Raw genomic sequence first — 288,358 nt, 5'->3', positions numbered from 1 at the left:
AAAACAAACTGTTTAACGATGACATCTGAGATCTAGTTTCCCCCATTTCCCTAGTCTGCAAGAACTCTGTCATACTAAGAAGTTCTAGCCCTGCTTTGATCACTACACTACCAAAGAATCTTATTTTTCTTTACTTGATACCCATCCTCTCCTTATGATGGGCATTCTAGCCTCTTCCTCTATTGATGCCATTTATATTCATTTTAGGCTTTGGTTTGGCAAGCAGGAATGGCCTCCTTTTTATTAACAAATGGATGTCTCAACCAATGCTTACTTTGAAAGGCAGGTGTACTAGGGTGTGTGTGTATGGGTGTGTTGGTGAGAGTAAGAGCTGTGTGGGAGGGTGAGAAGTGTGTGTGAGAAAGAGAGAGAGAAAGGGAGGGAATGGAGGAAGAGAATGAGAATGAGCATGTTGATCAGAAATTACTTGGCTCAGAAAAAGTAATTTACTGATAAATGATTATCCATTTAGAGGTAACCAGTGTCAGCAAAAGCAGCCTTAAATTAATCTGTCTACCAATCCTTTCAGATCTTAGGCAGCATAGTCGAAAGCAAGCCGGCTCAGCCATGTCACAGAGTCTCTCATAAACAGTAATAAATCGCCAGAGATTTCATTTCACATCTCAGCAATTCTAGCCCTAATGTGATGAGCAGAAAAAGGTGGAGGGTTGAGTGCCAACACTGAAGAGGGGAGGAACCGTGAGATAGAAAAGTGCCAGCCCTCACCCTGCAGGGGTGCCTTTCTATCAGAACTCAAAAATTCAGACCACCAAGATCACACAGGCAAGATTCATCAGTGACTGACACAGGAGGCTAGGAATGAAAAGTGATGACCCTGCCAGTTACTGGAGAGATTTGTTGGGCAAGGCACCCAACAAGGTGATAGCCACCTAAAAGTCGGGAGAAAAATGAAATGAGATTATTTGTATGAATGGTATAAATGCAACACACAGCTGAGTATGGTGGTGTCTACCTCTAATCCAAGCAACTCAGGACCCCATTTCAAAAAAAACAAAACAAAACAAAACTGTGGATGTAGCTCAGTGGGTTCAATCCTGAGTATCATAAACAAATAAATAAATGTACTCCACAAAGGGTAAAGAATGTAGCACCATAGAAGTCTACAGGTCAACAATTTGCCTACCTGTGCCAGGCAGTATCAAGGCACAATGGCTCTCCAAGTGCTTATGCTGTAACGGACAAGTGAGAGAACTGTTAACAGAGCTTTAGGAAGCATTTTGGTCACCACTAGAGCAGAAGCAAGCACAAACCACTCTAGAAATATAGAGAATATAGTTTTTGACACAAAGCAATATTATTATTGTGGTTCTCTGGCACATCATTAACATCTCAATTTCCCCTAGGAATTTGTTAAATCCTTTGCACCTCAACACTGAAAAATTTGTTTGCCTCTTGGCTTCCTTATTGAAAATAATGTAGCACCTGCAATTAATAATAAAAATAAACACTCTAGACATTTTAATGTCTGGGGCTATTACATATTTTAACATGTTATTACTCTAATAACTCAGTGTGCACATCTAATTATTATTTGGCACTTACATGGACTCTCCTTTAGGGAACTGCTTTTAAAGTATTGACTAAAATTCAAAAGTACTTGTTCTTTGGTTCAGTGAACAGATGAAGGAAAGATGGAAGGGCATTAACCAACTCAATCACTTGATTTTAAATATGCTATAAATAATCACAATGAATATCACTATTAAAAATATTAGATATAGGATATTTTTATTATCAAGTAATGCTACATATAAGTTGTTTATGTTTGGAAGAGACTTTAATATCAATTTTCATCCTTCTTTTACTTTACAACCTTATTTTTCTGAACAGGCAACAAATATTATTTCCATTTCACAGGTGAGAAGCTGCAGTTGGATGAGGGCACTCCACATGGAAACAGTTCTGATCTCCAAGGCCCAGGAGTTGGCGAACTAATTCATTGCTCTCAATGTCAGAGGGTGATTTTGCCCAAAGTACCATGGTCCTAAGGAAAGGCTAGAAAAGCTCCTGAAACAGGATCTAAAAGCCCTCAGATTCTCAATGGTTACTCTGAGTGACTAAAATTAAGAAACTGATTCTTGCAATAAACTTACTCTACTTATCAAAGGAACTATTGGTTTTTTTAAAAAAAAATCATCATTAGAAAAATATGTAGAAATTATGAACTCTTTTAAAAAATTAAATTTATCTAAACCATGCCAAATTCTTTAGTATGCACATAAATTAAAATGTTAACACAATTATAAGATTATAAAATACCCTTGATTTAAGATATATATTTTTAGATGAGGTTGGTATAAAATGCTGATCTTAATGGTGTGAACTAATTATAGTTCAAACTATAAAGTGAAATATTCAGAACATATTGCTAAAATTTTACTTATGAAATGCCAGGCCATAAAGATATGTGTAACCATTCAGTGGTTTACTATACACCTAAATTTTCATCAAGATATTTTGAATTTTGTGTGTGTGTGTGCATGTGTGTTTGAAATGTCTAGCACATACAGCTTCTACTACCCATATGCTTCATTATTTAACATAATCAGACAAAAGCTGCATTGCTATTGGGGTATAGTGGGCAGAGAAGCCCTGATAAAATGTCAGGAAGGCCCCTAGGAGTATAAAGAGCACATCACACACTGTGCAGTTATAGCCCCTCTCACTTAAATATTCTATATCTTAAGCAGTCTTAAGATTTGCTTATAAATGCCTAATTTTAGTTATTATTTGGCAATTCCATGGATTTTTTTTAGGAAGCTGCAAAAGACCTTTAAAGCATTGATTAAAACTTAAAGTTCTCATAAAGTGTTTATCATCCTAAGAACAAATCTGACTCCACTACATCAAAGCTGACTCTTGGTAGCCTTCATAATATATTTGAATATATGGCATTTAAAACACTGAAGAACGTGTCTCAGCCCTACTCTTAAACCTCAAGTTCTGCCACTCCCCAGTAATTTTAATGGTCCTTTGAGCATCCACTCAAACCTGCACTTGCTAAACCCTCATTGCAGTAGATAAACCTGTATATCTAACAGGAAAAGGTAGGAACAATGACTGAGCATGGCATATATTCAATTTTACCTGTTTACTAAGTTGACAAAATAAAAGTGACCTAAAAGTAACTGGCATTTTTTGTTGTTGTTGTTATCCTAGAGTACATCAAGTTGGGGCTCAAAAAATTGAATTGAAGGTGTTGATTATAATAAATTTGGAGTCGATCTGTTATGAAAACCCCATTCCACCCCCCACCCCCAAAAAAAGAAAGGCTATTTTTGCAAAGTTATATAAACACATCTTTAAGTTAAACTACAAACTATTTTGAAGGAGGTATGAGAAATGCTGAAAGGGGTTGAAAGAAATAGGATCTACTACACTCATTTTTCTAAGATAACCACCACACTTCAGTACTCTACAGTCACTGACAAAGATACACTGACGAAGTTGCTTCTGGAAATATCACCTGGTGGTTAAGGAAAAAGCCAGCACTTCATTGCACTCCATCATCTGGTTTACAGTGTTTGGATTTGTAGCCACAGCTTCATCCTTTGCCAAAGACTCCATACTGCATGCTGTCATTCACACTGCCAGACTGCACGTCGGCCAGGATTTATGGATACCACGCTGCTCCCTCATTGCTAAGAGCAGATGGCTGGGCTGAGGGACAGCAGATTGCCTAAGGGCAGAGACAAGGGTGTGGGGGAAGAGAGGCTGTGGTAGCCACAGACACACTTCATTCTCAGATGAGCCTGGGAATGATCACTTCCAGGAGTGTCTCTCCTTGCCTTAAAGGCTCTCATTAGGCAAACTGAGATTTGTGGTAAGTTTTAGGAAGGTTGGGAAAATCCTCAAATTGAATACAAAATCACTGGGAACATTCAAATATTTTCTCTTTTCTATCTCCTTATATATCTTCATGGATCCTTAACCTTCTTTGCCCTATCTTAAAGTATGGTATCTCTGTCTATATTGCTATCTAATGTGGGATTATATTTTGGAATATTTTGAATTATTTCAATTACTTACACACCTAGAATCACACATTGCTCAAGATAGACCTAAAAAAACAAACAAACAAACAAACAAAACAATAGGTTTGATTCAAGAACAAGTGACAGTAAAATCTGAATCAAAGACATCATAACAAGGAATTCTTAAAACAAGTGTGATATAAATCATAACAAAAAAATTCATGGGTTGTATCCAGACTGGATGTTCCTGGTCATGTTATCTTTTACAAAAGACGGTAATGTACATAGCAGTAGGGGTAAAAAGAAGAAATCTACCAATATCCATTCCCACCACTTTACCACCACTGAGGAAGAAATACATTGGAGCAAGATTGATGAAATAAAAAGGATGTGCTGGGGATGTTTGTGTTCGCCTATAATCCCCAGCAGCTTGGGAGGCTGAGGAGGAGAATCACAAGTTCAAAACCAATCTCAGCAACTTAGTGAGGCCCTAAGCAACATAGGGAGATCCCGCCTCAAAATAAAAGAATAAGTTAAAAAGAACTGGGGATGTAGCTCAGTGGTTAAGTGCCCCTGGGTTCAGTCCCCAAACCCCTCCAAAAAAAAAACAAGGAAGGTGTGAGTCAGGTTTCAAGCAGGGTAGGTAAAGCCCCACCAGGCCGTTATTAACATTGTGCCTCCTTTAAGCAGCTTTCCTTGACTATACCGTTCATAGTTAGAGTGGCACACCTTCCTTTCTGCTGCCCAGATACTCAAATTCCAACTTTAGCACTGTATCTGTCAGTTCCTACTGATCTCTTTATACGTTCATCCCAGTTGTTGGATGGTGAGCTCTCTAAATGTATGGATTTTGCCTTAATTCATTTTAAATCCATGGCATCTAATATACAATGGACTGAAAAATGTGGTTAAACATTTGTGCAAAAAGAATGCTTCTGACAGCTTCACTGAGAGTTGAAGATGAGGAAGGACTCAGTCTACAACTGTGCTTAGTGTGTAATACACAATTGCAATTTTAGTCTCTTCATGTGCATTCACAGTAGTGTTAGCTTTAGAGTCAGGCAATGCAGGCCATCCTACTCACACTGACATTTCAGGGAGGTAAGGAAGGAAGGAAGTTGAAGATTGTCAATTTATGAAGCTACTTGGGACCGATTTTTCTTCCTCTCTCCCTTCCCTCCTTCCATCAGTCATTCCCTCCCTCCCTCTTTCTTTTCTTTCCTCCTTCCTTTTCCTTCTTTCACTTTTCTTCTCCATCAAACTGTGATACATTTTAAAGATTTTATAGGTACTTATATTTCCAAATTTAGCCCCATGATAAAACTTAAGTTTAAAGAAGGGAAGTGACTTGTCCAATGTCACCCAACTAGTTGGTGACAGCACCCAGGAGCATTGACTCTGATCTCCTGAATCTGTCTTTCATGTTATCAAGTTATTTCAGTGCTTTTATTCTACATCCCAACATGCAATAAAATAAACATCAATGGTTACAATAATGCTAATATTGTCAAGCCTTTTGAAACATTCTACACTGTGTCAGTTAATTGTACAAATCTCTCTGGTTCTACATCTTCCCACAGGAGTTTAGAGGTTTTAACACTTCCAAGAATAGAATAAATCCAGGATAATAAAGATGTGGCAGAAAAACAAACACTGTGCTTAGCGGGTTAGGAAACCAGATTGAACACAGTAAAGGGTATGCTGAAGACAATGCTTAATTGGTAAATCAGTATGACAAGGCTGGCGTTCCTCCCCATCTGTGTTTGTTGGCATGGCTCCTCACACCACCTCACTGCATTGTCTGGGAAGGTCTACAGTGTGCTTGCAATGCTCCATTTATCTTTGTACCATCAGATGCAAAGTCACTCTATGGTGCATCCCTGAGGGGGAGTTTCTACCACTGGTATTAGCAACTGGAAAGAAAGTAGATATTGTTCAGTCATTGCAAGCTCAGTCATCCCAATGATTCTGTACCCATGTTTGAAACAAGGGGTGATACCCCTTGCTGGGAGTGTTGGAAATGTGTGGGGCTTTTTGGGTCATCACAGTAAATAACAGCTTCTGCTAGCATTTAAGGACTAGGAAAACCAGCTGCCTTGCAATTCAGAGGGCAACCCAGTGCAACAATGAATTGGCATACCACAATGCCAAAAGCATTCCTTATCTTGAGAATCACTGAGAGGATTCCAAACTTCTATGTCCTCTAGCAACTCAGACAATAAAGGGAAAACTAGAAGCCTGTGTCAAGCTTCAATTACAGGTGAGCTACCAGGGTTTACCTTTATTGGAATGGAGATTAAAGTTATTGGGTTTTACTAAGTGAAAAAAAATAATGTAAGTGCAGAGCTCTTTTTGGTGTGGTTGAGGTTATGTTGATTGGCTGAGTAAAGGTTTAGACAACTTCACTGTTTCACCATCAAAAAATTGTTAAAAGTGTAAAGTTTTCTCATTATTAACATCTTCTATGGAGTCAAAATCCTTAAAGAATGTAGGGAAATCAGGGTGCTGTTTATTAAAAAAACTATCACCAGCACATACCTAGATATATAAACAGGACACTGTTTTATATAGCTACACGGGATTAGCTACACTGGACTAGCCACTTTCACTATAAATGAAGTACTAGGATATCTGAGCAAAGAGGCCATGGCACCACAGAGTCTGGGGATACCTTCCTGAGAGACAAGCTGCCTTCATGATCTCCACAGCTTTGCCAATTAAAACTGCTGCAACTCTCCAACCTCCACAGCCTTGTAGTGGTTCCTCTTGGATTTGTGCATAGCATAATCTCTTCCCAAATATAATCCAATAGACTTACACTTCTACAATTTTCCAAACTCATTGATCAGGTAAGTACATAGGTGATTTTTCTTCAACTTAATTCAGAAAAAATGTATTAGGCAATCATTCTTTCATGGGATATACTTTAATTAGTCTCCTATCAATCAAGTATTTACTAAATACCCACCCCTTGTCTGGTCCTATGCCATAGTCAGTAAGGAATGGAAAAATGAGTAAGGATGGGAGATATCCTATCCCAAAAGATCCATACTCAAATGGAGAAACAATAAGTAAGAGTTTTAAGCAGGGTTCTTCAGCCATGGACTGAGTTTTGAAAAGATACAATGAGCTATATGTTGAAAATTAAATAAGTAGAAAAATACATTTAGGTAGAAGAAACAGTGAGCTAAGGGTGTACCTTTCCTATACCCTCTGGCTCATCCCCTATCTTCTATGGCATCATTTATGGTTCCCCTATTTCCAAAAGCCTTTACGTTTAAAGACCTTAGTCTTCTGAGTACCTAGTTCATTCTAGGCTGTTACAAACTTCAGAACTTAATCATATGTTGTCATGAGCCATTCTATAGCAATATTATGCATCTATATCTTGTCTCCTGAGAAATCTGGTAGTTCCCCTGTATGCAGAAACCACACTATATTTTGGCAGCTCATATAAAAGTGTGCAAAGAACTATTCATGCAGTTGATCAGACACACAGTGCATGATGGCTTGTTGGCTTGAAAAGAAGAAAAATGAGAAATTAGGAATGAAGACAAGGATTGGGGAGTGTCTAACAAAGACCAAGTACAACTGTATATGAGAGCTACTGCAGCCACCATGATGCTTCAGCATCCAGCCTGGCATCGAGTACAAAATAAGCACTACGTAAATAGTTTTTGAGCTTAATTAATATGAGACTTGGTATTTATGTGGTGATTTCCAGGAAGTACATTGCTTAAGGGAAATAAGTCATTTATAGGGGAGAGATCTGTAATTTTCTGCTCAAAATTTGGCTCTCTAATAATGGAGGTCACAGGGCTTCCATTATCTTGCCCTAAACTGACCCCTTTTAATGCCACAACAAAGGATTAACCAAGGTTGTACTTTCCAGAACCACTGTGACTTGAGAGATTGTGTATTGTTGTGTCTTTTTTCTTAAGAATTTTAAAGTTGCTGACATCCTCTACCCTGTCGTCTCCGGTTCCATTTCCAGTTACGGCCGAGATATGCTTCTCTTCATCTCTCACGCACATATTTTTGACTAGAGCTTCCTATGATTGGCCACAGCCTTGTTTATGTCTCTTTAGTCCGAGACCCGTTAAGATTTATTTAAACAAGTTATCATACTTTTTTTTTTTTTTAATTTCCCAATGTAACCACAGTGCCCAGCACAGTAGCAGGCACATAGTAGGCACTCAGTAATTATTTGTCAAATGAATGAATGGCATGCTGTTTTATAACTTATGAAGAAACAACTGCCATTTTAAGATTCTATTTAGTCTTGATTCAGTCTGTGTGCTTTAGTAATGCAGATTCAAATTTTCTCTTAGCTCCAATCTTGGAATAATTGGTCTTGGACCTTATAACATTCTGCATTTCAAATTCTTTTCACTGTCTGCAGGGCCAAACATACACATGCTCCCGTTGATGTATTATCAGTAAAGTGGGAGTTTCAGAATGCATGGAGCTACATGGAGCTTATTCTCTTTTTTTGTTTGAGTTGTCTTTAACCAGAATTTGGAAAAGTAAGAAGACAACCTTATTTAGTTGTTTGTATATCTGTGGAGAGGACACAGAGGATAGCTGAATTAATAAAGATCAAGTCTTGATCCTTGGCTGTCAGTTCCAGCCTGTTTTGTTCAGCGCATTCCGGATGATAGGTAAAGAAACCAACACTCTAGGGTTAGGATCTTTGAAGGCATAAGAGCAAAACTGCTATTCCCAGAGATCAGAGTTCTCACTCTTTCTAACCTCTCCTTTCTCTGACCAAGTTTCTGTTAGCAGCTGGTTCAGGAGGGAGGACCAGAGCTAGATAAAGCAGCAACTGTGTCATCTGCAATCCATCGCAAAGAGCTGCTATGTGAGCACACATACATTTAAATATTTGAAAAGCTTCTTTTAAAATGAGTATCAAAATGACAAATAATCCAAGTCAGAGAAAAATGCCCCAACGTTTCCCTATCTCCCTTTTCTCATTATGGAGATAAATCCCAGATGAATCTCCAGACAGCAGAGGGGGTGGGAAGAATAGTAGCAATTGCAGCCACAATGGCAAGAGAAATGTCTGCAGAAACCTTCCTGCCTGGAAGAGCAGGGGCCCTTGGTCTTACCTGCTGCCTGCTAGTAGAAAAGCAGAACACTGGAGACTTCTTTGGCCATGGGGAGGAGCCCTGGTGCTGAGTCAGGAGCTGGGAGGGATAGGTGGGGGTGGTGAGAGCTTGTTTACTTTGGGTTTTCTCTACTGATAGCTTGAACTTCAAGGGATTTGGAAGTTTGATTCGGATTAGTGTTCCAAAGCAAGGCTGTTTCTCACAACCTTATCCAGCCCACTTATGTATGTAAAACTACATGGGGAATTTCAGGAAAATAAGCTCTCTAGGGAGACTCCCAGCCTCACTGCCAGAAAACAGTGCAGAAGCCAGCCAGCCAGAAGAAATGCCAGCTCTAATGAATCTTTCCCTGCTTATGACCAGAATCTCAAAACAGGGAGAGCTACGAAAAAGAGGAGCAAGGGCAATAGGGCCCTGGGGAGTTTCTGAGGCCAGGCTTGTGAGCAAGAAAGGTGAATGGACTTGAGTTCGCAGATAATTTATGGACCGGATTCTTCTGCAGACCTAGAGAGTACAGGGGTGGCAGACTTGGAGATTCTAGCATCTGACCCAGCTGTATGAGCTGCCAGCATGGCCCTTCTGCTAGGTTTGTCTGGTGGATGGAATTAGGGTAACCTGGCTCTGGGCAGTACCTAGTTGCCCAGCTCAAGTGCTATTTCAAATGCAAGTTTGTGTGTTGCCTCTGAGAAGCGCTGTGAGAAGTACAGATGAAATGAGCGCCATCACTTTGAGAGTAGCATCTGCATAAATCACTGTCCGGTGCATTCATTCCTAGTGACAGATTAATTCCTTTCTCAGGTTTTGCTTAAGAGTGTACTACGGAATACTAATACTGTTTCCGAGAGAGAGAGAGAGAGAGAGAGAGAGAGAGAGAGAGAGAGAGAGAGAGAGAGAAAAGAGAAAGAGACAGAGACTGACTCAGTTCTTCTCAGTACAGTGAAAACTAAGATGACAGGGTGTTAAATGAGAAAGGGTTTCCGACCTGCCCCAGCAGAGGAAGCTTATATAAAGATTATGTTGTAGGATGTAGATTGTGGGGAAAACCATAGCTACTCATGATGTGTCTCCGTACTCTAAAAAGCTATAGGTTGTCGACTGACACTGATGCTATTCTGGGAGTTCTGCCTTAGTCCATTTTCAGCCTCTCTTTTAGGAAGGGTGGGGGCTGTGTTGTCTGTGGAGGGAGAACAGGGCTGATGATTTGATGTCATTCAATTTTAAAGATGTAAAGGAAAATATTTCCCGGAAGTATTCCCTTGAAAACAGCTCTGAGACACATGCCAAGTTCCTAGAAACGTGAGAGAGGAAGGAAGGCAGGAAGGGAGGGGGAGCATGTTACCTCCCAGGACTGGTTCCTCCGTGGGCATGTTTCTGAGCAGGCACCTGAAAAATGACTGTGATGGTATTTGCAGTTTATCAAGTCTTCCGGCAGAGGTGTCAGGCATAGAGAACTCACTTGTCACTCCAACATTGCCTGGCATTTGCTAACCACAACGAGGAATGGAGGGCAAAAGGATTACAGAATTAAGCGGCACTGGTACAGCAGCTGGTGAGGGGCTGAGATTTAGCTGTCACTTTGAAGAAAACTCCATTTCATTTTGTGATTAGGAAGGAGTGAAACTTAAAATAGGTGGGCTGGGCTGGGCAGGCCTTCAGCCAGGTCTGCAGGGGAACAGCAAGGTCCTCTCTGCACAGAGGACTCTCAGCTAACAGTTTGCACCATCCACTTATTTTCCCTCTGGATGCCAAGAGAAACCCATCACAGCCCAATAAAGTCCAATTTCACAGTTATGGAGAAATTGTGAAATAGGGCCATGACTCCATCAGAGAGGTTCTCCAGCACCTCGGACAAGTCCACACCTGTGCCTCAGCCTTTCTTTACCTGTAGGCTCTGCTCCTCGGCTTGTGTGTCCCAAGCACATCTACTGCTCTATTAAGAACCAGCTAAGCATGTTCGCATTACATCTACCTGCCGCCCCCAAGCCATCTCACACTGTACCTAACTCCCCTACTAAGCTTCTCCATAGTATTATAACTTTCTCTTGCAGATGAGAAGAGTTGAATTAGGTATTCCACACACTGTGCTGTCAATGTCCTCTGTGCCCTAGGCTGAGGATGGGAAAAAGGGTGACCAGGGTACCAGACAGGGCCTAACATATAATACATACTTAATACATATTTTAATAAAATAATAATAATAACTTTAATGTTTATTCTCATAACCCAATTGAAATACTCCCATATACACATGGTTGTTGAAATCTATCTGTATATGGGTAGGGCACAGATCTTTTATTCTACATCTGTATATGTACTGATTTGGCTCTTTGATCATTGTGAATTAGGTTACATAAGCCAAAATGAAACACAGTATTAACTGTGAATCTTTCCACTCAACTAAGCTAGTAATGGGTATTCAATTTTTGCCACATACATCAGATAGAGCACTAATCTCCAGGATATATCAAGAACTCAAAAAACTTAACACCAAAAAAAACAACCAGACCACCCAATCAATAAGTGGACTAAGGAACTGGAAAGAAGATATACTTTCATCTACAAATATATGAAAAAATGCTCAACACCTCTAGTAATTAGAAAAATGCAAATAAAAAGTACTCTAAGATTTAATCTCATGATAGTCAGAATGGCAGTTATGAAGAATACAGATAACAATAAACGTTGGTGAGTATTGAGGGAAAAGGCACACTCATACCTTGCTGGTGAGTCTGCAAATTGATGCAACCAATCTGGAAAGCAGTATGGAGATTCCTTAGAAAACTTGGAATGAAACCACCATTTGACCCAGATATCCCACTCCTCTAATAATCCTGATATTAGAAACCTACCCAAAGGACTTAAAATCAGCATACTACAGAAATGTAGTCACATCAATGTTTATAGTGGCTTAATTTACAATAGCTAAACTGTGGACCCAACCTAGATGCCCTTCAATAGATGATTGGATAAAGAAACTGTGATATATATGCACAATGGAATATTACTCAGTATTAAAAGAGAATAAAATTCTGGAATTTTCAGGTAAATGAATGGAGTTGGAGAATATCATGCTAAGTGAAATAAGTCAATCCCAAAAACCAAAGACTGAATGTCCTCTCTGATAAGTGGATACTGAACCATAATGGAGGAGGGGAGGAACATTGATGGAGCAAAGAGGAGGAAGGGAAGGGAGGTTGCATGGGGACAGGAAAGATGGTGGAATGAGACGGACATCATTACCCTAGGTAAATGTATGACATATATGGTGCGATGCTACATCCTGTACAACCAGAGAAATGAAAGGTTGTGCTGCAATTGTATACAATGAATAAAAATGCATTCTATTTTTATATATACCCAATTAAAATAAATTAATTAATAATAAAAAAGAAAGGTCTGAGAGAAAACGTGAGTAAATGTTTAAGAAATACACACAAAGGTGAGTTGGTGATTACAAATGTAGTGGTACCCCCTTAATTTGTTGCATCTGTTAATGATGAGTTCAAGATTAGCCTTTGATTTTATTTCCTTATAGAGTTTCTAGGATGAGAATAATGTAACTTGTTGATAGTGCTGCTTGTACAGAACTGATAATCCTGGTATTAGAAACCTACTGCATGTAATTAATCCATTGTTCTTCTCTGTGTACTTGTTACCATCTTTGTGATAGCAACATTTTGGTTTTAAATTTTTCATGAAACAAAAATTTTTACTATATCCAGCTGGTATCAGGGATTTAGTCTAAAGTTTCAGGTATGGTTTATATTGGGAGAAATTCAACTCAATCCTTTGTCATTTTTTCCATGAAAATATAAGGTGAGAGATTTATTGTTCAACATGAAACTAATCAACACCTTCAAGGTTTAAACAATGAAACATTATATGGTGTGCCATGTAGCTAGGCAGGAAAACTGACAATTTTTTTGAAAATTATTTTATACCAATGGTAAAAAATTTAAAAAATGACTTTATGCTCACTTAATTAGTGAATATAATTCACAAGGCCATTTAATTTCCCATTCGTACATTGATTCACTCACTTAACCAGCATTCCTTGGCATTGTTTGCCAAGAATGGAGAAAACCACCACACAGTTCCTATTTCCAGATCTCTTAAAAATTGCTAAGAAAGCATTACAATAAATAATGCCAAGACATCATCAGAATATAAGACATTTTTGTGAAAAATTCAGTGCTAAGTACCCAATCCACAGGTTGAAGCCTAAATCCCCAAAGTGACATTATTTGGAGGTAGGATCTGTGGGAGATATTTAGGTCATGAGGTTAGCATTTTCATGAATTAGTATCCATAGAAGAGGAGACATGGAAGAGATGATTGTTCTCTGCTCTCTGCTATGTGTGGAGACAAAAGGAAGAAAACCATCTGCAAACCAGGAGGAAGTGGGTCCTCAACATACACTGGAAGGGGCAGTGCCTTGGTCTTTTACTTTGTTGCCTCCAGAACTGTGTGAAATAAATGTTTGTTGCTTAAGCTATCTAGTTTATAGAATTCTGTTACAACAACCTGAACAAAGACATTCAATGATAGCATTAGAGACAGACTATATCTAGGACAAGAGAACTTCAAGAAGTTTACCTAAGTAACAGTACAGTTGAGCTTTAGCATAAGAGAAGGAACTTCTCAATTTAATGAGAGAGAGGAGTTATCCTTTCTAATTAAAGGGTTCAGAATATGCCAAGTATAGAATCATAGGTATGTTGAGGGACTAAATAACATTTTATGAGTATAGAAAGCAATGCAGGTAGAGATGTGAGTGAGGCTATTAGGAGGTAGAAGAACCAGATCATGAGAGACCCCTTAGATTTCATAACTAATTTATAATTGTCACTCTAGGGCTCAGAAATTACATTAATTGAGGTTTAATCATTATGAAAATTATCTTACTTCTACCATCTTTAATCTTTAATCTTTCCTAAATATTTCATTTTCCTTTAATCCTCTTCTACACAAGTTTCCATAGAACATATGTGTGTGTTTGTGTATGTATATATAATAAACACAATTCCCCCTTAATCAAAGCTAGCTTCTATTGAACTTTGAGTCCAGTATTATCTTGTTTCTATGACTGTGGCATGCACAGTCGGGACAAAGGCTAGGACTTAAACTTTCTCTGATTCTTCATAGTACTCTGCATAGAATAACCTCTTTGGAAAATCCTATAGCTAATATTTGACAATGATATTTCTCCTTTACTTTTAATACTCACTAATTGTTGAGATACACATTTTGAGAAAAGCCACTAAAGCACTGCAAGCAGTTTCAAATTCTGAAGTGTATAAACAACTCAAAGCTCAAAAATGTCTATCTGTTTACAAATTCTTCAGTGGTGATAGATAAAACTTCCTCGACCTTCCCAGAATTAATTCCCAAAGTTATCATCTTCAAATTCTCTTTCCCCTTATGATACTTTAGAAGGATGAGCTCTAAGTTGCTTTTGTTAAAAGAGTGATTTTGAAGAGTATATTCGTTAAACAATGTTTCTAACAGAAATATGAAAGTCTATCTTAATTATTACGATTTAAATATTGACCTAACTATTTTATTAGGTATAAAAAGTGTTTCTTTAAAAATATTTATGTGGTTTCCTCCATGCTGAGTTGTGGCACTTTAATAGTACAGTGCAAATGTCACTCCAAGTAGGCCTGGAAGGAGGGGTTAATTACTGGTGCCCTTCTCTAAAGATGACCCCACAGATTGTTGCTTCAGATCAAGTTGCAGTGAATCCATGTTCCCCAAAGCCTATAAACTCCATGATCAAATGAAGAAACAGAGAACATTATATACCTTTCCACCTGATCTAATCGGGCCTAAAAGTGAGTGTTAAGTGTATGTCAGAGATTATGCCTACATGAAACGAAAATATGCAATCTAAGCATGTCATCAATAATGCTGACCTAAATCTTCCATATGCAACCTAAGTGGTAATTCATATTCCCATAAGCATCCCATTTCAGTTAGGGACTATAGGTTTCAAAACAGCATAATACCAACCTTTGTACCCTTCAGAATACAAAGTTACCAAATGGGTGGAAATACAAAAGTCAGGCTTTGTGGCTTCACTTTCCTCCTGAAAATATCTGGTTTCAGTTCAGTAGGCTTTGTACTAATGGGTCATCTTAGCCAAGTCCAAGTTCTGACCTCTGGTTCTTCCCTCTAGTCCTTGTCAAAGCCAAGTCTATGCCCTCTTCATAAAATCCCTTTCACAAATTTTGCCTCAAAAGACACCTCTCCTCTTCTTCAAACACTCTTTGAAGGTTATGTCCCTGTGCAAATGACCAGTCTTACTTCAGCAATTCCACAAACTGTGAGTATGTGATTTTTTTTTTCATGGTGATCATAAGTCTTTATGAAACATTTATTAACATAGAGGAAAGTGAGACACCCTACATCTGATAAAATTCATGGTGTGAAACTGTCTGACTTAGCAACCTTTGCTTGTTCACAATTAAATGCCAAATCTCTGAAGGAAATCTCCTCCTTTAATATCTACATCAAGAAGTAATAAAGGTAGACATATTTTCTGACATCCTCAGGGCTAGCAGGAGATTGACTACAGTTCTGTCACTAATGAAGACCCCGGGAGAGTAACACAAAATAGTATGATAAGTGAAACTTCTGTCATAAAATGACTTGGTCATTTTTTTGAAGTAGATGTATTTTGAAGGTCTCTTTAATGAGTTACTATTCTTGAGTTCTTTCAGATGGTCTAGTTTTCTTGATAAGATGGAGGAAAAAACTGAGTGCAGAGAAACACCAATTTTAGCAAGTGTTACTTATTTATTCACTAGACCCCTCCCACCCACCTAATCCACAGAATTGTCTTTTGTAGGTATGCCCATCTTGCTTCCCATGAAGATGGTATCACACTCTTTTATATTATAAATTGCCAACAATTCCTCTGAAAAATAGCCAGAAGCCCCAAATATTTCTTGTTCTTTTAATATGTAAATATCTATCAAGCATTGTAGGCTAGAGGAAAAAATAAAGAAAGGATGAATGTTTGAGAAGATAGGCATATTTAACCTGATTAAACATTATACAACATTATATACTATACAGGCATCAATACACTAAAATGTATCAAAAATACCACATGGTAACCCCCAAATATGCACAATTTTTATGTTTTTATATACCAGTTAAAATACATTTTTAAGACTATAAAATAAAAAATGTATACCAGATTATAAATTGGTCATTATTTTGATGGCATTTAAAATCTACTTTGATGGGTAAGTTGTCTTACTTTTGACTTAATCCATAAACAAAGTACAAATGTTCATTAACCTAGGAAAAAAATGAAAAGTTGAATGCATATTTCCAAATGCCTGCCTTTAGGAAACCACTATTCTCATGATGGCATTTTCTTAAAATTTCAAAGCATGACTACTATGGTTGGGATCATCAAAGTAAAACAGATAGTCCCAACATTATGATAAGTGGTCCATTAGCTATGCCTTTAGGAAACTGCACCACCATATCAATGCATGTACTATCTTGGGGATAAGGTCGTTCTCTGAAGTTATCAGCACAAAAACTAGTTGTTAAATCAATGGAAACATATTGGCTGATGTAAACTAACCACATACAAGTTGAAGAGCTGAAGAAAATGCCAAAATGAAGGATTGAGGTAAAGGGACTGGAGGAAAGAGGGGGCAGCCATTCATTTCAAGAAGTAAAGGGAGGAACAGTTGATGCCTGGCACATTCGGGCCACTTATTCTCAACACATCCTTGATCTTTCTGCATCCTGATGCAAAATGTGGAGTGCTGTGTGTACCAGCTCTTTATTCATCATACAGATTTAATTTACAGGATGTGAAACCACAATATTAATGTTCAAATTACAGAATTAATATTAAGAGTCTTCCTGCTTCACAAAATGAGTGATAATATAAAGTGGAAGCATTTTAGTGGTTTCTTCAGATCAGCTTTCCTACAGATGCCAGAGCTGGCTGGTTTTTGGTCAGAAATGAGAATGCCAATTCGTATCTATTCAAGGTCAGGTTGTGGCTACACTCAGAGTATTGCTCTGAACTCAAAAGGTCACAATTTCTCCATTAAGATGGTAAAAGGATATTGGGACTATCCATGATATGATGTCTATTTTTTTCTTTCCAACTTGACTGTAAATCACATGAAAAAAGAAAATGTGCATTCTGTTATTTTAACATCTCCTTGGCATCTAGAAAAGAAATGTCTCAACAGCATTTATTCATCCATCTGCTTATTCATGCCAGGCATTTATTGACATCTTTAAAAAATCCATAATGTTTGATAGGTGATGGTGTAAGATTTTAAGGGTTGGGGAAATCTCTTAACTAATTTTATATTCTATGGTAGCATCAAGCTGAGTTTTTCACTTAAAAGACACTCAATAAATACTTCTTTATTTATAATTTCTGTTTACTGACCCACCAAACAAATCCCTAGAGTGGTTGGGGAGCCCAGTTATTAAGCAAAATAGTCAATAACCTAGTGTCAGGCAAAAAAAAAATCAGGAAAAAGGAACATTAACAGTAGATTAAAGGACTTTTGAGAAGGTAGTAGCTGAGATGCATCTTGAGATTCATAAATGCAAAGTTAGGAGAGAGCATTCTCTCAGCCTGTTTGCACCTTTATGTGCCCTGTGCACATAATGGCTCAAAGCTGAAATTAACTAAAGCATGTTGGTACCAGTGTTAAACCAGAATATAAAAGGCTGTGAATAACAATTTTTCTAAACCTTAGTTTTCTTATTTGTAAAGACGGAATAATTGTACCTATAGTGACAGCTGACCAGTATCATTTAAGCAAAGGAAGTAGGTAATCAGATAATGGCACAGGTATATATTTCAGCTCTAGTATTTATGACCACTTTCTAATTATACAACCTTGGAAAATTTTAAAGTCTCAGAACCTTAGGTTCCTCTTTGGTTTTTAAGATTACACCTGGTAATGAATTAAAAGCATTCATCATCAGAAACATTTATATATACACAGAAAACAACATACAGTAACAGACACATTTGGCTATTTCTTCTAGGAAAATTGTAAGTAAAATAAAACACAGGTAGAACTAAAAGATGTAATGGCAGCCTCTGTCCATTTGGCAGCTTCACACACCTGTTTCTAGAAGAGAAAATAAGCACCTTTTGATTGTGTACTTCCTCTCAAGGAATTTGAGAGAGCTGAATGAATTCTTATAACAAGCTGTGCTTGTAAAAATATTCATTCATTCATTCATTCAAATTCTGTTTTCAGATGAGAAAACTGAGGCTTACAAAAATTCAGTAACTTATACACCCACATACTAGGTGCAAGTGTGAAACAAGAGTCAGGGCCAGATATGTTTACCTGTAAAATCTACGTTTTGCTCTAAGCCATTCACAATCTCTGATGTGCTAGATCAATCTCCAGTAGAAGAGGAATATTCATATTTTTCATAGTCATGGGCATTTAGACTGTGAGAGTTTTGGGGCATCATTTGGCCCAGGATTTAATTTTCTCTCTTGTTACTATTACTGTTTTTCTTTTATTATCCTTTCTTTACTTTTTCTCTTATTTTCCTTTTCCATCTATTTTTCCTTCCCTATTATTTCAACAAATAAAAGTGAAAATTTCTATGCAATATGAATTATGAATAAAAATAAGATCCCCTTTTGAAATATTTTTTAAACATCAAAACAAAGTATTAGGGGGCTAGGGTTGTAGCTCAGTGGCAGAGTGCTCGCCTAGTACATGCAAGGCACTGGGTTTAATCCTCAACACCACATAAAAAATAAAAAAAATAAAATAAAGCTACTGTGTTCAACTACAACTAAAAAAAATTTTTAAAAAATGTATTATATAATTTCAATTTAGAATAACTAACCTGATTACAAAACATCACTCCTTTCCACTTGCCTACAAAATTAGACCAGGTCTACATCTGTGGAACAATGAAGGCCCAGATCAGTCTACCAATGAGATTTTTAACATACATGCCAGCAAACAAATGTTGACTATTTTAGAAACAAAATTTCCAGAGCTGTCTTGATACTGAAGCAATTTAGACAGACTCTTTGATTTTCAGAGTTTCTACAGAAATAAGAGAATATAGAATTCAGAATTAAATAACACAAGATTCAAACCCTAGTCCTGTCACTTAGAGGGTTTATGATTTTCAGCAATTTGTAGAATCTAAGCCTTGACATTCTCATTCTCAGCTGCATGATAAGACCCCAAATAACCATTCACTCTTCTATTCAGCAACAATGTGACCAACATGGACTACATTAAAAGGACAGACAAGAGTGCCTGATCTCAGTGAGGGAAGAAGACATTAACACTTGGAAATACACATATAAGTACCTTAAAATAATAAAGGACTAATAACATAGTAGAAATAATTTGGATGAAGGATTCATGGTAGATTCAACACAAAAGGCAAGTAAGAGCAAGGGGAAAGAGGAGAAGAGAATTACATAGAGAGGAATAGCATAGGCAATTGCTGTGAGGGGTGGAAGGCTTTCAGTTTGAGGAGCTTGAAAGAATGCCCAGTGTGCACAGGGATGAGACCTCACAAGAACTTCATAGTCCATGCTGAGAAGTGTGGCTTTTGTTCTAAGTGCATTGGGAAGCCATTGATGTGATCAGACATGTGTTGACAGGAGAAGGGACAGAGTTTTAAAATTAGTGTTTGATCATTATTGGGATTCACATCTCATCTCATCTTTCCCTACACTTTCCTACAACTCCCTCTTGACTTTTCTGTACCTCTCAGGTTTTATATTTAGAAAATTGGATCCCAGAGTGTGCTCTGATGGTAAATACACACACACACACACACACACACACACACACACACACATACACACACATACATACATACACACACACACACACACACACACACACATGAGAATTGAGGTTAAGTGACTGGAGGATCATCAAAGTAAAATGTGTATTTTGTCTGTGAAATTAGCAAAGTGATCTGGACTTCAGTTACTCTTTTGGCATAATTGAAGCACTAATTTCTCTACCAATGAAATTATGAAAATACACATGGATAATCCTTAAGTCTGGTCTAGCATAGTATGCCACTAAACAAATATTAGTTACTATAATTTACGTGTACCAAAATTATTAATGTAATGCTCAAATTCAGAGAGAGGGGTTCCAATAATCTGGTAAGATGCTCAAAAGAAATCCAGTGAGGCATTACTTTCAGGCTAGAGACAAACTGACCATGTTAACCAAGAGCCTCAAATAGATACCTGAAGATAAAATCAAGCTACTCTTACGTGTTTTTGTTTTGCTAGCATCGTGATTCTTAGCTTTATATTCTTCAGTTTGTAGATTTTTAGGCAGAGTTCATAAACTCTAGTTAGACATTATATCCATTAGCCCCCAGAGCCTCACATTCTTGCTGCTTCAAAAATTATTTTCCCTTCATTACCCATGAAAGTTTCACCATTACACATAGAATGGCTGTCAACACAGGAGGCTGGATTACGTCAAGGATCTCAATATGGAGGATTCCTTTCTCCAAACACAACCTTAGAGTTGTATACGACCCATTTTATCATCTCTGGAGAAGACTGCTCCAAACATGATTTGGTGATTCAGATAGGCTTCCAAGACTGTCTGAATTATCAAATTTATGGTCCTGGGCTGGAGTGCAATGAATCAATCTCTTAGCATACCCTTCCAAAGAGGAGGTTTCTGAAACACTATGGGCAGAACATATCTTATTCTTCTACAATAGCACCCCCGCCCCAACCAATATTTCAGGAGGGCCTTGCTCTGGAAAACCAGACTGGTTTATATATACTGGCAATTTTCCTTTCTTCAGTTCACTCTTCAAAAACTAAGTAGCAGGCATATTACCATCCAATTCAATGGCATGCCAATCTTGTCTCATGAAATTTTTCTTGGATCTATTTATATTGCTAATTAAAACAAGCCCAATGAGGATAAGAAATATGTTTTTTTTTTTATAAGTTTGTGGAGAAAACATTGCCTTATGGGATTTTAATGGGAATGCTGGAAATAACTCCAAGTGAAAAAATGTCATATTAGGAATGATGATATGAAGACATTTTACAGTTTCCTCAGATAACACACTAGAGACAGATCTGCATATGGTTTTCCTCTTAAGAGTGCATGGGTGAAAATACCTGTGAAGAGTCACTGGGTGCCCTTTAGTAGGCTATGTTCTCCTTCTGGGCTCTGGTCTCATCTGATAGGAACCCTAAGGGACACCATGCAGCACATGCACTGATATCAGCTTCGAGATTTACTTGCTTCTGGAACATGAGATATATGCGTTGATAAAAACACCAATAGGAAAGGTATTAAACATAAGTAGGTAGATTTGATATTGAATTTCATATCTAAACAATGTGTAAAATGTCAACAGCATCATTTTTGATGTCAGATTTTTTAATGTCACAGACATTAATCTAGGGATAAAATTACTAGACCTAAGGATTATAACTTGGCAATCTGAACAATCTCTAAAACAAAATATCTTAAATATACAACCCATTTGATCAATGGTGAAGAAATGGATTGTTAAGAGAGAAGAAAAAAATGGGTCTTAAAAATCAAAAACTTCAGTGACCACATGTAAACACAATTATAGAGATCCTATAAAGTCAGAAATAAAGAAGATAAAATTTAAGTTTTAAATAAGGCTAGAAATACATTACTATAAAAACAGATCTATGGTTTGAAATAAGATTCCAAATTTTGTTAGCAATAATCTTTTGAATTTTATTGTTTTGGGGAGTACTGGGGACTTAACTCAGGGGCACTTTACCACTGAGCCTCACCCCCAGCTCCTTCTTATGTTTTTGAGACACTAAGTTGCTTAGGGCCTTTTTAAGTTAAAGAAATTGGCTTTGAACCCATAATCCTCTTGCCTCAGCCTCCTGAGTCACTGAGATTACAGGCATATGCCACTGTGCCTCTTTTTGATTTTATTTTTTATTAGTATATCATAATTATACATAATAATAGGAGTCATTATGCAATATTTGTATATGTACATAATTTGCTCAATCTCTTTCCCTAGTACTTACTGTCCCTTTCACTCCCCACCTCCCTACCTGATTCCCTTGTTAGACTATATGGATCTCCCTTCTTTTATTATCATTTTAGTTAGTATATTATCATTATATATATAAAGCATGATTATATATGTATTATACACACACATGTATATACCAGGATTCACTGTAGTGTATTTGTATATGGGCATAGCATAATTTGGTAGATTTCAGTCCCCAGTACTTCTCTATGTCCCCTACTTCATCCCTTCTGTTTGTGAAATCATCTCCCTTTTTTTTTTTTTTTTTTTTTTTGAGAGAGAGAGAGAGAGAGAGAGAGAGAGAGAGAGAGAGAGAGAATTTTAATATTTATTTTTTAGCTTTTGGCGGACACAACATCTTTGTTTATATGTGGTGCTGAGGATCGAACCCAGTATGCGTGCATGCCAGGCAAGCGCGCTACTGCTTGAGCAACATCCCCAGCCCCACCTCCTTTAAAAAAAAAAAAATCCTAGTTTTTTTTCTCTCTCTGGCTTACACATATGAAAAGAAATATTCAACCCTTGACTTTTTGAGTCTGACATATTTCACTTAGAATGATGTTCTCTAGTTCCATCAATTTACCAGCAAATGACAATTTGATTTTTCTTTATAGTTGAGTAGAAATTCATTGTGTATATAAACTACATTTTATTTACCCATTCATCTGTTGATGGGCCCTGAGGTTAGTTCTATAACTTGGCTATGTGACTTGTGTTGCTATAAACATTGTTATGTATCACTATAGTAGGCTAATTTTAGTTTTTTTGAATAAATATCAATGGGGAATATTTTGGTCCGTTGGTGGTTTCATTCCTAGTCATTTGACTTTACAGCTTTGTAAAGTGGTTTTACTAATTTGAAGTCCCATTAATAAAGTATAAGTGAATCTTTTCTCCCACATCCTAACCAGCATTCATTTGTATTTCTGTTTGTGATGATTATCATTCTAAGTGAAGTGATATGAAATGAATGCCGTGTTCATTTGTGGTTCTCTGATTGCAAAAGATATTACATTTTTTTTTGTAATGTAATTGTTGACCAATGTATTTCTTCCTTTGATAAATGTCTACTAGTTCATTTCCTTATTTATTGACAGGGTCATATCATTTTTTTGATGTCAAGTTTTTTGTGTTCTTCATATATTCCAGATATTAACACTCTGTTGAAAAGTAGCTTGTACAGATTTTTTTCCCATGCCATAATCCCTCTCTTTATACTAGCAGAGGTTTTCTTTCTTTCTTTTTTTTTTTTTTTTTTGATTTATGTGGTGCTGAGGATGGAACCCAGTACCACATACAAGGCAAGAACTCTACCCCTGAGCTGCAACACCAGCAGAGTTTTTTAATTTGATGCCTTCCTCCTTAATGATTCTAGATTTTATTTATTAAAATTAAGTGGTCTTATTAAGGAAGTCAGTATCTGCACTGAATGCTGTCCCTGTGTTTTCTTCTAGTAGTTTCACTGTTTCTGGACTAATTCCTAGGTCTTTGAACTACTTTGAGTTGCCTTTTGTACAAGACGAGAGATAAGGATCTAGTTTAATTCTTCTACATATGGATATCCTGTTTCCCCAGCACCACTTCATGAAAAGGCTATCTTTTCTCCAACATGTTTTTGGTACCTTTGTGAAGGATCAGATGACCATTTATCTAGACTTGTCTCTGTGTCTTCTATTCAACTGGTTTTCGTGTTTGTTTCTATACCAACTCCATGCTGCTTTTCTTACTTATGCTCTGTTGCATAATTTGAAATAAGGTATCCTGATGCCTGTAGCCTCATTCTTGTTGCTCAGAATTTCTTTGTCTATTCTGAGTCTTTTATTCCTCCATATGAATTATAGAACCATTTTTTCTAGTACTATAAAGAATGTCATTGGTATTTTGATAGGAATTGTTTTTAATTTTTAAATGCTTTTGCTAATATAGCCATTTGATAATATTAATTGTGCTGATCCATGAACATGGTAGATACTTTAATTTTCTAAGGTCTTGCCAACTTCTTTTTTCAGTGTTTTGTAACTTTCATTGTAGAGGTATTTCACCTCCTTAGATTTATCCCAAAGTATTTTTATTTTAAAGTTTATTGTGAATGGAGTAGTTTTCTTGGTTTCCTTCTCAGCAGATTATTAGAGCATATAAAAACTATAGATTTTTGTATATTAATCTTATATCCTGCTACTTTGTAGAATTTGTTGATCAGATCTATAAGTCTTATGATGGGAGTCTATTTTTTTTTTTTGGCTGGAGCGGGGTTCTTCTACTTGTAGCATCATGTCATTAGTAAACAGAAATAGTTTGACTTCTTTTTTGTACTGTTTGTATCACTTTAATTTCCTTCTCTTGCCTGATTGGTCTCGCTAGGGTTTCAAGAATTATAATGAATATAATTATAATGGACATTGCTTTTTGAGGCAATACATTCAGTCTTTCTCCATTCAGTATGATGCTGGCTTTGGGTTTGTTATATACAACCTTTATGAGGTTGAGGTAAGTTTCTTTTACCCCTAGTTTCTTCAGTATTTTAATATGAGTGGTGCTAAATTTTCTCCCAGAGCTTTTACTGTATATATTGATACAATCATGTAAAATTTGATCCTGATTCTTTTTATGTGATAATTATATTTTTTGATTTGCTTATGTTCAACGAATCGTATATTCTTCAGATGAATCCAACTTGGTCATATTGTACAATCTTCTTAATGTGCTTTTGAATATGGATTACTAGTATTTTATTAAGGATTTTTTATTAATATTTTTCAGGGCTATTGGTCTGTAGTTTTTTTCATTGATATATCTCTATCACCATGGTTTGGGTACCGTGGTGATACTGTCCTCACTGAATAAATGTGGAAGAGTTTCCTCACTTTTATTTCATGGAACAATTTTGGGGATGATAGGCATTTATTCTTCTTTAAAGGCTTGGTAGAACTCAGCTAAAAATCCATCTGGTCCCAGACCTTTATTTGCTGAAAGAATTTTTATCACTGCTTTAATTTTTTAGCTTACTATTGGTTTGTTTACATTTTCTATAATCTCTTGTTTTAATTATGGTTACCCATATGTATCTAAAATTTTGTCAAAATCATCTAGATTTTCCAGTTTATGGGTACATATGTTTTCAAAATAGTCTCTAAAAGTCCTTTGGATCTCAAAACTTTCCATTTGGATATTTCCTTTTTTTAATCTCTAATTTTGTTTATTTTGGTCTTTTTTTTTTCTTTTGATTAGTTTGGCAAAAGGTGTACCAATCTTGTTTATCTTTTGAAAGAACAAGCTTTTGTTAAATGATCCTTAGTAATTTTTTTAAAAAATTTTCATTACACTAATCTTATCTCTGATTCTTATTATTTCCCATCTTTCACTGGTCTCAAATTAGTTTCATCCTGCTTTTCTGGGGCATTGTGATGTAGCATTAGATTGCATATTTGGGATCTCTCTTTAACGTAGGTAATTAATGCCGTCATCTTTCATAGTCATAGTGACTCAGAGATTTTGGTAAAGTGTATCATTATTCTCTATTGATTCTAGGATTTTTTAAAAAAATTTCTTCTCTCATTTCTTCTATAATCTATCCCTCATTTATAGGAATATTTATTTCTGTGTTTATGTGTTTATATATCCCTATAATATTTCTTGCTAATGATTTCTATTTAATTCCACTGTGCTCTAATGAGATTTAAGTGACTAAAATGTTTATTTTCTGTTTGAAAAATCTTGATTTACACCCTATAATATGGTCATTATTAGAGAAGGTTCCATGAGATGTTTAGAAGAAAATAAATTCAGCTATTTATGAAGGGAATATTCTATATATGTGTGTTAGGTTTACTTGATTTATAGTATTATTAAGGTCATAAATGTCTTTATTGATTTCATGTTTGCATGACCTGTCTGTTGGTAAAAAAGAGTGTGTTGAAATAACCAATACCATTATATTGGGGTCTATCTGAGACTTACTGTTAAGAATTGTTTGCTTTAGGTAATTAGGTGCACCAACTTTGAAGCATTAATATTTTCTATTGTTATATCTTCTTTTTAATTTTTTTTCTTTTACCATGATGTAGTGACCTTCCTTGCATCTTCCTATATTTTTGTTTTGTTTTGTTTTGTTTTATTATCAGGAATTGAACTCAGGGACAATCAACCACTGAGCCACATCCCCAACCCCATTTTGTATTTTATTTAGAGACAGAGTTTCACTGAGTTCCTTGATGCTTTGCTATTTCTGAGGCTTGCCTTGAACTCACAATCCGCCTGGCTCAGAGCCTCAGCCTCCCAAACTGCTGAGATTACAGGCGTTTGCATCTTCTGATAAATTTGCTTGAAATCTATTTCATCAGATGAGAATAGCTACACCTATTTGTTTCAGACTCCAATTTGTGGGGAATATCTTTTTTTTCCATCCTTTCAGTTTCAGTCTGTGGATGTCTTTGCCTATGAGATGACTCTCTTGTTTTTTTAATCCACTCTGACAATCTGTCTTCTAATTGAAAAGTTGAGACCATTTACATTCAGGGCTATACAGAAAGTTAGTTATTGTCAGGAGCTGTCCGTGGGTTGCATGTAGGTCACTGCGCATGAAAGCCTCATGGCTAGAGACATCTGTGTCTGGTAATGGCCAGTGGGTATTTCCTGCGGTAAATTGCTCAGGGAAAATCACAATCTCTTTCCTGCTCTTCCCTGGCCCACACAGCACCTGAGATGGGTGTGACCTGTCAAGATGTCAATCAACCTGCTGACTGCAAGACATCAGGAAGCAAGACTCTGCCCTTGAAACCTTATCCCTGCCTTTGATATACCCCCTTAAATAAATCACCGGAGCCATTTTCCCTTTGTCTAGTTCCAGAATCCATGTGGACTAGATCTACCAAGGGCTTCGCATTTCTGAGTATATGTCCTTTGTTACTTGCTAACTATCTGAGATTATAAATTTTAGGGTGGCTTGGATTCCCCTGGGCAGGAAGAATCCCCCGAAGAGACATTGGTCATCATCCCTCTGAAAAGTTATCATTTCCTATAATTTTGATTTGTTTCATATATTTAATTTGATCTTAATTTTCATTTGTTTAACTGATTTTTTAGTATGAAAATCAGGGATTTGTTTTTGAGGTCTGTATAGTTTCTGTAATGATAGCTAATGGTCATAAATTCCTTTCATTTAACCTTATCTTGAAAAGTTTTTGTTATTTCTTTGATTGTGAATGATGAATTTTCCAGATAAATCTTGGTTGGCAATTGTTTTCTTCCAGGGTTTGGTTTATCTCATTCCATACCTTCTTGGCTTTCATCTGCACACCCTTTTCAATCCCAATGACTCTTAACTTTGGTCTCTTAATGATGTCACATATTTCTTGTGTACTCTGATCATGATTTTTATTTTCTTCTTGCCTACTAAATGTTCAAGTTCATATATCCTCTTCTTCAGAATTGAAATTCTATTTTCTACAAAACATATTCTGTTGGTGAATCTTTCAAGTGAATTTATATTTGATTTATTATGTCTTTCATTTCTAGAAGTTTCCTTTTCAGAAACTCTTTCACCTTCAGCATTTGCTCTCCTAATCCATTTCTTAAATCATTCTTTACCCATTAATAATTTTAATTTCAATTTTCTCTAATATTTCTCTGGAATTTCATACTCTTTGATATATGTGTGTTCCTTTAATGGGGGATTATAAATTGTGGGGAACTTCTTTTTTCTCTTGTTTTCAGATATCTGAGACTTGCACATCTGTTGAGATGAATTCCAATTCCTCTTTCATGAGGGACATCCTTTGGGGAATATTTGTCTGTGCCCTACTAGTCTTGTGTTGTCTGTGCATCTTATCATCAACCCATAGTTTCAGTGTAATCCAAGTCTTAAATTGCACCTCCAGTCCCTCTCAGTTCCCCTTTGCAAAGCTGCTGATTTGATTTATTCTTAGAGAGTTGGTACAATGTTAAAGATCCCTGGGAGACTCTGTTTTGCAGACTTTGTTTTTGCCATGGGAATGGATCTCCTCCAACACACAAGTTGTTCATATTTGGGGCCTGATCATTTGGAGGTTTTGTTTCTCCTATATTATGTGTTAAAGTACTGCTGAAGTTTGAGTAGGGTTAGTTTGTGTGTAGAGCAAGGTGTACTATCTCTTATCTAGGTTATGGTTATATCTAAGCAGCAGAGTCTCTTCCCTGTTAATTCATAGTGTCCCAGTAGATTCCCAACACCTCTCAGAATCTTGGTAAAAAACAACAGCAGCAAAATATATATGGCATGAAAATGAATACAAAGTGTCTACTATGACATCCACAACACTAATTACCACACAAAGAAAAATGGTGGAGTCACTAATTAACAACAGCAACAACAAATAGTCAGTAACTGGATCTACCCTTAAAATAAACAACAAGTGTCAACTATGCTACCTGCAGTACTAAGAATCACAGCAATGTTAATGGTAAAGTGTTATAGTTAAACACAGGGTGTCTCCCAAAAGCTCAAATAAGAGACAAGAATGAGAGGCAAAATAATTAGATTTTGAGAAATGAAACCAAATTAATGAATTAATTCACTGATATGGATTGACTATGAGGAAAATGTAGGCAAGTAGATTGTGGTTGGAGAAAATAGGTAACTGGGGATTTGCCTTTGAAGTTTATATTTTGTCGCTAATGAGTGTAGCACTTCTCTGCTTCCTGGCTATTATGTTCTGAGCTGCTTCCTCTGCTGTTTCCTTAAACCATGATGTCACAGAGCTATGCAGTCAGTCAACTATTTAGCCATAAGCAAAAATATTGTTTTTTTTTCTTTTCTTTGTGTTGTTCTTGTAAAGTCTTTTGTTCATGGTGATGAAAAAAAAAACTGAATAAAACATAGAAGTAGGAATTATATAAACTAAATAGTTCTAAAAGATGATAAAATTACAGTTTATTAAGCATAAGAAAGGCAGGGTTGGAAGGCAAAGGAAGTTTGGAATATTCGAACTTTAAACAGAGAGAAAGCAGAAAAGTGGTAGCAAGTTATATCTTCAAACAAAGAGGAGAAAAAATAAATAAAAGAAACAAAACAAAGACAGCCAAAGAAAGAACAAGATCATATGTGTATTACAGGAAAAAGAAAGAGTAATGCAAGAAACAAACACACACACACACACACCAAAAAAAAAAGAAAAAAAATCAAAAGAAAACAAATACACAGAAATCCTTAACTTTCAAATGGCAAAATAAAATTTAAAAATGTATATATGTGTGTGTGTGTGTGTGTGTGTGTGTGTGTGTGTAAAATGAGCCAATCAGCACAGCAAGAACACCAAAAAGAAGAAAAAGAAAAAAGAAAGAAAAATTTAGATAATTAAAAAGGTAATTCCAGAGGCTCAGGAGTGTGAGGCAGGAGGATAGAGAGTTAAAAGCTGACCTCAGAAACTCAATGAGGAACTTAGCAACTCACCTGGACCCTGTTTCTAAATAAAATACAAAATATGGCTGGGGATGTGGCTCAGTGGCTGAGTCCCCTTGAATTCAATCCCCAGCAACTTGCCCTCCACCCCAATAAGGTAAAACTGCTTAATGAGAAATAAAAGGGTTGTCACCTTGAGGTAGTCACAAATGTTGTCAAGGATGAATGAGTGCTGCCTGCCTGTCTCACATTGCCCTTCTTTCTGTTTCTTCTTGGACCATGTGCCTCTTAGAAAAAGGAAGGATTAGGTGCTGTTAGACCCTTCCTATTTTTGCGTTGCTCATAAAGTTGCTGGGATGTTATGGAACTGAAGCAGGTTGAAATCGCTCTCAGGCACCCCTCCTTACCAGTATAAAGTAGGATGGGATGTGAAGTGCTCTTAATTGGAGTTTTTCTGGACAGACTTATCAATGCACTTCAAAAATCTCTCAAATCAATGCAGAGATTTAAATGGAAACTTTGGGTATCTGGGGTATAACTCCTAATCATACTTTTGTGTCTTTGTCAGGTGTTATCTGCTCTAGAGAGATTGGATCAGCACACCCCTAGGGATGGGCAGATGCTAATCTTTGCAGTGCTTCTGGATCTCAGGGGCTTCCCAAGAATGCTACCATTAGGGTGGGGTAACCAACCTTGTGCGGGTCTTGCACACTCTACCACTCATAAATGTGGCCATCCCAGGCTCAAATTTCCAAGTGCAATTTTGCCCATTGGTCCAGTTTCTGGACCCTTTTTATCTGGTTCTAGTAAGCCCACAGACTAAAAGAGAAAGTGAGCCACACACAACTTTATATCACCAATGTGAATCTCCTTGGGCACAATCCTCTCTCTACTCATGTTCATTGTACTCTGCCTGGCACACCCAGGTTACAAAGTAAGTACTTGCTGGGACAGTATGGTATTATTTGCTTTGATCTCCTGGGCTCCTATAGCATCAATCCCAGTGAGATCTCTTCAAGATGGTTCCCTGCCTCAGCTCTCTGCTTGACACTTGAGAACCATGGAGAATTTTCCAAACAACCAGCTATGCAACCTCTATTTCTGTTCTGCAGGTTTTCCCATGCTCAATTTGTCCACTGTGGTTCTCTCTGCTCTTGTTGCATCTTCCCTCTGTAGTGAACTGGTGGTGCTGCTGCCACCAGCTTGGCTCCAATGTATTCCTTCTTGTCCTCTGTTCAAAGCACTCGAATTTCTGGTTCTCTAAGATTCTCTGACTGTCTGATATTGAATTTCAATGAATTCTCTCTGTCTCCCACCTTGCTGAGAAACAGCACTTCTGCTTGAATCCCAAGTCTCCTAACTACTGAAAAGGGTACCCTTCCTCAAATCTGCCATCTTTAACTATAATCTTATTTATTCTGAAGTTATAAATACCTCAGTTTCATCATCTGTGAAATTGGAATAGTGTCACCTTAGGGGAAAATGCTTGAGGATTAGCTACTTAATGTTTACTGCATTGTTTATTATAATAAGTTCTTTAGAGGCTGGGAAAAGTATGTGGTGAATACAGAATGAGGTGAATAAATCAATACAAATAAAACCTTTGCATATATAGTATATGTATGAATAGAAAGTAGATGATATGGAGGAGAGTGATAAAATATTTTGTTAAGTGGAAGAAAGAAACAGTGCCCTGTAAAGTACAAAATGGGTCATTCCTAATGGGTGAAAATATTCCACATAACATACTGCCCCTTGCCAAACATCTGATTTATACCAGCCAGCTACATTTTGAGTATGCCCTTAATGTGTATTTATATTTTTAAACGTCAAGAAGCTTATAGTCTTTAAAAGGAGCATTATAGTTGTTTGAGCTTTAGAATCCTTTTCCAAGGAAGCATCTGGGCTTTCCTACAGTTTGAAAAATATGCTGTCTTCCTTTCAGTGGTTATATTTCTAATATGTCCCATGACCGTGTAATGCTATGTTGCCTGGAGTAGATGTCCCTGGGAGTCCAGAGAGTGAACTGCCTGTCTAATTTCTTCCATGACAATGATCATATATACTCAGGGCTACTATGTGCCAGTAACTGGGAAATTTGACTCTCTCTAGCAGAAAATTCAGAAGATAAGAAAATAGTATCTGCCTTAGAAACCAGAAGGCATGTTCAAGTTTTATTAGTTTCCTGATAATGTACTTAGAGGACTGTTAATTGTTTTGACCATTCTATCTGGTACCTGGTACAATACCCAACAATGTCCTCAGAAGCAAGCAACTTGGCACTCTCAACCACTGAGTCCTCAGTTATCTTAGACACTGCCAAATGACTGAAACGTTTTTATTAAGATTCACCAAAAGAACATGAAAATAATGCATTCCAAACAGCTTCAATCAATATTCTTTCTGAAAGTTTATAGCTATATTCTGAATGTTTTAGGTAGAAATAGAAACTTTGAAAATGGGGTATTTTAACTATTCTTATTGGCATCATGTTCTGAAAATGTTCAGATGCATGCCTAAGAGCAAAAATATAGGCTCCTAGAAGGTTTTAGTGGTCTGGGAGGAATGAACTTCTCTAGTTCCTCTATCTTTGATAACAGATAGCTAGTATTCTGGAATTTTATAACTATGTGAGCCAACATGATTAAGTATCTTGACTTCTTTTTTTCCCCTAAAATCACTGTTCTAGCTTTTGTTTTGTTTTCAAAATCATTTTCAAACTACTAGGTCTTAACACCTCTTGAGTCTTCCATGTCACCTTTCTGGGTTGTTTAATGCATTCTGTTGAGGTATAGAGATAAAATACTCTGTTTCCAGTTCTAGAACCATTGCCAAAATCTTCCCAGGATTTCTACTTGGATGGACTTGGATTATCTTCTCAAAACAATAAACTATCACTGTTAAGTGTTAAATTGTTAACAAAATTAAGATTATAAATTTCAATAGATTCAATCTGGATCACCCAATTAAAGTGCTACACTCACTCACTTTGTTCTAATTCTCCTTCTTAGGGGAAAAGATGGAGAAAGGATGCAGTTCTTCTGTTTATATTGAAGACTGTCTGAAGCTTGGTTACTTTTTATAGTTGTAAAAACCTGTAAAGAAACAGATTATCATCACCTATCAATTGTTAACCTCCACCCAGAGGATATTGTGTTGGCAGTGTGCTTCACTACACTGTTTATTTGACGAGGAGGTTGAGTGCAAGTTTTTCTCAGAAGAAAAGATACCAACTGTGCTCAGAATTAGAGTTTCAAGGGAAAAATGAAAAGTATAATCCTGAAGCTCTTACTTCTCATCCCTCTTCAAATACTTTTAAACAATGAATGCATAAAAACAGCAAGACTGGAAAACACTGTAAAGTTTGTCCAAAGGTAGAACTAAGGCAGACAATGTGCAGGTTAATAAATATGTGCAGAGTAATCACCAACAGGGACCCTATTGTAGAAGTAACCAAAAGTGATAATGCACAGCAATATACTTTATGACATGCACAGTGGTTGTAAGCATCACAGTGAGCATTGTCCCTGGTGCTGAAACAGTGGTGAAGAATAATTAACATTCTCTTCAGCAAATTATTGTGCTCTAAAACAAGACTAGCAGTACCCCAGTGTGAAAATATTGAGAGTTCTCTGAAAGTGTGGGTCATGTTCTACTAATCTTGATATTCCCCACAATACCCAGACAAAATATTTTGAATGGGGAACCAAATCTCCTATACACATATTAATTTGGCAAATAATAAGAGTTAAGAACAGCCATAAAATAAATATTCTACCCCTCTAATTTAAATAAGTATCAAGGTGAGAAAGAGAGGATAAGATGAGATAAGTAAAATGATATCATAGCAAAATCTATTAAGTTTCTGTTAAGGGAAGAGAACAAGGAGTGTAGAGAGTATAATGCCAAAAAAGGACAGAAAAAGAACAGAACAATTTAAATTTGGTCCTTATTGGCTTCTCTATTAAATGGAGTGTTGTTCTTGAGAAAGAAAGAGTAGAATCAACATCACTCAGAGAGAACTACAGCTCAAGATGGGTGGGGAAATTAGGAAAAATGAAATGATGTTGATTCTTCCTACTGGGACAAATTACAACCTTGGGGAGTACTGATAAACTTCACAATTGAAGTAAATTAATTATTGAGAGTGTTTTTAAAGAAATAATGAAGATGTGCAAGAGTGGTAGAGACCAAAGATAAGCAAGTACTTGATTTTCAGAAGAGAATATGTGAATTTTGGGAACTAAAGTATTTTACTGTTGATTGTTAGAATATAATGCAATGCTCATTAAGGTATATCATGGATTCACTAAGCACAGTGCAATCCTGGTTTAGAGCTCCTTTCTCTCAACACCCAATCATTATTATGGGCTGGGGATGTGGCTCGAGCGGTAGTGCGCTCGGCCCGGGTTCGATCCTCAGCACCACATACCAGCAAAGATGTTGTGTCTGCCGATAACTAAAAATAAATAAATAAATAAATATTAAAAAAAAAGATTTAAAATTTTAAATCATACAGGTATAGTTGATCTGGATTTCAGAAGGATACTTCCTACCATCCTCACCACTGATGAATTGTTAAAAATCAAGATACATGGACTGTATTATATTACTAGCTAGATTTATAATGGATCAATTGCAACCACAGTGTGTATTGGATGCCTGGAGGAGCATTAACTAAGAAGAATCTAGTAGCTTTGAACTGGGCTCTGTTCTTGACCTTGACCTATCAAATATTCTTAAAATTAATTAAATGAACATCACATATGTAAATAAAATGAACATGGGGACAGAATAATGAATCCACTGGGTGATAGAATCTGGGTTAAAAAAATAAATTCAATATACCAGAAGACTGAGACAACTCTAAATCAACATAATATATTACAATGTAATATTGGGTCTTGTTTGTAAATGTAAACAAAAGTACCCATGTAGGTACGAGTTGAGGCAGTACAGGTAACATTTTTGCCTATGGAGAAAATGTTCTAAGTTTCTAATTCCATGATGAGAGTTGTCAAAAATCCAGTGCAAACTTAAGCAGCAATAAACATCTAGGAATTATCTAGAAAGTAGAAAAACATTATTCCACTTTACTCTGCATCATTTACATCATTCCTAGAAAATTATACATAGTGCTGAGTGCTGTAGAGATATAAATAAACCTAATTACACTCTGAAGAGAAGAACTCAAAACCATCACATGAGACACAGTAGAAGAACTGAGACCACGTGGCCATGAGAACAGGTTAATATTAGTTTTAATGCCCATTGGGAAGCTGAGTACCTTGAGAAAATAATCATTTGAGTACTAAGAAATTGCTTCTCTTCCTTAAATTTTATCTTATGCTTAAAAATGATTTTATCCTGCTAATACAAGTAACATAAATTCACTGTAAAAAAATCAAGAAAATATAATAACAATATACAAAAGATGACATTGTCATTATTTTTAGTATTTGGTCTATTTCATTGATGTTTTGGGATATATATTTCCAATCATAGCATATCTAACTGTATGTTTTCTCAATTTAGCATTATATAATAAAAGCCTAATTTAAAACTGTTATTTACTGTCTAGCTCAAATCTGACAATTTTCTGAGGATATGAAGAAATAAATGCCTTTGAGTTTTTCAGCTTGCTTTCAAAATTAAGCATCTGCAATGTAGAAGAATCTCAGGGACCATCTCATACATTATGATCTCAGAAGAGAATAAAAGAGAATGTGTCACCTGCTGTAGGACTTACATGCAAGGGTGTATTTGTTGAGAAGAGGCATAGAATAGACATGTAAGCAAGCAAATAAACAAAAAAGTAATTTCTGATAATGTATACTACAATGAAATTTGATTTGACAAATATACCCCTAAGAACATGTGAGGTTCGACGTTTGAACTGAACCTAAATGACAAAAGCAAGCCAGCAATGCAAAAATCTCACACAGTTTTAGGCAGAAGAAAGAGCAAGTCTGAAAGTCTGTCAAGGTGAGAGAATAAACATGACATGCTCATAGAACAGAAAGAAGGGCAGTGAGGCTGGAGTTTAACAATGAGAGAGTGGTATAAGGTGAGGTCACGTGGATACTCAAGGTGAGGTCGTGACAAGGATCTTTAATTTTTATTCTACATGCAAAGGGAATTTGTTGGAAGGCTTTTTGAGCAAGAGGATAACCTTATCTGGTGAACTTTTTAAAAAATATCTTTTTGGTTACTGTACAGATGATAGATTATAGTGGGATCTAACATCATACAGACAAAATACTGAAGTGTCCCAGTGAACAGAAACATCAGACCGAGGTTAGGGTTAGTTTTATCTGGTAAATGTGCAAGAGTGAATTAACCTCTCTGAACATTGCATTCCCATTGTATGAAATGGGAAGTATAATATTACATGTTGTAAAATCTACCCTTACAGATGCTTATTTGCTATCTCAATACATGAATTTAAAATTTCAAATAAGTAAGCATATACTATTTTTTTTGGCATGTAAAATAAGAAACTAAAAGAGAAGATTTAAAGATGCCACTACAAACCTTTTAGGTAATCATGAACTTAATCACATGGTATGTGACTGAATTATTTTGCATTCTATTCTCATCCTTCCAAGATCCTCAGTGAAAATAAATAAAGTAAATCAAGTGTTGGTGATTTTTCAAGACTGATGACTACGTCTAAAGACATAGGAGGAGAGAAAAGGATAGGGGATTAGTCTTCAAGATAATAAAAGAAATATCCCTTAGTAAGCACAAATCACATAAATAAATTATGTAGTTTAAATTCTTCTAAGTGAACTCCAAGGACCTACTTCACCTATTTAATTATCTCTAAATATTGCTCTTTAAAGCCAGCTTCTTGGATAGAGTATAGATATATTTTGTCATATTGTGATTGTTATTTGTTTCTATTGGAATTGTCCTCTAGCCTAAATTCAAATAAAATAATATTGCTTTTTTATTTTATTTTACTTAATTTTATTACATGGGAGATGTCAAGAGAACTATGCCATAGAAAAACCAAAGGTTAAAGAAAGAAACCCTTTTGGTTGCTGTTTCCAGATGGAAACCTGAGCAGCAGGGCTGAGTTGGAGAGAGGGCACCAATTCAGTGAGGACTGAATAACCCTGCCTTTCAATTCAGGTCTTTATTCTCCTGGCATCCCTGGAGGCTACCCCTTGTGCAATAGCAAGCTTAGCTGCTGAGTTAGTGTTGCTTTCTGGTGTCATTTTAGGATGACTATAAGACCTCTTCCCAAACTGCTTCTTTTTATTTGACTGATAATGCCTCCAGAATGACCCATGTCACAGTCTCAGTTCTGAGGCTGTTCTTGAATAAACTTGAAGACAGACACAAATATACACACTGGACCATCAGATAGTAATCCACTACCAAGGTGGCCTTGTTTGTTCTGAGAGGGGGCCTTGTTTTGAAGCCATGCAATGTTGCTTCAACCACATTTTAGTGATTTGTGGTTTGACACATCTTGCCAGGTTAACAATGTGACCTCTTCAAATTCTTTTTTGAGCAGTCAGGGAACAAATAAACAAGCCAACTGATTTTGTCCTCTTGGAAAGGCTATTCCAATGGCAGATTTAACAGGCTCAATGGAAAGCATCTTGTCTGGAAGCTGCAATCTTGGAGGTGATTATTACCAACTTTCTGAGTAGCTTTAGGGGCCATTGAGAGCACTGAGCTAGTAGGACAGAAGCTGTTATATTAGAGCATCCAGGAAAATGGGAGAAAATGTCATGTCCTTTGGTCTTTACTAACATAATGCTGGGAAGTTCCATTCCAACTCGGGGGAGGGGGATGCCACTCTCCACCAAAATGCCTGATTATATTTGCTCCAGGCTTCTCTCAAGTGTATCCCCACATTTATATCTCAGAGCTAAATGTATCAGTGTGCCTGCGTGTGTCTCTGTGAGTGTGCAAGATCACATTTAACTTCTCTTACCTCAACTCAGGGATTTTTAAGTCTATTTTCTGATGCAAGAGATTATAATTACTTAAACATGACAATACCCAGAAATGGTATTATTTTGCTCTTTTGGCCTAATGCAGCTGTGTGTCTGCTAGGTCAATTGGAAGTTTACCTCTTTTAATTGAAGCACACACACTAACTGGAGAGTGTCTGTGTTACATTCTTATCTCCCAAAAATGAAAAAAAAAAAAAAAAAAAAAAAGAAGTGTACTATGAACATCTTTTTAGACATTTGAAAAGACTTGTAACACACACATCTTAAAAGATATATTTTTGGGGGGTTAAAATAGAAAGTAAAATCTGTTCAGTGGAAAACAGATTAAGGGCCATAGAAGGTAAATTATACACCATTAGGAGATTTAAATGGGCATCACATGGAAAGATATTCCAATGTATGAGAGCATTAAGAAAGACCCATACCCCTCTCTATGACACAGAAAGAAGCATTACATGCTGTCTTCTGAATTTTGAAGCCAAAAGTGGCATGACCTTCCCAGGAGCTAGGGTACAACCTTAGAATCTGCCTTGGCTCAAATCCCAGAAACTCGGTTCTCTGGATGCTAAGGGCAACATACAGTACCTGAGAAGCCACAGAAATAACTTCTTTTAGAGGCAGCAAGGCTATACAACCTAAAGGGCTTAGGGTAAGGTTTTGTTGCTCCCAATGAAATTAGTTTCTTCTTTATCACAAAAGGAAACACATTAAGTACACGCTAACAGCAGCTTTCTGATATGCTTGGCAGAGCACAAGATCCAGAGGCAGAAATGTAGGAATAAGTCTCGACTATTCCAAGGGATCCTAGCCAAATCACACATTCTCTTTAGGGCTGCAGTTTCTTTAATCTGTGAAATGGGAATGATAATAGTTAACATATCTCAGGCATGTACTAGTTTCCAGGCACCTGTACGGTAAGGTTTGTTTAGTGCACCTCTTCATGAAGGTCACTCCTTAAGAGTCTGTGCTGCAGGGAGACCAGACTGAGTGGGAGCCCCTAGCTGTCACACTTTGGAATCCAGAGATGCTGATTCTGAGACCCTTCCACCCTCACTACCACCCTGACAATGAATTACACAGTGGGAATTCTAGAACTGAGCTAGTCCTGCCTCATGCAGGACTCCTTTTTGTTTGGACTGAGTCTGAGAATTATAGTCTGAGCGCTTTCAACCCAAACCTCTATCCATTCTTCTATTCACAAGGTCAACTCACATTACAGCTAAGCCCTTCTTCCCCTTCCTTTGTGCCATCCTTTATCTTCCACCTGAGTTTCTCCCAACACATTTCTTGCACATCTCCTTCCATCAAATTGTCTATTCTTTGGATGACTCACATTGACACCCATAGAAAGGGATTGAAATGACCTCATTTCACTCTGATAAAAAGTGCTGAAATTAGTATTACTCTTGTCACTTCACAAATAAGGAAACAGGGGCACAGAGGGACCAAGAAGAAAATAAAATAACAGTCCTTATTTCACAAAGTTGTGAAAATGTAATGAGATACTACAAGTGGAAGGGATTTACAACTGGTATTTTTTTAGGTCAGAGAGGAAAATTCAAACAGAATATCTAAGCATTACCTTCCCCTTCCCCTGGTACTGGAGATTGAACCCAGGGCTTTTCACATATTAGGTGAGCACTAAGCTACATCCCTAGTCTACTTTATTGTGAGACAATGTCTCATTAAAATTGCCCAGGCTGGCCTCAAACTTAGATCTTCTTGCCTCAGTCTTCCCAGTGACTGGAATTACAAGCATGTGCCACCATGCCTGGTGTTTGCTTATTTTGTTTCTGCTAATGTCTTCTTTTCAATCTTTAGTTTTCTACCAGTTTCAGATTCTTATGGAAAGTACTTTACTCCTCATGCACAGGTGTCATGGGAATGTAATACTGTAACTTTAGTCACCTCTGTCCCACAGTTATCCACCTATTTAATTTAGACACAGGGAAGAGTAGCATTTGGACATGTGAGTCAGGGCACTATGACATGCTTAACATGACGTTCTGATCTCTAAAACTAGAGTTCAGTTCTCCTAACCTCCCTAATTGGTTTAATAGTGAGCAATTTACTAGCCCCTGACGGAGGCAAAACTACACAAAATGACAGTCATTTTGCTTGGTTAATACCCTTCCTAAGCATTCAGGCATCTTAACAAAAATCTTGTCATCCAAATATATAATGTGCAGTGTGGATAGTCAAAATATACTTTCTATCAACCCTGATCATTAAGCCTACTTTATAAACCATTGGTGAAAGAGAAGCTCTCATAAAAATTTTACACATACCCAACTGAGTTCACCAGAACATTTCTCATATTATCCATTGATATGCCAATTTGTACCCTATATAGAATGCAGGCTTCCTTGATCTTCATCTGCTTCATGGGTATAATTACAAGCTGCTGAAATGATAATCTTGATCATAAAACTCAGGTTATTTCTAGGGACCAGTCAAACAGTAGGCAGAATGCCAGTGAGGAAGGGAAGTTGTGAGCTATGGATTGTTCTCAAATCCCCAGATGCTCAGCATAATTCACTCCGACAATTTCTAGCACTGCTTTTACTGAGTTATGGGGAAGAAGGGGCAGGAAAAAGCAAGGTGAAAGCAACAGCCAAGGTGGGGCTGAGCCTGAGCCCAGCGTAGCAGAGAGCACAACTGTGTACAACACAGTGCCACTAAACTCCTGGAGGGAATCAACAGCTTTTATGTGTTATCTGCACATTCCCCTTGAAAATGAAAGATGGGAGTAAGCAACAGAGATGGAACTGTTGCATTTGTGGAGTTCCCAATAGTGCTTCTAAAAGAGATGTACTGATTAGACCAATTGATGAGTTTGGAATCCTTTGGGAGTCAGAAAGCCCATGGCTTCAAGCTGACTGAATATGCACTTCTAACAGATTCAGCAATGTCAGAGAATTCCAGGGAGCTTAGCAAAAGATCAGGGAATAGCACATCCTCCCCCTGCTTATTCTGGCAGCTCCTTCCCTGAGTGAGATGCCTTCCTGGGGATGGAAGTGCCAGCTTGCTTCTTCCCCAGGGGCTGTAGGCTGCAGGAAACTGAATCCCTGAGTGGGTGTCACTGGCTTCTTCATTTGTTTTCATTTTGCCACCAGACACTTCTATTTAAACTACTTGGAAAAATATCTCAATAGCATTCCTATGGTCTGCTCCAGGAGAGAGGGGATGGATCTTTCTGCACTCTCCTCTGTATCTGGCCTTCAACCCTGCTTGGTCACCCCAAGGTTACAAAGACCTTCACCAGAGAGCTGTCCTAGGTTCCTAACAGTTTAACCAAGAAGCCAGATAGCTGCCAAGTGTGGTCTGAATGACAATGTCACTATGCATTTAAATGATGAGTTCACATCCATTTATCAAAATGAGGCCTGACAACACACCAAAAATATTATATGCACTTCAAAGCATAAATCACTATCCCATCTCTATTCCAAGTTTAGCCAACCTTCTGAAAAATCCAAATACTGCTGTTTCCTTGTAAAACAGACCTGTTTAATATTTACTGAGATTTTTGTTTAAAAATGAGGCCATGCCATATTTCCTTGGCCTAACTCTTGCAGGTTATTCCATGATTATATGATCAGGTAGGTAAATATATTATTAGAAGTGAATGAGTTTTCCTAGTTCCTTGTTTTCATAAGGGGAGCCCTAAGCAGGCTCTTGGCTTTTCTCTATCGCTTTACTTATTGCCCCTAGGTAGATGGGATAGCATACAAGCTGGTTAAATTTGAAAAGAATAGCACTTAGTTGGCTCAATTTCATTCTTTCTTCTTCTCAGAAGGGACCTCTCCCTTGAAATCACAGCATTCTCTACTTCTCCTTGCTCTCAGTCATGCAAGGATTTGCTTCTGTGTTTCAGGCAGCCCAGGGCCAGTATAGCCATACTCAGGTGGGGCATGTCTTCCAAATCAGGGGCTCAGTATTAGCAAACCCACATGAATAAAACCCCAAACTATAACTGCTAACTTTGTCATCCTCAGTTTTAGGATAATATTCTGGCCTCTATTTCCTCTTCATTTTCTTTGAATCTTGTCCATAACTCAGGCCAAGAAGATCCTATTGGCTAGGAACCACCGGAAGACACAAGAAACTATGATGGAAAACTAGAGTTCAGTTCTCCTAACCTCCCTAATTGGATTAATAGTGAGCAATTTACTCACTATCTGGGGCCAGAGTTGTGGCTCAGTGGCACAGCGATTGCCTAACATGCATGAGGCACTGAGTTTGATCCCTGGCACCACATATAAATAAACAAATAAGTAAAATTATTGGGTCCATCTACAACTAAAAAAATAAATAAATTTAAAAAAATACAATTTGGGCTGGGGATGTGGCTGAAGTGGTAGCGCGCTCGCCTGGCATGCGTGCGGCCCGGGTTCGATTCTCAGCACCACGTACAAACAAAGATGTTGTGTCCGACAAAAACTAAAAAAATTAATATTAAAATTCTCTCTCTCTCTCTCTCTCTCTCTCTCCTCTCTCATTCTCTCTTTAAAAAAAATACAATTATAGAATTAAGCTCACTATTACTGTGAAGAGAACGATAACACAAACATGGGGATAACTGTTTAGGTGAGAGTAAAATAAGAATATTATCCCTGGGTTGATATGACCCCCAAACTGAAAATAAGGTAATACAGACGAGTGCTCTATAAAGATGTAAATAGAATAATGAAATATGCAAACTGCATGACATATTTGCTATTTAGGAACTTTATGTGAACTTGGTGGTAAAGTCAGTGACTAAACTTGCAAATATTGTCACACACACACACACACACACACACACACACTAACCAAGTGTCATCGCTGAAAACAGATATTGTATGTGAAAAAGAAAAAAGCTCTCTGGAAATAATCAACAGATACAGAATACTAATATAGAAGGTCTTATTACTGTTTCTTTTTAAAAATGCTCACCTTCAGGAGGGATGGAGAATTAACTGGAGGAAACTGAAGAGAGAATATAGCAAAGTATGGAATCAAGAGCACAAGATTCTTTTCAATGCCCTAAAATGTTTGTTACTTGGTTAATTTAAAAAATGTACATTTTTTTCTGGTAATAAAGGTATATAATATTATAAATTGATATTTGTAATTATGGGTAATTTGTAGGGTTTTAAACCTTACTGCCATACATATGTTTGTTGCACAATGCATATTTTGTTATGGGGAAACATACTCATTTTTGGCACATTCATCATGGACATGCCTATTAGCAGTATTCCGATCTGTCTGTCTGTTTGTGCCAGGCATATGCAGAGCATGCCAGCGGCCCTCCTACATAGGATACTTCCATGTTTATGACAAATAGACAATATGATCTTGTACCTTAATTCCCTATGAGAAAAGAGCTGAGCACATGACGTCCTATTCCGGAGAAAGAGGCCTGCCCCTACATGTGACAAAGGTAATCCACATAGGCACTCAGATGTTCTGACACTCACAAAAGGATCACTTTTTTTGTCTCACCCAATTATTTCGAATAGAGTGTACACAAATAGCTTGTTGCACAATTCTCCCAACCAAAAAGTGGCATAGCTCGCTTGAGCCTGAATCCTCAGAAGTTAACTACAGAAAGCATCTACTCCCATCAATTCCATTCTTCCCAGACTGGGAATAAGCAGCCCCACACTTGAAGTCTGTATGACACACAAGCCACAGAAGGTAGTTCTGAGGGTTCAGTTCTCCTCATAGAATACTTGCTTCTTAATATGTATATATTTGTTTATAATGTATATTGTTCTCATTTCCAAAAGGATTGGAGAGAAAAATATGTCTATAGAACTGACTGTTATTCATTTCTTAGTTCATTTTAATGCCCATATTATTTTTCTCTTGCTGAAACTTTTCATTAAAATTGATAATATCAATCATATGTTTGGCAGGCATTCCTTTTAATAGTAATACATTAAGAATATGTAATTTCATCACATTTTTAACTATAATTCTGTATTTGTTTATCTGGTTACATTTATTGGTATACGTGAAGGAGAAGGATAATACATTAATCAAATACTATGTACATGTATCTGGTGACCTTGTTTTGGAAAAATAAATATGTATAGTGTGTGTGTGTGTGTGCACGTGTATGTGTAAATATACACAAAAATGATTAATTACCAAAGCCAGTCATATAAATTAAAACACAGAAAAACAGACATATTACTTTCATGACCTATTGTTTCTTACCTATTATGAAACTCTTAAATGTGATAAGAAATCTAGAGTTGTAGAAACAGGGTGACTTGTCTTTCATGTGAACTTAATGGTTAAATTTTTAATTTATTTTACTTTAGATTTATACCCAAATGCTACACTAATGCCTCCCTTGTATTAACACAAAGTAAAATCTGGTTTTAATATAGACATGGTTAAGGCATATGGATGGCAGATATCTAGAGGTAAAAGGAAAACAGACTCTCCTCCAGGAGTCTCTGAAGAGGAAAAGACAATGGAAGAAGAAAGTGTGAGAGGAACAGATGGGCAGGCCGAGTTTTGCTTTCCATGCGACATTCTGCACTTATTATTCGCATGAGGACTAATTTATAAACTCAGATAGTGTTTATAAACTCCACCGTCCTAATGGAAATGAAAGCATTAATACAACCAGAGGATTCTTTACTTTCCAGGTTTTAATTAAAATCATGGGCGTTAAGAAGCAAAAGTGTCTTCGTGGAATACAAGTCTAATGAAGTATTTCCTTGCCTAGCACAGTGCTCTGTGTGCAGTCCCAGTTTCCTGGCACCAGTCATTTGAAAATCTGACCCCCATGTAACTAGAAGAGCTCTCTCTGAAAATTAGAAAGGCAAATTATGCTACATTATTTTTTCCAAGCAAATATGCTTGCCAAGTCATAGCCAGGAAAAATAGCAAATTGTAAGTGAACACACACAAACACACACACATACACACAGCCTTACCACATGATATCTTAATTGTCTACCTGGAGGACTAGAAGTAAATGTATTTGTTTTCTATGTGCTGGGTAGAAGAATTGAAAAAGAAAGGGGAAGGTGTCAAGCCTGGAAAAAATAAATGCGGGGAAAAGAGTAAGGGCAAACTAAGAGAAGTGAGAGAAAGGGAAAAAAGAGAAAGGAACATTGAGAGTACTCTCACTCTAGCACAGAAGAATTTAGCATTAATTTCAATACCAAGTGATGAAGAGAAAGGATGCAGAGTCATAGGGACCTAACTGGACTCAAACCCCGCCCTGTCTCTGTTACTCAGCCCACACAACCATTTTCTTTATACCTCTTCAGGTATTACCTAGTTTGTATATGGCAATACCAGGATGTGATGGAATTAAACTACCTTTCCTGTGAGGCAGCACAAAGAAACAACAGACTTCACGTTCAGTCACAGAGATTTCCAGCTGTTTTGTTCAGTGATGATGTTGGTGATGGTGTCAATGATGGTGATGGTGGTTATGATAATGACATAAATGGCAGTATATGCAAAGTATTAAGTAGCAATGCTGTGTTAGGCAATGTGCTACGTGTTTTACAATGACTGCTTCTCATTCATATAACACCTCTGGGCGGTAGGTGTTGATAACCCTTTAATACTATAGACACACAAATTACTCAAAATTATACAATTATCTAGCAATGAACTGATTGAAAAGATGGCTTTAAAGAATACTTTCAAAAGCAGCCTTTTGTCATCCTGATGTCTAACACCCACATACTCATACATAATACGCATACTGTAGAGTGTGTACCCATACATACCTTCATGTATGTATACATGAAGGAGACGTTGACTTTTGTCCAGGCACCTACTGGATTCATATTTTATACTATCTCAATTCTCACAATGTCTTCTAAGAGATTAACTTAACCATATTTTGCACATGTTGGAAACTGAGGTTCTGGTTGTTAAAAGGTTTTGCCTAAATTCACTTCTAAATGGAAGAAGCCACGTTTGAATTTGAGTTGGTTTGACTAGAATCGCACTGACCAAAAGGAGTTTAACGCCCAGATGTGAACCACATGTATGAGCCACAGATGTAATTCATTGAAACTTTCCAGTGGCTACAATTTTAAAAAGTAAAAAGAGTATACACAGACATGCACATCATGACCTCTGTCAGTTCTCACCTTGTCTTGGTTTTGGGACTGGTCCACATTTAAGAATTTCATTGCCCTATGTCACTTATAATGACATATCTGGAAAGCTCCATAATGCACCTAAGCAAGTAGTCAAAGTGGAAAAGCAGAGTCTAGAGTGAGTTCCCAGTGCTTGTGGATACTATACCGTCTCAGGATGCATACAACCAATCCAACCCTGGCACAGTCTCAGGGAGGGACACCATACCCACAGAGACAGACTTCCTCTTCATTGGCCTCAGTCTATGAAAGACATTTCTCTGCAAGTTTATTCTGAACTCTTCAGTCAGAGAAATAAAATCCCTATAAGACATCGGGTTATGTAGAGTTAAAAAAGTAAATATATATGCACAAATATATTGATTTAAAATCCTGGTGTGGGTGAGCATTAATAGTTAGTGTCACAAAGATCAACAATGATGGTTGTTCTAATGGCTGTTATGATACATGCTTAAATAATGCAAGCTTTTTTCACCTCAACACTGTAACTGTATCCCTAGAAGTATTCATTTTAAATACCATATAGACATCTATTTGAATGCAAATATTAGCCTCCTGATTTATTTGCAAATTTACAGTGTCATACAATGGATTTTCTTAAAGTCCAAGTATCATATGTAGGATTCATCCTCTAAAAAACATGTAGGCAAAAGGTAGATTTATTCCAGTCATTTGACTATACTGTAAGGAAGCAGAGTTCAGAGTGATTAATTATTTTTTCTTTAGTCCAGTATGGCTGTTGAAAGGATTGAGATAGTCAGGATTCAGAAAAAGAGTGACAACAGAAGTTTTACTCAAACATGTCCCCACTGGGTTCCATGTGGAACACCATGTATGGAAAGGGACGGTGCTTGTCTTCAAGAGTATCCATTTGAATATGAATACACTTGATTAGAAATTCATGAAAATGCACAAAACAATAGTAAATAATAATTTTTTCAATTTCATGTTCTTTGCATTTATGTTCTCAAAATTTCCAGTCGATCCTACTGTAAATATATCTACAGACCATAAAATTAGTGAACCACTCTTCTTTATTGCCCACTGAACATATGCTTTATGAGCCTAATTGACTATAAATAATAAAACTGAATTTTAAACCAAGTAGAAATTTCCCTAATCACATAAGACCCCTTTATCATATGCTTGTGCTACATCCTTTAAAAAAATCATTTCAGAGTTTCACACTTTCTCTTGATATTGATTTAAATGAGAGTGCACATTGTTTAGAACTTTTACTGATTTGTTAAAAATATAACATTTTTAAAGTAATGAAAACTGGCATTTGCTTAACCCCTAATATATATGAGATATGATACTAGATACTTAAGAGATAATATGATCATGCATCATTTTAATCCTCACAGTACTTTATAAGATAGATGTCAGGATTCACATTGTACATCTGGGAAACTGGAAACCAGAGGTTTTACCAGCTGATTCAGGACTAGATGACTAGTGAGCAATTTAGCCAGGCTATAAACCCCATTATTCTCTGTCTTTCATACCCAGAACAATCCTTGTTGACTCAAACTTTGAATAAATCATGAGTGACCAAGGTGGATAACACCGTTTGGGTTAAAAATAATGGGTGATTTAAAAATGATCAAAGTGAATTTCCTGTGTGTTTCTTAGTGTAATTCTACTTGCTTCCCCTCCGAAAATGTAGTTCCATAATAAATGAAATAATATGAGTAGATTATAATTAGAATAACAACATGGAAATCTATAAGGATCAGTTCTATGTATGTATTCTAGTTTACTCATTTAAGCCGTATTCTCATTACATTATAGTCCTATCTTCCAACTGCTTGAGATGGGAAGAGGTTGGGAGTTAAATCTGAAGTTTCTTTATGGTGAATACAAAAGACATTGGTTCCTATGTGTCTTCCAAAGGGATGCTTGAGCAATAAGGTAACATATGATACTTGAGGCATCAAAGAGGATGGCTAGTAGTCAGGGCACTATTGCATAACAGAGGATCCACAGGGGAGCCAGGACAGGAGGGAGCCATTTGCCATCTTTTTTGTCCACCTCTAGGATTCAATTTCATACATGTAAGACAGAGCTAATAATGACCAGTTCATATAGATATTGTCAGGATCAAAAGAAAATAAGTGGGGATCCTACTAGGCATTGTTTGATTAATAGCTAGCATATAATATTTGTGCCTCACTTTCCCTCCTCACCAAAGCTTATCCATTCCTTGATCACTAGGAAAAATCCCCAGTGAGTAAAATGAAATGAAAAATATACAAATAGATTATTGACACTGAAGAATCATATATAGCTATGAGGGAATGGAGCATACATGTTGTTTCTCATACACAGTTGAAAAGTTAAACCATATGATTTGGGAGCTACTCACACATATGTGCCAGAATGAATGCCAAACTATGGAGCTCCTTAGACAATGAACAATGTCAATAGAATGCTTTGCTACAAATGTCTTCATAAGGTACAAAGATGATGCTCTCTCCAGATGTTTTTCCCCTGAGAAAGATCAGGCCCAAGCAAAAAGGTGGGAGGAAGGGACTGAGCAGAGGACATATTAAAGCGAGACCAAACACAGATGACAGATATAAATGGCTTTAGGAAAACACTTTCTTCATCTTTCCATTTCACACTTGAATGGCTTCAACATTTTTATGGACCCTCCCAACCCTTTTAAATGTTTGATGTAATGTCGGCCTATCATTGTGCAAGCACGATGAACATGATGGGCATGCTGCCAACACTTGCCCCAAGGAGGGACTGGGAAAGCCACAGACTGAAAGAGTGGATCACAATCATGTAAACACTCACTCCTAAAGGTAAGCTAGAATAGAAACATCGCACAGTAAGACATTGCATTTCAGACATTTTGTGCAGGGGCTGAATCTGCTATTGCTACTGAAAGGACAGGGGAACGCCTGTCACAGTTACAGATTCTCTGGTGGGTGGAATAGAAGTGGGAGTGACAGAGCCACCTATCAGCCACACCGGAGATGATTGATGAGCCAGAAAAACCAGGCAGCGAAGCCCAGCCTCTCCAGAATCCATTTGTTATTTCCGATCTCTCTCTGTCTCTGTCTCTGCCTCTCTCACACTGCAGCTAATCAGTAGTGATAGATGAGGGTAGATATTCACTCTTTTCCTTCAGGCACCCAATTGCATTTTCTCTTGCTTGTCAACAGGTCTATCATCCATTTCTCAATGAGTCCTTTATTCAAATAAAAAAGGAGCCAAAGTTTTTCCTAGAACTGTTAATTCAAAAGACCTTAAGTGTTGAGAAAAAGATTGGAAAGGAAGGAAAGATCAAAGGATTTCATTGCTTTACCAATACAGGGACAAAAAAAAAAAAAAAAAAGGCATTTCCAGGAAGAGTGTGTTGACTAATCAGGACTTAGTGTTTAAAGGAAGTTCAAATAAAAATGCAATGGCATTTGAAAGCCAGAAATAGCATGATTTGGCAAAAATCTAGCCCTCATCTCTGTATCCCCACTTGAATTATATGTAGTTATTCCAATTGGCTCAATAAGGCTGCCCAGTCACCAATGTGGCTGGTGTTTACAGGACCTTGACATTTGCGTGGCTATATTGATGACTCACTCAAATAGAAATGGACAAAATTTGGGTCATATCTCATTTTTATCTATCATCTTCAACAAATATGAGGGAGTGAGCAGAGTTGTAAAATTAAGACTATAGCTGATTCTGTAAATATGGTGGAGCCAGAACATTCAGTGCTTTGTGTTGGCTGAAATTCATCTTTAGAACCAAGCCACATGGTGCATGCTCAAAACATTGCACCAGCATCTGCATGAGGCCAAAAAAGCCTCACAAGAAACAGCCAGACAGAATATTTTGGTCCTAATGGATTTGGCTCTGCACATGGGACAATTTTTGTTTTTAATGAGGAGAGTTAGGATCTGGGGATGTATCCCTAAAAAGGATGATGGTAATGACAACAAAGATTATCATGATAATAAGGACACCCATTGATAAAATACACTTGGTAACTTATACACATAAGTTATTACTAAGAGTCTTCTCTTCCTGAATTAACTTCCCTAACTTAAAGAATTTCATAGAGACCTTTCCTCTAAAGAACTCTATTTTATACCTCAGAGCCTCAGAGAGAAGACAATTTAATTTAAATCTGTGTCTCTTTGCAAAATTACCTTTTCAATAGACACTTTAGGACCATATATTGCTATTTGAAGGAAGTCATCCTCCTTTTAAAAGGAGGTGTTCTTTTGTTTATATACAAGCCAGTTGGTCAGAAATGCACAGGTAAATTAAACATGGAAAAGAAAATTTGACCATCCTATTTGACGGTAACTCATTAAGACATTCTCATAAAAGGAGGAGCCATTCACCGATGATCCTACTACATACACAGGCATCCCTGATGTTATTATCAGATTATCAAGAAGCAATTTTGATAGGTTTTTATAGATGAGAAATATAAATTAAGAAAACCTCTCACATATGTTCTTGCTGTGCATGAAATTAAAATGCACATTTCCATGTCCAGAATTGTCTGCATACAGTATATTTATATAATCAAAACATGTATCTATTAGTATAAATATGAAACGTGAAGGTTAAATAGATAAAGATGCTGGAGATTGACTGGAGGTCTCATATCTACTGCTGTTTTTAAGTTACAGTTGCATTACTATCTATAATGTATACAATAGACTAGTGCCTCTGATGGCTATAATAATTCTGTTTGCTTAGATTATAAATTTGTCAGTATTAAAATATTGCTTTAAAAATAGTATTATTTTTATAATTTTAAAAGAATTTAGTTTTTTAAATTTAATTTTCTTTAATTTTAAAGAATATACTGATCTTATTAGGAAAGTAATACTGGAAAAAATCAATTCAACATGATAAATTAGAAAAATAAATGAAGCCCTTTGGGGATTAAAGTCATCAGTACCTGACTCTCCCTCTCCTAAAGTCAACATCCTCTTCTTTACCCAGTTACAAAATAGGTGCTGCAAATATTACCCTGACAATAGGTATGACTGAGCAGTTGAAATAACTAGATGATGTTCCCTTTGGGTGCAGTTATTTAAATTGCTTCAACAGTCACATTTTCAATTGAAATTATTTCGTAGCAATCAACCTTTATAAAAGAAAAAAAGCCAACTATGGAGTAAACAATTTGATTACCACCTTATACTTTAATCCATGATCATGAGGGACCTGGAACTCCCAGTTGAATTGACTCTCTAGATTAAGAAGCCTATTTGGTATTTTGGTGCTTTTAAAACCATAAACATATAAACAAATAATGTTCAGGCCCCTAATTATCATGATAATATTTTCCGACCCTTAATTCAACAAATTATTATTCAACCCTAATATTTGCTTTAATTATATAAAAGGCATTCTAAGAAATTATTTCTATAAAAGAGGGTTCAGGAACTGCTGCCACAGAGACTTTCTATTCTTGCTCTATCAGAGTGGACCCTTTGCTGAGAAGAGCAGATAACCTAGCCAAACAGTATGAACCTATGAAGGCACCCTCTTTCAGCTATTGTACCCCGGAGGCACAAATGTTTGGATAAGTATTGACATTTCACCCTTCATCAATGCTAAAATTTAGCACTGAGTTCCTACAATAAAGGCTTATGTCTTCAGCCTTTTTCTTATTAATCCTATTACGCTTGTCTTTATGAGCTCTCCTAGTTCCTTTCACTCCCTCCGGGGCTTAGCTGCAAATGAGATTTCACATCTCAGTGTAAAATAACCCGAACATTTTTCTATAAAATTAAATAAAAGTCCTCCATCCTGGCACTACATGCCTAGAATCCAATTTCTGGAACCAATGTCTTTCCCAACGCCTCATTGTCTTCTTGCCATCTCACTTTTCTTAGCACTGAAATGCGTTTTTTTTTTTCTTTTTTTTTTTTGCTTTTGCTTTTGCATTCAAATGATTCATTGGTGTAAGAAAGGAGAGAATGAGATCAGGAAGTGAGAGTGGATAGCAGATCCCAAGACCCCAGACTTCCATGCCCACTTTTTTAAGGGTGTCACCTGACTAGGATGAGAAGTTAGTCTCTTCTGCAGTTCATGCAGTTCATCAATGGTTTCTTCTATATCTTATCATGGTGTGCTCCTCTCTGGCTGTCTATGCCTGTCCTTTCAGGGAAAAGTAGCTATAAGAAAAAAATATATTCAAACTTTCTCCTCGAAAAGAGATTAGAGTTTCTTAAGAAGAAGGCAACTCAGAAAAAATAAGTCCTGGGACCACTCTGAAAGGTTTGGCCCTTTCATGGAGTTTCAAGTATCAGGGGTTTCCAATCTCAGTGGACCTAGATCCAAATACACAAGCCAACTAAGTGCCAGGCATCCCTAGAGCCCCTCAGAGCATTCCATCCAATATATCCAGGAAATTGAATATTTCACTTTATTTTTCTAATTCCTGGTAGTATTAAGCTCTTATAAATAGTAATATTTCACAAAAATAACAAAAGGAAATGATTCATTTAAATATGTTGCATCCCCTTCAGGATCTTGTTTAAATTTAGATCACAGGTGCAATGTTAATAAAATTCAACTTTCTGAAGTTATCCTTATATATAAATTGGCAATGGATGGCAATGAATTATGCACATGGGAAATATCAAATAAATCATGGTGTGGTGAAAAGTATGTTAGATTCTCATCCTAGATATATCCTGAGCCAAGGAGTAACTCCATATTTCTAGATTTCAAAAATTACTTTAGAGAAGTTTTTTTTTAACATACTCCTAGTTCAAAGTTTTAAATTATTTAAATAAAGAAAGTCTACAGAGAGATGCAAACACAATATCTTCTGAAAGTAACATTCAGGTATGACACAGAGGGTCACAGTGGCAATGACTTTCCACAACTGAGGTAAACGAATCAGATGCTTGCACAGTACGAAATAAAATGTATGCCAAACATTTGTGGTTATTGGTCAACTGTTAAGAAACTCTGAGGAAAAACAATGTCTCAGGCTTCTTTTATCACTAGAATTTTATTAAGTGGGACAATTCTTTTGATTAGGTTCAATGAGACAAAATGTTTCAATGGGAGGAAGATAATCCACTAATATTGACCTTCTAGATTGAGTTTCTATTGAGTTTCTAAATTCCTTTACCTTGAGAATTTAATCCAAAATTTTGTAGGTTTTTGGTTGGAGAAAATATAATTCTTACTGAAAGGGTTTCTTCTGTAGAAAATAGAATCTCATTTGGAGAGTTACCACTATTTATTAGAAGGAATATTTCTAGCCATGACAACATCACACAAAGAAGACTGAATGTGTATTTGTGCACAAATTAAAAATAAAGGATTGACTACATTTATCAAAGGCTCAGAAAAAAAAGTGCTTGGAAATGTGAATATGTGTGCTACTGATATTTTCTATAATATCATGACAAGCAAAGTGAAATGCATTGAGAATATATTATGAGGAAGAGAATTTAGTTTCTTTCTAACTGACATAAAATCTACTATCTTAAACAGCAAATCTATATGGATGACATAACTTCCTGAGGGATATTTTACTTTTGCTTATACAAATTCATAAAGAATACATCAGGTCTAAATTTGAGGCAACCCCAGTCAATCGTAATAAGAAGTAATTATTGTTATTAAAATAATTATTTCAAAAATCACATGGCCAAAGTGTTTCTCAGCTTAGTTGGCAGGAAGATATAATTATATTACATATTAGAATTTCAAAGACAAATTTTAAATAACCTCATGTTATAAATATAGTGTTCTCTCTTTTGTATTTTCCCCCCCTAGACTAAACAACGAACTTAAAACTGTGCTTGAATTTGCAAATAATCAGTGATTATTGCTTGAACCAGCCTGTCATGATTCTGTGTTTTTTCTACAGAATACAAGAAGTTTTTAATTATGTAAATATCCTCTGTAGAGAGGTACTTTACAAAGGTCACTTCATCCTCTTCCGCCTGGAAGCCATGGGTCAAGCAGGTATAGACATAAGTTTATAGGTCAAAATTGACTACTTATGCTGCTGTTGTGTGAATCCCTACTTTCAATATGCCAACTCTTTGAAGACAAACAGAAGTTTCAGGAGCACTTAATCAATTTTTATAAGAAATCTACCTTTTTTTGTCCAACCTTTTCTAAAACCTTCTATAGTCCGACCTTAATCTATCTATCTAAAACCATTTCCTTCTAAATAAGTCAGGTTCATAGTCTCATCTTGTGCTATACATACCATATTTATACTTCAAAAGCCTTTCTTCATATTGTTCTTCTTACCTACTAGTTTTTTTCTTGTCTTTTCGTCCATCTAAATCCCAGCCAGCTTCTATCCATGTTCAAATCCCATCTCACTCTTTAAAGGCTTAGCTTATAAGCCCAGCTTTGGTTGATCTCTGAATTTCTGAAGAACACAGAACTTATACATCTAAATTTTGCTATAAATTATGTTCCATCTGAATATGTTCACATTTTCTTCCCACGTATAATGTGATCTCTTTGGAGACTGAGCTGATATTTTTTTAATTCTTCTTAATATCTCACTGTACTAAGCAGGAGTCCAATTGTATAATAAATTTTCAATATGAACAAAAGGAAAATAATGTCAGTGCACTTATACTGATGAGTAGTTTAGTAAAATGATCTTGCCAAACAATTCATTCATTAACAATTAAATAACTTGTTTGTGACCACATATGGTGTTCAATTTTCAGACAATATTGAAAATACAAAACTGATCTGTTTGGAATGTAGCAGGTGTTTTGAATGATGGTTTTCTGAATCACTAGACAGACTGACCATTGGGACCCTTCTTAGCTAGAGATGTGGCCATCTCCTTAGAATGGATTGATCTAGGTAGTTGGAATCAGGATTCACTTGTAAATATGAGGTAGAAACTATTTCTATCAGATAAAGCTTCTTAATGTGGGTGAGTATGTGTAAAAAATAATTTAAAATAAAAGAGAGAGAAAGAGGGAGAAAAATTAGGGGAGAGGCAATTTCATCAAAACAGAGGGAATATCAGTAGAATAGATGAAGGGGATTTAGGAGGAAGAAGGACAGGAAAAAGGAAGAACAGTGAAATGAATCTTACAGAAATTTCTTAAGTAGAGGTTTGCATGTGGCAAGGTAGGTCCCGGCATCCAGTGTGCCTTTATGTATGTGTCCACAGGACACTAATGTAAAAAAAAAAAAAAAAAAAAAGGAGCTGATGGGTATGGTGACACACGCCTGTAATCCCAGCAACTCAGGAGGCTTAGGCAGGAGATCCTAACATCAACACCAGCCTAAGCAAAAGCAAGAGACTAAGCAACTCAGTGAGACTCTGTCTCTAAATAAAAATACAAAATAGGGCTGGGGATGTGGCTCAGAGGTCAAGCACCCCTGAGTTCAATCTCTGGCACCACTCCCCTCCAAAAAAAAAAAAGAAAGAAACTGTAAATAGATTGAAGAGCAATTGGTGGAGTAGAGGAAGGAGAGGGGACAGAGAAGGAGTCAGTTGAATTGAGCATGTTGAGTTCCATGCTTTCATGATTATACCAAGGTATATCTTGGTAATGTATCTTAACTAAAAAGAATTATTAAAAGTAGGTTGCCCAACAGAGAGTGCTTGGAATGCAATCTTTGAATCACCTCTTTAAAAGCCCCCCGTTTGTATAATGGGAGAATCATAGCCTTTGGGACAGCAGTTGCTCTCTTTCTCCTTTGCTGACAAAGCAACAAACTTTCTTTTTTCCTTTTTCTCAAAAAAAAAAAAAAAAAAGCTAGTTGCGTATCAATAAACTTTATAAGCATAAAATGCTTCTCTCTTGTATTTGAATAAATGCCTGAGAAATCAACCAAGTGGGTGTTGATGACAGAAACACAGGACAGATGCCCTCTAATGAGTAAAGTCGAAAAGATCTGATGTCCATACAATCCTCAAAGTAACATGTTGCTTTTGTGTAGAAATTGATTGCTTTAAAAAAAAAATTATATCTACTTGAGAAGCTTTTCATGTTTTACTTGCCAAATTTAACAAAACATAAGTACCAAAATAAACACAGTTTAGAGTTTGCAAATAAAATGCTTTAAAAATAGAAACATTTTTAAACTTTCATTTTGTTTTGAAAAAGGAACACACCTTTCTAGATGTGACTCCCTGGGTCTCCATTTTAATGAAGGCCAAAACCTTCTCTCAATGGGATGACTCTTTGCCCGACTATTGAAAAAACGTTTCCTCAACTTAATTATATGAAGATGCCCTTATACTGAAATGGAAATGAAAAGGTGATATTGGTTAAACCATCCCTGTGAGGATTCATTCAAACTTGCTTTTTGCTAACATACAACTCTTTTGAATAGAAGCCAGGCCCAGTTTAACTAATTTTACATTTAGGTATTAATAATGCATGATAAGCCATGTCTGATGTGACAAATTGCAATAACTATTAAACCATTTGCCCATCCAATATATCTGATTAATCATGACATACCATGTGACAAAGACAAACCTCTCAATTTTTTCAAAGAAAGCTAAGTGAATTGAAAAATAGACTAAACCCAATATTTCTCATTGGTATTAATGAGCCTCATTCTAGCTTCACAGACTGCCTAGCTGGAAGAAATCCTGTTATGTCTTCTTTTCAGATTAACCATGTGCCCAGCTAGTTCCTGAATAAAAGACAATGCTCCTTACAACCAGGGTTGTGTTGTAGGTGATTCTCCTCATGAATGCAAAGAACTGGAAAGTTTGACCCTAATAAAATCCCAAGGAAAATTAAGGGTAGCCTGTTAAGGGTCCTATATTTAATAATATCTCTTATACTAGGTTTTGCTAGCAAGGATCCACAAGAATGAATGGAGATCTTCACAAGCTCAAAAAGAATATCTAAAGTAGTGCCCAACAGCATCAAAAGCAAACTGTCAAAATGTTCACAATGGGGCAGAATCAAATATCCACCAAGAGAAAATATTATGAGCCTTATCTCCTTTCTTTGCATTTTGTTACCTCTGCACTAAAACTTGCTATTGAGTTATCTACAAAGATCAACACTTGAGCACACAAACCTCCCTCCAATATCCACAATGTCCTCATGCCCCTCCAATCTGTACATATAAATACTACTTGAATAAGTTAAAAAGAAAGATACATACTATAGTCTTCTCCCTGAAAGTGTTTAAGAGGCTTCAACAATTTGGAACATGACAATGGTCAAAGTACATGTGACTGCTTAGTGCTGGCTTATTACACAAAAAAGTTAGTAGAATAGTTTCCATGAGGCAAGTTTTAGAAATCCAAACACAGAAAAATGAAAAATTATTCTTATTTTGTGTAATTCTGGGTAAGTTACTGATCCTATTTGAGAATCAGATTTTGCATAGATATAATAAAAGTATTAATAACACTACTTGTATATTTGCCAAGATTAAATAAATAATTATTCACAAAACCTAGAAGATGCTAAAACAGAGAGAAAATTCAGACATATCTATTATTAATATTCTGGTGAAGAAAGACCCAAAGGTGACAGTACTCTGATTTGCTGGTATTTACATCTTTATGCATTCCCTTTCCTTGAATATGGGCAGTACCTGTGACTTGCTTCTGGCCAACAGAATGTGGAAAGTGTGATAGGGTGTCATTCCTGTGATTAGTTTGCATTATGTGGCAAGGTGATGAGAGATATCACTTCCATGATTAAAACTGGTGCTAGAAACTCTCATCTCCTTGATGATGTAAACAATCATGCTGGGAAAGACTCTGTAAGAAGGAAATGCAGTTCTTCTAGAACCTGAGAATGGTGTTCAGCTAATAGAAAATCTGAGACCCTGAATCACATGATACACACACACACACACACACACACACACACATACACACACACATATATACATATATGCATATATATATTCTTCCAAAATGGTGAATAAGCTTGAATGTAGATTCTTTCTATGTTGAGCATCCAGAGCAGAACACAGCCCTTAAGGAACCTCAGCTGCAACCTTGTGAGACCCAAAGAAAGAACCCAGTTCAGCGCTGCCCAAACTTCTCATGCAGGGAAAATGTGAAATGATAACTGTGTTGATTAATTATACAAAAGCAATGAATAAGGTGGGGAACAGTGGGACATGCCTGTAATCCCAGTAGCTTGGGAGGCTGAGGCAGGAAGATCCTAAATTCAAAGCAAGCCTCAGAAACAGTGAAGTGTTAAGCAACTCAGTGAAACCTCGTCTCTAAATGAAATACAAAATTGGGCTGGTGATGTGGTTCAGTGGTTGAGTGCTCCCGAGTTCAATTTCTGGTACCAAAAAAATAAATAAATAAAATAACAAGTAGGGTTATCTGTAGTAAAACAGTAGGCATCATGCACTGTAAGTTTGTTCCATGAAGAAAATATTTTGGGTTTTAGACTTTTAGATTGATAAAAAGCATTGAAAAATCTTGAAGTCTCCTATCTGATGAATCTTCAAGGTAGAAGAGATAGTAATAGTGATCTGGTCTGGTTATAACTTTCCCATCCTTTGTTTTGCAGATTAAACCAACAGGTTCCAAAAAAGGTTAAATAACTGGCTTAATGTCATGTGACCAGCTAGCAATAGAGCTAGATCTTGAACCCAGGTCCTTGATTTCTGACCTAGTGTTTCATACCAATACTCTGACTCCAAAGCATCAATTCCAAATTTTGGTGAGACTTTGTTGATTCTGAGTTAATAGCATTTAAGTCAAACACACAACAAATCTCAGTGATGACTGGATCTTAGATATTAATTGATTGAATACTTATCTAAATCAATCTGAAAGTCACATATTATCATTCTGATATAGTTTGTTTTCAAAGTAACACTGGGTTGATGTAGTATCCCTCAAGTCCTCAAAATATAAGAACACTATGAGAAAATGGTAAATATAGAGCAACCAAGGCTGTGTCTAAGACTAGAAAACCATTTAGATAAAGGGCGAAAGGATCAGTTAATCCATGAAAATGTCACCATCTACTAGGGATCATTGTCTAAAGGTTAAGTGTCACAGACTAAATGACAGATGGTGGCAGTGGCCAGAATGGCTTTATCAACTGGGTATTGAGTGTAGTAACAGATGTTGTAATCATCCTGCCTATGTGCCCAACTCAGATAATCTGACTGTATCAAAAATAAAATGCAATTCCCAACAGATAATTGATCAATCTATCTAATCTCCCCTTAACTCAAAAAATAGCCTATTTTCTTCTAATTTGTATGGTGCTTGATTAACCAGTCTTTTCCTATCACAAATAAAAAGATCTAAAAGATTATGATTTTGGGTTCTATATGCAGTTTTCACATCTATCATATTTTAATAAACACTTGAGTGTATATTCTGACAATGGTCAGCATTTTTATAGTCTAGATTATTCTAGTCCATAGCAGTGTTGTCTTTCCTTCTCTCTGTTCCATACAATATTTGAATCCCAACTCTTATTTACACTCTGGATAATTTTAACTTATTTAATCACCCAACTTTGACGTCATTGACACATATGTTGCTTGCTGGAAGATTTTCTTGAAGTAATAAATGCAATTGTATCTGTGTAAATGTTTAGCACAATATTTATTGCACAAATCATCATATTTTCTTGTTCTTTTCATATTTTCCCATTGGGAACAACTATCTTCCAAAGGTTTTGGGGACCTTCAAATAATGAGAAGAATTATCCATACTTAACAATTTGTCTTTACATTTTTTTTTTTTTAGGTTGCAGGTATGCTGAGAAAAATTTGGAGTTGGCATGAAGCTTTAAGTCCAACCCAGTCATCTCTTAAGGTTTTCATGATGACTATGGAGGTTACTGAGTCAAGTTGGTTTTGTCCAAGCATGGCAAAGAGCAAAAATCCATTCCATGCTTTAAGACAGCAGGCCTTTTAGCAAATGAAGAGGAAAATTGAACTTAAGTCAAAAAAGGAATACAAATCCTCTTGTCCAGTAAATTTCTTTAATCAACAGAGTGGTTTTCCAAAACTCTCATTCAATAACACAAAGCTTGCTAGAATATTTTGCCTAGGTGCGCAAGGTCACAGCAAATTCTTACATCAGAAAAATGCAGAATAGAACCACTTGGGAAGAAAGAAAATTACACTGGTGAAAGGGGCTGCCAATCCAGCATAAAGTGTGTTTAGAAATATTTAATGTACTATCACTTATCTTTGGATAAGGTTCAGAACAGAAACAGAACCAATATAAAAGAAATATTATTAGTAGACCTGTCAAGTATTCGGAACTGCATATGCTATATTTCTCTAACTTTCTCCCACAGTCCAAATGAATGAATGCTTGAAAAGGTAGGGTTAAAACACATGTAATTTACCCAGTGACGTATGACAGCTTGCTTTTCTAGGAAAGGTAAGTCAATGAGCAAATCTGTCAGTAAGCCCAGCATGAAATGAGGGTGGAGCCCGGATCACAAAGTAGATATGTCACATTTCAAATTCTTTAGGAAAAATGCTGCCAATATGCAAATTTAAATCTGAAACATAAAAGGTTTTATTCATATGTATTTTCTTTTTCTATGTTATTTTATCTTTATACTTTCTCAAAATTTCTTTTGTACCCTATAGAATGCCCAGGTATTAAATGATGATTTAAAAAAACTTCAATATATGAATATGTTATCTACTCAACTCTAAGCATGCAGATATTATGAAATACCTTGATATTTAGAAATATCCAAATGTTGTCTGACATTTAGAGCAAATGGTTATAAGTTAAAATAAAATTAATAAAACAAAATTAAATTAAAGCATCAGCATCATAAATGTGAATGGATATTTTATTTATGCTTTGGAGTTTGTCTTTTTTTTTTCCTGGTCAATTTTCTAGTTAGAATGTATAATGATTGCTTTCATTTCTTTTTCTAGATTTAAAACTAAGTTCTCCACCATTGCTTTTCCTTTTGGTTCTGTCTTTTTCTTCCCCTATTTGGTTTTCTATATATAGTCTCTTCCCTAGATCTTGTTTAATAACTTTGTTTACTGACTATATTGTGTAGTCCCTTTCTCTTTGGAAAAATTCCCAGAAATCATTTTTTTTTCTTCCTATAACTGTATTGTGAGATTGGGAAGGACAAAACAGCAGAAAGTCACCACACTCTGCTCTTCACATTGCTGAGACCTATGATTCTTCCTTTTCTTTAGCAGGAAGCAAGGTAGAAGAGGATGTAGCCAGTGGAGGAAACAATTTTGACCATCCACAGAAATCTACACTTGGTGTTTTCTCTTTCAAGTGTGGATGTAATAACCGCCATGAGTGCAAAGGAGCTTACCTACCCTATGTCACAAAAGTAATGGGATTATATAACTTACATGGAATGTTTAATAAACTGGTGTTTTTTATAGACTATATAAACAGACATAAGCCTGTATTTTCTAACCCATTAGGTAATTAAACACAATTCATGAGTGAATGACAATTTTATATGCAGTGTGATTTCTATAAACTTAATTTTTCAGAGTGTATGCCTTTCTCACATTAAACTCTCAAATGGATTTTCATGATCTTCAGACTCTGAGCATAAATCAGAAATCTGTTCTTCTAGCCCAATGCTTCAGGAACACTCTGTGACTGTCAGATTTCTCTGCCAGCAGCTTTAGTTACCATAGCTTCTCAAGCCATTCATTTTTTTTTTCTAGGTCCCCCCACAGAGATATGTACAATAGACCCTCTGTTCTCCTTTCTGCTCCGTCACTGATTTAAGGTGGAGCTACAAAACGTTAAAGGTTTAATTCTGTGTCAGGTGCTCTGTGTACATCAAAGGAGAGGCAGGTTCCTTTGAAACACATGTTGGCTGAGTCTCTTCTACGTAAAATGAAATGGATGAAGAAAACAAGATCTAGACATATTAAGTCAAAAACATATGTCTGAAATATCTTGCAGACTGAGGCCAGGTTTTGAAGTATAACTTTCTGGTAAGACTAAAATGCAACCATACGGATTTTACAGCTCACTTTACATTAGCAGAAGAAACCTATGATAATGATTTGGTGTTTATCTAGTATTTTCTTTATTTGGGAAGTCAAAGGATGTTAACAGGCACTGTTTAATCTTCTGTATTTTTTGTTTGTTTTTACTTTTTACTCTCTCATCTTAGGCAAACTTGTAAAAAAGAACTGTAAAATTTACATTTTTTTGTTAAATTGATTGGGCCATAAAAATTAAAGTCATAGAAATCACAGTAACAAAAAGGTAGAAGTCATTAGTAGAATCCTGTTGTTAAAAACAGAATCAGTGCTAGGACACAACACTGTACTCCTAAAAGTGAAGTGGCCTATGGCTCCATTTTGGCTTTTTAATCTCTGACTTATCTGAATTCATTCACACACACACACACACACACACACACCTCTGAAGCCTCTGATTTAGGATCTATGAACTTCTAAAACTCAATCAAGATAAAGATGACTTTGTCCACACCAGGGTTGAGTGGTTGATAAAGCTTAATTCACTTGCCTAGGGAAGACAGGTGTATCTATATGAGGATTGAAGATGTTAGTTTAGGGTAAGTGACAGGTACAGCATTTTCTCAAGTTATTAAAATAATACCACTTATCTTTTCCATCTTGGGCCCACCATGGTTCCTCAGAGTTTAATTTTTTAAGTAAGGTACAAGTGTTTATTTGGTAACTATATATCCCTCCATGCTCCTGTTCTAAAAAATGAGTGTTTCTTCAGGAAATGTCTCACACTTCCCATACCTTCACCTTTAACCAAAGAATTCTCTTCCCATCTTCTCTCCTGGTTTTCATACTCTCTTATCTCACCCCAGATGTTCTCACCTCAGTTTCTCCACAACTCCCCAGCAATTAAGGAATGTGGAACGCGGAGAAAGAGGGTCACAGAGAAGACTTGGCATCGGATGAAACCAAAACAATTGACAGCTTAGCTATTCTGTTCTTTCTCTGCCCTGTTTTGAATTTAGTACTCTACTTCCAAACACATCTGCCTTTAAAAAAAATAGTATTAAATACAATTAATTTTCATACACACGTATGTATACACATGTGTTTATATTTACTTTTTATGGGTAATACACCTAGGTTTGGTTATTTCTATGTCATTTAAAAATATTCAAAGTACAAGAAAAGCCTTTAAATTTTAGCTCATGGTATTTTTTTAACCATCTTTACTTAATACAGGGGAAGTTAGAAAAAGTAAAGAAATACTTTAAATTTGAGAGCAGGCAAAAAGCACTCTATATCCTTTCTTATAAAAAAATCATAAGTGGGAAGAAACAAAAAAGTAAACCAAAGCATAGTCTTATACCTAATGATTCAAACAAGCTCCTGTGAAACTCTCGTGAAGGTAGTTGAAAGGGGAATTCTACAGAACCATTGGTTTATCCCAAGGACCTATGCATAGTCACACTCCTGACTTATCTTTTATCGCAGTACAGAGGGTCAAGATTTCCCTCCAGGTGTCAGACACCTGCCACTTCTATGAGACTCTACAACTCTATCTAATTCTTGTCCTTTCCCATATCTTCTTGCATTGGGACCTGATTGGCCTCCAAAGGGTCTCCTCCAATTATGGCTTTACTTGTAAACCTTCCATGAGAGTAGGAACCTCTTAATCTTATTTTTCTTAGTGAATGACCTTCTCAATGTTGTGAATCACATGTTAAATTACTAATTGCCAAATAATGAACAAGAGTGACCTTCATTCCCCCACAAAACAAGATAAATACTTTTGGTTTGAGAAAATACAATTGCTGGTATCAGGATAAGAATCAGAAGAAACATTCAAGGGAAAAAGATAAGAAGATTCAGAAATTATCTTTTGAGACATCCAATGGAGATAACTACATAAGTTGGAGAAAAGGTGCAGAGAAACAGCCATTTACTCATTTATCTAACATGCTTAAGGATCTGTTACATGTTCACCATTTTTCTAGGTGACAAGGATTCACTGTTGCATAGGATTCTCTAGGGGTTACTGTCCTGGAACTTGTGTTTCTATAAGAAGAGTTAGACAACAAAATAATTCCAGATGGTAATAAGCTTATATAAAAAAGAAACAAGAATGATAGCATAAAAAGTGCTAGTGCTCTTTAGATTAGCTGGTTAGAAAAGACTTCTTTGGGAAGGTGGTACTTGAGTTGAAATAAAATGAAAAAAAAAAGCATCAGTCATAGGAAGATCCAGGTAGAGATTCAAGGGAGAAAAAAATATTTCAAAAAAGAAAGAGAATGCAAAGAACATGTAAGTCTAAGTACAAGACTCCTTGGTAGAGTTGACCATCCTTGGCATCCAGACAAAACCAGCTAAACCAGGGGTCCTCAGGAAATCCTGTATACAAAAATAGACAAACCCAACCTGCATGAACTATGTATTCCATAACTCTCTGTCTTGTAAATTTTAGAAAAAAATATAAACAAAACATATAAACAATCTAATGGTTTCTTCCTTCCCACCACAAGATGATTCTGATTTCCCTCCAAAAGACTGATTAAATTCAAAGAGATATAGATAAAATAAGGACATGGGGCAGTTTTGAAACTATAGCACTATAGCTAACAAGAACAAATATCAAGTACTTAGGAAACAACAGGAGGAAACCTTTGGCTGCTCTGCAGAGACACAGAGCTCTCCTCTTTGATTGCAGTTAGCTCAGACCCATCCTCTTGGTGACCCCTATGTTTGCCACCTGCATGGTTAGTTTTTCATCTACCACTTTTCTGGCTCTTTAATTCTCTTGCCCTGCTCTCACTTTTTCTTCTCTCCAAGCCTGTTCCTGCACAGCCCAAACTTATTGGTCATAAAGGCTTACTACTTCCATGATGAAGAACTTTTGAATACATTTGTTTTATAGTATTTTTTTTCTTTTTGAAAGATGATTTTATCTATATCAGCAAAATACAATATTTAAGGGCTGTCAGGAGGATTTGGAAACAGTGTTGTTATACAGAACAGATGTTAAAATGACATTTGTGAAAACTGAATTCTACCTGTGTAGAAATTCATTATGCTCTCTCTCTTCATGTAGTATTACCTTATTTTCTCATTTTATATGTGTTTTCATATTGGTTGGATATATTCAAATGCAGCCTTAAGTAGACTACCAAAGGATTGGCTTAGGCCATCTGCTACTTTCAAGTCAGGCTACTCCAGAAGAAGCAATGCATTTCTCATTGTTTGCTGCTGATACATCATTATACACTAGTCAAAGTAGACTTTTAAACCCCATTATTTTTTTTTGGTCTTGACTTATCTGGCTTTTATGTATGAATAACCTTCTTCTCATCTTGTTTGGAGAGCCAGAGATGAATAAATACTGCAGCATTTCATAACTACTCAATATGCATTACCTCCAAATGACTTAAAAATCACTGCTTCCTAGGAAGGACATAGGAAGTAGAGAACTGAGGTGGCCTGACTCATCAACCTTGGGGAAAAACACTCCTAAATATATATTAGAAGTAAAGAGTCATTTGGGCTCTAGACCTACCAAATTCAAAAAGAATCAAGCTTGAACCCAACAGATACTACTGTTGATATCATGTTACAGATTCATATTTGCATAAAAATCATTCTGTGAACCAGCATGAGAACTTAATTTGAAACATTATTCCTCTGGGAAAATATGCTCAAGTTCTAAACTGCCTTCCAAATTAATTTGTACTATGAGCAAGCTTTGCAAATCAGAGGCTTAGGATGACAGGATATATCTTAGGTCTTTGTCCTTCCATTCCAGACGATTGGTTTTCCTGTACTTTGTGAAATAACTATCCCTTGCTAGAGTTAATACACGATTTCTTCTATACACCTTAGGATGAGTGCTTTGGTATAATTTTCTCTTCTATAACTAGTCATAATCATATGGCCCTTGTCGCCTGTGGTTTTGAAAGTCCTTGTGAATGACATACTTAGCACATTCTAAATAATAATGAATCTACATGTTTCTACAACAAAACTTTATTTGGCACTCACTTTCTTGTTTTCATTTCTCTCTTTCATCTGTAGTACCACCCATAAACATGGGAGGAAAAGCCGCTCGTTTTGAGAATGTGCTGATCTGGATGGACTTTGGAAGGCAGTGCTTCTGCTTCTTATGCTGGGACAATAGGGAAGACACTCTAGCATTGCTCCTGCTCTTCTTCCCTTTCTGTTTTCTCTGCCTGCCGCTCTCAATTCCCATGAAGCTTGTTTCCTTGACACAATTATCCTATTTTCCTCGAATCCTAACATGTGAACAATGTGATCCTACTTCCCACACTTTCAAGAATCTTCAATAAACTACCTTTTTTGGTTTATTTATATATTTATTTTAGTTTTGCAGTTTTGGGGATTAAATTCAGGGCCTTTTGCATATTAGGCAAATATTCTACCACTGAGCTGATTCCCCAGCCCAAACTACCCATCTCTTATATATGCAGAAAAATAGACCCAGAGAGCTGTGACCCAGAGAGAATGACACAATTTGCTTCATCAAACATAATAGTAGGTACATAAATACATATTATTAAAACTTTAGTCAAAAATGCATTTCCCTCCCACAATTTAGATATAACTTGGCCTATGCAATCAACTCTGATACTTTTCCTTCTCAGATCATTTTACTAATACCAAATCTTCAATGGTCTAATGTTCTTGCACTATCCTGTTCCCTGGATAACATCCAGAGATGTGGCTGAGCTTTCATTTCTCTTATAAATTCTTATATTTTTTCTTTCTATAATTTTGCTAAATTTTTCTGATTTGAGTACCTTTTTCTCCCTGGAACTGCATCCTTAAAATGTCTTTTTAAGTCTTCCTTCTATCTTTGTATGTCTTATGTTTTATAATTTTTTCTTTTGTTTTATTTTATTTTTTAAGAGAAGAGAGAGAGAGAGAAATTTTTTTTAATATTTATTTTTCAGTTTTCGGTGAACACAACATCTTTATTTTATTTTATGTGGTGCTGAGGATCCAACCCAGAGCCCCGCGCGTGCCAGGTGAGCATGTTACCGCTTGAGCCACATCCCCAACCCTTTTGTTTTAAATATATAAATATAAATATAAATATATATATATATATATATATATATATATATATATTTAGTTGTACACAAACACAATACCTTTACTTTATTTTTATGTGATGCTGAGGACTGAACCCAGTGTCTCCTGCATGCCAGGCAAACAAGCATTCTACCAATGAGCCACAACCCTTATAATTCTCTTTCTATGTTTGAAATCCCTATGCTAAGCATGTTTATAATTTGCTTTTTTTGCATTATTCCACTAATCGTTCTAACAATTTTCTGTTCCTGCCATTCTTTGCTACACACACACACACACACATACACACACATACACACACAGACTCCTCAAAGGTTCAGCATTTACCTACTCTGTGTTCTGGCCTGTGCAAGATATTTTAGGGAGTAAATAACAAAGGTTAAAAAAAATAACACGGGGAAACTAAAATAATTAGGGGATAACAGAATGTTGCACATAATTAAATGCCTACAAAAAATCACTGTCCATTCTTAGCAGAATTACATCACAATGTACCTTTCTCTAACATTAGTAAGTGGTTAAATACTCCAAGTTCAAAATATCATTTACAGTCAACTCATGTCTTTGCAAGCTTGGCTAATGTCTGTTTTTCTGATTCTCCATGGTTGCCCACAGCCTGCTCTACCAAGACTAGAAAATGTCCCAGGTGACTGGATGAATCACTTTCTGCATCCTAGTTGTGGTACCCCTGCATTGCTAGATAAACCGAGCTAAGCTTAAGTGCTGAGGATAGAACATGGTGAGAATCATTTCAGGCAAAGTGGAGGGGTCTTTGACAAAAGAAAACACTTTCCAAAGGCATCTGGAGGGAGGAGAGTGGTTGGCCAGCAGCCCTGTATGCAGAGCAGGGACAGATCTACTATGTCCAATCTGCCCAACCGCCACATCTCCTCTACCCTTCAGGTAGAGAATGAACCCAGTTTTGTACTCTCTTTCTTCTTGCCTTGGAAGGTTTCTGCTAAACAGTTGAGTGGTGCCCTTGCAACTGTGCAATGGCACAGCCCAGCAGGTCCTCTCCACTCAAGAGGGTAGGTCAAGTTCAGTCTATTTTTGAGTTTTGAGGAAAATTTTCCTCTTGGCTCCAAATATGGCCTGTTTCCAATGACAATGTGTTCTATGGATCACTTTATCAACAGTTAATGTGTGAGAGTGAGTCAGTGGCTCCACTCTGGGGACATCATTGCCTTTAGCCTCATTGTCATGCACATTACAAAGCACCTGGTGGGAATTCAGGGTACTGTCTGGGCTCATAGAAAAGAGTCTCTGTTAAGAAGATAACTACTTGTTATTTTCAGGAGAACCTCTGTCTTTTTGGCCAACATTCAAAACAACTGAGAAACTGAAAATAGCACTTCAGGAAAGGAAATCCATAGCACAGACAGAATCAACCTCAGCTGCTATTTTTACTCATAACTTGGTAATTGGGCATCTTTCATATATATATTTAGGGCATGATTTTCTCTATAAGTTCTTCGAGTGCAACACTGAGTCACCGACAAATTCTTTTCAAGTCTTTTCACTCTTATACTCTTCTAAGTTTTAAGAAAGCACAACAGAGGAGTGAGACTTGGAGATGACTCATGTCTGTCTCTGCTCTGGTATCTCAGCATTCTCACATGGCATGTAGGGTTCCTAATCTTCAGAGTGGCTTAATATTCCCTAACTATAGATTCTCTCCTGCTACTCACTCCTGTGAAAATTTTCCCCAAAACTACAAAGGCCATAATTACTAACTATAGGCCTAATGCAGCTCACCAAGAATTCAGATGGACCAGAGTCCATCAAACTAGGCAAGGGGTGACAAATAGGTTGAACTTAGCATGTCCCTAGGTGGTAACTGCTTGAATAGCCAAGCTGAGGAAAATTCAGAGGCTGACTCCAAGGACAGAGAAAATGAGTTTTAGTTCTAATGAAGGACAGAATTTCTCTCAGCTTTTGCTGGGCTTCCACTGGGTCTCCGACACAAGATGACCAGTTTTATATAAATATATAAATCAAGAACATTGATCCAAAAGCTATATGGCATTATCAACATGAAAAGCCATCTTGAGTAGCAATTTTTTTTTTCCACTCAGAAGTATTGGCATTTTAAAGATTTCTTTATAAATGTTTGGATGAGAGTAAATTCTGGTTGGAGAGCAGGCGTTAGAAGCAAGAATGGAACACATTTCTCAGATCATTCTATTCTGTGCATCAACTAAAGAATGTATTTTTATACAATATGGACCCTACATTCAATGCACTAGAAGAGAAATATAAAAATAGAGAAGGCAGATGTAAATATAAAAGAATTTTAGCAAATATCATATGTATTAAGTATGGGTTAATTATTTTTAAACTATGTATTTTCTGTCAACTGAACATTTCTGGAAGCAATGGCATATAGGTAGCAGTGAACACACCTAGCAGCCAGGTCTTAGTTCAAATGCTATACCTCTATCAAAAGAACAGGGATCCAGGCTGGGGGAAGTACCAGGCAAGCTGAGAATCCTGCACTGGAAAGCAAGGGATCGCTCAATGGTGAACAAGGCACATGGAAAAGACAGAAGAGGTTCTTGCTGTCCAAATTTCACATAATTTAGCATCAAAAAGAATAATAACTGTAACTGATTATAGGATAAAGAATAAATAAAAATTATAGGTTCACTTTGATACAGAAGATAGATGAAAAATAAAATACATGCACTTACTGTAATTAAATATGACTTTTATGCCGATTTCATGCTACAAAAATTGATATTTGAATGTAAAGAATCAAGTAGTTACCTTTCTTTTTATGTAAGAATCAGAGTTCTTTGTTACAAGTTGAGGAAAAGAGAATATTACAAAAGAATGCCAGAATATAAACTTTGAAGCGAAGACTGAACTACAAAGTGACCACTCAGCAACAATGAATTAATAATTAATTCAGAAAACCGGATTCATCGATGGGTATTAAAACTACTACATCAAAGTTTGTTGGGAAATGTCCTGTGGAAATGGCAACGCAAGTATCACCAGAGTTTCCTTATTAAATATTAGAAGACAAAGATACCTATATAATAGAAAGAATTAATAGTTACCACATTAATCGAATGAGCATATTCACTACCACTATCAGTAGGTAAACCTGATATTACCTACCTTTCATTGGATGTAAAATGAAGTACGTAGCATTGTATAGAAAGTATTCTTGCCTCAAACAAGGTTAACATGAATTTAACTAAGCTTTGAGAGGAAATATTCAGTTTACAAGAAGTACAGAAGATACATGAAGATAGGCCATCAGAAAAGAGACAAATGATATGGCATGTCCCAAGAAAATTTATCTAGTCTTGTAAAAACAAGGTCAAAAATTTTTTAAAAATTATGGATTTTCCTAGATTAAAAGAAACAATACAATAAAGAGAAGTTGCTTGAGTATTAGTTGAAAAAATGGTTATGAAATATATCAATTGGAAAATTGGGAGACATGATATAAATACACAATACAGATGTTATATCAATTAATATATTATTTATTTTCTTAATTATAATATTAGTAGTAATTATGTTAAAAATATTTACTGAATTTTGGTGATGAGTAAGTACACAGGTGACAATTATGCAATTCTTTGAAGTTTTCTGTATTTTTGAAAAAAGATCTAAAAATGTAAGAAAAGAAAACCCAAAACAAACCATAAGATAATATAAAGTTAGCTTTTTAAATTGCATGAAAAGCATCAAACACAAAGAAAACTGTTCAGGCTTATGGAAGCCCATTATCTCCTCTGCAGAACACATAGTTCCATATATGGCACTAGGCTTCTCCAGCCATTCTTTATTCCTTGATGGCTCTTTCCATCTATATGCCAATGATAAAATATTAAGGGCTTTGATCCCTGCCTCATTAAATAGAGAATATTCTTGCTCCTGTGCTGACCTGTGCTTGGGCCAGTTTAAGGAGCAATCCGTCATAAGATCATTAATACAGCAACTGACTAAGAAGGTGAAGATGTTCATCCAAAATTAATTTCTTGACCTTTTCCATAAGGGCCTAGGAAGGAATATTTTAGTGCTCATAACTGGGGGAGCAGCTCCACTAACACTGTTTCCCAAATGTAGTATTTAGAAACAGAGCCAGGAAGAAGGAACTAGGGGGTGGTAGACATTTCAGGAATCCTCTTACTAAGAGAATTCCTCAGGCTACATTTTAAGGGTTGGTTTGGAGAAAAGCAAGGTTGATTACTCTTTTGTAATAGCTACTGTATGGCTTTAGACAACTCTGAGATTAGAGAGGAGACAGGTAGAATCAAAGTCTGGTAGAAACAGTTTATGGCTGCAAAACATTTCAGAACCACCCTAGGGACCAATGTCAAATGATTCAACCTAATTCAGCACAGCAATTGCTATCTAATAACTGAGACAAAGCCTTACTTTAATAACAGTCAGAGGCAAAGATGAATACAAAGCCAAACACTTAGCAAATGCCAGTAAACTCTGAGTCAGAAAGGCAAATCCTCGGATTCATGAGTAACCTTTACTGGGAACTCAGTGATGCCATTTTGAAGGTGAAATAGATATAATAAGAAATCCTCTGATCCTCAGAAAAACTCATTTAAAAATGAAAACCAATACTTAACTGCTCTCCCTTCTCATCTCTTTGTAATCTCACAGCTATGCAGAGTTCCAGGACTACATTTAGGGTCCAGTGAATATCTACGTTAATTTATTTCTATTTTTTAATTCCTCTCATTGTTTTTAAACATTAACCTTTTCAATGATAGCTAACTTGGAATAAAATTATGATTTCAAATCTTTGCCCCATGGCCTGTGTGGTACATTGTGGAAGGGGATAAGAAGTCAAAAATTAGTGATTTGAATAATTTAAAATGTTTTTAAAGGACACCAGGGCCTTATCACTGCTCTGTAATTTATAAATCAAATTGAGGACATTGATTTGTAGATATTGGTTGCTTATCAGGCATAGTATGACCTCTAACAAGTATACATATGTGAGTATATCCAAACTTACAGTACAGGTTGGGTGTGTGTTAATTTAAACACATTTAAATTAAACTTGAATTGGAGAGGGAGGGGGTCATGAGCTAAGATTGGGTTGTAATGATGCAACCATCTCTCTCACCTTTTCCACAAGACCTATCTCTTCAGTCTATTGTAAGAACAAAAGGTGTTGTTTAGGTGTGTTTAGGTCATATGAAATATCTCTATGAATAGTGCCAACAAACTGATAAATTTAATATTATTTTCTCTCCTGAAATTATAAGAAAATTGACACTCCTAAAAACAAACAAAAAAATGTTAAGCCGCTTGCCCTAGCTTATAAAGATATGGAGTGATAGAAGTAGAATTCAGATCATGGTCCCTATGAATTTAGATATAAGGTTAAATCTTTCATTTACTGAAAAAAATATTGCCCCAAAGTTTCTAATATCTTAAATCCTCAAATCTGATAAATGGACACTATAATACCAATACTGTATTAATATTAATATTAGCTCAACATATTAGCTACAAACACCCTCAAGAGCACCTGTGGGAGCAGATGAACACTGTTCCTGAGCAGAGTTCAGAAGGATCTAGATGCATGGAATGAAGAGATTAGGAAGGCTTTTGTGAAGGAGATTTGGGGGTTTTGGGGTGGATTACTGGGAGTAGGAGGGTAAGGAAAGGAAGGTGATGGTGATGAGAATGACAATTTAGGAATTGATGGGAAGAATGCAATGGATCCTGAACAGAGCTTCAACTGTTGCTTATTTCCATATTTTTTAGGCTAAACTCTAATTAGACTCATGTATCACCAACGAGATCATCCCTACTGTCACTTAATTGTGTCTTTTTATATTAGAAAAGTTGGCCAAACTTATTTAAAAATCTAGAAAATGCAACATTTAGAAAAACATGAAGAAAAAAATATATATTCTCTGCCAAACTATGACAACTGTTAACATTTTGGTCTATTTCCTTCCAGCTTTTCTCCCCCTGTGCTTTTGATTTGGGAATTTTGAGAAACAGTTGAAATGATAAAACTTGAACACATTTGAATCTTGTTTTATGTTACATTACAAGTATTTCCCATGTTATTTCACTATAGACTTTAACAGTATGAAAATCATTGCCAAGTATTTTCTTCCTGATATAAGATGATTTTCACTTTTTTACTCATTTTTCATTGGTTTTGGTTTACTCCCTTTCTCCATTGGAGCAATTGTGATATGTAAATGATTGAAAAAAGAAACATTACATCACATGGACCTGAAAGTTGGCCACAATCTCATAACCCATCACTATTTTTTTTTTTTTTTTGTACAAGAGGTCACAAGGACTGACTATCAAGTTTTGTTTACCTTGTTCTTCTAAAGGATAAAAAGTGAATAGATCAAAAGTAAGAATAACTTAAAATTAAAATACCTCCTATCATACCTCTGGTATATTGCATTTAATTCTCTGTAGGGAAAAGGTCCATTACCCTTTTTATTAAAATTATGTCTGAGCCACAGTACCCAGGATATGAATGGTTGATTGTTGTTATTTTTCTTATGAAATTATTATTTAATATTTGGAACAAGAGATATTAAAATCCATTTTAATAATAGTAGTGTTTCAAACATCACCTCCAGTGATCTACTTACCAACTCAACCATGTTTCTCATCATAGGTGAATACTGATCAAAAAAATAGGTTTAATACCAGAGTAAGTACTGTATTGCCTCTGATGCACTGGAAAATCTGACTTCAATACTGAAAAAGAGGCAAAATTCAGAAGCTAAAATGAAAGTTTCATTTTAAATTTAGCATCTGTCTTACAACAGAAATCAACATTAGCGATATGTTATTGTTTGTTTTTGTTTTACCTTTTGGTGGTGACATATCTTTAGGATATGAGAGAGACACAGCTTCTTAAATTATGAACCAAAAAATAGAATAAAAGTATGAGTTTTCTATGAACTGATATTTTCATCACCTGAAACATGAATATGGAAGAAGAATATGTCACTGTATTCAAATGCATTACATCAACAGGCAGATTTACAAGGTAGATGGTTTAGAATACTAATTCTGTGAAGGTCTATCCTTTTAATAAAGAGACTATTTCTTTATATACACTTAAATTAAAATTTAAATGAGGTATGTTTAATTAAAATGTGGAATACATGAAAATATACAATATGAATTTTAAGAATATGCCAATAGGAAAAAGCAGGATACACATACAAACTACATAATTTGTTACAGCCTGGATAAATTCCGAGAACTTACAACCATATGACCTATGTCTGTACTGAAAACAATCCTTATTTTACATCTGCATTCAAGAATATTTCTACAAATTCCATGTATGATATTAGTGGCCAACACACAGTTCTTATAGCAGCTTTATGCAGGAATGCCTTTCTCTGTCATTAGTGATTTGGTCCGTACTTGAAGAATAGATCGGGATATTCTCTAGAATAGAAGCTGTGCATTCACAACTATTTGCACCATACATGATAATGAATAACCACATAAATTAATATTTTGAGAATAGTAACCACAAACTCTGTGGTTGTCAGCATTCAAAGGTGTGTGAGTAGTGGTGAGATGTTGAAAGAGAGACACATCAGAATCAGCTAAAACATTCAAAAAACTTTTCTGCTTCTGTTTCCTGCTTTGATAAGGCAGGCTAGATTAAAAAAGGGTCAGGAATACACATTATGTCTACATAAATATAAGCTTTATAGAAAATTATAATTACTTTTCTACAATAGTACAGCTTCCTTAACCATCTATTAAAATGTATCTGAGCAAGTCTTGGGTACCTGAGTTTCTAGGTATTATACTTGTATTTCTAATTCTGAATCTTACTACTTGTGAAACATTGGCCATATATTTTAATATCTATATGTCTTGGTTTCTTGTTGTCTTTTCTTTTGGATTATTTCCAGGATTAAATACATGTATATTAAGTACAAACAGAACAATGCCTAGAACAGTTTGTACACCACAAATGTTGTTCTTATTTTTAATCTTACAGAACATTTATTATGTAGTAAGAAAAGAAAAGGGATAAAGTTTCTTTCAAAATCTTCCAACTCTCAAATATAAACCTTTCATTTACCTCCTCCCCCATTTCCACTAGTGAGTTTTTGAGTCCCCAAATCCTGCCAGCCACCTGTCATTCCTGGATGTCTCATGGCACCACAAACTGAACTCAAGCCCTGACTCCCCGTAATCACAAGAGTCATTCTTCCAACTACTTGAAGGACCCCCTCTAAGCTTCTAATTACTCAAGCCAGAATCCTGAAAATCTCCTGGACTATTATTTTTCCCTGTCCAATTAAAATGTTTAGCATAACTAAGTTCTCTTGATTCTAGATCCCAAATACCTCTTGAGTTTGTGCCTATCTACCACAAAGTTAGGCCATCTCTTTTCTTACTTGAATTTCACTCTTGTCCCTTCAACTGATCCCTTCCATAGAAGTAAGGCCACTGTGCATATTTTCAGAGTCCTGGAAGAGGAAGAGAGTTAACCAAACCTGGGTAGCCTGAGGAAGGGCTGGGTGGTATTCGACCTGATTGGTATCATAATTATAGACATAGTTACTGTATCTGTGTGTATTTGTCAAACAGTATACATAAAAGAGTTAATCTCACTATCAACAAAATTTTTAAAGCTATAAGAACAAAACAATAGAATTCCTTTCTCTTACTTCCCAATACTTATAAAATAAAGAACAACATCTGAGGGAGCATAGAGAGCTCTTTGTCATATGGCTTCTGCTGATGTATGCTGGTGCACCCCACCCCATGCCAGTCTCTTCCCAACTCCCTTCTGCCGAGCAGCTCCAAGTGCCTTCATTCTGTACCTCCAAGGCACTGTCCTTATCTTCCAACTTCTGTGACTGCCCATTATGCTCTTCTTTGCTTCCTTCTATCTTTTGGTTAGTTAACCTGACCCATTCATTGGCTTGAGCTCAAACATCACATCTTATTGTCCCACATTTATGTCCTCTCATTTTCAGTCACACAGAGCTTAACCAACCAAATACACTGTGAGTAATGGAGTGGATAAATGGTGAGTGATATTCCAAAAAAACAGTGCAAAACCTGTACTATTCAATGACTTCTCTCAAACTCCTTCAGCTTCTTAATTTGAATCCTATGCTTAGTGACCTAAAACCTCCAAAATCACCTGCCTGTTTTTCTTTCCACATGGCACTTATTATTATAATTGTTAGTGCACATTAATTGTACAAAATAATGGATTTCATTGTGACCATGTCAAATGTGCACGCAATGCACTTCCATCGTTTCCACCCTCCCTGTTTCCTTTTTTCACTCCTGCCCTATCTCCTTCCCCTTCCCCAATGGTCCCCCTTCCACTTTTATGTCATGCTTTTTTTTTTTCTTTCTAGATTCCACATATGATTGAGAACCCAAAATGCTTGTCTGAGTCTCATGAAGATCTTTAGTTTCATCCATTTTTCTGCAAATGTCATGATTGTGTTCTTCTTTATGGCTGAGTAATATTTATGGTATTATTATCATACTTTCTCATTTGCTGAAAGGCATCCAGGTTGAATCCATAATTTGACTATTATGAACAGTGCCACATAAACATGTATATGCAGGTATCTCTACAGTAGATTGACTTTGATTCCTTCAGATATATTCCCAAGAGTGAGATAACTGGAAAGTATGATGAATCTCTTTTCAGTTTTTTTAGGATTCACCCATACTGTTTCCCACGGTGACTGTACCAGTTTACATTCCCACCAACAGTGGATAAGAGTTCTTTTTACTTTATCTCCTCAATAGCATTTGTTATTTTTTATTTTCTTGATAAAGACCATTCTGATTCATTGATAAGATGAAATTTCAATGTAGTTTTTGATTAGCATTTCCTTGATGGCTAAAGATGTTGACCTTTTTTTTTTTTTGGTCATTTGTACTACTTATTTGGAGCAGTATCTGTTCAGCTCCTTTGTCCAATTATTAATTGGATTACTTATATTTTTAATTTTATGAGTTCTTTACATATTCTGGATATTAATTCTCTGTCAGATGAAGAGCTGGCAAAGATTTTCTCCCATCTTATAGGCAATCTTCACTCTCTATATTGTTTCCTTTGCTGTGCAGAAGTATTTTTATTAGATGTAATCCTATTTGTCAGTTCTTGCTAATATTTCCTCGGCTATTAACTTTATCCTTTATTGCAGGCTAAAAAAAAAAAAAAAAATGTCCTGGCAGGAGTCAACCACACCCGAACACTTAGAACCTGTTAATGTCACCTTATGTGACTGAAAGGAAGGAGGAACAGAGATGGGAGTGTTTTTGCAGATGTTAAAGATTTTGAGATGAGGGGCATTCTATTTTATCTAGATGGCCCCTAAATGCATTTTTTGTGTATCCTCATAAGAGGAAGGTAGAGGATAATTTCATACTGACAGAGAGGAGATGCCACTTGAAGAGGAGTTAGAGCTTAAACTGATAAAGCCATAAACCAGTGAACAATAGCAACCATCAGAGACTGGAAGAGGGAAAACACAGATTCTCCTCAGTGGCCCCAGGAGAAATGTGCCCCTGTTAACAGGTTGATTTCAGACTAGTAATGCTGATTTTATATCTCTAGTCTGCAGAACAATGAAAGTAGAAACTTCTGATGTTTTGGAGCACCTGGTGTGTGGTTAGTAGCAAGTATAGTAAACTAATAAAACCCACAATCTAGTACTCCCCAGAGCTTTCTGACTCCTGTTAACTCTTTGAAGACACAGACAATTATCACCTCTGCTGGGAGTACTCTTCCCTCCTCTCCTCTCTTTCACCTTTAAATTGTAATTCCTATCTGTTCTCACAATGCTCCATTTCAACATCTATCATAGACCTTGAAATTGTCCCTTTGTCTGTCTTTCCTCCTTTCTCAGTCTGGGAGTCCCTTGAGTGTAGCAGCTCTGTGTTATCTCTATGTCTCCAGTGTCCAGCAATTCCTAGCACACAGGAGGAAATTCAATAGATGCTGATAGAGCTTCTATAAAGAGACAGTAGGGGCAATTGTCTAGAAAATTTCATTCTACACAAAGCTATTTTTGAGAATAAAAACAGTATTAAAGGATGAATTTATTTGAACCAAGAGACAGCTCAGTAAAACAGGAAAAAAAAAAAACACAGTTTCTAAAATCAGGCAGATCTGAGTTTTAATCTTAACTCAATTAGAAATTGCATAATCTTGGGAAAATTAGTCCATACTTCTGGATATCAAATTCCTCAGCTTTAAAATGAATGTGATAATCTTTGTAGTGCTGTGCAAAGAAAAATATTGCTTGAAATAGCACATAAAGAACAGTTTTGCAAAATGCTTGTGGTCTACTGTTTTTTTTCTTAGTAAACCCTATAACTTATTTTCTCTTATTTTCTATGAGCTGTCAAATTAATTTTGCTCAAAAGTCATCTTTTTTGGAGGGACAGTTCTGACTAAATTCCCTAAATTATTACTCCTCTGACTCTTCCCTACTCTGGTATTCTCTCACTCCTTTTATTTTCTTCTTAGCACCTATATAATCTGAGTTGCTCTCTGTGTATGTATATCTGTGTGTATATGCATATGCATTCATGTCCTATTTGTGTGTATTTATTGTTTGCCTCACCCATCAAATGTAAGTTCCATAAGGAAAAGGACTTTTCTGCCTCTATGCATTTCTGTATCCTTATACACTGAGGGGTACCAAATACTTACATATTGATCAGCACAATGGTTGGTAAATTTTTCTGGTTGTTGTTCCACTTCACATTGCCATGGAGAACAAACATAATAGTTTGAAAATTTCTAACTGAAAGATGCCATTGTGTCATGCAGAAATATAACCAAAAACAATAGAAACACAAAGTTTACTTTAAGAATGTAAAATAAAAGAAAATAAAGGGTATCGTAAAGGTATGGAAAAGTCATGACTATGTTTCCATCACACATAATCTACTTTATGAACCCCCAAAGTAATTAGGCATATATAAGCATAGCTATATAAAAGCCACATTATATTAACCTTTGGTAAATCCCCAGATGTCAGCTGAAATACAACACCATTATTTCAAACCTATGATCATCAGTAGAACAGATACTACTTCATTTTGCCTTTGTAACAAATGGGCTCCATGTTTTCTGAAATCCTCTCATTTTGTCCTCTAGCCAGTCCAAAAAAAAAATTATAAATACATATTATACTGTTGCTACAAACTCAGCTGAAATTTTATTTTATGCCTAAATCATTTCAATCCTTTTGGAACCTCCTAGAGATTTTCTTAACAGCCATTATCCCCATAACTCCTAAATGTGTCACATGAGGCATTTTGCAGGCAGTAGCTAAATCTTTAGGAAGCAGGGTATTTTAAGTTAATGGAGAGGTAATTTTCCTTGGCTAAATTCTAGAAATTTAAGTTATAATGCATTTATTTTTCCAAACAAATGTTGACACCATTTTCCCTTTATTATTGTGATTTGTTCTCAGATGCTTTCTTTCCCTTTGTGCACAGAAAATACCAGCTAAATATCCTGCTGATTCTGGAAAGTAGTTAACCTTGAAGTCCTTTTAGCTTTTTTAAATCTTCCCTCCAAAGTAAGGGGAAAGGGATAAAAGTGACTTGGAATAACTTTTTAAAAAAAAAACTTAAAAAAAAAAAAAACTGTTACCTCTAGTCAGAATTCAACTCTTACCCACTCTCTCAGGAAGAAGGTACCTTAGGATTGCTTACTTCTGAGCTTGAAATAAATATCTGCATTCAGCAAATTCACTTTGCTCTATTACCTACCAATCATTGATCCACGCATAAGAAATGTAGAGATGAACAAAACTGATCAAGATTCTGACCTCAAGAAGCTTTGCTTATGTTTCAGTGGTGAAAGATAAACAATTGTAGATATGTTGCTAAGGTGTCACATAAACAGTTGTCTTGTATATGGAGATAGAAAACGTGGAGGTGATACTGTTTTATACTGGGTTACCTACAAAGTCTCTTTAAGGGGAGACATGAATTAAGGGAGGAAGAGCCATGCATACGTCTGGCAGAAGAACATTCTATAACTAGCAGTGATCACCATCATTATGCATACTCCCATTTTGGAAGCCATCACTTTCTCATTCTCCCACGTGTTCCGTCTCATCAACCTTAGGTAATGCTGTAGTTGCCTCTCTCTACACACAAGATTTTGAACTCTTCTAGAGAAAAATCACAATGCTGAACTGATCAGCTCTACTTCAAATTACTACCAGGGTGTCTGCAAAGTCCAACAAGCCCTGTAAGTATTGGCACTCAACACATTTTTGCTGAATGAGTGAATTTTGTAGAATCCTATGCTTCAACATACTTTCCCCAAAACAACCATTATCCTAAATCTTTTCATAAACTCAAACAAAGAGCAGTCATGGATTTAGATCTCCAAGATTCCCTTTTAACTCTACTATTTTTTTTCTATTATAGAAGTTAAGCAATCTTTATACATGTTAATGAAGAAGAAAAAAAGGAGCTTTGAGAGGTAGTTTTCCAAAACCAGAAAGTATTATTGAAAATTATTCAAGTTAAGTTTTGAATAAAATCCCCTGAGGTTCCTGTAAAATCTCTGCTGAATAAGTTCACAATTCTGAAAGTCCCATTTTTAGTATAATCTTCTCTTGGCTTACTTGGTAATTCAGCACTCTGAAATAGGAGAGTGTGAAGATTAAGTAAAAAAAAAAAAAAAAAAAAAAAAGTCCTACTTGAGCAAAGTCCCTAACTTTGGATTTGGATTTAAAGGAAAAAAAAGTCTCAGAAACTTACTCATTGTTGCAAGTTATTTGAGGGAAAATATTTCTCTGTGTGTCTGGCAATGCGGTCCCAGGCTCCTGGACAGTTCAGGATCATCAACTGCATGACTAATCCAAATTGCCTCTGCACAAAAGCAGCCACTAACACTACCTTCAACAAAGTGTTTTCTAATTGTTTAGAAAACTGACAGAATCAGTATAAACCAATGTGATTCCGGCACACACGAAATCCATGAGAAGTAAGTCTTTTCAGTCTTTCTTACTCATTAAGGTTCTCAGTGCAAAATTGTGATGCTAGGGAAAATAATTTACATACCTTTTTTTTTTTCCCCTTTCTGGTCAGGGTTTCTTTCTTTTTGGGGGGAGGCGGGGATGAGGTGAGGGATGCTACAGTGGAAATATTTACATTCAAAAGACATTACAGGGCAAGACAGACCTTCCATGGGTAGATTGTCATATGCTTGTCGTCACTATCCTGGCACCAAGAAGTGACAACCACAGGCATTCCAGTGTGTGGCACTGTGCCCTTCATTGAGATGGAGATTTTGGTTTTCATGTTTTAGAGTGAAGCTGAGGAGGGTGGAGAAGATGAATAGATCTTTACCCTATACTTATCCCAACCTGTCACAGACATCAAATCAGTCTATCTTTAACCCTGGCTAACTATGACAAAAGCAATATTTTTAGAAGAGATAGTTTTAAGAGGTATATCTTATGAACCTGGGAGAGAGCTTCAGCAGTTCACACATTCACTCATTCACTTAATAACTATTTCTTGTGTACCTGTGCGAGGATTGTCTTAAGCACCAAAGATAAAGACCTGAATGCAAATTTATGCCTCGCCTTAAGAACCCAGGATCTAAGGAGAAGACAAGCTCTTGAAATATGAAAATAATAGGATGTTAGGTTCCTTTTTTTTTTTTGATATTTTAAATGGTGATGAGAAGGCACAGAAGAAAAATGAACTTCCTTGTAAGTCACTTCATATTTTCATGGGGAGACAGTGTTGGAATCAGATCCAGAAACTCTGGCCTATATGCTCAGGAAGTAGTAATCTCATCTAGTGAAAATATTAGAACAACTTTTCCTGTTGGCCTAATCCATATGATTATAGTTCTGCTTTGGCTTTCTAGGAAACTGAACATACAATCTGAGCTCAGATGAATTATATTTCTCCCTCATACATTTCTTGGCCCTGAGTTCTATTTTATTCTTCAGTTCCTGATTTGGTGCTTCCATACAGATAGTGACCTTTTTGAGCTTCTTTAAAAAATACCACATTATCAAGTTGTTGTCAATATGAGTTCAAGTGATATCAGAATGTGTTTAGTGTTGCTCCCAAGGCCTATCAACTAGATTTCTTAGATATATGTATAGTTGCTGACTCAAAGCCAAACACACTGGCTGAAACTTGCATTGAGTTCATTATCTATTTTGTAAATTTTATACTTTGTTTGGTCAAAGAGCTGACTATCCACTCTGACCTTCACACTGGGAAACATCTCCATATTCTATTTAGATCCCTATCTGATTCCATATTCTCTCAGTATCTTCCCTCCTCTGGGCCAGGTGCACCTGTGAGATACTGCCACTCTGAACTAGATTTACACAAGATGCAAAATATACCTAGAATATCTTGAAAACATATCACCATGTAATTTTCAGTAAATGCTGTTTACAAAGGGATCCTATACATAGAACACTGAGGTGAGACACCGGCTTAGAGAACAACACAGGGTCACACAGAAGATGACTTTTCAAAGGTTACACACACACAATAGAAATTAAAACTGACATTCCAACCCTTATTTTCTAACTCTAAATTCTGGTGTCTTTTGCACCACTATAGCTGCCACACAATATTGACCAAGAGAAGTAGGCTGGCTCATCTCTCCTGGACCATGTTATGGAGTTCAATTTGTTTAGTTAATGACCCTATATTAGAAAAAGCAAAAGTTTACCAATGAAAAACAATGTAATAAGCAAAGAGTAAATTGAAAGCAAAGGAAAAGTGCAGAAACATAGATCAGAAGACTACAATACACACTACTGGAACTTAAAACATAGCACCTGAAGAGGAAGACAGGACCAGGGATTAAAGGTTTGTGGCATCCCTGAAAGGCGAGCTAACCATTCTACCTCAGTGTACCAAATTATAAGCCATGTTAGGCCATCCCATTAAAAAGGCAACAGTTCTAAATAGATACAGCTGAAAAATGAGATAGTTTCTACTTACTAGCCATGAATAAAATGATCAAGAAAGGCAAGAAATGTATCTCCTAGAAATTTTAACCAGAACACAGAATCTGTGATTGCTTTGAATTATGATTTCAGTTTGAATACGTGGAAAGCATAAATAGCATTTCATATGTAGGGAACCACATGGACAAAGACTCTGTTTTGGAACAGCTAAGTAATACAGAATATAAATGCACATATTCTGTTCCAGTTTAGGATAATATCCCCTAACTCAGAAATAATTATTAGCACACTTGTCAATTATGCCTCCATTGCCAAGTAAAAAACATCTGTTTATTTAAAAATGACTGGGGTTCTTTTTGTTGTTGTTTATTACACTAATTACTGACTATCAAAAGAGATAGCACACTTGAATATACCCAAGTATGTGTGAATTGCACATATATTACCTAGCAGGGGTTCACCTTCAATCAATATTTTATCAGAATGACATTTCTCAGGAAGGAAGAGGGTCTTAGTTAAGCTATCAAATTATTATCCTTTATAGGGGAACTTCAGACAGGAACTTTTTAATGAATTGGCTAATACTAGTTCTTGGTTTACAAGTCGTAGCACATGCACATCTTTCCACAGTAGGAAGCACATCTTTCCACAGTAGGAAGCACTCCTTCAAGGAGCAGCCTTGGGAAGTGGGAGTCAAAAGAAGAGGCAGCTGTGGAAAAGATTAAACATAACAGGCAAATAGTTATGTCAGAGTTATGTGAGAAAACAATCTAAAAGGCTCTATGTCATACAATAGGACTGCCTACATTGCATAAAAGTGGAGTGATTCAAAGAGAAGAAAACCTTTCTCTTATAATCATGAATGCCATTTATGGCTGTTTTGATTCATTTCATGGTCTTAAGGACAATTATTTGGCTTTCATTACTAAAGGTTTTCTTTAAGACAAAAGACTTAAGAGTAAAGAATTCATTTATTGCCTGGTAGCACTATACATTAATTTGGAGAGTGCTTTGTTCTATTACATGTAATTTCAAATTACTTCCAATTCACAGCCATGCCGTTTTTGCAACTGATAATGTAAGTTTCAATTCATTTTTTGCTACTTTGCCAAATAAATATAGCAAAGTTATTTCTTGGTTATACATTATGATAATGCTATTTGGAAAAAATAATTAAATGATATCATGGCTACTGCTTAATTATACTGGCTTTGCTAGGCTTATTAAGATTAAGTTACTTTTCTTTTTCACAATTCATTTTGTATTTCTGTCATTAATTTCATCAATTCATTTCCTAGATATTTCTCAATGTTTATTCTCCTTTGTTTCTCCATATCCCATTTAAAAAAAAATCAAAATGTGATCACTGCAGATATTCACTTTTCAAAGCTTATAGACTAGCAAAGTAATGAGAACTATGTTCTCTGACTTCAACATCTACATTTAATATCTGGGACTAATATTGATGATGATACATTCTGGAATAATACTAATTATTTGCCAAACTATAAAGGAGTGAAAACAGCCTGTCCAGATGCAGTCACTTGTTCTTTCAGATATAACCTGTCTCTTGCCTTCATTTAAATCATCTTGAAGTAGTCCAAATGAGTTGGATAGGAAGGTCCTCCACAAACCCCACAGAGGCCAGACTACAGAGCCCAGAATTTTTTAAGTGTTAATGTCAAGTTCCACTCTTCACCAGTCTTATTCAGTTATATTTGAATTTTCGAATATCTGAAATTAAGAGAGGTCTATATATTGCCTCAATCTTTGATAAATTATATTATGCAACATAAGGCAATTACACAGGTTCACCATTCATACTTGCAATTCCTTAATTAACAGATCATCCATTTGTATTTTGGAGCAGGTACATTTCAATATTCTTCTTCTGTAACTCACATTAATCAACAAATTGCCCAAGGTTTTTAAGTATGAGTAGAGTTGTCTTTTTCACCAATTCCAGTTTACCTTGAAAAGCTGTAATTGAATACCTCAGGTAGACTTAGGACCAAACACTGTAGAAACTCAGACTACTAAATATAAACATATAATAATATATAATGAAGTCTCTAAACATATATGATTTATCACAAGACTCCACAGATCCAAATTCTTATCTCACTGGTCTTATAAAAAGTATACTTCCAGGATAATTCTACACAAGAAATCTTTATTCTAAAACAAATTCTGAAAAGTAAACCTCTGTGTGTGTATGGGTCTGGGTGTACATGTGGTGGGTGTGTGTGTATATGTGTTGAAGGTCAGGAGGAAGTACCAAGAAAGTAGTTGTCTCACAATACTCATAAAATAGTTTGTGCTCTTTCTGGCACCAATATCATAGGAAAGTCCTAGATTAGAACTATTGGTGATTTGTGATGTTGGGTTTATAGCAAATGTCTAGTTAAAACTGTTACTTTGTGTTTTCTGATATTTCTCTGAGACCAGTCAAAAGAGTATCATGCCCTTAGATACACAGAGAGTTGCTTGAAAATGATCCGTCTTCCTAATTTCTGCTTAAACAAAATTCATTATTAAACTTTTCAAATGATTCTAATGCATGAGTATTAGTTTCAACTAGCCTGCTTCAACTCTATTTCAAGGTTCTATGGACCTAAACTATAAGAGATCAGTTATTAGAGTTCTTTCTAATTCAGATGAGCTCTCTGGCAGGTTATTGCTAAATATTACTCCAGTTCACTGACTGTAGCTCTTCTTTTATCTTCATATAACTTTGAAGTTCCTTTTGGAAATAAAAGTTTATCTTCCCATGAAACTCACAAAGATTTTTATAGATATGAGACAATGAACTTGTGATTTTAGCCATTTACTTTAGAATATTTAAATGTTCTATTCATAAAGCCACCCCTGACTTTTTAAGCAGTATAAGGGTCTGCCTTGAATAGAATAAACAATAAATCATTATTGAGTAAATGAAAAAAGATTGAATGAAAAAATTAAGTGATTTTTAACAAAAATTTGTTAGAAGTTTTTTTCTTTGGTTTGCTAAATTCCTCATCTTAGTAGTCCATTCATATCATTTATTTCAAATGTAAAAATTTGCTGTATGTTACACAGTAGTATTTTCTCAAGTACTATTTTCCAAAAACCATATTCTGCAAGTTGTGAATAGCTTTGTGGGGCAAAAATTTCCTTGTTAAGTAACACTTAGGAATCTGCAGAATGTATTCTTCTACCACTCTTTAACACGAATAGTCATGAGACTCTCTGTTACAAAGAAACCTGTTCAATGTTGTTTAACATATTATTTCTAAAAAAAATATCTTACTACTAAACCACATTAAAACCTCCTAATACATAGTCATTTATAGAATTTAGCAAAGAATTATATAGGGGATTTCCTACAATTTTAAGCACTGAACTTTCCTAAGTAATGTATCAAAGCAAATTATTTTAAGAATGTTTTAACAAAAAAAAAAAAGTAGTTAACATTTCTGACTCTAAGTACCATTTCCTTCTTGTATCTGGGACAATAGTAGGACATGTCAAACGATTTCATTAGAAAAGCAAAAGATGACATATGAAGTAGTAAAATATTAAGTATAAAAGTTGGGAATTGTAATTATACTCATGAGGTTGTATTCATTCCTTGATTTCTTGAATGACTGAATGACTTAACACAGTTATTCAAAATTACCTATGAGGTAGGCATTGTGCTGTGTAATTTCCTATATTTAGTTTATTTATGAGCATTGTCAACATACTAGCCATTGTTTGAGATTATGGGTGGATTAACTATGACCCACAGGGCAAAGATGGCCATCACTTAATTTTGTAAAAAGCTTATTTATGTATTGCTTGTGATTGCGTTTTTTCACTGCTATGGCAGGGTTGAGTATTTGCAACAGCCGATCTGGCCAGTAAAACCAAAAATATTTACTACCTGGCCCTTAATTGAAAAAGTTTCCTGACCTCTGTCCTAGACAATCCGTATGTTAAGTCATAATCCTGTAACAAAATTTTGAACAATATACTGCTCTAATTATTTCATAGATTATGAAGTAAAATTTTAGCCTAGAAGGATAAGTGATTTGCCTTTGTTGCTGAGGCAGTAAATAGTAAATACCTGGTATGCAAATCCACTTGGTCAACAACGAATTTCATGAGCTCTCTTCCCTACTTCAGGCATTATAATGGTACAAAGCACATTAAATCTTTTGAAGAAAGAATTAATACATTTTAAAAATATGTTATCTGTTTGCATAAACAAAGTAAACTCTATTTTATAAATTGGTCCATCTTCTATTTGCATGGCTCTAACTGGCACATTTAAGAACAGCGTGCCTGTGTTCACTCTTGAGCATCTGCCTCTCCATCTAGGCACTGCTCTAGCTGGGTAGACCCTCTGTTTTGCTGGCTGGCTCTCCCTCCCTGGGCTCTTCCTCATGCAGACCACATTTTGAGAAACATTTCTGTTATGAAAAGATAAAAAATAAAACCCTATTTTTGACATATGGTTCAATTTTTCATTCTTGTTAAAGATCTGAAAAACTACTTCTCTTTGATGGCCTTTCATTTAACTTAGCATTTGATTTATTCATTTGATTAAATATCTTGGTCTTTAGAGTATTGTTTCTGTTGATTCATCTAAAAAGGGATATTTCACTATTTCATCTTTATAGATTTGGTTCATCTTCATTTGTTTATTTCTAGTTTTCAATATTGAAGTTTGGAAAAAAAATGTTTTGAAACGGTGGATATATATTTTGGTCTCTGGAGAACATGAAAGATTTAGCCATTTCTGAAATGGAACAAAGATGAGAGTCAATACCAAGAGGTTCAGAGAAACTTTCCCAATTCTAATCAATTCACTTTAACAAAAATCTATTGAACACCTAAGTGCTGTGGAGTTATATATGGAACTCACGACTGTGCCTATTTGAAGGAGGCTATGCTTTCCCACAGGGGAGGCCTGGTATGCCCAGGGGAAGCAAACAGAGATGAGGAGGCGGCTACTGCATAAACGCCATGGGAGAACAGTGGGCAGGCTGCACACCTATTTGTCCTGAAACTCAAAAGATTTCTTAGTATCTTTGATTTAAATGCAAAAAATAGAAACTAAAACAAACATCAGTCACCATGTTGGTGACAAACAAAAATGCCCCTAACTCTGACCTCATTACAATCCAATGGCCTGTCCATTAGAATCAGGAGTCTGTGCTAATTCTTGTTAAGACAATATTTTTTAAATTATTATATTTTATTATGTGCCTGTACTTATTAATAACTAAAAGTCACATTCAGAAGCATTTTTGATGAGTTTAGTAAAAAAAATTTGTAAAAACAGAAGTAATTATGTGGAAGACTCTGTATCAACCACTCATTCAACACATACTTATCCAGTATCTACTATGCATCAAGCAATGTACTTTACCCCACAGAACACGTGGTTATGATTCTATGTCTACCTGCTGAGAAATCTGCTGTCTAGTGGAAAAAGGAGAGTATAAAAAAAAATAATGATGTAAGAAGTCATGTTCTAATAGCTTATATTTAACAGTTCTCTTTGAGAAGAGAAGTTGTTTTGTTTTGTTTTGTTTTTTGGTGGTGGGGTACCAGGTTGAACTCAGGGGTATTCGATCACTGTGCCACATCCCCATCCCTATTTTGTATTTTATTTAGAGATACTGAGTTCCTTAGTACCTTGTTTTTGCTGAGGCTGGCTTTGAATTCTAGATCCTCCTGGCTCAGCCTCCTGAGCTGCTGGGATTACAGGGGTACACCACCAAGCCCAGCAAGAAGAGAAGTATTTTGAAACCAAGCCTTGATAGAGTACTCTGTACAGAGGATGAACCCAAAAGTATAGGTGTTTTAGAAACCTTGGTAACTAAAAAAATTAAACTGTGCCAAAAAGTAATATAATGAGAGAAAGTCATTCACTCAGAAAGCAGTGGAAAGGTGGTTCCTGCATACAGGAGAAATGAGGAACCCCTCCACTGGTGGAACACAGAGAACTATTTAAGCATAGAAATGGCTGATATATGATCTTGAATAATGTCTCTGTGCTGGGGAAACCAGAACTCTGTCTATGACACATCACATCTTCAGCGGGTTTTATTTTTGACTCATTTGTTGTGATTGATTAATGTTTTCTTTTTCTTTCTTTTTTTTTTTTTTTTGGTGAAAAATGAGAAGGAGCCAACTTTCAAATTTGAATTCAATGTCATTGGGGAGGAAGACAGCTTTCAGGACTCCAGAGGAATAGTGAGGAAGACATGTAAGCTCTCTGGAAGTTCACTGTAATCTGTACTTTGGACTATAGGACTATAGGCCACAGAAATTTCACAGCAGGAGGCTTTGTTTTCAAGATAACACAAATACCAACCTCCAACTTAGAAACTTAGAATGTAGTCCCTCTGTGTCATACACACATACATATAAAATTGCTAGCTTACATTCTACATACATTAAGAAAATAATAAACTAATTCCTTCTAAAATAGAATTCTAGAAGGTTTATTAGAAGAGTCCACAGGGATGGAGGCCATTTCAGGGACAAAAAAGAATAACATGAAAAATGGAAATACACATTTAATAGTAATGTAGTGTTTTTGAATCAAGAGATACTTTAACATATATTGGAAAATAAGCCTGGTAAGAAACGGCTACAACTTAATCATGACATGCCTTGGATTCCACACAATGTATTTTGTACTTTATTCTATAGACCATGAGGAAAAAGGGCAGGTTTTTCTAGCAAAAGGTGATAAGATCATCATTGTAAATAAGAGTCCATTTAACAGTAATAGTTCATAAGAGATAGAAGCTGGGGGAGAAAAAAAAAACAGAGAAGATGAGAAAGAATGATCGTTAAAATGATTGTGGTGTATTTGGAATGGAAAACCATAATGGATGCAAGAGATAAAGTGGAGAGAACCATGAATTCAATTTTGTGGGAATCACATATGAATGCCCTTCCATAATCTGGATCATTTCCTATGATGTAAGTCCTGTTGAGAGCAAAGACACTATCTCCCATTATGAAACTTCATTATTTTCTGTCCCTGATCCAAAGTAAAAGCAAGTGATATGAATTGAACTAATGAATTGTTTTCTCTGATGAGTTTGAATCTTGACCCTATTAGGTGTACACAATAATGAGAAGAAATTCAATGGTGAAAATAGCATCTATAGCTACCCATCTAGCAATATTTCCTGAAGGAGTTGAGTATGCTTTGTTTCCACAATATTATCTTTATAATCTCCTCAGTCCCCTTCAGCTGGGGTTCCATAATTATCACTTGACCTAAAGAGCCTTTCCAAAGACAATGTTTCATTTGATAGGTTTGAATCACATTCTTCCTAATGTTCATATTCCCTCTTATAGTGTCTCTTATATCATAGGAGTTTTATTCTCAACATATTTCAATAAGTTAAAAATGTAAATATTAGAGCATCCCAATTTTAACTCCTCAACCCTCAATTTGCATTCACAATTTGGACAATCACAATCTATTATATGGCTGTAAGTACCATATAATACACTTATAAGACTCAAAACTGTATTTTCGGTCCTCATCTTTATTCTGACATTTCTATGTGGTTGCCTAATGGTCATTTGAATTTCAGTATATCCCAAATAGAATTATTAATTCTCACTCTCCTCATCTGGTTCTCCCCAAGTTTAATAAATATACTATCTAATGTCAGCTCTATGAAACCAGGGAACTGATTAGGGCTGCTTGCTGTTGTTACATAATACCCAGAACACTGACTAGCATGAAGAAGGTACAGAGAATATCTAATGATTATATGAATGCTTATATAATGATAACTAGCAAACAGAAACACTTCTGTATTTTATTGATGAAAATACTAAGGATGATTGAAATGGAGAGAATTTTCCAAAATCACATTCTATCAGCAGTAGAGTTGGCTGACCCACTCTTAACTGTTACCAAGCAGTTCCAAGTAACTATCATTTCCACTTGTTTACATTCTTTAAATGTGTCCAAATGTCTTTGAGACTCACTGGGCCTGATAAACAGCTAATCTGTTCCAACACTCACATGGTCCTGGGTTTAGTCAACACACAGCAGAAAACTGCATTTGAGATTTCAGAATAAACAAAAGGCTTCCCCTCTGTAGGAGATGCCTATGAAGTTTTCTCTAACTGCTTAGTATCTATATTCTGGTTCTTCTTCAAGTACATGCCTTGCTGTACTCATTTATTCAAGACAGGACCTTTCCACTTGCTGGAAAAGCCAAAAGGCTTTAGCCATTGCCTCCTGTTTTTTGTTGGAATACAAGTTACTCCATTAGCCAGAGATTACCTTGGAGGAGGTAACTTTGAATCTGAAGACGGGGAAACAATGACACAAGAATTTTAAAACACGAGAATTCATCGTGCTGATGGTGGACCTGATATGGTAAAGGGAGGCAGAGATAGAGAGTGCTCAGGAGTCATGTATCCTTGGTACCATTTGAAGGAGACTTCTTCTAGCAAGACCTTAGCTGGGTTGTCTGCTGCACAACCTCCTTTATTCCTAGCTGGGAATCTGCTGACTCCGCTGAAATTAGCTAGTCTTCTTTCGCTTGCAACTTAATATACTGATTCATCATTTCCCTTTAAACTATTCTTTCCCTAACTCACCAGCACTGGGTTTGTCCACCCCTTATACTTAAGCTCATCTTGTTTATTTCATCTACCCACTGTGATGATTGTCTTCTCCTTCTCTCTCTCTCTTTTTTTTTTTTTTTTGTGTGTGTGTGTGTTGCCAGGGATTGAACCCAGGACCTTGTACATGTATATGAGGCAAGAACTCTACCAACTGAGCTATATCCCCAGCCCAATGATTGTCTTCTTAATCTAATAACCAAGTTCAAATAGAAGGACTAATGACTTAAAAATAAGTCATCTATCAATCTCATATCCTAGGATTAAAACTATATAAGGTACATATGTATGTATGTGTGTGTGTTTATGTATGTTTATGTGTGTGTGTGTGTGTGTGTGTGTATATATAAATTTTAGACACAAATTGAAGAAGAGTCACTTGGTGTCAGAGGAGCTTTTACCACTAGTCTTTTTCCAAAAATATCCTCAGCCTCTGTTTCTCATCAAAACCTACTTATGATTTAAATCTCAGCTTGTTCAAATGTTTCCCAAACACCAGCCCCTGGCCTGTACCCCATCACCAAGAAGTAAAGGGGCAACCGTCTCTCACCATTTCCCATGTAATTTTCTCTCCAAGTGCAAGGGAGGAGGACTGGCTCATTTGATGTAACAGAATTTAAGACACTGTTTAGTCTTCTTTACTCATGGGATATTTGGTGGTAGATTGGGCCTTATGGGGTAACCAGTCCTGGCTTGAACTTGATCCTAAATCAACATTCAGGCAGTTTTAGCAGAAAGCTCTTCCTTTGGGTCCATAGATAATTTTTCCTTCATGTACAAGGCTCTCTTGGAAACTTCATGAAAGCAAAGCAATTGGAACAAGGAAGCATTTATAAGTCTCTGGGTCTCTCCCCTTATGCCTTTTTAACACCACACCTTAATTGCTAATAATGCCTTAAACTAAGAGTACTTAGACTTTCTCTCAAGAAAAAAAAATGTGTATACTTACATACAACATATATGTGCACATACACACATGTTTTTGCATGACATTACAGAGTTCAGGGATTAATCCCTAAGCACATCTATAGTGAGGAGCCATCACTGTACTTATACAATAATTTATTACAATACTTGGAACACTATACTCTTCTTAATTCTTTAAATCATTCCTGCTATTAATCTTTGAGCTCTATGAGGGTAGGGAATCTTATGATCTTACTTATCTTTTATCCACAGCACCTTGAAGACTGTCTGGCATATATTGGACCCTTAATAAATGTAGGTTCAAGGAAAGAATGACTCGATCTTCTAAATGGTTTCACATCCACACGGATGACCCTCACCAGGTGCCTCATTACCCACCTATGCATATTTAATCACCCTGTACTTCAAAGATCTTACCTGTAAAGAGGGTGTACAAACCTCCTCTTGTTTACTAGGAAGTTATAAGCACTGCCTCTAAAAAAACCTACTAAATGGCACTCTGCAAATGTCAAGAGGAACAACTGTGTTGATGAAATAATAACAATTCATATAATTTGGGTAAATACATATTCACTTGTATTCCTGGGAACTTCAAGCAAGGGAAAATTCGTCATGGAAGCTTTCCAGAACAATCCCATTCCTTCAACAAAGCAAGAAGAACACTGTCAGTGAGGACAAGCAGCATATCCAATCTCTTTAAAACAGCATTTCCCTCTACTTGTTCTCCAGATCTTGGGAAATCCACTTAATCCCCTATGTAAAGGCTGAGACAAATGAGGCAGACAAGAGTAATGCTCTCACTTCACTGGGACATGAGAGTAGCTCTGAACAAAGAAAGGATTGCCATCCTCTGACTTCTATACTAAGCTTATGAAGATAATATACTGCATAAAATTGGATGTCATATTTCATATTTGCTGAGAAACTTCCAAACCCAGAGAGTATTTCCTCTGTGCACAAGATGTCAGAGTGGGTCCAGTGCACATAGGTGGTACACCACTCAGAATGAGACTAAGTCTAGCCCTAGGTGCTAGACAATGAATTCCTAGAAAGAATAGCTTGGTGACATATAGGACCTGAGTCTTTTGAGCCAAGGACCACCCAGGCCAAAGTGGATATTCAGCCTTCCCTCTTTCTAGCTGTATGAGATTCTCTGACATTTCTGCAGCATGTACAAGTTGCCAATTTTCTAATCCCAAGAAGATGCATCCAGGAAAAGAAAAGGGCTCAGAATGTACCTGCCCTCTGTACCTACCAAAACACACCTGGGAGCACTAATTTTAGGTCCTCATCAGCTGTGACAGCAAAGCTGTTACATAAGTTAATTCATAATCAGTGAAGGGTAAGTGTGTTTATAGATTGTATGTTAGGAAGTCAAGAAGAATCGTGTATAGCTTTTCACTTAAGTGTCATCATAGGCAGGGGGTTGTTTCCGCACGAGTCTTAGATATTCAATTACTTTAGGAGAAAAAAAAATACTTTAGCAGGTCCTGGTAGAAATATGCAGGCCCTGCTATGTATTTATGGGCTACTATTATAGAACATGTAAAATGTCCATGATATTTCCTTTTATAAATAGTTATATAATCCACATATAGCTAGAGAAATAAGCTTGAAAACATTTCAATTATGGAACACAATAAGGAACAATAGGAAAAACGTACTGAGCTCCTTCTCATCCCTACTTGTGAGAACTCTGGCCAAGTACTTGGCCCTGTGAGCTTTAATTGTCTCATATTCTTAAATGAAGATAGAAAATAATTTCAGGATTATTTTGCTTGGCACATAGTAGTCACACTCACACACACACACACACACACACACACACACACACACACACATCTATGTTCTGTTCTTAACTGACAAGTCAAATAATGTGTTCTTTTAAACTAAGATCCACCTCTTTTAGTTTATAGCCTGTGACTTTCAATAGTAAGTTTGACTTTTACAAATTCCAAACATTTCACATAATTTACATCTCAACGCCCGGATCTGAGGTGAAGTGAATGTATTCAATGCTGAACGCTGCAATCAAGGTAAGGCACCTTACTTCAACTAACAAATGATTACCTTCACTGCAGACCTATAATTCATCAATTTGTTCCTTACAGAATCAGAGAAGGCACAAACTAAAGCAATTAAGGACATAAGGACCCAGAAAACTCTCCTCAGATGCTTCCTCAGCGTCTCTCAGACACATTGCCTGCCTGTCTTTTCCAGCTCCATAATCAGCTACTTCAGGGTCTCCTCATTACCTCATGCCTACCCAGATTTCCCATTACCTGTTTAGGGTATCATAGAAGAGTGTCTTTCCTAACAGTTACAGGGGACACAGCTTCTCTAGTGTTCCTCAATATGTCAGAACTCAGGCTCTAGAGTAAGAGAATGGGAAAGACCACATGTGGAGGCTAACATACTCTTCACCTTCTCAACTGAGAAGAAAGCCCAAAAATGACCTTCAGTGGTAGCAGGAGAAAGGTTAATAAGACAATTAGCCTCATAATAAAGTCATTTTTAGGTAGGTTGTCCAGGGAAATCAGACAAGAGCCAAGATTTCTAGAATAATTTTCTGATAGTTGAGCTCAGAAATCCTGTTGATCAAGCCATAATTAGCTTTTCTCCACCTTTGAGCATTTAATAATAGCCAAATTCAATGATGAATTCAAATTCATACTTTAGAAATGAGAAACAGAAAAAAATTTCCTACAGGTACAATACTGGGCATGAATATTGTACCATTATCATTTCTTCTTTGGGATTGTGACTTGTTTAGCTTTATGGTGCTATTTTCCCTGTTAGTGTATGTGCATGTATGTATTCAAGTTTTGTGTAATTACTTTGCATGAAAGGCAGATAACTGACCCTGTTCACAAGTTGACTTACACATTTTTCCCATGATCATACCCATGTATCTCAATATAGGTATAGGGAAAGCTAAACACTAAACAGTCTTTTTTTTTTTTTTTTTTGGTCACTATGTTACTATGTTAAGTGAGAGGAAGGAATGGCCAGAGATATGGCCACTGTGATGCACCATTTACTGGGGACCTTAGGGAAGGCTTCTAGTTTTCCTCATAAAAGGGATAGATGAGTGCCATAACACATTTCACTTCTTCCTACTCCTTTTTGCCTTTATTGTGAATACCATCCTGGAGCTGAAGCAACCATTATGGGACTAAGAAGCAACAACATTCATTAGCAAAGAGCCAAAAGAATTACAAAAGTAGTTATTGACTTTGGTAGAATTGAGCTGATGACAATGACAAAAGATGTATACATTAATCTCATTATATAAGAAACAAAAGCCTTCAACTTAAGACTTTTAACAGATTTTATGCTAATTGTTGTGACTATATTACTACTCATACACACTGATTTTGATCACTGTGCATACTTCCTTGCTTTCTGGGCATACTCTGATATATTTTTGCTAAGAGAGATAATTTGTATAAAGTGGACTAATATATATATGATTATTTTCTATGTTTCGCTGGGCCTTCTTGTGAAGGCCATAAGAATTATCAATAAGGCAAAATTTCAACAAATCATAGGGAATTACTGAATAGGGGTGAGCTATTTAAATACACATATTAGTGGAGAAAGTAAGGGGAAAAGGAATAAAAACCCAAGATAAAAGAAAATGAGATAAATGGGAGAGAGAAAAGAAAAACACAAAATTAAAACTTAGTTAAAAGGTGAATGGAAAACAAGACAAAAGGCTGAATTCCAACCTGAATGTATTTCCAAACACGCTGGTTAAGGAAAGTGCCATGGATTCCACTTCCATGCTATTCCTGTCTTCTAACTTCTGATTGCTCATGGCTGACTCCTATCTTCTGCCCTCATCCCTCAATTCCTTTTAAGATTCTTCTTTCCGCTGGATTCATTTGCAACCCTGGATTGCTTATATTGCCTTGATGATTCTTCCAGATGTCAAAAGGAATCAGCAAGAATACAGTAAGTATGAGAAGAAAAATGTCAAGGGCACCATTGAAATGATAGCCCTGTTGTCCTTATTGAGAGGGTGAAACAAGAAACATGGGACTGAGCACAGTTCAAACTGTGCTATTGAAGAGTGGAGCTCCTCACATGTCATGAGCTTTGAGGAAACAAGGCCTTAACTACAGATTGCAGGGAGCGGAGATCTACTACATTCCTAGCCTTCCTCAAAAGAAAAGTAGAACAGAGAATCAATTATCCAATAAAATAAACATAAACTCAAATCTGGCCTGTGCATCTTTTAACTAGAATTGCTAAGAGGGATGGCAGAATACTCAAACTCTGTATTGAAATTAATTACAATGATTGTGTTTAAGTACTCATATGAAAGGGTTTGCAGCTTTTCTAATTCACAGACTCTCCTTCATTTGAAATCTAGTGATAAAAATGATAGAGTAAATGATTAAAATATAAAAGCCTTAGATTAATTTTTAATGAAGTTTTATTTTAGAGAAGAATGACATAGAAAAATATGCTATTCTAAGTTTCAGAGTACTACATGCAAACAGGAAAAAAAAGTGTACAGAAACAAGAAAAAAGGCAATGAAGTGTCAAGAGACATATGCATTGGTGTAATATTTTGTTTAAAGAGAGTCATATACTGTCATTCAAGTCTCACCTCTCTCTGTTCTTTTTCCAAAGCTCAATGACAATTGATGGAAAAATAAAATAATCCCCATAAACTATATGGACTCTGCCCTCTCAGTTAACATTGGCATCATGAGAATAATACTTAGAAATTTAATTAGTTTATTGCTTTTTGGTGGCAGAACAGGAAAATAAGGCACAGCTTACCAAGTTCCAGTTCTTTGATGTGTGAAGCACAAGTTGTACAGTCTGAAACCGTAATACCAGCATATGCTGTCTCCACATCCCATAGGGACGAGGAAAGTAAAACGATGAAAAGAAACCTTAGTAGAAATTGTGTAGAAGAGGAAATGAGCAGAATTAATTTACAGGAGTTTTATATAGCTCAGAAGCATATTGTATACGAACAGGAAATGTGAAATGATTTTCCTAAAAAAAAAAGTACTTAGTCTTAACACAACAGTAAGAGAAATAGAATAAGAACATATCTCCATCCCAGTTAATAAATAGGATACAAGGTGAAGAAGGAAAAAACAAAACATTTTAAACCCAGATTTGATATTCCAATGAACTGCACTGTCTCTCTGTGTGAACTGAGACTTATTACCCAGGCAAGAGGTTATCACCTAAAATTAATATGTCAACATGTTTATACATTCTTCTATATACATTTTCTAAGGTAATGTGGTATAGATATTATAAAATTCCTAAAAGATTCTATGATCCAGAAAATATTAAGAATTGTTATTTCATTCAATTCAGCTAGTCCATTGTTTGTCTTGGTTTTCTCTTAAGAATGAGAATAATAAACATTTATCTGCCTTTGTACATTGTGAGGAGTTAAAATGAACACTGAAGGAGCTGGGACTGTGGTTCAGTGGTAGAGTACTTGCCTAGCAGTGTGAGGAGCTGGGTTCAATCCCCAGCAGCACATAAACAAAATAAAGATATTATGTTCATCTACAACTAGTTAAAAAAAAAGCACATTGAAGCAAAAAAAAAAGTCTTTGAAGATTTAAGAAGCTATTTAAATAGTAGTCTTATTTGTTTCTCATAAATTTGCTAGAAAATTACTTTTTAAGTATGGACATAGATTTTTCTATGAATTTGCCAGACACACAGTTCAAAAGTCATTCTCCTTTTTAAGCCTGTATGAGATAAACATGAGATTCTTCAGTGAATGAATCAGTGAGGGAAGAAGTATTTTCTTATGAGACTATCACCTACTACTATAATATATACTATAATTATAATATGCCTAAGGAATCATTGCTACAGTTTAATAATGCCCAGTGGTCATAGAACAATTTAAAGAAATCTTTTATTTGGGATAATACAGATGAGTGCACATTGTTTACACAAAATATGACAAATATGAGCCTCAGAATAACATATTTTCTAGATGCGACTATGCAAAAATGGTACAGTTAATTAGTCTCACCAAATGTTATAGGCAAAGGTGATGCTCAGAGTTCTTCAGGCACCATTGTGCATATTGACGCATTCAAAATCTGCTGAGCAAGACTGTGCTTTTAGTTGCCATGATTTACCAACAATTGATGAGTGAAGTATTAGATAAAACCCCTCATTAATAGATTGTGTTTTCTTTCTGAGACAAACTTCTGGATATCTGCTGTAAACATCTCATTAATAGGGATAGAGCAAGGGAGGATAATTAGTTTGTGTCATCAATCAAGTTTTCAACTTCTATACCCCAGTCAATGTTCTCAACACTCTGTTTTTAAAGTAAAGGAAAGCAAAAGGAACTCAATTTTTGAAATCTCATGAAGTATTTATTGTGAATTAACTTATTTGGTACCATTTAATTCTAAGAACATGCCTTGGGCATCAGTAAACTTTGTGCAAATTCCATGGTAATTGACTGAAGATACCATCTTCAGAATTTCTACTTATGATCCAATGAAAACATTCAAATAAAATAGAAAACAATTTTGGAAGTTTCTATCCAATAGGAAAGTTATACACAGAGTGGCTAGTTCATTGTTTGATAACTATTTTGTTTTGAATTTGATGCTTCCAGGTACTGATTAATTAAAATGAAGTATAAGGGTACACCATAGGTCTCACATAAGTACCATGACTTGGGTATTTCCAAAACATCTGAATTAATGTAAAAAAAATCATATACTATCAGGATATGTTTAACAACATACTATAGACAAATAAGGTTTTCAAGTTAAAGGGTAAGATATGGAAACTCAGCACAAATCACATGAAAGATATTAAGCCTTTCTTACTGGATGAAGAAATGCTAGCTAGTTACCAAATGCATTTTGTAAAATTAACTAGGGATGAAGCGGATACCCTTTTCACCTTGGATCAATATATAATATGCTTGGGAAACTTTCCTGAAAGTCGGAAAATTTGAAAATTATATTACCATTTGAAAATTAGAGGAAATCTTCCCAAACAGCTGTGAAGCCTTCATTTCTCACAATGTGTCTTGCAACATCACTCTTAACAGCTGCCCGAAGGAGATGTGCAATGGCTGGGTGCCTGAGCATTAGTTTTGCACATTGCCTCTGCAAGTATGGGAAACACTGAGCCAGATCTGTCACAGACTGACTCAAAACCCTTCTGTCTAAGGTAAAGCTACACATGAGATTGAAGCAGGTACAGCCTGTTGGAAGAGAAATGCCACATATCATTGGGTGTTCCTCTGGGTCACTGGCTATGTTCAACAACTTTACTGATTTTCTACTTTTTACTTATCATGATCAAACTTAGAGTCTGCTCTAGACTTCAAGATAAAAAATTTATTTCTCCACCGGCAGTGCAAGAAATTATTTAATATATGTTCTATGAAGTTCTGATGTCAATCACTTCCTGGGTCTAAAGATAACATGCATGTAGAAAAGGAAGGAGTTCATAGAAGAAGGATTCCCATTCAGAAAATTGGACAAGTACTTAAATCCATATTTCAAGGATAACATTGGATACTAAAGAAAGATATACCACCATGGAATGCATTATTCTATATAATTAAAATGCACAAAAAAGGAAAGATGTGGAAGAATCCGAAATTCTGAGTTGAATGCACATAATTTCATTCTATTAAAACCCTATGAAGATTTACAGTTGAGAAAACTGAGGCTCAGAAAGGTTAAGACATAATCCTTTTCAATTCCATAGGTCTATAATAGTTTTAGCTGATATTTAGACTCTATGTTCTCAACCATAAATATCCAAGTTGAAAGTCCTTGAGGCAATTGTCATTTTACATCTTGCTAAAGAAAAAACAGAATCTGTTTATAAAAACACAGGAATGCCTATTGTTGAATTGGATATACTCAAACATTAAAATGAACAACTTTTCCCTGATCTAGCTTTTCTGGGAATCACTTCAGTGAATAACTAGCATTTGGTCGGGCTTCCAATGAAAAATATCAGTCCTGTATTCTTAGAGACAACTAAAATTGGAAGAAAATCTTTCTTGCCAGGATCTAAAATGAGATTAAACAAATAGATGAAAGCCTAACCATGTTTTATATTAAACCCATCTTCCTACCTAAAGGAAAAAAGGAAACATAAAAAAGTTCAATTCACTACCCCTTCATGTCCAAGTCTCTGGCTCAGAGATCCACGCTCTTTGGCAAACAGAAAAGTGGCAACGATTTCCCTATGTATGGCACAGCTTCTTTCCATTTTCTTTTTTAAAGCAGCCAGAAAACTGACTGATTAAAATCAAGTTTTTAATTAGGTTTATCATTTTTTTTAATTTCAAAATATAACTTTAGAAAATTTGGGAAGCACAAAAACTAGATAATTTTGATTTGCTCTTTTACTCTTTTTAAATATTTTCTTTCTTAAAAACAAGACAATAGACAAAGGTCATAAAATGAAACTGCAGAAAAAATAAGGACAACTCATAGATATGGGCTTAAAACTTTAAACTTACTATCAAATCAATTAAAAATGATAAGAGTATAAGACTGACAAATGTTAGAAAGAAAATACTCATCTTTAGGATGAATTTAAATAACATTTTAAGTTTCTTGATGTGAACAGAAAGTGAAATTATTTTTCTGGAAATAAAGTCTGTCAAAAATATTTCTATTAAGATTTTTGGGAATATTCTAATTAGAAAACATGCTAAGGCTGGGTGTGGTGGCACATGCCTATAATCCCAGGGGCTCAGTAGGCTGAGGTAAGAGGATTATGAGTTCCAGCCTCAGCAACTTCAAGACACTACACAACTCGGTGAGACACTGTCTCTAAATAAAATACAAAATAAGGATAGGGATGTGGATTGGTGGTTGAGTGCCCCTGAGTTCAATCCCTGATAACCCCCTCCAAAAAAAAAAAAAGAATGAAAACATTCGAATCTTCATATTAGAAGCAATATTTTCACACCTAAAATTCTATCTCAAGAACAGAATCAAAGATACAGGGGCTGAAAGTGTAACACAGTGGTAGAGCACTTGCCTAACAGCCTCAGAATACAAGAAAAAAAAAGGCAAAGATACACAAAAATATTTATCTACATTTAAATATATTTATTATAAGGTTATTAATTACAAGAAAATTAAAGAAATACTCAAATTACAGTATTGCTTTCATAAATTAAATATTATGGAATATTACTGAACCACTCAATTTTTTAAAATTATGATAAGGAAAAATGCCTATTGCATCAATAAAAACTTGGAAAGCTTTTTATACAATATGGCTTACATTTGTAAGACTATATATGCATAACTGAACAAAATATATTAAAATTTTTATTAAAAAAGCTAACAATAGTTTATTTGATTTTGGAGACTAAAGAAGTATTTTTAATAGTGATTTGTAGCTCTCCATTTTCTAAGAATCAAAATATATTTAAATGATTGGATTCACAATTACAGATCAAGGCTGAAAAAAATTCCAGAACAACAGAACATGTAAGCAGAGGTGAACAGGTGGAGGTATGCCTGATGTAAATGCCAAGAGTATATGTGCTGTGGCAGAAGATGGAATTGTGATGAGACAGATAAAACATGAAGGGATTTTCAGAAAGCCTTGAAAATCAGTGTGAACCATTGATATTCTTGAATGGGGTAATTATTTGATGAATGCAAAGTTCTCCTTAGATTAATAAATGGCAGTGCAGCAGATGGACTGGGTGGAGTGAAGGAGTGGAGGTATAGAAAAGAGTTATTAATTCAAATCTACTAAATGCTTCTGGGAATGAAATGATAATCAGAATTATTCTGAGTTCCTTCTCTTGACAAAAGCCATCATCAGAGAATCTGCACCAATTCCCAAAGGAGGACGCTGGAGAGATTTAATCAAAAACCAGTCAAGATGGTACAACCACCTAAAGGTGATGTCTATACAAGATATTTAGGAGGTGTTTCTGTGATTAACTCTCCTTTGGCATAACACCCAGGGAACAGCGTGCTTGCTTCTCCACTCTGTCATTCACTCTGGTTGTCTCTAATCCTATTTGTCCCCTCAAATGACTGATGTGCTTTTCTCTCCCTTAGTTAGACACATTTTCTACCTTTACCTGTCCAGACTTGGAATGTCTACAAGGCATCATCTAAATTCCAGACTGACCCAATCTGAAGAAGATTTCACTCTAGTTAATTATATAATTTTCAGCACATTATTAAGAATGGGGTGTGTGTGTGTGTATGTGTGTGTGTGTGTGTGTGTGTTTGCAATGTTTAGAATCCAACCAAGGACCCCTCTCATGTTACCCAAACACTCTGTAACCAAGTTCATCATCCCCTTAGTCTCAGTATCTTCATCAGTAAAATCAGAATAATTCCTCCAATTTTCACAGGTAACCATGAGGATTAAAGTAAGTCAGATTATGAGGTATGTCAGGCACATAATAGAGGTGTATAATTTAGTACCTTCATCATCATTTTATCTTCTAGCAACAGAAGCATGAGCGTGTGTAGCAAAGGCAAGAGCAAAAGTGGCCAGAGCTAACATAATCAGGGACCCCTGTTATCACTGCTGCTATTCACAAGAGCCTTTTGCTTGCTTTATTTTAATGTCTATTATGCCACATTATAAGCCCAAGGGATATAACTCAAATATTCAGTTGCAAAATGGTTTTATTATTAGAAAACCAATTCTTGTACCTTTGCCCACTGGTTGAAATAAATTTGTTTTTAAAAAATGTTTAAATGTGAATGTGCAAAACATGCATATTATTCTGCCGATTCTCAGAAATAAGGCTTGCGTGACCCATCAAGTTAAGTACTTTCCTTGCTTCCTTTGTTTATTTGCTGTTTGCTTGTTTGTTTTGTTTTCTGTAAGAATGAGTAAACATGAATCCATTCACCTTGCCTGGTCCACTCCCTATTGTGACAACTCACTGCCCCCGTGGCATGTTGGATCAGACCAAAAGGAACAGAATAGAGTGAATCACACGATATGTGAGGAAATAAAATGCACCCTCTTGACCTCAGTGGCACCACATGTTAATTGAGTTCAACTGGCCACCGAGAGACCAAATGAGAGGAAAGAAATGCTCCCCGTGCTTTAGTACCACAGAGTTGAAACTTGATGGAGCTTCTACTAAGACTGCTGCAAGACAGCATAGGGTATTTTATCATATTTATTTTTCATGAGTTTTCCTCTTGCCTGGCTTTGTAAAACATTCATCCCAATAAATGATTTACCATGGCAGGAAAGATGCAGGAAATTGATCTGAGCTCACCTTCGAACATTAAGAGGGCTCTGAAGACAAACCAGGTTCCAGGGAGGACTCAGAGGTGGCAGACATTTATGAACAGGAGTGGGAAAAACACACTAGGAAAACATTTCAGAGACTAAGCTGTCTTTCATTTCATTTAACAATGCCCATTCTGAATGTGCCTTCTTTGAAGGAAGGCCATTCGCTTGAATTTATTTTCAGTTAATGAAGGTAACCTTTTAAACTCCATTAGCAGCTTCTTTCTCAGTCTAAGTGTAGAGATGCCTGTGGGATTTGAGAGACATACAACTTCTCTCTAGGAAGTATGTTTTTAAGAGTGACCCAGTGCTCCGCTTCCACAAAAGTAAGATACAGAATCCTCCAGAAAGCTAACACTCAACTCCCCAAGAACAAGAGTCATCGGTTTACAAAACTGTCTGATCTCCAGAAATTGAAAGTAGACCAGTATCCTGGAGGCTCAGGAAGTCCCACCCCAAAAGGGCACAATGTTTTCATGGAGAAAAAGGAACAGAAACTCAGAGTAGGCAACAAAATACCCTTCAACTAAGGCCTCTGGAGCTCATACATACAGAGGTAAGCTGAGTATTAGGACCTGAGATTGGAAGAGGTACAAACTCCTGAGCAAGACATGTGTCACAGAGTGTGGCACATACAGAGGAAGGAATACGTTTGGAAGTTAAATATAGATTTAAATCACAGCTTTTCTACTTACTAATGATGTTAATATATTATATCCACTTGTCACTTTGGTTTAAATCCTATGCAGAAATTTCTGAGGGTTGGGGAAGAAGGAAGAGCTGGATAATTACACTTTAAAAAGTTACACTTGATATTCTCAGAATTTATTTTTGAGACCTTCTTTAATTCCCAAATTCTTGAATACTATGTTATTTTAATCCTTTCCAACTCCCAGCAAGGGTTTTGGAATTCATGGAAATAAATGAAGAACTGTGAATTCATGCTGAATGGCGGTTGCTGGGTGGTGGACCAGTGACTGACTTCCATATGTCTACATCCTTCCATGTGCTTCAAGTCTCGCATGGAGGCAAAAGCTTAAACTGTCCCTTGAAATGGGCTTTCGAGTTTTTAACAAATCTTTAAAACTTGTAAAGTTAAATTCTAAGTATCTAGTAAAGTTCAGGAGCAATACACAGTGTTAGAGATCATTTTCTCTGTTGTCCTGTTATGAATCTATCCTTGAATTGCATTCTGTTGAGATGTAGGCAACAAAGACTTACTGCCCTTTGGGAAAAATGATTTGGGGAAAAGGGCAAGTGAGTCCTTATGGAAGAGTAAACCACTCACCATTCATTTTGCTGACAGACATTTCAGATTTTCCCTATGTGATTCTGAACAGTTAATTTAGATTTTACCAGCCAATGCAGTAATCCCAATAGTAGATGTGTTATATCTATAAGGGATCCTAATGTCATCATTAACCTATTTCTTCTGTACCCACAATGGGTGTGAAATCATAGTGAAGAAATTATTCTTCATAAAGTCACCTGATTTATTCATTTACTTGAAGACTAAAGTAAGAAAAAAGATTATGCAACTCCCAAGTTACTCATTAACCGCATAACATGATATTTAATCATTTTAATTTTAGGAAATGGTGGGCAAATTTACCTGATAGTTATCTGAAACTAGAGTCCAGTTTCTTACAAGTTCACTATGTGTTTTAATTTTAATGGTAGGAACTTAAATACATGTATTGAACAACATAGGAAATCCATCTTCCTATATATTTGAGTCTCAGCTATACAGTTAGATACATGTGCATTTTCCTTACCTCTCTGAAATACATTCTTTTAAATGTAGTCAGTGAAATAAGTCAATCATTCTTTTCTTTTCTTCATGCCTACATACTGAACAAATAGAATGTTTGTAATGTTTTGCATAGGACAGCTCTTAAGTAACCAAATATTTCCTTGACAAATTATCCAAACGCCATTATCTTATTTCTTTCATCTAGATGCAGTAGCTCAGCTGTTGAGCACAGGACTTTCTTTTTTCCAGAAACATATAAACACATTTTAGAAAAACATGGCAATGGCAAGCACCATCTGCCAGATCCTTTGAAGGTTTATGGTGATAAAACCATTGGCTAAATAAATGCTACCATGAGAGCGTTATAGCCATGAGACCTGAACTCTCCACTGAAGTAACAGTGTTATATTCAATTACCAAGGGATTTTGGAAAAATAAGGGGGTATTCATTCTGCTATGACATCAACATGATCTTTGTGAACCTGCATGAGCAAGGACAGACATTAGTAGTTCTTTGGCACAGAAATAGCTGAAATGTCCGCAGCACAATTGTCCAAATGTATTGGACTTATTCAAAGTAAGCAATCCCTATTGTTTTACATCATGCACTTTGTGTCCTGCCTCTTTATTTCTATTCCCCTACACATAACCCTCTTTCATTTTCCAGTTAATAATTCAGCTTTTTTCTCTAATTCCCCTGCCTCATCCTCCTCCCAAGCCTTCAACTCCAATTGCTAGCTTCTCACTTCTTCCTTTCACTTCTCATTATTTGCCTCATTTTCCTTCTATGTGTATTTTAAAGTAATATTCTGAATTTTTCACTGATTTATAACCTATTCCAAAACTCACATATAATGCTTCATAGATTTCAGAGCACTTTCTCTTACTCTAAAGAATACAACAATACTATGATGCTGGCAACATGAGATGTCTTCTTTTGACAGAAGAGTTTGTAGGTTCAGACAGGCTGATTGTGCCCCAGTTTTCTCAGTGTGCAATACTGTGATCTGGAATTGCAACCATTAATGTTTCTGTGTTGCCAATCCTGTCCACCTCTCCCTATCTCAGACTACTAGGTGCATAGTCTCTTGAAATACAAGAAAATACACACTCTAACAAAAACAGACTGTGTCTTTAAGATAGTTTGCCCTGCTAATGGAAGAGCTGCAGAAAACTATCGACTAATCCTCTGAGCCTTGGAATCCGTGGGCTGTGCTGCAAAATACATCTTAATTAACCACAGAATCAAGAGATCAATGTGAGCCATTACAAGCGCAGCACTGCACCAAGTGTAGCACATGTGGGAAAACAGGTAAATCCACAGAGCTCACCCAAAAATGCAGAGTGTGCACCAACATGCTCATCAAGCTAGGGGCACACATCTGACTAATAGAGCTATTCAATAGCAGAGTGGTCTTGGCACTACGCTTTAAAAAATAATAATAAATAAAAAGACTGTCTATAACACTTCAACATATGCATGTTATTTGACATGAATGTACACAATATGATAATAAAGCTGCACGAAGTCAATGATTGCCTGTTTGCAATCACTGTACCATCCTGGAGTTACTCTGTCATTTTTAAGACTGAACTGATCTTTAATGTGCTCTAGGGTTACAACAGATATACATATAAAATTAACTACTAATCTATTTGTTTCACATATAAAAACTGTTACCACATGTTAGTGATTCTTTTTAATGTCCATGATTTATTTTGTAGAAATAGTTTTAAGTGGTAGGTCTTCAAAATCAGTCCCTGAAGGTTTTACATATAGTTTCTTATTTAACACTTGCTACCATTCTGTAAAGTAGGATCCTACAACCCTATGAGGCAGTTGTTAATGTCTTCATTTTCTATGCTTGAGAAGTTGAGTAGAAAATTCATTATCAGAGCAAAAAATCTAAGGTCAGATAAGACTGAAATAAAGTACAATGCTATTATCTATTGCACAGAGAAGATATGAGCATGTTCTTACAAATAATAGGCTGTTGAATCACCTAGTCTATTCATGATACCTTCCAAGACTATACTTGCCTTTCCAGAATGTTCTAAACTGCATCTGTACCAACTGATGTATTTTATGAAAGTATCTAAAACCATAAAACCTCTCTTTTCCATTAGAATAAATAAATATTAATAAATTCCCTTCTGACCATAACCATGTAGGAAAGCATTGACATAAGGGTCTAAAGCTTGTCTTCGGTTCATATAATTCTTATACTCCACCCAGGTTTTGTTAGAACTTCCTGGTGGATTGAAAGACAATTTCAAGAAGTAATATTCCTGCGGCTAGAGATTTGGCTCAAGCGGTAGCGCGCTCGCCTGGCATGCGTGCGGCCCGGGTTCGATCCTCAGCACCACATACAAACAAAGATGTTGTGTCCACAAGGAACTAAAAAATAAATATTAAAAAATTCTCTCTCTCTCTCTCTCTCTTTAAAAAAAAAGAAGTAATATTCCTGAGCATTAAATTGATATGCATATTTATGCTTAGAGTCATAACACTGAGTCTCCTAGAACTAAAAGAAAAATTTCTATAAAGAAAACTAATTTTAAAAAAGTGACAATTTTCACAGACTTCAGAAAAATGAGGAGGTATATGATAAGAGCCATAATGATTTTGGGTCTGGTATCTAGACAATTCATTACAAGAAGCAGGGGCCAATAGCAGTGTTTGTATATTGGTTATCTATGCTATCTTCTATCATGTGATGGGTTTAGTTGTTGACTTATTGATTTGTCACTGAATTTCCTTTCAGCACTTACATGAAACTTCTTGATCTCTAAAATCAGGTTAGAAATCTTCCAAGAGAATTTATTTATTGGATTTCAAACTTGTTTCTGAAAAAATGCTTGAAGCTAAATTATACAGTTTACAAAAATAACAAATATTTAAAAGTCTATCTCTTTACATAGACAAAAGGCAACCCTCAAAATAATAGCTACCTTTAATTAAATGTGTACCAAATATCATCTGTTTATCTAAAGGTTTAACACTTTAACTTATTTAATCTTTATAACGTCTTCATGAGGTAGGTATTATTATTACCTCAAATTTATAGCTGAGGAAATAGTTATGGGGAGATTAATTTGTATTCATTTGCACAGCTTCAAATGGCAGAACTACATTCAGACTCAAGCAACTCACTTCCAGAGTTTGCTTGAGCCACAAAACAATATGGCCTCTCCCTTACACAGTTTTCTGAACTGCATATTTTTTAAATAAAAAATCTCCCATTGGTGCCATTATACATTTGTGATCATCAGTCTCTGTGGAGTCCCTGGAACACTTACTTGGTCATCATGCTGTGGTCACATTTCCATTCCCAAGGCTATTTAAACTACCCATTGTCTTAGGTCCTCAACTCCATTGCTCTGAACCATAGGGTCACAAGAATTCTTAGACTTTTGAAACCAAGTAGATTCTCTCTAGCATGAGCATCTTCATATACCCACTAATAACAATCATACCCTATTTCATATCCCTCCAGAAACTCAGAAGAGGAAACTTTTCATCTAAATTTAGAGCAATCCCTCTCTCTACATGGATGCACTGTGAAAATCCCTTCTTCTCTGGGTCTCTCCTTTTTCAGGTATTCTTTCAATTTTCTAAATGTTTAATCTCTCTTCTGTAAGCTCAGCTTTTCTCCATTGTATTAATGATCCTTTCACATATTCCTCTTTCCATTGGGGGCCCCTCTTTCTTCTTCTTAGCCAAGTCACTGAAAGTATAATTACTATTTATTGCATTTATTTATTTAGTTTCATTAAATATTCTACATAATTCACTGGTAAGTACCTAATTATTTTATAATTATCACATCTGATGTATTCTCCCTAATGTTTATTTACACCTTATGAAATTCACCACTTTTGGATTCAGGATTACAATTTACTTCTGGCTACCATCCTCACTCTCTGAAGTCCCTTCTCAGACGTTTTAGTACAGTGTTTCCCTCTGATCAATTTTTGAATGAAGGTATACCCAGATATTAAGGTTTTGCCTTTATTAGTCATCCTTCTAGACATTGTTTTTCAAGACGGAACTCTCCTCTAGTTCCTGACCATATAGCCAACTGCTTACTACTTTTAGAACATGCTGGTTCCTGACCCTTAAACTCAATATGTTTTGCAGTAGCCAGACTCCAAGATTTTCATGGTTGTCACCCACTGATATTCTTGCCCCTTTGAAGTCCTCTCTACATTAAAATGTGCTGAACTATGGAACAATAAGGTAGCAGTGTTTCAGAAGTAACACATATGACTTCCCAGACTATATCATAAAGGATACTGCAGTTTTTCCTTGATGCTCTTGGATCACTTGCTCCAGGAAAAGTCAACTATCTTATCATGAGGATACTAAAGCAAATCTATGGAGAAACTAATGTGATCAAAACTCACCTTCTGTCAACAACCATGTGAGTAAGCCACCTTAGAAACAGATACCCTAGCCTCAGTTATATTTTCAGATGGCTGCAACTCTGGCCACCATCTTGACCAAAACCTCGTGAAGGACCTGAGCCATTATCACTCATTTAATCCACTCCCAAAGTCCTGACCCCCAATACCCATCAATGAGATAACATGTGCTTGTTACTTTAACTGATAAATTTGGGCATGTCGTTCCATGAAATAAACTTTCCTCCAAAACTTGTTTTTCCTTTATTTATTCTCTTTCTTACTATCTCAACATCTCATATTTATCCTTCACCCTTTTAAGTCTGACCTTTAAGTACAAACATCAGGTCACCTTCTCTGAAGTCAGACCCTTTGATGGTGCCTCATATGTTTGAAGGCTGCTTGTTTATACCTTATGTCTGCACATCTACTTCAGCCTGATTTTCCTATTCCTATAATCTTTTATATCTTTGAAACTTTTTTTCTGCTAAAATAACTTCCTTCTCCCCTTTTTTCTGCTCTTAGTTAGACAATCTTGACTTTGACAGCTAAATTTAAGAATCGCTCCTTTGAACAATACTTCTATGTATAGTACAGCTCCTTCCTTAAATCCATTACTTTGCCTCTCTTTACACTTCCATCAGGGCACTTAAATATTTTGGCACATTTTTGTTAGCTTATGACTTTCACTACACTAAAGACTCATGGAAGAGGTAGATTATGTTTCTCTTGCCTCTGGATCTCAAGAGTATGTGAGAGGATTTGGCATGCACTGGATGCTCAAAAATCGTCTGAATAAATAAGTGAACTCTGAACAATTTATATCTTCTCAAGTTAGATGGTTACATTTCAAGAGATAGAAAATAAATTCAATAGATATAAAAGAATATCTACTCACAAGATAGAGTCATTGTCTTAATAAAACCAGAAACATTTAAATCAGTTAATCTATATAAGAATAAGTAGGGTAAAAACACATTTTCATGAAAATTTACTATGAATATAAAAAAGATATGCATAAATGCTTTTACATATCCTCTAAGAAATAGCTGTAGCCTGTCAAGATCCCTACATGTCCATATTATCAGATAGTCTTCTAAATGTAAAACGCATCTGGAAGTTCAGTTTTGTTATGCTGTGTAAATTGATTAAAACAGTGAAAATGAAAAACATGGAGTATCCTTAAGTCTTTTCAGACACTTATACTTTTAATATGGCCCCATGTATTGATGTTTGATTATTCATGTTTTTTCACAAGGCAGGTTACTACCAGCTAGAAGAGTTTCAAATCATCGACTCCTATTTTCACAGTATTCTACCACACAATATTCTGAGGCCTCATATAAACTCAAAGAATGCTAATATCGCCATTTGTATGATTCTAAGTACAACAGTAATTAAATTAATCCACAACAACAGTGGAAAGGCTTGTGCTACCATGACTTGAAAGTGCATTTTTTAAGAAAATACTTGTTATATTGATATATTGAAAGTAAAAACATTTGGTTGTTATTAAAATATTTTTCTTCAGAAGGGAACTAGATATGACACAGCACTATTTTTTACTTGGAACTAAAAGTATTTGCTGTATTTGAGAATGAGAACAGATTTGTATAACTCTTTTTGTATTAAATATACATATAAATTAAATGTTTATATAGTAAATATAAATATAAATATAATTTATATAGTAAATATAAATGCAAAATATAAATATTTTAAATATATTATAAATATATCTTAATGCCATCTTCCTGGTCATTCAACATATTCATCAACATTACTATTTTTCAGAACTCACTATCTCAGCTGAATAACCATGAGAGTTTACAGGGCAAGACAAGAAAAGTCAACTTAGAGAGTTTAGGGTTGACATAAATCTGGTAGACAAGCAGAGCCAAGAATGCTAGACGCCACCAAAAGAAGGGAGGGATAGAACAAATAGACCAGGTGCCTGAGATGAAATTTGTTCTTATTCTCTGGCCCTAGGTGAGCTTTGCTGTATGAATATGTGTTGATGGCTACCTGCAGATCAGGACTTATTTCACAGTGACAGAGTGAATATATGTGTGTGAGTGTGTATGAACGTGTGTGTACACACACACATAAACATACAAATATATGAATCTGAATATATATAAAGCATATCTGACATGTATTTCGTATATAAGAATATATATGTGTTCTTGCAAGAAATAAACAGAACCAACAACAAAAAGTATTAATAAGTCTCTTAAACCCTAGTATTCTACATAATGTGTATAAGGAAAAAAATTTATGATAAAAGTAAGATTCAGGGTAATTATTTCATTAATGCTGTATTTTTCGTATGGATTAATTAAAAAAAAGAAATATTTTTAAAAATCTATGGTAGGGAAAATGAAACAGTAAGTTGAATGTCTATCAGAATGGAAAAGGTATATATTTAGTTGTGTACTTTTAAGTTCTATTTCTAACTTCTAGTTTTCGGAGAGTGGAATGCTATGTTTTCTCTGTCTTAAATTTTACTACAAATATTTCAGCTTTCCTCTTCTCAGTATTTATGCTACAATGTTCAACCCGAATACCCTTGAATGTGGCTAGGGCCACAGGTAATTTGAGTGTGGGCAAAGGTAACTACAGGTTAAGAAGCCCATGTCTAGCTGGGCATGGTGGCACCCGCCTGTAATTCCAGGAGCTCAGGAGGGAGAGGCAGGAGGAACATGAGTTCAAACCAGCCTCAGCAATGGTGAGGCACTAAGCAACTCAGTAAGACCCTGTCTCTAAATAAAATACAAAATAGGCCTGGGAATGTGTCTCAGTGGTCAAGTGTCCCTGAGTTCAATCCCCAGTACCAAATTAATTTTAAAAAATAATAATAAGGAAAGTCTATGTCTATATCCAGGTAACCTGGATTATGCATTCTAAAGCGCATATTTCTTTTCTTTTCTTCCCATCTCTCAGATTCTGGGAACTACTTCATGAAATATTTATGTGTGGCAACTTATAAGAGAGCAGAGTAGGAAATCCCAGCAGATATTTCCTCATGGATAGTGCCTTGTGTGTTATCTTTCCTGCTGAAATCTTTCTAATCAGTTTAAGAACTTGGGAAGCTGCTTGGGAGTCAGATGTTAAAGCTGATTATGACAAGGAAAGTTAAACTCTTTTGTGTATAAACTCTTCTTGTGAAAAAGACCCTAGAGAGGGCTAGGGATTGGGTATTTTTTCCTTGCTCCTAAAAAGGCCATGTTACTGAAACCCTCCACATGTGAATGGAGAACAAGACTGTATGAAAAATCTAAGCACATCTCATGGGAGGGTGGCTGTACCAAGATGGAAATGACAAAGGCTCCTGTCCTCTTTCAACTTACCTCATTCAAGTAATATTTAAACAATGACTATTACATAGTTTCAAAAGAACCATTCATGGAATATATGTGGACCAAATTGTCATGGAAGCCCATTGAATAGAAAAATCTGGTATTTGGGAACTTCAAGTGGTAATCCCACTGGTTAAAGCCATCCAGATACATGTGAATTTCTATTCAACTCTGCCAAAAAGGTCCCATGCAGCACTGTAGCCATATAGCCACATAGCCTCTCTGAAATGGGTGTAGCCTGTCAAGATGCCAATCAATCTGTTGACTGCAAAACATCATGAAGCAAGACTCCACCCCTGAAACCTTATCCCTGCCTCTTAAATAAACCACCAAAGCCATTTTTTAATTGTTGAGCTCCAGCTCCTGTGTGGGCTAGACCTATCAGGTGCTCCTTGCTTCTTAAAACTATAATTCTGATTTTGTCTTATTTCTTTACTGATTATTTCAGACTGTATTCTTTCAGGTAGCTTATCCCCTCCTGGGCAAGAGAAATTACCCTGGCAATGCACTGACAGCAAAGTGATAACGTAGCACAATCTAAAGGGCAGTAAGATATATAGGAACAATCTTCGGGGAACTTACAATCTAGTTAGGATGAACTGTGAGGATTTTCTGCAGAGTAAACTTACATTGAAGTTCATTGAACTTGGACCACTGGGATAAATAGCAACTAACTCTCTACCAATACAAAGATTCCATGCATCATTTTCATCCTCGAAATTTAAAGAATGCTGTGCTGTTAGTATAAAATGACATTCCCATTTAAAGTACTAATACACACAAAAAAAAAGACAAAGAAGATGATTAACATTTTGGTAAATGTTCCTCCATATTTTCTTATTATAATAAGAGTAATAGTCAAATTATTTTTCTGCTTATTATACAATATGTATTATACTAAATATTTTATTTTATACTTCTAAAGTTCATGAATATGAGGCATATTCCATTATCACTCTCTTTTACAAATCAGGAAATCAAAGAACAGGAAATTAAGTAGTTTACTCATAGTTATACAACTACCAGGAGAGGTATCTAGGACTTAAATCCTGACATCTGGCTCCAAAGCCCACCTATTCAACCACTGTGCTACATGGCTTCCAGGTTGTTGGGTTATAGACAGCTATCCATATGCAGTCTTCTAATTAGATATAATAAATGTTATATTTTGGAACTTTCTTCTTTCATCCAATAATATACTATGAGCATCACTCAAGTCAATAAATACAGATTGAATTTAACATTTTAAACTTATGATAGTAAGAGTTTATAATTTTATACATATCATACAAAATATTTGTTGGAAATCCATTAATTAAATTTAATTCAATAAACACAGAGAACCTGCTTGTTAGACATGGCATCAAGAAGAAATTATCTGATTTTGTAGCTAATAGTTTACAATCTAGAGCGTTCGGATTTCCAACCTTATTGAAAATAAATCATTTCCCAAGCTTTCTAATCAAGAATATTTTGCAGATATTGGGAGAATTCAGGAAAGCATAGTCAACTAGGATAATTTTAGAAAAAGTGTAGGGATTATCTATAACCCAGTTCATTTCCTCTTTGAGTGAGTGATTGACAGTATATCACAGTAGCTTCTAACACTAGGGCCATTCGAGATCTATCAGACCAGTGTAATCAAGCTACATCAGAAAGAAAGGGACAAGCCTGTCAGTGAAAGATTGGGTGGTCAGGAAATCCATCACTTGTTATCGTCCTATTGAGTTATGATGTGTCATCCCTCATCTTTGGGTAATGCCTGCACATTGGCTCACATCATTCCGCTAGTGTTTACTCCCACCGTTTAACCTATTTCACCTGTTTTTGCTGAATGTAGCAAAACAAACACTCTCAGCCCAAAGGAATGTGCCTCTATCATAGGGAAAGGTTGATAGTTGTAAGAAAAATTTAGTCTTAAAAAACATGTTAATATCAGAAACAAAATAGTGTAGTGGTCAAAAACTTTGATTGGGTCCAATTCCAGCTCCATGACTGAATTCTGTATAAATGTCGGGTCATTTATTTGCCATTCTTAGGCCCCATGGCTTAAGAACAATACTTGTATTCACCCCATTATACCCTTTTGGGGATAATGAATTGTTGTTTTTAAAGTTCTTCAAACCCTGCCAGAAACATAGTTAAAGTGTTCACTTAATGCTATCTTTACCATCTGAAACAATCTTAAACTCAATAATTGTATACCAATTTCCTATGAAAATATTAAAACTGAAAGAAAGAATCAAAATTATAGGCATTATAAAATACATAATAACTAATTACATTTTGGACATATTCTTCTATTCGCTGATTGTTCCTACTTGGATTCTCAGTAATTATAGCAAATAAATATCTTTAGAATTAAAATATATATTATTTTCTCAATCCCTCCTGAAGCATTTTCCCTAATTTCCTTTAACTTTACTTTACATTTCTGAATTCTCAATGTTATTCACATCAGCTCCATTCCTCCCAGGCTATGTTTTTTTCCAAGAGTTCCTCTCTGTGTGCCTCTTTTATTTGGAAACTCTATTCTGTTTTAAACATTCTGTGACCTCTGTGTGTGTGTGTGTGTGTGTGTGTGTGTGTGTGTTGCTGGGGATAAAGCCCAGGGCCTATGCATGTGAGGCAAGCACTCTACCAACCGAGCTATATCGCCAGCCTCTCCGTGACATTTTTTTATTAGAACCATTTCTTTCTCTTGGAAATACAGTTAACCAAAATTACCTTGCAACATCCTATCTTTTCTAAGACTCTCTACTTTGCCCCCGCCATCTCCACAAACTTGAGGGGTTAGGATGAAAGATCTACTTTTTCTTTCTTATTCCTTATTGTGATTTAAATCCACTTTTCTCTTTTTATCATTTTTAAGCTTTCTGTATGTATGTATGTGTGTGTGGAGGGGATCCCCTGCCTCAGGAAGACTCTGGCTTCACAATCCCTCCATGTCCAGCTGATGCTCTATTGTCTCATTTCCTCAACAGAGACCCTCTACTAGTACCATCCCTTATCTTTTGCCACCTTTTGAAACTGCTCCTCTTCCAAAATCTCAAATCTGATATTCTCTTTCAATCAGTCATTCAGTAGATCTTATTCTGTACGCACTGTTTTCCAGATAGTAGGCCTTTAGGAAACAATGAAAACTATGACCTGATCTCTGTTCTTCCCATTGATCATGCTTTTCTTCCTTTGTATAATGTATGTACCCAACATCATCTTATCCTCTAATATATTCACCTTCTTTTTTCTCCCAGTCCTTTGGCATCATCCTGCCTTAGTTGATTTTAGCTCTGATCAAACATTTCAGAAATAAACAATACCACAAGCAAAGGCTCACAAATATATTTATCTGCTAATCTACTAATCTGGTTTATCTCCATGGAACTGTTATATCTGTGTTAGTGAAAAATTCTGTAAAATCATGCTGATTTGAAATGCTGGAATTCATTCCTTGTTTTGACAATTCTATTATATACCCCTTGTTTGAATACCAATAGCAAAAAGGCATAGAAGAACAAGATGAAATAACTGGCAGCAGGGTAGATGATTATGATTTTGTCTCAGGTAGAGCACAAGGGCTCAAGCCTCAGAACCGTGGCACAGGATATAGCTGGTCCAACAGCCAGATTGATGTAATTCTGAGTCACCTGGATGAATGGACTTATACTTCATAAATTTTTATTCCCTAAAGAGAAAATTGTCCTGGAACCTGGAGAGGACACAGTTTGAGGTGGGTAATTCTGAAGCTTTCTTTATTACCTAATCCCTCCAGTTCACAGAACTCTCCCACCTCATTATTGCTAACTTTGACCTTAAATACAGACCCTCTCTTACCACTATGCACTGCTGCCTATGAATATGACTAGTCTTCCTATAAAAATTGTAAACTTCTGGCATGCAAACTGTGTACTTAGTGCTTTTTCCCTCTATCCTTCTCCATCTGTACACAGTATGAACTAAATAGACACCTAGAGAGTGATGAATAACCTGGACTGACAGAATGAACAACTCTCAATATCACTCTGCTTGGTCCCATTTAGATGAATCCCCGCATCATTTTGTCTATGAACTAATGGATTCCTTCTCATAATATCATAATATATTTGAAAATGAATCATTCATAGAGAAGAAAATATACTTAAGGACACGAAGTATGTTGAAGCCTTGTATATATCAATAAATATCATGAATAGGCAAGATTCCTTTTTGAGGAACTTGGAGAAATGTTTGGGATATAATTTGTGAGAATTTCCATCATACATGTGAAGATTGAGCACACTGTGCAATTTCTAAGTTTATTACTCTCCAACACTTATGACTTATAGAGCATTGCCTTCCCTGAAGGCTTCTCTCCCTATTGTCCACACGGTCTAGAGACCATTAACTTCCTCTAATGATCCTCTACACCAAATGATTATGTTTGATTTCCTAGTGATCTTCCCATTTGCATCTTGTACATTTCATCTGGAAAGCAGGTGAAGAACTAAAATAACATTTTCAAACGTGGAGAAATTTTCTTCCCGGCTTCCTTTCATTACCAGATGTTTCCATCACCTGGACTCCAACATAACCACAACCCATAATCAAGTATTCCTCCCAACCAACATTGCTATCCAAGAGTTCAGTTAGCATGTACAGCTAGTACCTGCAGTGTGTTAGATAATTTCACAATAACATTTAAATGAGCTAACTCTGACCAAATGTGATACTCTATAAAAGGAATAAGAAACAACTTTAATCCAATTTTGACTACAGTGTGCCATCTGAAAACCAAATGGCAGCCAATGCATTTTCCATATGGGCATAGCTTTGTGTAATTCTTAACATATTTCAATGAATTTTGGTAGATCTGCAGCTGTTTTGGGAATTCCACATTCTGGGAAGTATCACGATCACAAAACCACTACTTTACTGCATTATATAAGCACAATTGGCTGTGGGAATACCAAGCCATCAATTGATATTATTATCTTATACTTGATAACTGGTGTTCAGTATGAGTCAGTCTTGGGAATAAGACTATTTCACTGGTGAGCTGAATAATGAGATAGAGATGATTATGAATTCTTCAGATAATAAAAAATTTAGGAATAATAAATTAAATTAGAATTGAAAGTTACCTTGAAAAGTTGGAGGCACCCCACACAAATGAAAAGTTCTAAGAAATAGATAGTAATAATGCTTCAGTTATAGAAGAAAACATAAAATTAAAAAAATAACTATACAAATCTAGAAGTGAAGATACATTGGCAAATAGCAATGCATACAAAGTGTTCATTAGAGAAATATGTACTTGGCATCCAATCAATTTAAATCACAAATACAGAAAAACCTGAGATGAGTAATTGGAAGGCTGAAGTTTAGGAACCTTGATTACTATCCTTGCTGAGTTGCTGACCTCTACAACAAAGGACAGAAGTGAGGGCATTAAAATTTAGGAAAGCATCGACCTATAAGAATAATATATATTGGATATATTTGAGGAAACACTTAAGACAACTGTATTGTTTATTCTGCAATTAAATACATAAATATGTAGGATTTTAATTTGTTTTATAAAAGTGGTAAGGAATCATTATTTTCCATTTCCATAAAGAGAAACTGAAAATATGTGCAATTTTATGTAAGAACAATTTAATACAGAAGCAAATAATAATACCTTGCAGAAAGAAATATTGGTATTTATCATGGAAACCTAAGGTTTATTCTTTCATAAAAATTGTTACAGAGAGGAGAGATTTTCATCTCTCTGGGATTGTGAAGAGCAATCTTGTTTAAAGATCTCAATGTTTGTAAATCTCTCCAAGTAATGAGGACACTAAAGGTCTGTAAAATTAATGTCAAATGAATGGTCAAAAGCTGAATAAGAACCTTAACCACATTGGAGAGGGAGCTTCCAGAGAAACCAGAGGTCCTCTGCCATGTTCACCTAGAGGTACAGCAAGCACATCAGGCAGATGATGACCTTTTGTAATTTGTGTTAAATATTCAAAAAGACAAGATTATAGAGTTTTCTCCCAGTGGGACAGCCTTGGTCCATTCTGGGTGCTATAACAAAATATTATTGACTGGGTAATTTAGAAATAATAGAAATTTACTTTTCACATTTCTACTGACCAGAAAGTCCAAGATCAAAGTTCTGCAGCTTCAGTGCCAATGAAAGCTCACAATCTCATTGAGAGGTCTCTTTCCCTGCTAACTTCACTTGGCAAAAGGGAAAAGGGAGCTCTCTCAGGCCTCTTTTATAAGGTTACTGATACCCATTCATGAGGATTCTGTTCTTATGACCTAATCACTGCAAAGGCCGCACCTTCTAATACCATCATTGATGGGTTGGGGTTTCCATATATGAATTTGGTTAGGTACACAAATCAAATCATAGCAGTGCAGTAAATTATTCTGTGCCTGCAGAGTTGAATGTAATATGCTGAGGCTCCTCCCTCCTGTTACACAAAGGGTGATATGGGGAAAGGGTGGCTCCAAGTAAGGACAGCTCCTGAGTAAATTAGCATCTTGTGTGCTGTGACTGACAGCTGATGCTCTCCCCAAGGATTCTTGACTAAGGTTGATAATTGGAACTGAAAAACAAACATGTGAGACCCTATCCCCTACCTCTATCTTCCTCTCTTTCTTCCATGGAAACCTTATAGGAATTTAAAAGATCCTTGCATTACTCAAGGAGTAGACTAAATAAACATAACACACTTGTCAACATTGTGGCGTAAACCACGTTAGCTTTCTGAACTTTATCAGAAGGTTGTACTCCATCAGAACATGCCCATACTATCCTATCAAGGGACTATACCAAGTTGAGGATACTTGCTGATTAAAATTTAAAAAAAAATGGAAATTACAACCCATTAATTCCATGGACAATGGAATTAATATAGTTATTCTTATTTTTAAATAATGGAATGGGATATATAGAATAGAAAACAATAAAAATCATTATATATTTCTTTATTACTTACATATTTATTACTTATATGTTTATTTATTTATTACATTATATATCTTATTTATTATTCTAGGAAACTGTTGTTTCTCTTATGTCTATGAGGAACACAATGGTTTGACTGTGTCCTCCAAATTTCATGTATTGGTACATCAATCTCCAATGTGACAGTACTGGGAGGTGGGGCCTGATAAGAGGCCAACAGATCATAAGGGTTCAGCACTTACAAACACATTAATGGCAACATCATGGGAACTGGCTAGTTATCCTGTGAATGGACTTGTTGTAAAGTGAATTAGGTCCCTGTGTTCTCTTAGTCTCTCAATCTCTTGTCTTTGTACATTCCACCAGGGATGATGGAACAAGGCCCTTGCCAAATGCCAGCAAATTGACACTGGACTTCTCAGACTCCTGACCTCTAAGAAATAAATCCATCCTTCATGAATTACCCAGCTCCAGGTATTCTTTCATAGTGGCAGAAAATGAACTACAACAGGGGCAATATACACGCAGAGGTAGATATGCACAGAAACAGTGGGTGATGATACAGATAGGCACATGGCACTATGGATTCCAGTAGTCGATCTGAAATCCATTGCTCTAAGAGATCATCAGGGTCTTCAAATTAAGGGGACATATCTGAGACTATGTAATACTAAACAACCAGGGGAAAAAACAAAATCATCAAATACCAGATGTTTCTAACACATCTGGACACTTAACAGAATGTTGACAAAATATCTGAAAGTCTGATTTTCTATTCCCCTCCGCTTGTAGATGTTGAAATAAAACATAGTCCTGAGTTGTGGATCAGAGGTGTCAATCTTAGCAACAGTTTTATTTACACTCAAATTACCAAGTAGGTTCATCAAATCTACTAAACTACTAAGGTATTCTCTTCCTGGGAATAAGATAATTTAACACACAAGATTAAAAGAAAAAAAAAATTAAAGAGAGAGAGAGAGAAATTTTTTTAATATGTATTTTTTAGTTTTCAGTGGATACAACATCTTTATTTTTATTTTTATGTGGTGCTGAGGATCGAACCCAGCGCCCCGTGCATGCCAGGCAAGCCCACTACCACTTGAGCCTCATCCCCAGCCCAAAAGAAAAAAATTTTAAATGAGTTTGTAAAAGTCAAAGAGGAATTACAAATATACACAAGTATATTTTATATATTGAGTATATAGTTAAATTCTTACTCAAGAGGATATAGTTATGCCCTGATGTGCAATGCAAATTCGAACAGAAGAAATCAAGTATCAGTTATTCTTACCATAGCAGTTTTAATCCATCCCATATCAATTTAGATGAACATGCCAATCCACAAGTTGCTTCAAACTTCTGTAACACAAAGTCACTTAAGTAGCATCATTACTAACAATAATCACTAGTAGAGAACTATTTTGCTGTTCAAAACTTAACTTTAAGAATATAATAATTTCCACAAAGAAACAGGATATTAAAGGGAAAAATGTTCTGGAAAAACCATCTTTCAGATTTGATAGATACTTATCAATAGAATTCCTAACAAAATTTGGAGCAACATTAAACCAAAACCTTCTTTTCTTCCTAATTCCCATGTTATTGGCATGTAATTTATTGAATTTCTAGTTTATGAATTTAGGCATTATAAATAATTTCTGAAGAGTGTTTCTATGAGAGAACAACTGCTTTGGGGTACAGTTTTCATGTTTTTCCCTATGGTGGTTCAAGGTGGTTGTGAGCTGAGTTTGCACTGTCCCACAGGCAATCTAGAACCAATTAGTGAATTAAGCATGGTGCTCAGTGAAGAATGAATTCAACTAATCTAGAAACTACATTTCAGAGCCTCTTTTAAAACTATTTCTCTTGAAATGCTAGAACTAAATAAATACAAAACAAACAAAAAAACAAAAAAAGAATTGAAGTAGACCCAAATGTGTGAGCAATTCAAAAAGTTTAAGATGAATTGTAAGACCTCTTTCAATAAAGCTAAAGTTTTCTATGTTAAGTATTCTGTGACATTTTGCACATCCATTTAAGCCAGATCCAGATCACTAGGCCAGTGGATATAGCATGCTCCCTGTTAATAATTTGTATTGCACATGAGGCGACCAACCAGTTTTCATACAATACTCTTTTTTTAATACATACATAGTGAAATGCATTACACTCATTATTACCCATTTACAGCACAATTTTTCATAACTCTGTATATAAAGTATGTTCATGCCAATACTCTTCTGGTTGATCCTAGGAGTTACTAATATGGAAGGAATATGTGATTCACATATGAAGGCTTCTCCATGAATTGTTAATTCTGAATACCAAAGGAAATATTTGAGTGCTTTGACAATATAATCTAGATATATATTCTACTAAGTTGGGAAACAACTATAAATAAAAGAATTCCTGACTGAACCAAACCAGACATAGTATAATTTTCAAAGAAAAAACACAAACAGAGAGAGAGAGAGAGAGAGAGAAAGAAAGAAACAGTGCTATTAATGGCTACTCATGTTCCCCTCTCTGTTTGCCTGGGAGCACTCTCTGTAGCCCAGCCCCAAGTTTATCTATGCCCTGGAGCTATTGTTCAGAGAGGATTTATTGTTATTTCTGTGCAAATAAAATAAATCTAAAGAGGTACTAGTAAGCTTGTGTTCTAATGAGCAGTTAGGTCAATTTTTATTCAATCTGGTCTGGTTTTTCTATTTTTTTAACAAAATTTTTTTTAAAAAATAGGGAAGAGGAAAAAAAATGAACTGAGTGTGAAAACACTTGGGATAGATAAAGCTTGGCAGTATCCCAAGTGGCAGTATTTTCTATAGAACAATTCTATCTCATGTGATACTCTCCAAGCTATTTTATTATCTGCACTAAAAAGCCAGCAAAGGCAGCTGCTGCTACTCAGACCCTGGCATTCTCTGTTAAGCCTCCCATCTCCACACCACCCTGCTGCAGGCCACAGGCAGAACTGAACATGTCAAGCAATATCCCACTGACCTGGAACATATTCAGAGTCTCAGAAGGCAGCTCAATCTCCATGCACAATTGCAACACAGTCCCTGGATGTACACCCACTTTCCTCCTCCAGGGAGAATTGAGAAATTGCTATTGCTTCCTGGTTTGCTTTATCAAATTTGCTCCTGGACTAATCTGTAAATGCTTATATTGCAAAATTTTCCCTCAGAATTTTATCTCTAGCATTCTAATAAACAACCACAGAGATTTCTCAAAAGCTCAGCTATCTATAGGGAGAATGAAAAAGTTCAGCAGCTAAAGAATTCACATTTTTAAAGGTGTGTGTACAGTGGCATGCAAAGGGGTATCTATTGACACTTTGCATATTGTTAATGTTTCATTAGAATGTCTAACAGTAGGGAAAGTTTCAGAGGAGACTTATAGATTTTATTAGCTTCCTAAATACAGTCCCAAAAGATTAATCTTGAGAATCAAAACCATTGTCACACACACCCATCCTGAGGTCTCCTCTATAGGAAACTGACACTGACATGCTTGAAGGAAAAGTTAATTCTTTGTAATGGAAAGAGACAAAGATAGGGATTACTCCAAAGAACAAGACTAGGTGCAAACCCCAGTGGACCTGGGCTTCTATAAAGGACAACAACTTCCCCTTGCCATTCTCCTTTCCTATCTCTTCTTCCTGCCTTCCACCAAAAATGTGCAGCTATCAAAGCCCAGAGTCAATTGTGACAAGGGCAGATGCCAAGAAGAACAACAACAGCAAAAATATGTTAATGACACTCTCAACCCTGCCAGTTCTTCAAATCCATTCAATTATCTGTGCCTTTTCTCCTGATTTCCATGACTTCAGGACGTTATCAAGTGCTCCATAATTAATCAGGCACCAAGCCTGCCTGTGCTAATGAGACTCTATTTACAGCACCCCTCCCCCAATCTGTTTTCATCCCTAATCCTCACTCCTACTGTATAATGCCTTCTTCTCCTTTTCCTTCCTGCAGTGGCCTTGGGGCTTTTGAAATGATCCCAACAGGAAGAAGAGCTCCTCCTGACAGTTTGAAGCAGAATTAACATATGAGCAATGCCAGAGTTCTGCCAGTTATCCATCATCACTCACCTAAAGACAGGGACTCACTCTCTTCATGGTGAGTGACTCAAAACCCCACTATCTTCCGCTACTCTTTCCACCTTCCTGATTCACAGTCTCATGACTATTCCCCTTATTTTTATTCACCTTTGGGCTGTTTTTCATTTATTTGCCAGTTCCTTCTGCTCACACATTTGCAAGTATTCATTTCATTTTCCCATTCCTTTCAATCCATGGATACAGCATCATCTATTCTTTCTAGTTGAAGGGTTTTGAGGTTTTGCAGTTGTTTTTCTCAGCTATTTGTGGAATGCATTTAGCTTTTTGGTAATGCTCTCTCTTTCTTTAAAAATCGTTTCCAATTTTTTTCCCATTTAATTCTGTTTTAGCAATTTGCATGTCTAATGTCTTCTGGATAGAGGGGTCATGTATGGAGGGTACTCTCTGAAGCTAAGCTGCCTGCTCCAACATGAGTGGACTCCTCCAGCTGGTCATTGACCCAGGGTTCTGCCTCTGAAGATGGAATGACTTCAAGCAGAAGCCTGATCAAAATTAAACTGGGATAATATTTCCTACTTCCTTTTTCCAGATGCTCTCAGAACTGAAACAACAATACTTAGAGTTAATAGAAAAGGCTAAATACAATTGTCTACTCTGATCCATGGAGGATACACTTCAAGACCCCCAGTGAATTCCCCAAACTGTGGATAGGACCAATCCTTTATATACACTATGTGTTTTCCTATATATACCTAATTTATAAATTAGAGTAAGAGATTACCAACAATGACTACTAATAAAACAATCATAACCACATACTGTAATAAAATTTACCATGAATGTGGTTCTCTCTCAGTATATCTTATTGAATTGTACTGACCATGGTTGACCATGCAGAACAAAAACTACAGTTTGTAACTGTGGATAAATGGAAAGCATTGTATTGCTTTTCTACTGTCTCTCTGTTGTCAAGTTAAAAACCAATGCCATTGTATCTCACCATAATAATCTACCTAAAATTCAGAAAATGACTCAGTACAATTATCTCATTATAAGAATAAGAAAACAGAGACCAAAAAAACATGGTGTGTCCAATCTAAAGTCACCTGTTATTTAAGTGAATATAGGTAAGACTTCAATCACATTCTCTTGAATCCTACTTATTTCAAGGATTTTTAATTATGTTCTAGGATTCTACTATCTGGATAAGATTAACTGATTCTAGAGACTCAGTCATGTCAATACTTAGTTTCTCCATTCTTTGTAAGTTACCAAACGGAATCTCATTTAGGATATTTAAAATAACAAAAGAGCTCAGTTCTCTCTACCAGTGAAAATTTTAAGCAAATAGTTAAAAATTATGTTTTAAAACTGTTTTGCTAATCTAACGACACCCAAAACCTAGCTAATGTGATCAACCTAGTATTCCTGTCTGGTTCTAGAGTCTATGTAACTCCAAAAATAAAATCACCTTTAACTTTAGATGAAATTAAAAAAGCAGAGGAATAACTACAAAGTTTTTTATTTTTTTATGTTTCTTAATATTTCACTTACAATATAATTCAGTTACAAGTTTGTATGTTGATATTTTCAAACTCACCAATAATTTTTCTAAAATTGAGACTTCTTGAAACTGGAGAAAGCTAAAAATAAAATAGTCTTCATAATTAAAATTTTTTTTCTGGACACAGTGAAGCATATGCAGGTAACTGAAATTTCCAGGGAAGAAAAAGACCCAAATTAACCTTCCTAGAATAAATAAGTGTGGATTGTTGACAATAAGTGAGATACTTCATTTTAATGTTGTTCAATTTGTCATTTTTTAATTCTTGGTGATTTTTTATGTCCTTTTTAAGGAATTTTTGCCTTAAAGATACTCTAATTTTTGCCATTCACATTTAATCTTTAGTCAACCTGGACCTGACTTTAGTTATGAGATATAAATGCTAAAGAACTCATAGCTATAATATGTAAATGATTTCTAAAAGAAACAAGATGATACAACACTCAATAGAAAAAAAAACTTCATCAAAGAAGGTATTCAAATAGTGATAACACATGAAAAAGTAATCAAATTATTTTATAATCGGAGAACTTTGAATTCAAACATAAGATTATGCCACTAAACTCTACCAAAAGGCTAAAATAAAAGATATTTCAAATGTTGGCTAGAAAATAGAGCAGCTAATATTCTTATACAGGCTGGTGTTAGTATAAATCGGTATAAAAACATTGAAAAACTGTTAGTGACTCTTAAATTTTAACTATAAACCCAGAAATGCCACACTTTGTTCAATGGAAATACATACAAATATTCAACAAAATATATACCAAATATATTAATAATATATGACTAGAAACAACACAAACATATCCATAGTAGAATGGAAAAATACAGTATATTTATATATGGAATAATTTTAGAGTGATGATACATGCAATGACTTGTATTAATCCTACAATCATAATATTAAACAAAATAATAAAGGTTGGATATAATCTGACCATATCTGTATAAATTTCAGAAGCAGGCCAGCTAAATATATGGTGTTGGAGAATGCTTTTCCTTGGGGTAGTTGTGGAGGCTGGTCTGAGGGGTAGAAACACCAGGTACCTTTCATATTGAAGGAAACCAAAACGCAGGGACCCTAAACATGCCTCTTTGATATAATTATGTTTAAGTTTTAGGCAATTAAGAAGTAGCAAATGGAAGAATAGCTCTACCTTCTCCCAACCCACTTCTTGCTTAAAGACAGAATATTAATTTTCCTTAACTGCAGACAATTCCTTTAGCCCAGAGACAGCATCACAGGAATCTGAGAACTAGGCTTTATCTACCATTAGTGTCCCACATATTTACCTTCTCATAGTTTAGACCTCTGGAAGTCCAAAATTGCTTTCCTTGTTCTATCCCTTATCTAAAACTCTCTGATCTAGATTCTATATAAGCAAGAGTTTGAAGCCACTGCTCAGAATTACCTTTTATTGAGGTTTCTTTCCTTTGATATGAACTTGCATGTGTTAATTCCACCTTGAATTTATGAGTTAAGAAGAAATTATATTTTGGGCTCCTAAAATATCTATTTTATGCTAAAACTAAAAATAATAATGAAATAAAGATTCTACACTTGAATTAGTAAAAAATATGGATAGGAATAAAACATTTCATGAAAACATGGCTCTATTATTATTCTTTAAAGACTAAATTTAAAAAAAGAAATTGAAGATATACTATTGTGATTATATAGTATTTATATATAATATATAAAGCTAATATGCCATATGTATATGTGTATATATAATATATATTTGTGTGTACATTTATACACATATTGCTTATATATCAATAATATATGATATCTATTATATGTACATGTATATAATGCATATATCTATATATAATAAGCATGCATATATTATTGTATATCTTAGATCTTCATCCTCATTTCTTGACACTTAGTACCTCAAACATTTGAAATTTCTAAAGTGTTCTTTTATATTAAAATGAGAAAACCTGTGGCTGAGTTTCCCTGTATAGTATCGGGAAAGGAGGGCCAGTGGAACCAGGTTGTGATTAAAAGATTGGGACATTAAAATTCGCTCCTCAAACTCCAGAGAGGAAAGAGAAATGAAGGTTGAGTTTATCACCAATGACCAATGACCAATAATATAATCATTTATGCCTATGTTATGAAGCCCCCGAACCCCCCAAAACTATAGGGTTTAGAGCTTTCACTTAGTTTATCAGTTGAAGGTTCTTGCAGGGTGTATGTCCAGAGAGGATATGGATGCTCTGTGATCCCTCCAGCATACCTTACCCTAAGCCTCTCTTCCATCTGATTATTCATCTGGATTCATTGTAATATTTTTATAACAAATGGGTCAAGTTTTGTGATCTGCTATGGAGAATTAAACAAACCCTAGGAGGGCACTGTGGGATCCCTGATTTATAGCATACCAGTCACAAGCACAGGTTATAACCTAAAGATTGCAATTGGCATTTGAAATGGAGGGCAGTTTGGTAGGACTGAGGTATTAACCTATGGAATTGGATGCTATCTGCAAGTAGATAGTATCAAATTGAGTTAAATGATAAGACATCCAACTGGTTTGTGCTACAGAATTGATACCTTAGTGTTTGGGGTAAAGATTCAACATATTTTGGTGACCACAGGTGGGTGACTTTGTGTGAATCGTGGGAAATAAAATCACCTGCCAGAGTTTTTTGGAAAACCCATGGTGTGTGCATCCTGAAAACTGATGTAAAAACAGATGTTTGACCTCAAAGAAAAGATGATCTAGCAAGGCTTCTGAGATTCTGAGCAGGACCTCTAAAAGAAAAAAGAATTCAGTCACAAGAAATATGAACAATGGTCAGTTTGTAAATGCTGTTTTGGATACCTTCCCACTGAGATGAAAACAAAACATGTAAATGGACATATTCAGGATACATGTAATAAATAGTATGGGCCTAGGAAAGGAGTGTAGATTGAGACAAGGGTCAAGAGCCTGGAAATCATCTGAAGAGAAGAGAGAATGAGTACTTAGGGACAGAATGTAGAAATATCTGGCTAAGAACCAAAATGGTACATATGCACAGATAGGAGGTAAAAGGGGCTAGGGCTGAAGGAGGCCAAAAGGTAGTCTGAAAACCTGAACAGTAAAGCAATTTATCATAGAAGCTGAAGGGTAAGTAAACCCTGGAATTGTTCACAAATATTATGTCTTTCCTTTTGAGTGAACTATATTGCACTTCCCTTATTACTTTTATGTGTTCATGTGATTTGATTTGGCCAATAAAATGAGAACATTAACGTACTGCTTCTGAATGGAAATCATAGGAAGCAGAAAAGACTTGCCACAATTCTCTCCTCCTGCATTAGTGGAAGTGGAGATTGAGAGAGACTGTGAAAATAGAGAGATGCTCCATCAGGCTAGCTTCTGAAGGATTTGCAATGCACAGAGCACCCAAGTCTTCAACCTATGGTGAACATGTAGCTTGGGTGCAAGATAGAATTTTTGTTGTGTAAAGCCAAAATGAAATTGTGGAGGCAGGTTTTTTGTCTCCATGCTATAATCCAGGCTAACTTGACTATTACAGGGATTCTTCCAAACACAGTGGAAAGTTTACCAGCGTATGTTACATACAGATAAATCTAAAACAACTATAATAAGAATGGGAGAAAAGGACACTGACTTTGTGAATAAGATATTCATATTGATCTTAAAGGAAACAGTTAACAGATAAGTGTGGGGGATGAAATACCGGTGTCAGGATTTGAGGAGAGTTAGTATGGAGAAGGCAAAGAAAGAAACTATAGACTATTCATATGATAAATCTGGTAAATAAAGGAAGATTGGTAGTTGGAGGGAGAAGGTCCCTTGTACCCCTTTGTTATGGACATCACCTGCCCTAAAAAGCAAAGATGGCAATATAATTCAGTCTTTTCTGTTCTTACACTCAGGTGATAGAGCACAATTGGGAAGCATCAGAAAGCCCCTCTGCTATGAATACTTAATCTGCAAAATCCTCAGAATCCCAGCAATCCTTTTTATCTGAACTGGGTTTCTTCTCTCATGTCCACAATAACACCAAACCTTAGTCATTTTCCCCTAGTCTCCTGATGAGCTCTGTTCTATGGGGTCTTATAAAAGCATCTGCCCCATTACATCTTTAAGGTTACTAAGACTATGAGGATACCCTTATGTGTATCCCCACTTCCCCCTCCATCAACCTAAATTTGCCTGTGCTCATTCTCACCCATTTTATACAGTCTCATAGGATGGGGTATCCTTTTTTTTTTTTTTTTTTTTTTTTTTTAAAGAGAGAGTGAGAGAGAGAGAATTTTAATATTTATTTATTTATTTATTTATTTATTTATTTATTTATGTTAGTTCTTGGCGGACACCACATTTTTGTTTGTATGTGGTGCTGAGGATCGAACCCGGGCCGCACGCATGCCAGGCCGCACGCATGCCAGGCGAGCATGCTACCGCTTGAGCCACATCCCCAGCCCGCTATCCTTACTTCCTGTTAGGGGTTACCTTCACAAAATTCCTTTAGCACTGCTTCTTCTGGGACTTTGCCTCACTCTGTAGTCCTTCTCTTCCCATTGCATTCAACTTACTCTTTACTAGTTCCTTCTTCCTTTGGTCTATGAAAATGCATAAAATCTGCCTTGAAGTTAAATCTCCCCATTGCTCTCACCTAATCTTCCTCTCAGTTACAGATAGGGTAGGCTCAGTGCTAAACTTGCTACAATCTTATATCTATCATTCTATTGCAAACTGTTCTTACTAGGATTACTAAAGACCTAATAAGCACCAATTAGATGTAACTAGTTAAACCTCTATGTTATTCTTGGTACAATAAGTAACTGACTTTTTTCTTAAACTCTCTTGGTGTCTCTGTGACTCCTCACTTCTCTTCATTTCCTTCTGTCTTTGTCATGTATCTCCTTACCAGTACCCTTCGAATGGGGGTGATCTCTAGGGTTCTGTCTTTGGTTCACTATTCTTCTCACTGCACAATCAACCTCATGATCTCATTTGTATGCATGTCTGCCTTAATTGAACATTACCCACATGCTGCTCACTTCCAAACCTAAGTCTTCCTATTTCCCTAAGTCTCCTGGCAACCCATAGTCACTTGAAGAGATCTCAAACCCAATAGGTCCGGCATTCAATTCAGTTTTTCTTGCAAAGCCCATTTCTCTTCCTTTATTCTCTCCATTAATGGAATGACCATCTAACCATTGACACAACACGTAAACTGGGAGTTATCTCATTATTTCATCAAGTTTGACAGAATATGAGGCTGACCTGCTTTTACTCCTGAGACCTTACCATTTCAGTGGATGCTGTCCTGACGTGCTACTTCAGAATTCACATCTCTCTACATAGCAGGTAGATGTACCAGGGAACTGACATCCTATGATTTTGACCAATAACTATTGAGAGTTGGTTTATAAATATTCTACCTCCATTCCCCTTTTGTAGTGTATATTTATGGATATCTTTTAAGATACCTTTAAAGTATATATTCTATACTGTAGTCCAAAATTCCTCAGCAGGATTAAGTGCCAGTTGCCCATGGTGCTAATCTGCTTGAAAATATGCCTTTTATTCATTGAAATTTCTTTCCAATTTTACTTCCTTATTTTCCTGCTGGCATTTTCTTGCTTTCCAAAATAAACTGCTACCACTTGAATTCTTATCTCAGGGTCTGCTTCGGAAAAAAACATGAACTATAAACCAAGACACCAGATTTTATCTGAATATAGAATCAAACACTTGATTTGTGTTGGAAACTATGTCCAGATCTCTATCCATATTAGTTCTACCCTGTTTTACATTTTCCACATGTCTTTCCAAGGCTATTCCTCCCTATTCATGGCTTTGTTTTTAAGCTTGCCTAACTCAAATCCAACCTCCACACTGCTGGAAGACTAAAATCTTTTTAATATTATTTTCTTAATTTTTGATCAACATATAACAATTATAATATGTATGCAGTGTGATGTAATGTTTCAATATAGCAGATCCTTCTTGTGTTACTTAGCCAAAGTCTTTTGGGCTTTATATCACCTACAAGGCAAAACCTAAGCTTCCAAATACAGAGTTTAATCTCTATTGTGATCTGGTTCCACCTGTTGGGTAGTAGTAATCAACAATGAAATGCATGGCAAGGTCCCAGGTTTTCTTAAAGTTACTTTTAAAGTCTTCTTTAAACTAATTCAAGGCAGATAAGTAAATAAATTGTAGCAGATAACTTGTAGAAAAACATCAGTAAAGAGACCTTGAGAATAAGCAAAATAGAAAACAAAAGAGCTAACTGGGGATCTAATTGGAAAAATGCATCAAGAAAGAAGGATTAATGGGACTGAATCTTGACAGAGTCCACTGAGGTCAGGGTAAAGCTAGGAGTTATGGCCACAGATGCCTCCTTATATCTTGCAAGTGAGGTTTCTTTAGTAACTCAGGCACACTAAGTTACCTTCTGACCTTCCACTGACCCAAGTTCCCATATTAACATAGGATTGACTTATAGATGAAGCTCCCCTGAATAAGATGATCACTATGACATTTCTGAAAAGGACCAATTCAGGGTCAAAAATTCTACTACCCAAGGGGAAGAAGGACTTGAACACTTGATTGGCAAATTCTGCAGAAGGTGGTCCCCAGTTCTCAAGGCAAACATCAAATCATAATAAATTTGGAAACAGCATTGTCTTCTTTGTTATTCTCAGACTAGACACAGCCCACATTTTCTCTTGAGACTGCTCTGTGCTTGACTTTACTCTACTTTATCCATATTCTCACTTTGCTTCCACTTTACCTTCACTTATGATAAAGTTCCCTTGCATGGCTATTGGTGTCTAACTCTAAATTTTCTTTCATCAGAATACAATAACCGAGGTTCAGAGATTCAGCTCCCCACTCTCCTGAGACACATCTGTGTTTCTACTTTCAATTTTTCTACCTCTCAATTTTATTCCAGCAATACCAACTGATTGGTACCACACCCTGGTATCCCTATCCTATTCCATCATTTTGGATAACCACATCTTACTTCTCTTCTATTCTATGCAGAAAGACTTCCTTCCTCCTCTATCCAAAAAAAAAAAAAAAAAAAAAAAATGCTATCTAGCCTATGTTCTCCGTGTTCTCTCATATTATCTCTATATTGTTTTTCTGTTTCCATCAGGATATAATTTCCTGTTTACATCTAAAATATTGCAAATGCCTCTCTACAGATCTCCATACCTTGACTTTCTTCCCCTTCTGAATCCAAATGACATAATTCTTCCAATGTTAATTTTTACAAAAGGGTGAATTAAAACCCCAGGCAAAGTCCCTATCTAACCTCTTCTCCAGTCACTCCACTCTGACCTTCTGTTCAAGTCATATCAAATTAAATTACTTTTTTCACTCAATGCCATACTGCAAGCCTCTTTATGCTTCTGTGCATTTGAACATGCCTGTTACTGGAATGGATCTGTCCATCTACTAATCCATCAAGTTTTATCTCAGACATCACTGCTGCATAGTACATTCTCCAACCCCTTTCCCTCCCTACCTGCTAGCAATTTCTTCTAATGGTGTCTCTTGGCATTTGGAAAACATTTCCTTCATAACACTCACTACATTGCCTTGTAATTATTTATAAGTGCCTTATGGGCTGTTTCTCTCAGCTTAGCTTAATATCTGATACACAGTAAACACTCGAGGAAGAATCATTATGAATGTATAACTGGATGAGTAAATTAATGAAAAGCATAACTAGTGGTTGGTCCAGATGAAGACAATCACAGAGCCCAAAATGATTTCTTGATCACAATGTGACTGAGGCTTAGAAAATTTTCCTTCCTAACAACTTACTTCTCGCTTTCAAATCTGGAAATGAGAAATGGAAAAGAAGAAACTGGGGTTACAAATGAAGAAACAGAAGGAAGGAGGAGTTGGAGGGGACAGTGGGTAAAACTGAGATAGGGAAGAGAGAGAAACAGAGGACACAGCATGTGACAGCCTCATCAATGCTTGCCTTCTAGATCTGAGAAGGCTCATTATAGCAACAGCATAATTTATTTCCATACATAGGATCCTCATACTCAGCTTCAGCTCAGGATACACGTGATCACAACAACTCAAGCAATGGAAGATTAAGCCTCATTTCCCCTCAGATATGCTTTGGTTTCACATCATGCCTTCCCTACTGCCACCAGGGATTTAAACTACCAGTCATGAGAAGCTGCACATTGTGTTAAATCACTGAAGGAAAAACAGGCAAAGGCAATAATGGAATTAAGCCTTCCAGGTCTCAGGTGGAAGAGGTATTATCCAAAATAAAGCTAATTATTTAATGGACGGGAGTCAGTGGCTGGCCATTTCAGTGGCCAGATGGATGGTAATGCATCATGGCCCTTTTTCGGGTGGGGTTTCATGCTCTGAACATCTGTCTAGTGCAAGCAAAAATATGTTCTGGTTCCACTCAGCCTGAGAAGTGGGGATATGCACAGGTCTAACCAGAGGAAGAAATCTGTAAGACAAGTCAACCATTTAGGCTTTGCAGCGAAGGGTACAAGTTAAAAAAAAAATAACTCAAGTGATGGAAAGAAGATACATATTTAACTCAAATATGGATTCTTGGCTCAAATCTGAAATTGCATGATGCACAGTTCTGAAACTGTCAACTATGCTATAATTGGACAACAGTAAATCCTTTTTCTCTTGCCCCTTCACTTTGTAATCTTCTCCTCCAAGAGGGATTCCAAAGAACTCTCACTAAACACTGGCAGGATCTGAGCTTCTCTTCTCACAGATTCCCATTAAAAAATAGGCCAGTAGACATAAGAAAATCTATCTGGTAACTTTCATTAATCAAAAATCAGAACATAATTTACCCATTCCCCTGAGTGACATGTTTTTGTTCCATCCTAGGGTTCACTACCTCTCCTCTTCCCTGCTGCTTTTCTGTCTTTCTATCCCCTTATTATAAGGAGAACAATTTCCTCAGAGCCATCAAGCACATCACACCTTGATAGCAGCCTGTACAAGGATGTTTTTTAAAAGGCAATGTCTGAATATGACAAATGACATTAGCCCTGTGTTTGGCAGGGTCACAGCCAGAGCCAAGCCTGATATTTACAGTATGCTTTTTAAAACCACAAACATCTTCCTAAGTCCTATGGGATGTCATGTCACACAGAACATATGCAATTAATCTCCCATTGTGACATTTATCACCTTTCTCCTTAGGCAGGCCTCTCCTAGAGATGGTTAAGTAGCCACTGCTGGAGCTGCCACCTATCAGCAATAGTCACATATATGTGATGCAGGGTTTGGCACTAATGCAACACCCTACTTGAAGCAGCAGTGCCATGAAGTAGTGAGCCTTGAAAAAGGCTCAAACTTAATAGGTCATATAGCAATGCCTTACCCCACAGGAATAAAACATTCAGTGCTTGGAAGAGATCCTGTCCTTGGGGAGTTGGTTGCCATCAGTTTTAACTATTATATAAATCTGTGTTAATTTAGCTCTAATGTGACCGTTTATTTTAAGATTTGAATATATTGAAATTGCGGAAGCAGAAGTTTCAGTACTGGAAACCACAGGTTTTAATCTCCACAATTACCCAAATCAAGGCCGTGCTAACAAAATATCTGAATAACTAACTAGTTTATTGAAAACTATTAAAATCTAGATCTCTATAATCAATCCACATTTATATATTATACCAAGATTCCAGTTTCAAGTGCTACCCCTCCTCTACCACTGAAAACTGTTAGACTTGGTCAGCTAGGAAAGTGCAGTTATTAATTCAGACTGAGCAATTGCTTGAACAGCAATTTTCAATTCTAACCCACATTAAGATTGACATTTGCTAATGATACCCCTCTATGAACACGTGCAGAATTCTCAATTTTCATATACATGTTTTTGTTCCATCTTTCAAATAATCAAGAAAGCATATCAGTGAGTTAGAGTGTCTTTATCAGAAATATTGTTGATGCTTCCCACTGAATATAAAATTAAAACATCATACATGTTAGTATTTCATTATCAATAACAAGAAACTTGCAAGAAAATTCTCAACCCATGGGCATATTTTGGGGTGTCAAGACTCTGTACCTGATTCACCAAGACAATCACAGCATGTGCTTCCTATTTACATATTATATTCCTCATAATTGCAAGCAGAACTCTTAGATTACCTGTCTCAGATCACACAACTAGTAAATTTGGGGTTTAGAATTTGAATCCCAGTTTTGGTCTTCTCCAAAGACCATGTTCAACTACTACCCTGTCTGTAACAATTCCCCATCTCAATCATCACCTCCTGGCTTTGGCAAGATCACGGTCCTTCAAAGTTGGATTGCAAATATATCACTAACCTTCTAACTCCCCATATTTTAAAACAAAAGTCAAATGAATCCTCTTTGATGAGTCCTTTTTGAAAACCAGAGATTCTTGTCCTGTGGGAGGCCAACCTTATGGGTGACTGAGTTACACTCCCCAGCTGGGTGCTGAGGCGCTCAGTCACAGAAATGGGTGTGTCTTGCTACAGCCCCATGGGTGAAGCTATGCTCACCTGTTCCTTTGTAATATAACCCCTTGCCCTGTTTAGGATAGAATCTTCCATGGAAGTGCCTTGTGTGTGTCCCCTCCTCTTACTGTGCCCTTGGGTGTGGCCTACCCAGGTGTCAGTCAACCTGCTGACAGTGGACATCATGAAGATAGACTCAGCCCCCTGAAACCTGACCCCTTGCCTCATTTGAATAGCTTCTCCTCAATAAAAGGGGTCAGCTCAGCCTGTTCTCTCTCTCTCTCTCTCTCTCTCTCTCTCTCTCTTTCTGTGGACCTTTAAAGTCAGAGGAGCCGTCACAGCAACACCAAAGAAACAGGTATTTGTGTCTCTTGTGTGGTTATTTCGTGCAGCCCAGTTAGCCCAGTTTAACTAGAGTGACCCCTGAGCCTTTTAGTCGTGAGATCAGAAACCCGGCATTGTCCTCCTTTAATGCAGAGCTTCTCAACCGCAATACAGAAGAGGCTACAAATCATGCTAAATGGATTACAGTGCACAGGAAAGCTTCACGTGACCAAAAAAAAAAAAAAAAATTACCCATTTGTCTTAAAATGTCAATAGGATAAGGTGAAGAGTAATGTAAGGTCAATGATAACAGTGTTTATAACTTTCTTATGGTATTTAACACTTCTTCCTTGCATTACATATTGTACTGAATATTCCCAGAGATCAGACAATGTTTTGCACAACGCTATATTCCATCTCCTTTCCCCAAAAGTGACTAATTGGTTTTAAACAACTGTTGGGGACTGAATGAATGGGAATCACTTTACTGATGTTTGACTCTGTATGGTAAACCCCAAGTGCACACTGGAACAAAGTGTGAAACAATGTCTGCATCACAGAATACCATAAATTTTCAAGGTGAAGAACATATTAAGAGGGACAATCATCTTATTTCTAAAACATGGATGCTGAAGATCAGAGAAATTAAGTTAATTGATTAAGATCACAGCACAAGTGCCAACTCATGGTCCCTTAGACTAGGTTACATCTTAAACAGAAGCCCATACATATAAGGAAGGGAACAAAAATAGAAAATTTCTCTTTAAAAAGTAAAATATATCTTTTCCCAGGAGAATAAAAACCTCCTCTGGACACGGGTGATGTATGTGACTTTTTTTTTTCTTTTCAAAAATCATAAACATGCTATGCATCAGTGCTTCCTCTAATCATACTGACAGTGGCGATCAATGCCTTTTACTGAGATTTGTGGAGACCACAAAGAGTCAAGCGTTGCTACTATGGAGATAAATGTCCTTGAAGGCTCTCAGCCTTAGCTCACCACTAAATGCCTCCTTGGAGGGTGCTTTATTTTATCCCCATGTTACTACTGGAATGGGGCAGTGGTTCAATACCAACGCAAAAAGGTGTCCAAGGTGTCATGTCAGAACCTCAGGTTATGACTGAAAGACAAGTCCTGAATTTTCTTTCTTAGCAACTCTTGTCCTAGTCCTTGTCATCTCTGACGTGGTACAAGATTCTTTAATTAGTTGTAATTTTCAAATTTTAAAAATTCAATTCAAGTTGTGTTCTCTGGGTAAATGAAGGTGCTTGCTTCCTTTGGCTGACCTAGTTCACCCACTTCTGTCACTGACTATTATGAGTTCGTGTATCCTCACAAAGCTAGTTCTTAACAGTGTACATTCTCACAATGCTGCTGGATATGTGCTCCAGCAAGATAGACCAAAGTGCTTAAAATGCTTCACTTAGAAAGGAATTATGTGTTGATGATTCTGCAATAGCTTATGCTCAGCTGAGAGAAACCAAACAGAAGAGAATGCCACACTGGTCTGAGATGAAGGCGAGGTTCCCTCTGTGCTAACAGATACACAAGTCAAGAATACACTTGATGTTTTGACACAATTATCCTCAGTCTCCAGACCTTTCTGCACATAGGGCATCAGGAGCCTCCTAAGTCAATGAAGAAAAAGCATCCATTCCTGGATTCCCCACTTCTGGAGAAAAACATGGAGGTGCTATATTTTCTTACTAAGTGAGAAGGTTTTCCTCTTCACAACCTGGCTACTGACCCCTGTGTCATAGTAATGAGCCACATACCACATTTGCACACCCGCACACTTTATACCAATTACAGAGTCTTTTATTTAACCCCCTTCGTTTCCACACAAAATAAACTACATACATAAATATTAATAAGAGTTAAACCTATGAGCAGCAAGGTATGAATCTCTCAGCATTTCATAATGATTTCACTTCTCTCCCTCTTCAAGAGCCACAATTAAATCCCAGAGGGAAAATTATTTTCTGTGGAGAATGCAAATAGTGGTTTCTTAAATATATGCATAGATCCATAATGGCATTACTATTATTAACTGCAACAATAACGAATAAATTTACTCCTAGAAAATAAGTAGATAGCTGAGATTTTATAACCCTATTAAATATCTCTGTATTTTATATGTTGCAAATTATTTTTTTCTTTATGAGATGACCTGAGTCACATATGTACTTTATAGCTTCCTCAAATACAAGAAAATGGAGCTATAACTTTTCATTTCCTCTCTATCATGTGTGATGGATATAAGAATATGCATATGTAATCAAAAATGTTCTTTTACTTCAACTCTTTGATCTGGAGAGTAGAGATTATTGTCTATGCAATTTTATTCAAAATAGCCATTTTCATTTCACAGACATTTAAAGGAATAGGAAAGGTGTTAGCCATCAAAAATGGCCACCAACATAAAGCTATTCACTAATGGTATATTGTTTCTTGAGTGGCTTTTGTCATTGACTACTCCAAACAGGGGAGTCTAAAAGTAAGAGCAAGCAATGTTACAGACAGCAGAGCTAATATTCAAATAATCAAAGCATGAGCAGTCAACTTGTTTTTAATGCATTATTGTTATACATAATAGTACGGTTCATTTTGACATATTCATACCTGTGTACAACATAAGTTGCTTCACTGCAATCCCTAGTACTTACCCTTTCCCTCTCCTCCCCCAGCCCCTGATCACCTTCTTTTATTTCATTTGTGTCACTTCTATTAATTGTTTTTAATTGGTGTATTATAGTTCTACATAAAGTGGAATCCATTGTTATATATGCATATGTGCACATAACATAACTTAATCCTTTCACTTCACAGTTCTTTCCATTTCCCATCCCTCCTCCTTTTTGAGAGATTTTGAAAGAGTAGGTAGACACTCACTTGGATATGATTTCCAAGCATATCTCTAATAATCAGCTAAATTTTCTTGTTATACAGAAGGTTAATCAAGAAATGGGGAAAAGGAAAATGATGAAACGACATAGTATAAGAAGGAGGAGGAAATGGAAAAGGAAAACAGTGTAAATACTTCATGTTTGTTAAAAATAGGTATCTATTATCTGAAAAGCACAGAAGAATCCATCCCATTGTCTGGTTGCTATTATGCTCAAACATGTAAATTTGCCAACTATCCAGTTGTGTTATTATTCCATTTGCTGTGAGATAGCATGGAAGAATGAAAAATGCACTTATGATCATACTCAACTTGATTTAGAAACTTACAAGTTTTCAAAGTTACACTAACACTTGCTAAGTCAAAAGGGTGAGGTAGGATTTGCCTTTGGCACTTTGGACTAACAGTTCCTGGTATTTCCAACTGGTTTGAGGATGTGGACTTTGCTTTCTGTACATCAGATCAAGTCAGCGATAAGCACTTGAGGGAGCATAGAAACATTCCAGCAGTGTTGGAGAGTGCCCAGTTCCCAGGGAATGCTTCAGGCTAGAAAAATCCTAAAGTTTTCAAGTGCTACCATGTCACCTCTGTGACAAAACCAGTCATGCTGTGAAAGGTTTATTTTAATATGTTTCAAAGTTTTTCCTACACCACAATCACCTGGAAGACTTGTTAAAACTCAGATTGTTGGAACACACATTCAGAGCTTCTGATTTGAGTAGTGTTGAGTGGCCTGAGAGTTTGCATTTCTAACAAGTTCTTGGGTAATGATCATGCTTGCTGTCCAAGAACTACATTTTGTAAATCACTCTTTCATTCAATTATGAACAGACTTCCACAATAATCTCATTCTGGGCTCTGTAATAATCAAATACTGCCTTTGTGTTTAAAATATAATTCTACCACAATCTGAAATTAAAAATGAAACACTGAATGAGTTAACTTTTCTCTGCTTGATATCAAACATTCACATTTTTTTAAACTATTAAAATTCATTCGTATGGATACCCACAACTAGAGATGGCTATGGACTTCTGCTGAAGAACATTTAATTCCACTGACAGATAAAAGAAAATATCGGGCATAGCCTCATTCTTTGTAATGTCAGTTTCTTTATACATTGAAGAAATATTATGACCAGTATGTAGAAAGAATAGATTATAGATTTGACATAATTTAGTTTTTAACTCCAAGAGTTTCACAGAGCCTTCTTCCCAAGGCTATTTCATCCAATAAATATTTTATCAATGGTAAACTGTAAAATGCCTACCTACTGTGTGCAACGAGACTCTGTCAGTCCCTCTGTGCAATTAAAAATAAAGAAATAGGAAAGTCTCTAACTCAGAAACTCATACATAGATACACATACCCTTACTTACGTCACAACATATAATAAAAGGTAAAACTTTACAGAAAGATTAAAGATGCAATAGATAGCAGCATGAAACAAGTTCATTGGGGTAGCTTACCCTTTTTTTCTTGTTTCATAGAATAGCAGTCATCTCCAGCAATTGATCAGATATTGATCCTATGAATACAATCCGCTGGTCTTCATTTTATTCAGTGCATTAGGTCATCTTTATCTTTCCCTTCTTAGTTTGTTTGGACTGTTATAAGAAAATACCATAAGCATGTGACCTAAAAATGGCAAACATTTCTCACAGTTCTGGAAACTGGGAAGTACAAGACCAAGGCAGTAGCAGATTCTATTTTGCTGTTTCTCCTAGGTGGCACCTTCTAGCTGTGTCCTCACATAGTGGAACAGACAAGTCAGCTCTCTGGGGCCTCCTTTGTGAGGGCACTCATCACATTCATGAAAGCTCTGCTCTCATGATCCAATCACCTCCCACAGGACCCCCTGCTAATATCATTACATTGGTGGTTAGATTTCAATATATGAACATTGTGGGGACACAAATACCTCTAATAAAATTATCCCAATCCCTTTGACATTTCACTCAACTAAGATCTAATGAGCACACTTAGATGACAGCCACTTTTACTAGTCATGGGGAGCAAGATTGGATCAGTTGACAAGGTTTCTCCCCAAAGCTATTTACACTCTAAGGGGAGAGATATAAAAATGGAAATCCATTGATGCTATGATGCCAGAGCACTAAGTCAAGTGATAGGGGCTCTGGGCCAGACATGGTAAGGTTTCTATGGGTGCTCTAGTACTTGAGACTAATCTTAAGTTAAAAGATGGAGGGTCAAAGAACAAGTTTGGCATGGAACAGAGTGAACAGCATGTGAATAATCTCAAATCATGATAGAACACTTGTTTTTATTAAGTTTTTTTATTTGTTCTAATTAGTTATACATAACAGCAGAATGCATTTTGACACATTGTATATAAATGGAGTATAACTTCCTATTATTCTGGTTGTACATGATATAGAATCACACTGGTCATGTAGTCATATATGCACATAGGGTAATAATGTCTGATTCATTCCACTATCCTTCCTACCTCTAAACCCTCTCCTCTCCCTTAACTCCCCTCTACCTAATCCAAAGTACCTCTAATCTTCCCTTGCCCTGTGCCTCTCATTGTGAATTAGCATTCACATACCAGAGAAAACATTAGGCCTTTGGGGTTTTTGGGGGGGTTGGCTTATTTCACTTACCATGATATTCTCCAGCTCTATCCATTTGCGAGCAGATGACATAACTTCACTCTCCATTAAGGCTGAGTAATATTCCATTTGGAATATATACCACAGTTTCTTTATCCATTCATCTATTGAAAGGAATCTAGGTTGGTTCCATAGTTTTGCTATTGTGAATAGAATGCTTGAATTTCATTAAGGAAATTCAAGTTGTTTGGTGAATATTGGAGGAAACTCGAGTAAGGAAACAATGAAAGTAACTACCCACTAGGGTATCTCTCCCTAAAAGAGGGTCTTTCTTATAATTATGTTGCTTATTGTACAATTATATATTATGTACTATATTTAGGTTTTTATGTCTCCCAGGTCTGGGATGATGGGACAAAATGAGTTAAGAAGAAAATGAAAATGGCATGATGCATTTTTGTTTCAGCAGGAACAATTCTGGCATTTTCTAAAAATTTGTTGTTGTTGTTGTTTTAGTTTTCTGTATTATTCCTACTCTGAGTGCTGACGAGAAAACAAACTAAAAGTGATGGGAATAATGGAAGACTGAAACTCATAATCCACATGATACAATTTACATAGTCAAATTGCAGATGTCCAGTGACCAAGGTTTATCTCATTTTGCTTTTACATCTCTACTAAGGTGTCTGGTGAGTCATAAGCTCCAGTTAAGAATCCCAGGACTATATAGGTTACTGCAGCTATGTCCTGTATCACCTTGACTATTTCTAAAGGGCTGCTTAAATCATTTTTCACAATTACACATTTACCTTTCATCAGGCCAAAGGAGAAAAGAAATGCTGATGAGTGCCCTAGTTGTTACCCACAAAGGCCCTTATAGATTTTTCTACCCCAACTGTACAAAACTTGATAGTCTTGCTCTGTCTTATAATGTTGTACTCAGAGTTTCCTCCATCAGAATGTGCACTTTGTTCTTTCTGAACATTATTCAGCTGATATCTGATCACTGTCTAAATTCTCCATCATTTGGAATTTTTTTTTCTTTTTTTTTTTTTTTGCTTTCAGACACAGCTCATCCATACTTTACTGTGCTGGTTTCTTTTTGTTTTGTGGTGTTCTGTACTCCTCGTTTCTTGCCTCTCGTTTTTACAAAATTAAATCGCATAAAAGCATTTTCTTAATGTTTGGAATTTTGCACTAGAAACATGATGAAGGTATTTTGAGTACAGACCTTAAAAGGAAAGCAAAAAAGGAATCCAAATTGTCTGAACTTTAATGCTTTTTCTCTTTTTTTGAAGAAATTTAAAAATGAATACCTGAAATGTTCTATAATATCTTTGAAAGAAGCAATTTAATAAAAAATCAGAGAGCTTCTAGTTAATTTAATTCCCTCCAGACCCACATTCCTTCCAAATTGCACACTTCAAAACTACAGAGCCAAAGAACTTTAGATGCCCTCTGAGAATGCCTGAAGAGAAGGGGAAAAAAGGTCCCTGAAAGAAAATGAAAGTAAAAGCTAATTTATGGAGAGAAAAGAGAAAATGGTGAGAAATTTCAATTAATCTGTGATTGATTTAACACTTAAGAACAATTGTTAAGAAGAAAAGCAATATTAGCATTTAATTAATTATTTAGAAGCTATTGAAGGGAATATATTGTGTACTGTATCAAACCTATAGCCTACATGAAGAATGGATTGAAATTCCTCTAGGTGGCTACTAGCTGGAAAAACTAGAGTATAATGTAACAAAGGGACACTCGTTACAAATTTAAAGATGTAAGAATAAGAGAGAAAAGGTTGCAGATTGTACATTGGACAAAATTTTAGGTATCTGAACAGCCTGAGGTCATTGATAATTTGGTTTTGATAACTTAAATGCAAGAATTTAAAGTGTATTTAAATACTGTTTACCTCTAAAATAATAGACCCTCCAGACAGAAGGTTGACTCCATTCTATGTCAACATCATAGTATTTAAACAAATCTAGCCCAGGATGCAGTCTCATAAAAAACAGAGTAATTAGAGAAATTAGTTGTCAAAGATATATTCTGTAACATATTCTGCCGCTGTTAAGTGACAGGCCAGATGATGAAGTGAATCTCAGTAAGGATGACAATGATTCCTTACAAAGAAAAGGGGAATTATTCTGACAATAGTGGCTGTTGTCAGCTTTGCTTAACATTGGGAAACCCTGTTCACGTGTGTGCTTGCAGACACATTAAAGCCTTCCATGCTTCCCTCTGAGTGGATATATTTGTGTGTGTGCATATGTATGATTATGTATATGTATATATATAAGCATATACACATGTATATATGTGTATTATACATATATATATACACACATATATCAGTGTGTGCTCAAGACTAAACACATAAGAAAGAGAATACCCTTATCTCTGAATACCCTTATCTCTGTTAGTGTTGTGTGCCAGCATGTGCACACATGTGTGTGCATCCACCCTCACAAACGCCTATATATATATATATATATATATATATATATCAATACAAGTCTCTGCTTGCTAGACTCTATGATTCCATATATGTTCCAAACAGTACTGTGTATCTGAGAATATCCATTCTGCAGCAGTGTTTGAGCTCCACAACATGTCTTTTCAATTTGAAGCTATTATTGTGGCCCTGAAACAGAGCACTTTCCTCTTCTGCTATATTAACATCACTGACCACCTAGCAATCTTTGCTCTTGATAGCAATAGCAATCTCTAACCACATAATGATCCAAGATATGTTACAAACACTTTACATGCAGACTCATTTATCATAATTAGCAGTAATTATTGGTTATAAATTATTATGAATTGGTGCTATTATTATTTCCATTGCTCAGATAAGGAAATAAAGGCCTAAATATGTTAAGTAACTTTTACCAAGATTCCAGAGCTAGGAAGTCATGCATCCAGGATGGGAAGGTAGGTGTCTGCCTCTAGAATCCAAATTCTAAACACTGTGCTAATAAAGGTCTGCTTGGCCTTAAGGGGTAGAGAGGCTGCCAATGTCAGCATTGTTGCGTTTTAGTGATAATTCACCTTATCAGTGGTTCAGCATTAAAATAAACCCAAAGCCACATTCTCCTGTTGTGGACTTTAAATGCTCATTTTTTTCCTCTTCTTATTCATCAAGGGATATTATAAAATATCCACCATGCAAATTAGGTAGAGAAGAAGGCATGCTATTAGATTCACAGGGTTATCATTTTATACATAAATGTAAAAGAATTGAGGAAAATATGCAAAGGAATAGGAAATGCTTTCTTCCTTCAAATGACTTCATATAGGAGCTTGCATGAATTTTAGTCACATATATTAAGATTTATGGATTGAACATTGAGAGATGGAAGTTCTATTAAACTCTTAACCAAAAGGTTTCAACTTTTCAAGATAAGGGTTAGAAACAGTTAAAAGAACATTTTTGCTGAAGGCTGATAGAATCATGCTAACCACAGCTGCCAGTGGTTCTCTTTTCAGGCTGGCCCTCTTCTGCCTCCTGGGGGATACATTAGCATGTCCAGAAAGTACATTAACTTGGGTGTTCCGTCCCCACGTGACATCTGAAAATTTCAAACTACAGAAAGCTTATCAAAAGGTACACATTGCTACCCCTGCTGCTATCAATTAAAATGTAATCAATGAAAACTACAGGGACAACTTTTCCCCATACTGAAATGACATGCAGAAGTCCCATCTCCTAACATCTCCCTCACTCCTGATGGTACCGCAGTTGCCTCATGCCTTGGGGTTTTCCCTTTCACCATTGAAGTCTACTGTCAGGCCATGGCAATCGTGCTGATTTTCATGTGTCACAGACCTATTGCATATATGAATAACATATATTCTGAGTTTTAAAATCTAGTCCAGTGCAAGTCTCATGCTAATTAGTGTATATATTTAACTTCCTTGATTTTTGGTTTCTCAGCTATAAAATGGGCATCATAACAAAGCCTCTTAGTGTTATCATGAAAATTATGAATGTGATAATGCATGAAATATACTTAGCACACTGTCTGGTACCTCATGAGCTCTTAACAAATTATATCAGGAATTATCATCACATGTGAATCCCAAATTATGGCAGATAATTAATTCCTATCTTGCCATTATTAGAATGACTAGATTCACCTTCCTCACAAAAGGCAATGCATATCCAATGTACTTTGCATTCTTCTGTCCTCAGTAACATCTATCTTCTAGCCATGGCATTTGTTCTGTATGTTGTTACATAAAATTTTTCTTAAGTCCCCCGAGTGACTCAAGAACATTCCCTCTGGCCTTTCAAACTAAATATAAATTTACCTGCTCTTCGCTAACTCCCCTGTACCGCTTGTCCTATCAGGCCATTTTCTTATATTAAATAGGCACTTTATTGCAGGAGAGCCACGTTACTCCACTATTCCAGTCATAATTTGCCTATCTCATCTGCAAGTTTAATTTTTCAATCTGATTCACCCAACCCAGGGAAAAAGAAAATTCTGTTTTGTTTCTATCCATTCATGCTTGTCTTCTTTTATAAGGCCTTCCACCTTTGTCTTGAAGTTTTCCAAATTAACACCATTCAGTTTTGGTGAGTTTCAATCCATATGTAATCAAAGTATTCACATTAGGTTTGCATTTTAGTGGTGCATTGCACATTGCTTTGTCCGGGAACATTTTTTCAATGTTTGTTTACTGTTGGTGCTAATAAGCTCTTTGGAGTACCCTTCACCATTTATAGCATATATTTCACAGGCTATTGCTATGGTTGGAGAGTTTGCCTCAAAGGTCCATGTGTGGAAGCTTGGTCCTCAGCCCATGGCAGTAGCAGAAGGTGGTGGACCTTAAGTGGTCGGACCTCACGAAGGAATTCAGGACATAGGGAGCATGCCCTTGAAGGGGATATTGGGACCTGGGCATCTTCCTATCCATCTCCTTGATTCCCAGATGCTATGGCTACACCACACATTCCCCCACCAAGGTGTATGTACTGCACCATTACAGGCCTAATACAACAGGGTCAAGTGACTACGGACTGGAACCCTAAGTTAAAATAAATTGATTATCTAAGATAATTTTTCACAGTGACAGAGGCTAGCATAGCCTCTGTCAAATTAGTGAAGGTGCTAGATATCAGGATAAACAGTCATAGACTACACCATTTAACTATTATCAGAACAAGAAGATACATGGGTGACTATTTTCCTTCATCTTGACCCCAAACTATTCAGGTTTTCACCCCCTGCTGGAAGAAACTGGAATTGAAAGAATTCTGATACTCTCCTGTTCTTACTTGGCACTGAGAGCTTAAAACAGTCGGCTCATTCACTGATATTCAGACCCGAATCGTAGTAGAGTTCCCCCCTTTTTTTCCCCTCTTTCATTCCTTTCTTTCTAAAGCTGTTGCTATGGAAACTGCACTGAGTTTTCATTCTCTGTCTCTGTCATGCTTGAGCTTGGAAGCCAGGAAAAGGGAGACATTGATCAGTGATACAATGAGACAGCCTCTGGGGAGAGAGGCAGGCCTTAGGGAGTATGTATTCTCAGGACACTGGATCACAACTACTCTTTCAGCAAAGACAGGTCGATCTGACCATCCTTTAGAGGGATTTAATTAAAAACCAGTCTGGGCCAGCCCTTATGCTGCACAGTGGCAACATGGATCACCAACATTCAATAGTGGCATGTCAAAGAAGGTGAGGGTTACTCAGAAATGGCCTCACACATATTAAAGGTTTTTGCTATATTCTGTTGTCAAGCAAAAAAAAAAAAAAAAAAATTCATTTGGTGCTCATCCTTTTAGCTAGAGATTTACTGACCATGGGTTGAATTCACTTTTCACGTTATTAGGTCACTGGGAAATTAGAAGGTTTCTTGTCCCCTTCCTATGGTTTTCTCTGTGGCAGAGAATTCTGCATAGTTTCACCTGTGGATTAAAGGAGACAAACGGGCTGAGGACATTATAAACTGTATTTTCAGGATATTCTCACTCTCGTTGCAGCAATGAATACTGATATATTTGCTGTGATATCTTTTTATATGTGATTTTACAAGTGCATTTGATTTTTTCCTACTCATTTTCAATCCCTCATGCATTAGGGGCAGGTAATGAGATGCTGATCTTGAAGGCACCCTAAAACACCAGCTGTGAACACATGACATATGTCAGCAGTGGGCTTCTGATTCCCAACTTGAAAAACCTCTGACTCATTTACCAGGCTTCTAACCTTTCCTGTGTGCCAGCTTTCAAAGTTTTTGGCAAGTGAGGAAGAAGTTCTGAGAAAAAGGAACTTGATTGCCATTGACAATCCTCTCTCATCTATCCTATTAGGATCTTTCTAGTCTACTCTCTTCTGATTCAAACTCCCACCTGACAGTTTACCATTCCTTTATCTTCATGCCCCTCCCTCACCTCTTGTACATCTTATTTAATCCCTCCATTCAGTAGAGACTTCAGATTTCTTACTGTGCACCCCATCTCTGCCAGATACTACACATGGAACCATTAAAGTTCCTAAACCTCTTTGGATTTTTATTTTCTCATTGTCTAAGAGAACAGTGTAGTATCATATTGTGGTAAAGATTGCCATAATAATGTACATAAAACAAGGGTAAAAGGTCAGAAAATGTTCAGTCGACATGAGCTTCCATTTTACTCACTCAGACCCATAGAGTCTCCTTGTTTTCCCATCTTTTATTTCCTCTTCATCTCTTTAGTCAAGGAGTGATTAACTTCAACATGAAATTTTTCAAATTTCATTTAGTATGTGAAAGCTAGTTCACAGTATCTTCACATGCTAGCACAAATGCACTGATGCTATAGTGAACTGATTCTTGAGTTGTGCTCCAAGATTTAGTCAACTTCTCATCCTACCGCCTCTTAGAGACATGCAGTATTCCATACACCCTGAGTAACCCAATTCAGAAGCTTAATATCTACGCTTTCCATTTCTTGTTTCTTCCTCAAACCACATTCTACACTGCCAATTCAAAACTATATATTTAACAATCCACTAGAGATAAATTGAGAAATTACCTATCTATAATATAACATATTTGCAAATATTATGAATAAATTTATCACTTGAAAATCTACACCTTTTCCCTCAGGGAATACCCACTCAATGGTCTACAACCAGCCCTGTAATGATGTCCCCAAAGTGTGCAGCTCCAACCCTGACTTGTGTCTCAACATTTACTCTGAATTTTTAATAGCATCTAAAAGTTCCTGTCACGATATGTACCATGATCTCAAATTTATTATGAACCTCTTGTATATTTTTTAATCTAAATAATCTTAATGACCTTTCCAGCCTGCCAGTCTATGACTTTTTTTTTATTACCCCAAGATAATTTGTATTACCAAACTCTCAGCTCCCCATCTACTGGAATATGCCAATATTTGTCAACTGTTCACTAGTTTCATATTTTTGAGAAAATAATACTTGGAAGTATATCATTCCTTTTGACTCACCATTACCTAATTAGACATTCATCTTCCAAGTTGAATTGAATATTATGTCACATTTTCATAATGTTTCCACCCCAGTACCTCAGTCTGATGTTCATTATCATGAGCTGTGTCCTCTCCTTCTCTCTCTCCAGTCCAACAGATACACAACTTTCAATATGATATTCCAAGAATATTGTGTTCACATGTCACTCTCTTCCTCACTGCTATCACAGAAATATTCAGACTCTGGAGACCAGCGTTTATGTCCAACCATAATATCACTTTTCATTTCAATCTTCTCACCTGCTTTTTCTCAGTATAATGTTTTTTTCTCCCCGATGAAAATACAAAGTCAAAATTCTGACAACATGTGAGTATAATTTATGCATCATACTACAAAACATTTACATTCCAGTATGAAACACTCCATTATCTTCTTTTCCCCATTTAATTCTGCCTTTTGTTCATGATGCAATTCAACTTCATCCTCTTCCATGCAGTCTTCTGGGATTCTGCCATTCACAGGGATTTGTTTTGGCTCCTAATACCTATTATATTCCCTATGGACCTACTACTTAGTCAGATATAGTCTTATTCAATGTGAGATATATACATATATATACATACAGTACATGGTATATGGAGCTTTACTGGTATATATAAAAACTACTGAATCATTTAAGATGTTTCCTAATTCAATTCCCAATTGAGATCACAGCATACCAGGCACTGTACTGTATGATGGATACACAACAGAGAACTTGGTACACACAGTATCTGCCTCAGAAATTTTAAATTAGTAGAAGTACATGCAAGTAAACAACAAAGATATCTGATAAGTGACACAAAGAAGATAGAATGTCATGGGACAAAGGAAGGGGTACCAAATATGATGGGAAAGGTAGATGAGTAGTCAGACGATTATAGATTGACTGAAGCTATATCTAATTTCAGAGCTAAATAAGTGGCAAATTGGTAGATCAATAAAGGAGGAGATTAGGAATATGAGGTGGAGAGAATCTGGAAGGCAGAAGAAACAGCACACACCAAATCCTAGTAATAAAACAGGCCATCAAATATTCAAATATGGTTACAGTTTGGGGGATCCAGAGATACCACTGGAGGGTTAACTGAGATATCATAGGACCTTATAGATCATTATAAGGACTTTATAAATTTGGCCTGACAATGGATATTTCAAACATAGGAATAATTCAATCAAATTCTTAAAACACGTTAATCCAGGAAGGAAATACCGGTTGCTTGAATTATAGCTCTTGGAGTTAGGTTACACAAAAGTAAATGCATGCAGGAGATACAAAGAAGGTAAAATTAACAGGACTTGCTGGTAGAATAGACTAAGTACAGGGACTGTACACATGAGTCTGTGTATCCCTCACAGTGCTGCAATGGTATTTTAGTGCAGAAGGAACCGATAAATATTTGTTGAATGAATGAATAAATGAAGCCTCTAAAACTTTTCTCCCTAGAAGAAATATGAATTACATTCATGTTTCATTTATAAGAAATGTAATGAATGCTGAAAGCAGAAGCAAAACCCTTTCAGCATCAGTCTTGTTGAAGGAGCTAGTAAGTAGGAATTTCAGAGTACTGTTGTGTGCAGCCCCAGGGGACCAGGGCTGGTTCTAGGCCAAGGATGCAGTGCCTCCATCACAAAGACAGCTGTGGTAATACAGGCAATGGAGGAGGTGAAAGGGCAGGAGGAAATCTAATTCTACAGCTTTGCAAACGTAGTATAGATTCCTGGAAACAAGGATGGCTTCTGAAATATTATAATTACCCATATCAGAAGAGGAATTATGTCACATATAAATTCACATACTTCTGTAAAAAAAAAGTTGAGTTGGGTTTGGGAAAAAGTAATGATGAAGTTGGGTATTTAATCCAACACCATATGCTAAAGACTAAGTTCATTTTGACCAACTCATTAAGTCATAACACATAATTGGCAAACTGATTTCACTTTGTACCATCTTTCCTTCATTCTCCCTCTTTTACTTCATTCCTGCCCTATTGCCTCTCTCTTTTCTCATCTTTTCCTGGGTCTCTATTTTTCCCCTGAATCTGTGCTGCTTCTTGTCTCTATTTCCTCCTTGCCTGGCATCACTGCTCAGGTCAGGGAATGAGCCAAGGACTAATTTAAATCCTACCTAAACTGAGATGCAGGGAGATAAAGCATATTTTCCTTCAACTCAAACCCCTGCTACCAATTTGCACTTGTGTTGTGCACATACATACATACATACACACACACACACACACACAGAGTGCCTACAGTGTTAGTTGATCAAAGAACATTTACATTTGATGTCTCAATACTGATATTCAATAACAAAGTGTTAATAAAATAATAATACTGCTAGATGCAGATTCATGCTGCCGTCAGTATGTTGTTTGTAAATAGGACTTAACTGTGTTAATGTGAAAGAAAGTCAGGAAACAAAATTGTATTACAATATGATTTCATTTATGGAAAATACACATTTAAATACTAAAAAGTCATACATGGATGTGTTAGCGATAATTAATTTTGTGCAAGGCTGTTGTTTCATTTATTCTATTTCTAATGTTCCTACAGTATGTGCTCATTCTACTTGGTGGAAAATATTTTCAAAAGAAAAGTACAAACAGGACACCATGTGTTGTGTATATGTGCTGAGTTGAAGGATTTTAAATGAGTTTACCAAACCTGGTAATAAGATATGGCTCAAAGAAAGCGTGAGATTTGCAGGTGCTAGGTAAAACCAACTGAAAGAGTCAAGGCACCTTTGGTTTTACCTGATGATGACTTAGATTAAAGGAGAAGTGTTAAGTACAGAAGATCTACTTCTAAGAATCATAAATGAGGCCAAATGTTCACCTAGTAGAATATTTCCCAGCTATCCTGAGAATCTAGTCAATTTAGTAATTCTCATGTTGAGTTAGGAGTGCCATATGCCCAGGTTTATACCTCTTAGTTTGTATCTGGGAGCAACCCCACCCTAACAAGCAAATTTAGTATCAGCTTATTTAAGGATTTATTTATTTATTTGTGTATATTTGGGGGGTTGTTTTGTCTATTAATTTCTATCCTTCACTGGTGCAGTGTTTAAAATCTTTTGGCTTTACATGTTTCTTGGTATATGTGTGCACACACATTATTTGTTTTGAGGGATTGCATATTCAAATTTATTTAGGTAAAAGTTTCTATTAATATGACAAAAATAAAGTTTTGAAACACTTAATTTCAAATGATCTCTGAAGATTCTTTTAGCTTCATATTTTGAGTTATTAGTTTCTCTTACTTTCAGCTAATATTTATATGTTCTGACATTTTTTATATATCTTTATATGTAGATGGTTGTTCACATTGATGTTTCTACAAGGAGGATGAGCTAGAAAGTTCTATCCTGCCATCTTGCCGACATTTGCTTTCTTGGCCAAAATTTAGAAAGTCCATGAACTCACTCATTCCAATCTGTAGTTTCAAACTGTGGGTGACAAGGAAAACCCCCATCTATCTGGAAAGCTCAAAGAGATCTCCTTGGGTAGAGCCAAAGGTTGCCCTCTGTTTCCCCTCACAAAGCCATGAACTTAAGTCTTTGACCAAACTACATCCTCAGTATCCTACCTGATTATATTGGTATGTGTCCCAAGATTGAGAATCACAACCAGTATAGACCATAAATGTTTCTGGGGGTTGTGTACATAATACATATTTATATCTGCAACTAATATTGTAGAGATGACAAACTGTTATTTGGTAAATTTATTTTCACATATTTATATTAACACACAGTGCCAGGAACTAATGATTTCTGCTTTTTCTTTCATTCATAGACAAAGTCTTTGAAAGAAACACTAGTTACCCATTTATCTCCTTCTGTTCACTTCTTATTCTTTCCTTAAACTTCAACCACCAGGCTTCTTCCTTATCACTTCCCTATTCCCTCCATATAAATGTCTCTGGAAAGACTTGTAGTTATTTCCAAATTGTCAAATTCTATGGGATCCTGTTGATTTTTGCCCTATTTTATGCTATACTGAATTTATCACATTGACTGCTTATTCCTACCTTCACTTTTCTAAGTCTATTTTTCTTTTATTCTTGTCTTTTTCATATTATTCATTTTAGAGTTCCTTTTATCTATTTACAACTTAAATGTTACATTTCACAATGTTCTGTTCTCTTTTCTCTTCTCACTCTTACTAGATTGTGTGTGTGGCTTCAGTTACCATTCATATGCTGAAGCTCTAGCCTTCTCTTGATTTCAGCGCTATGTGTTTTCTTAGAAGCCCAATAGAGGTACCTCAATCTAAACCTGTCTAAAACTGGGCTTGTTACCTTTTGTCCCATACTCATCTCATATTCCTGAATTCATCTTGCTCATCATCTCCTGCCTAAACTACTGAAAATTCTTCCAAATGATGTCCTTGTTGCCAAAAATCTCACCCCTCAATCTGCCCAATGCACCTCTGTCAGAGTAAAGTTTCAAAAATGTAAATAGTATCTTATCAATTTTCTGCTTAAAATTCATCTCTGACTCTGAGTACTCAGAAAATGAAATGCAAATTCCTTTGTATTATGTGTATGGCTTCCCTGACCATATCTCTACCTAGGAGTATATCCCTATCTTTTGTACTGTCTCACATAAATTGTTTTTCAGCTTTCAAATAAACCACACTATGTAAGCCCTTTTCAAATTCTCCTGTGCAGAAAGTTCCACCTTACAGTTGGTCAACCTGGTAAATTCCTGTGCATCTTTTAAAATAGCTGAGTATCCCTCTCTAATGAAGTCCTTCATCATTCCCTTTTGTATCCCAATAGGTAAAAAGCTCTCTCAATCTCTCATGATTCGAATATATATTTCCATCATAGCATCTATGATTTATTGATCTTATTTTTCGTTGTCAGAATGAATATATAAATATGCACATGTGCATGTGTGCACGCGCGCGCGCACACACATACACACACACACACATTTCTTAGCTTTTTCAATGTTGCAAATATATTCAATGTGAGATTTACTCCCCGAATAAAATGCTATGTTTGGTACGGTATTATTAACTAGATACACAAAATCATATAGCAGATCATTAGAACTAAATCAACTTATATAACTGAAATTTTATATTGGATAATTAGCATCCCTACTTCCTCTTCTACTGGACCACACCCAACACCATTTTTAATGAACAATATACTTTTGCAATTAGTTTAAATAGGTTGAGGGAGACAGCATATTGTGTTATTTGAAAATATATGACTCAAAATGAATCAGAATTGAGTCACAAGACCCTGGGCCACCAGACAGTAAATGTAAAATTTGGGGAAAATTGTCTAAAGTGAACAAAACTAGGATAACAATATTATTAATCTCATAATTATTTGGGAAGATCTTGAAATAATGTATGTAATATTCCTCATGGCAGACAGTAATTTCTCAACAAACAGCCACTTGTATTTTGATTATCTGGGTGTGCAGGGTACTCTGGCTAAGAGAGTGTCACTATTGAAGAGCAACTCATACATCATAGTCAATGTCTCACTTTACTTTTTGATAATGATGATAAAAACAAGAACATGCTCTAGCTGGCTTCTTTGCCCAGACTCCATATATTAAGGAAATACAGAGACTTAAACTATTTTATCCTTCCCCTCCCACTTTAAGACATCAACAGATAAGGATATAGTGGTGGTTATGCCTTCAATGTATGCAAAATTGATAATGCTATTATCTCATCTGAGCTAAGAGTTTTGTGTGTTTCATCTAATCTCATCTGCTTAAAAGGAAAAAGTACATGGTTTATATTGTGAAAGAGTTCCTGCCATCTTCATGAGATTCTTACCTGATAGGAAAATTGCAATACAGAAAAATTTCTGGCTAAAATTTATGAGAGGAAAATGGTTCTCTATAATTATGTCATCTTCAGGCCTGAGAACTGAGGCAGAGATCCTTCCAAATGACACAAATGATATCGCTCATTCTAATACACTGGCTCATTAATGTTAATCTCTTTCCAAGAGGAGACTGAATGAAGTTTGCATAAAAAGAAATGCTTTTGGAAATAAGGTCTCAGGTCCATTGATAGTAGTTAGAAATCATATAGAGATAAAATAGCTCTTCTGCAATTTCCCAAATTATTCCATATAGGTGATCATCTTCTCCCTCTGTCTGAAAACTACCTTGCAGAAATACAGGATCATCAATGAAGAGCTGGTAAAATCTGCCAGGCCAGAAGTGATTCTTGCTGCAACCCAGCCCCACTCAACTGGACAAGCCGAGCATGGGTGGTAGATGTGTGGCACATGCTAGACAGAGTCTAATATATCCCTCTGGTCACATATTAAAACATAACTACAATGATATTGCATCTACAAAAGGCTGAGAAGTTGCAGCAACAACATACAGAATTGGTTGGCTTAAATCAATTCCAGAGAGAATGTATCTCTTTCTATAAATACCTCTGGTGATCCCAGCAGCACAAACAGTAACAGTGAAGATCTTCCAGATAGAAGCTACGGTCACAAGGAACAGTCTAGCAGCCTACTCACATGTTATATAGTGGAGCCACAAATCCATCATTCTGGGTTCAATTATAAGTACTAAGAAACATGAGAGAGACAGACAACAGGCTGTTTTTAATACAAAGGGCTAAAGAGTAAAGATGAAATTCCTTGTTCTCCTCTTAAGTCTCAGCTAATTTATAAACATGAGTCTTTAAAATGGCAAGTTCATATTACTCTCCCAGTTCATGGCACTTTTGAGGGGTCTGAATATCTCCTTTTTGAATTTATTGTTGTGCACCAACCTAAGCAGTGTCTGTGAACTTGCTTGAAAACATCCAAGGGCATGTCCTCAGTATTCTGAGGATGAATGAATTGGAAGGATGGATATAACTTTTAGCACTTGCTATAAGAAAAATGTCATGCCACTCAGTATGAACATACCTGAAGAGCAAAATTGTCCTGGTTTGAGACTCAGTGAGATGATCTGTGGTGTTTTCATAGGCCAACAAATCCTCTCCTTCCAAAAAAAAATCATTATCAAAGGTGCTTTTGATTCTAAAATTCCCTCATAACAAAAGTGAACTAGACTCTCCCATCCCAACCACAAACAGACACATGCACGTGCGCGCACACGCACACACACACACACACACATCCCTTATATATGATGATAGTTTTCAAATTCCCTAACTTGTTCTAGAAAGAAAAATAAAATGAAAACTGGAAGTTTTAGGTTTTCTAGTTAACTATCTCGATATTAACATTACTAAGAAAAACATTTTAAGTACAAATAATTGCTAAAGTTGAGAATCATTTTAATAGCAGGACAACCACATGGTCCCACCCACTGTGATACTCAGTAGGTCCTCATAACAAGTGCTTTCAAAGTCTGATGAGAGCAAATGCTGCAGTTTCTCAATTAAAAGGTGAGGAAAGTAGTAAAAAGAGACAGGAAGACAGGGAGGGAAGAGCAGGAGATGGCTGCTGGAGAATGCAGGGACGTGTGCTGCGATTACTTGAAGATTATTTGTAGTGCCTCCTCACCATTTTAAAATTCATGGGAATAAATGCAGAGAAGATCTGACGATCACAGATGGATGATGTAAAAGAGATTCATTCAATGGTGAGAAAGTATGAAGACTGTAAAAGATTTGTAGTAGGTAGAATTGAATAGAACTCAAGGAAGCTGCCTAGCAGTGACTGAGATTTCTAGAGATAAGCTTCTGGGAAGTTCTAACCATTGGACTGGCTTCCTGTGATGTAGCCATAACATAATATTATAGTAATGGCAGAGTTAGCACCTGAGTGATTCTCTAGGCAAGCCTGAACATTCGGCACAATATAGCAGATAGTAATATCTAATGATCACCAAACATTATTACCAAACTCATCTTTCCATTCGCAAAATATTATCAAAGTGCCCAGTATGTGCCCTTCAAGATAAACAAATTGTCTCCCAAGATATATCCTGATCAGAAAGACAAGGCAAAAAATATATTAGGAAACAGTGACTTAAAAGATGAAAAACAAAGCAGGGCAAAGGAGTAGAGTGTGAGCAGATGCTATTGTCAAAGATTTGGTCAGAAGATTTCTAACATGTATTAAGCTGTAGGAAGAGGTTCAGAAACTGTAATGGGGCCTTTTAACATTGTAATGATTGGTGAAATGTTATAATCCAATTAATCCTATAACATTTTTATCATTTTAAAATATCAAGTCTTTATAGCATTTTGTTTTAAAGATACTGGAAGAGGCTAGTAACCTGTGGGACTACATTTTGGTAATACTGACAGTTATGACAGCTGAAGTACAGGTGCTTAGTGGATTTTAGTAGAGTGAGAGGTTCACCTAGTAGAAACTTACATGGATAAATTAAGAAAATCACAGATAGTTTGAGGCAAATGACATGTGGTGACATTGGACAGGATGTGTACCAGAGACCTGGTTTATGAAGCACCTACAAAGATTTGAAAAGATAAGCAATGAAGATGCCCTCTAAAAGTTAAACTGTTAGATGAGCTAAGATCATAAGACATTCCTATTAAGGGGCAGGATGGCTTCTGGACCATAGCAAGTGCTCCAGTGAGAATTAACATGTCCAAAGAAAGAGAATGGCAATCAGAGGCAGAGTTTGTTCAGCCATAGCACCATAGAAATAGAAAAGTCAAAGAGGTCTATTCTCCTATCCAGGGAAGGGCCATCCCAGCATTGTCGGGCTGCTGAGAACGTCTGCTCATTCTGGCAGGTAGACGGAGATGGATGCATACTGCCATTAAAACCTGATGAGACTAAGCATTTGAAACAAGCATCCTGCTCACCAAGCAACCTTCTGTTAATGTGGCTCCCTATGTAGCTTGCCTACAGGGCAAGAATTCACTGGTCAGACTGATGCAAATGTCTGGTCTAGTTAACAGTAATATTTTTCATTGTAAATTAATACAGTGACTTTCTAATTTATATGCTTTGGTCTTTTGTGAGATTTTACAAGTCATCCCCCCTGAATAATCAGCTCTGGGCATTAACCAGACCAAGTGCAGGGACCTGCAATGCTGAGGTCTGGACTCCAGCTGTGATGAATTCACCCTGGAAATGCTGCCCCACAAGGTCTCTTGGCAGCTGGCCTTCTCCTGGGACACACTGACCTTGCAGTACCTTATATTTGAAATGTCGACATATGCATTCCAACACTGGCTCTCTTGGGAACAGTCACTGCTGGGGCATATGTGCAGGGAGTTGTAAGAGGTGATTAATTGAATATTGAAGAAATGTCTCTTCTGTGGGAAGAGAATTTTAATTATGTATACTATGGACATACTTTTTAAATATGATAACAATAGTTAATATCTTTGCTATATTGAGCACTTTCTGAGTGCAAAAAACTGCAGTAAGCATTTTAAATATTATTTTGAGTACTATTATTATTTCCATTTTAGGGACTGAAAATAGAGAAAATAATAAAAAAAAATTATGCCATTAGCAAGTTTTCACCATTACTAAATGATGGAACAGTGATTTGAACTCAGACCTATTACCCTAAAGTTAAGAGAATGTGCTCCAGATTAAGAGTTGCCCTAGCTGGAAAACCAGCTCCAGCACTTATTACATTTTTGTCTTTGGATAAAAGACCTGATCCTTTTGTATCTGTTTTTTCTCTAACACACAGAACTGTAATAAAGCACAGATGAAATTGTAAAAATACATATCAATATAAAGGGCTTAGTGTTACATCTTACACATAGTGAGAACTAAAAATGTTATATTTTGATCTGATAAAACTAAAATATTTAGTATATGGAATGTAGTAATATTACATACCCAGATGACTGCTCAGTGTATTTTCTCAGGAATATCATTATCATGCCATTATTATGCCTATTATATTTGCTGATATAACTGATTGATTTATATATGCTTCATTAAAAAAAGTGTCAGCTTTCAAAAATATATACACATGGACAAAAGAAATAGCTCAATCATGATAAAAATAATAGAATTTTTTTAAAAGGTAGTATGCCATACCTTGCTATCCATTTTTTCAGTTGGGCAGCTGTGTGGCTCTGAACTCCCTAGAAGCTCAAGTGAATGGGATAATATGGTTAATTTTAAGTTTCATGGTGCCCATAAGATTAAAGCAAATCCCTTTTCCATAGTTCCAAGGATTGACAAGTTACCACATGGGTCCTCACAAAGGCAGGACTGTGTGATGCAGGAGCAGAATCAACACAGTTCCAATGATGCTTGCAATAATGAGACATTAATGGTCTTAAAACATCAATATCACATCTCACAAATCTGAAGGTTCAACTTACAAGTGCACGTTCCTGACTGGCTTGCAGCAGGACTACCCAGCTGTTCTGCATCCTCACACTCAAACTGCTGGTGCTGCCACTTTATCTAAGCCTATTGTATTGTCCTGTCTTTATACAGGACAAAAATGCCAGTCTGTACTTTCCCTCTCATCAGCTTTTATTCCAAATACCTTGTGCTTTTTTTTCCATTTCATTTAGGTTATATTTTCCAATTTTCTGGCAATGCAGAGAAGAGGTCAAAGTCATTCATCTGGAACAGGAGGGAAAAAAGTCACAAAACAGTGAGCTTACTATTCCAAACAGTAAATGGCTGGGAGAGAGCAAGTGCCTCTGGAACTTGAAAACCTGGATTCAGACAATAAATCAAAACCACTTAAGTTAGTACCAAAGCACCTTGGGCTTTCATACCTGACTGGCAAAAAATTGAAATAAAAAATAAAAAGGGTAGTGATGAAGAATAGAAAATGGCATCCTCCCTAGCGGAGCCGTAAAAACGATTGGAGTGCAATCTCAATGGTGCTTAGTGGCTGCTTACACATGCCGTGCAAGCACATCCCACATCAGCATCCCAGTTGCACCTCCCTTGGCTGTCCCTTCTCTAGACTATGGCCTTTTTTTTTTTTCTTTCCTTTTGTTTGTTTCATCCCTTTGTTAACCTGGAATCAGGTCCACCTTCAAATCTTTCTTATACACTGTCACTTGCTATTGAAAATACTCACCTTAATCTCCACCTCCTTATTTTTCCTTTTTTCCATCTGCAAATTGTGTGCCTGCTCATGGCCCTGGAAAGACCAGAAAGGCAAGGGCCAGGCCAGCAGGGAAAGGTCATTTTCATAATTTTTTTTCCCCACAGTCTGAAGTGGGGAAGTCCCATGGTTCTCATCGAGGGAGTCTGTCTTTTTCCATGACATTTCCAGATTTAGCTTCAATAAAATAACTGAAACCCTGCCTTGGACATTTGAGAACAGCATGTTGCCTGATAGGTCTGATTTTGATTGCAAATCACATGTTCTGCTCAGCACTCAGCACGTGGTTGATAATCCTTGAGTTGTGGTTTCCCTCTCTCTGCAGGGGAAAGCTAACTGAACTATATCATGCTTTGCCTGCCCACAGCTTCTCCTGTGTCTTCTTCCCCTTCAGCATGGCACTCTATTCTTGGCAGAATATTTTCTGTTCAGGTTGCATCTTTCACCTTGGCTGGTCATGTATAGGGATCAGAGAAAGAAAATTAACTTTACTAGCTGAACATACCACTCCTTGCTCCTGGAAACAAAGTAGGAGAGAGCTCCCACCACTGGGTAACTGCAGATAATCACCTTTCTTCCTTAGGATGTCCACCAGCCCCCCACCATTTGCCTTCTGCTCAGAAGATATCACTTTACACTCATTGGAACATAGGTACTGAAATGCCTTGACCAGAGTTCTCTCTTAAGAGCTCAGTGATTCTATTTTAGGCGAGAAATAAGCCTGGTCCAAGAATAGTGGTATTGAAGGTGATATTTTTTTCCTCTGACAAATAAACTTTTTTCCCTAGTGACTGGGAGGAATGAGGTTATATAATTTTCCTAGCACTAGTATAGAACAGAGTATATATATTTTATTCTTTGTCTTCCTAATGATAAAACTGCAAAGTATAAAGTTGAAATGTCTTGTTCAAGGTCACAAAAATGTGTCAGAGGTTTACATAAACAACAAAACTAAACAAGGAAAAAAAAAGAAAAGAAAAACAGTTTCCAGATGCCCAGTCTGGCACAGGACCACTGGCAACCATTAGCTCAGATGCAGTGTCTTCTGTCAAATCCCTGGGGTGTTTGAGTGTCTAAGATAGAGTCAGAACGGTGGTAGACACGAAGTCCAGGCATTATGAACTCAGGCTCTCGGTGTCTCCATCTGCCCCTGATTTAATGTGGATGGCAGTATCTCTCCACTGACAGGAACAGCATTTCTTGTGGCTTCTTGTACTGAGCTATTTCGGCCATGACATATATCAATGGGATCGGGATCTTGAGGATTTATTGGGAGTGTTAATAATTGCATGTGAGTAAGGTCCCAGCTCTTCATCTGCAGCCCAGGGGAGCCCTGCTAAACGGAGCCAGTGTATATTCTCTTTGGACAGCAAGCTCATATTTAAAACACAGCTTTGTCTTCCCTGACTGCCCTCTGAAAAATTACGTTTTTAGTAAATAAATATTTAACAGAGTTCCTAGTGCCTGCTTTTGCTATTAGTTTCATTGAGTTAAATATCCAATGTTATGAAAGCAAAGCATAAGACAATCATTTTGTAAAAAGTAAACAATGGTGATTTTTTAAGTTTTTTTTTTAAATTTTAATTTTATCTGTTTCTGAGTTGTTTCTTACACTTAGATCCCAGTGTGTTCAATGCACAGATAATCACATTTTCTGGTTTTAAAAACATAAAAATATGTTTTAATCAAAATAATTAAATGGATCTAAAAATATAGAAAACATACCCTGATGTTGTCTGCAGATATCAGAAAACTGAATCTACTGGAATTCACTGGAAGTATTCTATGCCCATTTAGTATTTTCATCTTTTGCTTCTCTGACTCCTTCCCCAAAGCTAGTTTTCCAAACTGTTGAGAGGACTTAGCAAAATTGGATTTGCTCCATCTTAACCAAAATAAAATTGACTACAGCTAAATCTATTATGTATTAATTAAATATAAGTTGAGAGCATCTACCCACTTGGTCCCCAAACCATTGAATATATCAGATTTCAGTGCCTCTGGGTTTTGTTACAAGCATTTGCAAAAGAAGCCAACTGTGGTTAAACTTCAAAACCTGTAGAAACTCTTTACATCAGATATTGCAATTGCCTGGAGATATTATTTTTATGGGCATTCATTTATTTCCAATTTCCACAACATTCTGAGAAACTTATATAAGAAAGGCATAATGCAAAAATGAGTACATAGTGCCAGGTGGTGGTCTGAGGTGTATGAGTAGATCTCTACCACTGACATTTACTTCCTGGACCTTGATGTTTTAAATGGAGATAGGGTTCTTCTGAATTTTTTTGGTATGCATAATTATATTATCCCTGAAACACATGTATTTTTCTTCTTCCTAGCATATTATATTTGTTTATATGATCTCCCATAAATTAGGTAGAGCTAAGAAAAGAAAGTATATTGAGAATATTGCTAAACTGCCTTACTGTGGTTGAGAGAGAAATGAGAAGAGAATACATGAACACAAATTGAAAATAAGCAAAATAAAAATATACTGCATTTAAAAATTGGGTAGCCTCATGTCAGTAGAGACATGGGAAGCATTGAAATCTAGGTACATTTGTACCTGAAAGTAACAAGCCAGTGTCATTTCATGCTACTGACTCCAACCACCTAGGTTAGAACTCCTTTCAACAGTTCTTTTTGTTTTGGTTCTACTATTCTCTTTTGCACTTAAACTCTAAATTCATATCCTATTTTCTCCTCTTCTCACCCATAGAAAAGCACCCATCAGACAATTCTTAAGTTCCCATCAGAATATCTTTTTCTGTTTTCTCCTTTTGTATTTTCCTACATACTTACTCAAAGACACATATGTCACAAATAAGATAGACAGAAGTGACTGAGGGTCCAGAGAGTACAGATACATGCATCATGCCTGATATAGCATGCAATCAGGTATGTCATAAAATCTGAATAAATGTACAAATTAATACATTCAGGGTGACATGGGATCTAAAAATGTTTTCCAACAAGTAAAAAGAGATAAGAAGTTATTCATTTTATCTAATCCAAGCACAGTCATGCTTAGACAAACTTAATAAATACTCCAGAGACCTCTGCTACACAGATTAGGAAGATTTTAGAAACAAAAAATAGAAGTCTGTCCATGCTGCATCAGCCTTCCCTTGTCCGACACATTTGTCATGTATGCTAAGCACAACACAGACACATAAAAGGGAGTGAATTTATATAGACCATTAGAAAGCAGTTCTAAACAGACCACATAGAGATCACAAAACCATCATCTGCTAGTGCTGGAATGTCTGGGTGTCTGTGATGAATGCATTTGCAAATATTGCTGTGAAGTAATTTCCTTCCATTTCTAGAGTACTCCAGATAAATTAGATTTCCCTCTAATCACATCTGCTGCCTGTGTATGAAAAAAGATGATCTGTCTGCATAAGACACATAATATGTACTTGGAGGGTAGAGGGCAAAGAGGCTTAGTGGAAAGTTACCGTATGTAATCATAATGGGGCAGAGTACAACCAAACAAAATATTTCTGATTCTTAAGCAGAGACTATGCAAAGTGACATCCAGAACATTGCTGTGAGAAACTAAATGTAATAGGGCATGTGCAATTCACCTGTCAGATGTAAATGAGCCCTTAACAGTGTCTTCTACATATAGGGCACCATGATGGGAACTGGCTAACTCATGTTGAGTAATTTTTATAAGCAAACCAGATTTATCATGGCATTGATTCAATATAAACACGTTGAACCCAGAAAAGAAAAATCATTAAGACATTATGAAAAATTTTAAGCTGAAATGTGATTAATAAAATGACCACACAGAGCTTTGGCTGATGTAAGAATAATATATGGCTCTGAACATTTTAAATAAGGGAAAGAACGTTGGAATTCAAAAATAGTCAGTGAATGCTGTGGCATCTAATGTAGGCAGAGTTATTCAATGGTAATTGGATTTTAGCAGCTGCTGTTGGTAAAGTATCATATTTACCTGGGGCTCTCCACTTTAGAAGATGCCCACTGTGTCTTCCTGAGAGCCACATGATTCTCCATTTGATTGTTTTCTTGTGGCCTCCATGTGGCAGGCTAGAAGTGCTGAGGTGTTAATGCCCAGGGGAATAGCTCTCAGGCAATGACAAACACAAGCTGGAGGACAAAGGGAAGACTCTGGAACTGGCTCCACCATGTCCCAGTGTTTCCCAGTGGTATATAACACACCCTTTATTTATGTCTTTCTATTCCTGTTCATTTTTCCTTACTCTCTTACCCATATTTCCCATTTACATGACATGAGATTATTTCCCATTTACATGACATGCAAATTCTCCTTTCAAATTTGCTTCATAGGGAATTCAACGTCAGATATGCCTATTCAAAACTGACACAAATAGGAAATTAAGCTCTCCCTCTCTCTCTCCCCTCCCCCCCCCTCTCTCTCTCTCTCTCACACACACACACACACACACACACACGTACAAAACAAAAAGTTGCAAATTCCATGTAATAAGCTCACACATTTTACGGCCATAAATGAATGCTAAAAAGTGGTAGAAACACTGAAGAAAAAGGAAGAAAACTACCAGATACAATAACTTATAAATAATTTAGAATAAGAAAAATCAGGCTTAAATAGCCTGATAGAACCTTAAACCATTAGTATAGTAGCATAGATGATTCCTAATTATGCTAATGATCATGGTCATTAAAAAGTTGAATAGTAGTCAGGTGTGGTGGTATATGCCTATAATCCCAGCAACTCAGGTGGATGAGACAGGAGGATCACAAGTTCAAAGTCAGCCTCAGTAATGGCGAGGTGCTAAACAACTTAGTGATACCCTGTCTCTAAATAAAATACAAAGCAGGGCTGGGGATGTTGGATCAATGGATGAGTGCCCCTGAGTTCAATCCCTGGTACACCCCCCAACAAAAAAATAAAGAAAAGAAAAAAAGTTGAATAGCAATCATTGTACACTAAGTTTACACAAAATGCATTGCATAGTTTATAAAGTTAGTACTAAAAGTGTAAGAAAGAAGAGTTCTTATTTACAAATTAAAACTCCCCATATAAAATAAATAAATAAATCAGTTACCTGGAAAACACATTAACATAGAATATGACACTTTCCTATGAATAAAGTCAAAGACATAACACAGGTCTGGTATAACTCAACCGACTTAGACTCACACTCTACCTACAGAGTTATCACTGAGGTAGGAAAGTTCAAACACAGAAAAAGTAACCATGAATTATCTTTTGTTTTATGGGTGGGCTGAACTATTTTCATATGTTAGAGGGATAAGTTTCAGTAGTGAGAGTTGATGAATACCATGAAAGGACCCAGGCTACAAAATTATCTTCTCATTGATCAATAGTTGACACTTTGAATCCAGACACTCGCTGTCTATATCTTGAGTTTAATCACTGCTGTGTTTCATCTTAAAAGACAAAAATATGCCTAAGGGAAGCATCACTTTAGGTCACTCACACCTAGATATGTGTAAATAAAATTGAAAGCCTTGTTTACTGACAAAAGGGATCTTCACTTTTGGAAATAAAAGCTACCACAGTGATGGTGTTCTTGATGATGGTATTGTTGGATAATTTTTAAAATGAGTTCCCTTAAAAAAAAAGTTGCCAAAAATTCCATTAGGTATGTGAGTCTGTCTGAAAATGAGAAGTATAGAGAAAGATCCACTTCTTATTAAAATAAAACACCAAAGATGTGCACTACTAGAGAGTCTGTAAAGAGTCTGACAAAGTAACATCTGCCTATTATTGGGTGCAAAAATACTGTGATCCTTTGCTGATAGACATTTAGTTGTTTGTCTTCACCCTCCTTTTGATCATTTTCTATGTCTTTTTCCAACTTCCTCTTCTGTAACCTATACTCTGGGAACTATCCTACACAGATCACTTGCAACAGTTCCTCAGAACTTGTCCTATAATAGCTGACCTTATTCTTTCTGTGACTATGACCTCTACATGCAGGAATATCTCTGATGCCACTATACAGACTAGCCTAGGCAGACAGATGGCCTGGAATATTACCAACAGCCAAACATAGCAAAAACCACCAAAGGGGATTCCACCCAGTAAGCTCAAATGGCATTATATTAGCACTGAGATCAAGATAAAAGTAACCTTCAGGTGCTCATCCTTATCTCCAATTTCCCAGGGAAAATTAACATGTTCCTGAAGCCATTTGCATTTTCTGGGGATAAACTATTAAAACAATTAAAGTATTTTTGAAGCAACTACTCTGTGCTAAATTCAAAGAGAACAAAGAGGACAGAGCGTTGAACACATCACAGTCTTTGCCTCTGAAACACAGGTGATCTCCTCATACGATACTGTATAACCAGAAGCGGTGGCCCATCCCAGGGGCTTCCGAGGCAGTGTCACCTGAGTAGCCACAGTTCCAGTAGAATTCACACCTTGGCCTTCTGACTGCTGCTGTGGTGATTTGACCTGCCAGTCATTCAGTGTTTTCTGACTTGTTTCCACATTCTCTGACCCGAAAGACTAGAATCCTGCCAATAACTTACTAAGGAGGAAAAAAAAAAAAATGCATGACCTGTCTGTGCTCCTTTTAATTAGCTCGGAAATCTGGCAGAAACCCTGACAGAAAAGACAAAATAAAGTCTTTTTTAAATACTGTGAGAGGTTGACTCTGGACCACTGGCCACCCCCTGTTGGGACTGGGAGTCACCTGGGGTGAAGTGCATCAGGAAGCAGCCCAGCTTATGGGTCCTATTTATATTCCTATATGCAGCTCCCATCAACATGCACTCATTTGCGTGGAGGCCAAAGGCCCAAGGATGGGCAGGCTGACAGCAGTCTCACCACCATCGCATCTTCTGGTCATCCTGGCAATTCTTTCTTCCTCAAGTGTGACAAATGACACTCCTGAGAGGCTCTGGCAGATATCCAGGTTGTCCTCAGTGTATGAGTTACAGGGAATGATGAGACTCCAGTAGCACACCATGCAGGCACATTTTCATAGCATTTTGATCTTTATCTGCAAATTTTATTAATCCAAGATCCTCTCATTTGTCATGGAAATGAATTGACTGAATATTGTAGAAGGCCCCTCTACAGATTCAAACTCTTACTTTTTCTTTTAACCTATTTCCTCATCACCAACCTTAGGACTAACTGTCTTCACTAAAAGCTCACACATGGAATGGGGTGGGCTGGGTGGGCCTCCTTTTTTCCTTCTCATCCGTAATTCAAAGACTCAGAAGCAAAGGTATGCGTTGAGAGTATCTCCTGCTAGATTCCATTGAGACTATAAATAAATATGTGGTGTTGTTTTCCCTCAAAGAAAATGTTTTTAAGAAAGAAGACAAAATATAAGCATTTATAAAAAATAAAGTGAAGTGAAATTTCAAAATCAAATTAAGAAAGCACGACACCCACCAGACTCAAACAACATTGGCAGAAACAGTGTGGTAGCCATTCAGGGGGACACTGAAGTACCTTGAAGGCTTTAAGGTACTGAGCTGGACTTTCAGGGAGAGGTAAGGACAGATTAAGTAATGAATAAGTGAAGCACATTTAGGGTGAGTTGACTATGGTGAAGAAAATCTAAATGGTCACATTTGAGGTCATTTAAAAAAATAGACTGGGAATTTTACATAGGTCAATTTTCTGATTAAAATAATAATAATAATAAAGAAAGAAAGAAGATTAAAATCTCACCACTCTTACCTAGAAATAAGTCATTGCAAAGTCCTTTCCGCTAGAGCATGCCGACACTGACTTTTCCCTCCCACTCCACCTCTTCCACATTGGACGGAATTAGTTGTTTGTTCTCTGGGTGACAGAAAGGATGGCGGAGATGTCACCTATGACAAGCCTAAGTGGAGTGTTTTGGACATCAGTTGCTAATACTGATTTCAATGCCCTACAATTTGGTTGCTTAGATGATTAATGGATTCTCATGACAGGTTTGTTGCATGTGTCTTCTTTTTTCCTTTCACTTTAATAAAAATGGGATTACCCATTCTCATTCTCATCATGCTGGGTCTGAAGAGTTAGTCAAGTAAAAAAAAAAAAAAAAAAAAAAGACAAGAATGAAACTTATCTCGAGAAGGGGAAAGGCAGAAAAGCCTAAATCAGTTTTAATATTTTTTTGATTGTCAAAAGTACAGGGGTTTCCTATTGCCTTGTCTGATGAAGGCCCTTAATTTTCTGCCTGTATATGGGTATTGAATGCCACTGTGCATCAGCCTTCTTGTCTGTGAAATGAGGCTAATAATACAGATGTAGCCCAGAGCTAAGCTGTAGGATTAATTAATAAAACATGATTGTTAAGCCCACTGCAAACATGAAGCATGGTATGAAGCTACTTGGTTAGAAAGTAATAAAAGCGAGGCCTCTGGAGCACTGGGCAGCCGTGCTGCAGGCTCAGGGCCCCACCACTCCTCCCTTTGAGCGTTCTGATCAACACAGCCTTCTTTGTATCCTCAGCATAGAAATCTACCCAAATCCCAGACCCAGGCAAGTCTCTCCTCAGAGGCTCACACCATCACGTGCTTCCCTGTGTTTCCATCTGCACCTGCTGTTTCTCTGTAGTTTGGCTCATCTCAGTTGCTAGCTTTTGATTCCATCTTTCTCACATTGATATTTCTCTTTCCAATTGTCTCAGTGGAGAAAAGTTCTTCCTACCATAGGAAGAATTCTCCAATCATACTCCTCGTCCTGTAAACGGCAACCATTGCTGCTGCTTCTTTCCCACACATACCCACCCCCCAACACAAAAAGATTTTAATAATGGACTGGATACTATGAAAGAGGAGGAAATACCTTTGCTGGTCAGTAGATCCTATAATCAACAAGTATGAAATACTTACTAATTGGGATCAATTCAAAAATTTAAGGTAATGAAAATAAATATTTAGCATGCAGATTGCCTGCAAAGTACTATGCTAACCATTGTGTAGTCCAGGCAACAAGCCTGGCCCTTTGCCTCAAAGGCTTAGGAGGATAAGCACCTGAGTAACCATAACATAAGCAGAGACATGATGCTTTAAAAGAGATGTAAGGAAAGAGAAAAGAAAGGGAAAAAAAGGATAAAAAAAAAGACAAGCAGATAAAACTTTATACAGGGATTGGGATATTCCCATCAGGATATTAAATGCTTCCATATAATTTACCTAATTTAAACTTTCCAGTTCCCTTATGAGTAGTAGTATTTTTCCATTTATATAAGTGCTAAGTCTGGGAATCCAAAAAGTAAGAACTTTGCCACATTGTCAGTGTCAATGGCACAGTAGAAGGTCAAGAGGCCTTGAGAATGAGGCAATTAAGTTGAACTTTGGAACAAATGTTATTTATCAACTCTTTGACAAACATTCACAAAATAAAATCCAGGGTCCTATAGGTACTTGAAACGTATTATTTTCTACTCATAACTCTGCAAGAAGTGCCAGATTGTATAAACTACCAGAGAGTGAATAAATCTTTTAATATATCAGTAAGAATACCTTTACATTGTCAGCATTATGTCAATCCATGCCGGTAGTTGCATGATCACTAAATGGTCACTTGGAAACTTGCTCAAAGAATAGTGTGACATGAAATAGGGTCACTATTTTCTATGACATATCAAAACAAGCAGTTTAGTACAGCAGCAGACATAAGCCAACAATAAAGGCCAGCAGAAAAGGCTCGATGAAAAATTGTGACCCATCACTGAAAACCATTGTCAACAACTAAATGTCACAGAACACAATGTTTAAAGAATATGAAACCACGATGTATTAGAAGAACCAGTAGAAAATAGAAAATGTATTAGGTAAGATTCATTATTAAAGACAATCTATCTTAGCTAAGATTTAAGGACAAGGTAGGAAATGTCTGTTTTTTACCATTGTTTAATTAGCTTAATTTTCCATTAAATATCAAATCAGTGGTCTACTATCTATTACAGAGCAGACAGGGCATCTGACATTCTTCACAGCTATGATTTTCCCTAAGGGTTTAATGGGTTTGTGTAATATTTGTACAAAGTAATATTGTCATTATCATAAATGCTTTCTAATTATTTCTTGGGATTAATGAAAGTATGTTGTATTATTGATGGATTAAGTATAATATTTATAAAACAGTGATAGGATTAAAGAGAAATAAATATGTATATCTTTCTGCATGTGCAAATAATAAATATTAATTCCCATAATCAATTTTGTACAAAGGAGTTTTAGATATATAATATTTTTGGTACATACTAATAACTTGCTAAATATTTCAGTTACCTATTATGGTGGGGGTAAGGACATAGAAGCTGTTTTATCAGTAAGCCTGAGGTACTTGGCTAAATCATTTAAGAACTGCAAGAAAAGTAAAGACCAGGAAAAAGACCAAAGAAAAAATGTCCATATGTTGGATTTTTAGAAAATATGCAAAATAGACCCACTAGACTTTCAAAGGGAAGGAATATGAACTGCTATTAAGACCCAGAAATAAATTAAACCCTGTGGGTTACCATAAATCTACACAGTATTCATCATGTACATATAGCTGCTGGTTCATATACATTTACATTATTTATACCACAGTGTCTCTTTAGTGCCACTCTTTTGAATTCTGACTTCTGCATGTTTTCTTTTCCCCTGCCTCTTCAGGTGCACAAGATAAGGATATGCATCCATATAACAGACTGTAAAAACCAGAATTTGAAGGTAGAAGACCCAGCTTGGAATTTGGTTGGCCACTGCCTAGCTGAGGAATGTGAGAGATAGAAATGATATGCATATTAGCTCATTCACTTGCCATCATTTTCAATAACTAGGTCAATCCTTTACAGCAACCAAGGACTTGGTTTTGATAAAAATGCAAAGCAATTCTCCCCTCCCCCAAACTACAAACTATAATACGTTTTAAGGCTAAGATATGAACCATTCAAGAAACATATGTTTGCTAATGAGGTTTTAAAGAAATTACATCAGTGAACTGATGGAAGTCACTTAAGCAAATAGATTCATAAGAGACTGCTGAAGTGATGATACAGTATTAAATCACAATAGTGTCTTCAGTAGGCATAGCAAGTTGTTTTTTCCTTTGGATTAATTTATTCCAAGTTAAAGGATAATGGTTCAGGAACTGAAAAGGCAAGAAGGCTCTTTTCCTTCTATGCTTGTATATGAATAAATAGGAGTCTTGAGTAGTATAACCTTCTGAATTTCTAATTGATTACCTTGAACAATTTGATTTCTGTTTTAAACAAGCCTATTTCTAACACACTATCACTGTTTCCTATGGGCAAATTTATTGTCAATAGACCTGGTAATTCATTAACCTAGTCCCAATGGATTTGTTAAAAACAGAATACCATCAGATAAGCTGAAATCACAAAACTAGATTGGGAAGTCTTAGCCTCAATAGTCAGGCTTGCTTTTTTTTTTTTTTTCTTTTTCTTCTTCTTCTTCTTTTTCTTTGACACAAAGTAAGCCAGACGGTGTGAACTTTACAGAAGTTTGCCTGGGTGACAGGTGGCTGTATAATGACATGCACAGATGTTGTGGGCACAGGAGGCAGATCTGGGTCCTTCACCCCAGGCTTCCCTAAGGTGCAAGCAGCCTTTTCAAACCTTTATTTGTCCTCAGGGAAACAGAGTGCCCCAAGTTTGCTGAAGCATCTGTTCTTACTGTATTGCACCAGAGCTAACTTAAAAAAAAAAAAAAAAAAAAAGATATGTTACCAGAACATGAAAACAAATATTATTTCTTAATGTAAATGATTTGTAAAAGCTTGTCCAAGCAACAAATGATATCTGTAGTATATTTATTAATCACTTATGCTTTCTGCCATTTCTGGGAAATATGGTTCAGGTCAATGTGATATTTTTTCTAAGCAATTTTAGCCTCTGTATGTATTTCTGATCTTATTCAGAACACAAGAGTATTTCTAATCAGCTTACTTGTGTTCCACAGCACTCAAATTGAGGATAAAGGCACTATCTAAGCACACCAGATTCCTGGTTAACTCATACCCAGGCAACACGACTGATGAAAACAGGCACAAATCAAGTTCAAGAGGCAGAAAATAGAGCAATCTGGACTGCAGAAGACATCAGATGATCTGTGTGTTGACCTGTGTGTAAGTTGCTTTTCAAAACTTTATTCATCACCAGAAACAACCTGAAAATTTATTATGATTGATCAAACATAGGAAATATTAGATCTTTGTTCAAAATGTGGTATGTATGTTGACTGTATGCATGTACATGCATATCATGGAATATTATTCATCCTTAAAAAAAGAAGGAATCTTATTTGTGGTAACATGGATGAATGTGGATTTGAAACCTCAAAATGTTGAACTGATAGTAGCAGAGGATTAAATTATCATTTAGAATATCAGCTGAGTTGGGTTAGTGGTTTTAATTATAATTACAATGATAGAAAAATATTTTGAAATATAAGAAAATAAGACAGATGCTTCAATAGTGGTTGTCAGGATTGATGAGAAAAGCAGGGTAAATGGGATATGGTTGTTAAAGGGTGGAATGTTTCAGCCTGCAGAATGAACACGTTCTGCAGATCTAATATAATACACAGTAATGTGACTATGGCTATTAAAACTTCATTGTGTGTTTGAAATTCGCCATGAGATAGATCTTAATTGTTCTCACCCTACCCACCCCAACCAAAAGGTAAACATATGAGGTGACAGATATATTAAGAAGCTTAATTGTAGTAAGTATTTCACAAAGTGTATATATTACAAAACATCTCATTGCTATAAATATATGCCATTTTGTTGTTGTTGTTGTTAAATCTGGAAAGCACACACTTCGGGTACTTGCCTGAAGATATACACACACACCCATACATACCTACACACACACACATATATATTGTGGGTGAGATAGGAACCAAAGGAGGGCTTCAAGCAGATGTGACAAGTGATATATACATATCAGTTATATACACAAATATATGTATATATACTTATATATATATATAAGATGTTTATATATGTTAAAATATGTACATATTTATATATGTATGTATGTATGTATATACGTAAAATATATTTATATTTATTTATATAGTACATGTATATATACATCTGCATGTATATATGCATTATATAAATAAATATACTTATATACATACATATATATACACATACATGCATATATAAATGTTAAGTCTTCCTCTCTATAGCCCAGGTCATTCACTTCCCATATTTAATAAAATCTTATCTTTCTGAAAGTCCTGTTAGTTTAATTTAGATCATTATTAGAAAGCGAATATGATCCTGTAAAGAAATTACTATAAGGATTTTAGTGGCTTTCTAAATATGTTATTTTATTAAAATAACATATACTAGAAAAAAAATACCAGTATAGCTAATGGATAGTTGTTCTCTAAGTATGGTTCTCAAACCTACAGCATCAGCATCATCTGGAAAATTGTTTGAAATGAAAATGCTTATCCACCTAATACTTATTTAATCCAAAACACTAGGGGTGGAGCCCAGGAACGTGTACTTTATCAAGAAACATTACTGAGGAAATTATATCCCTAAATTCTAAGCAGAGGCATATATATTCCAGGCTATTTCCATATTAAAATAAGTTTAACCTGTAGTTCACTGGAAAATTGTGTTACTATGATAGAACTAGACTATTTTAGTCCTTGATCATACCTGTTGATTAATAAAATGTTTCAGGTATGTTCTGTACGACAACATTTAAATACTTTATTGATATTAACATTTAGGATATCAGCTGTGGTATAATTAAAGAGCTTAATGTTAATTTCAAAGGTAGCAGATACTTTAAATAATGAGAATATAAGGCAGATAATTTAAGCTGCTTTATAGCTAAGTCATGACTAGTATGCTTGGTTTTTACATATCTGAGATTTTATATAAAAAAAGATAATGTCAAAATTTTGCAATGTCAGATTAACTATCGGGGAATATGGAAGGCAAGGTGTGACCTAAGAATGAAATAGGGAGTCGTTGTTTTTATAAGTCTCCAGTGGAGTTGAGGTGGAGAACTGCAAGGCAAGATAATATTCTCACTTCTCTTGGGGATTTTAATTCTTCAGAGCAGCTGGATACTAGAGTAGGACCCTCCTGACACTTTCCCTTTCCCTCCATCTTTCTCTTCTAATTGCCCTTGGTCAAATGAATGATCACTGGGGCATAAAAAAAGATCCCACCCCCTCTAAGCCTGAATCATTTCCCAGTTGTAGATAACTATTTCTGAATTTTACAGTGCTGGAGCAGAAAATTGCAGAAGGTAGAAAGTGCAGAATGAAACAGTCTCATTCAGAGGCTGACAGCCGGTAAAAAGCAGAGATGAGGCAATCAGGGACAAGATAGTCAGCTTTAGGAGCAAAGAAGTAGAGAAAAGGCATGAAATGACAAGGTAGTCAGAGTTGGTGGGGTCAGAAGCCAAAGGAAATGAAAAATAAGAGGGACTAGGATTGATTAGAGAGGGAGAAAAACATGTCCCTTCTTTTAAATCCCATTGCAAGTTCTGCTCTCAAGACTTCAAGTTGAGGTCATTTACAAGACACTGGCAAGTGAATGAATATACACTTTCATTCATGCACCAGACTTTATGATTCACTATACTATCTGGAATGCAGTGCCTAGGTATCTTATATCCTATTTAGAATACTGATGTTTATCTTGAAGTAGCTCCTTTTGCTCAGATCACTTTTTCCTCCTCGTACCCAAGTAGGAGAACCAAGATGTTCACTCACAACTCAGGGCTTGCAGAGGAAGTTACAAAATTTGCTTTTTACCTGGTTATATATTGCAAAAGTGAGGCATCTTAATGGAATCCATCCATCTTACTTCCATTCATCCTGGGCACCACAGTAAGTGGCCATTAACCCTCAACTGCTCAAGCCTCAGTCAGAATTGTTAAATCACAACAATAGATCAAATATCCAATGGTCAATTTCACAAAGTTATCTTAATGACTAAAACAATGGTCATTTAGTTATTTCAACCATTAAGGTCATGAAATTAGATCATTCATTATGGAAGTGATAGACAGGTTCTATAATTCCTAAAGTCAACTTAAAAACAAATAATAAAAAAAAATCACATAAAATTTACCATACTTTTTTTAAGGATACCGTTCAATTAAATATTTTTATAATACAAATTTAAAATAGAAGTATACAGTTTTGGTTCATTAAAGTTTAAGGTAATCCTAGGTACAAAGAAGCATTTATATGACTCAATATAGTTAGAGACAAGGATCCAGAGATCTTAAGCAGTATTTGCTCAAAGGTGACACAAACACTTAGTGATCACATCAAAACTAAACTCAAGATTCATTCTCAGGCCAGTCCTCTTTCCATTTTAGCCAACCTGAGTCAGGAGAGTACAAAATAAAGCTATATGGCAATTATCTGATAAATTTGATGGATGTATATAGACAAACAGGAATAATTATGGTCAGAAAATCCAATTTAGGTCCTCAATTACCTAGATTGACTATCTACATTGACCAAATAAACTGGATAATGGCCAAAAATGCACTCTACATTCCGTTGTGCACCCATAGCCTGAGAAGCACTTCATTATGCTTTTGTGATTAATGGGAACACCCATACTACTAAGATGCTTTTGAAGCACAAATCCAAAATCTCAATAGATGCATCTTCCATCAATGAAAGAGATTTGAATGTTACCCCCAAATACCTCTTGTGTATTAGAAAGAGTAAAAATGCTGTATGAACTAAATGAACACTTGTTACAGAAATTCTCTGAAGATAGTAATCAGGCTACGTCTGCCTATATCCTTTTTTCACCAAGACTATTATTTTTCAAAATGAAAACTATAATTAGGTCCATGTTGTAATACATAAAGATTACAAAGGACTAATGCCAAAAGCTTCTGTAAATAATGATCCATCTTTCCTTTGTTCTAAATGAAATGTGGGTCTTGGTTTTTAACTTAAGATAAACATCACACTAATACTATTTGGTCATGAATGGGAATCATTAATAGAAAGAGGTTTTAAGCAAATCTTCCAAAAATTTTCAAGATTTCATTTCAAAGTAAGCATTCTGCCACTTAAATTTGTTTCATTTGTTCAGTGGTTCATTCGTTCAATGTTTCAACAAGAAAAATATAATTAAAAAAAATAAGTTTTATGATTTAAATAAAATAATAGTAGGTTCAGAACTATTTTGCCAACATCAGCAATACAAACAACTATGCATAATGATTGGAACTTGAGAAGACAGATATGAAGAAAGATGAATCAAAAAGTATAATGTGAAGATGAATCAAAAAGTATATAGTGGAGACCCTGCTAATCTGGAAATCACAAAATTATGTTTTAATTCTTTTTTTTTGGAATGATCCTGCTAAGTTACAGTAGACAATTCATCTTCTCTCTGGACTTCACTTCTCATGTCTAAAATGAGAAGGTTGAAATTAATGAGTTTCCCTCTCTATCAATTTAGGCCAGGGATCAGCAAACTAAGGCTCATGGGCTGAACATAGACCACCAGCTGTTGTTATAAAGTTTAAATGGAACATAGCAAAATTCATTCATTTATGCACTATCTATGGCAAATTTCATGCTATAGCAGCAGAGGCAGAGAATATTTAGTCTGCAAAACTACAATATTCACTACCTGGCCCCTAAAGAAAAAGTTTGCTGACCCATGTTCTAAGCCATTGATAGTGTTTTTAACACAAGAGAGCACCTGGGTATCACTGCTAAACCAAATCTCATCTTTTAATGTATTATACTAGTTTCACAGGATGGATTTCCACCCATTCTCTATCCAAGGCCATGTGAGTAATTTGTCTTGTGCAATGCTATACCATGGTGCTTTTATAGTCACTCTGGCAATTGTGGATATACTCATCTTTCACCATAACTTCAATGTATATCCTCTGTCAACTGATAGGGACATCGTCTGTCAACTTTTCTAAATATTGTTAGGATTGGTGGTGGTGACTAAAACCATGTTAAAAACTGGACAGTTCCTCAGTTTCAGGGTCAAGGAGAAGCCCTCCCTTACCTAAGAAAGGAGAATGAATCAATGTATTAATAATAGATGAACAGAAAAAGTTGTTGAATCTCTATAAAAGTGGAAAAAAGAAAGCCTATATAAGTAGCACAACACATATAACTTTAATCTTCTTGAGGAGCACAATTTATGTTGAAGTTGAAAATCTATATCGAAATTAGTAGATATAGAATTGGCTCAGACTCTAAAATTACAAATATGTCTTAATATTCAAGTGACACAAGGGATGGCAACTCACGTGTGCTCCTGATTACCCGATCTTATTTCTCACACAACCTCACCATTAAGGGGAAGGCCTTTCATAGCCACACAAAGAGAGACTCTCAGTGGAGCCTTATCTGAATACAACACTCTCCTGTCAGCCAAGGACCTGTCCGACTCACCATGCACACAGCCATGTCAGAATTAATTTCCTCAACAATTTTTCTATTCATCTCCCTGCCACCCAAGACCCTGAATCCTAGAAAATATTCCCCCTGGAAAATTCAAAAAGCTGTCAAGAGTATCCAAGAGCCAAATCTCCATCAACTTGTTACTACTATTATTATTATTATTTTTAATTTTTAAAGGAGTTATGTAGGAGTTTAAAATTCACCTAATATGAAGGTTTAAAATCTTAACCACCTTGCTGGTGTTTTCATAACCAACATTGTGTAGTGGGATAAAACTAGAATATAGGGGTCAGTCACTCTTGATTTAGAATGTTTGTTCAGACATTTCTTTATAATATGACATAGTATATTATTCATACCCTCTGAACCTCAATTGTAATCAATTATATGATGTTAAAATAGTCTCCCTTAAAAAAAGTATTTCAATTGCTTAGAATAGTATTCAGCTGTCTAAAAAATTGGCTCTTCCTATCTTTTTTGTTGTCACTGGTATTCAAGTGCAAATATATTAGCTCAGATTTTAACCTACAAAAGGGAATCATTAAATCCATTTTGCAGACAAGGAAACTAAAGTCTCGAGAAGTTAGAGATTTGGCAATCATCACATAGTTTTTAAATGGTGAAAAAGAAATTTGAATCCAGATCTTTCTGACTCCAGAGTCTCTGCTCTTTCCATAAATCCATACTGTTTTCCACTGATAGCTTCCTCTATTCATGAAGATCTGCTCTAGCTCCTAAGCTATCAGCTGCTGTCTGGGGCATAGTTGTGTGGAACAATTCAACCTCAATATTTGGAAATTATTGTCCTCATTATATTTAAAAGGTTATGTTCTGAGGCTGCTCCTAGCACTTGCCTACTGTAACTTCTGGTCAAGAGACTAGAACATCTGACTCAGCTCCTTACTTGGTTTAGCGTCTTCCCTGCTACTAGTGCACTCCTCCTAGCTCTATATAATCTACTTAGTTGCTGCTGTTTATCATTACTCTCCCCCCATGCCAAAAACAAAGCATGGGGAGCATACCAGCAACTCTCAGGCTTTTGTCAGAGTCTGGCCATCATTAGGAAAGTGTCCCCCTCCAAAAAAAAAAAAAAAAAAAAAAAAGCACAGATGGACTGCTTCTGGGGCTCCCACACAGGTCAGACTTAATGCTCAGATGGCAGTGGCTATATGAAGCATGTCCATTATGTCTAAATCAGCATGCCCAGAAATTTGGATGGTGCCACTCTGGGTGAACAGTCATCTCTATGCCTTTTCCCTCTCCCCTTGCTATGCTGTTCTCTTGCTCAGCATGCATCCTGCCAGTGCCTCTCAAGGTGCACAGTGATCTGTCAGGAGCTGTCTGTCACCTATGGAAAGTGAATTCAAAGAAAACAAGAAACTAAATTTATGACTTTTTTTAACCCAAGCGATATGAATAGCTATGCCTTAGCCAAGGAGCTTTCTCACATTGGGTCAAGACAGGTTCCCACTCTAAGATCAGATTGCAGGCCCAGGCTGCTGAATACATCGGACTGGAGTGAGAACTGAGACACAAGGAGAGGAAGAACTGCTGAGTTTGGACTTTAACTGATCCTGGTTTTATGTAAGAGCACTGTTATTTGTCAAAGAGTCTATTTTCTCTGGTGAATCTGAAAAGGGATATGAAAAATATTTGCTTCAAAAATGTGCATGTTTTCTCTCAGAAGCATATTTCAAAACTTCATTCCAGGAAGTTCCTTTATAAGTTGATGTAATTTGCTGTTGCTCAACATAAGTGCTTCTAAAATCCCACAGGAAGTATGCTAAAATCTGTTGAAAATTTAGGGAAGAAATGTGAAGAAAGAGGATGGGGTTCTATCTTCCAATATACTTATTCTTTTATGTTATATATAACCTCTAACTTGCTTGCCATTAGTTTCATATATAATCATATCTCACTTATTAAGCTGTCAACTCTTTGACTATAGACTCCATTTGAGATATATTCTTTTTTTCACCAGAACTTGTCACAGTATCTGATATATAGGAGACTTAAAAGACAAAACATATACATATACATATATATATATATATATATATATATATATATATATAGCAGAGATTCTCAATGTTAATGAGATTTGTGTTTACTCGCCCATGGTATTAGGGAATGGCTGCCAATTAGGTGCAACATTCCCAAGTATCTCTAATAAACCTCTATAGGGTTAATTCGCTTCACAGTGTTTATTTGCTACAGCTCCTAGAGTAAAATCCTACTACAATGAGTACATAACACAATAAATTATGCAATTAATGAATGGATGATTGCATAACATTAATATCAGATGTTAATGATTGATTTCTGATTATTTAAGTAAATGAATGAATACAGTATCAGATGCATCATGATGCCAATGCAGGTTAAGCTTCAGTGAGGTCTTAAGCAGATCCTTCCAAGATCCTGCAAAACAAAGCTAAATAACATATTCAGAGTTTACAGATATTTTAAGAATATTTTTGATTCTTTTCCTTATGCATAGAGTAACCAAATTATAAGTCTTGAAATTCAAGAAAATGGAGTCTGACTCTGATTCAAGACAAAAAGCACAGTGGTGTATAATGCATGGAATAGGAAATTAGTATTTGCAATGCACAGAATGTCGATCTCTTCCATTGAAGTTGACTCTTTTATTAATAAAAATGTCACACAATCTAAAGTAGACTGCAATTTATTGTCACATTTTCTCTCATTACTTTTTCTCTGATGGTCTATGCAAAAAGAATTGCCTCATTAATAACTTTGACCAATTACATTTGCAAGATGTTGATTATTTTTACTTTTTGCATTTACCAAAGCTTAGAAATAGGGAGGAAATTCCTTTCTTGGAATAGTATTAGGTTTGTCTTAAGAATAAATCAACTTTGGGAGTTTTAAACATTTCTAGGAAATTTATCTTTGGGGATATATATATATATATATATATATATATATATATATATATATATATATATATATATTGCATGATACCCAAATTACATACACACACACACACACAGAGTATATGAAATGCTCAAGAAACCAAGAAAAAAAATAAACAACTTGTTTGATTATATTTACCTTTCATATATTTAATATTTCAGTGGTTGAGGTAGTTGATATTATAACTAGAAGGGAGAGATAGTTTAGAAATGAAATAACTTATATCTTTGGTCATGAGTTTGAGTGAATATACAATAGAATATTTTCTTCAAGTCTTCAGTTCTAAACAACTGTGTCTGTTATACTGAGAAAATTTTCTTACCACAAGTTTTGAATTTCCTATCAATTCAATTTGACACATCTTTTCCTTTATATTTACTAGCTTCCTGAAGATAATATGTGAGAAGAAAGGAAAGAAAAACAATTTTGCCTTATTTAGATATAGGCTTTAGTTATTTGGCATCACTTCATTGTATATCACTGTCTAATATCAGATTAATAGAAAAAATAAATTAGTCTCTGGGAATAAAATTAATCTTGTTTTTTAAAAGCAGTATTACAATAATATTTAATGATTCAAGACAGCATAACAAAAAACAAATCAAGGAACTAAAGATAAGGCCAATGCTTGATCTGTATAAGGCATCAGGTGAATAGTTAAATGCACATAATATGCATATTCTGAACTGAATGGCTCTGAACAGAGAAATTCTCAAAAGAACACAAAAGTATTCATAAATGTACAGTGTACATTTTAATGAAGGAGGTGTTTTGGGGACTCACACAGAGGTGTTATGCTATCCATACATAAGCAACAGGGCAGCAGCTGAAACTTGTTTAACAGTTCAACATTAAAATATTTTACTTGACATTGAGGTAACCACACTTTTGAAATTTCATGTCTAATATATTTCGAATTCACTATTGTAAGTAATTTTAATCTCTACATATGCATTTGATAAGACTAAAGGTTTTCAATATTTTCGCCCACAAAGATGCCTTTTTATTGTCACAAGCACCATTATCCAAACAAAGAAAATACTTTCCCTATATCTAATTTTGGCTTCCGTTCTTTTAGCATAGGGATCTCCAAGGCTATTTAGTTGCTCAATAATTAACTTTCACCTCAAATTTATTTCTCCTTTAATTTTTGAAAAGAAACTTTTTGGCACATTAAGTCTCCCTAATTTTACTGGCAGTTGTAGTTACATAGCTTAACCATTTGATCAAGACCTTAAAGGTTATTTAATAATTTTTCCCTAACCATCTCTTAACTGAAGTCAGCTGATGAATGAATGCTAACTGTAAAATTTCTAAGTGCTGGTGGCCTTTCACTGTCCATAGCTTTCCTACATTTCTGCATCCCAGAGATATGAATTTTGAAACAACTAGTGGCCCAAAATTTTTTTACAATTCCTTTTGTTTCTCCTAGACACTTATTCTGAGTTCATGAACTGGATATTTGGTTAATTTGGCTAATAATTGAGGATACACCATCCTACTCAAATTTGTACTACTATAAATGTATACCCAAGACTGGATACTTTAGAAAGAATAGAGATGCATTTCTTACAATTCTAGCAACTGGGAAGATCAAGGATGAAGAGTTTGCATCTGTAAAGGGCCTTCTTGCTGGGTCATCCCATGGCAGAAGGGGAAAGGGAAAGAAAGCACAAGAGGTAGGAACAGGGGGATAAACTCATCTTTTCATCAGGAACCCATTCCTAAGATAAGTCAGTCACTCTTTCAATAACAGTATTAAAGGTCCCACATCTTACCAATATGGGGCAGTGGGAGTTATATCTCCAGAATAGGAACTCTGGGGGAAATTCAAATGATAGCACACACAGTCATTACAAAAATAGGTAGTATTTTATCTAGGAGCTGTAAGTTTGCTGACAAGAGCAAAAGAAAAAGAACAGCACACCCAAAGAAGGCAGAAGGAAAAAAAGTGAAAGAGCTAGCACTGAATGAATGGAACAAAGCATTATGGAGCCCCATACAGAAGCAATTCACCCAGCATCTGACTCCAGCCAATGTCTTTTCATTCTTAAACCCCTCTTACTCCACCTTAAGGGCCTATTGTGTGACCTTACAGAGTATGGATTAGTCAATTTTCATACCTGTAGGCCACTGGACATCCTATAAATTTTTGGCTTGGGACTCATGGTGAGTACCAGGAAAGGGGTGAGCACTACACTAGGGTTTGGTGGTGGGGGTGGTGGGGGGTCTCCTTCCTTCCTCTTCTGATTGTCTTCCTTGGCATCCCATCTTCCAGCGTCCAGACTTTGGTATTCAGCTTGGGCCCATCAGAGTGTCTGGAAAAATTTATTTCTTTTACAACCCCTGAAGTAAACCAGTGTTCATTTTCCAAGCTGGAATCACAAGAGAAATATGAAAGCTAACTGCACATAGTATAAATAAACATGGTATGGGAACACGAGAGCAGAACACAGCGGCCTGACACAGACGAGAGAGACAATCCAGCATAACAAATAGTAAGTTGTGCTTTGCCCATGGCATTTTCTGGCTCCATCAATAATTATATAATACAACAGTCACTGATTTCTTAGCCCTGGATCAATAATGGGTTTCACATCCCCTCCAGAGCTGGTTGTTGACCAAGGTGCTTGCTCAGCCCACCCCCTTTCCATCTATGGCAAAAAATCGATTCTTGCATAACTGCTTGTGTGCTTGGAATGTCAGCATCAGAGCAATGGAGAAATTTGGAGCTTAATAGCACTGCAGAACTCAGAAAGATTTTATATCTTTCTCTCCCCATAAGCCCACACAGCTCAACCAGTAGCTTCACAGGAAGTCTCCAACCCAAAATACACAATACAATTGGGACTTTCCAAAATAACAGCAGCAACCACAAATATGTAGAACACTCATAGGCAGACAGTTGAACTATGGCATGTTAGTACTTCATTTGTCTTATAATTAACTTTCTATAGTCGAATTGATGAGTTAATATAGTAACCTATACCTTTAATATGATAAAATGGTAGTGACACAAATCTGTGACAAAACCTGATTTACAGCTGGATAATGTTCCATCACAAAATATGGGGCACTCAGGGACAATTATATCACAATATAAAATTTGTCATTCCAAATGTAGAGAGGGCCTATTTGTTTAAGCATAGCAGCATATTTTTAATTCCAGATATTCTCTAAAGAACAATGCTAGTTGTATCTACTCAACACACAAAGAAAAGGAGATCTAGCAGTCATCATTTTAATCTGATCAAGGCAGATGGCCAAAGTTGATAATATAGATACCAAAGTAGATTTCAGAAATTGAATTACCCTGTTTGGTTGTCTGCCTTGATTTAGTTTACTAGACAATGACCCTAATTCCTCCTCAGTAGCAAAGTTCTATGGTGCTAGTGTATGAATGAGGGCAATATTGCAAAAGAGGTCTTTTTTTGTTGTTGCTGCTGTTGTTGTTAAGCTTCTATTGAACTTTCCTGTATAGGGTCACAGCAACCCTTTGGCCATGATAATACCAGAAGAATGCATCATAAGCATTATGAGCCTTCATTTTGCAATTTACAAAGAAATGTTGATGGAACCCAGAGGGAAGAAGTGAATTACCCAAGGTCAGCCACCAGCCCCACCATTTCATGGACCCAGAACTCATATGTTATCCACTATGCCATACCTCCTGCTAAACAGACAAATATATATTGGGGAATTATAGGCCATACCCCCAAATTACCCTGTCCTTAATGGACTGAATAGTTGTTCCCTTCAAATAGTATATGATGAAATTTTATCCCCCAATATGATAGTAGGAGATGGGGTCTTAGGGTAGTGTTTAGATCAATGTCAAACTACTTGCAGACTAATAAACAAATAATAACAGTAATAAAATTCAAAACATTTCCTCAATCAGAGTTCACAGGTGAAATTTTTTAAAAAAAATTGTCATTATCTCATTGAGAAGGCAAAGAAGGCACACTTGAATTTTAAAACAATCAAATACAGTATCTTTTGACTCAATGTAAATCATCTTGAGGATATGAAGACACAATCTTAAAAACTAAATAGAAGAGTTCATCTCTTATTTTGGTAGCCACCAAGTCCATGGCATACCTACATTTTCACAGACCTTTTGGTTTAAAGATTTCAGTATTCAAAAGAATTGGATGTCTACTCTTGAAAGACATTAGTATCCAGCACTCAAACTCATTTCCAGATTTACCCTGAGAAAGTATATCAAAGATAGGGCAGATGAGAAAAAAAATCATTATTTTCAGAAAATCTGGGAAAGTCACTCTAGATCTTTTGGGATAAAAATAGAAATAATGTAAGAAATTCTTCCCCTGCTCCTTAAGTTTGCACAGGTTCTTTGCTCCGATATTTAAAGAACCTTTAATCTAGCTCAAAAACAAAGATATGTTGAAATAGATTTTGGATGCTAAGATAAATCAAAAATTGCTTGACACTTGAATGTGTCCAGTTAATTGTCCAGTTAAATACCTACCTGAGTCCTAAGGAATGTCCTATCTTTAAGTAAAAAATAAATTTGGCAAACAAGAATTAAATCAATGGTTGCCTGTTCCATATTCAGTATCATATTATATGATTTTATGTATTTTAATATTTCAAATTCTTCATCATATCACACTGAAAAATTCCATTCTGTATATCATATCCTTTGTTGCACTTAGTAGAATGTAATTGTAATTAATTAACTGTGTGACTGTGGCTGTTTATTCATTGTTTTATTCAAGGCATTTAGAAAAATGCCTGGCAAGAATATTCAGTACAAAAATATAAATGAATAGATGGATTGATGAATGCAGGATGAAAACAGATTCTCCTCACTCCTTTATTACCACTGACAACTGAGTTATCACTTTAGGACTCTAAATAAAGTGAAAAGTTGCTGAGCTCAGTTCTGAAGTAGAAACATTGTCACCTAAGTCCTTAATTTGGAAATAAAATTCTTTTCCTCTACCTGTGATACTCCCTGCCTGGTTACCTGGATTCTTTTTCAATTTATGGGTACAGTCATGATGGTGTGAATCCTTCTGTGCTGAGAATGCTTACAGCAAATCCCTGCTGTTCATATATATGAGATTCCAATAATTTTCTACAAACAACATTTTAATGGGATGGTACAAGGGAACAAATGTACATCATGGGGGTTTTGAAACCAGAAATTTGGAAGCTAATGGGTCTTTCACCCTTTTAAATAAGTGGATGATATAATTTCTAAACCCCATTTTCTCCAAATACAAATATGGAGACCTCATTGCAGGAGGTTTGAGAAGGTCAATAATTTTGTTTTTTGTCTTGGTACTGAGTATTTAAGCCAGGAATGCTTTATCACTGAGCTATATTCCCATCCCCTTTTTGTTTTTGTTTTTGTTTTGAGACAGAAATTCAAAAAGTTGCTTAGGGCCTCACTAAGCTAATGAGATGGGCCTTGAATATGCCATCCTCCTGCCTCAATCTCCTGAACTGCTGGGATTAAGTAAGTGCCCCTGTGTCTAGCTCAACTGCAATTTTTGAAGAAAGGATGAGTCAGTATTATGGATGTTCATTCTTTAAACAAGTTTCATTAACAAACATCAGGAAGGTCATGCCCTCAGTTTGGACATATAGGAGATGTCAACAATTATTCCTGGGGTTTCATTTTCAAAATTCATAGCTGAGAATCTATGATATCTCTTTTGAATAAAAAGATCAGATTGTTTCTGAAGTTCAAAAGCCATTACAAATAAAGATCCAAGAAAGAAAATTAAGTCTAGAGGCTATTAATGCCAAGGATTATGCCCCTGAAGTGGAGGCTCTGAGAGACACTGGCTGAGGCCTGTCTATAGTATACACAAACCCATACCTGGATACTTTGTGACTGTGGACTTCTGCCTTGATAATATGACATTCTACATTAAAAAAAAAAAAAACAAGCCTCATTAGTGGCACTATCACTCCACCACCACTAAGGGGAGACGTGTCTTGGCAAAACAGAATTGGCACTGAAAAGTAGGGTTGCTTGCTTTAACAAATACCTAAAAGTGTGAATGTGGCATTAGAACTGGGTAAGTGGTAGAAGCTAAAAATTATAAAGTATATGCTAAAAAAACTGCACTGTAGTGAATGAACTATTAAGAATAATTCCTATGAAACCTAAGAAGGGGAAGAGAAAAGCCAATGAAAAATCCTCAAACTTCTTAGGGAATATGTAATAGTTGTGAATAGAATGTTGGAAGAAATATGGATGTTGAAGGCTATTCTCTTAAGGTATTACCTGGGAATGAGGCATGTAGTATTGAAAACTAGAGGGAAAGCAATCCTTGTTATAAATGGTAAAGAACGTCACTGAATTTTGTTTATGTCCCAGTGTTTTGTGAATGGGAGAAGTCAGGAGCAGAGCGCTTTCTAAACAAAGTGTTGAAGGTGCAGCATGGCTTTTCTTCTTAACCGCTTAGAGCAAAATATAAGAAGAAAGAAAAGATTTAAAGATAGAATTTTTAACCAAAAGGGAATCAGATCTTTTCTTTCTTTCTTTTTTTTATTAGTTACACATGACAGTATAATGATCTTGACAATTCATACATTTGAATCAAATGGGGTATAATTCCTCATTTTTCTGATTGTGCAGAATCAGATCTTGAAGATTTCAATAATCCTCAGCCTGGTCATATTGTGAATTAAAAGAAAGCTTGTTCAGGATGATCACCAAAGGTGTTATACTTAGGATGGTTGTGTGGAAGTCAGGTGCTACTCATCAAGACAATGAAAGAATGACCTGGAGGCAATTTGGAGATCCCAGGGGCAGCTGCCTCTCTCATCACAGGATCATAATGCAAGGCCTTGAAGGCAGAAAGATTTCAAGACTCTTCTCTCCTGAATTCTGAGTATCCAGTGCAGGTGACCACCATTCTGGGGGGCAAAGGTGGTAAGGCCTGGTGGCATTTGCACAGTGCAATCTCTACGAGAATATTACTTGCATGTGCTATGGGCAGGGGTGGGAAGGATGGCTACCTCTATTTAGATTCCAAAGGATGGAACTTCCCAGAGCCACTGGCTCTTCATACAGATGACCACTATGAGGCTGGAGCCACTGCAGAGTTGCTGCTCCTACCACTCCTACCAATAGAGTCAGAGGCATATGATATAAGCTTGGAGATCTGAAGGCACACACTTATGATTAACCCTTGAGAGCAATAGCATGGGCTGCACCTAGCAAAGCCACAGAGATGGAGCTACCCAATGTCATCAAGGCACTATTGTCCAAAGTCTGGAGGACCTTAATCATGCTTGGCAAAGCTATGGAGGGGCTACCTTCACCTCAGTGGGATTGAAGGACAAAACCTCCAATCAAAGATGATGATTCTGCTGCTTTAAGATTTAATGCTTTTTTCCTTGTTGGGTTTGGGACTTACTTGGGACTTGTCACTCATTCCTTCTTTCTTTCTTCCTTTTAGAATGAAAATGCCTATTCTGTCCCACCATTGCATTTTGGAAGCACATTATTTCTTTCATTTCACAGATTCACATCTGGAAAGCAATTTGCCTCAGAATGAATCTCGAGTCGTACCCATGTCTGATTTAGGGAATATCTGAGAGCCAGTTTAGATGAGACTCTGGTCTTTAAATTTTTGAGTTAAATGATGAATTGATTTAATACTCTGTGAGCTCCTGGGATGGGATGAACATATTTTATATGTGAGAAGGACATGATTTTTGAGGATCCTGGGGTAGAATGCTATCGTGTGGATGTTTTATGTTTATTCCAATTTTATATGTTAAAATCCTAACTTCCAAGGTGACAGCTTTAGGAGGTGGGGCCGCTAGAAAGCATGTCTCTCCTGAGTGGAATTAGTACCTTTATACCAAAGGCCCAGGGAACTGCCTGGCTGCTTTCTACCATGTAAGGACACATTCAGAAGTTACTATCTTTGAAGAATAGGGGCTTCACCTGATCCCAAATCTGCTAATGCCTTGATCCCTGCCTCTAGAACTGTGAAAAATATTTTCCATTATTGATAAGCTAACCACTTTAAGATATTTTATTAAAGTAGTGTTGATAGACTGAGTAAATACTGATGGAGCTTGACATGAGAATATGCAGTTGATCAACATTTCAGTTTGCATATATTGTTTGAATTGTCTTCATTGGGGAAGCCTGTTGTTACAAGTGAATGTATGACTTTGTACCACGGCACTACTATTTGTACCATAGCACAGACAAAGCAGGTCAGAAAAGAGTGTGCTAATGTTGATGGTTCAAATACCTCTGTGAGTAACCATGATATTTAGTGCTCAGAAATTTCCAGAATCACACATCATTATCAGTGTGCTCTTTATTATTATATAATTTAAGTTGTACACGTGTACAGGGTACAGTGGGATAATTTAATATCTGTATGAAGTGTATAGTGATCAAATCAGGGTAGTTAGCATTTTTATCTTTATAAATATATTTTAAATATTTGAATATTTGATTACCAAGTAATAATTGTGCATATTTATGGGGTAATATGATATATGTATGTATATGTGTGTGTGTCAATTAGCTATACTAATTGGCATTCCCATCAATGGTATGTAACAAACACACACACACACACATATCGTGTACTGATCAAATGAGGGTAAATAGCATTTCCATCTCATAATTTCTCTTCTAGCTACTGAACATGTAATAGATGATTATGAACTAGTTACCCCACGATGCTGTATAGAGTAGAACATTAGAGCTTATTCCTTCTACCTAACTGTGCTTTGGTATGCATTATCCAATCTCCCTCCACTAGCCCCTTCTCTTCCCTTTCCTGCCTCCTGAATTATGACACCACATTCATATAGACATTTTTACCTTCCACATATGAGAAAGAACATGCAAAATTTGTCTTCTGCATCTAATTTCTATCACTTAACATCCTCAATTCCAAGAAGGGCATGGTGGTGCATGTCTCTAATCCCGGCATCTCAGGAGTCTGAGGAAGGAGGATTACAAGTTCAACCTTAACAACTTAGCTAGGATCTAAGCAACTTAGCAAGACCCTATCACAAAATAAAAAATTAAAAAGGCTGAGAATATGCTTTAGTGGTTGAGTGCTGCTGAGTTCAATCACTGGCACAAAAAAAATCCTCCATTCTATCCATTTTGCTACGTATGATATGATTTCAGTCTATTTCATGACTAATACTCCATTGTGCATGTATTCCACATTTTCTTTATGCATTATCTGTTGATGGGCACCTAGGTTGATTCCATATCTTAGCTACTGTCAACATTACCAGGGTAAATATGAGAGAACAGTATAGGGTCTTGTTGATATGCTGATTTCATTTTCTTTGCATATGTATCCAGAAGTGATATAGTTGGATCTTAAGGCAGATCCATTTTTAGATTTTGAGGAACTTCCATACTGTTCTCTATAACAGCTATACTAATTTACATTCCCATCAGTGGTATGTAAATGCTCCTTTTCTCTACATACACACCAGCCACTCTGACTGGGGTGAGATGGTATCTCATCACAATTTTAATTTGTATTTACCTGACAATTAATGATGTTGATGATTTTTCATATACCTGCTGGTTGAATTTCTTCTTTGTAGAAATGTCTATTAAGATTATTTGGCCAGGTACATTGGCACACACCTGTAATCTCAGCAGCTTGGGAGACTGAGGCAGGAGGATCAAAGCCAGTCTATATGTTCTGGATATTAATCCTTTGTCTGGTCAATAGTTGCTAAATATTTTTTTCCCATTCTGTAAGTTGTCTCTTCCATCTGTCTGTTGTCTCCTTTGCTGTGTGGAAGCATCTTGGTGTGGTATAATCTCCCCTGATTTTTTGTTTCTATTGTCTATGCCTTTGGAGTTCTATCAAAAAGTAATTACCTATATCAATACTCATGTATTGTGTTTTTCTATGTTTTTATTCAAGTAGCTTTATGATTTGAGATAGAATTCAACATCTTTTAATAAAACTCTGAACCAATTATGTCTGGAAGGAATATAACTCAATATAACAAAGAAGAAATACAATAAAGAATATAACCAATTAGATATAGATGGGATATAATTCAATATAATAAAAGACATAGATAGCTATTAATTCACAATGGTTACAAATATACCTATGAGAAAACATATCCAAGGAGGTTGAAGACCTCTACAAAAAAAAATTACAAAACTTTGATGAAAGAAACTTAAGAGGATGCCAGAAATGGAAAGATTTCTCATGTTCATAAATTGGAGGAGTTATTATTGTTAACATGTCCACACTACCCCCCAAAGGATTTATAGTTTCAGCACAATTTCCATCCAAATACCAATAACATTCTTCATGTAACTAGAAAACAACAATTCTAAAATTCATACGAAGGAATAAAAGATCCCAAATAGCTAAAGCAATATTCAGCAAAAAGAACAATGCTGGATCACAATATTGGATCCCAAGACATACTATAGGGCTACCGTGACCTAAATAGCATAATACTGGCATAAAAACCAGCACACAGGCCAATGGTACAGAGTACAGATTCCAGAAATAAACTCAAATATCCGTAGTCAACTAATTCTCCATAAAGACTCCTCAATAAAAGGTGCTGGGAGAATTGTGTATTGATATGTAGAAGACTGAAACTTGACCCGTATCTCTCACCCTATACAAAAATCAACTCCAAAATAAGACTTGAAATGCTTTCCTCTCTTTAGAGAGATGCTTAGCAATTCTTTTCTGGAGGAATGTTTGTTTGTTTGTTTTTGCAGGGAGGGAGAAAATAACATATTCGGTATATGTAACACCTAATAAAGAGAATGTTACAGTAACAGTTTAACTCTGGTGCAAAATGACAAAATCAAAATAAAATAATTTGTAGTAACACAGTATTTGTCACAATAAGAGTTGACCTGGAGTTGATACTTTTCTTAATTTATTATGTTTATTTATCCAAATATTAGACACCTTTTATAACATCTTCAAATAATTTGTGTTACAAATAAAAATAAGAAACAAAATTAAATGATGAAAAGTGTTCACTACCACCCTGAGGGAAATACTATCCCAGGTGGTCAAAAGTCAATTTACACCTGGATTTGTATACTTTTGCCAAAATAGTTTATATTGTAATGTTAAATGGTATAAATTAATTTAAAATCAATATTAAATAATCTTTGGAATAATATGTTAAAATAATATCCATCATATTGTAAATGTGTGTTCTCTATCTGTGATATTATAATGTTATTTGTAAAATATTAAATTAAGCACATATAACATCTTCAGAACTCATAGTGCTTCACTCACACTATAAAGGTATGGCTGCTCCTTTTTGTCCCACTATTCATCCTCCCCAACTGAAGAATGTATTTCCTAGTCATTCATAAAAAATATCTTATAGCTACACTTATTTCTAAATATGGTGTTTCACACCTTCCATGGGACAGGTTAATGATTATTTTGGTTTTAGTGCCATCTGTTATAGCTTCTTCTGGGCTAAAGATCCTGTTTATGTCAATAAATTACTTAATTAAGCAAACTAGGTAAAGACAATGATGAGTTTGTGAAAATGAGTGGATTCTTCATGAAAACGGTATGAGTCAGTGTTATGTATTAATTGAAAGAAAACAGATGAGGCTGGATAGAGAGTGACACAGTGGTAGAAAGGGGGCAGATCAGAGGGTACTGGCAAGGCACCTCACAGAGTGGGAGGGAAGTGATAGGATACCCAGGTTGAGTGACAAGCTAGAGGTCCAGGGACCTCTTACATTAGAGAAAAAAGAAGTCTTTCCTGGAGGAAAAGGACATCTGAGCCCACAAGCAAATACTAATTGAGTCTTCTCTGTACACTACATACAATATTCTGTATTATGTGATAAGCCACTGAAATAAAAAGTATCTAATATCCCTGTGCAGCTATGAGTCCACATGCTCTTGACACCTTCAGACATTGTTTCTCTTTTAATGCATGACTTCATGATGCCTTTGTATACCCAATATGGATATGACTTCAAATTAAAACACTTCCTTTACACACTATTAAAACATTATTTTTGTAAAACAATAGCCCCATTATAATTTCATCTCAATGGAGAATATTTGCTATTTCTGGGAACTTTTCAAATAATGCTTTTTATTTGTATAAATTCAAGGCTCCCTTGGTTTTTCTGTAATTCATGTAATAGCCAAAGAACAGATTTAAACTACTATTAAAGAAAATTCTGGCATTTACTATAATTCTTATAATATTGAAGGGGGCAGATTTGAATCACTGTTATTATCAGGTGTTAAACCTAAATGCTCACAAAAATCGTGCCTTCTGTTTATGTCAAGGCTCTACTTGGTTCAAGATAGGCGTCTAAACATGACTCCCCCAAAGGTGCAATGACTAAAAAAGGAAAAAGAAAAATTTGAGTCAGCAAAATTTTTCTGGTATAAACACTTTTTGAACAATAATCATTATAATAATTTTGGATATATGTATAGCTCTATTAATACTAACATTGAACCATTGGCTCTGTAAGCCCTGACAGTAATGTGTCCTGGGACTAAATACCAGATATGTACAAAAAAACAAATGTTGAAGCCCTGAAATAAGAATAAAGAGAATGACAACATTGGAATATTTCATAAAAAGTGGTTAAGTAAAAGTTTATAATGGAAAGAAGCATGTAGTCTTACATATACTATATAAAAGCATGAATTTTATAGGCTAGATAAATGGAATAAATGTTTGTGCTCCCATTCCACTGAGTGGAATTCTTAATATACAGAATTCCTAATGACAACCATGAGGCCACTAAAGAATGGATTATAAAATGAGAAGGAGGAGAAACTAAGTAGCCACAAGGAGCCCTCCTCATCCTATTCATCTTTCTTGGTATTCCAAAATCAAATCATGGAATTCTAATATAGGATAACCATATGTTTGAGTTTGTTGTGAACAGCCCCAGTTTATTTCCGGGGTCCTAGTGTAATTACTAATAAAATTCACTTTCATTCTCAGAAGTGTCCCAGCTTGAACGATAAATTATATGGTCACTCTACCAGTAAGCCATCAGACAAATGACTGAATTCCCTCAGAGTATTCTGACATTAAAAGGAATGGATCACTTTGTTATCTGTTGCTGTCATTGCTATTATTTAATACCAAGAAAACAGCATTGGGTTATTACAGGCAGAAATCAATAAAAGGCAATGCTATAAGCCTTCAGGAGAGAGAACAGAACCACATTGAGGGAGAGGATTTTAGAAGGGAGTAGCATTTTATGTTTACTAAGACACAGTTGATTGTCCACGCTCCATGGAAATACAGTGGCTTTGGTTTAGTGTTCAGCTAGAAAGTAAAATCTTTATATACAGGGTCCATAAAGGCAATGAAAAGTGCATGTCTCTGCCCTGATTGTGTATTCCTCTTCAAGATGAAGGATTTTTTTGTTTGTTTGTTTTTTACTTTTCAACTGTTCAACCCATAAATTTTCTATTAGAAATGTATTTTTTGGCCCAAGCTTGTCACTATGGGATACAAAAGAAACCATGGTATTTGCCTTTAAATAGTTCAAAACGTGCCAGGAGCAGTGGCACACATCTGTAAACCCGGGCAGCTCAGGAGGCTAAGGCAGGAGGATTGAGCCAGCCTCAGCAACTTAGCGAGACCCTACTTAAAAACATAAAACATAAAAAGGAATTGGAATGTGGTTCAGTGGTTAAGCACTCCTGAGTTCAGTTCCTGGTACTTAAATTTTTTAAAAAATCTATTACATAACTGGTGATTCAAGTCCAAAGCAAATACTATGTATTTAACTATATGGCAATAAAACTCACAAATAATTTTAAGGGACAAGTTAGAATATTAAAGGCTACTGAAGAATAAAAGGCTTAGACTTAGTCCTAAAGAATGCAGAAGATTTCAAAGGAAAGAGAAACAGCAAAAGAAAAATATATATAATTGTAGCGATAAATATATGTTCAGCAACTGGTGACTAAAGTGAGGTTCATTTCTAAAGAAAATAAAATACAGACTTGGATAGGCATGATGAAGCTATGTTCCATATATTTTAGAAAATTCAATGGGGTTTTAGACTTGATGTAACATATGATATCAACATTAAACAATCATCTAATATCTGCCATCTCCATTTTAGGTAAGATATATATACAGAGAGTACTATATGTGTGTGTGTGTGTGTGTGTGTGTGTGTGTGTGTGTGTGTATACACATACATGTGTATATATATATACATATGTGTATATATCTGTATGTGTGTTTTGTGTATATATATTGCACTCCAAATCCATGTAGTTAAAATGTAAGATGGTACATAGGAAAAATATTCAAATAGTTTTCACTTTCAATCCTAAAGAATGGCCTTAGTGCACAAAAATCTCATCATCTGATAAAGCATTTGTTTGTGATTAAAATATTTGAAAAATATTCCTTTGGTTTCTTTGAATAACCAAAGAAAACAATGTACCGAGTCTGGGCTTAACCCTCCCCCTTCCTTCTTTCTCACTACCCAACATCATGAGTCCAGATAGTAACTCCAGATTCAAGTGCTTAGACATTGTGATATATGTAAAGGTTGTCCCATCAATCCCTTGTCTTTTTCTCTCTCACTTGCTTTCTTTAAGATCCACTTGTTCCATGAGGACATTCCCAAGTAAACCTACTTCCCTGTTGTCATTAAAATCACTCAACGTACATAGCTGCCAACCCCTCTTCACCAGACCATTGAACACTGAGGGTTCTCCAGATAGTAGTAATTAATTGATGGTGGGCATGTTTTAGTCATGTGAGTCTGTCTTCTCTTTCCTCTTTTAGATTGCAATCAGTGCAAGGGCAGGAAACTATCTTCTATTTTCTTGTACTACCATCATTATGTATTATTATTTAGCACTTAATGAGAGACAATACTTTATTATAGAAGAGTATGAATCAGTTTCCCACAGCTGAAAGCAGATAATGGTCACCAAAAAATAGAAGCATTCATACTAGCCAAAGAGATTAAAAATAATAAGAAAACTAGCTAAGTATATATAAAATTTTTGAATCAAAAACATAGTAAGAGGAAATAGACTCTAAATAAATGGGGCAGGCATGAAATCAATGACTACTCAACAATAACTAAAATACTGCTTTTTTTTTTTCAGAACACCAAAGAACTGCAGACAATTAGGAAGTAATGAAGACACTGCTAAAATAGCTATTGATGAAAGGCTGATAAGAAAACACTTGGAACAACTGAACATTTACAAATTAGGAGTCCCCTGCTAGAATTATTGAGCACAGTACAATGGAATAAAGTAGGGGGGATAATTGAATGGATTTTTGAAAGTAAAATTTGAGGGCAAAGGGAAATCAGAACGTTATCGCATTCTAGAAAGAGAATTACTGAGCTTGTCTACCAAAGACATAGAGAATGAGTAATAGCCTTGAATAAAATTATCAAGTGATAAAAATTCAAGTAGAAGACCTCCAACAAATTCTTTCCACTACCATTCTTTGTCCACAGTTCCAAAGCTCTGACCAGAGCTTTTCTCTTGTCCAATCTTACTGTGTCACCCAGTCTAACTTCTCCTTAATGCTTATAGTTCTTTCCACATAGCTTGGATTTCTGCTAAGATAAAATCTAGGCATTCCATTAAACTAATCCATGAAGGTTAACCTAGTTTCATTCAATAATTTCTATTTAATGGCCACTATATGCTAAGCACTGTGGGAAATGCAGAGCTGAATGTATTAAAAGCTTGGCCACCTCAGGGTGGGGACAGGAAATGTGCTAACACTGAGCTCTCTCCTCTGAGAATGTGATTTAAATTTTCCCGCCATAATTCCTGTTCATGTTTCAGATTACCAACCCTTTTCCAAATGCCTACATTATTGAAATGCATTCTAGGGAGTGCTGAGGGGTTTTTTGTTTGTTTGTTTGTTTGTTCGTGGTCCAAGATGTGGTACTCACATCATCCCTTCTGTTTTCTACTCTTCTTTTGTTCACAGATCTTCCCAAATGCTCCTTTATTTATGAATCCTTATACTGCACTCCCACTGTCTGTCTGTCTGTTGTTGTTTATCATCTACAATTATGTAATGGTCTTGGGTAAAAGAGTACTGACAGTAATACAAGTTTCTTGGTTTTACATTTTAAATGACCAACACCAGGTGCTATGACACCCACTTGTGACAACAGGAGTTTTCTAGGAAAAAGTCCAAGTTTATTCATAAATGACAAAAAAGAAGCTCTGAATATGAAAGATGAACAAGATGTCAAAGTGACTATTTAAGAAGGAAGCTTTGCATGGTAAAGTAATAAAAATAGCTAAAATTAAATGATAGTTCTAAGTGGAAAAATTTGAATAGTAGTGTAATAGATATAAAACTCTTCTAGAACAGAAAAAAAAATACCATTAGGCTATGCTTGAAGTCTTTTATGATTGTTCTTTGAATTTAAGAAATCCCATTTGCAAATAAAAGGTAATGCTTTAGAAAAACAAAATGCATAATTATTCTCAACTTCAAAATAGCTGATATATGAATGTGTGTATATACATGGATATTTAAACATATTCATATACATATATATAACATGGTATATATATATGTATGTATGCATATCTATACCTATTTATATCTATATACATACATATAATTTCTTTTGAAAGAAATTTTAATCTGTGAGGAAATCAATAAAGATAGGGTTTACTATAATTCAGCCCTAAGGACAAGACAGGTTAAAAAATTTAAAAGCATGGTCCCCTCCCTCCACTAATTTACACACATTCCATAATCTTGCCATGGTGAGATCAATGCACAAAAAAATACTTAATGTTAAAGTTTTTGAACTAAAGGTACTATAGCTGAGAGTGAATAAATGAATTCCCTTAATGTATTAGTTATTTACTAAATATTTGTAAGATGGATGAATGAATAAAGGAATAAAAAGCAGATCATGTTGATTGGGTTTGATCATAAGGGATAGTTGGCTGTAGAGCGTGTGGTGAATTAGCACTGATGGAGGAGTGTATTCCATATTCAAGGAATTCCCAGAGCAGAGGCCACAGGCAGGAATGAACATGGGGACAGGAGGTTCCACAAGTAGTTATAATGGAAACAAGCTCAAGCGGAGCAAACTTCTGAATGTGTGAAAAACACAAGAACATTTTTATAATTATTCATTTACTCTTAAAAAGAAGAAATCCTGAGTAAAAAATTTATGCTATTGTAGTAATAAGTTAATCCAGGGTGGATTCCTAGCTTTATGACTTGGATATCCAGAATAATGTAGCAGTAATATAACTGGGACTGATTTTATCACAGCCTTTTAAAATTTTATCCCATATTCTCTGTCATTGCTCTTTGTTGTTGTTGTTGTTGTTTTTATTTGGTTTTTTGCCTTTATTTGTTTCCCCAGTCTCATCAGCCTTTGCCTCTTTGGATCACTGACTGTTTTACCTCCAAGGTTCTCCTTGAACTCTACTCCTTTAACAATTGTCAACCTTATCTACTGAGATTTCCTTCTGATTTGTAGACCCTTTTCTTATTTATGACCCAAATGCACAGCTTCAACAGTTCCACTGTGCAACATTCATGCAGGAATTAGGCATGTGTTTCTCCTTTATTGTTTACCCTAAGCTGTATGTTAATTGTTTTTTCTTTTGCCATTACCTGCCTAGAACCTAGTCATGATTCTTCAAAGCCACATACTATTTAAGAGAGAAAGAAAAAGATAGATATTAAAAGAAATTCTGGAAATACTGCAGGGTTATGAACATCTTCATTAGCATTGATTTCAACCATAGTTTAGATAACTATTCATTATCTATTCCTTAGGACCTATTTATAGTTCTTTCATTCTCCTTTTGGACTTAACAAGTTCTTTCTGCTTACCTCTTGATAAGTAAACCTCTGAGATTCTGGGGAAAGGGATCAAACTCATAGTCTGAGAATCCATGCTTGACTCTTCATATTCCACTCTTATAAATTTAGAAGAGTCATTGAAATCATCCTTTCCTGCAATTTCTCATCCATAAAACTATTAGAAAAAAAAAAAAACTTATTTTGGACACATGGCACACACCTGTAATCTCAGCAGCCTGGGAGGCTAAAGCAGGCAGATTCAAAATTCAAGGCCAGTCTCATCAATGTATCAATACCCTAGCAACTTAACTAGACCCTATCTCAAAATAAAAATTAAAAAGTGCTGCAGATATATGTAACTCAATGTTAAAGTACCCATGGATTCAATCCCCAGTACCAAAAATGATAAAAAAGAAAAATTCTTGCAATTCTACCTCATAGGTAATTGCAATATTAAAATGGAAAACAACCTTGAATGTACAATTTTTATAAATATTTTTTCTTTCAAACTTTGATAGTTACTACTTAATTTGTACTATATACATTAGCAAACTTTAAATATTTTATTGATTTCTTTTTCTTTTGAGATGCAACCACCAAAGAGACCTCAACATCCAGAAGGCAGCCTGACTTGAGGCACTCACTTAGCATTATTTGACAAATGGACTAAATATCCCATGTTATGATACAGCATTTAATTCAAGATTAATGTTCATGTGAGCTTCTTATTAATTCCCTTCTTGATTTGTCAATACACTCAAGAAGTATATCAAAGAATGGTCCATAAAAATGTCTATCTTTTATTGGACTAAGGGGTAACTCAATTTATTTTTCTATAAGCATAGCTTTTATTATTTTTTCCTAAGTGAATTACCTTTCATTGCCCACACTGAATATCATCTACCACTTTTCTGCCCACTCACACAAGCTGGCAAGTTCTCCCTGTAGTTTATCTCCATCTGCTTGGCATTTCACTACCTGGAAGAGCTTAGTGTCATCTGCAAACTTGGATAATTCACATGTATTCCCTCTTCCAAATCATTTATGAAAATGTTAAATAAGACAGGTTCCAGGGCCAATCCCTAAGAAACCAAACTGCTTTGACTTCTCTATTCAGATGCACTCTCATTTATCTCTAGATTATGTTTTTCTTTTCCCTGTTAAAATAAACTTTGTTTAATCACTGTGTATTGATATACATATATGTTTCTTTGGGTCACTAAAGTTACTGAAGGTTTGGATTCAAAATTACCCAAAACATGTTTCTTCCATGAAACTCTAAAGTAGCTCAGGGACAAGTGAACTTGAGCAGAAATAAGGAAGCTGAACAGACAGGACTTGGAGCCCTTTGGACTCAATTTGCAAAAAGCATTTCTGTTTTAATATTTTATATTTTGAGACATCAATTTGTGTGAATAAATCTGTAAAAAAAAATATGGTGTTAGAATCACTAGTTCAGAGAAAAGGCTTTGGAATCAGAATTCCAAGTTTTGTGCTTTGTTCTGTATTATCTGTGTACCACCAGGGTATGCTTAGACCTTGCTGAGATTCTGATTCCTAAACTGAAAGCCAAGAAAATAGCCTCTGCCTTGTCTCTTTTGTAGAGGTAATGAAGTGATATAATGTATGTAAAAGTAGATTGTACATTTTTAAAGAATATGTTTCCTTAAAAGTTCTTTAAATGAATACCTGACATGATGCAAGGGAACCAGCACTATTACAGAACTCATAGCTCAGATATTCAAATCATGAGCTGAGAAGGGAAACTAGAAACATCAGATTGCAACTGGTACAATGAGGAAGAGAGCATAGTGAAGTCCTTCGACTATGAGATCAAACAGGAAAGATGATGGGAATTAAGAATGTCAAGAGTGTAATAATGGACTTTACTATTTCTTGTTTTTCTTCTCTGTGGTACTGGGGATTGAACCCAGTGGTACTTAACCACTGAGCCATATATCTAGCTTTTTTTATTTTTATTTTAAGACAGGATCTTAACTAAGTCTCTTAGGACCTCACTAAGTTGGTAAGGCCGGGCTAGAACTTGTGACCTCTTGCCTCAGCCTCCTGAGTTGCTGGGATTAGAGGCATGTCCCACTATGTGTGGTGGAGTTAATTATTTCTTAGTAAGCAACCCAGGAGAAATGTCTGTTGTAGAATTGAAGAGAAGGTATAGAATTGAATAGTCTTATAAACTAGAGTATAAGGCTAGTTTTTTATAAGACTATATTTTGGGGAATTATCCAAATATGCATTTATCTTCTCAATTGAGTTTTTAAAAAAAGAAATAAAGAAAAGAAAATAGTTGAGTTTGATCCAAAGTTCTTCAACCCTGGAAGAGACCCAGGGGAGGAACCATGGATGGCAGGGCCTAGAGAAGTCGAGAATATAATCTGTCATGGTCCATGGACCCCTGGATAAAGGAACACAGGCTAAGTTCTGTTTCACAGAGTACCTAGATTCAAGCATGGAAATGCAGGTTTACAAATAGTGCTACTAAAAGATTCATAGCTCCTCAAAACATAAAGTTTCTAGAGAACCTATGCAGAAAGATTGGAAGAATCTTGACTAAGGCAATGCAGATATTTATGGAAAAAAAAAAAAAAGAAAAGAAAAGCTTAGGATGAGAAGGAAGTCTGTGACCAAGCTTTCAGGGTTAAAAAAACATGTTTTGGTCCGGCCAAAAAGTAACTTCAACTTCTGCTATAGGAATTTTGATTGAAGCACAGAATAAGGGCCTGAGATCCCATCTGTCCTTATTTCAGAGAGTAGACACAGATGCTGCAAAGTTTTAAAAGGGACATTAAATTCATATCATTCCAAGAAAAAAAAAATTTCTTGAATCCAACTCAGACAGTTTAAGAAATGCTTTTGGACCACACTATTGTCCAGTTCATAATTCATGCTAATTCAGTACTTTTTCCAATTTAATGGAAGTGAATCCAAATCACCTGAAATTTACTGACAACCATTAATACTTTAAATACCAGCATGCCTATAAATGAATCTGATTTACCTATTCTAGCTTTGTATTAAGATTATAATAAAATCCTGTGTTTTAACTTTGAAAGACAGACATGAAGATAATGGATGAACTCAGTTTCTAGGAAACAATCTCTTATTGTCATAGAGGGAATTGTGTCCCCTTCTCCAAAACTCATGAGTTGATGTCCTAACTCCTAATGTGAATGTATTTTGGAGTAGAATCTGTAAAATTTAAAGGAAATCCTAAGGGGAAGGAAACATTGAGGATGTTTGTGCACGAGGAAAGTTCACTGAGGGTCCAGTGAGAAGGTGGCCATCTATAAGCCACAGAGAACAGCTGCAGAAGAAGCCAAACCTGTTAGTACCTTGATATTGGACTGCTGGCTTCTAGAGCTGTGAGAAAATAATTTTCTGTTATTTAAACCACACAGTCTCTGGTAAACTAATATAGTCAGGTTTCTAGTGAGAGAAGTTTTTTTATGTCAAAACTGATGAGGAAACTGTGCCAGAGAGGTTAAATGTGTTTCTCAAGTCTACAGTGCTTGTTTTGTTTCATTGTGTCATGTTCACTATGCAAACACAGGTAATGTAGAAATGAGAACAGTATAAAAATGTGTAAAATGTTAATAGAAATTCACTTTGAGTGTTCTTTGGTTTTCACTATTCAAATAAATCACAAATATATATCCTTCTTTGTATTATTTGAAATTTTGTGCAACTACAGATACTTTAATTGTGTGGAAGAAAACTGTATGCATGTCAATTTGTCTTCTAAAACTTCTGAAGCTAACTTTCATTTTATTATCTTCCTTCTGCTAAGCCTCAAGTTCCACCTAATAGATTCCACCCAAAACAAAATAAGAAATGCTACTACTCACATTATTTTAAAAGAAAGTGTTGAAACATTTTGAAAATATATCCAGGACATTTCACTCTCTTATAATAGAAAACATAATTTAAATGTTATCCGTATCTAGAATTCTGTTTAAAGTGAATATTAGTGCAAAAGTCCCACCTTCCTATTGTACTTAAAAATAACCTATCTACACACACCTTGAAATGGTGAAGGCTGATTCATCACAAACAATCAATAGCTTAGAAATGTGGATTGAAGCTGATAAGGCAACATGTGGCCTACCAGAGCATACACTAGAAGTATCTACACAGTATCTATTCCCTGTTCCTCCTAAGAAAAACTTGTTTTTATGAAGGAGCCGTTTCCCTGCCCAGATAAGCTTCTCCTTTCCAACTTTCTTGGGTGGACATATGATATATTTGAGGCTCTGAGAAGTAAATAGATTGTGTCACAGACTCTCAAAAGATTGTGGCTTTTGCTGATAGAAGGGACACACCCACCCCACCTCCTGCCTATGCCACTACAATCATCTGCTTTTAAAGCCGATATGATACCTGAAAACACTGTGGCCATTTTTGTGAACTTGAAGACAAATAGCTTGAAAATAAGGGGGACGTGGGGACTTGGAGAACAAAGGATAGGCTAACTCCAGTATTCTCCAAAATAGGCTTCTTTTTGTGTGACTTAAAAATCTACAGCTCCTGTTTATTTAAACTTCTATATTATCTTGGTACTTGAAGCTGTGCATCCCTAACCATGCATATGTTAACAATGTAAATATGGTAAAGTTATTTTTTGAAATTAAAAGCCAATGGACTTAGTTTTTTTTTTTAAGGTTTCAATGAGGGAAGTAGATTATAAAAGACTGCTTATAGCTTTTGGTTGGAAAACAATATAATGAAAAGAGATAAAGGCTGAACTTTGGAATCCAACCTACAATTAACATCCCACTTCTCTTGTTTCTTAGCTGTTGGACTAGCTAAGATTTTCTCATCTATAATTCAAACATAATCAACAAGATCTTATGTGCTTTTTGATTAGTATATGTGATGATCACACAATAGGTAATCAATACATGTTAGTTAATTTATATATATATACATACAGAAAGAGAGAGAGGTGTATAAAAGGCAATTTTGGGATGCATCTCAGAAAATAATGCACTACAATTTTGCAATTCTATTTTTAAGGGAAGCAGGAAAATAAGCCAATAAAGAACTTTTTAAATCTAAATTCTACATTTCAGGAGTTGAAAGGGGGAAATCTCCAATTCATCTCAAACCGAAAACTGATGCTCAACATGGAGGATCATGAGATTCTGTAAGACTTAGTCCAGAGAATTAAATTAGGTTCACTCTCTTATACTTAAAAATGAGGAAATAAGTAAATAAATAAATTATAATAAAAATTATAATAAATAAATTTATAATAAATGAATTTTAATAAATAAATTAGCAGAAAGTTGTGAGTTCTTTGCTATCTAGAACCAACCTTATAACAAATGTTAGCTTTTCATTTGGTTTTTTATGAATTATAACATGGATTTGTAAAAAATAAAACAAAATAAATAAATGGAGGAATAATCATTCAACATTTCAAAAGGACAAATCCTAGAATTATTTAAGGTTGAAGTTTCTGGGTTTTTTTTAATAAAATTACATATTTTCTGGTTACTTTGCAAATAAGAATTATGAGTTAGACTTTGTTTATTTATTAATATGGCTAGACTTACCAAAATGTAACTGGAAAGGAATAATCAGCAATGAGTTTATTAAAGTATTTCTTCAAGTATGTTCTAAGAAACATCAGTCTCATGAATGCTTTGAAAATTTTTCTTGTGGTTAAATGAGTTTGGGAAATCTCTGTATAGGAGATGATCCTCATGAAGATTTCAATAACACATTAATACATCATGAGCTCTGAAACACCTCACAGTTAAAGAAGCTATTTAACATTTAGCTTAGCCCAAAGCCCAGAATCATTCCAAATATCTTTGATCATAAAAAGTTGTGCACCTAGAAATACCTACTAGCCTCCTACACAAAGAGTGTTGTTTGAAACACCCTTCACAAATTGTGGATCTGTGGTACACAATGTGGTGGTCATAATACAGTGATGCCTGTAAGAGCAGAGTAATGTGAATTTTCAAGTCAGTGTGTCCATGCAGTTAAATAGATAATTAGCCAAGATGGATGGCTTACATGCAGTCAGATTAAAAGGAGAAAGACTAACAGAATGGTTTCTTGCAGCCCTAGATTTGTACATTATTGTTTTTACTATGTGCCTTAGGGGGGAATGTGAGCATACATATATCAATATATGAAAACCTTTTTTTCTGTAAGGCATTCTGTTGATGAAAGAATAGGTCTTACAGCTTTAGTGTTTCAAAGTCGGATGTGGAAGAACAAGGTGGTGAAAAACAATTTCTTCAAACAACACGTTTCTCCTGAAATGTAACACCCTCTCAAATGAATAAAGAGCACCGAGATGGAAACATTAGCATTAGCTGAAGTGACTAGGTGGGATATCAATTATTCTTTGAAATTTATGTTTTCATCTGATATTTTGCAGAATGATACGTGAAAAAGGATGATATATATGAAGGTTTTAGTCAAATGGAAATAACTAAGTGAATTTGATATGGAAAGCCAGCTATAATATTATTTGACATAACATCTTTATTTTACTGCTCTATATTATGTAATGATTACATGTGGATTACTTACCATGCATCAAAAATAAGCTGGATAGTGGGAAGAATTTCTTTTTTTTTTTAAGAATAGATTATTATCTCATGGGAGTTAGTAATCTAATTAGAAAGACAAGATATATGCCTATAAAACAGGTAACAACACGAGGGAGAGATGATTAAGTGCCATGATAAATGAAGAGCCATGAAAGCAGCAGGTGCTATAAGAGGATTAGAGAAGAAGAAATCAAGTTTCACAATTTCCATGGATATAAAGCATCCTAAATTACAAAATCAACTTGATCTAAGTGGATTTATCTTGTCATTTTGATTTGGCATGTTCAAGCCATTATAGATCTGGGACACTTTCTTTCGTCTTTCCAGCCTGCTCACCAGGTAGCCAGAGAGAAAATGGAACCAGCAGCTCTGTCCCTACCATCTGCCAATAACTCCCACTGCAAATCAGGCAACAGCATATATGGATATATATTTGTTACCCAATTTGTATTTGCATTGGGGCTGAATATTTTGAAGCTCTCAGATTCAAGAAACTGTGAAAATACCTCCTCTCATTATCTAAACTTTCAGTCTGAGGTTTAGCCATCCCTGAACAATCATGGCCCAGCACTGAAAGTTAAGATGTATCTATATAAGCACAAACTGTAACAATAACACTTTGCATTTCTGAACCATCTTCTATTGAAATAGCTCATTCTCAGCACTGTTTACAAGCATTAATTTAGCCTCACAAGGGAAAGATAATTTGCAAGAAATAGGTTAGCCGTTGGTTTGAGATAGCACAGTTCCTAAAGTCAATACAAAGCACAGGCATTCTTACTCCTCACCCAGCGAGTGGGCACAAGCAGAAACCACTTCAATTCCTTTTAAAACTGTGCTTTCAAATGCCAACTGATACACTATCATAATAAGTTATGACATGAAATTAATATAGATACAGAAAAAATAATCAAGATAACCCTTTCTTATATGAGTCTTTGTTATTGCTATCCTGCACAAGTCTTTTCACAGCCCTGGTAAAATCTGGATCCACTGATATGAAAATCATTATAATGGAGAGAATAATGTTCAAATGTAAAAAATGTACAATGACAAGATGAGAGAAAACATGAGATGCTCTGAGCATTTCACAGATATACTTCATGAAGGTCTATCCTCTAGCTTCTTAATGAAAATGGGATTCTTAATGAAAATGGGATTAGAAAGGAAATCATTCCACTGGGTCAGATAAACACAAAATGGGTAATAGCCATCCTCTACATCAGTGTTACTGTAATAGGCCAAAAGAATTAAAAACGAGGATGTCCCAAAGCAGACAAAAAAGGGTAGGTCTGCAAAGCAGAAACAGAAAAGTACTCAGACAACTGTCCTCATCATCTGCACAATTCTATATTGATTTTTGTTAAGTTAAATGAATAAATATTGAGTATTTGCCATAAGCATGCTAAAATACTGGGTGGAGAGATAGAACTATGCAAAAAGGAAAGACAGGTTAGTACAGTTGCTCATGACTGGAAACCCAGCCACTCAGGAGCCTGAGGGAAGAAGATCACAAGTTGGAGACCAACCCCAGCAACTTAGTGAGACCCTGTCACAAAATAAAAAGGTTGGGGATATAGCGTACCTGAGACACAGTAAGAGGGGTATGAGATTGTATTTTTTTTCAAGAATGAATAAATTTGGATCATGTAAGATATGCATGGAAAGAAATTCTCAAAAGCAACGTTGCTGTGGAAGGTATGATGGAGAACTTTGGAATTCGGTGGTTTTGGGTTGTCACAAGAACTGAGGGAGCTCTTGGCATGCATGGGGCAGGATCCAGGAGAAGTAGATATACTGTAATTTCAAGATGGCCTCAAGAGTAAATAACTGTCCCAATTCTTCATGACTTTTCAAAGATCCAGCTATATATTCACATAGGTGAAAGATTAGTTTGTAATTCTTTGATTTTAGAACTTCTCTCTATATTTGACGTTATAAAGATGATTTATATAGTTTCAATAGGTACTAAATTCTTGAGTTAAAATAGATTCATCAAAGCAATATTTTACATGGTTCGGTTCAGAAGTTTACCAATACATGGTCATTGTTTTAGAAGAATCTCATCATCAATGACTATGCCATAGCCCTTGAGCCAACAAAGAACATGCTATATATTTCTGCATGTACAGAAGCCACATCCAAGAGATGCCATTAATACATGCATACACTGCCCAATTTATCACATCTTCTCATGAAGTCAAGCTTCACATGATTTTTATTCTTATATCTATTATAGGCTATCATTATATTGTTTTTGTTATTGTTGTTGTTGTTTTGGTTTGGTTTTGGTACTAGCGATTAAGTTCAGGGGTACTCGACCACTGAGCCACATCCCCAGCCCTATTTTGTATTTTATTTAGAGACAGAGTCTCACTGAGTTGCTTAGCACCTCATTTTGCTGAGGCTGGCTTTGAATTTACCATCCTCCTGCTTCAGCCTCCCAAGCCACTGGGATTACAGGTGTGGGCCACTGCACCTGGAATATTGTGGTTTTTTAAAAATTATGTGTGTAAGTACATTCATTATGTGTAGGCACCTACATTATGTATGTAGGCATATTAATTTCAACTCAGGATAGTAAAGATATATATGTTATAAATAATATAAATAATATTGTTCATTATTTGCTCTAAAGGATATTATATTACTACGAAAAAGTCAGGAGCAAGTGTTAGGTACTATTGATAACAGTATTCAGGAGGAAGGGGAGTGTTCCCCCTCTTCATAATGCTGACCATCTGACTTAAATGATAGGTGTCAAGTCAACAGGTACATCAGTGAATGCAAAATCCCAACGTGTTTCCAAGGAAAGGAAGATTATAAAAGGGAATGATGCAATTTCAATGGTATGGGGTCAGGGAAGGCATCCACAGATGTCCAGAAGTCATTAAAGGAGGAGGTGAGTGCTGTCTAAGCAGAAGGAAAATCATGTGCAAATCAAGAGGATGACAAGGTTCCAAGAGAAGAAAGGGGCTGGACCAGCTTGCTCAGGAAATACAGAAAGACAATACTTCCCAGGCCCTGCACTCTTCCGTGTACAATTCCTTCACCTTCCTAAGTGCATTTGCCTTTAAAAGAGATACAGATCACTCTTCAGGATCTATTTAATGGACCCCAAATTTCTCCTGAGAAAAAAGGAATATAAAGTGTCACTAGAGTATATGTACCCTGCTTAAATGCCTTTAGATAGATTAAAGTATTCCAATATTTTCTCTAGGTGAATGCCATCTGAATTGACAGACTGGAATTTCTATTCTGTATTCCACATTTAGCATGGTCTTGCCTAAATGTTGAAGCAAATGGCTTCTTGCCTAAGGGTTTGAAAATAACAAAGGCAAGCAATATGCACCCAGGGCTCCCCTTGGAATATTCGATCAAAGAAAATATTAAGTAGTGCTGTTTTCGTAACTACCATTGTGGGGACACTTCAGTGTTGAGAGAGAGAACGCAGGGCTAATTCCTATTCTCATAATGCAATTCAGTGGAGAAAACTCACAGAGGAGAATTTGTCTCATAAACTACAAGTATGCAGGAGGTGACTCCAATCAAATACCACTAGGCTTCTTTACAAGAAGTGTTTACATGAAAAGAGGCCCTCTATTTCCTGAGGCCAGTTATCTCCCCCTAGTGCAATCTCTCACCCACATAGGAGAGTCAGGAGGAAAGTGCAGTCGATTGAAAACCTGTCTAAGAATCTCCTTCCTAATGGTGGCTTCATTCAGAAAATGTAGGTGGAGAATAAACTCTCAGAGTCTCATCTGAGAGCCCCCACTTCTTTTCTGCTTTTATCATATGTTTAACTGAAGCAGAAAGAAATACATTCTTACCTGGTTCTGGGTTGGAAAGAACCTTTATAGAAAATCTGATCAACTATGACCTGTGACATGGGGTAGCTAGGATGAAAAACAGAATATTTTCCATCCTCCCTTTGCTCCTATTTCCTTTAGCCTCCTACAAGTCACTATATAACATTCTTTTTTGTCCTAATGTGTTGGAAAATAAAAAATTAGAACCTTGATCTATTTCTTTGGAAATGCTGAAAATTTTTCCTTCAAAAATTTACTCTATGAAACATAGAATTGCTATCACATTGCTAACATGGAGAGAAGCCTTGTGGTTGACTTAAAACAAAATAGTTTTGTGTTGGATATGATAAAGAAAACATTGTAATTGAACTGGAAGACAGGATAATTAATGTGTTTTTGAAAAAAAATCAATAAAAATATTTAATTTATTTATTTTAATAATACCATTAGTATTCATGATTGTGTACTTACACAAATACCTGATGAATCCAAATAGTCAAGTTGACCCCTACATCCAAAATCTAGCAAGTCACCTGACAGCACTCTTTTAGAGCAGATGTTAATTCCATTTTCCTACTTTGCTCTTTGTTTAATGATCACGGGAACTTTCTGTACCACCCCGAGGAAGTTATGTCTGAATTGCCTACAACACAAGTATATCCTTAAAGCTAAATAAAATTGAAAAGCAGCTGCTTAAAATTTTCAAAAATGTCAAGAAAATATAATTCATTCACTCAGTGTTAATGTGTATAGCAATCCACCAAAGCACCATATCTTCAGTCATGTTGTATTCTGAATTTTAACACAAAATCCACAGTTCACTACAGATTGACATATTTATACAATCTTCAGATTCAGGTGATATGTAAGAGAGACACTAACAATGTTTAAGTACTCCTCCCACTGGATTAATATTATGGAGACTGGACAGCTTTGTGGCAAAAATATTGCCCAGTACCTCAAATTTGCAGAAGTCATTGTGGAGATTGGAGTGAGAAAGACTGGTTGAAATTGCTCTATCTCTTGGGATTCTTCAATCAGAAAAAGTTAGTACTTACTGCAATTTCAACATTTTTTTTTCTTCTTCAGTATTTAATGTTTTCAAAAAGAAAGCAAAGAAATTGAGTCTCAGTAAATTCCTATGGTCTTTGCTAAAACTGACATAGATGTATTGCGGGTATTATAAAATTTAGCAAAATATTATAAAAATAATGCAACCCCATTTAATACTACAGATATTACAAATTAATTCTTTCATTTTAGTGGTAGAAACAAGTAAGAAAAATATCTGAAGACCCTCATTTTTCTGTTGAAACCAGATTCATCAAATCCTAAATAAGTACTATAGACTTCTACATGATGTCCATTTTTAAAGAAAACATGGCTCATTCTTGCAGAATTGATAAAGCCCTAGCTAGGGACCAATTTTATTCAATATTTTCAGTGATCATCTTGGGAAATCAAGAAAGAACCTTGAAGAAGTTATTAAATGCATTCTGGTGTCCTGAAATACTATCTCTGTTCAACAGATGGCAAATGTGTTCAGAGGTCCTAGTTGTAGTCATTGAGGGATTACTGTATGCCAATCATTCTGCTCCAGGAGCAATCACACTGTTAAGATATGCAGGAGATCATGGAACATGGCCACAACCTGCACAATAATCTGGACTGACAGTCAGCCTGAAGGCACTCGGATCTGTAGGAAATTTAGCAACAGAGAAACTTTGTGGGGGCATCATATTGAAGACAATCATGAATTCAGCTTCAGTCTGCCAGTGTTATATTAGAAAACCAAATATAGTTTGCCCATATTTTAAGGATGTAACTGGGCACTATGGGTCACTAATTTAAAAATATGCAGTTTGGCAAGGTTTACAATTTACTTCATAATTTGTAATGCTACTCTAACTCTATAGCAACTAGATCACATCCCAAGTCTTGCACATACTTATCATCATCGCTTAGAGAACTGAGACCAACAGTAATGATTTCTCAGCACAGAAATTCCAAAAATATCAGAGTTCTTATTCCTAAACTTTAACGCAGGATCTAAACAAGGGACAAAAGGAAACCTACAAATAGTTCCACTTTGGTATGCATATGGTAGTGATGGTGGTAGTTGGTGGGAGAAAAAGGAAGCAAACAATAACAAGGGGAACAGAGAATATCTACACAGCAAGGAGAATAAGTTCCTTGTTTCTTGAAAAAGTAACACAGATTAATTCCTTCAGAAACAACTGATTTTGGTAGGCTTTTTCCTTGTTTGGTTAGTCGTTTAGCTAAAGTACGAAATGTGAAAGAAAAAATAAAGCAAGCTCAAAGGAACATACATCCAAGATATGTTACGTTCCTTCATCCACAAGGCAATGCTGGAGAAATTCCATACGTAAGATATGAGGAATACCTTCTTATGAAACAGCATTTTACAATTTAAGTGTCTTGGTTAAAGCCCACACTTTGAAAATAGTTTATCACAGAAGACAGCTTTTGAAATCAACTTTCATATATTCCCTCCTATTTCCACCAGCAACTATTCCTAATAGGAATGTCATGGACAGATCAAAGTGAGTGGCAAGTGTTCAGGCCTGCAACTCCTTTTCTAGGATTTCTTCTTGGCCCCTGTCCCACCTTCTTACGGCTGCCACCAAGCCACCACCAATAAACACTTGGGATCTTCAGAAATACCTTAGAAAATCATCGGCTTAATTTAATGCAATCCAATCCAGTCCAATCTAACTCAATTGACAAAGTGACATGATCTATCCATATTATCAGTTACTAAACAGAGGGCTAGAACTCAGAGTGATATCTCCAAGTGATGGGCACAATGGTCTTTCTACACCTCACTGTAAATACAGGATCAGAACCAAGTACTGCTAGATGTAGTCTATAGGTGGTATGTGAGGCAGGACCTAGAAGCAGAGAAGGTGGCAGCTTTGGTTTTATATATTATCCTCCTTAGAAGGACAAGGGGATGAAAATTTCAGAAATTTGTCTAAGTTTAGGCAGTGAATAAATTGAGGGAAGACAAATTGACAACTCTAAAGTCCATCCTTGAGCAACTACACTAAACTGTGAGCACTAAATTAAATATTTAGTTTAATCCTCAGTGATTTGATAATTTAAATTTTTATTAATAGGAAAACTTAAAATTTTAAGATTGCTATTGTCCAGCTACACTTTATATTTTTTATGCTATCTATTCATCTTTCCTTATATTTTTACAATGAGACTTGAACATATACATTTAATGTTCAAATATTTTATTATTTTTTATTCTGAGACATTTAACATTTTTATGATCATAATAAATGAATTTTTTATTGTGACCTTTTAGAAAAGTTTTTGATACTCTGGAAATATTTCCATGTCATTTAAGACAATATTTTCCCATAATTTATTTTCTAATGTTTAAATTCCTATTATATTTGAAATTTATTCCAATAGGAAACTAAAGTAGTGACCCAACAATTCTTATATGTCTTGCTTAACTTAAATAATCTTTCCTTTCCCTACTGATTCATAAAGTTATCTGTATCAAATAATTCATTTGTGTCCCATTTTGTCCTATAAAACGTAAATGTGCACACAATATTAACATAATTACATAATATGACATAATTATGTAAAATAAGGACAATGATGTAATAATCAAAGTATTATTGTTAATATAATATGTAGACTCTAGATCATTATTTCTAATCTATGTTAATGCACATGTATCAATTTCATTAAAATATTTGCAGAACTGAAAACTTTAGACAATGAGATGAATAACACAGAATTTGTTTCTGGCAAAGCTGTATTTCTTTCTCATTGGACTATTCATGGTTTTTTATGCTGGGACCACATTGTTACATACAACTTTTGCTACTAATGTTACCATCACCATTATTATTATTAGTTTGTAAGATAGACTATTCAATATTCTTTACTAATGTTCTTTACCATTGAATATATCATCTTACAAACTGATGATGATGATGATGATGATGATGATAATAATAATAATAATAATAAAATACTCAATGTGGTAAAGAACAAGATCCTTAGAATCAAGAATGCCTGTGTTCAATACAGGCAATAACATTTATTACTTTCGTAGTTATGTAATCTATGAAATCATAGACTGCTGTTTCCTCAATTACAAATAGCAATAGCATTAACCTGAGAATTTTATGGAGTTTTTGTGTAGTTAACATAATTAAAATAGGAAGATTGTCTGTGACATAAGTGCTATGTACTTAGCAATCATTGTCCTTTATTATCCCCAATATTCTATTTAATTAATTTGAGAATAATTGTGAAATGTTCTATAATTATTATTTGTGAATTTGTCTTAAAATGGAAGTCTTGTAAATCAAGTTGGAAAAAAATGACATATTTACAACATTAATTCAACAATGAAATATCTCCATCTAGAAAACAGGGACTGATGATTTTTATGTGATATGGCTTTCACATATATAAGTCTCTTTAGAGTCTGTTAATGTTCAATAATTTATTTTTTCTTATACTTTATGCCTTATTTATTATTATTGTGGTCAAATGGACATACTATAAAATTTACCTTTTCAAACATTTTCAATGAACAGTTCAATGTTATTAAATATGTTGTTAAATATGTTATTAACCATAATTAATATCCATCTCTCTACCTTTCTGTTAGAGTCTGTAAACAAGTCAGGATGGTGCCTGGAAAATGTTAGAGTCTGTAAACAAGTCTGGATGGCGCCTGGCAAAATGCCAGGGGGAGTGGTTTGTGAAATAACGCCAGTGAGCCATTAAGTGTGGAGATTCCTTATTGGTTGACTGCTGTATCTATTTTATGCTAATTAATATAAGCTGTGTGGAATGTATAAATACCACTCCTGTCCTACAATAAAAGGCTCCTACTCCTGCTGTATCAATGTACACAAGTTGCTCGTCACGCCCTGGTTATTTTGCTGAGGCCACACTGCGGCACCTTTCTGTCAGGTACAATTGAAAGTACTGATTTTTAAATCTTTATAAACAGCCAGGTATCTTTTTAAAATTATTTCTTCTAAAAGGTAATTATCATGTCATTGTTGACTCTCCTGGGATTTCCATATAGACTTCATCTTTTATAGAAATGGAAAAGGTTTTCTCTCTTTCCAGTAGCCCTAACCTTTGTGTTCATGACTTATTGAGATGCACACATTGTTCTTACTCTATATCCAATTAAGAAGAAAATTCTCTGTATAAAATGGTACATTCCTGGAACACATTCTTCTTTCTAATAGTTTATATCCTACTTTCATGCTCGTGAGTTTGACTTAATATTGTTTTAATTAGGAATTTTATATTTTCACAGTCCTTTTATTTGCTATTTTATTTATATTAACAAATACAAATTGCATATATGTATTGTGTACATGATATTTGGAATTTTATATATATATAGTGAATGGCTCAATAGAGCTAATTCACATATATAATTACTTTACATATGTGTCATTTTTTGTGTGGTAGGAACATCTAAATTTTATTTTTAGTGACTGTCAAGAATACAATACAATATTATTAACTATAGTCACTAGGTTGGAATGTCACTTTCATTTATTCCTCTTATCTAACTGAAAATTGTGGGTCCTTTGTCCAACATTTCACCAACTGTTATGCTTTAGATATTAGGCACCCCCCAAAAGCTCATGTGTAAGACAATGCAAGATTATTCAGAGGTGAAAGGATGGTTATGAGTGCCTTAAGTCAATCAGTGAATTAATCCCCTGATAGTATTAACTAGGTGGTAACTGAAGGCAGGTAAGGTGTGAGAAAAGAAGGTGGGTCATTGGGGGGGGTGTCTTTGGGTATATATTCTGTATCTGTCTAGTGGAGTATCTCTTTGTTTTCTGAACATCATATGAGCTGCTTCCCTCCACAACACCCTTCTGCCGTGATGTTCAGGCTCACCTTCAGCCCTGAAAAAATGGAGTCAGCTGTTTAGGGACTGAGATGTCTGATACCATGAGCTCTCAAATTTTTCCTCCTCTAAATAGTTCTTGTCAGGTCTTCTAGTCACAGCAGTGAAAAAGATGAGTACAACAACCATCGCTTCCCCCACCCTAGTCAATTGCAGCCACTCTTCTATTATTAGCTTCTTTAAGTCCTGTAGATATCACACATAAGTGAGATCATGCAGTATTTTGCTACTTTTGTATTATAGTTAAGTATTGTGTTTATATAGCTTCATAACAGTTGGTGGGGGTATTATTTCTCCTATACTCTTATTTTCTAGATTTTTTTTAAAAGTTAGTATGACAATTAGGTTTACCTTAACATTTGCAAATAATCTCTATATAAACTAATGTAGGCAAGGGCTTTTTAAGAAATAATTCTTTGGGCATTTGTCTTCTGTTTTTGTCAATATTTAAACACTTTAATTTTTTATAATTTCAATTTCCAAAAAAAAAATCCATTCAAATTATTAGGAGTCTTATATGTATCAAAATGGGCTTCCCAAAGTAAAACTTTAGTTTTAAATCTTCCCATCAGTAGTTATAGCCTCTTTATCATTCATATTTTTGCATATTTTATTCCTATATGTTACTGAAATTGCCAGACATTTGACTATTATGTTGATTTTTATCCAAAGATTTTCTATATTCTTTTTCTGTTTTCAGTTAATTAATTTCTGCTGCTATTTTATTATCTCTTCCCTTCTGTTGTTGGCTTTGTATTCAAAATGTATAAAATATTTTAATGAAAGAATATGATTTGATGCATTTTATAAAAACATTAACAAGTTATTTAATTTTAATTGAATTTGGTTTTCCAAATGAATATAAATTGTTTTAATTTCAAATATGTTAAATTCCAATATTGCCATTGAATATGAATTATAATTTCTAGTTCATTTAGGACTTGAAAAAAATACAGTCACACAGCATCAAAATGTTTCAAAAATAGTTTTAAAAGACAATGTATAGGCTCTTCCAGTGAATCTGGGGAAGTCACTAAGCGACATCCCAGAAATTATAATCCTCAAATATCTTTTCCACTTCCATCTTTTTGAAAAAGTATTTTAAAGATCATGTGAACTTTAGTTGTGACTTAGCACTCTGTATAATAAATGTCAAAGCAATACTGACATGTTTTATATATTTGAATATTATAATTGAATAAAACCTTAGAATATTAGAATACTTACTTCTAAAAATCTCAGAGGTTGTGGGACCTTAGTATTCACTTCTTAAATCCTGTCAGTTTTTATATGATGATGCAATTGTGGTATATATAACTAGATATTATCTGTTTACTCATTCATTCAAATGTACTCATTGTGCCCACTATATAATACACCTGAAGCAGGGTGGATGTGGGAACAGCCCAGGGACAGCTGAATTCCAGTCTTCAGCATGGTGATGGTAGTAATAGCCACATGCAAAGCTCAATAAAACACTCATCATTATGCTGTTGGATTTTCTTCATCATATCTGTGTCTATCTAAAAATGGTTTTACTCATTGGCTTACTTGTTTGTTGTTTCTCTCTATGTCTGATGGTGAGCTGCCCAGAGAAAATAGATAAGAGCCTTGCCGACTACTGAACACCCAGTGTGAACAACATCCCAGTGAACAGTAACAGCCCAGTGAGTGTTTGCTAAATTAATGAATGAAGGGACTGGCTAAGCCCAGAAGCTACATGGTTTAAGTTGTACTATTAAGGTCAGTCTTAAAGACTGAATAAACTTGCTATTGGAACAAGACGGGGTTATAAGGACTTCAAGACTGAGGTCATAGAGCCAGACTTGGGGCATTTTCATTACTCAGAATTCTGAATTCAAGGGGTGTAGAAAAGAGTGGGGGAAACAGAAGCTGGAGAAGAAGGAGCCTATCACATCAAACTTCAGAGTGGTTTTTTTTTTTCTTCTTATCCTTTCAGGGACTTTTTAAAAGAGAAGGTGAGATAAATGGATATGGGTTTTAGAAGGATCAGGTCCTAGCTGTTTGAGGAATGTATTGGGGACAGTTTATAGGGTCATACTGATGTGACCAATCAGCTGCTACCACACTCTTTCCCAATGTAAGTTGTCTCACCTCACAGGAGTAAACTCACTCTTCAATTCAGATTGAAAAAGAGAGGCAGCCATTCATTTGGTCAATTAAGGACCCAATTTTGTAGGATTCCGGGAGGTTTATCTATCAGATTGTTCAGAAAGGTAAGAGGAAACCACTGTAACTAATAGGTGTCAGTGTTTGGATCCAGATGTTTAGTGTCTTCAAAGATAAAAAGCTTGTTAACTGTAAGGATAGAGGTTACAGACAATGGGCTGATTAGTCCTGTTCCTTTCACATGGCACTTTTAATCATTTGATTTTTAAAATCTTACAGTTGTTAAAATAACTGTATTTACTTTTGAAAAAAGACAGCTTATGTAACTGGCTATTAGCAGGCAAAATAATTTTTATGTCTAGGACTTATTTGTCTGGCAGTTTGGGGTAAGGAGACCAAAGGATATCTTTCTAATACACAACAAAAATATATAACCCATTGAATTGGAGATGGTGTCTGTATAAGCCTCTGCTTTAATTAGTTTTTAATTTATACCCATTCTCATCTAAAAAGATTTACAAAGCTTTATATGTCAATTAGTTTGGGTAACTAAAAAATAATCAATAGTCATTCAGTTTTCTATTGCAGTTATAAATTTCTTCTGATAACATATCAACATCCATATAAAGCAGAAAAATCTGACACAATATGAACCTCTATAAATCCAGTTATCTGGGTATCTTCCAATTTTTCTTTTTTTTCATATAGTCAGTTAAAAAATCAACCCAAATGAAATAGTTTTATTTTAAATTAGCTTAGAGTAGAGTTTTTAAAAAAGGATTGAAGAGTTTGTTCAAGAATTATTTAATACAATATTGTTTGGAGCAAAGGAACAATGGATGATTTCTGCTTCCTAAATACTAGTCACTTGTAGGTACCAATCACTTTTAATCAGAAACAGACATGTGAAAGGTGGAGGAAAACACAAATAATTACCTCCAAGATTTTCATTAATGAACATCATCAACTTCTTTAATATCATTTTGCTAAGTTTTTTTAAATGCATTATTTAGGTGTTGCATTACTTAATAATTATCCACTAATGTATTTTATCCTTCATATATAGACCATGAATCCTTAAGGTTTTGTCAAGTGTTTTTTCTAGCACTTAGGACAATGTCTTGGACTTAGCACTCAGTAAAATGTTTATTGACAAATAATTTTAAGCACATAATATGCGATTAGTCTCACTGTATTATACCATTGTAGCACAGGCAGAGAACATCAAAATCACCTAGTCTAACTCCACACCATTTTACTAAAAGAGGATTTCCTACTAACAGAGGTGATACCCTTTTGATGAGCACAAAACTCCACGGGTCTCCCAACTCCTATTCCAATTTTTATCATTTGGAAAATTCGATATTTCTAAGTATTTTATTCTTGATAACAAGAAATAAGTTTCAAGGTGTACCATACACATATTGATTCAATTCACTGTGTAGGTATCAGGGACCAGTTTTAAGGGCTACAAATTAACAGGTATATAGAGTAAACCACCAACTCAGTGGCACATGCCCTGCTTATGACAGCCACCAGTCTTTCTACAGAGCATCCTGACCTCTAATTCACTTGTGAAATATGGCCATTTTGGGTGGTAAGAGTATGAGAACTAGTTTTGTAGATTTCTGATATAGCACAGATTTCCTATACAACACTAACTTGCAAATAAAATTTTCTAATAAGAATATCAAAGGGCTTATGTGGAAAACAGTTATTACTGTAACAAAGACTGCCACTTACCAAAAAAATGTTTCCTCTTCTTCCTAAAACACACAGGACCGCATTTACTAATGCTCATGACTTTGAGATGTGATCATATGATTTATTTCTACCCAATGGGATGTGATCAGCACTGACATATAGCGGTTCCATGATTCACCATAAAACAGTCTTTATTTGCACATCCTTCTTGACAGACACAACGCCTAGGACACAGTTTTATGTCATGTGCTAAGGTTGTCAGGACTATCAGCAGCCTGGATCCTGAATGACTGAGGATCAGAAACTGCCTATGGACCTGAACTTCACTGGGACTATGAGATATGTATTCCTATTTTTTCAACTCCTTGCATATTTGAGGATTATTTGCTATAGCAATGAGTGTTACTCTCATGTCAGATTTCTATGATGGAAAAAAATACATCACCTAAAAAATGTCCAACTTATGAACTATGAAGTGAAAAAAACAGGAATACTATTCCATTGACTTTCTTTCACATTTTCTGTGGATATATAAAAATCTAGCAAAGATATTCTTCATTTAACACTACCCTTGCCAGTCAAGGTGTTTGTTGAGGTTTCATTCTGCCCAGTCCCATAGGAGAGTGGTTCTCAAACGTCAGTGTTTATTAGAAACACCTTAAAGACCCAGTGAGCCAGATTACTGAGTGTATCTTCCAGAGTCTCTGATTTTACTAAGTCTTGGATAGAGTATGGTTAATTGATTTTGTAACAATTCCCAGATGATGCATTTGCAGATGATCTAGAACCTACCCTTTGAGAATCTAGATTTTCTAGATTACTTCTAAAAATATTTCATCGTGTATTTTCATAGCTGGTCAGATATACCCAAATAGCACCCTGTTAAAGTTTTACTTTGTGTGGTGATAGACCTAATGCAATACTTAAAGGGAAACAACAGGATCTAATAGAAACTGCATAGCTAATAATAGGGTACTTCTTGCTATCAAAATTGCCAAAAACCATACTCGTGTTCTGAAAGAGTGCAGTCTGTTTGAAGTAGAAAAAATTAGCTTACAGGTAAATCATGTCTTCCATATGAAATGGAAGTTAAGGTAAAACCTCATTTGAAGATGACTAGAAGAGATGAGATGTTGAAAGGGGAAAATCTGTAGGTTACCATCCTAGGATGATGACTGGAGAATAAAACGTAACTGTTAAAAATTTAACAGAGGAATAAATAGAATCTCAGCCTGGCATGAGGGAAACAGCCGGCCAATTCTCAAGCAGAATTCCATCAGAAGTTGTTATGGAAAATCAACTTCAGTCAAAAGGGAAAGACATCTCTGTCCCATGGTGCAACTTCACCTTGCAGGTGTCACTGAGCTTGCTTACTCCACATGCAACTACTTTGTGACTGCTCCAATTTGTTGGTACTTTGTCTGCAAGTCATGGTATCAGCCTAGAAGGGATGCTCCCAGACAAACTGCTCAGGCCATGCAGAGACTAACTGACAGGAGGATTGCCATGCAGCAGTGCATGAGGAGGTCGAGTGGGACCCATGCGAACAGGAGGATGAAGTCAGCCTTCAAAGATCTACTGAAGCCAAACTTCAGTGGATTGCTGGGGAAAAAACACTGACAGACAGGCAAGCCTTGTTTACAAGGATCTAGGGAAGGAAAGCCTTTTTAAGGCAAAGGCTTGGTAAGACACGGAATCTAAGAAACAGAGTTGAATAAACATTGACAGTGCTGTAAACAACCAAGCACATCTTTATTTGGGAAAGCAAGTAAAGGTTACACATCAGTCAGTCTTTTTAGCTGAATTAACAGAGAAAAAAATCTTGTAGCAATACCCTCAAGGTAAGAGGATCACAAACTGTAAACTGAAAAGAAAAATACTACTAAATGGATATTGTACAAAAATGATACATATATTTAATGATAATGAGCTCCTGAATTCATATGATGCTCTGAAGTGCTTTAAATAATATGTTATTCAATATTCTAAATAATTCTGTCAGGTTGGTGATTTTAGCCCTATTTTACATATAAGATTATCTGAGCATTATTATCCCAAATTCCCAACTTTACTAATTTCTTCTCACCTATAAAATATTTTATGCTAGTCCAAATAATACATTAAATCTAATCTGAACTTAATATTACCCAAGAAATGTGTATTTTGCTACTGCATTCTGTAATATAGCAAATAAAAAGGGATACTTTGTTCACAATATCATCTGAATCTGCCTTCTTACTATGGATGGAAAATTTTAGACAATTCCTTGGTTCTATCAGAGAAAAGAATATTTGCTGGGCTGACTGCTGCCTGGAAGACTGACCCTATTTACTCAAAAGATATATATGTTTTTTTTCTCTCTCACACACACAATGTCAAATATTCTCTCTGCTACAGCAGCTGGTATTAAAAGCTGAGCCCTTGTATTAAAAAGCTACCTCTCCAGAGTTTTTGCTCAGTAAATGCTGCCTGGCTTGTCTCACAGGAGCTACACAAACACATTGCACTAGCAGCAGCAAAGTGGCCACCACCATCATCGTGGTCATTGTCATCCCCTGTTACCTATCTCTGCAAACAGCTTCACATCTACTGGAGTTCATTTAAACCAGAATCATCACCACAGGTGAAATGGCCAACTACACAAAGGCCACCTAGGCATGAATAAAAAACCAGAAATGCTGAAGGCTGTTTGGAAACCTCATTAGCAGATAATAATTACATATGTGGGAATTCTTGAAAAGAGGGATAGGCAATGCATCATTATATACAAAATTATACCCATATGAATACTGCTCCCCACCCTACCACAGTGTAGCCTAATGGTTAAACATCCTGACTTCAGAGCCAGACTAGCCAGGATTAAAACCCAGCTCAGTCACCTTTTATCTATGCAACAATTAAAATTCTCCATTCTTCACTTTCTTCACCTGTTACATGCTAACAATAACAGTGATACAGGATTAAATGAGTTCATAAGTTTAAACATTTACATATTTATTGGTCATATCAGCATTACTTTAAAAAGGCTGTAGGCCTGACTTGCAAGTCCACTGGAACTCAGCCTCCATGATTTTCTAATGCCATGAAGCATCTGTCCATAATCTGTTATTCTATTCCTAGCAACTGCATTCTAGATACACTGCTATTGTTCTATTAGAATTCCTTGCTGGTTTTGGAAGGCCAATATGATGAGACCATTCCTAAAATTTCTTATATGGGGATGAAGAGTGAATTTCTAAACAGAAATCAAAGGTGATCGAAAAACAATACTAGGTCCTTTCATCTATGAAAAGCCTGCTCCCAAGCTCTTGTTTTGTATTAGATATCATTTCTGAGATATCCCTCTACATTACCATGCCCTAGAAGGGAGCCTGGTGCTTTGTAATGAGACTTTCTGGAGAGATCAATTTGCATGAGCAACTAAAAAGCTACAGAGGAGAAAATTCAAGATGAAAACCTACCTACAAGGATGAGAATTTGGGGTGCAGAATGGTTGGGGAAAAGAGTTATGATTTTGATGAGGAATAAAATGTTCTTCAACTCAATGTCATAAACTCATACTTGAGTCATTTGGGTACCTGGAAGTTGTTGGCAGTTTTTGAGGGGAGATAGCTTAATGAGGAGTAAACTCCTCCAAACAACTTGAACATAGGACCTGAGAGACTAAGAGAGCATTTGGTCTAATCACAAAGCATGGTTCAAATGACAGTGAAAGGCTCTTGGCCTATTTCAATAAGAATTATCAATTATAGGAAGACAAATGAATCCAACATGAATAGCAAGGAGCAAAGAAGAACTCTAAACAGTAGTACATTGGGTAGGGCACAGAATGCACATACTATATAAATAGAGAGAGCCACACAGACCATGCTCTGTAACTTTTTCCTTGTGCATGCTCACAAACCAGTCACTGAACTATTCCTTATGGAGCCCAGACTAAGCCACAGAATACTTAGGAATAAGACTGTCTTTGAGTCATAATGATCAATTTCAAATATATTAGCTGTATCTGCTTGAGGGACTTCCTGTGCTATAGGAGAGGGATTTGAGGGAGATTAGAGATATCCTAAAGGTGGGGCTAGAACCAGAGAAGATTCTGTTATCATGACTATTTCTTGAAAAAGCCATGAAGGGGCAATGGATTCCATTAGAACAGTCATATATCTCACCTGCTCAATCCTTCTGTGGAAAGCCTTTCATATTGTAGGATATTCGACTCAAAGAAATCACTAGAGATGGAGCTGTATTTTTCTCTATTTCATATGTTTTAAATGTCATTTTATATCAATTTTCTTATGTTCCTTACCAATTGGTAGGTTCTTTGAAATTATCCCACTGTGAATTATGAATTAAAATTTACCTTCCTTTCTGTATTTACAAGTACTATTAAAACACAGAGGCAAACACTTGGGTATATATTTCAAATATACCTAAAATATGGAGCTTTGACAAAGATTGGATATAATTTCCTCCAATCATGTCACTATATATGAGGAAATTAAACACAGGAGACATTAAATGACTTTCCTAAATAGCATGTGAGTCAGAGCCCAAGTTGGAATTTGTTTTTTCATTTTTCTTGAATACCATACCAAGTCATGGGTTAGTGAAAGGAACTTAAGGGTCACTCTTTCCAAAAGTAGGAAACCATATAGTATGAGACCAGTTGGAGGTCCACAATTACTCTGAACAGGAGATATTTCTATCCACAATAAAAGTATCAAAAATGGGCATGAAGAGAATTAGATATATTCTAAAAGTGTCTGTGAATATTTGAGGAAGAAGAACTAATGAACAGAGAATGATAATAGCTTTTGAAATAAGACATGAGATAAAGTATACTAGTATTAAAAATATGGACACATTAATTTTACAGAATGCTTGTGGTTAGGAATCCTATATTTAAATAATGAAAATGTAGCAACTGGTAGATGCAATACTCTGTCTTATTATGATAATAACTAATTTTCATTAAAACTGAAAGGAGGCATATATTAATAATCAAAATTCCTTTTGATTTTTTAACATAAATTAAAAGGAAAAAATAAAGCTCAGGATTTTTAAAAGTAAGAAAGATGAGTATAATAGATAAGACTGTATAACAGCTCCTGATGACAGCTGCAGAATGAATAAGAAAGCAGGGGCTGAGAAGGGCAGGAGTCTATATAAAGGAGCTGCAGAAATTAGCTGAGGCTAAGCTGTGTGTAACAAAACCCAACCCCACATCCTGGTGGTAGAGGGAAATCCAAAGAAATCAATTACACTGATATTTAATTTTAGAAAAGGAAACTGTGACAAAATGACATCATTAGTAAAGAAAAGCTGCAAAGAAATATAAATAATCCATAAAAAGTCTTCAGGCTCTTTAGAAACACCTTAAAGTCTTCAGGGAATGTGGGTCCAGGAAAAATAAAGACTAATCTTGAAAAAGTCTTTTATTGCCAACTGGCAAATATAAGAAATACTCAAAGAGAGATGGAAAACATAAAAATATATACAGATTATACATAGACTTTTTTTAAAAAAAAGACACTGAGGACTGGTATGCAAGACAGTCTAAAGAGCCTACTAGAGGTTTTCTTCAGTGTAGCAAAGGGGAGGGATCAGGTTGAGAATTGGCCAACCCTTCTGCCACAGATACAAAGTAAAATGGCAAAAGCCGGAAAAATAGATTGTTCTGCCCCAGCCCTTCTCAAGGACATTACCTGTTTCATATCTTAAAGGGACAGTCAGATCAAAGTATGCCAGAGACAGGTGATCTTTGAAAACAAATTGACGCACCAAATGCAGATGAGTCACACTCACTGGATGGCTTCCATCCACAAATTCTAAAAGTAAAGCAAGGGTGAGACCTTGAGACTGTAGATCAATGCAGATGTGCTTTTAAACTGCCACAATTCTAAACAATGTGAAATTTTCCAGAGAGATTTCCCCACAACCAGTCATCAAAGAGGAGCCAGATGCAACTCCCTTTCATAATGAAGTCCAATCCCAGTGAAAAGCATTAGACAAAGAGTGCTCAGCCCAGCTAGATGCAGAAATTGGGAGGAACAAACATGGGGTAGGGAGGGAGATCCTGGCTTGCTATTCCACTTATTCCATTAGCATTTTATCTCACTTAAATTGCCAAACATTTTGAAGTTTGTTTCCTCACCCTAAAAGGGTGTAATTATCCCCCACTTAAAAAAAAAAAAGAAAAAAAGAAAAGGATTCAAGGAAAGAACATGACCATGACTGTCAAACAATAGAAACGGCTCTTATTTTCAGAGCTCTACATTACCAGGCACTGTACTAGAGGTTTTATAATGCCATCTTGACATGGCAGGAGCTCAACACTCAGCTTGCCTTCCCCACTTCAGAGTATTCTAGGGCCCAGATAAATTAATGTACCTCAAAGCATTTCACGAAGTATAAGTGATTGTAAGCTCACAGGTATTTGTGAAGAGACGGTGGGGTCTATTAAGGGTACATCACTGTAATAGGCAACCTAACATAAGCTACAGTAGGAAAACCAACATGGTTTCTGTAAGATGAAATAACAATGGATTATCTTGTTAGTCAATTTCTAAGGTTGCAAAAAACACAATGGTCACAAAGCAAGAAGAGATTAACTGTGGATGTTACCATGTAATATCTTCTATTTTAAAATAAAAGCACTCACTGAAAATTATTTTCAAGAGTAAGACACTGATGAATAAATTATGTATGGGACCCTACACTACCATGAACAGAGATCTTGTAGGTGAATATTTAATAATAGAGAAAAATTTTTTCATGTTATGTTATTAAAAGAGAGGAGTAAATTACAAGGTATACGTTAAACATAATACTAATTTAGTAACTTATGAATATATATGTCTAGGGGTGAGAGGGATTCTATATAAACTTATACAACAAAATAACTAATAAGGACTTCTCTGGTATTGAGAATCTGATAAATTTTTCATATTCTTCCTTGTGCTTTTCTGTGTTTTCTCCTTTTTCTATAATGGACTTGTTAATTTGTAATGACACAATTTTAAAGACAAATGATTCTTTAAACCAGACCAGGGAAAAAACTGCAGCTTCACTCATTCTAAGAATATAAAAAAGCGAGCTTTGCTTCTGAATGCAATGGGAAGTACTTCAAAGTTCCTTTAGTGTTGCCAAGGTTTATTTAACAATATTTTCTCACCATATATTATACAAGAACAGAACTAAACAGATGGTCTACATCGGAAACCCAGCAATCTAGGAAAAGCTATCCTTACTCTACCTACTCATCAGACACTATGTACTATATATTGCACACACACACAGAGACACATTCATAATGTATTGCATTAATAACACACATGCCCAAATCTTACACAGATCCCATATGTCAAAGTCATCCTACAGGTCAAACACACATGTGTCTTCAAAAGATAACATGACATGGTCACATTTACTTTGTGACCCTTACTGACTTTAAAAGCTATATATTTTCCCTATGTATCTGCCAATCTTATCCAAAAATAATAATAATAAAAAAGAGTAATTTGAAATTTCTATTAAACATAAGCAAGGTTTGAATTTGACTCTGTATTATGTATGCAAATGGTATCTCAGCATCAAATTAGTCTTCCAAAAGCAGCATTTCCTTTATGTCACTTCCTTCCTGGACTAATCAATGGCCCTTTATTTCTTTCAGGATCAAGTACAAATGGTTCAGCCTGGCATCCAAGGCTCACCCCGTGTCTCCAGGCTTCTTTGGCAATACTTCCCAACATGAACCCTTAACTCCACTCAGGCCAGAGTCCGAACTACAACTCGAACATAATGAACACTCTTTTCTCTGTTTCTATTATTTGCCCTAATGGAAATATCCCTCATCTTTTTTTTTCTCTCCATAAATCCTCCTATCTTTCAACACCAGGTTTAATTCCATATCTACCATATAGTCCCATCCTCTGGTTTCTTTTTATTTTCCAAATCATTCTGCTTGATACTTAATCATATTTTACTTAATGGTATTTAAAAAAATTATTTGTGAAGAATAATGTCACATGAAAATTATGCTGAATGAAGCTAAAATGCCAAGTTGTATGAATATTATAGAAATAAAGTATACTATATACCACAAGAAGCTGATATTATGCTTTTAGTGACTCTATTATAAATAAATGGTGCTGCCACCAATTACAAAAAGGTTTGGCTTCTTTTTGATCTGGCCAAAAAATTAGGTTAACAAGATCTTCCCCTGGAATTATATTATTAAGAGTCAGCTTTTCATTGTATGTACTTGAATGGAATAAAACTGCATTTCTTTAAAAATAGTATTTAATTCAACTGCTTTGCTAATTAAGACTAGACTTCTCCCCAATCAGAATAAAATCATAGACTTGTCTAATTTTTTGAGCTCAAAGACACCTTAGAGATTATTTCCAGAATCAGAGAGTAACTTGCCCAAGGCCACATAGGTGGTTAGTCAAATGTGATTTTTTTGTTTAATTCTATCCCACATTCTCATTTATACTATAACTTAGGGTAGGGAGTACAGTGAATTTGAAGACAGAAGCTTGGGCTTCAGATCCAGATACTTGCTTTAAACCTCATTTCTCAGATGTAGAGTGGGAAAAAATAGCACATGACCTTACAGAGTGGTTGGAAATAGGTTCGTGATAGGTGACAGGTAATATCTACACATGGCTATTTTAAATTGTAAACTACATGCTGTATCCTCTGTATAACCTGCAATCATTTACATACCTAATAGGACAGAGATTCTCCTTCAACCAAGTCCTGAGCATTCTGACCCTGAATCTTTCTACAAGGCATCCAGTCTCTCTCTTACCAATGCTACAACCTTAATTCAAGTACCAAGATCTCTTATCTAATCAAAGCCCCTGAATAGGCCTCTTCCAAATCACTCTTAAATTTTTCTCACACAGCATCCAGAGTCCTCTTCTAAAAATTCACAGGTCATGTGACCTTACAACTCATCCATGCCTTACCTCGTTCTCCTGCTTAGATGAAATTCCTTGTCTTTGCAAAGCTCCTCCAGACCCCACAATGTTAGGCTTAGGGCACCCCTCCAAGCTCTCATTTTGTCATTTCCTCTTTGGCCTTTGCTTTCCTTCTACTCCTTAACTTCCTGGAATGTGCTGGCCTCCTTCATACCTCCAAGTGTTGGCAAATCATCTCTGTACTGGTAAAGATCTCTCCATGTCCTCTGTGCATAGTTAACTCCTGCTCATCATTCAAACTCCCATAACAGGTCAGTTCCTCAAGGAAAGACTTTCTTAACTCTTCAGGACAAGCCAGGTCTCCCTAAGATATATACTTATGGTACCTTAAATTCTTCTTCATTATATTTTATTACAACGGTAATTCATTTATTATCTCTTAAGTGTCCATCTCCCTTGCTATAAAGTTTATGAGCGTGTTTGCTTCTGTCTTAATAAATATTTATGAAGGGAAAGGAAGACAGGAATAAGAAAGAAAAGGAAAAAATACTACTTGCTATTTTTGCACATCCATCCACTTTCCTATACTCTGTAGTTTTTTTATACCCAAATTAAGTGACATAACTACCCATTCTTCATATTGCTCATATCATACAAACAAAAATAACTTTAAACCCACAGAATGCCCACTCTTCTTCCTCCTTAGCACAAACCACATTATTGCCTAATGGGAAAGATAGGAAATTAAAATTTCAGTAACAAAACCATAGTTGTTACTAGGAACAGTTTCAAAGCTGCATCTGCTATGCCAGCAGAGGTTTTGGTCAGGTCAGTGGGATTAGTCTTATCTCTGCTACATGAGGCAGAAATCACTAGGCAGTATCTCTCCATTCCTGGGCATACAGAGGGTACGCAGTGGAAAGCTGGCCTGGTCATGGCTGCCTGCCTGGACCAGACTGGCCCAGCCAGAATCCCCCTAGAATTCATTCACAGGCAGCTAATCTAGGTTTCCTCCTAGCAGCTTGTTGCTTTCTCCTTAGGAGATAGAATCACAAATCTCCTCTCCTGGGAATAGGATACCACTTCTGGGGCAGCCACATAAAAAGAAGGAGAAAAAAAACAACCCCCCCCCAACCAATCTTGTGTTGATAGTTTAAACGTGCTCAATCCTACACTTGAAATGGCTACACAAATGGCCCGATAAGTGATTCCTAAAAGAACTCCTTAATATTGTTGATAATTCAATGGGAGTCAAACACTAATTATACGTGTCAACAATGCCAGCATATTTCTTTGCGTAACTCCTGATTTTTCTGACCTTTTTTCATACTGAAATGAGAAAGGAGGAACAGAGAAGAAGGAAGGAATGGATGTTATTTGAGTCGCAGAGTTCCGGTCTGCTGACACCTCAGCAAGATTCATTAATCTTGGAGATTCTCACTCTCATTTACTAAACAACAGTGATTCACACAGAGTTACACGGCCACAGTGGCAAAGTTAATTGGAATCTAGATCCCCTATTTCTTCCTTTCTTCAGCAATTCCTCAGCACTGCAAGCTGAAATATTAAGTGAGATTATTGTAAGTTTATGAAAAAGGAAACCAGAGAATAGTTAGCATGGAATTAAAGTGGACATGTGTTTTCTTTTGTGTGTGTGTGTGTGTGTGTGTGTGTGTGCACGTGCATGTTCTTTGGCTTCAGCCCTTGAGCAAAGTGAGAAGGCAGACACAGGTTATGCAACCTTATATCAATACCAGCATCTCCCTTCAGCATTAAATTAGCACTGGGAGCTCAATGTGGCTCTCACCCAAGTCCAGAGAAAGGCAGAAAGAAAGGAGGGAGGAAGGGAAAAAGAGATAGATGTGAACACTGGCAAATTCTGTTCAATTCATGGAGAGAAGCCAGATCATTCCTTTTAATTTAACTCTTTCTCTTCTCCAGCAGAAGCAAATACTAGATCATCATCTGTTTATCAGGAAATTGTTAATAAATTCAAAACTAGTATCTAGGTTTCTAAGACGTACTCCTGTGTCCTTTCCACTTAAATATCTTTCCTATTTAGTGTCAAGACTAGCATTGCCTATATTGCCAGCATAGATACCTTCAAATTGTAAAAAAAAAAAAAAAAAAAGATACAAATACAAGAAATCCTTTCATAGAAGAAGGATAATGATAAAGAAAAGTATTTATTATTTTAAATATACCAGGCAGAAGAAAAATGTATACAGTAAAGAAAATGTATTATGTAGGCAAAGGTAATGAAAAAGATTTTGATGGTACAACCCTGTTATGTGCTAGAAGACATGGTGGCTTCAGGAGCTGACCAGGATTGTGTAAAATGAATCACAGTCTTCTATGGTTGACAGTTATCAAATGAAAAAAGAAAGGAAATCCTAAGGCATTTTGGTCAATTGTTTTACTTCTAGACTGTACTGTGACTTTCTACATGAATAAAGCACTTGTAAATAATTCCCACAAAAACCATAAAAATAAAGAGATTCTTTATGTTTTAGTTTAGTTGTATTTTGAGATGGGGGTTTGTACTATAATTAATAATCATCCCCAAAATTTGTAACAACTTCTGTTCAACTACCTATAAAATCTGTAGAGAAGACTATGCTCGAAGTAAAAAGCCCAGAGTTTTCAGAATGTTAATTTTATTATTCTGAAGCAAGTGTTATCAAATATTTCCTTGGAATGCAAATGCCATAGGACAAAAAGTTGGGGACTCTGTTTCTCTACAGCTTAAACAGAGGGACTTCAGAATAGTGAGGTCAGTGCAAAGCAGGTCTATGTTACTGATGTGGTAGTAACAATCAACATTCATACCTGGCATAAAATTAGACTTTATGCATGGTGCTTTAACTCTTTTTAAGTTACTTGAGAAAATTAGACACTTCTAAATTTTTCCTTAATTACTTGATATTTTGCCTAACTTCCATTCTTAACAATATTTCTTGAAAAGTCTTATTTTCTAGCCCTTGTCAGAGGAAGCTGTTTGAAACCTCTGAAGGGTTTCACTCAATCATTTGCATTGGGACTGTTTAGGAAGCGGGTCAGTGGGCGCTCCTGTGAGCTGTTAGGCATAGCTCTGGAAAGATGTTCTTTATAGAAAGCCTCTCAGTGGTTGGACAGAAAGCTTACATCCTAGGCCTTTTTGAGGCTGCCTCACTGAGCAGCTGCTGTGGGGCTCCTCCTCGGGGGCTGGCCCTGCTGTCTAGGATGCAGAACAAGAACACTCTTCTCCTGGCCACTAAGCAGTCCAAATCTGGTTGCACACAGAAGCCAAGGCGACCTTCATGCCCAGATGAACCAGAGATGGGGTTGGGGTTGGCCAAGTGGAGTTCATCTCCTCTGCAGTCCCCAAAGGGCACACAGCTACTGCCATCCCAGATGCCAAAGGGAGAGAATAGAGCCAACCTCAGAGCAAAGCAGTGACCGCTCTCTGGCTCTGGAGCATGAGAAAGGAGGGACAGGTGCCAGATGTCAAGGAGACCCAGCCAGATCTGAGCCAATGGAACAGGGGCCTCAAAATAAAACGAACACAAAATGGAGAATCCTGAATAGGTTGTCTTTGTTTTTTGTGTGTTTGTTTCCCTTTACTATTTTGAAAAAATAAATCGCAATTGAACTGTTCTCTCTTTGCTTGCTCAAGGTTATAGGTAAGTGCAAAGATAATACTACAATTATAAATGTCTAGCAAACATTCTTCTTGGAACCTCAGACCTTTCATCAACAGGGTTGTCATTAATATAAAGTACAGTTACCAAGATATCAAGGATGAAAACAGGCTGAGCCACTATTTAATCTTCTCACCAAATCTTCATTGCTTAAATGTTAGAAGTAGTTACTAATAATCACAAGGATGTTGCACAGATGAATTAAAAATTATGTCGAAGATTTCTAGACTATTTGGAGAAAGTAAAAGAAAAATTATAAATTTAAGTATGTCTTGGTAAACATACCTTAGATAATCCATTTCAAAATAATGATTATGTTGATTACATCATCACCAAGAAACAGAGCATAATTATTACAGAAACGTCACCAATGCATGTCATACTTGCCCATGGCTACAAAGTAATGACTTAGAGTTCCTAGTGTGTCTCATGGGGCCAGCTCAAATTATGCAATAAATATCCCTCCACCTCAGCAGCACAGAGCCCAAAATACATTAAACATTTTTGAACAAGTGGAATCTAATAAAAAAATGAACATCAATAACAGCATTCATCTGTGAATCCATGAAGGTAATCATGAGAAACAGCAGAAGTTATTGTGCTGCAGATGGGGCTGATTCCAAAGGGCCACACACTGTGACACTGAGAAGTGTGTATGTGTGTGTGTGTGTGTGTGTGTGTGTGTGTTCCAGCACATGCATTATATGCAAGGGGGAGGAGAGCACGTTAGCAGGCAGCCTGTCCCAGACTTTCCATGACTATGGCATAAGAGAAGAGTGTGTATTGCAACTGTTTGTAGTGATCCCACATTTCTTAGCCCCATCTGGCTGCACTGTCTTATCCTCCTACCCTGTTTCTCAAAGTTATTCCTATCTGGTCTGTGCCACATATGAGGGGATCCCAACGCTTGATAACTGAGGCCACATCTCATGATTTACTGAACTCTATGTAGTACACATTGAAAACTCTTCTTTGGAAATAACAATTCCTAGAAGGAAAATTATTTTGCCCAAATGATATCAGATACTCTATTTCAAAGAATTGTCACTATAGTTTACTTTGGTTTTACTGAAGAAGACTGTAGGTCTTTTCTTTTGTAATGGAAGATAGTCTGAAATATAATCATCTGATTTGGTGCTCTATTAGACTTTCCCCATCCTTTAGAAGTGCCATCTAACATCAGCTCAGCACTCTGATCTGCCCTTCACTTATGTGACCCCATGGCTATGTAATGAATATTCCAGTTTTACTCAAACTTAAGAGAAGCATGTATTAGTGACTTCATTCTTAGCATTTTATCTGAAGAGCTAAGTTCCTAGAGTTAAATGGATGAGGAAGGAAAGGGATTAACCTCTGCTGCTAGCATAGTACAGTCATGATGCTAATGTCTCAGTATGAAAAAAAAACTGAATTGCAGCAATATCTGAAATCACAGAGAAAGTCCTGAGAGTGTTGAAGAAAAAAAAAAGTAAAATGCCAAAGCTAGTTTCAGATTCTAATTTTTATGCAGGCATGCTTAGTAGAACTGTGCATTACATGAACTTATAATTTAGATAAGTAAGGAGTGGGTCAGTGAGTTCTGAGATGAGGAAGTTTTTAGAACCTGTAACTTGTAATTGTGCTATGGGTGAGTCCCAGTGATTCCTATAAGTGTTTTTCAAAATGTAACTCCAACACAGTATTTATTTACTTGCAACGCTTCAACTAGTAAACAGCCAGAAGTCTATTCTCTTTTCATTTGGCAAGAGGGTTCTATAGCTACACAAAATATCCCCCAGCAATGAAAAATGAAACCCACAAATGTAACATTAGCAACCAGCTGTCAGAAGAAAATCAAGAGAAGGACTGCCAGTCTGGTCATTTCCTGGTGAGTGTTCATGAGAAGGACTGTGTATGTGTATGCACTTGCGTGTGCAAATGAAGAGACTAGCATGTTCAATAGCAGGAGAAATGTGAGCGGGTGCAGGTCCTAATGACGGCAGAATGCCTAACATGAAGATGTAGTAGAACCTCAATGGTAGAGCCATATAGCACAGACTCTCTATGGCTAATTGTGCAAGGTTTCTCTTGTGGTGGGAAGTATGAGATAGGTAGATTAAAAGATAATGTATCTTTATGTTGGAAAGACTTAATGTATTGTAGGTATGTTTAACATAGATGAGAGCTCTGGATGCCAGCTTGTAAGTGAAATGCAAACAGTATGTATGTGTTTTCATTTTTAACCTTCGTGAATTCACTTCACAGTCTCCCCCCAAACACAGAGACCTAAAAATCTCTTCAAAGTAAACACCCAGTACTAGCTATTTAGTCCTCCAAGCATGAAACACATTGACCATTCTGAGCCAGCACAGCTATTAACCCGTGGATTCTCAAATTCTCTCCCTCTTGCTGGCTCGCTCTCTCCCTCCCTGCCCCCGCCCCGCTCTCCTCCACCAGCATCCCTTCCACTTCTCAGGGTAGAAGAATATGTACGGATTATTTTGCGTAGAAATGCAAGTACCAGGTGCCGAGGGAATACCCAACCTCCTCCTAAACTTAATGCCAATTTCCTCCTGAAAGAGGAGGAATGCAGTGGTATCAGTACCAGGGACGGGGGGACAGCGAATACCACAGCAGCGCACGGAGTTTACAGAGGAACAACCCCAGGTCCTCTGCCACCCGCCTCCCACCAGCCCCCGCCGCCGCCGGCAACACCACACACACACACACACACACACACACACACACACACACACACGGGTTCAAGATCTCCACATCAACACTGCCAACACGGATATTGCAGCAAGTGTGTCCGCACAGTCCTGCACGCCTCAGGACTCAGCCTGGACGCAGCGCAGGAAGGGCAGGGAGCGCACCGCAGGACTTGTAAATAAGCCGGGTTCTGTCCAGAATCTGAGCAACCCATACCCTATTGCCACTCCAGAGCCCGCGGCGCGGAGGAGGGGACGCGAGGGGTTAGGGAATCCCCCCTTACCTTGCAATGAGAAGAGGGACAGGAAGAAGCCCAGCACCCAGACGCTGTGCAGCCAGTAGGTCCTCATGTCTCCGCCGCGCTTGATGCTCCCTCACACGCTTGGCGCTCGACCCCTTCTGCTCGCGCTCTCTAGTAAAACGCGCCGCTTGCTTCCCTCGGTTTCCCTCTGGGCTCTCCCAGCTCCCGCAGCCAGGACAGATGAGGCTCCTGCCACACGACGGACGGATCCCAGAACAGCTTAGGTCTCCACTTGGAGAGCGCGAGTCAGAGTCCGGGATGGACGCTCGAAGCCTGTGTCTGGTGTAAACACAGCGAGCCCCCTTCTCCCTCAAGCTCTCCCGCTCTCCTCTTTCCTATCCTCCTCTCCCTCACTCCCTGCAGCTCCAACTAAATGAGACTGTACTTAAACAAGCAGCGCCTTATAGGACCGGGAACCAAGCCGAAAGGACCCCGCTACTGCCATCTAGTGCGCACATCCCTACATCGCCACAGCCCTGCATTTGCTTGTGTGTCTGCGCGAGGTCCATCCAAGGCAGCCAAAGTACCCTTTACTCTCAGAAAACACAGGTGAAGCTCTTGCCTTAAGTCCTTGACTTGACCTTGTCCGAGGGGTCATGATTGTCTCCTTTTCACGAGGGAACAGTTGAAACTACACGGGCATCTTCATTACCACATTGTTCCCTTTCTCTCTGAAATCTCTCTTCTTTCTCCAACCGTTCTGAAATGTTCCTACAAATGTCACCATGACCTCCACCTCAAAAGTCTTCAGCTTCCTGAAGCCTCCTCCTACCTTACTTTTAAGCTCTATTTCACAGTATCTACCATTCTTTTTACTCAGTTTAAAAATCATTGGGTCAAAATAGTTAAACTATTTCTGACCTTCTCTCCAAGAGCCCTCTGAATCCTCCAGTTCTTCTTTATTTATATCTTGTGTTATATTTTCATTCTCCTAAATTTAAGTTATTTAGAAATAACACATATGCTATGATTACTTCAAGATGAAAACTTCCCCATGCACCTCCTAGTTGGACCTCAGACCAAATTCCCAGCTGGGTCTCATGCAGCATGAATGCAGCAACTGAATGACTCAAGGCCAGGTGCAAGCTGGGTCAGAGGCCATATGGAACCCCTCTAGCTGACTGGAAATCAGGACAGTTGGATTTTACTTCTGCCAAGGTGTCTACACTTCTGGAGACCCTAACCAAGTCATTCAATCTCTGAATTTTATTTTATTCCTTGGTGAAATTAAAGAATTGAATTATAGGATCATGACATCTTTGGCCCTTTCCAATTCCGCTTGTAATTCTATACCAGGTTTTTGATCTCAGCACTATTAACATTGTACTAGGTAATTCTTTCCTGTGGGACACTGTCTTGTGCACAACAGTATGTTCAGCTGCATCAAAGGATTTGCAAAACCAAAATCAAAATCATCTCTAGGCGTTACCAAATTTATACCCAGGTGAGAATCTCTATTCTCAACCTACTGTTATTTTCCTTCAAGAATTAGTCCTTGTTCAAAATGTCTGTTTCTGTTAAGGGATCACCCAGTTCCACAGGCTTATGCCTTTAGAAGTGTCTTCCATTCCTCTCTTGTCTGATTTTAGTTGGTCATCAATCTCGTCAATGTGAATAGGACTAAGATGCCTCTGTTTTTACAGCTTCACTGCCACTATTTTCATATCTTAAATATTACTTCCCAAAATATTTTTTAAAATATCTATTCTGAATCTCCTTACACTGCTCTAGTATATTCAAGCACAATATTAGTTCTTAGTCAGAAATGCAGAAACACAGCAGATTGACTTGTAAAATGACTTCTTTTGACATACAGCAGGCTAGTGAAAGCAACATGAGCAGAGCTGAGGTAAGTCTTCTGACTCTAGTACTATTTCTAACCCATCTCCATAGGTCTATGATAGCCTCATAGCCCATCCCCCCCTCTTTCCCAATTTCTGCTCTAATTAAGCTATACTTTTTTACCAGTTGAATCCACTTTAACACTTTAAGATGCTACCCAGCTTCTGATTTATAGCAGATGCCTGTGGGCTTCTGTATACATATTATAAATATGAAGGGACTTTCAAAACATATATATGCATGACCTCACCACAGACCAATTAGATCTGAATTTCTGAAGCAGGGCTCTCGCATTAATACTTTTTTTAAAGAACCCAGAACATTCTTATCTGCTGTCAGGGCTGAGAAACAGTAACCTAATATATTGAATTCAGTATTCATTTTTTAACTCAAGGTCCTCTGAAATGTTTCATCTTACCTTTAAAAATTCACAGTCTCTTGTATCCCCAATGGAGATCTTCTCTTCCAGATTAACCAATCTTCTTTTTGTCCTATGCACATTCTTCAACTGCTCCTTGTTTCTCTTGTCAAGATTTCATTACTCTCAGTAGGCAAACTGCACAGTGGCCAGAGGAGGGACTTTGGAGCAAGAACTAGGTAGATCAAGCTTGCTTCTAATAAACCATGAGACCTTGTATGAGTCTCACAGGGCTTTTGCGGGTCTGATTTATGAGACGCTAGGAACTCAGATGAAAGATAATCTCTTAGTGTTCATACTAAAATTCTGAACAACTTAATTAGAAGATATATTAACATATTTGGATGTTGGAGTCTAGGCATTTTCTAGACTCTCACTAGGTGATGTCTGTGCCCTCTTATGATGGAGACATTATCTAAGAACCACAAAGTGGCATAAGTTATGAGAAATTGTTAAACTCATTTACATTATTTTCTCAGCCTCAGTGCCATTGACACAGTGGCCAGATAATTAATTGAACTCTTCTTTACATTGTAGGGTGTTTGGCAGCATGCTTGACCTCTACTCATTAGATACCATAAGCACACTCTCATATCTCAATTTGTGACAACCAAAAAGAACTCCAGAAATTGCACATGACCCCTGGGAACTAATTCCTGCACCTCAGCTACCTACCAGATAGTTGGGAACTACTTTTCTAGACCAAATCTCATCATTAAAGAACCCAAGTTCCAGGGAATTTACTTGATCTGGAATTTTACATTAGACATGCCAAATTGGATTTGGACTTGCCAGAACCAAGGAGTGGATTACATCAGACTTTGTGATCTCTGTACATTAGGCAAAAAATCACTTCCAACAATTAAGTTATCTCACAACTGTACTTGGTGCAAAAATTAGACACTTGCCTGCAACATATTAACTATAATAACTATTTTTATATATTGCTTTAATAAATCAGTTTCTAATTAATTACTATGTCTGTATCATGTTTTTCAAATTGACTATAAACATCCCTTACAATTATTTTATTTATAGAGCCTAGCAAAGTGCTAGGTGCAGAGCAGACATTTCTTAAATATATCTAGCAATTGCATAATTACATATTTGTGTGAAAAAAGAGCTTATGCATATATAAATTGTCCCAATATCCTTATAAAGGGCTTATTAAATATAACATATGCTTAGGCTCTTTTTTTCATAAATATAATTTTCCTAGGGACAAGAATATGTCATATTATAATTTTGCTCATATCCTTTATTTTAGTTCAGGAATATTGTTTACAACAACAACAAAAAAGTGGTCTTGAAATTGGCTGGGTAAGTCATTTGTAGAAATTATATAAATAGGAGAGATCCAGGTCCTGTTCCTAGATGCTTTAATTTGGGTGTGAAAGAGGCTTCAGGTCAGTTTGACACATTGCAGGAGTTCAGGAAATCTAAACATGATTGTTGCATGTATGTAAGTATGTTATGTTGATATTTTATGAATGTAAAAATTGCACACATATCATGGTGGAAGATATATATATATATATATATATATATATATATATATACACACACATACACACACACATACATACACACACACACACATATATATATAATATGTGTATATATATATATACACATGTATATAAACATGTATATATGTATATAAAGATCTACACACATATACATATACAGAGATAGATATAGATATACATATGTAGATATAGATATGTTTGTATAAATAGGTGGAAGTTATGTAATTCTCCATCATAACTATTTTGGTTACAGAGCCACATATGGCATAAAAAATAAATCATAGGCATAGAAAGCCTTTCTAGCTTTTTACCTAAGGGCATTTTATTCCCTAAATGTAGCTGTAGCTGCCTTCCAATCCAACAAAACCTCTAAGTTTATAAAGCCTGTCAACTTTCATTGCTAATTCTCAGTGATGGGATTGTAATTTGCTCTGGGAAGCTTTCCTATATTACAGTTAAGTCATTTGCATTCTATCAAATGATCTGTGTTCTGATGGGTCCAAGAATTCCTAGAAGTACCCCTTTTACTTTAGTTGAATTTTCTTCTTCTGAATGGCAGACATCAAAACACACACACACACACACACACACACACACACACACCTTTCATTGTAAATACAATTAGATTTGAATCTGTAGAAGCGCCTTCTGTCCAGAGCCCCCTAAGGATGCTATATTCAACCAAAAAAAGAAAAGATTATTAACAGATAGATAGATAGATATTTTTGTCTTTCCTACATTAAGCTCCCTTTCCCCCTTTAAACTAGAAAACTATTGTCCAGTAGCAGTATACAACTGCCATTCATTTCTGTCTATGTCATATTCTGACTGCTTGGCTCTAGGCAAGAAAATGTGATACACATAGTTATCTCCCATAACGGACTTTGAAATCAGGCCTGTGGATTTCTGTTGACTGTCCCAAAGCTTTTCTGGAACAGTTTTCACTGCTCCAGAAATGGCTACATAATTTATGTGGAATCAAGAAATGAAAAACAAGAATGCAGATTTCTGTTCATGTATGAATTGAAATAAATCAAACTCTGGGTAAAAGTCCTAAAGTGGCTAACTGTGTTCATGTAATAATAACTGTGTTTGTAAAGTGACTTCATGTGAATGATCGCATTAATACAGCAATGGAGAAATTTTCTGAAGGTAGGAATTTATCCTTCTTCTGTTGGATTATTTTACCCTGGAAGTTTACAGCTGAAAAAGGAAATACTGGAATTTGATGGGTCAAGAAACTGAACAGTAGAGCTTCAAGTGAAAGAAGTTCAGTGCTTGCAGGGACTTTATGTGAGGCATTGAGATGTAGAAGAAAAATCTAGCTGTAACATCAGACAGATGTGGGGTTTTCCACTCACCAGCCATGTGACCTTAAGTAAATAACCCAATTTCTCTGATCTATAGTTCTTTCCTCAGGGTATTGGGAGGATCAATTGAAGCAAGATATATACAGTTCCTAAATACACATTAAGTATTCAGTGAAAAATTGGTTCATGCCTACCTCAAATACAACCACCCATCCATTGCCTTTTCCCAATCTTATGCCCCTGTTCCAATTCTAAAAAAAAAGAAAAAACTTAAGCAATGTGTCTTAAAGACATACAAATCAAGATTATGAAATTCAGTACTTCTGATTCCTACGTATGGCTTTATCTTAGTACACAGCTAAAAGTAAAATTTCCCATCAAATCTCTTTTATGAAATAAAACTTTCTCTCCTTTACTTGTTGTAATTGTTTAACTAAACCTAGAGGAAAATCTCCAAAGTTTAAAATCTATAAGGACCAGTTAATTCTACTACAACCTGAGGTCACCTGAGTCAAGACATACAATATTTGCCAATGAAGAATTTTTGCCGAGGTGGGAGGTTGACAGGTGTCAGAAATAAACAGCTGTAATACCCCCCTTTGAACCAAAATAACTTACTTCCCCTTAGAATATCCCCATTTGCAACTGAAAAGAAAATAAACTATTCTGGCTAAAGAAATTGCTTTTGCCATTAGGATGCAAATGGCCAAGCAAATTTGTTGCCCAATAAATCTTTCTGGGTATTATATAGACATAGTCTTAGAATTTGTAAAGCCTAAGCTATAAAATCAAACCACACAAAAAAGGAGAAGCTTTAAATTCCAAGTCTATATGACACTTCCATACATAAGGCTCAGAGGGACAGAACAACCTCTGAAGAATAAGAAATTCTCAGGACCCAGAAATAGTTAGAAAGACTTCTGTTTCCTTCCTCTTGGTCCTTCTGATTATATTGTGCTATGAGCAATCAGTGGAGTGCCATAGCAAAAAGTGGGGACCTGCACTGAACAATGTGGAGACAAACTCTGCTCCTTCATGGCAGACTCTGTGTGGAATCTTGCTCAAGACGAGGGCTTATCAACAAACCGAACTTACAAGAAAGGATTTGGGATGTTGTCTGTGTTCCAAAAACCACAAATGAGGATTCAAATTCAGAATAGGAAAAAAAATCTAGATGCTATAGTTTGGATGAGAAATGTTCCTGTAAAAGCCCCATGTATTAAAGGCTTTGTCTCCAGCTACAGGGAGGTTGTAGAAGTTGGAGGAGGTTTAATCACTGGGGATGTGTCCTTGAAGGGGATATTAGATCTTATCTCCTTCTTTTCTCTCTCTCTTTGCATTCCTGTCATCATGAGGCAAACACCTTGCTCTACCCAACACTCCCTGCCAAAAGGTACTATCTCACCACAGGTCCAAAAGCAACAGACAAAATGACCATGGGCAGAAACGTCTGATCCTATGAGCCAAAGTAAATATTTCCTCCTTATAAGTTGATTTATCTCAGCTATTTTATTATAGTGTCAGGAAGCTAACATGCTAGATTTGTATAGGACCTTTGTGATCATGGAATCTGAGCTTCATGTCCTCTTTGATGAGGAAATAGACTCAGAAGGCACACTCCCAATGTTCAAAGAATTGTCCTTATAAAAATCTGGGAGGTTTTGTACCTTTAAACCTTATCTCTCACTATACTTCTACAGATATCTCCTCTTCTTTTTTTTACTAATTCCCCAACATATCTTGAGCTTCTTGCTGATTTCGCTTAAGACAACACTAATCTCACTAATTTTTTTTCCAAATATTCTACCTATCAGAATCCTTCCCGCCTTACATAAAAGAAGTATCTTTTCAGGCAGGTATGTCCATGAGGAAAGGATTTGTATGTCTTATTCACTACCCTGTCCTTGGAATTAAGCATAATTTCCACTACCTAACACATATTTCTAGACATCTCTGTTGAATAAATAAATAAGTCTTTTCATCTACCCTTCTGAAAGTGAGCTCCTGCTAGGGTTTATACAACTAATATGATTGGTCTGTTTGTATTTTTAACATTCCTTTCATATTCAAGGACAAGTTCTCTGACTGGAAAGACCATACCATTGAACGTAGTCCTGCATCATTTAGTATTATTTTGAGCATGTTGTTGCAGTAAAATAAATAAATGAATGAATCCATGAAAACCTTCAACTTGAGGTTTTAAGGGGATTGCCTAAATTGCATGAACCAGAAATATGCACTAGTGGAAGATGACCCGATTCAAAGGTGATGAGTAGAAGTTCTGTAACTAGCCAGATGAACGTAATCTCATTTTTAAAAGTCTACTAAGGAAGATCATTTCTCTTCTAAAACTCTACCTATATCTTCAACATTTTATTTTAACTTCAATCTTATAAATATACATTTACTTACCACTATCTTGATGCAATGCCAAGTTAAACCACCAACTTTTTCTTTGCTTTCATTGTTTTTTTTTTTTTTTAAGTAGTAATTAGTTAAAAGATATAATTACAATAGCACGTTAAGATAGCATAAATATGTTTGGAAAAATCTACTTGGCATTTGTTAAACATGTAATTTAGCTGACGGGTAAAGAAGAGTATAGGTGCTGAGGTCCACACCTCAAAGGGGTTCTGCCAGGATTGTGAGAACAGAGTGCTGGTTAATGAGTAAATTGGGTAATAGATCTTGTCCTGCATTACCAATAAATCAAGAGATAATACCACTTGTATATTTGTAATCTCAAAAAAAGGATTGTCTACAAAAACAAAAGGAATCCATGTATGGGCCTCAGATATAATCTCAAACTTGGATTTGAGATTGCATTATCCTGCTCCATATGGATTTTTGTTAACAAATACATAACAAAATTTACCCATCTATAAAAATATACCTAATCTTATCCTCATGGAAAGGCAGCAATAATTCTCATTGATATTTTATCATATATTAATTTACTTTTATCATTTTCAGAATGGAGGAAGCCTGTGAATATTGACACAAACAGTCATTGATTACATGTCATAGACAGATAAATAAAGAGGAGAAAACTAAAGAATTGTGATAGATGTGACAGATATCTCCTCTTCTTTTTTTACTAAGAAATAGAAATAGGTGGCATATAATCTATTAGTAACCTCATAGATGTTTACAATTTAGTGGAGGAATAAGAATCTGTAAGATAGAGACAGAAAACATCATTATGCCTGTTTAATCTAAAAAATTACATATGCAAATAAGATCCCAGCACATTTTAGTATTCCTTGGCCAGGTTCTCAGAACAGGACACTGTAATTCTGGACAGAACACAACTACAACCCAGGCATTATTTGCAATAAGCATTTGTTTTCTTACTTGTGGCAAAGACTCACTTATGCACCTTGCTGTCAGGTAACCAAGATTTTTCTGGGAGCTTTTTGAGCAAGGCAGACACAGGGTTTGTAGGTGTAATTATGTTGAATGCATCAAATACAGCAGTATTATCAGTGACTTGCTGGTAGAATGAGTATGTCACACATTCCTGGATCTTTCCATGTACCTAGCTATACATTTTTATGCCATGTGTATATGTGTGAATCTGTATGTGTTTGGATCATAGTGGAGTGGGAAAATTACATTTCTCTTTTGAGAAATTATCATTTATCAAGTTAGAGTGACTATCAGTCTGTAACTGCTTTCAAGGTCAAGGACTGCCGAATGTCCAGAAATGAGATTTCTCATGGATGGGTGCTATAGTCCATCAAGACCTTGATGAATGTTCTCACACCTGGCCAGGCTCAGATAGACTGAGCAAACTGGATTCAAATTCCTTATGCACCTGTTACTTGGTGATTGGCAGATCTACTATCACTTTGGTTTCTGGTCTTTGCTTAGCAGGTTTTTCCAATTGTTTTAGGGCTGCCATTATTTTTCGGATCAATTTCGCCAGATTTTTTTTGACCTCCCCTGCCCTGCACTCATGTTCTTCATTACTCTCTTGTTGAACAGCTTTCTGTGACTCTTGCTCACTCTCCTTGCTTCTTGTGGTGTATATGGGAATGTGATCTCTAAAGATTTGAATACATTTTTATTTTGCACAAATATGAAATATAGAATGGCCAGTTCTTCCTTAGTTTTCTTTTGGTAGTGTAAAGGTAGAAGTGATGACCCCTTTACATATTTGTAATTTTTTATTACCTAAAAATTTACTTGCTTATTTTTCTCTCCATCATTTTTTCAAAAGAACATACTTCATATACAGTTACAAAAATTGTGCTGTGAATGGATAATTATGAATGTAATGCACTCCACTATTGTCATGTATGTAAGAAATAAATAAAAAAGAAATAAAATACAATAAAAACACAAAAATGTGACAGAACATGTTGACATGGAAAGGGGACACCACATGACAGAGTCATTATCCTGCTCCATATGTCTTTTTCCCCCACTCACTGTGTATTAATCATTCAAGGCCAAACTTACACCAATATTTATTTTCTTACCACTAATTCCACTTTCCTCCTTCCTGCCAATTCACATTGTCTATATCTTTCTTTTGCCTCATAATCATTTATTGCCTCACACTATCCTTTTTAAAATATCATATCCTTTCCATTTTTATATTTATTACATAAGTAGGAACTCTCAAGTTATGGATCTGATATTATTATAGGTATAATAAGATAGGAAAATGAACAAGTCATACTTTTTATGACTTTTCACATGGAGTACCTATTATCTGAATCTATATGAACTATAGACCTCATGAAGAAGAGCAAAAATTAGACATTACATAAGCAATATAATATTGGCATAGTGTTATTTCTCACTTCTTCATTATTTATAGATTCAAGAGGACCACATGTGGAACTGGGGACAAATTTCAAATGAAAGAGTTTTCCTTTGTCAGAAAACCTGTCATGTTTTGCTCAGATAAAGTTTCTTTAACTGTGTGGTCCATGGACATATCATAGCAAACTTATCATAACAGTACAAGATAGTAATGATTTCATGGCTGTTCATTTCCACACTAATAACATTTAGGCCTGGTCCTTCTGAAGTGACCCAGAATAAAGAAAAGCAGTTGGTCATAATAGTGAATAAATATGAATTAACTAGTTTTCACTCTCGTGCAAAACAGGTCCCAAAGTGTAAACACTGGTGGCATTAGCCATGCAAATTTTGGCACTTAATATACCCAGTTTTGGAAGACAGCAGATGGACACTGGTCATGAAGGGACTCAGCATGGATTTGTAATATACAAATACAGACTAGACAAGTAATTGACATGAAAGTAGCATATCTAAATGAGTGTTTTTAAACATTTATATATATTAGACATAACTGGTCAGAATCTTGCTCCCACTCTGGCCACGGCAGCATTTGAAAAGCAGAAGCAAGACAGACTGTTTTAAGAATGTTTATTAATGCCACATCTCTTTCTGCTTCATTCATTCTCTAGTGTTTTTCACATCTGTGGCAAGGATAAAAGTCAGAAAGCTATTTGTATGCTTGTGCGAGGATAAGCTATTTAAACACATCTCATTCCCACTTGATCAAAATGCCTTGGTAGAGTTGGAATTCAAGGATAGTTTTGAAGGAAGGAAGAAAGATGATTTGACTAGATCATTCTGAGAGTTGAAGTAGACTACTTAGCCAGCTGTTCTTATCTGAGGGTATCAAGCTTAAGTTGGCATGAGAGGCTGCAATTGTTGAAATGAGTACACTCGAGAGGCATGCTACTATGGAAACAATATCCCTGGGTTTCCATTATATCTTGTAGAGGTCTTGGCACCAAGAGGGACTGCCTAATGTGAAAAAGTAAAACAAGGAATTACAGAATGCTGTCCAATAACATTTAGACTCTTCAAAGGGAAGGAAATAATTGCTAGAAGGACTTTTGGCATCTACTCTGATGTAAGAAGGAAGTCATTGTGCAGGTAAAGGCATCCAAATGAGGATTTAGTACTTTGCTATTGTATAAAGAAGTCTTGTGAAATATGGATTCCAGTCACTTGCCTTTTTCCAAAAAATAAACTATGAGCAGATCAAAAAGAAAGCTAATCTACTATCAGATTTTTAAAAATTCATCTAGAACCAAAATAAAAAATTACAGAAAAATTTTCTTCATATCAGAGGCTAGAAAATTCAACATGAACAACATTAAGCTCAAGGATAAGTCTGAAAGAGAAACTGAGCCTTCACAGTAGGCTCCCTGACTTCTAAATTAAAAACTGGATTGTTGCAGAAAATATTTTAGCTACTGTTCATAATAGGAAAGAGGGAGATAGAGACAGAAACACATACACATAGAGAAAGAATATCAGCAACTTTCCCTTCAGTTGAAATATTTCTTAAAGAATTATGAGTTTAATAAACATAAAATTGAAAAACACCAAAGAGAAAGAATAAAAAGGAATATTCTACAGACCTGCCTCTAAAAGGCAACATTCATGCAATTTTGGCACATTTTGTCTCTGTATTAACACTTTGAATATATTTAAGCAACAACATTTGCATTTACTAAACATTTGATCCACCCTTAATTTAACCTGGAATGAAAGCAGTACTCATAAGGGAATATTGAATTCAGATGTAGTACATTGAAATTATCCCTGTCTTTATGGACCACATCTTATCAGATTCCATTTATTGCAGAAAGTATACCAGAGATTGTCAATTGCAACTGCCTTTTTTTATAAATGAGGAAACTGATATTCAAAGAAATCATGTAGTTATCAAGTGGTTAATCTAGAACTCATCAACATTTTCAAAATAGCCAAGTGCCGCACATTTACGTATGGCTTTACCTATTAAAATGATACTCAAATTATTTGTAAATAATATAAATATCTTACATCAGTTTATTCTTTTACTGGTCCCGCTTTTTACAATTTTCCTTCATTATTTTGAAAAAAAAAATCAATGAATTATAATTATACACAAATCGGGATTCATTATGATATATTTCTACATGCATAGAACACAATTTGGTCTATTTAATTCCACAATACTTCCACTCTCTCTCCTCTCACCTAATCCCTTTCCTTTGCTTCTTCTCTTTCTACTAGTATCTGTTTTCTCTCACATAAGAAAGGAATTGTAACCTGCACTTTATCTTCTGTTGTCCTGACAAGACAGAAAATCCCAACTCTCCTTCTTGGCTTCAATTTGGGCTAGAGACAATACCCTTCCTCATCCTCTTCCCTCCAGGCAAGATGTCCAAGCCCCAGTCCTAAGGGAGAATTTTGTGTGCTCAGGATTGTTGAATGGCAGACTTTCCACAAGGGATGGATGAACCCGTAGGAGGAGAAGGAGTCCACCCTGGAAGACATATCACATTTAGTTCTTAACACTCTAATTCCTGGCCTAGGTTAGATAATTCTCCATTTTCTCTAATCCAGCACACCACATGCCAATTTCCATTCATTCATCTCATTTGTCCTTCTCTCGCCCAACTTGCAACTCCTTTTTCTTTTTATCCTTCACCCATATGCAATTTTACCCACTTTCTTGGAGAGGAAAGTACAGATTAGAAACCTCAACATACTTTCTCTTCTATGTCCTTGTTCAACTTTGGTGGGGGATGAGAGAACAACAACAACAACAAAAATAAGTTTTTAAAGTACAAGAAAGGGGTGAAAAACCAGGATGAAAATCAGATGCATGAGATGGAAACCTGTCACAAGATTCTATTCAACCAAAAGACAGAATGTAAGAGTCAAAAAGAATGAGTTATGGTGATTGGGTTTGCTCCCTTTTTCAGATGAGGAAAGCAAGACTTTGAGACGTCACATTTTTTGTGTTTACCCATTAGTACCAGGAATGTTATTCTTATTCAAGAAGAGAATCCAGTTTGCCACTTTGTTTAATATTGTATCTTACTTACATCTAATGTTAAAGTTTTGATTTAGTGGCACACATATGACAACACTTCTTGTCTATACAGTGAAAAGACTTAAGAATACTAACTACATTCTTGGGTAGAAGTTGTTGTATTTCTTTTCTTTTTTAATACATGACAGCAGAATACACTACAATTCTTATTACAGATATAGAACACAATTTTTCATCTCTGTATATAAAATATGTTCACACCAATTCATGTCTTCATTCATGTACTTTGGTTAATGATGTCCACCACATTCCACCATCATTGTTAACCCCCTGTCCCTTCCCTTCCCCTCCCACCCCTAAAGGTGTTATATTTGTTAAATACTTATAGCCCTGTGAAGACTGAGGCAACAGAATTTTCTACAGAATATATGGCCTCCCTTTGCAATAATTTAGCCAAATGCTTGCCTCTCTTGATCTTCCAACATTTTTCTATCTGCCTTATTTAAAGGAATAAGTCCTGTAATAGTGTAACAATACTCATGAGTCTGCTGAACCCCATTGCTTCTTAGTGCAAACACCAAGAATCAACTGTGAGAACTGGGGCTGCCACTCAGTGGTAGAGCGCTCGCCTAGCATGTGCAAGATGCTGGGTTCAATCCTCAGCACCACATATAAATAAAGAAATAAAATAAAGGTTAAAAAGAAAAGAATCAATTGTGAAAGAATGAGTTATGGTCAATTAACAGAAAATGTTCAAAATGAACAAGGGAACAGAGGGATTACAGAGAAAAACATTGAAAATATGCAAGATTAATCTTATGGGGCTACCTTCCATTGACTCTTCCCCTCCACAACATCTACTGAACTGCTAATGAATCATGCTCATAACAATAAAGTTACACATAACAGTAAAGAATGTGCCCAACTCTTACTCTGTCTGTGAGAGCCACCTGATTTAAATACCTGATCTAAAATAGCAAAATGCCCCACTCACATTCTTTACTTTTCCTTTTTTTTTTCCTGAGGCAACTTTTCACTATCTGATGTATACTATACACCTATTTGCTTGTTTAGTATATGAAAGTTGTGACACAACTTATAAAAATCACCTAATATGCTTTCTTAGTGCACAGTGGACATTCAGAAATGTTATTTGATCTTTCCCTCACTCCTATTCTAATTTTTACAGCTGTGACAGGGGTAGAAGAAATGTTAATAAGTTCTAAGTATTTGCTATATGCCCTCCCTCTTATTTCTTTATTATTTCCCAAATGTGCCCTTCTTTATTGGAAAGAATCCAAGTGATAAGTAGAGGGGAAAAAATACAGACAAAAACCTAATGTTATCTATATGATAAATTGGAGGTTAAGGTGCAGTGGGGATAAGAAGAGCTGAACGCCGTTTATGGAGGGTGTGTAAAAGGAGAAATTTCCAGAGCTGGGAGATGAAGAGATGATACTTGGGAGCATAGGCAAGGAACTATTGCCAGACAAGTGAAATAAATAACAAAAGTGGAAGAATAGCCTTCCAAAAATTTGAGAAGCTTGTAATTGTAATACCCTTTTGTGAAATTTTCGAGAAAGCTTATAGTCAAGATTCAAACTGCCCATAAATAAACTTTTCTTGCTGCATTTCATTTCATTTTGTTTTGTTTGTTTCCGATAATTCTTTTCTGAGGTCAACTTTAAACTAAGACCAAGCCCTCTCCCATGAGAAACTCAAATTCTTTAAGTTCTTAGAATTTCTAGATGGAACCTGGAAGGGCAATACAAACCTGAATTTGGAAGGACTTCTGCAGATACCTATATAAATCCCACTTGAACAAGAAAGAGAATTAAAGAGATTGGTTTGTAAAGAGAAAAAAAAAAAAGTACTAGAAAAACATATCCTTTGTAGAGGCCTACAAAATGCTGACAAAAAAAAAATTCTGTGTAATACCTCAGCATTCAATTCAACACTCAATAAATAAAGAAGCCAGTGTAACTAAGACGATCCAAGCAATCAAGAACTAAGGCAAGGAGGGAGGAAAAGGGGGTTCCCAACCTGTCTGTAGAGAGAAAATGGAGGTTTGTATTTTCAGAGCTCACAGAACGAAAGAAAATCCAGATGAAAGGTTTTGACAAGAAAGCCAACACAAAAGTAGAATTTTAGAAATGTTGCGCTGTGTTAAAATTGAGATCTGTCTGTTGACATTTTTTTTTGAAAGAGACTGTATTAAATGTCCAAATTGTTTTCAAATTACTTTTTCTTAAATGAGTCTGCTGAGACAGGCTTCAAGGCAAGATATAGCTAACTTTGTGCATACCTTTGTTACAAAGAAATGAACGTAATGTACTTTCTCTTTATCACCCCCTTTGGAACTAATCAGTTACAGGGAAGTTTTAAGAAGGTCAGATTTGCTTCTTTCACAGACTCTATGACAATATCTGGCACAAAAATATATGTTTAAAGGGTGAATTTACACATGATTGAGTGAACAATCTCATTTTTATTTATTAATTAGTTTTTACCAATTTAATTTTTAAATGGGAAAAACATCAATGGATTGCTATTGTCTACATTTGGACCCTTGGAAGTGGAGACTTACAACACTTTTATTTTAATTTTCTGTCAAAAAGGACCACACTGAGACAGAGTCAGGAATTATGAATGATGTTCATGTCAAAGAGTGGTCATCTGAGTGGCTATTCATATATTTATTAGAAATTTGGTTTCTCGCCACTTTATTTCCATCCAGTCACCAGTGGAAGCGATACTTATAAATATTTTATTGAGTAGCTTTCATTTTAACATGAACAGTAAGTGGGAGAGCAGATGCTTCCGCATCTACGGGATTGCCTTTGTAATGAAGCCAAATGCCAGGGCTGCTTTGGCAAGAACTTAATATTGGCTGGGTCTCAGGATCAACTGTCCTCATCAGATCATTTTTTTTTTTTTTTGGTTATCATAAAATAACTTTTAAATAATTTATTAAATAGCCTGAAGAAAGCCCATGTCCTTCAAATTCTCAAATGAAAATGGCATAATTGGGGATAATACCTCAACAGTTCTATTCTGACTGTGACTGCTGGAAGCCTCCTGTCTTAGGCCTTGCTCAGGAGGCCACCTCCTCACTAGATCTGCCTCATAGCATGCACCCTGGTCTTTAATGATTCCAGGAGATCAACATGGGAAACTCAGGTGCAAGTTGCTTTCCACACTATCTCCTTTTTCTCTATTTGGGGTCTCTACTTTGCTTCTTCCTTTCATTCGATATTTATCAATCAGTGCTGCATTGGGCAGCTTTTATTTTACACCCACTGGGAGCATGATTTATCTCTGCTGATTGTCTATCCTATTTGATCCCATAGATTCCTGAAGGAGGTGATACAAGGGATGCCTAAGAAGCATCAAATTATATATATTTTATGTTAGGCCTTTGCCATAAATTCGTGGTTCAGTTGGTTGGACTACATTGTATACCAAGGAGACTGGCTTAAACAGGACAAAGAAGAACATAAGAATTGCAAAAGTTGTCAGAAGCAGGATGAATTTAATGACTCAGTCATCAGGGTAGATGTCCTTTGGCCTTCTCCTCATGATTGCAAGATAGTGGCACAGGTTCTTGCCATATAGGACAGTAGAAGTAGCACCAGCACTTGATACTTGTTAGCCAACAATCTGGCACATGGTCACCCTAACAGGGTGTTTTCTTACCAATTCACAATTCTATCACATTTCTTTATTACTCTCCTGGAAGGCCTTGGGTTAAAGTTCCCATTCTAATACTTTACTTAGTATTTAATACCCCAAAACTGAAGAACTTTCTGAAATACAACATCCTTACTTTACCAACCCAGTCACAAGAAGAATTCAAACAAAATAGAGTGGATATATTTGCTACTTCATTTTTCCCACAAAGCCCACCACTACCAAGTACCTTGGAAACATATTTTATCCTTGGTAATTTCATTTGATTATTAATATATTCAATTTTCTCATTTCTGAAAAGGAGAATTCACCTTGGAAGTAGGGAAATCTCACATGAAAACTGTATTTTGAATGGTGGATTTGCAGCTTAGAGAATGTAAATTTCAGAGCATTGCATAAGAATATTTTCATCAAATCGACTTATTAAAACTAAATCTATTTGTAATGGATACATAAAAATATAAAATTAACCTTTTTGATAGGGTAACTTGAGGTTTCAATGTAATGTTTAAATCAGGTTAAACATATCTATCCCCTCAAACATTTATCATTTCCTTATGGTGAAAACGTCCAGAATCCTTTCTTCCTGCCTTTAGAAATGTATATTCCTTTTTTTTTTTTTTTTTGTACCAGGGATTAAAACTCAGGGGCACTGGACCACTGAGCCATACCCCAGCCCTATTTTGTATTTTATTTAGAGACAGAGTCTCACTGAGTTGCTTAGCTCCTCGCCATTGCTGAGGCTGGTTTTGAATTTGTGATCCTGAGCCGCTGGGATTACAGGAATGTGCCACCATGCCTAGCTAATTTTTTTTTTTTTTTTAAATCTATAGCCACTCTATTTTGCAAGAGCACACCAGAATTTATGGTTCCTCTCCATCAGTAACTTAGCATACATCAATCAACTTTTCCCCACACTCATTCTACTATCAACTTCTACAAAATCAACTTTTTTAGATTCCACATGAGTAAAATCATGCAGCGCTTGTCTTTAGGTGCCTGGCTTATTTCACTTGACATAGGATCTTCAAGTCCATTCATGTTGTTGGGATGGTACCATTTCACTCTTTGCAAAGCTGAATAGTATTCTGTTGTGTATGTGTTTCACGTTTTCATTATCCATTCATTAGTGTATAGGCATTTCAGTTGTTTCCATTTCTTGAATAGTGACACAACGAACATAGGTATGCAGATGTATCTTCAACACACCAATTTCCCCTCCTTGGGATATCTACCCAGTGCTGATAATGCTGCATCACATGATCATTGTATTGTTAATTTTTTTGAGTAGCCTCCATGCTGTTCTCCATAATAACTGGATTAATTTACCTTCGCATTAACAGTATGCCAGGGCTCGCTTTCTTCCACACCAGCATGTAATATCTTGTCTATTTGATGCTAGCCATTTCTACTGGGGTAAAGTGATATCTCATTGTGGTTTTGATTTTCATTTCCCTGATGATTAGTGATATTGAACATTTTTCCATACATCTGTTGACCATTTATATGCTTTTATTTTTCTGAGAAATACCTATTTAGATGTATTATTTTATTGAGTAGCTTGATCTAAAACTGGGTTTATTTTTTATATTTTTAGTTATAAATGGACACAATACCTTTTTTTTATTTGTTTATTTTTTTATATGGTGCTGAGGATCGAAATCCAGGGCCTCACATGTGCTAGGCAAGTGTGCTACCACTGAGCCACAACCGCAGACCAAAACCTGGGTTTTTTTAACCAGAATTTTAAATTTGCTTTTGGCTATTGCATTTTGGAATTCCTTATACATTCTGGATATCAACCCCTTTAAGATGTATAGTTTATAAGTATTAACTCCCATTATGTAGGTTAGAGCTACACTTTCTTTTGCGACCCAGAAGCATTTTAGTTTGATGTTATCCCATTTGTTTATTTTTATTTTTTGCTTAAACTTCCTATGCTTGTTGGGTCTCAAATCTGCTTCTTACCTTGATCCTGGTTTTCAATTACACTGAGCAACAAGAATGTTATAGGTCACAAATTCACCTCTGCAAATTTCAAGGGCAGAGTAATATATTACCTGATTTATGGAAAAAAAAACAGACAAAATATGTTAGATTAGAAATTTTCTGTGGGTTCTGCAGTTCTCTTTTTCTCAAACACCCTTAGAAAAGTTTCCAGGAAGGAACAATGACTATCTTTTTGTCATACTTCCTTTACATTTGCCAATTTTTAACATTTTACCAATACATAATGATTAAGTATGTAGCTCATAAGAAGAGGTATGTTCTCTTATATGCAAACATAAAGAATGTAATAAAATCTTTACATTAAATGAATTTAATCTTGATATCATTATTGTTATCACATGTGGTCCATATTTTAATTTCTTTCCCATCCAGATTTCTGTTCCCAATCAATGCATTTATTCAATTTCCATCACTCTCTGTTCTATTTTAACAACAACAAAAAAAAATAGTCCCCTTCACTTTTTTTGGCCTTAATGATGCTGATATTTTTGAGGAGTGCAAGCCATTCATTTTTCAGAATGTCTCTCATTAGACTCAGGTTAAACAGTTCTACCAAGAGTACCAGAATACTACAGAGATGATTTTGTATCATTCTTGGTGCATCATAGAAAAAGATAATGATGTTAGTTTACTGTGCAATTGGCAATATTAAACTCATTTATTTGGTAAAGGTGGTAATCATTACATATCATCTCTGTGATAGTACCTCCTTCCTGTTATAATTAATAAATAATATGAGTTCATGTATTGAAGCCATGTTCCCCCAAAATCTTTAGCTCCATGGTTTCAACATACATTTATAATTTATGCTTAAATTAATTCTTAAGATATTTTTTGCAAAATGGAAATTTTTTCTAACCTTACCATTTCTCATTTCTCATTTTTTTCTCATTTCTCATTCATTACTTGGCATTTTTCTGGGGAGAAAAAACTGATTTGACTTCCTCACTTCCAACCCTGTCTTTTGAAAATTAGTATCACTATGAACCATAGATTGATTTTTCTTCAATGTGATATAAACCATTTCCATCATGGTTTTTGTTTGTTTATTTTTTGGACAATCAAATCATCCCAAAATTGGCCAGTAGGAAAACTCTTCAAACATGTTTTCATGCCCTATTGACATGTTCCCATGAACTTTTGAGAGCTTCCTACTCTCTGGTATAACAATATGTCTCAGCCTTAGCTTGTTTCTGTCATACAGTCCTAGATTAAATGATTGTTCAAGGAACTCCAGCACCTTTTGAGGGAAAATGGCATATATAGAATCAAGATCTCAGCACAAAGGATGATCATTGCTACTAATGTACTATTTCTACTAGCTTTACCAGGAACAAAGCAAGAAAGTATATTTTTAAATCATTAACTCATATCCATATCTCCACTGCAAATCAAACAGGACAGTGTTCTTTCTCTCCTTAACTCACTCCCTTTATAATTCCCTTATTCTATGGATGGAAACAAGTGTCATTCCATCAATATGTGTCCTAACTTGGTTAATCATGCAATACACATGATGCTGTTTCAAACATATTATACATTTAAAACTACTATAAAAAATGTAGTAGTTACAGGTAAGTTTTTTTTGTCAATATAATACATCCTATTGGGAATATAGGAAGACTATACAAAAGTTGTTTAGATTAATTATTTTCTCCTTTTCTGCAATTTTATATGCAGTTATTTGATAATATTTGCATTTAATTTCAGTTTTTTTGCAATTCTTTGTTGAGTTAGTTTTTTCTTGCATAAATTATATTAACATTATTTCAAAAGTCAAATGAAAAAAATAATGTCAAATCAAATAAAATGGTTAAGTCTTTTTCCTATTCTTACCTTTCTAATGTTAACACCTACCTTATGGAGGTAACAAATTTATTCTTTTCTGGTTTATATTTCTATGTTTCTTTTGCAAAAATAAGCAGACATACACACCTCCATGCACATAATACATGCAACTATTTTTATTTTGTTACTACTATCATTTTATTTTGGTCTTATTATTTATTTTTTAAATATTTTTTTAGTTGTCAACAGACCTTTATATTATTTATTTATATGTGAGCTGAGAACTGATCACAGTGCCTCACACATGCTAGGTGAATGCTCTACCACTGCACTAGTACCCCAACCCATTTTGATCTTGTTATTTCTTGATTCTTTAAGAATCTTTATATTTTTCAGAAGTCAATGCATACATGTTAGACAAATGCTTCTCCCCACTTCATAGCTTATATTTTGACTTTATTTTCTTTACTAAACAAAGAATTGCTCTATCCTGTTCCAAGTTCTTTCCTAGTGTGTATGTGTGTATTCTTATTTCATTAAATGTTCTCATAAAAAACAGGTATCAAATTTAGTCAAAGGTCTCCTGAGAAACTATGATTTCTACCTAGAATCATTCATATAAAGACACATAAAATAGATCTCCAAATATTAAGCCATATTCACATTTCAGAAATTAGTATTTCTAGTGACCTGTGTCTATTCTGAAGCCATTAGTCAACTCATTGACACAGAAAAGTACATTATCTCTTAGGAGATTTCAAAGATACTTAGAGGTTGTATGCCTGGAAATGGGGGCAAAGACCAGATATGTATTTCATAAAATCCGATTCATTTTAAAGAAATTAAGAAAAAAAAATATACTTTATTGACCCATATTTCCCATACTTTTCAGTCATTCCCCAAAATCTGACTACATCTTATTTTCCATCAACATGGAGTACTTTATTTGATATTTACTTAAGTGCTACTCTGCCAGTGATGAAGTCTCTTAGGTGTTTTATTTGTTTAGTTTTTAATAAACAATTTTATTTTACCTTTAGCAAAGTTTCACTAGGTATGGAATTCCAGATTGACTGAATAATTTTTTTTTCTACTGGTACTTTAAAAACATATCCCACTGTCTCCTGGCCTCCATTTTATGAAGAAAAGTCAGCCAGCATGAGCATCATTATTATCTTTTTTTTTTTCCTACAAGTCTATTTAAGACTTGGTTTTTCCTCTGTATCTCCAATAATTTGACCATCATATACCTATATGTCTGGTTTCTATTTATCTTGCTGGGGTTTTCTAAAATTCTTGTGTTTTTTTTTTCAAATTTATATCTTTTATCACATTTCAAGGAATTCCAGGCATCATCTTTCCAAATCTATTTCTGACTCATTTCCTTTTTATCACTCTTCCTTCTGGAACTCCAATTATATGTCTGTGGAACTTGGTGATGTTCAATCATAAGTCACTGATGCTGTCTTCACATTATGCTTTAATTATTTTCACTTTACTCTTCAGAGTAGATCACTTTTGTTTTCTCTTTTAAGTTTCCCTGTTCTTTTTTCTGTCATCTTCATTGAACTGTTATGCCAATTTAGTGAATTTTCATTTCACCTTTATTTTTCAGTTCTATAATTTATAAGTTATTTCTCTCTTACCATTTTATCCTTATGCTGAGGTCCCCTCTCTGTTCATGATTATGAGAGTACATTTTTTTTTTACACCATTGAGCATAGTAATATTGGCTGTTTTGAAATTCTTGACTGCTAGTTCTAATATCTTAGTCATCTCAGATTCAGTTTATATTGATTTTCTTTTCTCCTAAATATGACTCACAATTTCTGTTTCTTCATGTATCTGGAACTTTTGAATGTATTTTTATTGGATATGGTGACTGAGACATTATTAAAACATCATATTCGGTTACTGTCTAAAGAAAGACAATTTGTTTTTGTTTTAGCAGTTAACTTGACTGAACTCAAATTGTAAATTGTCTTCCCCATAATAAGTGGCAGCTGCAATTTCTGTTCAGTACTTTTAGCCTTCTGGGGCTTTTTGAAGTGTACCTTGTGTGCTCTGAGTGCTGGGGTCAGCCAGAGATTTGGGCAGAATTTGTAAAAGTCTTTGGGTCTTGCCATCCGGGGATCCTTCATTTTCAGCTGAGGTGACAACCTCTTACCCTCTCATGTTTCAGGCCAGTACCTCTTCAGGTTGCTAGCCAAGGTTGCCTACTGTGTTCTGCCTACAGGCAAAAGAAGGGGGGGGGGGCATTCATTGACTCAATGTTTTATTATTCAAGTGTTGACTCCCTCCAGTTTTGATCTGCTCTTGCCAGTTCTACAGAGCTTTCAAAGAGCTGTCCCCCGCAACCTCCCACTCCAAGCATATGAGTATAGTTTTGATCTTTCTTTTGGAGGAAATTTAAAAACCTTTTCTTATAGTTTCTGTGATTTGAGCTCATTTCCAATTTAATGGTATAATTGATAGACTTGGTTTCAATTCTGTAATATGATTTTAATTATATTTATTTGGCATGATATTTTATATTTATACTGTTGCTTTTCTGGCATGATTTTATTTTTCACTCTCTTCAGTTTTGTTCATGGTTGGTTTGACAGTTATACCTTTGACAAAATACTTATAAGATACTTTGTCTATAATTTCTGACTAAGCATTCAACTATTGGCTTTCACCTTTAGTTATCTAACTTTATTTGTAACTATTACTATGAGATGATCAATAGGCTCATATTCTTTTTCATCTTCTTATCCTTTCCTTCCCATTTTTAGTGATATTGCACTTGCATTGGCAGAACATCTGCTATTTAATATTTATTATTATTGTCACCATTTTTGCTATTTAAGAAAAAAGTAACAGGAAACACATTAAATATGACATATCATGTAGTAAGTATGAATAAAATGATAAACAATTGGAATGAAGCACATCTGTCATATGACATTATTGCATGAGACATGATTTGTTCTTTAGCTAAAAGTCTTCCCAGAAATCATTTGGTTAGGTTAGAAATTGTCCCCTAGTAGATTCCTCAGGAAGGGCTTTTAAATATAGTATCCTCTGATTCTTGCAGGTTAAATCTGATTTATTATCAATTTAATATTATATGACAACTTGGATGGATATAAAAATATTTTAGCTTACACTTTATTTCCTAGAGCTCCTAAAAAATGCTGCTCTGCAGTTGTTTTCTACAATCTGATGCCAATGTGAATTTTCTTCCATTAGTATAGGACTGAGTCTTTTTGTCTATAGTCCTGTAGTTTTATTTTGCTTTTTGTTTCCCTTTATATAAACTTCTAAAAATTACAAGTTTGGAGTGGCCTGTTTCTGCTCATTTTTTTTTCTCAGAAATAGTGTGCCTTTATAAGTAAATTTATGTATTTCACTTTATTTTATTTTTTATATTTTTTTAGTTGTAGTCAGACACAATATCTTTATTTATTTTTATGTGGTGCTGAGGATTGAACCCAGTGCCTCACAGGTGCTGAGGATTGAACCCAGTGCCTCACACGTGCGAGGTTGAGCACTCTACCAGTGAGCTACAGCCCCAGCCTCAAATTTATGTATTTTATCTCAAATTTTTCCAAAAAAATAATTGAAAAATAATTCTTTTCCATTGTTATCATCTTATTTTTCTGAGACTGTAACCATATACATGTCACCATTTGCTTATCTTATTTATTAATCATGTTTACTCTGATACTTTTTTACCACTTTGTTTATTGCCTTTATGGGGTCTTGACTATTTTCATGATTTTTCTGAATATTCACTTTCGTGTAATCAACTTAACCTATCTCCTCTGGGTGTCTTATTCTGTCTTCACTTTTTGCTGATTGTTTTTCTTCAGTTTTGTTTCTAACTATAGTGAACTCCAATTAAATTTATTATATTTTTGCAATTTTTTCTGCATTTTTGAACTTTCAATTTAAGTTCTTTTTACACACATTCCAAATGCTAATTTAATGATATTTGATTCATGTTTGTATGCTATGTTATAGTTTCTTTCTGCTTCAGGACTATTTGAGAAATTTTTATAAGATGAAAATTTTGGTTCTTATGTTGTTTTCTTTCTATATTTGTTTGTGTGGACATGGAAAATCACTTGTTCATCCTTTAATACTATTATTGGACTGAAAAGTAAATTGTATGTATACATGGCAGAGGTCTTTAGATAGAATACTAAATTTTGTAGTTTGAGAATATTTTTTCTTAATCTAGTGAAATACATTAAGAGGTGGTAATTGCATTTGTAATTTTGTGATTCTTTTGCCTGTTTGTTTGGTTTTCAGAGTTATATTATTATTCTATACCATCAATATTAAAAGGCACCTTGCCTAAATATTCTTGGTATATACTTTCTTTAGTTTCTTTATAATTCTCCTTAACATCAGCTTCTTACTTACTTTTTCATTGTTGCTACAGAGTTTCAAATCCATTCTTGGTCACCCTGTCCAAGTGCTTTCCTTTGCCCAGCTACAGTGATTTCTTGAGCCTGCCACCCTGAGCCCTGCCCACAGAATTGTTTTCTACTCTGTCATATGTAGTGCTCTGAAATGTTGATAACAAAATTATCGACAATATTTTCGTACTAAATGTAGAACTCTCTTTTACTGATGATAATTTGGTGTTCCGACAATCATGGTTCCCCATCCCTGTGACTTTTCTCGACCTCTTTTACAGTGTGCTTAAATGTCTCTTAAAGTCATGTTCCATGAGTGAATGCATTGGTGGCCAGCCTGTGCCACTATTGGGAGGTGGTGAAAAGTAGAGCTCAGTGGGAGGAAGTTTGGTCAATAGGACATGCCCTCCCTCTTGCTCTTTCTTTGCTTCCTGGATGCTCAGAGGTGAGAAGCTTTGCTTCACTGCCTGCTCCCTGCCATGATGACTTCTGTCACCATAGGCCCAAATTGATGGGGCAATTATCATGGCCTGAAAGATCTGCAACTATGACCAACAACACATCTTTCCTTCTTTTAAGTTTTTTTTTTTTTTTTTTATCTTAGATATTTTGTCACAGTGTTGTAAAACCAATTAATGCAACCTCTGTCTCACTTCAACCTCACAAGCATTGTCTCTGGAGATATGTTTGGGATTGAGGTATTTACTTCTCTGCTTCAACATGACAATGTTTGTAGTCTCCTTCACATAGTATGAGTCATGCATAGTTTATTTATTCTTTTTTAAAAAAATCTGTACAGAATTTTTTGAGGATATATAAAAATCTTGGCTTAGAGTATTATTATCATCTTCTAAGATCTTGGAACTCCAACAATTTCTTTTAAATTGATCAGATTAACTCTCATTAGAAACAAAAGAACTAGAATCATAGGAATATGATGTCACACAAATGTCTGAGGAGATTAACATACGGAAATTTATATAGCTTGAACACAATATTAAGCATGCCCCTCTTACTGCTCTCTATTTTCAAGAAATTGGAATACAAATAAGCTCTCATTATTAATATACATTAGAGAAAAATATTATGATTTTAGAAGTTTTTTACTGAGTTCACCATAACAACAAGAAAACCTGCCTTTGTAGATTGAATTAAAGCTTTAAATTATTCATGCCCCTCTAATATGGATATATATCCATAAAATTGTCATGGCTTCATGGTGAGCACAGTATAATTACTTCTTTTCTTGAGCTTACTTTGGCAATAACATATTAGCATATGTGACATAAGCAAAAGCTTGAAATATGTTTATATATTTAGGTTTGCCTTCTTGAATTCTTACTTTTAGACACAATAAAATCATTATTCATATAGTTGCTAGTTTACAGAGGTTGAGAGTCATGATGTGAAGACCTCTATCTAACCTAATTCCTGGCCCCAAACCCAATCTAGATCATCTGAGTAATTTAACTAACTAATTAACTAACAAACCACATGTTGCATTGATCAGGAAATATTATTGTGAGCAACTAAATTTTGGGGTCATTGGTTTACAGCAGCATTGTGACAATTTTTATTAGGAGACCTGCTGAAATAAAAATCTAAATCTTGGTGGCAGTGATTTTGGAACTGGGCAGGAGGTAGCAAGGAAACTATTATAGGATGTTAGAAAAATTCTGAGTAAAGGGATGAGAAGTAGGGGAAATATCAACCTATGTTATGTAGTAGCTAAATATTTGGTAAAACTGTCACCATGATAACAGGAAGAACAGAAAATATATCTAATAAACCTGTCATATTGATTGAAGAGATTCTGAGGTCGATTGTTGAAATCCTGAGATGGATGCTGAAAGTTACATTTGATAAAGTTCTCTAAGATAGGAGGAAACTAGCCAGGGTAAAAATAGAATTGAGAGCAAAAATGAATAGCTTTTAAATGCTAGGAATTGGAAAATGGTAACGTTAAACAGCTTTTTAACCATAACAAATGTATAGTTACTCATATTTAGCCTTGGGTTGTTATGGGTCAGGCTCTATGGGCAATGACCAAACAGACTCCATTTTACCCTGAGACTCCATATCATGTAAGAAATGCTTCTCTCATGGGAAAGCCCTGTCTCTGTACCCATTAATAGTTACCTAGCATAACATATTTGGCAACCCAAAATAGAAATTCTTATACAATGTAAAATTGTGCTTTTTGGTTGCCATTTTTCTTGGGAGTGTATCTTGTCAGAGATTGATTGTCTAGTCCTTAGTAACCGTTCTCTAACTTGTACTGAATTAGGGTCTTTTTGACCCACTTCCCTTCTGCTTGCTTGTTGTTATGCCAACCTGGAAAGTCCCTCAGGAAATACCAATGTACCCATTTCATTGTCTCGCTAACTGCCTATTCAGCTTCTGTACCTGCTTGCTTGCAGCTATGTCAACCCAGATGTGGTTTTTGCAGTTTTTGCCTTTAAATATCCCAAAATGCTCAGGCTCCGGGCTGTTCCTTACAGACAGTTATGGGTCCTGTGGGGAGCAGTCGCTGGCCGGCTGGCTAAATAAAGGCTTCAATTTGGACAAAACTGGGGCTTTGTGGGTTTTCTGAGTGACCTGCCCCACAACAAGGTGATGGAATGATTCTCTGGTACAACAATAAACTATGGACCCAATATATGACAAAATAAGGATGTGTCCATAATGCCATTTTTAAGAACTCCTAAAGGACTAAATGAGTGCCTTAAAAAAAACTCTAAATTTAAAGTCCCCCAGATTTTTTTATCTACTCTGGGAGGCTATGATTGAAATTAAAATGAGAAGTATATCCCAGAAATAATTTATTTTGTGGCTTTTGAATATGATCTTAATTGGGGTAAACTTCATAGAAAAAACTTTTCTTGAATTTGTTTTTCAGAAGTGGCCATAGAGATTTTTTAGAAAAAGAAAGACTACATGGCAGAATAGAGATGTGGGAAGTAATGGACCAGTTAATCATTCTCAGAAAGCAACACAGGGACTAATCAAAGAACATTGCATGCCACGAGGATAGGTAGACTTGGCAATATTTGTCCAGATGTGGTGCAAGATTCCTACAGATTAATTACTAATATGTGCAGTTTATTATTATGCCTTTTTAATGGGAACATTTGTTATGATTTTCCCCATCCATGGTACTTTGAATGATAGTGTCCTCTTTTATCAGTTCGTTAAGTTTCTGGATTATAAATTGTATCTAGACATAATATTGGTTCTCTGATCCTGAAGTCTAAGTCAGCTTTGGAGGTTTCTGTGAATAAAAATGAGGATAGTGTAATTGTAACCAACAAATAACCTGCTAAAAATAAATAATTTTCTTTAATTTTTAATATTATATATTCACACTCCTGTCAGGGTAGAAGCACTGTACTACTCTCCTCTTACTTGATTATGTGATTTGTTTTGATCAAAGGTCTTATGGTACCAGTAAAGATTTAAAATGTTTTTTTGCACTTTACCTTGTATTCTTAGTATTCTTATTTTTTAAAAAATTCACTTGCGAAGAATATGATTGCTAGTGATGGGGTCCAAGAAGGATTAGAGAGAGAAACATGGAGATGATCTGAACCAACTTTCATTTTGGAGCCAAGCCCATACAAGTCCAGCAAGCAAAAAGAGGAGCAGCCAAACCTCAGATGCATAAGTAAGAAATAAATAATGATTTTTGTATGGAACTATGTTTTGAGGTTTTAACTCATTATTATGGTAATATCTAAATCTCATACTGTTTTATTTAAGTAAGAACTTTAATGAAACTTTAGTAATGACAAAGGCCAATTTCATTGTCGGAAGGATGATGGGGAATAAATGGGAAAACAAGACTGAATTAATGGCCTAAGAAATTTGCAAGGAAGACCACAAAGAACAAGATTAAGAAACTCAAGCAAACATAGAGAAATATAACAGAAGAAATTTATCCTGAAATTAAATAACATCTAAATCTGCAGTTTCCACATTTATTAATTTTCTAGTTAAAACTGATTCAAAACCTCAAACAATAAATGTTGTCCTGATGAGCTTATTGAGTGACATACACAATTATTTCTTCTGATTAAGTCTGAAAGTTTTAAAATACAGTTGGCCAATTTCATCAGGAAGGCGATTTTCCATCATAGAACCCTCACTACTCAGTGGAGAGAAGAAGACATAGCTAACGTGATAGAGTACACAAACCATCTGACTATACTGACAGATCCAATTATGGCAAGTGAAATTCAGACCAATCAGCCATCTTCTATTTTGCAAGGTAGAGCTAGGAGGGAATAGCTCTTTCTTTTTCATTGCTAAATTTTGAGAGTAAGTTTCTGGATGATTAAAATAATTTTCATGATTTTCCAAAGTCCTGTTTCCCATAAGTCTTTAGTTGAAAGATTGTAGTTAGCATAGGGCACAAACATAGGAAGGAATCAAATAGCAAAATCTGAGAGCATTTGAGTGCTTGCTTCCAGAGAGTAGTGGTATGGGTGAGCTTTCAAATCCCCTTTTATTTACTCAATTCAGTTCAGTTTAGTTTCTGTCACATTCGTTGAAATTTTCCTGATTAATGCTTTGGAATTCAACATAAAGAAAAAACTCCTATGCCATTCTGAGATAGGAAAAAAAAATCAGTGTACTTATCAATAATTAAAAAAATGTTCTCAGAATTTTTTATGCCAATAACATTTACCAACAAGTAGATATAAGAACGATATCTACAAGTTTTGAGTTTTGAGTGAATAAGGGAAAAATTATAAATCGATGTTTGAAACATGAAATAACTCAGAAAATAAAGAAAACATAAATCCTAAAAATCAATGTGATGCATAAATCCTAAAAATCAATGTGATGAAGAAATTTAATTAACAAATATTGAATCAAAATGAAGAATATGGAAACAAAGCTATCATAATATAAAAGAATTACAATTAAAAACTGAACACCCCAAAATCATGAAGTTATTGTGAATAGTAAAATAAATATGTAAGATATATTTTAAAGGGAGAAAAAGGCAAATAACAGACACTGAGGAAAGGTATGCTATGTAAAATAATAATACAACTGTAATGGATTAGACCAAACTACCAGCACTATCATAGAAAGGCTAATATTTTAAACTATTCATTCATTTCAAATTTGTCTAGAAAGCCAATGTAGTCTTAATCAAAATATTAAAGAATGTTTTATTTACTAGCACTGGAAAAGATCTATAACAAACTTAATTTTTAAAAATACCAAAATAAACAAGAGTATTTTCAAACATAGAGAAATGAGAGCAATCTAGCCTTAAATCTATTTAATATACTTAATATATAATCTATTTAATGTATAAATCTATTTAATGTATATAAAATTATAGCAACATACAACATTTTATATAATATAAAACTATGTAATGAGATATAACACAAATATATACCAAAAAATGTACACAAAAAAATTTTCAGCCAGGCATGTTAGCGCATGCCTGTAATCCCAGAGACTAGAGAGGCTGCTGAGGCAGGAGGATCCCAAATTCAAGTCCAGCCCTGAAAATTTTAAAATACAGTTGGCCAAATTCATCCAGGAGGGGATTCTTCATCATAGAACCCTAAGCAACTTAGCAAGACCCTATCTCAAAATAAAAAATAAAAATGGGCTGGATATGTATCTTGGTGGTTAAGTGCCCTTGGGTTCAATCCCTGGTACAAAAAAGAAAAAAAAATTCTTTAATAGCCTGTGACATTAGCAAAATGGTAGAATAGAACTTTCCAGTATAAATCTCCTTGCAGAAACATTATTAATCCAAACATTCATATGTAAATAAAACTTAACAGGAATTAAGGAATTCAGGTGAGAGAGTATGGCACTTAGATTTAGAACAGAAATAAGAAAATATGTATTAAAGAAGGTAGAAAGGACAGTTTTATACCCATGTCAATCTTCCCCCAAGCCCAAGAAGCAGAGCACAGAATGGGGGAAAAATGAGCACTCAGCTGGTTTAAGAACTTTAACACTAGGAATGCCCCCCAAGAAACCTGGCACCAGTACAGCTACAGAGACCACAGGCTCTGAAGGCCATAAGTCCTAGGAGACTCAGGTATCAGACCTGCGTGAGTGCCAAGCCATCCATGCAGCCTCACAGTCCAGGCCAGTACCTCAAGACCCTGCCTTGAGGTGCACCATACGTTATGGTTTGGGTATGAGGTATCCCCCAAAAGCTCATGTGCAAGACAATGCAAGTAAAATGATTAGATTATGAGAATTGTGACCTAATTAGTGGATTAATCTACTTGATGGACTCATAATTTGAATGTACTACTGAGTGGTAACTGTATGCAGTTAGGGTGTGGTTAGAGAATGTAGTCACTAGATGCTTGTCCTTGGAGTCTATTTGTCCCTAGCTAGCAGATCTCTCTCTGTTTTCTGGCTGTTATGAACTAAGAAGCTTTCCTCCACCATGTCCTTCTTCCATGATGTGGACCTAGAGTTGTGGAGTTGCTTAACCATGGACTGAATCTCTAAAAGAGTAAACCAAAATTAACTTTTCTTCTTCTGAGTTGTTCTTGTTACCCCACTTAGTCTGAGCAGTGAATGCTAACTAATATACCATACTTCATGGACCAGCTTCCAAGATGACAACCCATATCCTCAGGTGCCAGGACAAACCCTGTAGCCCTGGCATTCAGGTCTACCTCAAAATTAGGCCACTTCTCCTAAATGAGAGACCCCAAGTTCTACCACAATACCTTGTTGGCACTTATGTATTCCAGTACTAGTTTAATCCCTTCTTCCCAAGCACCAGTATGGCCCCCCAAATTCCACATTTTAGTGGAACCATGACCCAGGCCTGCCCTAGCACTCCAGCCCAGTCTTTATGTACCCAAATGCAGGCCCATTCTCAGCAACCGTTGGTCACAAGGCCTGATCCAGCAGACCTTGGCTTTAAGCATGACCCCACTGACAAAAGCTACAGACCTCGTCGGCAGACCCAAGCTCCAAGTCCACCCAAGTAAGCCAAGGCTCCAGGCCTGACACCACAGACTCAGAAAACAGGCCTGACTGTTTGGACCCTCAAGCCAGCCATGTATACATGTTGTCCCAGTGACCTGGCCAGTCTTTTCAGAAACTCTAGAAGTTAGTTTGCCCAGAAACCCTACCAGATAGTCCACAAAGAATCTTTCAATGGACAGCCTAGTGAAGGGCCTTTTCTGGTAGAGCCATTCTGTAGACTAGAATAGGTATATGATTCTTTAAAGACAAAGACACCAACAAATGGCCAGAGGGATAAATAATCAGGGAAATGTGACACTACAAAGACACACAATAAGTCACCAGTAACTGAAGAAATAGTGATTTACAGACTGCCTGACAAAGAATTCTAAGTAATTATCTAATGTTAGCTCAGTGAACAAGAGAAAACAACTAGACAACTAATTAAAACCAGGAATGCAACAAAACAAACAAAACTAAAAGTTCAACAAAGATAGAAACCATAAAAAAGAATGAAATAAATTCTGTAGCCAAAGAATTTAAAAACTGAAAAAAATTTCCACAGAGAGCTTCACCAGCAGAATCAACCAACTACAAAAATGAATCAGTGAACTAGAAGACAGGCCTTTTGAATTACCCAGAGTATCAAAAAGAAAAAAATAAATAATAATAAAGAGTAAAGAAAACATATAGACTTAAGATAATTACCAGTTGGACCAAGAAATGTATTATTGAATTCTCAGAAGGAACAAATAAAGGGGAGGGGCTAGCAAGATTATGTAAAGAAATAATGACAAAAAAATTTGCAACTTTGTAGAAGGAAATGAAATTTGGATTCATAAAGTCAAAGAACTCCAAATAGGTTAAATGTAATTATAATCAAATTCCCAAAAGTCAAAGATATAGAATTTTTAAAGCAACAAGAGGAAAGCAACTAAATCATCACATAATGGAAACTGCTATAAGTGAATGCCTCAGGAAAGCCAGAGAGTAGACAGATTATCCTGACAGGTTATCTGAAAGAAATAACAGAGTTGAATAACACTGTAGACTCAATGAACTTAATAGACATAACCAGAACTTTCCATTCCACATTAGTAAAATTCACATTATTTTCAAGCACACATGAAACAATCAACAGGACAGATAATATTTTGTGTAAATATACAAAAAAAAACTAGTTCAAGAAGATTTAAATCACATCAAACTTAAGAAGAATTAATATTAATTCTTTAAATGTTTGGTATAATTAACATTTGAAGCCTTCTGGCACAGGGCTTTATACTGTTAGAAAATACTTGATTATTGATTTAGTTGACTTATTTTTTTTTCATGCTTTCTATTTATTTTTTTATCCAGTCTTGGTAGATTATATGTTCATAGAGATTTATTCCATTTTACTAGATTATGTAATTTGTTCACATACAAGTATTCATAATAATCTTTATGATTTTTTTTAAATTTTGTGGTATTAATTACAATATTTCTCATTAATTTTTTATTTTATTTGGGCCTTTCTCAATCACAAAAGCCTTTCTTTTATGATCACAATGGTATGAAACTAAAAAACACTAACAGGAAGAAATTAAGAAATTCATAAATACATGGGAATTAAAAACAAAACAAAACATGTTTTTGAACAACCCAATGGATCAAATAAGAACTTACAAGAGGAAAAAAAAAAGACAAATGAAAATGGAAGTACAAGCTTGCAAAACTTATTTTATAAAAATAATCATAAGAGGAAACTTTTTTAGCAATAAACACAAAGAAAAAAGATTTCAAACAGTGAAACATTATAACTCTAGGACCCAGGAAAAGAATAAACTAAGTTCAAAGTCAGCAGAAGGAAGAGAAAATATAAGGAGATATGAATAAAACAGAAACTGGAAAAACATTAGAAAATTAGTGAAACTGAGAGGTTTTTTTTTTTATTTTTTGAAATGATAAAATAAAAGAATGAACCCATAGCTAGACCAATAAAAGAGGAGAAAGGCTCAAATAAAATTAAAAAATAATGAGAAACATTATAAATAATACCACAAAAATTTTAAAAAATCATAAAGATTATTGTGAATACTTGTATGAAAACAAATTATATAATCTAGAAAAAGGGATAAATCTCAAGGAACATACAATCTACCAAGACTGGATAAAAAAAATAAATAGAAAGCATGAAAAGAAGTAAAAAAATAAGTCAACTAAATCAGTAATCAAGTATTTTATAACAGTATAAAGCCCTGGACCAGAAGGCTTCAAATGTTAATTATACCAAACATTTAAAGAATAATTAATATTAATTCTTCTTAAATTCTTCAAAAAAATAGAAATCACTTCCAAACTTTTTTTTTTTTTTTTTTTTTAAGGAATCAACTATCACCCTGATAGCAAAACCATGCAAAGAAAGTAAACCATCAGGCAATATTCTTGATGAACATGGATATAAATATCCTCAACAAAATAGTAGCAAGCTAACTTAAATAGGACATTAAAAAGATAATTCAACATGATCAAGTGGGGTTGATCTCTGTGGTGCAGGGTCGCACAACATTGATTTTGCAAAATTGTGATATACCACACTAAAAGGTTGAACAATAAAAATCATATGATTTTTTTCATTAGATAAAGAAAAAACATTTGACAAAATTCAACATCATTTCATGATAATAAATTTCAACAAACTATGTGTACATTCAATGTAGTTCAATGATCACATGTTACATATGACAGCTAACATTTCATACTCACTAGTGAAAAGTGGTCTTCCCTCTAAGATCTGGAATAAGTCAAAGAGCTTACAATTGCCTCTTATATCAACATGTATTGGAAATATTAGCCAGAGCCATTAATCAAGAAAACATTTTAAAAGGCATCTAAATGTGTAAAGGAAGAGGTAAAATTGTCTCTGCATATGGTGTGCTCTCAGGTATAGAAAAATGTGAAGAATTCACCTAAATCATTACAAATAATAAATGAATTTAATAAAATTATAAGATGTAAATCAATATATATAATTTAGCAATTTTCCATAAATACAAGGAACTATCTAACAAGACAAATGAAGGATATAATCTCATTTAAAGCAGAACACATAAGAGGGATTAAAAACTTTGAAACATTGATGAAAGAAATTGAAGACACAAATAAATAAAAAGGTATCCTATTTTTATTAATTGGAAGAATTATTACTATTAACTGCATAGACAATCCAAAGCTATCTGCAGGCTAAATGCAATCTGTAAAAATGACAATGGCATTTTTCACAGAAATAGAAAAATACTCTTAAAATATATATGGAATCGCAAAAGAACCCAAATAGTCAAATTCAATTTGAACAAAAAGAACAAAAGGGAGACAATGCAGCATCAGATTTCAAAGTATGCTAGTAAGCTATAGTAATCAAAACAGTATGGTATTGGTATAAAACAGACAAACTAACAAAGAGAACAGAATAGAAAGTTCAGAAATAAATTCACAAATTTAAGGTCAATGAATCTTCTACAATGATGCCAAGAACACACTATGGGAAAAGGATACATTCTTCAATAAATGCTGCTGAATAAAACTGATAATCTACATACAGTAGAATGAAATTGGACCACTGTATTATACCATATTCAAGAAATCAACTGAAAATGGTTTAAATTCTAAATATAAGTACATGAAAAGCTTAACATCTTTAATGGGCAGGAACATGCAGATCAAAACAGCAGTGAAATATCACCTCACACCTGTCAGAAGGGCTATTAACAAAAAGACATGTGATACATGTTGGCAAAAGATTGGAGAAAAGGTAAAATTTGTACACTGTTGGTGGGAATGTAAATTGATACACTCAATATGGACAGTAAATAGTTCTTAAAAATTATTCACAATAACCAATATGTGGAAGCAAACAATGTGTTCATCAACAGGTAAGTAATAAAGAAAATGTCATATGAATCCCTCTTTTATATAAAATTATGATGTAATAATTAAAATAATGACAACAGAGGGAAAACCCAATGGAAGAAAGACCAGTAGAGTAGAGCAAAGGAATCATGGGAAAGGTAGGAGGGGGGTAAGTGAGGTACTGGAGAATGATTAAGATAAAATTTTGTTATGTGATTTTGTGAATTTGGCATAATGAATTCCTCTATTATGTATAATTATAATGCACCAATATTAAAATGTGACATATATATATATATATATATATATATATATATATATATATATACATATACACACACATGTATGAGGTTGTGTGTATGAAATATCCTTTGACCATATAAAAGAAGGAAGTTCTATCATTTGTGACAACATGGATGAATTTGGAAAGCATTATTCTACATGAAATAAACCAGTCATACAGAAAATATATATTCCATTATCTTAATTATTTATAGAATGTCATAGAAGCAACTCAAATTCACAGAAGAAATTAAATTCCATACAGGCAGAGAGTATAATGGTGGTTTCCAGAAGCTAAAAGATGGAGGAAGTGGGGAGATATGGGTCAAAGGACACAAAAGTCAGGATAAATAAATTCTGGTGATCTATTTATAGCCTGGTGATTGTCCTTAACTATAATGTGTTGTTTCTAGGAAAGTGCTAAAAGAGTAAATCTTAAAATTCTCTCTCCCCCAAATGATAACTATATAAAGTGATGGATAGGTTAATTAGTTTGATTTAATCATTTTACAGTGTATACATATATGAAAATATTACATTGTAAAATTGTAAATATATATATATTTATTTTATTTGTGAATTATGCCTCAGTAAAGCTGGGGAAAAATAAAAATAAATTAAAAATATACATAACACGCACAAAGAAACTTTTCTTCACAAAATCAGAAGAAAACTACTCATAGTTAATAAGTAGGATGGATGGAATAGATGGAGAGATGAGCCATTATACTTTTTTATTCTTCTCTACTATTGAATCTTATTTTTATATTAATCTTTATTACATTTGAGAGCCAATAGAGCATCACAGTTTGAAATTTGCATTCGAAAACTGGGCCATATGGGTTCTCTTTGTGATTTTTAACATTTACTGATTGTATGGCTTAATCATAAATTAATCATTTCATTTTTTCAATCTTCAGTTTGATCACCTGAAAATGATAATAATAAATACTCATAATAAAAACCTCATAAATTTGAAGTAAACCTCATAAAATTGAAGTTAGAATGATATTAGTTAACATATTAAAAGTTTAATACACTGTGAAAGGTATACTGTGAAGACTCAACAAATGTTATCTGCTATTATTATTATCATTATTATTCCTTGTTTCAAAAAATCCTTTTTAAAGAAAAGTTTGTATACAGTAAAATATTCAGATTTAAGTAGAACATTTTGATTAATTTTATAAATGCATACAGCACTACTCCTAATTAAGATATAGAGCATTTTCATCACTGCAAGAAGTTCCCTTCTATCTTACTCTATGAATCTCTGCCTTCATAGTAATATGTTATTCTGATCTGTCATCAAAGAATGATTTTGCCTATTCATGAACTTTGTAAGAATAAAATAGACACACATTATTTTATTTCTGACACTTTTTCTCAATGTACTTCAAATCCAACCATGCTGAATACCATTATGTAAATATAGTTCAATTATTTTATCAATTTCCCATTAAGGAATATCTGAGTTGTTTCCATTTTGATGCTATTATGAAGAAAGATGTTATATGCATGTCTTTGTGTTTCAATGAATATTTTTCTTTGCTTACTTAGATCTGGAGTAGAATACCTGGATATTTATTAAGTGTGCTTTCCAAACCTGTTGTGCCATTTCACGTATTTGCCAACAAAAGCATTTTCAGTGTTGCTTTGCTATTGTCTGTTTCTTTTTAGTCCTTTTATGAAGTTTGGAATAATACATTAATTATTGTGATTTAAAATTGCACTTCCCTATTTGGCTAGACAAGTTGAGTACTTTATATGTTTCATGGCCATAAAATATTTACTTTCATGCTGGTTATAAAATCATTTGGCCATTTTTATTGAGTGTTTGTCTTTTTGTTATTGTTTTGTGGAGTTATTTACATGTTCTCCATATGTATTAGTAAAATATTTATATTATAAATATTTATTCCCATTTTACACTAATGTTCTGTCTGTTCTATTACAAATAATTGTGCTATGAAGATTTGAATAGAAATATTTATTTGGACACGTCCTCTCATTTTTCTTAGGTAAATACCTAGGAGAAGAAATGCTGGCTTACCTGGTAAATTTTGATTAACCTTCATAAGGAACCACTATGCTGTTTTTCACAGTGGCACTAACATTTTGCATTCCCACCAGCAAGCCATGAAAGTTCCTTTTTTTTTCTATGGATACCCTTGTCAACACTTGGTATGGTCAGTCTTTTTGACTTAGCCTAGTGAATATATCTCATTGTGGATTAAGTTTGCATTTCCATAATGACAAGACTTAAACACTTGTTCATGTGCCTATTTGCCATTTGCTTATCTTCTTGTATATCTTTTTTTGGGGGGGAAATATCTGCTCAAATAGCTTGCTCATTTTTAACAGCATTGTTTATCTTCTTTTGGAGATGTAAACATTTTCTATATATTTAGAAGTCCTTTGTCAGATATAAGTTTTGTGAATATTTTTCTCAGTCAATAGCTTGCTAGTTTTATTTTCTTAACTGCTTTTAAAATAATTTTTTCCTCTTTTGTTCAAGTCAATTTATTCTTTTAAAATTCATGGCTTTGTGTAGTGTTTATTTACCTGTCAAGTTCTGTAGTTACCACAGTATAAGCCATGCACAGAATTTCTGAATTCATTCCTCGGTATTTTATTTTTCTTGATGCCATAATGGGATTGAAATTGAAATTTCTTTTTCTAATGTTCTTAGCAAGTATATAAAATGCACTTGGCTTATCTATACTAATATTTTATATGTAACTTTGATACATTCATTTCATTCTACTGTTTGTAGTTTAATGCACTTTTTTATGTATATAATCATGTCTTCTTCAGAGAGTTCTATTTCTTACTTTTTAATACTTATGATTATTTCCTTGTTAGCCTTACCAAAGTTCACTGAATAGAATTGATGGTAAGTGTTGGTGCTGAATAAATCTTTACCTGGTTCCTGACCTTGGATTTCTTTAAGCCTTTCATTGTTGGGTACGTTAGTTGTAACTTGTTCAGAGATGATCATAATCAAGTTGAAGCCGATTTTTTTTTCTGTATTTGTTTGGTAAGAGTTTTATTTTTATAATAAGTGGATATTAATTATCTGAAATGTTTTCTTCATCTATTGAGATTATCATATAGTTTTTTTGTTTTACTCTATTAATATGCAGAATTATAATGATTTACTTTGGGATATTGAGTGAACCTTGCCTTCCCATGAAAACCCTATTCAGTCTTGAGGTGTTATATTTTTTAATGTATGTTTTAGTCAGCTTTTTCACCACTGTGATTAAAGGACCTGACCATAACTACCATAGAGGAGGAAAGATTCATTTGGGGGTTCATGATTTCAGAGGTCTCAATCCATAGACATCTGGTTTTATTCCTCAGGTCTCCAGGTGAGGCAGAACAACATGGTAGAAGAATGTGGCAGAGAGAAGCAGCTCACATGATGATCAGAAAGCAGAGAGAAAGAGAAGTTCTGCTTGCCAGAAACAAATATATACCCCAAAGCCATGCCCCACAATTCCCCACCTCCTCCAGCCACATCATACTGACTTTTAGGTACTACTCAATTAATCCCCCTGATAGAGATTAATTCACTGACTGGGTTAAGGCTCTCACAACCCAATTATTTCTCCTTTGAACCTTCTTGCATTGTCTCACATGTGAGATTTTGGGGAACACCTCACTTCTAAACCATAACAATGTACTTTTGCACATAATTTATTAGAACTTCACACCTGAGATACTGGGGTATTTATGTTTCTAGTGCTATTTTGCTGCGGTATCTTTGAATTTGGTGTCAGCATAAGATGGGCCTCATGATAGAAGCTGGGAAATAATTGCCCCCCAATCCCACCACTTTCTGTAAGAGTTTGTATATGATGATGATTATTATGTCCTTAAATATATGATAGAATGCACCATTAAAGCACTGTCAACTTAAAGTTCTAATGCAGAATGTTTTTGATAGTGAATTCAATTGCTTTAGTAGTAAAAGGTCTATTTGTATTTTTCTACATTTTCTAGGACCAGATTCAATCATTCAAGTCCTGTAAGAAATTTTCATTTCACCTTGATAATCAAATTTTTCACTATATGTTTGTTTATAATGGTCCTGTGTTATCATTCAGTATTCTAATATCTGTATTGATGTACTCTCTCTCTTAGAATTTTGTTAATTGAGATTAAATATAATTAATTAATTAATTTCTTTTTTTGGTCTTACTGAACAGAGGTTCATAAATTCTACTGATATCCTCAGAGGATGAACTTTTGGTTTTACTGATTTTTTTCCTACTATTATTCTGGTTTTTGTTTAATTAGTTTCTGCTCTTTTTTTATTAAAGTCTTTCTTTTACTAATTTTTCATTTACTCTGCTCTTTATTGTGTAACTTCCTAAATTGTAATTGTAACTGAGTTTTGACTTTCCATCTTTCTAATGTATGCATTTAAAATTTGACCTTTCTCTGAAACACTGCATTAGCTGCATCTCACAAATCTAATCTGTATTTTCATTGCCATTTACAAGTTCTATTTCCCTTGTAATTTTAGACCCATCAATTTTGTAAGAAGTTTACAGATTATTTTTCAAATATTGCTGTATTTTCCAGGTAATTTATTTTTGTCATGTTTCATGTCCATCATGATCAGAGAACATATAATGTAAAATTTTATTTTTTTTAACTTATGGAGGTTTTATTATAATATACCATATAATCTTATCTTTATGAGACATATTTCCTTGAACAGAATATTTATCATGTAATTACTGAATGTAAGCTCTAAAAATATCAACTAATTCAAGTAGTTTGATAGAGTTATTCAAACTTTCTATATCCTTAATAATTTTCAGTATACAATCAATTGCTGAGAAGTTAATATAGAAACCTTCAATCATAATTATGGATTTGTTCATTTGTCCTTTAGAATTCTTAGGTTTGGTCTATTTTATCTATTTGAGGCACTGTAATTAGGTACATAAACACTTTGAGTTATGTATCCTCTTTTTATTTCAAAGACTCAGATTTATTAAGAAGGAAGGGAATAAAGGCACTCTTCAGAGAGAGAGATGTCTTTGGGGGTTAAACAAGGAACATGATTTCAAAGGAGACACAGACCATCTCCAGAGGGACAGACAGACAAGTATTCTTAATATGTTTTTCATTTATCAGTTTTTTTCTTTATCTCTGTTAATGTTTCTGATCCTGAAATAATCTGTATAGAACCACCCTAACTATCTAATGACTGCTATTTTCAATGGCATATATTTTTCATAATATTGGAATTTATTTATGCTCATAATGTTAAATTTTGTTTTCTATAAACAGTATTTTTCAGGTCTTAATTTTTATTAACTCAGGCAATCTTGGTTTTTTGAGTGAGGGGTTTAATCTATTGACCTGTCATGAGTTCACCTCTATCATGTCATTTGCCTCATTTTCATTCCATTTCTCTTTTGTTCCTTCTTACCTCTTTTTCTGTCTTCTTTTGGATTAATGGTTTTTAGGGTTCCACATTTTCCATATTGGCTTATTAGCTGCACCTCTTTGTTATTTTCTAGAAGATAGATTCTTACGGTGATATTAAAGGAGATCATAGTGCCTAGAAACATTTGATCTCATTAGAATTGGGAATCTTACCCAAGGTCTGGGAATTTAAGCTGAAGAAACATACAATTTTAAGGGAGAACAAGTTTTGATCTTCACTGGTTTAAGAGAAGCCCTCAATGACAACTCTGTTGAATGGAGGGATTAGCTTTCAGTTGAAATTAATGTAGACAAAAAAAAAAAAGAGAGAGAGAGAGAAAGTTTTTTCCTCTGGAAATTGTTACTGATATATATCCATCACATCTTCCAACTATATTTCAATGAAACTTACCATTTGTACCCCCAATGACTGTTTCTGAGCTAAGGAGCCAGAGCATGAAATCAAAGAACACAAAAACATTAGGTTCCCATCTTGTGGAAGTTAAGGAGTGAATAGGTAAAACTGCTGGACACTGAATTTATAATTTGGGTGTACAGTTCACACACAAGAAGTGTAGGGTGTCACCTTGACCAAATCTCATGTGCAGTTGAGAACTGTGACATTAGAAACACAGAAAGTGACACAAATTTTATTTCTAGCATTAGATTTTTTTTTAAATTTTAAACTCATCCTCCTGAAGATTGCTTTTTGGTTAGTTACTTTATGCCCTAGAAGAATGCCTGTTAAAAGAAAATGCCCTCTAGAAGATAAACATACACTCCCCACTGGCACAGAACACATCCACTATGATCCTTTTCCAGAATGTGAAACTTTTTTCTCTAATTTGAGACTCAAATACAAAAATAAAAATCTGCTTCATGAAGTTCTCTACTATCCCTACATTCCAAATGTAATCTATTATGTTTTTTTAAAAAAAATCCCATCTCTCATACATACATCTCAGAATTATGATCTTTTCTGCTCAAACTACATTCCACCCACCTGCTGTCTTGCTTAATTTCTTGGCAGACAAAACAATGGACATATGCCCATGGAATTCACACTCTTTATTTCTGATCTGTTGTTACTCTGCTCATATCTTTGCCAGTTTCCTTACTCCCTAGACTGGGTGAAAGAAGACCCAAGGATTCTTCTTTTTTTTGTATAAAAAGATATTTTATTAATTTATTTTTGTAGCTGGCTTTTAAAAAATGTATTTGTTCTTTTTAGTTATACATGACAGTAGAATGCATTTTGACATACATACATGAAGTATAACTTCCCATTCTTCTGATTATACATGATGTGGAGTTACATTGGTTGTGTATTCATATGTGAATATGGGAAGTTATGTCTGATACATTCTACTGTCTTTTCCATTCCCATCCCCCCTCCCTTTCCCCAATTATCCCCACCCAGTTTGTTGAAAATCCACTCCTCTCTCACCACACACCTGCCTATTGTAAGTCAGCATCCGAATATCAGAGAGAACATTCCTCCTTTGGTTTTGGGGGATTGGCTTATTACCCTCCCCAGTTCCATCCATTTACCACCAATGACATACTTCCATTCTTCTTTATGGCTGAGTAATATTCAATTGTGTAAATGTACCATTTTCTTTATCCAGTCATCTATTCAAGGGCATTTCATTGGTCCCATTGCTTAGCTATTGTGAATTGAGTTGCTATGCACATTGTTATGGTTTGGATATAAGGTGTCCCCCAAAAGTTCATGTGTGAGACAACGCAAAAAGACTTGGAAGAGAAATGATTAGGTGATAGTCTGAAGCCAATCAGTGAATTAATCCCTTCATAGGGATTAACTGAGTGGTATCTAAGTGATAGGGTGTGTCTGGAGGAGATGGGAATTGAGAATATGCCTCTGGGGTATATATTTGTATCTGGCTAGTGAAGACCTCTCTCTTTGCTTCTTGATCACAATGTGAGCTGCTTCCCTCCACCACATTCTCCTGCCATGATGTTTGGCCTCACCTTGAGCCCCAATGCCCCAATGAAGGGAGCCAGAAGGGAGCCAACCTTCTATGTAATAAGATCTCTGAAAGTGTGAGCATTCAAATAAACTTTTCTCCTCTACAGTTGCTCTAGTTGGGTCTCAGTTGCAGCAGTGAAAAAGCTGACTAAGACAGAAATTGACATGGCTGGGTCACTATAGTATGCTGAGAAGTGGGATAACTGGGTCAAATGGTGATTCCATTCCAAGTTTTCTGAGGAATCTCCATACTGTTTTCCATAGTGGTTACACCAATTTGCAGTCCCACCAGCAATGTATGAGTGTACCTTTTTCCCCAACATCCTTGCCAACATTTATTATTACTTGTAGTCTTCATAATTGCCATTCTGACTGGAGTGAAGTGAAATCTCAATGTACTTTTAATTTGTATTTATCTGATTGTTAGAAAGGTGAACATTTTTTTCATAGATTTTTTTTTTGACCATTCATATTTCTCCTTCTGTGAAGTGCCTGTTCAGTCCCTTTGCCCATTTATTGATTTGGTTATTTGATTTTGTTTTGTTTGGTTTGGTGTTCAGTTTTTTGAATTCTTTATACATCCTGGAGATTAATGCTTTATCTGAGGTGAAGATGGCAAAGATTTTCTCCCAATCTGTAGGATCTCTCTTCATGTTCATGATTGATTCCTTTGCTGTGAAGAAACTTTTTCATTTGATACAATCCCATTTATTGTTTTTTTTTTAATTTATTTCTTGCATTTTAGAAATCTTGTTGAGGAATTCAGTTCCTAAACTGACATTATGGAGATTTAGGCCTACTTTTTCTTTTAGCAGGTGCAGGATCTCTGGTATAATGCCTAAGTCCTTGATCCAGTTAGAGTTGAGTTTTGTGTAGAGTGAGAGATAAGGGCCTAATTTCATTTTATTACACATGGATTTTCAGTTCTTCTAGCATAATGTGTTGAAGAGGCTATGTTTTATCCAATGGATGTTAACAGCACCTTTTTCTAGTATAACTGTATTTATGTGGGTTTGTCTCTGTGTCTTCTATTCTGTACCATTGGTCTTCGTGTCTGTTTTTGTGCCAACACCATGCAATTTTTGTTACTATAGCTTTGTAGCACAATTTAAAATCTGGTATTGTGATGACTCCTGTGTCACTTTTCTTGCTGAAGATTGCTTTGTCTATTCTGGGCCTCTTATTTTTCCAAATGAATTTCATGACTGCTTTATCTATTTCTATGAAGAACATAATTGGAACATTAATAGGAATTGCATTAAATCTTTTTTTTTTGGTTGGGGGAGGGGTACAGGGGATTGAACTCAGGAGCACTCAACCACTGTGCCACATTCCCAGCCCTATTTTATATTTTATTTACATACAGTGTCTCACTGAGTTTTTTAGTGCCTTGCTTTTGCTGAGGCTGGTTTTGAATTTGTGATCCTCTTGCCTCTGCCTTCCAGGCCACTGGGATTACAGACACGTGCTATTGCACCCAGCACATTTAATCTTTTAGTGCTTTTGGTAGTATGGCCATTTTGACAATCTTAATTCTGCCTATCTAAGAACATGGGAGATCTTTCCATCTTCTAAGATTGTATTTAATTTCTTTCTTTAGTGTTCTGTAGTTTTCATTGTAGATGTCTTTCACTTCTTTTGTTAGATTGATTCTAAAATATCTTGATTTTCTTTGAGGCTATGGTGAATGGGATAGTCCTAATTTCTCTTTCAGTTGACTCATCACTAATGTATAGAAACACAATTGATTTATGGGTGTAGATATTATATCCTGCTAATTTGCTGAATTCATTTATGAATCCTAGAAGTTTCTGGGTAGAGTTTTTTGGTTCTTCTAAATGTAGAATCATGTTATTAGCAAATAAGGATAGTTTGAGTTCTTCTTTTCCCTTTTGTATCCCTTTAGTTTCTTTCTCTTATTTAATTGCTCTGACTAGAGTTTCCAGGACTATGGTGAATATAAGTGATGAAAGAGGGCATCCCTGTCTTACTGCAGTTTTTAGATGGAATGCTTCCAATTTTTCTCCATTTAGAATGCTGTTGGATTGACCCAAGGATTCTTTAAACTGGTGTTTTTTTTTAGATTAGTTCCCCCCCACACACAGAATTTATAAATCTGTTTCTTTATTCTCTAGTTGTTCTCATGTTAATCTCCCAGTCCTGTCATAATTCCAAAATAAAGATCTCTTGTGCATTTTCTGACTTTTTAAAGAAGTAGATACTAAGATGAGATGAAACACAAAATGATCATATTAGAGGAAACTGCGCTGTGAGGTTACAGTGGAAGAGACACAGCGAGAGCCCTGGGTGCAGTCTGCCCTGCCACTGAGAGTGCCTTCAGCAGTATCCTTGTGGAGTCTCATAGCCTAGGTCAGTCATCAGAGCAGCACTGTCCCTTATCTTTCAAGGCCACATCTCAGCCTCGGCCCCCTTGTTATGGTCATAAATCACTAATGAATACAGGCCTAGGATTAGTGACTGAGAGGTATCAGATAAAGAGAACTAATATTATTTTCAGAGTAAAATTAGAAAAATAACAAAAGAAAACACTATCTAAGCTACTTGAAAATGTCGCTAAGATCCTTTTGAACCCCTAATAAATTAGTAACATGTATCTTCTCTAATTAAACCTGACTTTTCTAAAGTACCAACATCAAGATAAATAGGAATAATTATTCATTTTTTCTGTTTTGCTTAATTACATGTGTTGTGGATTTGAACCTATTTTTCATTTTAAATGTGCAATGTTTCATATACACTGTGCTTAATATAGGCTTATATGAGTAACCTGGGATCATAACCATCATTTATGACATTTATGATGTTGCTTCTGTGGGAAAGTATGTTCTAAGTTCTTAATGATGAATTTATAAATGAGTTTTGGTGGAGTACAATTTGTTTTCATGTTGGAAATATCTTGTACCTTTCAGTGGCACACTATGTCCTCCTTATAAAATGTTTCCTCCATTGTTAATTGAGCCATAGCACTCTGGAGTGGGTAAGTAGGCAATAATTGTCATTTATCTCTTCTTTTTCCTTCCAAGATTCACACCTGAGTACCCAGAAACACTTCCCAATCCCGCCTTCCTCATTTATCTTAATTACCTTACCCTAATTTAAACTTAAACATCTTCTGACGCAAAAGTAACTTTCCATTATTGAAATAAGAACATTGGTTAACTTCACAGTGAGTCCTGACTGGGAGGGACATGAGGAACCTTCCTGGAATTTGGAAATGTTCTTCATCTTTAATAGTTGTGACTAAATTGGTGCATATAAATGTAATAATTAGTGGGACTCTCCACCTAAGATTTGTGCATATGTAATTACACTGGAACTAATTTTTTAAAAACTTATCTATGCATAGTAATGAACCCTATAAATTAATCAAAGGTAATAAACCATTGTTTATAGTGAGTTAAGTTCATCCTAGCTATATTACACATCTTCATTTTAATCAATACTATCAACTTTACCCCAAACCACACACAGAGATTGATGCTGAAGTTTAAAAACTCAAATGCTGATGGTTGGTTGAGAGATTTGTGTTTTGAGATGTTCATTTTTGCATGTTCTGAATCATGTGATGATCCTTTCCAGAGTATTCTACCTGATTCAGGGCATTGAAATACTGAAGTACATGAAGCTCACATTGCTTGCAAAGGCAGTAGTGGTGAGTAGATATAGAATGCAAGAGGCTGCTAGGAAGAGATAATTTCAAGAAAAATAAAGTTGATGAAAGTTTGCCCAATGAAATTTACATCGGAAGAGTGAGACTAACAGATATCGGGCAAGAAAATGGTATCATTTTTGAAGGAAGAGGCTCATTTCTAGAGGTGAAGAAAACTATTGACCTTCTCTCTCCAGAAGACATGCATATTTGCTGAGGCACAATTTTTCATAAAATTAATTGTATATTCATTGAGCATTTAGAGTCCATTGGTGAACCCCCTAAGATTTTGTGAAAGTCATACTGAAAACTTCAATTTTAGAAAGACTCTCTTATATTCAAAAGATGCACTCTTGATTAAGTCAAGTTAACAAGCAAATTAATAAGAACATTCATGAAACATACTATGTCAGGTACAATGATATACAAATCAGAATATAACACCTATGGAAAATTTACTATAAATCTTAGGGATCATACACACACACACACAAAAGAAACAAATTAAACAATTAGCATATACGACAAGAGATGGTTCTATTTTCAGGCTGAAAACTAAAGATATTTAGAATATTTTTGAAAATTTTCCATATTTCATATCATGTACTTCTTATGCTTTATTTTCTTGTATTTAGTTTTATCAGAATCTACAATATCTCAAAGTGCTTATCTAGATTCAACTTTACATACAATGGTTAAGTGAGGAAAGGATCCACAGAATGTGAGATTCCCAGTGTAAATTTGGAGAATTTTTACACTGTGCTTTGCAATACCTCCATGTTTTCATTCTTCCTCATGTTCAAGCAGAATGAAGAATAAGGAGAATGGGATATCATTCCAAAGATTCTGTTAATGAGTAAGATGGGCCTAGGGACAAAAGAAGTCTAATTCAAAAGGATTTTAGATGATCTGAAGTTCCTCAGGGTGGGGACACATGAACCAGGTTTGACCCAGGGTGATAAAGTTACAGGAGTGCTGGTAACCATTCACTACCACATCCCCACCTTCCACAGTCATAACTCTTCTTTCCCATTTCCTGCTTCATCTCACTCCACCAAAGAAACAGCAGTTACACTATGAGTCCCTTTTCCTTAGGATAAAATTAAGGGCAGAATACTCTTATGTGCATGTGGGTGTACGCACGTGCGCGCGCGCACACACACACACACACACACACACACACACAGTCAGTCTAGAATAGAAATCTAGACCATTCCTTTTTTTTCCATTTGGAAAAAGGAAGAGTAGGCAGAGAGTAGACATTTACTCTTCTTTGTCTGAGGAAAGAATTTAACTAAAAATAAAAATTCATCAGAAATATGAAAATTAAATAAGTGTGTATATATGTACACCTTAATCTACAACAAAAATGATTTTGAGTTGGTTTATTCCAGAATTCCAAAATAGGTTACTACAGGCAGAAAGGAATTCAGTATTTAAAAGTGAAATATAACCTTACATTTAATCCCTTTACAAATGCCCTAATGAAACCCAAACTCAGCCCTTTAATATTCTGCTTGACCGGGAAATCTCAGTGTGGCTTGCTCTTTGGGAAATAAAAAAAAGAGCTTACCCTTTTCTGATCTTTCATGAACATTTTAAAATATGTGCATACATTTACAAAGTTAAGACATCTTAGACATAACAATAAATTTATCACAAGTGCCATTTTTTTTTTTTTGGTAAAAATGTACACAGCACCATGTAAGACAGTCTTTTGAGGGCCCACACTAGTCACCTATAAAGGACAATTTCTTGAGTTACTTTTTTCATACCTTATTTCTATATAAGCTAAGTATATGTGTGTTCATGAACATATATGTACAAACATGTATATAATTCCCATTAGAATAAAAGCATATAAAGTGCCAAGTTGTCTTTGTCCCTCTGTTGTCAAATTCTGTCTAGTGTGATTCTAACACAAATAGTTGGATGTAATAGATGTTAAATAAAAATGTTCTGCATGCCTAAACCACCTCATTTTGTCTTGCTTTTGTAAGAAATCATCACAAAACAACACAACTTTATTATTATCTATTAATTCAAACAACACAACTTTATTATTTCACAGCTTCTTTTGGTCAGAAATCTAGGCACAAAGTGTCATAGCTGTTTCCCAGATGCAGGTTACATTCTTTTTCTAAGACTTTGGGGATAAATCCCTTCCTTATAAGCCCACTCAGAATGTTGACAGAATGCAGCTCCATGGGGTTGTAAGGTGGAAGTCCCCATATCCTTTGGTTTCTTGGTTGGATGTCATTTTAAGCTTATAGAGGCTGCCTGCATTCCTTAGCTGGCTCCCTTCCTTGGTCTTCAGAGCGAGCGAGCAACAATAAATAGAATCCTCACACTTTGAATCTCTCTGGCCTCTCATGCTTCATGTGTCCTGTTTTCCATTTCTCTATTTTTACCCTTGTCTTCTGCTTGTAAGACCTATGCAATTGTACTCTATCTAGCAACATAGTCCAGGATAATCTTCTTGTTGTCAGCTAATTAGTAACCTCAATTCCATCTCCAAACACCTTCCAGTAGTACCTACAGTAATGTTTGTTTGAATCACCAAGGGTTGGAAATGTTAGAGGCACACATTTGGAATTCTGTCTACCAGTTCTAAGGAAAGAAAATGCATAAAAAAAAAAAACTACTCAAAATGCTTGGCTTGGTAGAGACCTGACACACTATAAACATTGGTTATAATTACTAGCACACACAAAGTTGATGTTGTAGCGTGTTTGAAAGTGAAAGTATGCATTTGCATTCTTTATTCAAACTATTTAAGGTAAGTTTCTGGCAAGTTGCCTCCAGTAGTTTGGCTTAAAGGAAGTGTTATAAGAACAATTACCATATTTTAGAGCAGGTGCAACAAAGATCTTAAGAAAACAGAATCATATTAAGTGAAGCCAATTAATATGGGAAAATATTTGGATTTGAATTTCCACTATTTTTTTCTGATTATTATTATTGATATTTTCAAATAAAATAAACATTTCCTAATTGGAAGGGAAGTTGCACTGAAAAATAAGCAAGTAAAGTCAGAGGTAGAATGTAGGTAGGATGGAATAGGAATTCCAAGAAAGAATTCAAGAAAATAGATTTGAAAATAGGAGCAAAAACCAGAGAAATAGATGATGAGAAAAGAAAGTGAGGTAAACAAAAGGTTAAGGCAGAAACAAGAGCAATTATAAAACTGAAAACACTGAAGATTTTTTTATCACCACAAAATTATTGTTCCCTTTCTTACTGTTCTGTCATTAAAAATGTCCAAGAAGACTAGAAAAATGATAATCATATCCTGGTATTGGCTAATATACTTTTCTTGCTCCAGCTTCCATCTCCTCTGTGTGATTAATTCTCTCATCAGTAAAATGCACCATTAATGGAGATGTTTAAGTCCTGAGGTATTTTGCAAACTTGTGACTGGCAAGGGTTTATGAGTCCCTTAGATAATAGATGTGGGTTTAGGTATTGAGCTAAAGGAACCTGCTATATAGAGACTGCCTCATACCAGATATGATGAAACACATCCTTAATTTTAACCCCAAGACTGCATGAGCATCTTCTCAATCCTGGGTTTACATACAGCAGTTTCCTTCCCAAAGTTGTCTTGTTATTTCCTTTGGTAACTCCCCAAATGTCTTGCATATTGCCCCACACCTGAAGCCAATAGCATATGGACACATACTTACAATTTGAATTCCTTCTCAGACATTCTTCACAGACAGTCTAATGAGTTTTATTATCAATGTTCTCCCTTCATATTCCCCTTGTGGGCTTTTCCTGACACCCATAAATTTGATTCTTATAATAAATTCATCCTTGAGAGGTTCTCCCATGTGCCCCTTTCCAAAAGATTTTGCACTGCCTTTCTGTCTTCCACTGGTGAATTTTACCTCACCCTTTAGCCACGTTTACAGAAACAAGGCAAGAACCTGCACCAACACCTATAGCATTGCTCTTCTCTGGGTCTAAGTTATCCCTCAGAAATTCAATGTCAGTCTGTGTGGGTAGGGCCAAGAGGACCAAAGTCTATGAAAAAGTCTTCCTGTCTCTCCTGACAGTATCAGGACAACCCTTACCTACTTAATAGTCACTAAAGCTAAGGTTTAAAGACAGCTTTCAACACCTGTAGACAGAAGACTGATCACAGAACTGAAACATGAAATCTTTGCATATTTCTTTTTAAATAAGAAGTTTGGTTTTCAGTAGAGGAAAAATACCACTCTAGACAGCTTCAGACTAACACATCCAGTCCTCCTTTATAATTTGAAATGGTTATATTGACTCTTGGTCCATCCCATAGTCAAAAATTTAAAGAAAATTATGATCCAGAGACATCTAAATATATTTCAAGACCCATCTTTTCTTCTATTATTTTTCCTACCAGTTTTTATATAAAAAATGTAAAAGCTGGGCTGGGGATGTGGCTCAAGCAGTAGCGCGCTCGCCTGGCATGCATGCGGCCCGGGTTTGATCCTCAGCACCACATACAAACAAAGATGTTGTGTCCGCCGAAAATTAAGAAATAAATATTCATTCTCTCTCTCTCTCTCTCTCTCTCTCTCTCTCTCTCTCTCTCTCTCTCTCCTCTCTCTCTCTCTCTCTCTCTCTCCCCAAAAATGTAAAAGCTTTTGAAAATGCTTTACACTTCTAGTACTTTTTTATTTTTTATTTGTTGTTGATAGTTAGAAATCATTCTCTGGCTAAATTATTTGACTTTCCACTGTGAACAGAAAAAAAAATATTCCCTCCCTGATCTAGCATTCATGGACTCTCAATATTTGTACCTAGTCTTCATATCCAAGTTTGAAGGAACCATCATTCTGCAAAATCTGCAACAATCAGTGTGCTTCATTCACTGAAGGCCCATTTTTAAGAGACATTCTAATTTCTTCAGGGCAGGTGACAATATGTGGAAAAACTCATGAAACGGACCAACAGAGCATGGGTTCTGTTTTGCTAATTGACCTGCTTCTTTCTAAGGATATCCATAATCATGATCTTTTTTTCTTTTAAATTAACAAAATTTATTTTTAAAGCAGTTGTAATATTATAGAAAAATTGAAAAGAAATACAAAAAGTTTCTATATATTCCCTTTTACCTGCTGGCCCACTTGAGCCCTCAGCTTTCAGTTAGTTTCTCAACCCTGGCCTAGGCTATTCAGATCAATCCTTACTCTGTATTCTTAAAATAAATCTAGCTCACAGAATCATCTGATAAAGACTGTGCATAGCCATTCCTGCATGTTGATATCCAGTTATTCTTTCTCCATTATGTAATCTTAGCACTGTTGTTGAAGATTAATTGACTTTAGGTGCAGAAATTCACTTATTAGCCCTCTATTCTGTTTTTTGTTTTCATGTCCATTTTTAGGCCAGTACTATGTTGTTTGGTTATTATAAATTGGTAGCATATCTTGACATTAGAAACTATGATGTTTTTAGCTTTGTTCTTTTTGTTATAGATTGCTTTGACTATTTGGAGTCTTTTAGTCAAGATTAATTTGGCTATATTGGGTTCCAGATGAATTTTAAAATTGGTTCTTCTATGTCTGAAATGGAAATATTTCAGAAAAGTATTTGTCAAAAATGCAATCAAAATTTCGATATGGATTGCATTGAATACATAGATTGCTATGAGTAGTATAAACATTTTTACAATATTAACTTTCCCAATATGTGAAGACAGGACATTTATAATTGTAACGACTGATATAGAGCCTAAAAAATTAATGCCTTATGTCTAATATTGCATCTATAACACTAATGGCCACATAAAGAAGAATAGTTGGGTCAGTATTTAACATCAACAAGAACAATAAACATCCACAGACTAGAAATGGCATTATACATCAGGTGGTAACTACACCATCCACCCTAATAATAACCACAAAAAATATGAATGGTGGGGAGGGACAGGAATTATATAAACAGTTCAAATGGTAGTAAAATTCTTTAAGTATAGGAAGTCAAGAGAGATTTTGAAATATTTAAAAAATCAATAGAGAAGAACTGGGGAAAATATATTAGGTGATGACTATAAAGAAGAACTAAAAAATGAGGTAATAAAATGAAGAAAGAGGAAGAAAGGAAGGAAAGGAGAACAAGAGAGTTTTGGTGTTAGAGGGAGAATGAAGTGAAGATGGAATAAAAAAGGAACAAAAGCAAAGGTAGTAACAAATAAGAAATCAAACCAAAACAAACCTTCAAAGCATTCTACCGCTCCAAATTCAAAATAGGTCTAAATAGTAAGTGGGTGAAGAAAATATAATTTAAATGAAAGAAACATTTTATAAATATACATATGTGTGTATATACACATATATTCTATACATATTCTATATATACATATATACACACATACACACATATATACTTTGAAGTCAACCAGTCTAGAAAGAGTATGCACACACACACACACACACACACACACACGGTGAACAAAGTGTAAAGGAAGGAAGGAAGGGAAAAAAATTTAAAATAGGAAAAAAACTTTATTAATGAATAAAATGAAGAGCTTGTTTCCACTGAAGTAGTTCAACCTGTGGACAATGATGGATGTTCACTGACTATGCTATTGCCTTCTTTGCATTTCTTCTTTTGGGTTATGTAAATCTTGGATCAAGGGCTGGGGTGGGGGTTTTAAATCTGACTTCTTTGTGTTTTCCACCAAGCTGCCAGCTGGCACAACCTGGAACTGACCCTGGTTGTAGGAACTTCTAGCTTTCTCAATGTAGAGGAGAGGACAAACTGTAATGATCTGGACAGATTGGGTCAATGTACACCCAGAATGAGGCTGGGCAGAGTTATAATTGGGAAATCCCAGGGGCTGAGGCATAGCTCTAACTATCCTTTGAGAGTTTGTCTGGAAGTATTTACTCAAGAGAGACTAGATCCACACACCCTATTGTTATGCAGATACTGATCTCCCCTGGATGTCTGAATCTCAGAAACCCCCTGAAAACTCCACTAGTAGAGTGAGGGATCTAACCCTCTTCAAGTCTCACATATTTCA

This window comes from Callospermophilus lateralis, chromosome 10, assembly GCF_048772815.1.
Source record: "Callospermophilus lateralis isolate mCalLat2 chromosome 10, mCalLat2.hap1, whole genome shotgun sequence".
Taxonomy (NCBI): Eukaryota; Metazoa; Chordata; class Mammalia; order Rodentia; family Sciuridae; genus Callospermophilus; species Callospermophilus lateralis.
This window is presented reverse-complemented; position numbering follows the sequence as displayed.